Source organism: Copadichromis virginalis, linkage group LG12, assembly GCF_057382275.1.
Source record: "Copadichromis virginalis isolate Kocher_CV1m ecotype Utaka linkage group LG12, C_Virginalis_male_GT1.1, whole genome shotgun sequence".
Taxonomy (NCBI): Eukaryota; Metazoa; Chordata; class Actinopteri; order Cichliformes; family Cichlidae; genus Copadichromis; species Copadichromis virginalis.
In genome coordinates, this window is record NC_140629.1 from 21,049,528 (window position 1) to 21,324,893 (window position 275,366).

Here is a 275,366-nt window from a genome sequence, read left to right on the forward strand (position 1 = left end):
CAGAATCAGAAAGGGGTTTATTGCCAAATGTTGAGCAGGTTTACAACATTAGGAAATTGCTGCGGTGCTTCAGTGCAAACATAGTGTCATAAATAGCACTTAAATAGTGTCATAAATAGCACTTAAATAGACATGAAAAAATAAAAGTAGGGATAAGAATTAAAAGTGCTACGTAGAAAGATATGTGCATGAGCTATACATGAGATATATACATGAGAATAAGAATTAAAAGTGCTACGTAGAAAGATATATACATGAGTGCAGGTGGTGATCAGTGCCAAACATGGAATGATGCAGTGACACAGCGTAGGGTCATGTGTTAGTGGTGGGAACAGTCATATGGTTATTGTTCATGAGTCCAACAGCAGAGGGGAAGAAACTGTTCTTATGGCGAGAGGTTCTGGTGCGAATGGACCGGAGCCTCCTGCCTGAGGGGAGCAGGTCAAACAGACTGTGTCCAGGGTGAGAAGGGTCAGCTGAGATCCGAGCTGCACGCCGCAATGTCCTGGAGGTGTACAGGTCCTGCAGAGATGGGAGTCTGCAGCCAATCACCTTCTCAGCAGAGCGCACAACACGCTGCAGTCTCTGTTTGTCCCTGATAGTGGCTCCAGCGTACCACACGGTGATGGAGGAGGTGAGGATGGACTCAATGATTGCAGTGTAGAACTGCATCATCGTCCGTGTTGGCAGGTTGAATTTCTTCAGCTGCCTCAGGAAGTACATCCTCTGCTGGGCTTTCTTGATGACGGAGGTGATGGTGGGCTCCCACTTCAGGTCGTGGGTGATGGTGGTACCCAGGAAGCGGAATGAGTCCACAGAGGTGATGGGGGTGTCAGTCAGGATGATGGGGGGGAGTGGGGCTGTGTGCTTCCTGAAGTCCACAATAATCTCCACTGTCTTCTGGGCATTCAGCACCAGGTTGTTGTGGCTGCACCAGGACACCAGACGTTCAACCTCCCTCCTGTAGGCAGACTCATCCCCGTCAGAGATGAGCCCAATAACGGTGGTGTCATCTGCAAACTTGATTAGCTTGACAGACTGGTGGGTGGAGGTGCAGCAGTTGGTGTACAGGGAGAAGAGCAGAGGAGAAAGAACACAGCCCTGAGGGGAGCCGGTGCTGATGGTCCGGGAGTCCGAGACATTCTTTCCCAGCCTCAAATGCTGCTTCCTGTCCGTCAGGAAGTCAGTGATCCACCGGCAGATGGGATCAGGCACATTCATCTGGGAAAGCTTGTCTCGGAGATGGTCTGGAAGGATGGTGTTGAAGGCAGAGCTGAAGTCCACAAACAGGATCCTGGCGTAGGTTCCTGGGGAGTCCAGATGCTGCAGGATGAAGTGTAGGGCCATGTTGATGGCGTCATCTACAGACCTGTTGGCTCTGTATGCAAACTGCAGGGGGTCCAGGAGGGGGGCCGTGAGGGTCTTGAGATGGGAGAGAACTAGGCGCTCAAAAGACTTCATGACCACAGATGTCAGAGCCACGGGTCTGTAGTCATTTAGTCCAGTGATCCTAGGTTTCTTGGGGACAGGGATTATGGTGGAGGACTTGAAGCAGGCAGGCACATGACATGCCTGCAGTGAGGAGTTGAAAATGCCAGAAAACACTGGGGCCAGCTCGTTTGCACAGTGTCTGAGGGTGGCAGGAGACACGCCGTCTGGGCCGGGAGCTTTCCGAGCATTCAGGTTCTTAAACTGCTTCCTCACATCTGCTTCATGAATATGAAGAGTTGTGGTGGGAGGAGGTGGTGTGAAATCCTCTTTTGTGTGGGGTGAGGAGGGGGGTGTTGTAGGTGAACAGTTTGAAGGTGGTGATGGCTCTATGGAGGGGGGAGAGGTGGGGGAATTAGTGTCTAAAGTGCCTCTATTGTTGGGGCCGTTGGAGGTGTGAAGGCTGCCTGATGGCTCGTCAAAACGGCAGTAAAAGTCGTTAAGGGTGTTGGCCAAGAGCAAGTCGTCAGTGGAGTGGGGGGTTTTAGGCTTGTAGTTTGTAATATTCCTAAAACCTTTCCACACAGAGGCCGAGTCATTCTCTGAGATCTGCTGCTGCATCTTCTCAGAGTGCTGATGTTTAGCAACGTCCATGCACTTCTTTAGTGAACCTGTACTTGGCCTCTCTGTAGCAGTCCCTGTCTCCGCTTCTGAACGCCTTTCTCTTTTCCAGCCACAGCTTTTTGAGTTTAGGAGTAAACCAGGGTTTGTCATTGTTATAACTCACCCTGGTACGTGATGGCACAATGCTGTCCTCACAGAAGTGATAACAGTGATAACAATGTAATAATTTTATACATATATTACGCAGGAGGTATCTTTATAGTGGATGGCTACATATTATGCTTTATGTGCATTTTAACAGTAGAAGAAACACACATGCAGTTTGCACAAAAGAAATCATAAAGTTTCAGATATAAAAGCTGTGAGGTGTGAAATTAACTTATCACTTGTTTGACTGTGTATGAGGGTGATAAAGGCTCCCTGCACGTCTAAATTGTAAAGTGTTTATAGAGCTGATGTTTTAGGAAGACATAAAACATATGGAGGTTTTCTGTCAGCCTTTCATGGGTCTATGTGTCTGTGTGTATCTCCAGACTAGATTATGTTTCCCCTCCACATATTTTTCCTCAGGCCCTTCATTTGCTGGATGCTTGTACCAGCACCTGAGAGCAGATTATTGTTTAAGAGACTGGCAGCAAAAAGGCAAAGAAAGTGGATCTGCTCTCCTCTAATCTAATCAAATTTGATGTTTCTAAACACACAGCAGCTGGCTAAAGGCACAGTGATGATAACCCAGGGACAAAGCCCACGCTTGTTGTTGGAGACTTACCTAAGCTTCTCCAATTCCTGCCTCAATTTAGCGTTCCCTCCCTGAAGCTTAGAGCTGGAAAACAATTTATCGGCCTCTGTGTGTGTGTGTGTGTGTGTGTGTGTGTGTGTGTGTGTGTGTGTGTGTGTGTGTGTGTGTGTGTGTGTGTGTGTGTGTGTGTGTGTGTGTGGTGGTGGTGGTAGGTAGCAGGGATCCTCTGCGGGATGATGGAGATAAGTCTGTCATGATCCCATGTTTACTCTGTAGAAACACAACAAGGAAACGTAAAACTACTACAAACACCACAAAGACATCAACCCTTTAAATATACACCTCTTTAATAGGAACAATGGGGTCTTCATTGCATAACTCCAACAGGGTGCTCTAAACAATGTCCAACAATTCTGGTTCATGTTGACATGATATTTTTCATCAATAAGACGTTTTCTCCCAGATTACCACTTCCTAGATATTTTTCTCTTTTTCAGGTCATTCTCTGTAATCTCTAGAGATGGTCATGTGGGGAAAAGCTCAGAAGATCAGCACTTTCTTACTTAAACATTCAAACCAGCCTGTCTGTTGCCAACAACTTAAATCACCTTTCTTTCGCATTCTGGTGCTCAGTTTGATCTTGAGTATGCATCATGATCACGCCTATATGCCTAAGCACACTGAGTTCCTTCCATGTGATTGGCTAATGTGATGTAATATTTATGTTATCATTTAGCATTCAACAGTTGAACAGATGTACCCAAAAGAGTGGCCAGTGATGCATTTCATTTTGGCCCACGTGGTCAAATATGTACAGAAATGAACTAATAACATTTGCAATAAGGTTTGCAGCTAGTTTAGTTGTCTCTGTAGTCTGTGCTTATCCTTAAATCTATGGTAGGTATGCTCTCACTTTTAAGTTCTCATACATTATTAAAACTCCATCAGTAATTTCTTTCTTTATGTACATGCTAGGGGTGGGGGTTCATAGCTTTGATAGACTACGTGTACTTCATTTCACTTCAGTCAGTACTCCAAAGGTCCTTTCATCATTTTGACCTATCCAACTTTAACTTTCATCTTACGCTAACGAGGGGCTCATTAATTTAATATCAAAGGAAGCTGGTTCACTGCAGATCCACTGACAATAAACCAGCTCTGTATACACGGAAAAAAAGATCAGTTGAACACATTTCAAACAATACATTTGAATTCCACTTTGCACAACAAAACACGTTACCTGGAGGTGATCCAGTATTTAAAACACTTTAATGTATTAAATTCTATACTCCCAACATTGGAAAGAAGGAGAAAAAAGGAGATGGCCAGGGGGGTGGAATGGGGCTAGAATTGAAAAATGAGCTGCTTTGTGTTGAAACATAGTAAAATGTTCCCTCACCACATCTGGAAAGAAGACACTATCTCACTGTTTCCGCGTGTGTGTGTGTGTGTGTGTGTGTGTGTGTGTGTGTGTGTGTGTGTGTGTGTGTGTGTGTGTGTGTGTGTGTGTGTGTGTGTGCGTGTGTGTGTGCGTGTGTGTGTGTGCTCAGGTGTGCATGCAAGAATGGCTGTTTCACTACATTCCAGTTAATTCCACATTCAGGCGGGGCCACACTCTCCCGCTGTGCTCCCAGTCTGCATGGACGGACACACTACTGACCACATTGTCTGGACTTGTGTATAACTGTCAAGTCTGTCTGCTATTGGCAGCTTAACCAGCTCTTTTTTCTTTTCTTTTTTACCAAGAACATATGCAACAAGACTTTAGGTTTGCCACAACTGAGAGCCAAACAAGCAATCTGTAAGTTTTATTAATGATACAACACATTCAGCCTCTCCATCAATCAAATTTCTACCTATTGCAGCACCAGAATATGAAGAGAATTCCCTCGAGAAATTGAGTTATAGGATGGTATGATGATCTAATCTAAAACAGAGATGGTCTATGATTATCCAGTGAACTTAGAGAGTTGTCATGTGCTTTAGTTTGATTCCAGAAAGGGAAAAAAAGAGAGCAAAGTACGAAAAGCAGGTAACAAGAATCCAAACATTTTTGGAAAATGTCAGGATTATAAAGGAGCATTCATCATCATTGTTCAAGACAATTAAAATGATATCAGCATTATCTATGAGCTTAACTAAGAAAATTTCACCAAAATAGCAATGTTAAATTACCCGTCGTTTCTCTCCTTAAATGGAAGGTCTGCCTTTTTTTTCCAGACACAGTGTGTTTATAACTCAAGACAGAGTCGATACACAGACACGTTTGAGACAAAGGACAGCAGCTCAGAATCTTCAGAGCGCCCTGTGTCACAGTGCCATCTAGCTGAAACATGAAAAACTGCAATGTATTAATTGATAGCACAGTCTGTTTTTATACAGTGAGATTTAAATATCATTAAACTGAACCTTTAAAATGGACTGTTTGTATAAATTATGGAAGATGCTAAAAAAGCAACATTTTTTGGAATCATTAAGTCAAAATTTCAGGTTATTCAAAATATCAATTTAACAATTTGAAATATCATTTTTTTTTCTCATTGGCCCGCAGAGACGAAATAATAACTTCCCTCAAATGCCTTAAAACAAAAGTAACAAGCCCATTTTGGAACTGTAAGGAGTAAAAGCACAAAGTTGACAGAAAAATGACTAAAGTAAAGTACAGCTACCTGAAAATTCTACTTTAGCACAATAATGAAGTATTTGTACATTGCTTCCAACCTCTGCCTAGTGGTGGCTCAGATTTGCAGTATCAGTTTCCTAATGACAATATCTCCACTCAGATTAAAAAAAAAACCCTCAGCCGGAAATGGCAGTGGTAACCCTGCACACCAAGGATGCTCCTGGCAATTAATTTTTTAGTCGGCTACACAAGGGGGGGAAACAAGTAGACTAATCAACTAGTTTAAAACTAAGAAACACACAAAAAAGAGAGATCCTCCAAGAGAAAGAACAGGAGAACATACAGGGAATGCAGAATTATTAGGCAAATGAGTATTTTGTCCACATCATCCTCTTCATGCATGTTGTCTTACTCCAAGCTGTATAGGCTCGAAAGCCTACTACCAATTAAGCATATTAGGTGATGTGCATCTCTGTAATGAGAAGGGGTGTGGTCTAATGACATCAACACCCTATATCAGGTGTGCATAATTATTAGGCAACGTCCTTGCCTTTGGCAAAATGGGTCAAAAGAAGGACTTGACAGGCTCAGAAAAGTCAAAAATAGAGAGATATCTTGCAGAGGGATGCAGCAGTCTCAAAATTGCAAAGCTTCTGAAGTGTGATCATCGAACAATCAAGCGTTTCATTCAAAATAGTCAACAGGGTCGCAAGAAGCGTGTGGAAAAACCAAGGTGCAAAATAACTGCCCATGAACTGAGAAAAGTCAAGCGTGCAGCTGCCAAGATGCCACTTGCCACCAGTTTGGTCATATTTCAGGGCTGCAACATCACTGGAGTGCCCAAAAGCACAAGGTGTGCAATACTCAGAGACATGGCCAAGGTAAGAAAGGCTGAAAGACGACCACCACTGAACAAGACACACAAGCTGAAACGTCAAGACTGGGCCAAGAAATATCTCAAGACTGGTTTTTCTAAGGTTTTATGGACTGATGAAATGAGAGTGAGTCTTGATGGGCCAGATGGATGGGCCCGTGGCTGGATTGGTAAAGGGCAGAGAGCTCCAGTCCGACTCAGACGCCAGCAAGGTGGAGGTGGAGTACTGGTTTGGGCTGGTATCATCAAAGATGAGCTTGTGGGGCCTTTTCGGGTTGAGGATGGAGTCAAGCTCAACTCCCAGTCCTACTGCCAGTTTCTGGAAGACACCTTCTTCAAGCAGTGGTACAGGAAGAAGTCTGCATCCTTCAAGAAAAACATGATTTTCATGCAGGACAATGCTCCATCACATGCGTCCAAGTACTCCACAGCGTGGCTGGCAAGAAAGGGTATAAAAGAAGAAAAACTAATGACATGGCCACCTTGTTCACCTGATCTGAACCCCATTGAGAACCTGTGGTCCATCATCAAATGTGAGATTTACAAGGAGGGAAAACAGTACACCTCTCTGAACAGTGTCTGGGAGGCTGTGGTTGCTGCTGCACGCAATGTTGATGGTGAACAGATCAAAACACTGACAGAATCCATGGATGGCAGGCTTTTGAGTGTCCTTGCAAAGAAAGGTGGCTATATTGGTCGCTGATTTGTTTTTGTTTTGTTTTTGAATGTCAGAAATGTATATTTGTGAATGTGGAGATGTTATATTGGTTTCACTGGTAAAAATAAATAATTGAAATGGGTATATATTTGTTTTTTGTTAAGTTGCCTAATAATTATGCACAGTAATAGTCACCTGCACACACAGATATCCCCCTAAAATAGCTAAAACTAAAAACAAACTAAAAACTACTTCCAAAAACATTCAGCTTTGATATTAATGAGCTTTTTGGATTCATTGAGAACATGGTTGTTGTTCAATAATAACATTATTCCTCAAAAATACAACTTGCCTAATAATTCTGCACTGCCTGTAGAACCAAGAGACATGCAGTGCAAACTCCAAGGCATGCAGGAAAAATACAGAGCGCTGCAGATGAAGCACAATAAAACAACAGTTGCTTCAAGAGAAGAAGCAACTGGACATAAAATAGAAAGAAATGAACTGCAAGCTTGAAGACATGGAGGAAAAATTCAGAGTGCTGCAAATGAGGCTCGATAAAACACTGCACAGAAATAAAGAGTTTCTTCATGAGAAAGAACAGCAGGACATAAAAGAGGAAGAAATGGATTGCAAACTTGAAGACATGGAGGAAAAATACAAAATGCTCCAAACAACTCTTAATGAAACACTGCTCCAAAATCAAGAGTTGCTTCAAGAGAAGAAGCAACAGGACATACAACAGAAAGAAGAAACACTTATTCTCCAGAGGAAAAATTAAAAACTCCAAAAATATTATAATGAAATGAAGTACAAAGCAACTGAACTGGAAGGAGAAAAGAAAAAACTGGAAAAACAATGCTCAGAGATGCAGAGTAGCATCAATGAAATGCTGAGAAAAAACACAGAACTTGAGGAACTTTCTAACAACTTGAAGTACAAATACACTGAAATCCAGGCGCAAAAGCAACAATAACAGAAAACACATGAAGACCTGCAGTGTACACTTCAAGAAATCCAGAAGAGAAACCAGCACTTAGAAGACATGCACAAGAAAGTAGAACAGATAAATACAGATATAAACAAGGCAAAGCTAATAGAGGAGGCAACATTTAAAGAACTGAAAGACAAGCTTGAAGAAAAACAAGCACAATTAGAAGACGTGGAGAAAAGTTGCAAGAAACTTGCAACCTCCCCCCAACTTTCAATTTCCTCCATCATCTCCTAATCCTCTGTTCCCTTTTGAGAACACAGGGTTGGGAGATGGGGGGGAACAATAAACACAATGGGCCACATTTTACATGTGTCAGATCAATGTCTTCATTCAACAATAGCTGCATGTGTGTTTGTGTGTGTGCATAATATACATGCTTAACTTGTTGGATCCAAATCCCAGAAGGAATTACATAAAACAAGAAGACAATTTGGAGACAAACTTACCAGCAAGCTGAACTCCAGCCTTCCGGTCTTGGTTAATGTAAGTAATTCAGTGATAATCCAGACTCAGGCTTCCATTTAACAAAAGACAAAAACTATTATGAACTACATAATATTGTTCACAGTTTGTGAACAAACTATCTTTTTGTTTATATAATGATGATGAGTTTCTATAGTGTTTGGATTTACAGGAAAGCTTTAGAACAAATGGTCAAAACATGATATAATTGTAAATGCATAGGTGCTATTATTAAGGAAGCACATTCATGTACCCTTTGCTAAAGTGGTTCTGTGCGTGTTATCATATGTGTTGCCAGAGAGGTTCCTGCACCTTGAAACATCTTTTTCTAGAGCTTTCTGTCAGTCTTACTGTGTAGTTCTATACTCAACTTTCCCAAAGAGGCTCCAGTGTGTGGGAGAGCAGGATGAGTAATGTGTCTGTGTACCTAACCTGCTGTAGGGCATTCAAAAACCTGCCAGTAAATCTCTGTTCAACACTTTCTCCCACACACACACCTGACCTTCAGATTTCACAGGGTTGACACAGTGTTTCCTGCAGTTCAGCTTTTACAGATATTTCTTACTTTTTTCAATAAAATGCGCTATGCTTTATTGCTCCTGAGCAAAACCTGTCTCTTATTCACAGCAGTGAGCTATCATGACAGCAGGACTCCATACCACTCAACATTCAAACCTACTGCCATATTTTTATTCTATACTCTTTTACAAAACATTTAGAATCAGAATCAGAATCAGAATCAGAATACTTTATTGATCCCTGGGGGAAATTATTTTTTGTTACAGTGCTCCATTTTAAACCAACATTAAGACAAGACAGACAATACGCTAACTAAGAATAGTACAATATATACATATATATACATACATACATACATAAGTCACTTATAAATAAATATTTGGAAAAGAAACATGTGTAGCTGTAGCAGCAAACAGTGTGTTAAGTGGATGCGTTGTACAGGGAGATGGCCACAGGCAGGAATGATTTCCTGTGTCGTTCAGTGGTGCTTTTCGGTAATCTCAGTCTCTCACTGAACGAGCTCCTGTGGCTGACCAACATGTTATGGAGTGGGTGGGAGGTGTTATCCAACATTGTCTTTATCTTGGACAGCATCCGCCTCTCCGACACCACCTTGAGGGAGTCCAGCTCCATCCCCACAACATTGCTGGCCTTACGGATCAGTTTATTAAGTCTGTTGGCATCTGCGACCCTCAGCCTGCTCCCCCAGCATGCAACAGCATAGAGGATCGCACTGGCCACCACAGACTCATAGAAAATCCTCAGCATTTTCTGGCAGATGTTGAAGGACCTCAGTCGCCTCAAAAAATAGAGACGACTCTGGCCCTTCCTGTAAAGTGCTGTGGTGTTTTTAGCCCAGTCCAGTTTATTGTCAATGTGTACTCCAAGGTATTTATAGTCCTCCACAATGTCAACACTGACCCCCTGGATTGAAACAGGGGTCAAGTGTTTCCTGGTCTTCCTGAAGTCCACGATCAGTTCCTTGGTCTTTGCCACGTTGAGCTGCAGATGATTCTGCTCACACCACGTGACAAAGGAGTCGACCACAGCCTGGTACTCTGTCTCATCATCCCTGCTGATGCATCCAACCACCGCAGAGTCATCAGAAAACTTCTGAAGATGGCAGGTCTCTGTGCAGTGGCTGAAGTCTGTGGTGTAGAGGGTGAAGAGGAAGGGGGAGAGGACAGTCCCCTGTGGTGCCCCTGTGTTGCTAATCACCTTGTCAGACACACACTGTGGGAGACGTACATATTGTGGTCTTCCTGTCAGGTAATCAACAATCCAGGACACCAGAGAAGCATCCACCTGCATCGCTGCTAACTTATCACCCAGGAGGGTCGGCCTGATGGTGTTGAAAGCACTGGAAAAGTCAAAAAACATGACCCTCACAGTGCTCGCCGGCTGGTCCAGATGGGTGTAGACACGATTGAGCAGGTAGATGATGGCGTCCTCTGTTCCGAGACGAGGCTGATAAGCGAACTGAAGGGGATCCAGATGTGGTCTTACTATGGGTCGCAGCTGGCCTTTTCATCAGGTGAGAAAAAGGTTTGGGTGATATTGGACCGATCGTTAATAGAGTGAGTTGTCTACCAATTGGAAGGTCAGTGATTTGAGCCCTGAGTCATCTACTTGTCTACCAAGGCATCCTCAGATAAAATACTGAATCCTGATTTACCCCTGAAGCATCAACCACAGCATGACTGTGTGTGTGTTAGAAAGTGCTTAGGCGTAGATAAAAGGGGCGTGTGTGTGTGTGTGTGTGTGTGTGTGTGTGTGTGTGTGTGTGTGTGTGTGTGTGTGTGTGTGTGTGTGTGTGTGTTTGGGTGAATGTTGAGGAAACCACTTTGCATGCTTAACTGTGTAGAAAGGCTCTATGAAAGTACCAGTCCGTTTACCAGAGTTGAATAATAGGGAAAACACAAGTGTTACTAACAGAGATGGGCAGTAGCGCGTTGCTGTAATCCGATTACTTTTTTCAATTAACGAGCAAAGTAAGGGATTACTATAGCAAAAAAGGTAATTAGATTACTGTTACTTTCCCGTGAGCACGCTGCGTTACTGCGTTACTAAAACCGTGATTTTTTTGCTAGAGTGTCTCATGACAATGACGAGCGAGTGCTACGTTCGTGGCATCAGCTGTGTGCAGATCAACAATGGATAATATATCAAGTGTGGGAGAGAGTATGAGCGTGCAGCATTTAAAGTGTGGAAGTACTGACCTTACTTTGAGTTTGATTCTGGAAAAAGTGACAAAAACATTAGCGTCTGCTGTTCGAAGAAAACTTCTTTTTACAGCGAAAAATAAACCCCTAAACTTCCGCACAAGCACTGAGTACGCTGCCATGGGAATGTGAAATTCACAGAGAAACTCACGGATTCTTCCACTGACATGACGGCTGCGACACACCTGCACCAGGGCAAACCTCCGCCTGCCCCACTCCTACTAAACAGGTGAAAATAGAGCAACAGGACTGCTGATTCTTTGATTTTGTTTATTTTCTGGTGTGTTTTACTTGCATCTATTTGAAAGAGTGAGTGTAAACACAAAAAACTATTTTATTTTATGTGCTGGAATGTGCAGAAAATAGGTTTAAATGTTAAACAAATTTCTTCCAGTCAGAGAATGTTGCATATAATTTAATTTTTGCTTGATGCATAAAGTTAAAAGATTAAAACTAATAAAACAAGTTTTAAAAAAGAGACTTTTTCATTTGATTACATTTTATATGGTGGACTATGCAGAAAAAGGGTGTAAAATGTTTTTAAAAAGTAACTAAGTAACTAATTACTTTCAAAAATAAGTAATCAGTAAAGTAACAGGATTACTTTTGGGGTGAAGTAATCAGTAATTAGTTACTGATTCACCAAGAAAAAAGGCTGCAGAGGATGGTGAAGTGCAGGGACACCCGTCAGGTGAGTGCCTGGAGGTGGCAGGGGAGCGTTCTGATCAGTGGCGGGTAGAGTTGAGAGTTCTGCTCACCCAGGGTAAGTACTGACCCAACTGACAAATGAGATAAGACTAGTATTTAAAAAAATAAATGACAGTCAATGTTCTTCTTTCTATTAGTAGTTTGGGACTGAAGTAAGGGATTGAAGAGGATGTTTGGGACACTGGCTGTTTTAATATTTTAAACAGACTTTTAGTGTTTTTCAGGATTTGTGCAGATTGTGTCTACTAGAATTTTATTTTTATAGTTATATTTTAATTTCTGTTGCCCCCTGGCCATGACTGTTTTTATTCCTTGTTTTATTATAAATAGACAACATTGTAATATGGAAAACTAGGGTGACACTAGGGGGGACAAGAGATTATTTTAGGGTGGCACATCCCATCATATGCCCCTACAGTAGATGCAGTAGATGCGCCCCTGTTTTGGCTAATAAGAGTTAAAACTTTGTCCCTCCAGCAGATCCATTCTGGCACGTTTCCATCTGCCGGCGGGACACAGTGGACTCTGCTGTGATTGGAGGTCAGGGTACTTGCCGCAGCGTCCAATCCGGCGTCAGTTTTTCTAGAGCCAGAAGTGACGTCTTTTCCGTTCCTAGAACTTCCGCCTTGCACGTGTGTTTACAAGAAATGTGGCACCTTTAGGTTAAAAAAAGTTTGAAGAGCTAGCTCAGTGTAACCGTGTATGTGTCGGCTAAAATATGGGAAAGTTAAATGTTGTGATATTGAGATATTTATCCCGAGATGACTTCCGAGTCCTTACTGCGGTAAGTACAAAGCTAACTGCTAATTCGGTCCCAGTTGGTTAGCCTGTGCTAAGCCAGCGCTTGGTCAGCTGGTTATTGCTCATTAACTTTTACACATGCCACTGTTACAGCAGCATGCGAGATGTTAATGTAGTTGTAATGAAGGCGAGCACACATACACAGGCATTCATAGTTCATGTCAGGTAAACGGAACATCGTTTCACTGTACTCCTGTGGTTTAGTGACTGATGGTGGATTCACAAGACGCATATTTAAAACAATTAATTTCAAAATATGAGTGTCAGTGGTAGAAATATTCTGAGTTTGGGATCTGTCATTAGTAACAAACAAACCACTGGCGACATTGGTTGCCAAGCATAAGTACTTGTCCTGTGCACACTAGCTCTGAAGAGTCGCTTGATCTGCATATGTATTAATCCTTGCGTTATCTACCTAATATCTGTAATGTGAAATTGCTGCTGCAGCACTTCAGTTGCCCTATAGGGATTTGTCTGCCATTGAGGCTAATATGTTCCTTGTGATATGTGTTAGACCATTAAAGCAGCTTTCTTCTAAAGTTAGTGTTTGTTTTCAGTCTTTTAGGCACAAAATTAGGGTCCTGGGTTTTGCTGCATGCCCTCCTTCATTGATCTATGGATTATCGTGACCTATGATATCTGCAGATGATATTATGAACTCTGTAGTGAAAGTAGGGAGCAGGTGGAAGAGTCTGGAGAGGTAGCAAAAGAGGTAGCAAAATGGTGGGAACAGCTCTCCAGGTTAAGGGAAAGGGGAGGTTTACAGTAGGACCTGCTATAATGTATGATTTGGAGATAGTGGCACTAAAAACAGACAGGAAGCTGAGCTGGAGGTGGCATACCTGAAGAGACTAATATTGTTGTTGGGAGTGACCAGGAAGGACAGGATTAGAAACATCTAATCATTACATCAAAGGGACAGCTCAGGCTGAGCAGTTTGGAGACTAAGGTGGTGAGGCAAACTTGATACATGTGTAGATATATTGAGCGAAGGATGTTGAATATGGAGTGGCCAGCCAGGAGGTAAAGAAGATGACCACAGAGTATGGATCTAGTGAAGGAGGACAAGCAAAGATTGGTGAGTCAATGGAGGATGCTAGGAATAGGGTGAGATGGAGGCATATGATCTGTTGTGGTGACCCCTGAAGGAAGTAACTGGAAGAAGAATTTAGCATGGGAATTTTAAGGACATAGAAGGAATGAGCAAAGGCTGTTTTTCCTGAAATATACATTACAACGCAGATAAGCTTGTAATTTAATCTGTCAGCTCACTGGTGATGATAATTTTGATGACAATGATGATAATTTTTCACGCAGGTTGAGATGGGGATGAAAAACCATGAGATTGTTCCAGTAAGTCTTCTGTCTTCCATTGCAAGCCTCAAGCACGGTGGCTGCAACAAGATCCTCAGAGAGCTTGTGAAACACAAGCTCGTGGTCTATGAGCGCACCAAGAGTAAGAAAACTTACAAAAACGTATTCTATTCTATTCTATCTATTCTAAAAACACTAGCTTTGTCTCACAAGTTATGATGTAAGTGATTAGCTTTCTAACATGATGGCGTGTGTTGATCTCAGCTGTCCAGGGTTACAAGTTGAATTATGGAGGATATGACTACTTGGCCTTAAAGACTTTGTGCGCCAGAGAAATAATCATTTCTGTTGGCAACCAAATGGGTGTTGGCAAAGAGTCGGGTAAGTGTTTTGTTTTGTTTTTTAAATTTATAATCATAATGTGTTTTCTTTCAGGTTTTCAGGCTTTTACCGTCAATCTTTTATGTGCTCATGTTTATATAAATATTTCTTTCTTTCTGTTCACCTTGCATGTAGATATATATATTGTGGCGAGTCCAAGCGGAGAGCAGTATGCTCTGAAGCTGCACAGGTTGGGGCGTACATCTTTCAGGAATCTGAAGAACAAGAGAGATTACCACAAACACAGGAAGAACATGTCCTGGCTCTATCTCTCCCGCCTCTCTGCCATGAAGGAGTTTGCCTACATGAAGGTAATGAACCAAATGAGTGAGAGTCTGTTCTGGACCACTTACAAGTGTGATAGAAAAAACTGTTTTGTTGGAGGATTTTAATGTCTGTCTCCTCTTTAATCCCAGGCATTGTACGATCGAGGCTTTCCAGTTCCCAAACCTGTGGATTATAACAGACATGCTGTAGTGATGGAGCTCATCAATGGATATCCGCTGTATGTTAACAAGCCATTGATTTCCTCTTTTTATTTGTATATTAAAATAGAAATAACGTACTGTTCCTACTGGGGGGGGGGGGGGGGTTTCTTCCATAATTTGTGTGCATTGTCTCACTCTACTAGGTGTCAGGTTCATGAATTACAGGATCCATCAGCCTTGTACAGTGAGTTCATGGACCTCATAGTCAAACTGGCCAATCATGGCCTGATTCATGGAGATTTTAACGAGTTCAACCTCATGTTGGATGACCAGGACCACATAACAATGATTGACTTCCCTCAGATGGTGTCTACATCACACCCCAATGCTGAATGGTGGGTTTATTTGCTCGATTTTTAAAGTTGGCAGTTAAAAGTATCAAAGCATACAACTTATAATTGTCTACTTTTACGACTCCTTTTTGTAGGTACTTTGATCGAGACGTCAAATGTATCCGCGACTTCTTTGCAAAGCGATTCAATTATGAAAGCGAGCTCTTTCCAACTTTCAAAGACATCAGGTAACTGCTTGTACTTTATTTTAGTCAAAACTAGGGATGGGTATCGTTTAGGTTTTATCCGATACTGGTGCCAAACCGGTACTTTTGAAACGGTGCTTAAACGGTGCTCAAACCGGTGCTTAAAGAATGGAGAACACAAAATTGGTCCAAAAACCTCTAATGTTCAGCTGTTTTTTTGTAAAAAGATAACAATGTTAGCCTTTTCTGCAGCTATAGGGGATTTAGGGCATCACTCTTGGCTGGAAGCAGTGCTTAAACAATGGAAAAAACACAAACTTTATCCAAAAACTTCTCATGTTTTCCACTGTTTTCCACTTTTTCTTTGGTCATTTTAGCCTTTTTGGCCAGGGTGAAGGGAGTATCTGCTATCAAACAAGAAGACAGCCGCATGTAGCTATGATGATGTTTGCTAGTTCACCTTACATGCATTAATGTAATAACGTGGTTAGCCTACTCAACGTAAATTACACACGAACAACATTAAGCTACTCACGCAGAGAAGAACGGCTGCTGCTGCGATCATCATCCGTCATCATTTCTGCTGCACTGGCAGGGCTAGGGGCCAGGACTCTCCTCTTCGTGTTTTTGGGGGATGTTTCTAACTCCGGGTCCGATAACAGGCACCACACCCGCAGTAGATGTGCTCGGTGTGAGGTCTCGCAGCAAGCTATCAAATATGGCGCATTTTTCGGCTTTTAAAAAAAACCACTCGGCGTCGCCAGGTGTTTCATCGGATTTGAGGTGTTACCTCCTTTGACAGTATCACAGTATCAGCTTAAAGCACTTGTTGCAGGCTGCTGAGTTTGCATATTTTGCTGTGAAGTACAGACAGGCTTTTGACCGCTTCGCCTTGGGCATTTTTAATCTGTAGCTCTGCTCTAAAAGAACGTACGTACCTGGACCCGCCTACTATCCTCGGAAACGTAAAATTATTGGCTAGAATCTAAAGTGTATCACATCTCAGGAAAATTAAAGCACCGAAATGTGCGCTGCTTTTCGGTCTGGTTACTACCGTTTATGTCAGAACCGGTGCCATCGTGGCACCGGATACCGGTACCCATCCCTAGTTAAAACATAACAAACATGTATGAATACAGGGAACTGAATTACATTTTAAATGGTAAATGTGGAGGCCAGACTCTGAACTGAAAAGCAGTTCTAACATGATCTCCTGTTTCTTTCCAAAGGCGGTCATATTCTCTAGATGTTGAAGTCTCAGCCAGTGGCTTTACGAAAGACATGGAGCGAGATGGTGCATTGCTACACCCAGCTGGACCTGAGGACGATGAGGAGGAGGAGGAGGACGACGACGACGGTGACAATGATGACGAGGATGCCAAAGAGGCAACAGATGAGGAAAGAGAGGAGGCTGTGGACATGGAGGAATATAAACATGCAATGCTGGAACTGGAGGGATTACGAATCAGCGAAACACCTGCAGAGACACAAGATCAGGACGGTGAAAAGAGTAAGAACAAGGTTCAAGAGGATCAAGAGACTGAGACTGCATCTTCGCCTCCAGGTGATGAAGAAACAGAGAAGCAGTTAGATGAAGAGTTGGAGGAAGCAGAGGATGAGTTCCCAGAGCTGGCAGACCTTTCTGCCTCCAACAAGGAGTTTAAACCTTTCAGGTAAAAGCAGTGAATAGCCAACACAATAAAACCCCCAAAATGAAGATTATTCTTTGATGATTATGTGCCACTATTAGATAAATGGTACTGCAGGAAAACGGCATATGGGAAATATAAGACAACTGCTGATGAACTGCTTAGCTCATCTGTGTGGTATGTCCTTTTATGTGACCATTTGTGTTTTGTAATGTTCAAATAAGTCTGCAGCTGGCTAATAAAACCCCAATCATAGCAGTCTAAAGACCAGTCACAGACCTTCTGGCAACCACTGGTTAGTAAATTTTGTTGTACCTGACAGGTTGACAAGTAGTTGTGGGGGTTGCTGGTAATCTAAAATCAGTTGCTAAACCTTATTGACTCAGGGCTAGAGACTTGTCTGTGATCCTCTGGCAGCTGCCACTTGCAAGGGAAAAGGGTGTTTTCTGCAATCGGTCGGCAAATGTTTGCTGGCACTCACTAGTGTGAAATCGGTTGTAAAGAGGTATAGTACTGCACTGAAACCTTCTTGTTATTGCTTTGGTCACTGCTACATTTACAAGTACTTTAGACAAAAGATGCCAACTACGGTAGTGAAACTATGTAAGACTAATGGAATATTTTCCTTTTGAAACGTGTTGGTGGTAACAGTAATCTGCATCGTAAACCTTGAAGCTGTGCATTCGTTTTTGGTTTGTCCCATGCTTTTTCAAGTTTCAGTACAGCTCAGAGTAAATGGTGAGTGTTTGAGGACAAGTCTGTGTCTTCCATGCAAACTACAGGCAACTGCAGCAACCTGCTAGCGATCAGAGCTAAAAGAGTTAAAAGGTTTCTTTCTGGTGCAGCAAAGCAGCCTAACGACAGGCAACAACCACTCTGCAACCTGTCAGAGAATATACGTTTTTCCCTAGTAACCAAAGCAGTCTCTTATCCCGTGGATCTGAGGCTTTAATAGGATTGTTTGGCAAAGTATTATTGAGACAAGCCAGAAATATTTTTTTCTGAATTGTTAGTGAATTATAGAGACAATGAATCAAAATCTATGCTAATTTGTGTCAAATTAAGCTGGTTTAATGAAGTATGTACATTACAGTACATTTATGTGCTTTGCTATGATGTAATTTTTATCTCCCTGCAGAGATGCAGATAGTCTTCTACAAATTGTAGAGCACAGGAGGAAAAGGACAGACAGTGAGGCCACGATGGGAAGCACAGGGAGCTGCTCTACCATACCACCAGTAAGTATAACATAGATTTACACTGTTGATATATCTGGTTGACAGGGACACTCTGCTAATCTACCCAGTAACCAGAAACATGGTGACAGATTTGATGTCTTCATTATTTGGAAGTTTCAGCCAGTGCTGCAGCAGACACATTATACAGTTTTGGGGAAAATCTTAAAATGTCCCGTAGGTGTTGCTAAAGAGCTTCAGTTTGTAAGAAGGTGAATTAACACAGAAACAACATGCCAGCACAGTGTTGTGTCTGGCTTTCAGAGACAGGAGGTGAGTATATTCATCTGTTATGACCTGTTGTTGTTATCGTGTGTCCTGCAGGAGGTAATCCGTCAGAAGGTGCGGAGGCAGCTCACCAAACAGCAGAAGGCGGCGCAGAGGAGACGTCTACAGAAGGGTGAGGCCAACTTGGAAACCAAATCCAGGAGGGAAAACCAAAATAACATCAAGTCTAGCATGGAGACCAGCGAATTCTGGGGATAAAGAGAACAGCATTGATGAAATTCATGTTTACACCCTTTTTTCTTTTCTTTTTTTGGCTTTTTGAATTTTTTTTGTCTGAAGTTGTAAACACAATTAATAAATACTGTGTATTTATTCAAAAACTCAGCTTATTTGAATCATCACAGAGAAATCAAAGTGGAGGTCACATAAAGTGAAAACTGTTTTGGATGCTGTTCTCATAAAATCTCTTGGTTTTCTTTTTAAACTTAAGTAAAATTTTGTTGCTTGCATACACAAATATGGACTGCTTAATATAGCAAAACAGTATGATTAAACTATGGAAGTGTTTTTCTTATTAAATAAAGGCACTTGTTTTCACAAAACACTTATTTATCACTGTGTTAGTGCTTCATTTTTGTGTGTGTGCTGATACCTACATGAGCTCTACAACAGATTGAACAATGTTAATTAGCTTCCTGTTACAGAGTCAAAGGTTCATGCTCAGTCTGGATGTGCTGCTTACAAAGTGACTAACGTGGACAGGGATTTAAAATTCAAATGGTGCACATTCACAGAGAGCACACACCAACGCATTAATCATGAAAGAGTGACGGAAATGGATGGGCTACATATTGAGGCAGTCCGAAGGAAGAAAACGAAACATGTTTTTCTTCAAATTCAGTTAATTTATGCGTAGGAGGCTTTCAGAGAGCGTCTGAATTCACACATGAACAATGGCCTTTCATAGTGAACAGAGTGAGTGAAGCTCAGTGGGCCCAAATTTGCGTGTGAAGTCAAAAATATCCCACCCCCCACATATCCAAAAAAGGCCTGGGTAAAAATTTTCGCTGTAATCCTGAGAACGGGCATTTTTTTTTTTTTAAGCTGGACCTCTTCACATAATTTCCTCTTATGTTTTTTTCATTATAAAAAATTGTGGTTTCAACTTGGCTGCTAGGTCGAGTTTAAACCGTCCGACTGTGCTCAAGGATTAGGCAGCTGCACAGCCCCAGAGGAGGGGCTCAGCATTCCAGCTCTGCACCTCTGTGTGTGTGCATGTACAAGAGGACCGAGGGGCCCTCTGAGCTAATTGGCAGAGAGGGTGACAAAGGTGGTCTGCTTCAAAAGAGAAGCCCTGGCGAGATGGTCAAACAGACGAGGAGGAGGGGGATTTGGGGAGGTGGAGAAAGGGGAGTGGAGGTTCCTTCTAATTTTGAGCCATGGTGACGGTGGTGGCTACTCAGTTATTACTCTACTTAGCTACTCAGAGTCAGACGTGCTGTTTTGGTGGATCATTTTAATAAGAGAATGGTCTGAACGTGTTTGAGGCAGCAGGAACTAAATGCTGAGAGAAGATGAGTGACGTGAAAGTGGAGGAGAGCATCATGTCGTATTTATCACAAACTGAGACTGGCGCCGGCCCCAAAGACTGTGAGTAGGCAAGAAACTTTGTGACAAACTTACAGGTTAGTTTTTACAGCAAAGAAGATATGAGAGCACAGCTACAAGTCTTACTGCTTAACAGTGGTTTTTACCACTAGCAAGGCAATAATGCATCACATTAAAAGAAAGTCAGGGGAGTGTTTCATTGTTTTACTTTGTAACATTTCCTCCATAGCTCAAATAAATGCGAGTTAAGTTCTCCCTGTTGCCATAAATGGCCCTAAAGTGACTTTCCTGCCACGAAGTAAAGGACTCTGGGAACTTTTAAACCCATTTCTGGGTCAGAGTGAGCACAAAAGTATTCGGAAATACTAATATTGTCAAGTGGTGAGGTGCTTCCCTTCAGTTCCAGAGTCTACTTCAATATAAGCTGTCTGGGTATGCAGATAAACACAGATGTCTGATTTCTATTTTTAAGTCAAAATTTCTGCTCAGCAAGTGTGATGACACAGGAGAGTTAGCAGAATGATATAAGGGAACCCCAGACAGATGAATAACATCTCCTTAATACAAATGCAAGAATTCCTAACAGTGGCCTTTCACAAACATTTTCAATCTTCGTGCTGACATGCATGTATGTGCAGTAAACGTGGTGGCCATTCTTCATAACTTCTGGGAGCAGAAGCAGCTGAATGGTTCCTCCAGTGACTCGGATGGTTTTGGTGGGAAGGGAGCTGGCCAGACAGAGAGCCTGCTGTTGTACGAATCTGCACCTTCTCCTGGACCTCCGTATGTCTGCTATGTCACGCTTCCTGGAGGAAGCTGTTTTGGTAACTATAAGGTGTGTTTGACATCAACAGTGCTCTAACGACACTTTCATCTAATGTGCTTATATGAATAAACAGCTGTTATCCTTAAAGCCCTACAGGAAATATACTACTATATGCTAAAGGTTGAGTACATAAATAACAGAATTAGAGCAAGTAATAGTAATAACAGTATTAACTTATGCTACATTATCACTTGTTTCACCTTTTAATAGTATTACAAAATTGCTTTGCACCAGCACAATTCAACAAAATTACCAGCAAATAAAAGCCATAGCAAGCTTTTAAACAAAATGTTATTCTTTTGGTTTTATAGAAGTGTTATAGAATCAAATTTCACATTTTCACACTGACTTTAAAAGTCGTTTTAAAATGATGTTGTTCAGTTTAAATCTCATGATGCTTCTCAATGGGCTCATTGTGATCCAGACAGCAGCCCCCAGCTCAGAGGCAGCATATGATTGGGTATCTGTGAATTCCTAATCTCAATAGTGATGTGAGTTCAGATCCCATGATTAGCTGCAGTCAAGTGCAAAATTATCAAAAAAAATACAAGACTGGGTGCCCATTTATGGACATGTGGACGCAGCCTGAGGCCCACACACTCCTTTTGACGCACTCTGCTGGTTTTCTGCTCATACTCAGGTGTGTGAAACTCAAGCAGAAGCTCGGAGGGACGCGGCTCGTGTGGCTCTGATGAACTCACTTGTGAATGAGTTGCCATGTCGACGCATTGACCCTGAGTTCATCGCTCATAGTTTGCGTCAGGCGGCCAGAGACAGTGCTGTATGTGTAAGCTAGTTCAAACACACATTATTACAACTTGTATGTCTCAGTATTAACAGGCTTTGTGATGCGTTTAAAGGTTTCTGTAGAAGATGCATGTGATTCGGGTACCAGTATAGGAACCTACAGTTTGCTGCTTCACTCCTACATTGGAAGGAGCATGCTGGAGTTCCAGGTAAAGGACAAAGAAACACTCATTTCTTTTGCTTTACATAAATATGGCTTCATGACTAGATAGACTGAAAGATTCCAAGCATTACACTTACAATGTAAAGTGCCACTTTGCACTATAAATAGAGTGTTTATAATAACACCCACAATTTAAGTATCAACAGTTTATTATAAGGCAAACATCAAAAAAAAAAAAAGAAAAGGCCACCCACAGCCCTTCCTTGGAATCGTTTACCCCTCTGTTCTGCTCTTACATATCTCTCAGACCCTGGCAGAGACATGTGTTATTAAACACCTAATATTTCTACCTTTTGTATAAATAAGCACATGCCTGCAGACAGAGGGGTTATTAGTAGAAGGAAATGGGGTCATTATCATTCCTGCTAAAACTCAACTCATAGAGATGGATTGTGTCCAAGTAATACACACACTATCCACATGCACATGGGCTGAAATGTAGTCACACTTGTGCACCGGTCTGCACGCAGCATTGAGTATAAGCTTTGCAGCTGTCACTAGAATGTATAATTTATAATTGCAGTTAATGCAGGAGGTGTCAAATGGTTTCATAGTGCAGCAGAATTGTAAACAGAGCAGCAGGTACAACACGGATGTCAACCTGAAACAACTTTCCATCTGCGTCTAATTATGTTGGTTTAAGTTAATGTATGGACTCTCTGTTTAACAGTAATGTCACTAGTTTCCCAACACATGGCAGCTGTTCACCCAGTTGGTGTTTTATAAATCGAGGTGAAACATACCTTGTGCTTGAGGATTTGTGATAGTTTTGTCAAACCAACCACTTACATGTAATAAATATTCATATTTTTGTCTTTGTCAAACTTACAACGCTAATCTGGTTTGTTAGGTTCAACTCAGTACTCGTGGAGGTGCATTAAACTTTCCTTTCTGACTGTGTTTCTTTCTCAACCTCATCTTTCTGTAGGAGATGATGACAATTTTTCAGTTGTTGCACTGGAACGGGACTCTGAAAGCTCTGAGGGAAAGACAGTGCTCTCGACAGGTATGGGTCCTGCTTGATTAAGTGTCAGCATCTCCGTATCTATGAAGTGATGATGGCCTATTTTCTCTCCTCCATCTCAGAGTGTGATTAGATATTACTCTCAGCGAGGACTTGATGAGTACGTGCGCAGCAATATGGCTCTGGATTGGCTCGCACGGGAGCAGAGATCACCGGGTCTCATCGGAGCTGAGTTGCAGGTGGCACAGAGGGAGCTAGTGTTGGCCCGGCGTCGAGGCGTAGAGCTGCGCTTCTACAAGGAAAAAACAGAGATCCTTAGCTTGGCTCTCAGCCAAGCATACATTCACCACACACCTGAGGTCTTCAGCCATTCGCTGAGTCGCAAATACAAGCAAGAGCATCTGCCTTTAGACACATTTTACAGCCAGGAAACAGAAGCCCAGCGAGCCCCACCCTTAAGCCATTTGCCACCGGTCCATAAAAACACACAGCAAACAGTCTGTGAAGCCTCTGGACTCTCTGATAGTCCTTCACCATGCTCAGAGCAAACATTTGAGCCTTTAGATGACTTTGAATAAACTGAATCACAAAGTAGAGGATGGGCAAAACATATTGCCATTTAACTCTATACCTCCTAAAGGCCCACTAGGATTAACCATGAAGCTCTTTTCTGAAGTGTTTTCTGTCATATTTTACATATGAGAAGTTAGTGAGGGTATTCTTTGCCTATGCAGCTAAAAAATCTTCTACATCTACATTTGCTACACAGAAGGCAACTAGAATGTTTTTTGTCAGCATGACTGAGAGTTTAAAAAGAGGTTTTACAAAATTGGGTTGAGGTGTTATTATGATGCCCGACCATTATTAATTAACATACAATTTAGTTTGTGACTATAAAAGTATGGCTCACTGTAATGTATAAGCAGCTTTAACAACAATAAATGTAGCATTCAAGTGATTTAGATTAAATAGTAGAAAACTTAATTACATTTTTAACGTGGACCTCAATTTTTTGTTTGTTTTTGGGGGTTTTTATGAAGAGCACTCTGTCACTGTCCTACATTTTATTTATGCACATTCTTGTAGCAATGTAGCATGCACAGTCACAAAAGAGCATTTTCATAGCACTCTATGCAGTCCTACCTAAAGCACCTCTAGTAGCAGTAACTTGACTTTATCAGTCTTTTTTTTTACAACTTTGCTTTGGTTCATTTAAGTTTGTTAACATTTGTTATCTACAGCTCTCTTGAAGTCCACCTGCAGTATTTCAATCAGGTTTAGGTCTGGACTTTGACTTGGCCACTAAACACATTGATTCTTTCCTTTTTCAGCTATTCTGTTGTAGATTTGCTGTTGTGCTTGGAATCATTGTCCTGGCACGTGACACAATTTGATAAAAGTTTTAGAGTTCATTGTGGACTCAGGGACTGCAAGGTGCCTAGGTCCTGTGACTGCAAAACAAGCTTAAACTATCACCCTTCCCCCATGTGGTGACAGTTGTGTTTGTGCTGATATGCTGCGTTTGGGCTTTGCCAAATGTAGTGCTGCACATTATGAACAAATAGCTCCACCTTGGACTCATCTCTCAAGAAGATTTGTCATTTGTTCTGATGCAACTTGTGCTGTCATGTTCTTTTTAGACAGAATAGGCTTTCCCCTGGCAAACTTTCCAAACAACTTATACTCTTTCTGTCTTTCTTTAATTGTAACACTGAACATACTGAGGCCAGTGGAGTCTTTCTGTTTGTCAGTTAATCAAATGCATTTGATTAACAGCACCTGGCTGCCGCTCACCCTTTTAGTTCCTATGGAAGCAGTCAAGCTGTCCTTAGTTTTCCACGGGAAATCATAGAAGGCTTAGACACTCTTTTTCACATGACTGTATGTAAACTTGTTCTCCCTGCTTCACTCCTCCCTGCATGTCTAGGCTGCCATGTAATGTGTCAGTTTTTTTAAGAACAGTGAAAGATCCTGACCTATTACATGTTATTTGATTGTTTTACATTGATAAAGGACACATAGCAAATGCATAGTTCAGGGGAAACGTTAATTTCGTCATTTTAAAAGTACATTTCAAAATGAATGTTTTTTTCTGCCCTCATAACCTGTGACTTTTTTTGTTTGTTTGGGGTTTTTTTTTTTTTTAAATATCCTATGTGTCATTTCAGACTGTGATAATTTGATTATGTCATAATGCATTAGTCAAATTTTAGATTTTAAGTATGTTGATGGAGGAAATTATGCAGTGATTCCACTAACTTGCAGATAAAGACATTTATGACTTTGTAGTGAGTGAAAATAATTATCTAAGGCAGGAGTGTCACACGTACAGCCAGCGGACCACATCCGGCCTGCCAGAGAATTTCATATGTCAATTATCAATGGCCCGTCAGTATGTAGGAGCAGGCAGGGGTGAGACTTTACATTGATAGGCACACCATGCAAAGACAGACTGTCATCATACCATTATGCGAAACAAGGAATAGGGACTGATGTTCAGTCTTATAGGCCAGGTACACAAGGCGACCGAAGTTGGATTTAAATGCAAGGGTGTCGGAAAAAGGTGAAAAAACGAGCGAAGACCAGTGGTGTGCGATACTGTAAATTTAGGTATTGAAGATACCAAATAAATAGAGGGCCAGTATTGCCAATACCAATACTGATACCGACACTTTTAACTTATAAAGGCAGTTTATGTAGGGAAGAGTGCTGTGTAATGATTTATGAGATAAATCATGATGAATTTGCAAATTCTGATTTTAACTACAACTAAATCACTGTGAACAATTAGTTAACACAACAAAACACACCCCTCAGCTTTTCATATATTTTGAAACTGGGTTTATTGAGACTTGGAATGTAAATGTTTATGATTTATGATTAGGCTGATGATCAATAATGGGTCAATGACCCTCCTAGGGACACTCCCAATAAGGCTTAAAAATCTGGGACTCTTCACCAACTGCTCTTAGGATTAAAGAATCTTCTTGGACGAGAGATGAAATATCTTCAAGAAACTTAAAGAAGTCCAGTCGCTTTTCTTTCCAAGTTCCTTAGATTGCTTCTAAAGCACTTTGGGTCCTCTTCTGTAGTTTAAATGTGTTATAGGACATAAATAAAATAGACATGACTCACTTTCAGATATTTTTCATAGTGCATGTTTGAGGTATATTTATTTATTTCCTAAAAAATGATCTATTTAACACAATTAAGTGGGCTACATGCCGAACTTAAAGGATTGAAACAAAGTATCGATTCTATTGCAATAATATAGATCTGATACCAATACCAGCATTGGTATCTTTTATCGATATCTGCCTATCTCTAGCAAAAACGTAAAATAATCAGCAACTGGCTGTATTTCAATGATATCGTAGACTGCAAAGCTGAGTGCAGAATTTAAAAAATTCAGAGCTGGATACAATGATACCCGTTTTTATTTTTAGCCATTTTCCATTGTGGAGAGCTAAAGGTTTTACACTTGTCCATACCTTAAACCTCACGTGTTGTCCCTAGTAGTAAATGCATAAAAATAAGGCTTTTAGGAAAACACTTAATAAACATTTGCTGCCTTGAAAAAGACTCAATTTACATTGCAGTTGTATGAATATTACATAAAATAAACTATATACAAGGTATCTTTGAACACGAGCGATTCATAAATGTCTGCATGTAGCTTAGAGCCATTTGACGCAGTGTCTTACAGTTTCTTACAGTTGAAGTCCAAAGAGCCGTGCTGACACGATTCTTTGTTTGTCACAGCAGATTTTTCTTTATCGTGTAGAAAAACAGTTAAATATGTAACTTCTTTACACTGACAGAAAGGGGAGTTTCACTGGTCGGGCCGCGATGTAAAATGAGTTTGACACCCGTCACTAAAGTATGAACATTTGACAGAAAATCGTCTTTGCCTATTAGGTGTGGCCTATCTGCTACTCCGTAGAGAGGTGGAGCAGTCACGTGATCAGAGATTTTGATCGAGGAGTTCCTGGAACAACAAAACAAACTGCAGCCTGGCAGCGGACGTGGCTGTCACTGCGTCTCACTCTCTGGGACGAGTGGAAATTTGATTTCTTATTATGTGAGCAGCAGCACGGAAAACCGAGAGCCGCTGGTAAATAAACAACTCAATAGAAACACCGCCTAACGGGCGAGTGGCTCGGCGTTAGCGTAGCTTAGCCTTCGTACAGTGTCACCAACTGTACCTCCGTGGGGCTTCATGGTTTCGTTTTCCCCAAAATGTGCTGTCTGAATATTTTGTTCACGCTAGGTGGCCTGCTAATCTTGATATTCTCCGCAGATGAATCCTGTCAACGGAATATAAAAGTGTGTTTTGTTTACAGTCAGTGACTGTGTTTATCTTGTCAGCACAACCAGCCACGGGGTGCTTATCACAGGAAATACCTCGCTGTTTGTTCCAGCTAATGGTCGCCTGTTGTTTTTGGTATATTTAGATCACCTATAATGACTGCTCAGATGATCAGCGGTTTTCAGGTGATCGGCATCATTTCCACCAGGAAACTCCTCAGTCAGCTGTTTGTGAGAGTGATCTGAGCTGTAAAAACAGCTGATGCGGACACGAACAGACACTAAAAATGGAGGCTGTGAGACCAAAGAAGAACAAAGCAAAGGCCAGCGGAAAATCTCAGGTGATTAAATCAAGTACCTTACAGGTATTCTTTACCTTCTTCTCTTTTCACGAGGGAATGAAGGGCCTTCAAAGTATAAACGTCCCAAACAGAGTGAACACCCCAGTAAAATACATTTCTCTTCACATGTAGGGACAGTTGCAGGTATCCACTTCGATACAGACAGGTGACAAGAATGAAAGTATTGAACCTGTGAACCATCTAGAGAGGGGATCTGCTGCTTTCCCTTGACAGTTTATAATCACTCATCATGGGCATGATTGTCATTGTAGTTTTGAGCTTTTAATGTTTGTTTTTTGTTTTTTTGAACTGTTCTTTTTCAGGTTTGATGATTGTACAGAATACATCTTAAATGAGTTTAGAAAAAATCAAGAATTAGGTACACACACTTGAATTTATTTTAGATTTTCACTAATCCACAGAATGTCGAAATTTTACATACAGGCTCTTACATATCCAAATAATATTAGCAAATTACACCTCAACCAGACACTTGTTGTGCCTATCAACAAAGATTCGGGGATAATTCTGGCTGAATATTTGACGACTCTTCTTGGCAGAATTGGTAGAGTTCATTTAAGTTACCTAGTTTCCTGTTCTTTTAAGCTTAGTCCACAAATTTTCAGTAAGGTCAAGTTTGGGGCTTTCGGGAGCCAATTCCAGAAGCTTAATATTAACCTGCTTTATCCATTCTAAAACAAATTTGGATGTGTATTTGGGATCATTGTCCATTTGGAACACCCAGCATTGTCAAGTTTCAGCCATCTAGCTGTCGATTTGAGATGAAGTTGAAGTATTTTGAAGTGGTCCTCCTTCATTATTCCATCCACTTTGTGCAATGTACCAGTACCACTGGCAGCAAAACAGCCCCAGAGCATGATGCTACCTCCACAAGACTTGACAGTTGATACAGTGTTCTTCAGGTCGAAAGCTTCACCTTGACTTCTCCAAACATACCTCTTCTCATGTTGTCCAAATAAGTCAATTTTGTCTCATCTTACTTTAAAACCAGAGAGTATTTGGCCTCTCCATGTAGGCAGCTACAAATTTCAGTTGATCTTGAAGGTGTCGATTTTAGAACAGGAGCTTCTTTCTTGGTCGGCACCCTCGCAATGACAATGTAAAACTCACTTCACTGTGGACAGTGACACTAGTGTTCTAACACTTTCCCATTCATGGCAGAGCCATGTGAGTTTTGGTGGTTCCTGGGTTGTTGCTGAACATGCAATTTCCTGCCATCTGAGGGTAAAACAAATCACAAAGCAAAGAGGAACTATCAGTTATAGTCAGTAAGTATAGTAACCCCATCCATGGAACCAGAGAGGTTCAGTAAATTGGTTTGATTATTTTGTAGATGATGTGAGTCATATGCTGTGGTTTTTTGCAGTGGCCAGGTCTCATCCCTGTTAAACCTTTTTGGGAGATTTTAAACTGAAAACTGAAATATTAGACACTCTGCCCCAGTCACCAAAACACCACACGAGTAGCTATCCTATGAAAAAACAGCTTGATCCCTGCTTGATCCTCCCAGAGACTTGGAGCATGTACCAATGCAAGTTGAAGCTGTTGTGAAGGCACTTTGTTTTTCCTTTTTCTTTTTTTTTCTTTCAGTCTGTACTTTTATTCTTTAGAGATTGATAATAAATCAAATGACTTGCAAAACACATAAATTTAACATACCACCATGATCCAAACAACAAAAATATCCATGATTACAAATGCAGATTCTTTTTGGCACATTCATAGCAGTGTTTGTTCTGTACTCACATGACTATGGTCACATGTAAAAAGCTGTTACACAAGCTTGGTTTTCCTCCAAAGAGAAATTGATGTGTCATTGTTGATTTTTTTTTCTTTTTCCTTTTTCTTTTTTTTTTTTTTTTTTTTTTTTTTTGCACACAGCTGGTCAGGAAGCAGAAGCAGGCAGAGGAAGACAAAAGAGCCCCAGCTCCCTCAGCTGTACCTGAGGCCTCCACTTCTGACTTCACTGAGATCCCCCTGAGTCTGCCCTATCAGGAAAAGGAGGAGGAGGAGAATAAGCTAGACACTGTTCAGAATCCTGAAGCCACAGCACAGTCATCAGACCTGCCTTCTGAGAAGCAACAGGCAGAAAACACAGCATCATTGCTGAGTAAGACTCTACAGCCAAGTCTGAACTCCTCAACAGTGACATCACAGGTCACAGCGCAAGAGACCAAAAAGGAGGAAGAGGAGGCTGATGTGCAGGAAGCTCAGGGGGCTGGGCTTAAAATTGTGCCACAAACCACTGAGCTTGAAAAGGATGAACAGTCATGGAATCAGCTGTGTGTTTTAACTCAGTTTGAAGCTTCAAATGTCCCAAGTGCCCCAGCACTGTATCCGTCTCTTCCTACACTAGAAGAAGGTTCAGTGATACAGTTCTGTGGGGAAGCTGTGGAAACATGTGGAAAGGAACCTGCAGTTTTGGCACTTCCTGATCAGGAATCTTCTCCTCCAAGTTTGCGGCCTTTGGAGTCCGTGGCCGACCTTTCTCGGAGCAAACTCTACCCAGAATTACCCAAAACAGCTTTAGAGGTTCAGGTGATCTAATGTACCATGAGATCAAATTTATTGCTAATGCTAAGTTTTATTTACAATAAAATGGTCTGTATTACTGTATTATTTAATCTTTTTGCTCTGTAGCCGTTCTCACTGGAGCAGCTGAGTGTTTGGGAGCCAGGCGGAGGCTTGCGAGCATGGCTGGAGGGGGTTGAGGTTTGTGCAGCACAGTTTTGTGCTCTGGCGCGGCAGGAGAAACACGAACTGACTGAACTGTTGCAAAACTACTGGCGTTGCCGCAGACAGCTGACCCAGTCGCACACACAGCTTCACACACAGTCATCTGAGTGCAAAAGCACACAGAATCGTCTGTGGAGCTTCAGAGATGAACAGCTCACACTTCAGGTGTGTTTTACAAAACATCTATAGTACAGAAAGATCAAATGTCCCACTATTGCTTTCACACTTATAATTTCTATCTTACAGGGTGTGTGTGCAGATCAGACAAAGGTATGTGGGTATCACCGCTTCCAGCAGGCAGAGTTTAGTGAGAGTGTGCAGGCTGAGCTGAGAAGACTGTTTGAAGCTTGCAGTGAGCTGCTCCATCAAAAGGTCGTGCTGCATGCGTACACCGCTCTGCTGTCACGCCTGCAGGTGGAATCATACCTGTACAGTCTTATAAAAGGTGGGAAGAATTATTTTACCTGTACTTCTGATATTACTAGTGTAAAATGTATGTGTTACATCAGTTTTGTCTGTTGCTGTCTCAGATTTTCAGTTAGATGGCCAAACACAGCCGTGTTCTCTCCAACCTCTGAAAGAGGCCATCAGCGTCCTGTTTAGTTTCACACGAAGAGTCCTTGATGACACACAGTTCCAGTCAGACATCCATCACTGGCTTGAGAGATTGGTATACACACAAACCCCAAACCATTTTTCAAACGTACTGCCCCAGTGGTCAAGGCAATTTGTTGTTGCAATCCTTGTGTGTTCCTGGTCTATTCTCCAGGTCGCCGTCCTGCTGCATGTTGGAGGGTCAGGGGAGCACCTGTACCTCCTGTGCCACCTTCTCTGCTGTCCTGCTGGGGTGGGAAAGTGGGCTGCACACTTCCTTCAGGTTAGTTAGGAACACACGCCTGTCATTTATCATTTTATCACGTCAATTGCTATACATACAGAGGAGTAGAGTTCTTTATTATCTTACCCAGATCCAAGTTTGGGGGAACACCTCTGGAGTTCAGCAATTTATGCAAGCTCTGGCCATTCTAATGTCACCTGCCAGGTAAAAATGCAAGTCTCTACATGAGTTTCTTCTTTTCACCCACTGACTGTGAGCTATACACTGCAAATTATGCTTTTGGCATTTATGAGAATCCAGGTCATCTTTTTAAGGGCCAACAGTCTAAGATCTCAGAATGTGGAACTTTTTTTTTGCTTGTTTTGACTCAGACATCGTGCAGAGTTCCTGGGCCACATGAAGCCGTGTGAGAGCCAGAGCTCAGGTGCTTCTGGACAAGAATCTGGCAACTGGACCTTAGTGGATGAAGGTGGAGAGGAGGTAAGTTTATTAATGTAACAATTTCATTTTGAAGAAAGAGGCACAGTTCACTTCTTTTTGCAATAAACAACAACAGTGAATCATTTAAAGTACGAGGTGCAAGTTCACCATTTCAGATATACATTTGTACCATAGAAATTGTAAACATGACATGGCAATAAAAAGAAAATAGTTTTTATATCAAAAATGTGATCCAAATGAGTGACTATAACAGGGAATGCTAGTGCTTTGTAAGCTAAATTGGTTTCCCTGTAAGAAAAACAAAAGTAAATTTATATTTTTTTAATTTAACTTCTCATGCAGTATTGTTAGCTTATTTGTGAAAATAAAATGTAAAATTATTATATAAAATTCAGAAGCAGCTGTAAATAAATGTAGGTACATTAACTCCTCACTGACTATTGTCTGCCCCGTAGATAGTTCCTTGGTGCCCTCTAGGTGAAATGTGGCCAGTTTTGGTGCATACATGCTTACAAAATAAGAGAAAGAAACTTCACCCTCTTTTATTTTTAAGGTTTTATGTATCAGAACACATAAAAAAAATTACAGGAAGTCAGCAGGTCTTAAAATTAGCACTCTACAAACCTCAGCCATCCTGCTCTTTTTTTAGAGAGGAAACGCTTTCCTCCGTAAACACTCCATGCCTGTTCAGTCGTCTTGTTGTACTGTCATGAACTTTCTTACTGAATAATGGATTTCTTTTCCCAGGTTAATTAGTAGAAACAAGTCCTTTTTTCTTTCCTTTTCTTTTTTTTTTTAATCAATGCTGACGTCTTACCTCCTTGACATTGTGTTAACACACCTGAACGCTCCAGACCAGCTAACTGCCAGAACTTCTGTTTTTATAAAGGTGCTCATACTTGCCGATGATCAGTTAATCAAGTGCATTTGATTAGCTGGACCTGACTGCTACTTACCCTTTCAATTCCTGTGGAAGCAGTGAGGGTCTACTTGATATTTTTAGACACTGCTTCTCCATTTTAGCTTTGGTTTTGTTAAATAAACAATGACATGGTGTAGTGGGTCATCTGAGGTTGTATTTATCTTATTTTAGGACCTGCTAAGCAACAGGTCTTAAAATCAGATACATTTTCTATTATGTCTTGATATATAAAATGTTAGATGTTAAAGAGGGTGTGCTTTATTTGTAAATAACCACATTTATTGGAAATAACCAATATGTTTTTAAGAAGCATCAAAATGTTATAGTCTCTGAAAATAGGGTCTCTTTTTTCTTGTTTTCTTTCACCAGTTATGATGCAGGCGATAATAAATATTCAGTCTGCTTGTTTGTAAAGAAGAGCTGTCACAGATTGTAAATTTGTAGAGAGTGCTTTTTAAAACAAAATGTTCTTGTCTGTCTTCTGATCTTGAGTCACATCAATGATCTGTGGAGAAATTGTGCTAAATGAACACCTATGACCATTTAAATATCAGTCTGCTGGCTTAAAACCACAACTGCTGCCAGTACTAATGTGTTGCCTAGTGTTACGGATTCAAATATTGGGGGTGGATACAAGAGGAAAAACCACAATAACAACACTGGTCCGGCCGGGTTGATTCAAACGATGATTTTAATGATCACACGCGTGGGAGATGGACACCGTACGCAGACAGCATCAGATCTCAAAATGGTGGAGCATTGATCAAACTCTTATAGCCTCTAGTGGCCCCCACCTTATCATAAAAGCCTGAACATTCACATGCTTTCTCTCACACAGCGCCTAAGCTACGACCTTGGCTCCCTGTTTATCTGCTCCTGCTGAGATGGGGCAGAAAACTCCAGTATGTTCTGTTCTCTTCTAATCAGACAAATAAGGCGATGACTTTCTGCGAACAGTATTTCTTATAACTCAGCAGTATAATGCATCATAAAACAATATCATTCATTCACAATAAATCAGCAGTCTAATGTAATGCAAATCAGTTTAACAAAGGCAATAGTTATCACCTTCTAATTCAGGAGAATAATGCAAACTAAAACTACATAATAATTCACAATCTTTAATTAGGGGTCTAACATGGCATAAAATAATATTATAATCCAACACTAGGAACTGTGGTGTTTTCAAAGCTTTTAAAAGTCACATTATTTTAAAAAACACATTTGTGATTTTTTTTTTCAACATGTTATTACTGTTGTACTGTTAAAAAAAAAAAAAAAGCAAGTAGCTTCTGCTTTATATTTTGCCAAAAAAACAAAAATTAAAAAATGCCAGTCGTAGCATATTGCAAATACACGCAACATGTAGTAAGTCGGCCCCTAACGACATTGTTGTCTTCTGTGTTTAGGATGAGGACCCAGAAACCAGCTGGTTGCTACTATGTGAGGAAGATCTGATTTTATTGATTACCCAGTTCCCCTTCCAGCAGCTCTACTCATACATGCTTGGGATGAGCAAGCAGGGTAAGAGAGTCAGTCTGACCCATCTGTGTGTTAGTTTGTTTGACTCACGGTGTGAACTAACAGGTGCGTCTGTCCCCAGGTGTGTATGAGCCCCAGGCCTGCTCCAGTCAGAAGATGATGCGGGTGTTTGCTTTCGCTTCCTCGCTCATTGAAATTCTCGCTCTCGGTCTACAAACCTATAACAGATCCCGATACAGACAGCTAGTCAAACGAATAGGGCACATCATACGGTCAGTTCGCCAAGCACATAAGCAGCTTCTATGTCCTGACACTTCTCAGGCCATATCACAAAGTCAGAGGATGCATTAATAAAATGTTATGTTTGGCTTTTCTTTTCTGCTCTCCCCCAGAATGACAGTTTGCTATGTGAGTGATCACTGGGCCCAGTACGTGAGTGTGACTGATGCCGCTGGATCTAGCTCTCAAGTACACTCTCTGTCTTTGGAAAAACTGCAGATTGAATATGATCATCTTTTCCTCCGAGCTGTTTTACATGTACTCAGAAACAAAAGGTGAGGAGTTAGCCTCAAGTTTCCATTTTAACTGGGAGCAATTTACTTTACAGACTTTGATATTTGTTATTAATTTTGTGTGTTCATCCTCTACAGGTTGGGCATTTGGTTGTTTATGTCTGAGATGCCATATGGGACTTTGTCCAGCTCCATGCTCTGGAAGATTCTTTATGTTATGCAGAGCGCAGAGACTGCAGGGCTAGAAACACTCAGCACAGCTGGTGACACATACTCCTGCATTCAGGCTCTCAGAGGTACAATTAAACACACATAAGATACACAAAGCTTTCACATCCTTAAAACTTGCCTGTTGAATATGTTAATGCTCAGAAGTGTCCACTCAGTTTCATCATCATATTAAAAAGGAACTTTTTAAAATATCCCAAAAACATTCAATTTGAGCTTTGAACAAACTCATTTTCTATTGTACTTCTTTCCTGGATCTAAAGTTGCATCATGTCGGTCTTCTTAGTCTGGAATTGTCATTGTGATTTTATTTTTTCTCTCGGATACAGACCCACAGCATCAGGCGAGTTTTGAACAGTGGCTGTGTGAGGTGAACAGCTCTGACGGCATCTCGCTCCTCACTGCATTAGCACAAATGGCGACACCCACTCAGCGCTCTGACTCACAATTCATCACCACTATAACTCTCCTGATTTACCAGGTAGGGGGGGCTAATTTTTCTGAAACTAGTATCAACTTTGTAACACAACACAATTCATCATCCCTGATTAGGATCTGTACTGTCTCCGTCTGACATCCATTTCCTCATTTTTGCTTCAGGTCTCTTATGTGAGTGTGTCCACCAGAGAAACCTACTCCAAGGTGGGGAGGGAGTTACTGGCTGCTATAGCAGCAGCCCACCCATATGTTATCTCGGTGCTCCTTGAGAGACTGAGGGACACCATACAGACTGTGGGAATGGTTGGTATTGTGATTCCATAATAAAGGTTTTAGCTGTACATGATTTTTAGTCATCAAATGTTTAATTTGATCCATGATCCATCCACTCGTGTGTTTTTATTTGCATGTTTCGTTTGTGTGTAGGTGGCTTTGTACTTGTGTAAAGAGCTGCCTCTGAGTCTTTGGCAGCCGCAGCAAGAAGAAATATGCGTGATTGGAGCGTGGCTCCTTCAGCATCCTCTGTCAGCTGTAGAGAACCGGCTGGCCTGTGTCATCCTTGAGGGTCTGAACTGGGGGTTCAACACTCAGGTAGAGAGGATGTCTTAGACCTCCTGACAGTGCATTCGTGAGTTTGTCACAACCAACCTTCACTAACCTTGTTTCCTTATGTAGGATGGCTCTTTGTTCCTGCCTTCAATTCTCCACAATGAGGTGGCACTGCTGGTGGCTGAAGCCTATCAGAAGTACCTTACAGACAAACCATACAGTGGGCTCATATCAGAGGGAATCAAACAGGTGGCACATTTACACTTGCCTCACATCTGCTGAATTCTTTAATGCTTATTTCTGCATTACACATCATTCTCTCTCTTTCTATCTCCTTTCAGGTCTCTTACCTTGCAAGTGTCCTTCGTTTGGGCGTATCTCCTGAAGCATCCTTTAGTCAGTGGGCATGGCAGCTGCTGCTGAGGCTGAAGCTTCATGGCAATTCTCAGAACCCTAAAGGAGCCTGGGTGGTCCCTGCTTTGGCATCCAACCCACCTCCAGAGCTTACGCACTCTCCTAGCATGCACTCTGTTCTGAGGGCTGTAAAAGCAGGCATACCGATTGGATGCTACCTGTCCATTGCAATGACAACCGTGGGACATAGGTTTGTATTCACACACTAGGAGAACATTTACAGCTGACTTACACATTGTGAAGGATTGAACTGGTTAGAGATGGGTGTAGTTTTTGGAAAACTCAGCCTTGTTTTACCCAAGAAAGGCAAAAACAATTTGAAAATAATACAAAATATGATAAAATAATTTAACACAATTTGATATACAAATATTAATCAATTAATGTTGCAAATAGAACTCTTGCTTTTCAGCAAATGTGTATCAGGGGCTAATATAGCTACAGTATATTATGTAAGGTGTAGATGCGCGAGGTTTCTAACTTTAGTTGTATGGCAATCACATGTATAAGTTGAATAATCTTGTGTGGATTTTGTCTTTATTTTTTCAGCCTGGAACATTTCTGTACTGATGGTGTTGGCTTGTTGAAAAGTCTGATTCAGTCTCGCCATCTGAGAGCTGCTGTGCATCTGTTAGATAACATCCTACCCCCAACCTATCCTCTTAGCTACTACCTGCTCAACAACGCTCAGTAAGAAACAGGCATCCTTCGTAACACATGTAAAATCTGCAGCTAACTCGAGCACTGACTTTATTCTGACACCTCTTGTCTTGCTCTTTGTTAATGGCAGGTTTGTAAGCTGTATTCAGTTGTTCTTGCAGTACGACAGCGTGTGTCCTCAGGGCATGACGCAGCAGGTCACGCATCGAGTGGCGCCACTTCTCACTGGAACCAGTTATGGAGACAACGTCCGTCTGCTGAACAGTGTCATTCAGGTGCATGGTGAAACTTTTGTGCATGTTGTGTGCAAGATTCCTGAATTTATATGAGAAACAATGAAAAAAAAAATATGGAAAAGAAGCAGATTTTAATTATTGTGTGTCCAGGAAAAAATGCAATAATGTGCATTTATTTTTTGGTTGTTTAAATTACTATGAAACAGTAATTAAATTACCAAGTATTTTCCTCACCCTCAACATTGCTGCCCCTCTCTAAGCCTTTTCTGGAGGTTTCTTCCTGTTAAAAGGGAATTTTTCCTTCCCACTGTCACCAAATATTGCTCATAGGGGGTCATCTGGTTGTTAGGGTTTTCTCTCTATTATTATAGGGTCAACACCTTATAATATAAAGCACCTTGAGCTGACTGTGGTAGTGAATTGGCACTATATAAATAAAGTTTTATTTAATTTAATTATTCGGGGTAGTTGAACAAATTTTGAGCCAGCCAAACCATGTTAGAAGGGGTTTTGTTTTATCTTACTTTTTTTTTGTTTTTACATGTAAACACACTCAATAATTCAGTCCTCATTACTTTGGGACTCATTACTCATTTTTTAACTCATCTTTCAGAGTCATGTGGTAGAAAGTTCGAAACCAGGCCTTGTTGGAGCTGCAGCAGTTCTGGAGTTTTGGGTGGGAATTCTGACTCAACAGAACTTGTGGTACCGAGACAAAACAGTCCTGTTCCTCATGGATCAGATCTGCTGCGCTGCCTTCACTTACCACCAGGAGGAATGTGTCCAAAAACTCCTGTACCAGCAACATAAGGTATTTACAAAGTGGTGTTTGATTTGCATGATTAAGCAACCTCTGAACTTCACATTAATATTTAATGAGACACAAACCAAACAGACTGGGAATAAGGTGAGGAAAGCTAATTAGCAGCAATGTTTGGGGGGGGTTCTGTTTTTTGTTTACTGTTTTTCATACCCTCTGCAGACTGCTTTGGGTTATCATGGAGACCGGGGTCTGCTCTCTTCTCTGGTTGGTTGGATTTCTGGAAATGCCACACCCTCCTTCATCGAGGGCCAATCCTTGAGTGCTGAGGTGAGAGACAACAAAGCAACAACCACATGTGTAAATACAATTGATCACATTAGTAGAATTCTCCATCCTCACTGGCCTGTTAACATTTATGTTTTCTTTAGATCTGGTTTGCCTGGGTGGTGCTGAATATGGAGGGTGTGTTTGAGGAAGATTCTCAGCTGAGGCGCTGTGTTGAGCATGAACTCCTGTCAGAGCTTAATATCTCCCCCGAACAAGCCTTAAAGGTAGACAGTTTATCAGTAAAAGGTTCATTATCTCATTACATAATGTGACATTTTACATCCTTGTTCAGAGAAGATGTATTCTATGACCTTTGAATAAAAGTGAACAGACTATTTGCAAAACTAAAGAGCAGAAATATCATAGAAAGTACTTAGGATCCTGGTCTACTGCTGTTCAATGATTTGGAGTGTTGTGTTTAGATGATGTTAACAATATTTCTGTTTCTGAGCCAGAAGGCTCAACAGAGGCTTAAGTTGCCGGTAGCCCCGTCTCTGCAGAGGCTTCAGGTATATCGTTGGGCATATCAGGCCGCAGCTACACCACCTGATCACCCCCTCCTACCCCTCATCTGGCAGAAATTCCTGCAGCTCTACCTTAGACAGCCTGGACCTGAGTACGGGTATGATAAACATGCTCATGTGTTATGATCCCCAGTCAAAGAAAGCAGAGAATAGGCAGAATCTGTATCTATCTGTCCATGTGTCTCTAACAGGCTGGCTGCAGGAGGATGTATCGGCAAGAGGTTCTTCCAGGCCTCTTCCCAGGCTGCTTTCCTCCGAGATCTGAGGCAGAGAATACAGGAAGTGTCTGACTTCCACCACGCTGCCAGTCAGGCCCTCCGGGTACTCCCACCGAACACACCCTCATCAGACCAGGGTGACGAAACCCCCAATAATCCCGGACCACCTTACCTCACTTCTCCTCAGCTACATACAGAACTGGTCAGGTATGGTGCTGATCCTGAGACAGAGCTTTTATAAAATCTTTCTTATTTTTTGTTTAAAGATCATTTCCTATATTCCAGGCTATGGCAGGCTCTAAATTCTCAGCTGCTTGTTTGTTTGTCTGCAGGTTGTTTGGAGTATTTTCTGTGTGGCTGGATGACGAGACTCTGCAGAAGCAAGAAGTGTATCTTCCCTCTCTTCCTCCAGAGTATGAACCACACAGACTGGCACAGGTCATGCAGTGGCATCAGGTGAGTATAATTTTTTTTAATATATATATATTATAATATATGATTCATTTATTAATTGTTTTTGTTTTGTGTTGTTTTTTGGGGGTTTTTTTGTAGGAACTTTGGCTGGAATATGTAGACCAGGAGCGTCTACAATATGATCAGAGGGAAGTTTTGTCTCTTTGGAAGAAGGTGCAGAGTGAGCCAACATTCCTCCAGACTCAAACCTCTGGTTTCACTGACTACACCAGCCTCAGCAATGGTACGGAGCCAAGCTTTATAGCCAAACGATTAAGCAGGGGTTAATTAAAAAGAAAATATACAGATACCAAAAATGCAATTCTGTAAGAAGTTTATATACTGTGTGTCAGCTTCAGAACAATAAATAATATATTCTCTGTTCGAGATATTTTTCACAGGAGACATTTTCACTTTTTATTTGTTAGTGTTTTTCCTGCTATTACATGTCAGAAACTCCTGTAATAAAGAATTGTTCTCTTGTTGATTTAATTCCCTTTTCTCCTTTGTCTTTGAGACCAAAATTATGTAGACCAACTATACACAAGTGTATTTGTTTCACTTTTCATATGTGCCACAATCTACTTCTACTTCCAAATCTAAAAATGCTTGCATTTGATATTGTCTTAATTCAGCAAGGGAGCGTATCCTGTCCAATCTGCAGAAACATCCAGTTCCCCGTTTAGCTCCTGAACTGCATAAGCTGAAGGCACCAGTACCTGAAGTGCCTTCCGCCTGTCTCACTGACTGTAAAGCTGCCTGTAAACTGTTAGAGCAGGACCTCAGCATTTTGCAAGATCAAGCCAGGTATGTGTAAATCATAAAATAAAAGCTTTTATTTTGAATTATCTATAAACATAAACAAGTCGCATGCAGATTCCCAAGTAATTTATCTTGGCACCAGGATTGCTGTAGCACGTGAAGCCCAGCAGGTGGCAATGGAGCAGGAGCTGCTGGAGAGCCTTCCTGTACTGTTTAAGAACCGACCAGAGCAAGTCACCATGGCCCTGGAGTGTAAAGGGAAGGGTGGACAGCCATGCCAAGGAGCTGCAAACATCACTGTCACAGTAAGACCTCTCACACTGCAGGCTAGCCACGTTTTAAGTTACAGCTTTGGTATGTTTTATTAATCTGTGTGTGTGTGTGTGTGTGTGTGTGTGTGTGTGTGTGTGTGTGTGTGTGTGTAAATTTGTAGTGTGAGCTTGTGCAGAAGCAGGAGGCAGTGCAGACTCAGATAACATCACTGCGCAGGGACATCAAAAAGCTTCAAACCGATGCTATGGCTCCGCCACCTGAAATCCTGGCCCAGGCTGCCGTTCACACTGAAAACTTCATCACGTCAGTGCAATCAGATTTTATATCATTCATATCAAGATGCATTATATTGACATATATGAAGGTAGATGGGGAATGTCTTGACTCAAGTGCACCTTGTTTCATGGTCTTAGGGCTTTGGTGAATATGCACAAAGCACAAAAATCTCCTGCAGTCCAGAAAGTTGGTGTGTCTGCTTTTTACAAGGTGGTCTCCTTTGTATGTGAGGACACGCTCCGTCATCCACCAACTCGTCAGTACCTGTCTTCATGTGTGGAGGTACTGGGACAGGTGTGTATATGCTCTAACAAATACATGCACATATTGCAGAGTAGCAGTGTTTTTATTTATTGTTGTGTGGAATATATAAGTACGAAAAATGGGTATTTGAGCCAGCTGGAATACTAGAGAATAACCATAACCACCTTGAATAGAGGGCATAAAGCATTATTGTGTACATAAAGAACACACATCATAGATATGTTGGATGGATTAGCTGCGATTAACTACTCAAATTAAAGTGTATTTAATTTTGTGTGTAGGTATTTATCCAGGGAAATGCAGAGGAGTGTGGCCGTGTCCTAAAGACTATCCTGGAGCAGCGGCGGCTTTGCCCTCTCATTTCCCCCTTCTTCACTCCCAACGCAGCGCCCAGTCAGCTGGTGTTTCTCTACCAAGACGTCGTGACATCGCTGTCCCTCGACAGCGCCGATGTCGTTTTCATGCTGCTCACTAAGGTTAGTCCACGTGCAAGTGGAATGAAGAAATGGGATGTATACGCCGCAAACCACGTGCCAGTTACAATGTCCACTTCTGACTCTTTTCCCCTGCAGTTTGATTTGTCTCAGTGGCTGAATGAAGCCCATCCCGTGTTTTCGGAGAGGACACGTTTGCTGGAATTGGTCCATGGAGCTCTCTGCGTCTGCGGCCGAGACCCCGAGCCTGAGTTTCTCACGCCTTTTCACCTTTTCACCAAACACTGGACCTGGCTTTTACGGCATCATTTCCCCGACCATTACAGCGATTGCCTTCGCCTCCTCATGACCAGTGAGTTGATCTGTTCTGAAGTGATAAATTGCGATTACCCTCGATTTATTTATTTATTTTTTTGTCATTTCTTTCCCTTCAGTGTAGTAAAGAATGAAAATTTCCTTAAGAGACATCTTTCTTGGACTCTTAGCCATTTTTCCCTTCTTGCACATCACGTTAGACCCTGACTGCTATTTATTCTAGAAAATGAATCTAAGAAAATGCATTAATCTTCCTGAAAGGATGCAAGTTACGATTAAACTGATTAATGAAAAATGAAGTCAGTTCATTTTGAACAACAGATGCAAATTTAGTGTCAGTGAGTGGTTCATCATTGTTTGGCTTTTGTTTTTCTGGTTTTTGTTAAGAGATTATTCCAAATGGAGCCGCTGATGTCAGCTGTGATTACAGAACTAATCAAGAATAATCAGTTTGGGTGTTTTGTTGGGAACTTCTTCAACAGAAGGATTTTTTTTTAACCTCCTCAGGCTCATCCAACCAGCTGCTCAGTCCGGAGTGCTGGAAAGTGACTCTGCGAGTGCTCGGCTGTTTACCTCCATCCCGCAGCACCAAGGGCAAAGCTGAAGCAGCTGTGTGCAGCACTGAAGTCTCCACCCGTGGTGTCGCACCCCCAGCCTCCCCCTACAGGTCCCCCATCACCCTCTCTCCTCAGCAGGTAGTCTTAAAAGTGTAAAGTGTGCATGTTAGTCCCCGTAGGGAAATAGTTCCTCTGCATTTAACCCATTCACCCAGTGAAGCAGTGGGCAGCCACCAATGCAGCGCCCGGGGAGCAGTGTGTAGGGACGGTACCTTGCTCAGGGGTACCTCAGGGTAGCCGTTCAGTGGAGTCGAACCACCGACCTTCCGATCATGGGGCCACCACTCTACCTACTGAGCTATCCCTGCCTAGCTTGTAGGCAGGGATGTCTTGGCGTTGTAAATATGTGATTCACATCTCTATTAAGAGTCAGCATGCTGCGCGTTAAGCCGAAGTTTCTTGCAAAATGCAAGTTTGTTTTTGTTCAGTTTTATGACGTTTAAATCTTTGTTTTTGTATTTTATTTGTTGCTAACAGGTGGATGAGACAGTCGATTGGCTGAGTGACTACTTTTTACGAAGTCGTCTCAGTAAGACGGACCTCCGCAGCTTCGGCCTCTATGCTTCCTGGACTCCCTACATCGAGGACGTCGTTTCCTTCTGGGACCATTTGATCAGTTGCCTCATCAATGTGCAGCTCAACAGCTGCGCCCGAGAGTCAGTGGGCAGCAGCAAAATAATGAAAGGTAGCTGCAGATTATTAACTTACATTTATGTCAAACCTCTGAGTTTAACTTCTAGTTTTGTGCATATTGGTTGTAATGCATCATTGTGAAAAAGAAATATGGCACTCTCACAGCTCTGCAGGACCTGCACAGTAAGACTGTGAAGTTATTTAAGCCATGGATCTTTCCTGTGGACGCTGGCGAGGGCGGGTAAGTGTCTCACATCTCAGACAGGAACAAAGATCTGCTATCAGTTAGCAAGAGTTAAAACAGATGTGAGCATAGAGCTAATTTTAGACGGGGCAGTTATATAAGCTGATCTTTCTTAGTTTTCTTAGTTTCTTTTCACAGGGCAGTCATTAAAGGTTACAGTCATTACTTAACTGAATTGAATCTTTCAAACCTCTGAATCACACTATACATTACCCAGAATAAAGCACTGCTGTAGCATTGTTCAGAAAAAAAAAAGAATGCATTAATTATTTATTGAATGGCACACAAGAATGTCAATAAAGTATGTCCTTTTACATCTCATTGTCATTAATAGAAGGGACCTGATAGGTGAATTTGCAGTTTGATTCTAATTTTAGAGGACAAACCAGAGGAACAGCAAATTATGGACAAATAATCTCAATAACTGCATCTTTATCTCAGTAACATCAAGTGTTACCCCTGGCTGGAGACGGATGCGAGTGCAGCAGGATGTATGGTTGGCCTCTACATTCAGATCACTGACCTGCTTCATCACAAGTTCAGAGGCAAGTAACAGTTTAAGCTACAGTGATCTTTGTCGTCTGTGCTGTAATAACACGGAGAAGCTAGAACCATAAAGGATGTGTTTACTTACACGTTGTGTGCGTGTTTATGTTGCAGATCGTCTGCTGCCTGGTCAGAGGGGTGCTCTGTGGCTGTGTATGATGCAGTACTGTGAGAGCTGTACCTCACCACGCACACCGGAGTACCTGCTCTACTTGTATCACACACACCTACGCAGCCTGCCCTGGAGACACCTGCACCCTGACACTAAGCTCATGGAGCAACTCTTCAGTGTGAGATACTTTGCCCCTAGACCCCTAACACCTCACACTGATTTAGACATGTATGTCACAGGGAAGCTTGTTAACCTGAGACCATGATCCTTGGCCCAAGTTTCTATTAGTAGCCTGCACTTACAGAAATACAGTCACAGCTCCTTGTTCTTGGAAAAAAGCTGTGTCTCAAAGCCCCTATCAATCATTCTTTGAAGGCTATCCTGTGGAATCTATTGGCATAGATAGGATACTTGAATTCATAATAATAAAGGTCTGATTGAAAGTTTGATAAGAATGCCTGCTTATCTGTGAACACTGAAGAGCAGCAGAAATTGATATTGGAAGCATGAAGAAGGTTACCAAGCAACCTCTTACATTATTCAAGCTAATATATTAAACTTTAAACACTTTTGATATGTGTGCATCATTATGGGGTTTAATACTCCTACTACGGAGATGTTTAATGATTTATCATAAATAAATTCATCAGTGTATTGATATTTACACTGTTATAGCTACTTTCACAGTAACAGGAGCCTAAAATGTGCATTTTACATTTACCTTGCATTAAGTAGATGTTGTAACTGATACTTTGAATACAGTCCAAAGCAAAAGGGTTTGATGTGTTTGGTGCTTTTTCGATTACTTGTGCTTCTTGTGCCTACAGGTGGAGAGAGGAAGTCCCAAGAGCTGCTTCCTGTTTATGGGAGAAGTGTTATGTGAAGTTAACTGGGTCAGCATCCTGAGTGACCACTTACAAACACCTCCCGGCTCCACAACATATCCAGCTGTGTCAGAAATGGCCACACAGAAAGAGTCGCACACTATGTTGGTATACCTGCTCTACATGCTCGTTTTTCTGGCAAAGGAGGAACAACTCCTGAGTCAGCAGGTGAGTTCAGGCTAGTGTGGTGTCATATCAGAATCAAGAATCAGACCTGTTTCCTTTTTTCAGTCATTTTTCTTTCTTTTTTTCCTGTTTAACCTCCAGGACTCACCTCTGTTCAGTCTGCTGGTTCAGTCCACATCTCTACCCTGGCACAAACTGGACCTGTCCTCGTACCAGAGCATTCTGGGATACGTTAGCACCCACTACCCTCCCTCTTTGCTTCTCAGTGCTGATTCTGCACCTCAGCTGCTGCTGAAATCACTCCGTAGTGCTGCTGGGCTCCACCCCTGCCCCGGTGAAGCTCCACACCAGGTGAGACGTTACAATCCTGTTTGTTTTCTGCATCAGATTTGTTAAGGTGGCGTAAATCTCTTAAGGCAGGTTAAACCAGCAAATGGATTACTCTGAGAACGTTTCAACTCTTGCTTTTGACTTGATCAAACCAATGACAGAAAATTATAAAATATAATTATTAGAATAGTATTATGCTGTATAAAATATATGGCTTGTGTTGAAGAATATAGGAATTTTTGAACAACTTCTATTTCTGTCAGCATCTTGAGTTCACTAAACTGGCATGCCTGCTATAAAAGTGCAAGGTTTGGAACATACACATGAAACTTAAACGTAAGCAGTTGCTGCGTTCGGGGAACTCAGGATGTAAGTCAGAGCCTTGGTCTGGGGCAGATTGACAGGAAAACTCGCGTGTTTCATGGCAGAGCTCCTTGACCCAGAATCCTACCACAGAGCCACTGTGCTGTCAATAACACTCAATCTGTGTAGCTGCTTTAGATGTATGTTTGCAGTACGACATTTTATACATCATGTGATATTTTTCCCAAAATATCCAATGTCCAAAAAAATATATTGGCAAGCTCTGTACAATCCTTCTAACTTTACATACGACTGTTTCAGGATCTAACAGAAATACGTGGCAAAAGCTGTGGAAAAGAAGAATACATTTAACATAAAGCATGAAACTCACTGTAAATTTAAAACAGACATATTTTACTTATTATCTACAAGGTTTTCCTCTCACAGTAAGGAGCAATAAACAGTTCCTCACTAGTCTAAAAAATAGTCTAATTTTTGACAAAATGCGGTCGTTTACTTCCATTTATTGTGGGCTTGGTAATTTGGGGCTTTTAACAATTTTCTTTAAACAGTAATTTTCCAAGGGTGGAATGATTGTACAGCATCTTTAATAACTTAAAAAAAAAAACAAGAATAGGAGTTAATGATGTAAAATAATCACGTCCATTTTCGGCCTGAATTCATTTAAAGTGTTTCATCTGTTTTAGCAGTCAGGAACCTTTAGTTTACAGAGAACTGATATATATTTTATAGTCAATAGTATAACAACAAATAAAAAAATATGAAAAAACCCTACAATTTCTTTCGTTTTTTGTTTGTTTGTTTTTCATATCAGGAAGAGACGCTAAAGGCTGGAGCCTACATTTGCTGGTGTGTGCAATCTCTGGTGACTCTGGAGCAAGGAGGCAGCATCACCCTCACCAGCCTGGAGGCTCAACTGGAAACACTTTTGGAGAGTATCATAACCTTCAACCCACCAGGTGAATTGTCCTCACCATCTTGCTAATCAAAAGCTTCAACCATCAGTAAAAACAGTCTTCTATAACAGAGATGTCAAACTCATTTTACGTGGTGGGCCACATATACAGCCCACTTTGATGCTAAGTGGGCCAGACCAGTGAAACTCCTTTCTGTCAGCGTAAGAAAGTTTAACTGAGCATTTAATCTCTCAAATATCTAAATATAAGAAAAAGAAGTGCAGTGAATGTAGTAAATGTAATTGGAAGAAATAAATGTGTAAAATTTCAGTAAAAGAAAGAAAGAGTCTGTTAGCTCGCAGAAAATATCCCTTTGCTTTTTACTCTGAAGCTTTTTTATTAAAACAGAACTTTCTATTGTAAAGAATTGTTAAAAACAAACAAACGAACAAAACAAAACAGGAACCTTTCTGTGATTTTAATTGTTTTTTTTTTTATTGTATTGCTTAATTACTTTGGTGTAGTATGATTGGTCACGGGGGAGGTCTTTATCAGTAGGAGAAGCTGCTAAACTTATAAAAATACAGTTAAAAGTCCAAACTGTATGCCCTCCTTCTTTTTTTCAATGCTGGGCTGAATTGGAGTCCTTGCCAGGCCAATTCTGGCCCTGGGCCTTATGTTTGACACTCCATTTCCACAGCCTTATTTCTACTCCTTCCTGTTCCCTTTCAGAGGTGGATTTGGAGCAGAGGCACATGGCGTTCTGCAGTCTCTTCAGTGATGCTTTGGCTTTGCTCAACGGCGTGGGCGTCTCAACAGGCGAGGCACTCGCTGCCCATGTCATTACCTGGCTGGACAGGAAAGGGAGGGGCTTTCCAACTCTTCCCCTTCTCACAGCCTGCTCCCGTTGCCTTGCATCAGTGCGACACATGACACGCATCATGGAGGCATGCATTACAGGGTACTTCAACCATGGTAAGTAGCAGTTTAGGGTATGCTACTTCAGTGCTACCATTTCCCCTGAAAGTTGGTTTAGTCCTTTTCTTTTCAAAACATTTGAAGGATGTCCGAAAATTGGCTAATTTTTTTTTTTCCACATCCGTGATTTCAATTCAGCCGAGGAAGAGTCTGTAAGGTGGGGACCTGTGTTGGCATCGCTGCAGGTGCCCGAGCTCACAGTAGATGACTTCCTTTCTGAGAGCCAATCAGGAGGCAGTTTCCTGACGCTCTACGCCTTTATTCTGCAGCGTCTCAACAGTGAATACACAGCAGCCAATGAGAGGAGGACTCTGGCTCTAATTAACACTTGGACCAATCAGGTCTTTCCCAGGTTTGTCCCTTTCACTCGCTCTTGTGTAGCATGTAGCGTTTGTCCTCTGTGAGCTGTAAAGATATGAACATGTTTCATTTGTCTCTAGCGGTCCGGCTGATGAAGCCAAGCTGTTTCTGTGGTGGCACAAATCCCTGAATCTTTCAGCGGAGCAGCTACAGCCACAGGCAGGCTTGACTGAAGTATCAGGTGTGGTCTTGGGCCTGATGAGGTTTCAAACTAGGCTGCTTCAACTGGGAGAAGAAAGACTGAACTCCGGCCTGCTCGGAGCTATAGGCCTTGGAAAAAGGTCTCCTGTCTCTAATAGGTGAGCTGGCTTGCACATTATTAGTAAATCAAAACACCTGTAGTCCATAAAGAGTAAAAAATGTGTAAAAACAAATTCACAAATGTTCATAACCTAACTGTTTATGTATACAATGCTTTAGGTTCAGGGTGGTGGTACGCAGTCTGGCAGCTTTTCTGTCCATTCAAGTGCCATCAGAGAGCGAGCTTCGACTTCAACCCACCACTGACTTGCAGCTCTCTGCAAAAGCACAGCAAGTATGCAAAAACTTGAAGTGTTTCATTTTCTAGTTTGTAATTATCACCTAAAAATAACTTCTTTTTTTCCTTTCCGATGGTTTCAGATGTTGGGGACGCTGGAAGCCATGCCCAGTAATAAGCAGTACGCCGAGTTAGAGGACTCTGTGAATAAAGCCGTCCAGTTCATTCGCTACCCAGGACATTGTCTCAAAGATGGACCCCGGCTGCTGGCCCTCCTAGCTAACCTCCTATACCCCGACCTCAGATACCTGCACATTATCCGCTGACTGTGAACTCACCTTCTACCTGAGAGTAAACAATTGTTCAATAGAGTCAAAAATCCTGAAGGAGCACAAAAGTTTTAAGTGATGAAGACACTTGTTCTGAATTGCCTTTTTATTGTGTCAGCGGGGGACTTGTGTGACAGAAACTTACTCATTAAAGCTGACTGAACATTTGTGAGGAACAAACCTCTTGACTGCTAGAGTACAGTGAAGGAACACAGACCGTCAGAAGTTTAAGCAATCATGTGTGCTAATCTTTGACATTTAGGCACTTTATTTTCTTCTGATGTTCATGCCTTGTTGCTTTTTGCATAAGTTGCCTGTTGATTTTCAGCTCCATCGGTTCTGTTCTTGATTTGAGAGGATGTTGCATGTATTTATTGAAGTAGAACTCATGAATCAGAATTCAGCAGCAGGCTCTGTGGGTGTGAGTTTCACACCTGTACATGGAATCTAACAGGAAAGAAAGATGAAGGGTCCACAGATTATTTAGAGGATGTTAAAGGACTCATTTAATAGACCTATAGGTTTGGTAGTACCTTCTTAAAATAGGGTGTGGGACATACCAAGAATGCTGGTAGTTGGGGTTCATTGCTTAACACAAGTCTTGTTTTTTGCTGCTGATGCTTGCATATCCATGATCCGCAGTCTGAAATATTTCAATCCAAGGTGCTGTATACAGTAGGAGGTGATCATGTCTAGTAACAGCACATTTGCCAGTATTATGTTCATTTCCAGCCAAAAGTGCTTTCCTTGTTCTGCCAAAGAGATGTTATTTTCATCTGCTTAGCTACTTAAACCTCCTTAACCGTGATCTCTGGTTGTGTCATCAGTGTCCGTTAAGTCCAAAACTACAGTCTGGAAAAGCGAAGTACAACTTGTCTTCCTTGTAGAATTGTATGTGCAGTGTTATTCAAATTGCTAATGGTATAAGGAGGTTTTAATGCTGTTGAAGCTAGAACAGAACTGGACAGCTTTCTTACTTTAATTACTCCTGTCAACTCACCACTTCTGTTGCTCTGTGCCATCTCAGTAATCATCGAGCTGCACTTCAGCAGCCTGCAGCTCGCCTTATCGCTGGTATTATGTGGTGACTGTTAATGTCAAAAGCGTTTCTTTTTTATGAGTCAGTGATCAGGAATGGGTCTGTAAGGACTGCTGCAGGAGGTGTACTCCGCAGCCAAGCAGAACAAAAGAGACATGACTGCTCAATAAAGGGAACTGAACACCTCACAGCTGGTATTTATCAATATAACGCAGCAATCTGGGACCAGATGTTGCACATGGAGCCGCTGAAAGCACAAACAGGACCGGTCCAGACAGCAATTAGAGGTACAATGCATTGTTCAGCCTCTACAACAAAACAAAGTTGTCTTTATCTTCACATTCTGCTCATAATGCTCCCGACGGATAGACTTAAACTGCATCTTCCTCGTCAAAGAAGGCAGTTATGACAGAACCTATTGTGGACTGATTTTCATGGACAGCCACATCCTCCTATTCTCTTCATATGCACAAAGTAACAGTACATGCCCACCACTAAAAAAATGTTTTGAAAAAAGTACTCTTTCCCCTATAAATAGAGCCTTTAAAAAGCAGGGGGTGTTGAAAATGAGCTTTTGTGTGCATGCATACATCCAGCATTTGACACCACCACTTCTGTCTCAGAGAAAAACCTCTCTTCGGGCAACTGTGGTCTCTATGGTTACTGGAAGGGTGGAAGTGAGAGAGGAGGTGGAGACGACGGGAGAAAAGAAGGGGAGGTGGGAGATGCTTGCAGACACTCACCGTCTCCTCTTGGCTCTCAAAAACGGCCTTCGGTGCGTTCTGTGAAGCCGTGTGTGTTTGTCTCTCACCGTCTAATTCGACCTTCTGTTCTCCCGTCTCTCAGCTCAGGTGGTGAAGTGCTGTGGAGTGGTCGGTACTAATGTGAGAGAGTTTGCTCTGGAAACATTAGCCTCATAAAATTTCTCCTCCCAAACCCATTCACCGTGTCCTCCATCCCATCCGACCCGCATACACATGCACATGCTCGGCGGGACCCGTTGCTGATATTCTTAGCAGACACATCACTGTCTGGCAGATCCCTGTGTCACCATGGAAACCCAGCATCACCCCGTTTCGGTGCACACTCAGCATCAGAGGAGCACGTGGATGAGCTCCCAGGCAGTCATCAATGGCTATTAGTTTGCAAACAAACACACACATGGTGCACGGCAGCAGAAATGTGACTCTGTTCTCTGAAAGCTCACCAGTTATGCAAGACCTCCTGCCTGTAATGAATAAGAATAGTCGATTGTGTAACCAGTTCAGTGATTTGATACAGACAGATGCAGATCTTCACCTAACCGGATGTTGCATTGCAGTCAGCTTCAACATGTTTCAGTGGCAGTCACATTCCCAAGCACGAATAGCACTCCACCACTAACCAGTTGTTCTTGTGGGACAGCTGCAATGGCTCAAAGTCCCTCCCCACTGCCAAAACACACACACCTATCGAGACGCACAGGAATGTCTCCCCAGTGCCCTGCACAGCTATACGCCAGTTCTCTTCGTGCTTGCTTTATTTTGAATGTTAAGCGTGTGTCAGACAGACTCCTCCATTGAGACGCCCACTTTTCTCGCACCTCCTCGCCAGTCCAGTGGGGAGTGATGACTCAAACCTAAATGAGCCTTTATTTCTCTCTCATTATCTCTCCCCGTCTCAATTCGACAAGAAGCGTTTCACCCTGCTGGGTGTACTTTCCTGTGCACTTAATGCTAAAAGTCATCAATAATGACTCAGACCTCCACATTACATGCAATTTTCTTCTACTTTTTTTTTTTTAAAGCTAGGTAGGCTGCTCCTTGATCTGATCTGCACAAAGGAATATTTCTCCTTTGAGATGTGATGTGTGGAATGAAATCTCCCTGCAGTGAAAGACGGAAAAAAAACTCCAAATAAGGTAAATTTTATTGAACAAGATCTATTTAATGTATCTCTGGGGATTTTAAGCACGTGGCCACCACTCTTCTCTACTGTTACCCACACTTTGTCTTTAGGTCCTACATCTGGTATCTGAGTTCATATTAATGTGAAGATTAATAGATTTCACATATTACAAGATGTGAAATCTTGTAATATCAGGTTCACTTGTACACAAGGACAGTCTAGGGGTCACTCTGAGCTTTAAGACCATTTGTCAACAGGTTTGGGTAAGTTTAACTATTTGTTTGGGAATCCTCACTAGTAAAGCACGTAACCTGATGAAGGCCTAAATGTGGATGCTTATTGCTTACTGATTTGTTCAAATTAAGACTTATTATACTTATTATATATACTTATATACTTATTATATATACTTATATACTTATTCTAATAAGACATTATTTAGAAGCTGTGTATGTGTTGAATCTCTACCAAACATCAACCTTGATGGAGCCATTTTCACTCTCCAACAATCTCCAAGCAGCTCTGGGTCAAGGTTTGGGGTCAGATGGATTATTTTGGAAATGGCTAAACTTGGATTTATAATAATAGGTGAAAGGCTTAAAGGTTGGGAGGGAAAAAGGTAATCTGTGTTGGGGGTGAGGTTAAGTGTAAAAGTGAAAATATTAAAAATAAGATTTGGGTTGAGGATGTAATGGGTTTTTGAGGGATGGGAAAGCGTGAAAGTTGAGGTTTGGTGTTGAGAAAGTAGGATGTGACTGTGAATAGATGTTAACTTTTCACAAAGATAGAAGATGAAAATGCGTGTGTGGGGAAGAGGGGAGTCATCACATGACTCAGCAGTCAGTGTTTATACCGATTAAATCCAGGCACGACTGCAGGATCACACGCATTAACACACACCGCTTTCTTTTTCCTTTAAAAAGAAAAAAAATTAAAGAAAGGTATCAGGGCGACGCCTGTCCAAATATGTCCACCCAAGCCCCAGACCTGCCAGCTTCGACTGCCCATAAATCAAAAAGTTAAACCAATGCCACTAATTTAACTTAATCCTAAATAGAAATCAGCCTGTGCTGTTTGTGTGTATGTGAGCAGACCCTGAACAAAGAGCGCTGCTGGCTGACAGAGGGTTGGGTCTGCTCTCCCGGCTGCAATTTTCAGACACAGGACCAGAATCGGAAACAAGGCAGCAGCAGCAGGAGGAGCAGGCTCGGTAAGGAAATGTTTTGACGCTTTTTAAGGAAAAGCTTTCTATATTTGCGCAAATTTCAAAGTCGGGTGGACCAGAAAAGAACACGACTGCGGACGAGAAGCGGGGTTAGGTTTATCAACCATCACCAGAGTGAAAGGAGTTATTAAAAACCGAACACAGCCCCGTATCAAAGAAGTTACAATCACTTAGTAACTTTTTCATAGATTCCTTGCGCACCCATGCTTTAATCCATTTTTTAGAGAACGGTACCCTGCTTTTAAAAAAATATATATTAGTATTATTATTATTACCCATGGTGGATGTGGACTCGAAGGTTCACGGACATTTGTCCGAGATTTTTCAGAGAAACGTCAGGGGGATCTCGGTGTTTGGTCACCGGTTATTTCAGAGCCAGTGATCCTCCCGGCGTCCTGACGTCAATTTATAAGGACCCAGCAGCATCAGAGCAGCAGGCAGGCAGACAGCAGGGGCTGAAGGGAAGAAAGACAGAGAGACAGGGAGAAGCCGGGCCATGCTGTTCTGATTCTTCATTAATTGCAAAGCTTCCTGGTAGGATTTTGCTTGTATTTCTTCTCACTGTCCATTTATTCGTTTTTTATTTTTTAGGCTTTTCCTTTCTGTCGGAATGTGAATCAGATTAAACCCGCTGTTGGTTTTTACAGTGGCACAAATAAAGCTGAAATTGTCACGCTAAAGGGTTTTTTTTCCCGTGGGAGTGGGCTTTACTGTAATAGCGAACGGTTTCTGTAGCAGCAGATAGTCAGGGTGTTTTAGTGTTACAGATGAAACCAGGCTTTCCCCCTGCCGTGTGCGCTCCCGCTGTGTCCACCGCAGTGCTTCGGCGAAGCGCTTCTGCCTGTCCATTTCGGTTTTTATGCCCGGATGGTTAAACAAAACTGGGATGGAGGCAGATAATCATCACCATTATTATTAAAGTATTATCTATACCCTGCCTAACAGGCTGAGCTGGTCGCCAGAAGCCCTGTGATGAATTAGATGAAGGGGGATTCCTCGGCACTCTTGATTTTTCAGCAGTGAAAGCAGCACCTTCTATTTCCAGCTACAGCATCATTAAATAGTGTTCACAGTAAAACCCTAATGGATGCAGTCCACTCTGCACCTTTGCCAACTCAAATATAACCTCTCCTTCAGCGTAGTATCCATCTTAAGACTCTAAAGTAGTCTTGTATCTCACCAGTGACTGACAACAGCCTGAGCTGAAGAGGGGGTCCCATTCCTGAGAGTGCCAACATGGGGAAGGACTACTACAAGACCTTGGGCATCCCCAAGGGCTCCAACGAGGAGGAAATCAAGAAGGCCTACCGGCGCATGGCGCTCCGCTTTCACCCAGACAAGAACAAGGATCCTAGCGCAGAGGAGAAGTTCAAGGAGATCGCAGAAGCCTATGAGGTGCTGAGTGACCCCAAGAAGAGGGTGGTCTATGATCAGCTGGGAGAGGAAGGTAAGGAGAGGGTGTTCTGGGTCATTTGAGTGCAAGGGGTCAGAGAGTGCAGGCTTTGTTAGTGAAGCCTTATTAAGCCGGGGTTATGATGGATTAAGTTGTTATTGAAATAGCTCAGGAACCATCTCATATCGCAGCTTGGTGGGTTTCAGTCACTGAAGTAATAATGCCGTCTCTTCCATGTTTTCATGTTTATGTGCTGGCACATGTTTAATTTTCTGTTGTTGTCTTCGGTGTCAACAACACTTACCAGCTCTAATACCTTATAGTCTACCTCAGCTGCCCGTAGAGTGTGTATGTAACTCTGTGTGCGTGTCTGTGTGGTGTGCTAGATGACAGACAGATGGCATAAGACTATTACGTGGTTCAGATATGAATAGCAGCGACTGCTGTAGTTTGCATTTGTGGGTGTTCTGTGCATGTGTCTCTGCTGAAAACGTGTGCGTGTAAGTGTGTGTTTCTGTGCGAGTGTGTTGGATGGAGTGACCTGAGTTTCTCCAACAGCAGTGCTTTTGGAAGACCGGTGATGCTGTGGGATTTTTCCCACCTACGCGGGCACCACTCTTCTCTCTACTGTTACCCATACTTTGTGTTTAGGTCCTACGTCTGGTATCTGAATTCATATTATTGTGTGTATTTTGGCTGGTGGGTGTTTGAGTGTGTGCATGTGAGGTCTCACGTTCTTGTTCTCTTTCTCTCACTCTCTTTTTTTAAATCTCTCAGGCTTAAAAACAGGAGGCAGCAGCTCTTCGGGTCCTCCCGGAAGTTCATCGTACCACTACACTTTTCATGGAGATCCCCATGCCACCTTTGCCTCCTTCTTCGGTGGCTCCAACCCCTTTGATATGTTTTTCGGCTCCAACCGCAGTCACAGTCGCTCCAACGGCTTTTCCTTCCACAACGACCACAGCAATGACACGGAGCAGGACGCAGAAATGGACGAGGATGATCCCTTTACCCATTTTGGGAGGCAGTTTGGCTTTCCGGGGGGGATGAACAATGGCTTCCCAGGGGAAGGCCGCAGGAGGAGAGGCGTACCATCAGAGCGCCTCGGGACCAACCGAAAGCAGCAGGATCCTCCGGTCGTCCACGAGCTGAAGGTCTCGCTGGAAGAGATCTTCCACGGCTGCACCAAGCGCATGAAGATCACGCGCCGCAGGTTGAACCCAGACGGACGGAGCATGAGGACGGAGGACAAGATCCTCAACATTGTCATCAAGAAAGGCTGGAAGGAGGGGACCAAGATTACTTTCCCAAAGGAAGGGGACGAGACCCCTGAGAACATTCCCGCCGACATAGCGTTTGTGCTTAAAGACAAAGGGCACGCCCACTTCAAAAGAGACGGTTCCAACATAATCTATAACTGCAAGATCAGCCTAAAAGAGGTGCGCCTGTCTCCTTCGATTTAACCTCCCTCTCTCATCTGTCTTGTCTTCTGATTTTCCCTCTGTCACCAGTTGAACTCTCTTTGTTGCTGTTCTACATGTAGTTGTAGATAATGCTGCCAAGCTTCTGATGTTGATTCCCAGTGGAGCAGTCCCAGGTTAATTTTTAATGAAGATGTGCAAAGTTTGAACTAAAAATACAAATTATTCATGTCATTCAGCCCAGAGAGGTGTGTCTGTAATTTAACAGTGCTGGGTGGGTGGTCATATCAAACATACCAAGGTGGGAGAGTGTGTGCATCAGAGTCTCTGCCACTGCAATGTGATAGAAGAAGCCAGAATGTGGTGTATTTGTGCGACTGGCACAAAGCCATTATCCTCACTTGTTCTGCACACTGTATGAAAACATATGCATCAATACATAAATAGACACACAAGCACAAAGCTGCACACAAGCAAGTGTGTGTGCACACACTCTCCATCTTCAAGCGTATTTGCCAACACACTCCGTTAAAGACGGATTGCAGTGTGACATTGGTGATGATCCAGGCTGTTATTACTGTGACTGGCAGGACATTTAATTAGAGGGCAGAGAGTCCAGCACCAGCTCTGCTCTGGCTCTATATTAGACAAACTTTAATGTTTCTAATAGCGTTGCCACTCACTGGCCTGCTCTCGACGTGATCTGCTTAATGGCAGGTGTTCTCAAATAGCTGGAGATGTCAGGGGAGATGTTGTTTTTACTCAACTCGGGCCTGTGTTTTTTGGGTTTTTTTGTTTTGTTTTTTTAGCAGGTTTCCTCTAAAAGCAGCACTGACTCTCGCACCGTGCAGTTAATGCGCTGGAAAATAAGTGCGTCTGCACACGGAAAGACAATGAAGCCTAAGTTGACGAGAGCACATTAGAGTTTGTTGAGTCACATTAAGCAGGGGATGGTACTTGATCAAACCAGCACAGTGATTAGGTTTGCACTGCAGAACTCCCACAGCTAAAACCCTCTGCTCCCACAGCAGCCAGATAAGAGACTTAATTTCTGACGCAGCTAAAGTTGAGATGAGGAAGCGAAGGGGAACTGTGGCTGGGATGTGTGTGTCGGGGGGGTATCTAGGGAATATTAGGGAAGTGGGTCAGATGATTCAGTATCCAAAGCAAATAAGAGCTCATATTCCACTGCTCTCTTGAAGATGTGATGCTAAATACTGCAGTAAAATCACAGCACCAGATGCATGCCGCATGCTAGAAAACCTACCACGCATAATGTGGCAAATGTTATCCAGTTCTTCAGTAGAGAATATAGCTTCACGAATCAGATGATTGATTATATTAGCAAAAATCTCTGCAAGTGCTCATTACAAAGTAAAAACCAAAAGGGGTGAGACTGAGGCATGCTGATATTTGCAATCGCCTTTCTGAAGCAGGTATCTCTATTTAGTCATATTTTTGGCTGCTGTATGAGTCTCCAGATATTTGGCTGTTCAGTTTTGCTTTCTGCCTGAAGCATGCCCTGATCAGCGGCTCAGTTTAGTGTCTCCAAGTTTGTTTGGCTATGCTATAAACTCCTGGGAGACATTAGCAGAGGTAACATTCAGCCCCGCTGTCTTTTCACAGTTACAGTCAGAAGCAATTTGAGAGTTTACCTCAAATATGACACACTGGCTTCCCTGAAACCAGTCTATATTGGGATCTGTAGGTAGGCTCTATGGCAATAATGAAGCCTCTGAGTTGTCTAGCTCCTGTCATTGCTGTAAAATCCACATCCAGGACAACTGTAGCTGCTGGGCTCTGAAGGCAGCGTGGACAGCTTTTTTGCAGCTCTCTGGCAAATAACTGCTGAATCTATGGGAGTAAGACAGCATTTGCATTTTGCAGCATCTGTTGTGTGTAGCATTAGCAACCAGTATTTCAGGACAGGCTCTGTGACAGGCGGCCCACACTTGTAAGGACACTTCGGACTATGAGCACGCCTTAAGCTGGCTCTGACAGCTAAATGTAACAAAACTGTTGGGTTTTAACAGTGAAAGTTAACATTAGCATATGGCCCTCAGTAATACAAGTCTAGAAAATGTTCTTTCAAATATAGCAAAAAGTGACTGTGTGTCTGTGTCAGTTTCTAAAGCCTTGTCTGTGCTGAGGCTTACGCAATCAGTGGGCCCTCGGATCAGCTGGCAATGTGTGTTGAGCGTCATGGCAACCTGTCTGTGTGCGAGACGTGTGTTAGTCAATGGAGCTGTCCATAACTGAAGGATGAGCCACTGCTCTCCACTGCAGTCAAAGAAATCACCCTCTAATGTATGTGATGGGTTAAAGGATGATGATGATGTCATGGCTGGAAAACTTGGTCCTGTGAAGCAGCTGCTCTCCAGGCCACATTTACACCCCAGTTTCTTTTCAAAGAAACAGGCACAGCCTGAAAATCTTCCAATTAGTACAATAGTGTCTAAGCGCATGGATTGGATCTTGGAGCTATTATTCTGGGCAAAATCACAATTACACCAGAAGGGGATAGAATTTATACATCTCTAGCTATTGAGTATCTTAATCCTTCAGGGATTTGATCTTTTATGATACCCAGGTGATATAAGTGATCTCCCTTTTTATATCTAGCACCACTATAGTTACCTGTACTAGATGCACACTCACTGCTTTATTAGGTAGGTATGTAGTACTGGATTGGACACGCTTTTGGTTTGCTATAAGTCTGCTGGAAACAGAGGTGCTGGAGATTTTAGTCCATATTGACATGACAGCATCAGACAGATACTGCAGATTTGTCAGCTGCACATCCATGATATGAAATCCAGTTCCACAACATCCCAGAGCCACTATGTTGGATTGAGAAAGCCATTTGAGTACAGTGTTTAAGAATCCTGTATTAGATTATTTGAGCTTTGTGACATGGTGTGTTATCCTGCTGGAAGCCGCCATCAGAAGACGGGCATACTGTGGTCATAAAGGGATGGCTGTGGTTTAAGTGATGCTCAGTGGGTACAAGCCCAAAGTGTGCCAGGAAAATATCTCCCACACCAGCAGCGTGAACGGTTAATAAAAGGAAGGATGAATCCATGCTTTCATGTTGTTCATGCCAAATTTGGACCCTACCATGTGAATATCGTGCCATAAATAGAGATTTATCAGACTGAATGTTTTTCCATTCTTCTATTGTTCAATTTTGGTGAGCCCTTGTAAATTGTAGCTTTAGTTTTTTGTTCTTAGCTGACATGAGTGTGGTGTTCCTGCTGCTGTAGCCCATCTGCTTCAAGGTACAACGCGTTGTGCATTCAGAGATGCTCTCTTGCATACCTTATTTGTAATGCGTGGTTATTTGAGTTGTTTTTTCCTTCTTATTAGATCAAAGCACTTCTCTGCTGATCTCTGGCTTCGACAAGACATTTTCACTCAGAAAACTGACACTCACTGGATATTTTCTCTTTTTTGGAACACGGCCTGTAAACACTAGGGATGGTTGTGTTGGAAAATCCCAGTAGATCAGCAGTTTCTGAAATATTCAGACCAGCCTGTCTGACAGCAACAACCACGTGTCACGTTCAGAGTCATTTAAATCATATTTCTTCCTCATTCTGATGCTCTGTTTGAACTGCAAATGCATTGAGTTGCTGCCATATCTAATAAAGTGGCTGGTGAGTGTATTTCATCAGCCTTAGCTGTAAATGCATTTAAAAGTAGCACAGTAACAATAGCAACATGCTGTTAAAATTGGTCTATACCTGATGAACAGTAACATTTTTTTATCTCCTCGGCTAAAGGTTAATGGAGCCAGTAACAAATGGCATAAGAGAGCCGACCCTTTAACAACTTTAAAATGTTTAATTTTAATTTCTATATCTTTCTTTGTCTTAGAGTAGTTTGAGGAATCTCCAAATTAAGCTTCTGTCTCCCCGTCTTCATTATTTAACCTAACCCTTTAGCTCACAGTGAATTCTACTGCTGGTCATTCTCACTGGTTTTCTCTCTCTTTTCCACACCTTTTTATAGTATTTATTTACTGTTTTATTTGTAGTGATGTATTTTTCAAGTGTTATATTTAAAGAAAAAAGAAAAGGGAAGTCCATTCACACTGTTGTGGATTTAAATAGTTCTTTCCATTAAGTGCAAATCTGGTGAATGATGCTCACTGGAAAGCCTGTGAAGTCGTGATAACCGGAAAGTCTCTGTGTTTAGTTTAGCGCTCTCTACACGGACTGGATGCATCAGGCACTGTGATAAGGAGGTGAGGCATGTGAGTGAGTGTGCGTCTGTGCATGTGTGTGTTTGTGTGCATGTGGGGATCTGACAGGCCCTCCAACTATTTACGAGCTCAGCCGATTCCTGCCTCACTTCATTAGTCCCAGCTATGAGACCGTTGCTAAAATTAGTCCCCTGTGCAATGTGGGGCCCTGCAATGCTGACACACTTACACACACTCCCTAACACACATGCACACACACACACACACACTTGCAAACAAAGACTAGAAAACTTTCCCACTGCCAAGTCATGTTTTCCTAAATGTTCCTGTTCCAAATACTGCTCTTTCGACCCCCGCAGTGCTGTCAGTACAACTTCTTTTCTTCACATACTTTTACACACACCACACCGAAAGCACAGCAAATACTGCCTCCCGATAGCGTACTGGGGGAAGATATGAACACTGCAGACTTTAACGAAACATTACATCACCGAGATATTCATGGATTTGGCATTTTATTCCTATTAATGATATTAACCCTTTCAATCTCCTCTCTTCTCCAGGCGTTGTGTGGCTGCACAGTTAGCATTCCCACGCTGGAAAACCGCGTTATCTCCCTCCCTTGTCACGACATCATCAAGCCAGGGACGGTGAAACGACTCAGAGGCGAAGGCCTGCCTTTTCCAAAGAACCCTTCACAGCGTGGTGACCTCATCGTGGAGTTTTCGGTCCGTTTTCCCGACAGGATCCCCCCTCAGTCCAGAGAAATTATCAGACAACACCTCCCCCAGTCCTAGAAAGACACATCTCTAACTCCTCCACCACAAACTCCAGACTAAACCTGAGGAAAAAAACTACACTCCTTCATCTACTCCTTCTTTGTTTGTAGTTACCCTCATGTCCCTGTGAATGAATACAGCTTTGAACATGTGCTGTGATAATTTAGGGACTTCACAAAAGGAAGAATGGCAGTATCAGGATGTAAAGTACTCATATTTATTTTGTCTTTCAGCCCAAACGCGCGCGCACACAGACACACACAGACCCACAAATACACACACACAAGCACCCTGAGCAGCAGAGCGGTGCTGAGGATGGGCTCAGCACGATTCTGGTTTTTAAGGGAACCTCTTTTCTTAACTGTTTTATACGGATTTATCAGTGGTTTTATATGCCGTCCGACTCTGATCCTCGTCTTTTTGTGATAGGATAAAGCGTGAAATATTTTATAACAAGAACAGGATTTTGTTTTCCAAACATGTCAAAAAAGGATTGCTTAATGTTTACATTAAGTGTACCAGCAGCTTCAGTGGTTTTTAGCATAGCCTTTCCTTTGGCACATGCCAGAGTTTTTCTTCTTTTTTCTCCCCCATGCTTTCAATCTAATAAAGAATTATGCTTGAAAATCTGTAGGCCATTAGTATGATCTGTCTCCCCTAAAATATCCCTAGACGTGCAGTGCCACAGAGCTCTAAAAACTCTTGCATTACTCCAATAATATTAGCATAGTTTAGCTGCAATGGAAGAATCTGGGAATGACAATCACGTAACTGTAACAGCAGTGTAAGTTTAGATATCTGCACATAATATCGGTGCTTTCCCTTCTGAGCTGTGAACTGAATAGCCTGGCTCAATATCTGAGGGACATTTAGGTGCCTTAGCCCGGTGTCACACCACATATGTGAACACACATACAGGTCACACTATAATAAAGACAAATAGCCATGAACACAACACATGATGCCCTATGCTGTGTTAGGCGTTACCACCAGGACCTGGTAATTTTAAAAAAACGGTAAGCAAGCTATGTAAAGTAATTCACCTTACTGTACTGTATGTAAGAAGGATCATTTATAGGAAGTGATTTGATACAAGACTGATGATTTTTGCCAATTCGTCTTTGTAAAGTGCCATACAAGTAATTGCTGGATTTCCCAGAGGAATGCAAGCGTGACGTTAGACCGATTCCTGTGGGAAAGCCAGCTTTGTTGTGGGATATTCTGCTTTCTCTTGTGGCATTTGAAGGCCATGTCTCGGTGCTACTGTGAGCAATGCCAAAAAGTAGACCGCATTGTTGTCTACTTTTTTGGTTACATGGAGTCCTCAGTTTCCGATGTGATAAATGCCTCTGTTCCCTAACAGCTGTACATCAAACGTTACAAACTGTACGTAGTGCAAATAGAAAAACTGTTCTCTGTCTCAGCTGCAGGGGACGCCCTTGAGCTCTTCCTCGCTGTAATTTGCAGCAGTGGTGAGAATATGTGTGGGTTATGCTGACAGTCCTAGTAGGTCGAATAAATGAGGTGTACAGGAAAATATTTGAATGCTTCGTGTTTGATAAATTCTCTTTTATATTGTGAAAGACAAAACTATAAGATATGTTGTTGTTTTTTCTCTTTGGGGAGAGACTTGAATGACTTGTGTGATGGTCCTGTGGCAACAACCAGGCTTAACAAGTGCTGCTGCTGCTAATCAAAGACTCACTTACACTGCTTATTGTGCATATGCCAATATCTATGAATTTTTCAAAATGAAAACAAATAAACCAAATGTGTGAAGTTTGCTTCATTTTCATTTATTGCTGCTTGAGAACAAGTACCAGTTCCTAATAACATTCACCTCAAAGTGCTTTACAGTCTAAGAAAAACTGATAATCTCAGAACTCCTATGAGCAAGCACTTGGCAACAGTGGGAAAGAAGAAAACCTCAAGGAGGGGGGAGGAGAAAAGACCAACATGCAACATTATATAAGATTAAAACCTTTCTCAGCGCACAACAGCAACAACAAACATACCTTAACCTGTTAATTTTGCCTCTTTTACACCACCACAGTGGAGTTTAAACCAGGCATAAAGATGTTTGAAGTGCAGATTCTCTGATTTCATTAAAGGGGTTTTACAAAACACCTCCATTCACTGCTTAACAATTATGACCATTGGCTGACAACCAGTTTCATGTCCAACTGAGGCCTGTTTTCTCATTATTCCAGGATAAACCGTAATATGAGATCCAAGGATATATTGATGGAAATGAAGGAGGATGCCATAAGACTGAAAAACCAAATACGAGTAGTTTTCACTGTGTTGTAGACCTTCTGTATTTATTTTCATAATCAAATGTAGACGTTTGAAGAATAGGCCTACCAGAGAGTGTTCTTGACTTTGTTAGATGTTGTTTCTCTTAACCATGCACACAATTCTGTCTTTGAGCACCATATTTGTCTCCTGTGGTACCTCAAGCAAGTTCATCACTTGGAGTCCATTCCAACTCCATATCTTCTATCTGCACCATTTATCATTAAATAACAAAGGAACAGATCTCACCTGGCCATGAAACTGCGTGTCAGACGATAATTTTTAAGTATTGGAAAATGGGAGACTATAAATGGCTGTAATTTCTTAAAAGTTAATGCAATACTTTTGTAAAATGCTTTGAGTTAAAGCTAAAAATTTGCACTTCAGTCACACTGTTCGAGTTCTGTTTGATCTGAAATCTTCTGTGGTTGCGTACAGAGGCAAGAGTGGACAGCATAGAAAGACATTCACGGGTATGACCAATTTAGAATCGTTACTTAAGTTTGACGAATGTTATTCGGACCCTCAGGAGTACCATGCAGGCACAGGGAAAACATGCAAGCTCCACACAGAAAGGCCCCAGCCATCCAACATGAACCAGTAACTGTCTTGTTAACCACTTTACCACCGTGACACCTGCCTGTCCTTACCTTGCTTGCAAAGTTAAAATTGTTGGGTTTTGTGTATTTGTATTTTTGCTTTGCGCATGAAGGCCACTGTAATACATTTATCTGACAGTTTTTATTACAGTTGTAAGGTTAACAAGATCCATCAAGATTTGTTCGTGTAATCTTCAGTCATGGTTTTGTTTAACTTCATGTTTGAAGACTAAATTATCCGACATTTCTTTAGAGAAAATAGTCAAAAGAATGTAAACAAATCTCTGTATCAAAACTATTTTTTCATCTTCCCTGCTGCATTCATCTTCTCAGACGTAGATAGATGGATAGATTATTGATTTGATTGGGCATTTAAGGTTAGCAAGATCAAAACTGGAATAAGACTCCAAATTCTGAAAGTAATATGGAAGTAAAAATTGAGCAGCCACCAGCACCTCTAAACAAATAAGTCTGCCTTGTGACCCTGGTCATGAATGTTTAACAGTGTGCATGGTGGAATTTGGACATTTTCCATCAGCCGTAGTTACAGATAAACATATGAAGACAGACTGACCTCAGCGTGCTAAAATTCTGATGGACTCAACCTTCAACTGATCACTGGTTCATCTTCTGAAGCAATTCCAGGTACGAGAAGAAAGACTTTTTATTCAAATGCTGGTTGTGTTTGATGGTTACTGGTTTAAATGTTTTCTCCTGCACCCTGGGCAGAGCAAAGGGAAGGTGATCTGTGCTGGGAGATCACGTGAAACAACTGCAGTGCCTGATGAGCAAAGTCTGTGTGTGCGCCCCACATGTTGAGGATAAAACAGGCAATTAGTGAACCATGGAAAGGCTGCCTGAGATGTGCTCCAGTAACTCTGCACTGTGACGAATGGCATCTAGCCGCATCAGCCATTTCTTGCGACGGGGCTGAGTTCACAAAGAGTTTATATTTTCACCGAAACACAGTTTTAAGCTCAAATGGCAAAAGAACAGCTAATAACAGAAAAGTGGGTCAGCAAGCAAGACGATTGCTTGTTAAAGGAATTTGCATATGTAGAGTATATGATTCATACACATGACCCCAGCTGTAGTGCAGATCATGAACTCATATGTGTTTTAATCAGTAACTCAGTGTTAGGACTTGGTCATGATGACCAGACAACTAAGCCTCATATAAGCTCGCGAGTGAAGACCTCACACACTCCTCTTTGTCTTTTCTCCGCCAGGTTCTCAGAGTTGGAGGATGAACACCTTTGTGACTCTCTCGACACGGCAGAGGATGCCCGTGATTGGACTCGGCACATGGAAAAGTACCTCGGGACAGGCAGGGACATAAACACTCACACAGAGTTAGCAGGTCCAACAAATGTTTTTGGACATGGTGGAATTTTAAAGCTTACGTCTGTCTCTGTGTGTTCTCAGGTGAAGCAGGCGGTGCATACAGCTTTAGAGTGTGGATACAGGCACTTTGATTGTGCTGCTGCTTATGAGAATGAAAAGGAGGTTGGAGAGGCTCTGGCTCTCTGGGTGGGTCCAGGAAAGGTGAGCTTTGGTGGTCTTTTAATCAGCTCCAGGTGCCTTTATTCTCTTCACGTCAGCCACATCAGTAGGCTGGTGTGGACATGTGCCATAAAAATACATACAAAAGTAAAAACTACAAATATTTAGCCAAACTTTTCAAAGCAATCCACATGCTTTCTTGACTCAGAGCTTTAAAAGTGAGCTTTAGAATGATATTAAGAATTGTAGGAGCTATCTGCTGGACCATGTAATAGGGTAGCCTATCAGACACATGCAGTGCTACTGTGAGCAAATTAATTATTATTATTATTATTTATTTATTTATTTATTTATTTACAATTAAATAGAATTTCCTGGCAGTTATTTCATGTTTCAGGCTTTACAGTGTTAACTGATAAATCTACTGACATTCAGATAAAAAACGGATAAATATTTTCAGTTTAGTCACATAAACAAACAAGATATCTGCTCCTTATCTTACCTGTGAAGTGTTTTTCTGTTGATTGTTGCTGTTGTTTATTAAACCTGAGGGCCACTGCAGGGTTAGAGATGTATGACAGTTTTAGTTATATTTCTGAGGTTAGGAAGCTCTGCCAAGATGTTTTTTCATCTATACTTCTCTCGTGGGTTTTTTGTTGCTTTTTGTTTGTTTTTTTCAAATAAATTTCAGAAACCCAAATAACATAATGTTTCTTTAAAGAAGAGTCCAAAGAGTGTATACAAATCACTGTGTCAGCAAATGGTTTTGAAGAAGTGGTTAATATTTGGTCTGTAAGCCAAAACATGTAGATGAAGATTGGTTTTAACATAGGTTCAAGTCTGCAGTTCACTACCATCAGGCTCAAACTTGTCACTGTCTGTAATGTGCCCTGTTCAAGTGTTTCCCTGTATTCAGAGCAGTCATTGGTTTGTATCCGTGTCATACTTTCCGCTCCAGGCTCTGCAGCGTGAAGAAGTGTTTGTGACTTCCAAACTGTGGAACACCAAACATGACCCCCAGGATGTTGAAGAGGCATGCAGGACCAGTTTAGCAGATCTGGGTCTCTCCTACCTGGACCTTTACCTCATGCACTGGCCCATTGCATTTCAGTGAGTGACTACACACACTCAGTAATGTTAATACGTCTCCATCTGGCTGTAACTGAGCAGAGATTGAATTGTCACTTTACCTGAAGCAGCTATTCAGGTGTGGGCGTTTCAGGAGGGGGAAGGAACTGATGCCTCGAAAGGAAGATGGAAGCATTTGTTACTCTGACACACACTACAGGGATACTTGGACTGCCATGGAGAGCCTCGTAGATAGAGGGCTAGTCAAGGCTATAGGTCTGTCCAACTTCAATGCCAGGCAGACTGATGACATCATAAGCATGGCCAGACACAAACCTGTAGTAAACCACGTGCAGCTACATTTTTTCAGCTCTGTTCAAACAAGTCAGTAAACTGTACCTAATAATTGTGTGTCTGTGTTACAGGTTGAATGCCATCCATATTTGTCTCAAGCAGATCTCCTCTCACACTGTCGGTCAGTTTAATGATTGTTTAACATTCAAACTGGCAGTCATCCTTTCTGAGATTAATATGTCAAAGTAACAGGTTTCACACCTCCATCTCAGCTCAGTGGGAGTTTGTGTGACAGCTTACAGTCCTCTGGGCAGTGGAGACAGACCCTGGGCCTCCGCTAATGAACCAAGTCTGCTAGCAGATCCTTGACTGGGAGCCATAGCCCAAAGATACAAGAAGACACCGGCCCAGGAAAACTCAAAGTAATACAATCACCACTAATCCCTTTAACGGTGTCCTCCATTTATTTGACTAATCACATGACTCAATGACTCATTTGCAGGTGGCACATTCAGAGGGGTGTTGTGTGTATTCCCAAAAGCGTGACGCCTTCCAGAATCCAGCAGAACTTGAACGTGTTTGACTTTTCCTTGTCAGAAGAGGACACGAAGAGCATTGAATCCTTCAATCACAACAAGCGTTTCATCGCTCCAACAGTCGAGGTAAGTCACCAAGTCTCCTTGGCACCTAAAAACAATTCTGAACTGCTTCTTCCCCCAGAGCCTAAATATTTAGATGTTTATATACCAAAGCATGAACTATTGTAGTCTCCCTCTGGAGAAGGCTCACAGCTGGTGATTTCAGTAGGTCTTGGATTTTAAACAGTTTCTCAGAAGTGTTTGGAGTTAGTTGGGTATAGTAGTACATTAATAGGCAAATTATTAAAATAAACCATTAACTACAATTTGCATTTGTTTCTACAGAGAGAGAGTGTGGAGAGATGCTGAACATCCTCATTTCCCCTTCCATGATGCTTACTGAGTCTCTAGCAAAGTCGATGTATACTTTTTAAGAAGAGTTGTCACTATGATTAATTTCATAGCAATTTTAGTTCAGTAATTTTGATCAATTTTCACCCCTGTTACATTTTCAGTATGGGGGAAGAAAAAAAGAAAGAAAAAGAAAAAAAAATCCAAGCAGCAGTGTTTCTCTCACAGTTACAGTGACACTGTGTGGACAGAAACTGAACAGTATCTTAGCCCAGTGACAGCACTACTGATCACGTCTTTATACTTTCACTCTGCTGGCAGCAGAGAACAGACAGATCTCATCAACTACAAACTGCCCTGTAAAGAGTTTTAGTGTCTGGTAGAAGAAGTAGGAGGGGGGGGAGGGGGGTGAACCAAACAAAAACTTTGTTACATGCCGTCTTTCTGCAAGATTTACATCTCTGTCAAACAGGCAGATAAATGGCAAATAATACCAGGTACCATAAATGCAGATGATTTAACCTCACTCTGATGAATCAAGTATCTGTTTAACTTAATTTTGTAATGCCTAATATACAAGCAATAAAAAAGCTTAATAGAAACTGACAACAGTTCTGTTTCGTGAGATTTTATTTTCCAACAACATAACCTTGACAAATTTGTAATACATTATATGCTACTGTTTATTTAAAAAAACAAAACAAAAAAAGGAAGTCATTAGCAATATGTTTGTGTTTTTTTTCTCTTTTCTTTCTAGCATAGAATTCCATCACTATAGTCATTCATGTTGGTTGTGATATACTGAGAATGAGGCCACTCAAACATCACCCCCCACCCCAGGAAAAAGAAATCCACAGTCAGTTTTTCCACCTTCCAATTCCAACATCCCCTTACCCCACCCACATCAAAGCCAGGGCAAACCAAGCAGCTACATGCTTTCTCCAAGGGGGGAAAAAAAAAGAAAAAAGAAAAAAAGAGGGGAAAAAAAACAAACCATACAAAAGAAAAAAAAGGAACACATGAAAGAAGCACAAAGTCCTAAAAATGTGGAATCTGGTGAGATTTGTACAGGTGTGATCCCAGTACTGACCACTGTGGGGCAGTGTATGTTTATCCATACAGGTCATCATCATTATCTTCATTGAACACTGGACCGGTGCCAGTTCCACCAGAACCATGGCTTGGACCACTGCCGCCTGCAGCACTGGAGGGAAACCTGAAAGGAAACATTTTTATTTATTCTTTATTCTTACATTCAGAGGAAACTTCTCCAGATATCCTTTAAATACACAGCTGGTTTCAGCTTTTGAGTGTATTAAAGAATCTACTCTATTCAAAATAGTCATATTACAGTTAGAGCTGGGCGATATAAGATTTTTTCATATCATGATATGAGCCACTAAAGCATTTAAGTTTCAAAATAGAACAAACAAAACAGACTACTAAATTGTCACTTAGAAACAAAATATTAATTCTAAAAATTAATCTTAGTTTATTTTACAGAAGAAGAGACAAAATTGACTAACTTATATAATATTGCTTTGGAAGTGCTGTCTGAGATAAATGTTTATGTCAACGGAGTTGGTAACAAGGATCCATTACCTTAATTAGCTGCTTGAATCCTTCATTTTCGACCGTGTTTATTGGTAGCATGTCTTTAGCAAGACAGTAAGCTGTGGCATTCGTTATGTTGCTATGTCTCTCAGCTTTTTTGTCATATGGTAAGACGCTGGAGAAAGCAGACTTAATTGACTGTTGCTGCTTCGCAGGGATTCCCCTGGTTGTTTTCGATGACGAATTAGCGCTTTCAGTCAGAGATTGAGCGTGCTCTAGTGGGTGACACTGCTTCAGTTGATAAAAAAGGTTTGTTGTATTTCCAGACTTTGTGGGAACATGCTTTTGGCGCAATTTACAGTGCGTGTTACTCTGTTTTTTGGTCAGACTTCAAATAGCCGAAATACCTCCACACTACGGAATTTCTCTGGCCTTTCCTTTCGACAATCTCTAGTTTCATTTTTCTATCGAGAAAAAGTTATTTCGCAATACATATTGTTCTATCGCCCAGCTCTAATTACAGTACAATCAATGAGAACTTAGAAGGAATAGCATCCACATTAATGGTTCTTTTCTGCAAAACTTAAAACTACAGGACTTTCAAAATTTAGTATGAAATGAAAGTACCTGAAGCTGCCAAAGCCACGGCTCTGCTGCAGTGTCTGAGCGAACATCTCGTATTTGCGAATGTCATTGTCACTGACGGAGCGGCGAGCAAATCGCATTGCCTCTTCAAAGTGGTCCTTCCTGATCTCCGGTACAGGATCATCCTCTTCTACCTCCTATGAAATCAACATTTTATACATGAGAGATCAGAGGCAGCAGCATTGCAATAGTTTGAAGATGCTCATCCTGATATGAAAAAGTGAACACGGAGATAAAACAAGTGCTGACCATAGCTGATGGGTTGGTCTGCCTCTCCCTCTCTCTGCGGATCTCGTTTTCAATGCTCTCCCTGATGGCCAGTTTACACGCCCGCTGGCAGATCTCTGTGAGATCAGCTCCAGAGAAGCCGTTGGTCATCTTAGCCAGGAAGTCCAAGTCCACATCCTATCAAACGGAGACAATGTCAAATTTTAACTTCTATTCAGTTACAATTAGTAAGTCACATTTTTTGTTAGCTACTTTTGGCTGCTCCCCTTGTCACAAGAGGGCCATCATATTGGGCATCTCTGCTGAGGTTTCATTTGGCAGTTTTTACACCAGATGCCACTCCTGATGAAACCTCAAAGGGGACATTTCTATTAATGTTCTAAATTGCTTGTAAGACCATTTCTTAACATCTATCATTGTTCTAATAAACAATCCTGAAGTAATTAGAAGCAAATTTTAAATTTTTAACAAAATGACAACATTTTACAGGAATTCAGCATCAACTGTTTGTATGCTACTTTATGCTACAGTAACTACACCAAGAAAAAAACAAACAAAAAAACAACACAAGAGTTAAGTGGGTATGTCAGTTGTGTGAGTAAGTAGCAGCTTTGTCACCTTGCTGATGGGACTCTTGCGGAGGTTGGCCTTCAGGATGCTGACCCTGCTCTTCTCGTCAGGCAGGGGGATGTAGATGAGCTGATCCAGACGGCCAGGTCTCAGGATGGCAGGGTCGATGATGTCTGGTCTGTTTGTGGCTCCAATGATAAAGACGTTTTTCTTGCTTGACATTCCATCCATCTCAGTCAGGATCTGGTTGATGACGCGGTCTGCGGCTCCACCGCCATCTCCCACGTTGCCACCACGGGCCTTGGCTATGGAGTCCAGCTCATCAAAGAAGAGAACGCATGGGGCTGCTTGACGAGCCTACATGTAGAAGATGAGCACACACATCAAATATACAAAGAAATCTGTCCTATCCAGCACCAAACTGTTAAATGTGACAACTCTGATTTAACAACATTCAAATTCTCTGACATCCAAATGCAACGACAGATATCCTACAAAGTCTCACCTTGTCGAAGATCTCTCTGACATTAGCCTCAGACTCTCCAAACCACATAGTGAGCAGCTCAGGTCCTTTGATAGATATGAAGTTTGCCTGGCACTCGTTGGCAATGGCTTTGGCCAACAGAGTCTTACCACATCCAGGGGGACCATAGAATAGCACACCCTTGGATGGGGTCATGCCAAACTTGAGGAACTTGTCTGGGTGCTCCACTGGGTACTAAATTAAGTACAAGTAAGGGGGGAAACAGTTAGAGACAACACTAAGCCTTCAGTTTACAATGTATCAGTTGTTTCAGACATTTCTAAATGAGGCTCATACCTGCACCAACTCTTGCAGCTCCCTCTTGACATCATCCAGACCACCAATATCCTCCCAGGTAATGTTGGGAACCTCAACAACAGTCTCTCTCAGGGCTGATGGGTTGCTCTGGCTCAGAGCCCACTGGATAACAGAGTTGATCGTGTTAGTATTGACGCCAAAAGGCAACTACTGGCTATGTGAATACCATCTTAGGCCGGAACTGCTGAAGACATCAGACATGCACTTTCTTGAACACAGAACCTGGCATAGCCCCTAATGAAATTTGCATCAATCCAACTCCAGACTCAGATACATAGTACTGTCCCTACCATGACAGCAACCCTGTATGTAACAGGAACCCCAGTTAACGAAGGAGTATCAGATTGCTTACCTTGAAGTCATCCATGGTGACAGCAAGAGAGTTCATGACTTCAGCATCAATGGTCTCATCCTCCAGGTCAATCAGGTCCATCTTCTTCCTAATGGCCTGCAGAGCAGCCTCAGAGCACAGAGCTGCCAGATCTGCACCCACATGCCCGTGAGTCTCATTGGCTACCTAAAATTGGAAACAGAGAGCTCAACACTTAGGAATTCTTCCCTAGGTTTCCAAGCAATGTGCCTTACATGTGACAAAGACCTCCATCTGTAGCTTTATGCAACTCAGCTACTTGATAATGGATGACTGTGTCACAAGGAACAATTATAATACACTGAATGCCAGGCCAAGTACAGTCACTAAGGTTAGCTTGGGAACTGAGTAATGTGAAAGTAGCTCTTCATTAGATAGTATAACAGCAGATTAACAATAGTTACATATAATTACTTAAAACATGTAGTACAATTTTACTTCTTAGTCTCAGGCAATAATAACCATATGGCTATACCCATCGTTCAAGGAATCCGTGTGTTGTATCTTTAAACCACACCAATTACAAGAAAGGAGTTATGTGTACAAACCTGTTCCAAGTCAACATCATCAGCCAGCTTCATGTTCTTGGTGTGAATCTGGAGAATCTCCAACCTTCCAGTAGCATCAGGGATACCAATGTCAACTTCCCTGTCAAAACGCCCTGAAAGTGACAAAGATTAAACCCAAGTATTAGTTTTAATGAGAAACCGTTACATGAATAAGATTATTAAAGTCCAAGAGTAAACTCAAAAGTAAAACTAGCTGTTTATTTAAATACAAACAAGAAAAATTGTTTTTTGCATTGGTGCATACACCATGTTTCAGGAATGTGGAAACATGGTGTGGGAATTCATGACTGATGTGTTTGCACAGTAACAACCCATCTTAACTTCCTGTTGAGCACATATTGCAGCTGATGCATCCCCCCATCATAGTTCACTGAACATTGTTAAAATAAATAAATAAAACATTTACACCCCATGTTTAGCGCCTCGCTAACAGAGAAGTACAACACTATCTGCTGATGTTACAGAAGTATTTTAGTATGAAGACCAGCATAAATCATTCCATTTAACAGCATTCATATTTGAATGTTCAGAAAACATCCATGTCTAACTCTTTGAAAAGCCTTTGTTAGGATGTTTCTGACAGCTTTGACAAACTGAAGTGCAGAGTTGTGAGAAAGTGACCCACAATTAAACTGCAGACCCCACAAAATCAACACACCAGCAGTTTTAAAACTGCAACGACAAGGTTTTAGGAGGCATTCAAACAGTACTCTTCATGTTATCTAAAAATCTAACAACTTCATGTGCACGAATCTGTTCAAGTAATGATTTAACTTGAAAAATTATATTTTAATTTGCCTGAAGAGAAGCTGTAACGAACATATTCTGACACTGCTGAATATTATGCAAAAATAAATACATAAATAAATGATTAAAGTCTTAAATTTAAGCCTAAATATTGTTTAAAATTACTCTTCACACAAATTTGTAGTGAAATGGTGAGATGTTATAAATTAAATTGCTGGTGTGTTGCTGACTTAACATTTTATGACAAACAGACACACACAAAGTGGATGTTTCTTTAGGTTTTGGCCCATAAAGTAAATTAAAGACATGCTTTAAATACAGTTTACCAAATCTCCTGAGAGCCGGATCAATGCTGTTGGGTCTGTTGGTGGCAGCCATGACAATGACATGAGCTCTCTGTTTCAGGCCATCCATAAGAGTCAGAAGCTGAGAAACAATGCGCCTCTCCACCTCTCCATGAGTCTATTTAAAATAAAAAAAAACAGGACATTTTAAATCCCATGTAGAAATTAGAGTGCTGACTGAATTAGAGTACTTAATCAGGTAGTCATCAATACGACAGAGTTTTGGTTCAGGTCGCAGCTGCTAGATTTTTAACACAGTAAAAAATAAACTTCAATAAATACATAAATAATTGCTAAACATTTTGTTTTCATTTCCAAGGTCTATAAACTTTTGCATTTATTTCACAAGAGTCACATAATAAAACTGACTGTGTGTGTGTGTGTGTGTGTGTGTGTGTGTATTTAGCCACCTATTCAGTTCCATGATCTTGCTTACCTTTTCTCTCTTTGGAGCAATTGCATCAAGCTCATCGATAAAGATGATGGCAGGAGCATTCTTTTCAGCTTCCTCAAAGGCCTTTCTCAGGTTACTCTCACTTTCTCCAGCCAGCTTACTCATGATCTCAGGGCCTAAGACACGGGCAAACAGTTTGAAAAGCAACCCCACCCATAGTATCAGCTACTGATAGGACTCTCATAAATACTCATTTAAATCAATCACAGACATTAAAAAACAAAAACAGCAAACCCTATCTAAATCCACTCCAGCATCAAACAGTCCTAACTAGGATTACGTAGGTATAGAAGAAATAAATTAACGTTCACACCATTAATCAGAAAGAAGAAAGCTCCCGTTTCATTGGCCACAGCTCTGGCAATCAAAGTTTTTCCAGTTCCAGGGGGTCCGTAAAGCAGAATTCCACGCGGTGGCTGTAAATAAGGGGGGTGAGGAATGAAATCAAATTTAAGACAAGATTTTTTTTCTCTTAAATTGAAAGTATTTTATGACTGATATAAAGGCGGCAGACTGAATCTCTTTGAACTTTGAACCTCTCGTCAACCATTACATGAAACAAACTGAAACTCAAACAAAATATAGAAAGCACTCTTACTATACTTTGATGAAATACTAGAAATGCATACTAGATATGATAAGCATAGCACAGCAGCCCAAAAAAAAGAACAAAAAATAAAACAAACAAACAGAAAAAAAAAACAACAACACACATACACACAGATGAAGAATACTCTAAAAGTCCGTGTCATTACCAGTAGGTATTTTCCACAGGTCATTCCTGCACAGGTATACTTTTACTGGAACAGATTAGGATCTCTAGGCTGTATAAATTGTTTAGCTGAGTGGGAAAATTGGCCTCATTTTTTTCCAAAAATACAGTTAAAATTCTTACTTTACAATTCTAGAAGAAAGCTAAACCAGATTTTCAATTTACATTTTTTTAAGTTAACTTAAAAAAAAGAAAGAAAGAAATAGCCCCAGCAGTCTCACCTTGACTCCTATGGCCTTAAACAGGGCTGGGTGCCTGAGTGGCAGTTCCACCATCTCTTTGATCTGAGCCAACTGCTTCCTTACTCCTCCAATGTCATCGTAGCCCACTTCATTCAGGGACTCTTCCTCATCCTGCATGTTCAAACACAAGCTGTTCACATTTTTGTGCAGTTGATTTTTTCCATTTCTTTTCGGTACAAGTTAAACCACACACAGTTGCTGCTACCTACCTCTCTCCGAATTGGCTCTCCCTCACAGTGAATGACAGTATCAGGAGCAACGATGCAGTAAGGGGATGGGTCAGTCTCTACCACCTTGAACTCCACAGCACGCATTCCTCCTCTGACCAGGAAAATGTCACCTTGACAAGGTAAAAGTTGAAAACATACAGTTTCAATAGAGTGGTAAGCTGGTGTACCCTGAAAGAGATAAAATATGCAAATAAAACCTCTGGTCTGACAAAAGAAACTGGTACTCACCTTTGCGGATTGGCCTGTAAGCCTCCAAGAAATATGGCTTCAGGTAGACCTCAAACAGGTTGCCAGTAATTCCTTCTACTGTGTCATCTATTGGAAGAACATGAATCCTCTTTCCATACTTCACATCAGGACATGGCTGAATGCTGAGGGAGATAATAGCCTTAAAAACACAAATTTTTCAAAAGTTGTTAAATTTTTTTTATAAAGTTGTGTGCTTTTACATACCTGATGACGTCACCCAGGCGGACCCTCAGATTGTTGCGGACCACCCTGTTCATGCGAACTTTTTCGTCAGAACAGGTGTCATCAGACAGCACAATACACACAGTCTCGCGCCTCTTCTTTCCTTTCATCAGCACTGTGTCTCCACGGAAGAGCTGCAGCTCATCCATTTTGGTCTTTAAACACATTAAACCATTATTTTGTGAATATCAGTGTTACTACCTTTCATGACAAATCAAAGTCTTGAACTTGTTAATAAAGCGATAAACCATTCCAACTATTTACCTGAGAGAGGGAGACCACGCTGTTGTCTTCATTGATGGATTCATCAACAATCAGTCTGTTGGGTCTGTTCTTCTGTTTCAGAATTGCAGTTGCAAGATCATCATTTTTGGATCTATGAGGAACGCAAAATAAAAAGGTCAAACACAATATTTCAGTACCTTTAAGGTCTCATGTGTAGTTTCCACCACTGAAGGAAAAAAAAGTGCTGACCAAGTCAAAATTTGAGGTTACCATCTCAAAATCTTGATTTTTTTCTGAGATAATCAATTGAAATGTTAACGACGCTCTGCCTGGCAATTTTTTTTCAAGCCCACGCATATTATATACATTACAATAAATAGAAAAGGAAAACTAGTAAATAAAAACAGTCAAATGTTATCATTACCATGTCATAGAACAAGTCAATTTTAAGTGTAGTAACATCATTAATAAAGTTGATGAAACTGGCTCAAAAATTACTGTGCACACTGTGAAACTTGTAACAGTTTCTGGCTTTGTCTTTGGGGAAATGCAAAGCACTTTTTTCTACCCTGTTTTGAAAGAAACTTTAATAATGGAGTCAATAATGTGAACTCCTTCAAAAGTTGCTTGTGCAACACTGTAAAAACCACACTGGCATGTCTAGTACTCAAATGGGAGTTCTTGTACAATAAAATTTTGGTACCTTGTGTTGTTACTGCAAATGCTTAAGTTGTGTACGTCAGTGTATTGTTTGTAGACTTTTATAATGACCCACAGAAATAAGTATTATAAATGTAATTTACAGGATGTGGCAGAAACCCCCATTTTATATTCCATGCCCATGTTTCTACATTAACTCTTGTAATTAAGCACTTATGACCAACTTTGAGGTATTCAGTGCAAACAGGTCGTTTACACAACTCGCCGATTGTGATTCAGTGCTACATACGGATAATTCACGCCATCATTCGTACATTCAAAATATTAAAATAAAATATATGGGTATAATATCACCAATATGATTCTGTAAAAGTCCGGGACAGTTTATATGGTTTCTCTTTCATGTTGTTAGCACGCTAACCGTAGCTTTTGCGCTAACACACTGGCGAGTAAGCGAGCCCAGATGACACAGCAAAAGAATTAGAAAAACTTTGTTAGCTAGGTCCTCCCTAAGCACTCATGCTACAAATGTAGCGTGAGTTTTCAGACGTTAGCTACCAACGTAATCGTGGGGTACATATTGCTTACATGTATTATTTCATTACTGTTCAGCTAACGGCAAATAGAATCCAACTAAACTGAGAGGCATTTGAAATGAGTGTCCAACACTGTTAGCCTGCTAGCTTGTTTGTACTGTGCAGCTATAGCTTTAAAGATAGCCATTTAGCTGCCTAGCGTTTTCTTTACTAAAGCCTTTAACAGGTAACATGGGTTTATGCCATTTACTGAGCTCATTTATATTCGCTGTAATGAAAATCTGATAACCAATCTAAAAACGGGCCATTCACCGGTGGGTAGGCCACTGTGTCGGTATGATGTGTGATGGTGGATGGCTGTGGCCTTGCCAGTGCTGCTAAGCTAATGTTAGCATTCAAACACGACAGCGATGACTGCGCTTTGTCACACAGCTGGCTAACGCTCAGCACCGTTAACCGGTCAACGACAACGGCCTGAATGACAACAGTTAGACAAATGTCAACAATCATAGGGAATTGTACAATTGTGAGAACTACACTGTTACGTTAACCAACGGACAAAAGTGCGGAGGATGAAGTGACTGACCCCATTAGCTACCCTGTTAGCAATGTATTAGCATTCCAGCTAACTTTAATAAACTAACGTATTTTAACTTACATTAGGTAATTAAAAGGGATTTGTTGGTCTTTTTTTTCGAAATAAACATTGTCTGAATACACTATGATAATTATACTCACTCCCCTCCCGAAGCCATGGTCGTCCAACCTGGATTACAATTAATAAATAAATTCTAGCTAAATGTTTAAGAAGCTTAACCGGTTCTCTGCTCAACCTTCTCTGTGATTTCACGCGAAAGAGCAGCGGTTTCCGTGCTTTCTTTACACTTATACCATGAACTGGATGCATCCTTCATTCTGATTGGCTAGCGGTTGTCTGTCAAACCCATCAACCAATCAAAAAATTGGAGTTTGTTGTTACCGAGTCTTTTGGACGAAGGTTTTTCTTCTTATTGGTCCTTCGACTGAATTCAGCCACCCAATTAACTTTCACCGCGTTGATATAGAATAATCACCAAAATATGAAATTGACTCTTTCTGTTGGTAACAGCAAATGTGTAAGATTAAATTTATGGAAGACAGATAACACATGTATACACACACTTTCAAGGTAAATAATGCATTTTTTCCAAGAAAAACAACAGGATATACTTCATTTATTCAATTAAAAAAAAAAAAATGAGACAAGATGTTAGATAGCAATACATTTTTGTAGCTTGAAATTTGATCAAAGACATCCTAAGTAAATTATGTTCCCTTAATGGATTGTCGGCTAACCCATCCACAACACCTCATTCCAAACTTTTTTAACACCAGCCATCACACAGTCTGATATATGGTATACATCATTTATCAAGGCAGTCCATCATGTAATGATCAATGTCCAGTTTATCTTAATGGAGATGCTGATGGAACCGTTGTCAGCTAGAGTGTGGTATGGTAACTAAGCTGAGTATTATACTGGAGGAACTGGCATGACAGATACTTTTCCCTGTATGGTGTGTGGAGGGGGGACTGCAGTGTAGCTCGTAGTTTTTTTTGCTTAACCGTTTTTGAAAATTCAGCTGACAGTGCATGTACAGCATATTAAAGGTTTGCTGATGTAGAGAGAACTTTATTGGCTAGATCACCTCACCAGACTTTTCTTTCTTAAAGGCAGTTCAGCAACTCCAAACAATGCATGCCCTAATCTTCCATCATTTCATGCATACAATACACATACACTGTGCCCATCCTTAGTTTCAAATGCTTACAGTAAGCTTTATTTTATTGTCCCTGTAGGTCCATGTTTGTATAGCAAAATCGATCCAGCTCATTAAGTCACAAGTAATTCTTCTTTTGTCTCCAGTCTGATTAGGTAAGGCCAAGTTCCTGTATTCTAAAGTGCAACTCCACAGAGTCCAACAAAGGGCCAGACTGAGGATCCTGTAGGTACAAAGGCAGTTTTCTGCAACACAGACAAAGATTAGAGTCATCATTGCATAGCTAATGTATCTGCATATAGAGAAGTGATTAAACTATCAATCCTAGGGAAAGAGGCAGGGAAGACCCTGGTGAGGTCAGACAACCTTCCACGTAGTTTCATCACAAATTAACATAACATGTGTGTCTGTGGGAGGAAGCCAGAATACCCAGAGAGAGAGCCTGCAAACTGTCAGCTTGTATTTTGTGAGGTGACAGTGCTGACCTCTGATAACCACTGGAATAACATCCTGGTCGGGCCAAGTATGTTAAACTCCTGCTTGGCAATCCAGCTAAATCAAACTCCACTTTGTGTGTGTAATTAGAAATTATCTCAAATCCCCTTTGAGTGCTTGTTCTTATTTACATGCAATTTCCAACAAAAAACAACAAGAGCGAGAACAAACAAATTGTCACCTTGTGACTGACTGTCAACCAACAACAATGAAGTTGCTGTTTCATTCATGCTCTATTAAGCCATAAGATGTAATCACTTAATTTTAATTCATCTTTAAGCTTTCTAAGCCACTTTATTTGTCTCCAACTTTTTTTAGCAATAAGCTACAGACCAACACCTGAAGGAGTGTCAATCCCTGTGCAATTTATTGAGAAACTGCACCGTGTAGCTACAGCACAAATTCCTGATTTATTTAGCTCGTCCTTGACCCTAACTAAACGTTTGTGTCTAAGTTGAAGAAATCTCCTCAAGGCATTTGAGAGAAATTGCTTTCATGAGAGTGGAAGGAATATACAAACAGCCGGAAAACATTTGCACATAGCGAGAGAAATTGACTGAACCACAGAGGACTAGCGATGGCAATGTTAAGGCTAACTCTTTAATACACATTTGACCTTATATTACCTGGTAACATTTTTTTGTGTATACTAGCAACAAAAAAATGGCACAGCAGTATTTTGGACACATCTGAAACTGTGCTGTAGAGAAGGTTATTGAACAAACTGTGATCCACCACGGATAATCCTGACCACCCCTGCAGAATTTACAGGACATGCAGCTGAAAACCTTATCCAAACAGGCTAATGTAGGTCCTCGCCATAAACACAGATAAAGGAAATCTTTAAAGCTCACCGAGTATCTCCAGATCACAATACATCTGACTAGCTGATCTAACCGTCCACCATATTTTACACTGTCTGACATTTGATGTACTTACTACATTTACACCATTACTGGTTCATTTTATTTTATTGATTTTGAGCCATTTTATTATTGTGTGGTGCAATTGTGTGATGTTGTATTGTTATTATTGTTATAATAAGCATTTTACATTTGTACTATTTAAATTTCTTTCGAGTTATATTTTTACCTACCGAGTTTCTTTTTTTCTCTTTATCTTTATTTAACTTTCTATCATTTCTACCTTAATGCATTATTCAGATTTTCTTGAAATACTGAAGGCTGTTGTAACTCAGGAATTTCCCAACTTATGGGATATATAAAGCACATCTAATGCTTTATAAATATTGCTGTGAATAGGAGTTAAAAGATGTCCACATCTATTGAAATTAATGTTGAAATGATTCTGCTATCGAGTTGTGCCCTAGCCTGGAAATCTATGTGGTTACAGCAATCTGACAGCAGAAGGGTTATTAACATTATGAAAATTCACTGAATGCAAATTGAGGAAAAGCTTTGAATGTGACTTTATCAAAAGACTGAAACAGTGGCACTGGTATAGCTACATATTATACTGTGGTATTGAGAAACCTGCAAAATAAAAATAAAAATGCATGAATTGTATAAAACTTGCCAAATTCCAAGGTGTGAGTGCCTGTCAGTAGATGCAGCTAAGATATCAGTATGAGAGGCCAGTATGACATCCTTCCTGGATAAAAACATCAATGACCCAGTTTTAAGAAAAAAAAACAAAAAACCTAGGTGACATCCTTTTCGAGCTGTTGTGTTCACAAGATATTCAGAAAACTTGACCTCTAACCATGACCTTATCATGCTCCCCAACTGTGTCCCGGAGTTCCAGTCACCATAGGATCAAATATCTTCTACAGTATGACGTACAGCAGTTAACATTATAAACTTCAAATGTAGCGACGGCATTTAACAATACAAGAATGAAAGCCTTACTCCACTGAGGTCTGAGTCGTGAGGCTCCAGGTCTTTTCCCAGCAAGCTGCTGCCTCGTGCTTCCTGCCAAGCCTCCATAGCACCTCACCGCACCACAGCCCAGCTCCTGTATAATCTGAGACAACACATACAGCACAACAACGTGTTATAGCACAATACCATGTAAATCAAATCCACACTCAATACAATCCTGTGGTCTACAGTGTTATGGCCCCTCCCTTTTTTGTCTCTGCAGGGTTTCCTCCTGCAGAGGACAGTAGTGGAGAGGGTCATTGGGATAACTGGTTTACACATGTGTAGCATATTCCACATGGTTTAAGCAGGCCTGAGCTCCTAGGAATGACACCTCCAGATTTTGTTTTTGTTTCCTCTTTCACACCGATGCCAACATCAGCACATACATGTAATGCTCATCCGTGCATCCATGTAATGACTGATACTTCTGACTCCTCATACCTCATGTTTATTAGTTTTCTTTATGGTAAATAAAACAATGATGAGCAATACAACTTGTCTTGTGTCCCCTATTTGTCACTGAGTGTGGGCCAATAGTGAAGAACAATGTGATAAATGTTACATATAAGAAAAAAAGTATTAAATACACTGATGTATAAGATTAGGAGTCTATGACTTATATTATTTTCTCTTTGTATGACCAGCTAGCTACAATGACAGAGTACTGCTGATATATCAAATGTCAGAAATAGCTTCAACTTCTGCTATTCACAGGATTAAGTTACAGCTGTGGCGTGTATACCTGGGAAGGCCTGCAGGCTGAGCTGGAGGTCCCTCAGCGCCTCTCTCAGCTGGTCCATCTGGGTGAAGCTGATACCCCTCCATGCTAGTGAAAGCCCCTTCATTCTTTGCAGGGTGCAGAGATCTTTCCCATGCTTAACATTCACATCTGCAGCAGGGATCTGTGGTTGGAAATCTGTAATCGACCATAAAATACAGAAAATAACAGAAAGACAGAAAAAAAGGCAAAAGTCTCCCAAGTATTTATAAACTCATTAAGGTATTCACCTCTGTTTTTTAAGTGCACCTTCACCAGCAGGTTGATGCACCTGTAATACAGAATGCAGTGTTTTGTTTTGTTTTAATAACTGAATTACGCTGAAACAAGTAAAATTACTTTCATCTCTCACACCTCGTGTAATGAGTCACAGCTTGTTTCCAGTCCTTCAAGTGAGCGTGGCAGTGACCCTGGACGAGGTAGGCAGCTGCAGCCCAGAGGAGCATCGCCACTTTATCTTCACCCTCCACACTCAGACCCCTCGCGTCTCCTCCAATTCCTTCCTCTGGCTCTTCCAACACCACTTTCTCTGGTACCAGCTCCAGTGTCGTGCTGATGACTTCATTGCAGAACGCCATACAATCTGCAGGACGCCGGGTAAAGAGCAAGGCAGTGCCAGCCTCCAGGTAAAGCTCCGGCATCCTGGGTAGGACAGAAACCTCAGCATCAACCTGAGGCAAACAAATACATGTCATTGAACCCATTAAGGAGAATTGAATTGTGATTTTGTTTGTTATTATTTTCACTCTTACTGCATGTTGATCCTCTGAGTGAAGAGCAGCCAGCAGATCCAGATAATGTTCAACACCCTCAGTAACCCTGCAGAAACATCAGCAACACTCCACTGTTAATACAAGTATACTTTTGTCCTCCTCTCTATTGGCATTTTCTGTTTTGGAGTAGAGGTCAGCAAGCATCCCTGCTGCTCTTCTTACCTGCCACTGAGCACACATTTGAGGGCAAGGCTGTAAAGGACACTTAGGGCAGACGGGACTGAAAGCAGCCTGCTTAGTGATTGGCTACTGAGGAGTAAGGACGGAGAGAGGGGTTGGATACCTCCCAGAACGGGCTCTGTAGCAGGGGGCAACATCAAAGTCTGTGGGAAAAGATAGGTCTGATGTTTGATGCAGGCCTGAATTTAACTGAAAATATGTCAGTGATCAAAATAAACTTCTTTATCTTCATCTGTGAGGCTTCTAACTTAAAAATATATGTACATGCAGGGATTACCGGCATCCTTTCTCTCGTCTGCATGTATGGCCTTTATGTGGAGAGTGTATGTGCATCACTCACTGAGTGCAGTAGGCGAAGAGCCTGTATCTCAGCCTGTGTGTTTCCCAGCTGTCTATAGATGAGCATGCTTCGGTACAGAGCACACACACAACGGGAGTCTGTCTCGAGTGCCCTCTTGTAACACTGCAGTGCCATCTGTGGGCGGTTCTAGAGACAATCGGAAAGACAAACATTAACTTAAGACAACTGCTTAAAGGCTGCTCTTTTGTTTATATGATTACAGTGCATGTGTATACCATATGAGCGAGGCAGGAGCCTGAAAGAAGGTGTGTATATGCCACTAGAGCCCTGGTAGCTGGCAGGGCAGAAGCCGCCTGTAGATCAGACAACGCTTCTGAACTCCGACCCTCATTCAGCTTTTCTGCACCTTTTTTAAACATGTGGAATCACACAGAGGAAGTCTATGAATACATCACAGTCATATTTCACCATCATCAGTGTTCATAGCTGTCGCTAGTGTAAAAAGACACATTAGCAACCAGTGTTGGTCAAGTTACTTGAAAAAAGTAATCAGTAACTAATTACTGATTACTTCCCCAAAAAAGTAATCCCGTTACTTTACTGATTACTTATTTTCAAAAGTAATTAATTACTTAGTTACTTTTTAAAAACACGATTTACAACCTGAATAGGTGATAAAGCGATAAATCTTTCAGCCCAATTCTACTTTTTCTACATAATCCATCATACAAAATGTAATCAAATGGAAAGGTCCCTTTTTAAAACTTGTTTTATTAGTTTTAATCTTTTAACTTTATGCATCAAGCAAAAATTTAATTAAATGCAACATTCTCTGACTGGAAGAAATTTGTTTAATATTTAAACCTATTTTGTGCACATTCCAGCACATAAAATAATTTTTTTTGTGTGTGTTTACACTCACTCTTTCAAATAGATGCAAGTAAAACACAGCAGAAAATAAATAAAGTCAAAGACTAGCGGTCCTTTTGCTCTATTTTCACCTGTAAAGCAGGAGTTAGGTAGGCGGAGGTTTACCCTGGTGCAGGTGTGCCGCAGCGGTCAGTGGAAGAATCCGCGAGTTTCTCTGTGAGTTTCACATTACGTCATAGCGCACTCGGTGCTTGCTTGGAAGTTTAGGGGTTTTTTTCGCTGTAAAAAGAAGTTTTCTTCCCACACACAACGGACACTAATGTTTTTGTCACTTTTTATGGAATCAAACTCAAAGTAAGGTCAGTACTTCCACGCTTTAAACGCTGCACGCTCATACTCTCTCCCGTACTCGATATATGATCCATTGTTGATCTGCACACAGCTGCTGCCACGAACGTCGCACTCGCTTATGTCACTGTCATGAGACACTCTCGCAAAAAAAAAATCACGGTTTTAGTAACGCAGTAACGCAGCATTCCTACGGGAAAGTAACGGTAATCTAGTTACCGTTTTTGCAATAGTAATCCCATACTTTACTCGTTACTTGAAAAAAGTAATCAGATTACAGTAACGCGTTACTGCCCGTCTCTGTTAGCAACACACAAACCTTTAAACATGTCACAAATACTGATTTTGGAAGCATGTAATAATAGTTTGCTGACAAGGGATCACCGAGGTGAAATGTTAATTTGCAAAGCAGAGAGGAGAAATCTACACTATGACTTATGCCTTATTAATTATGGTAGCATGAGCAGAAACAACTATAACTGAGCCTCAAAAATACATTGCTAAAAAGCATGAATGTAGCCAACCTTGAGCAATGGAAGTGCAGATCTGTAATAATTCGGTGAGCCTTTTCGGTTCCATCACCAACAGAGGACTCTTTGACAACCTTCCTTTTGCCTCGCTTGGACTGCAATCCCCAACTCCATCACATACTATCTCACAAAGAGAAGACATCTGCTCCTGCATGACATGAAAAAATACAATAACTGAATCATTTTAAACAAGAACAAAAACAAATCCAAGATCAAACTTCCATCTCCACTCGACAGATGGGGACTGCACACAGGTCTTTAAATGCTTATACACTGTGGAGTATCATCAATGTAGTTTGTATTACATGCAGTGACAGAAAACACTGGGATAGCATGAATCCAACAAATAACTGTGGGAAAATAGTTTCTACCAACTCTGTGTCAGGTGACAAAGAACAAGTCAAAATCAGCACAGTGATTTTTCCCATATAAAGCAGTTAAACAGGCATCTCATGTGGCTAATCAATGCATAGATCCTATAGTTTGTTTAAAACTAAAAAGAAAGTAGAAAGGCGTGGACATAACCTAAAAATCATCTTACCTGTAATTCCCCTATATTTTCTAGCTGGCATTTGGCCAGCCATAGTGCCCACTGCAGACAGAGGAGGTACAAAACATGAGGATGCAAAGCTGTGTTTCCCGCTGATTTAAGCCCTGCTCTCCACAGCACAAGCAGATCAGAAGTATCAGCGTTATTTCCTGTCACCTGTAACACTGTAAAGAAGAATGGCAGGCTGTAAAATTCACACTTGAGAATCTCTGAACTTACAAAAACTTGGATTTGTGGCATTAGTTCCTGAATCGTATCATATATGGCCATTTTTTCACATAGAGGCCTACCTCGCTCAGTGGCTTCTTTGAGGAGCAGCTCAGCTTCTGAAAATTGAGACTGAGCAGTAAAGCATACACACGTATTATACACCACTGCCAACTCCAGCTGCGAGTGATCTACATGAGGAGGAATACCTGCAGAAGAGAGACGCGTAGAAAGAAGCTGCATTGAGGTAAATTATACGGTGTCATGACTTCCTTTTTTAAATATATATTTGTCACACTTGCATGTTTCAGATCATTAAACTAATTTCAATATTAGACAAAGATAAACTGAGTAAATCAGAATTTTTTTTTATTAAACCTTCAAAAAGTTCAACCTTTCATTTCATCAGCCTACAAAATATTCTCCTGTCTTGGGGATCGAGAAGTCTTTGTGTTTGAGCAGTGGTTTTCTCCTTGAACTCTCCTATGGATGCCATTGTTGCCCAGTCTCTTTCTTATTATTGAATCATCAACTCTGACCTTAACTGACGTATGAAGTCTGCAGTTCTTTAATGTTGTTCTGGGGTATTTTCTGACCTCCTGGATGAGTCGTCGCTGCACTCTTGGAGTAATTTTGGCCTCCTGGTCACTCCTGAGAAGTTTCCCCACTGTTCCAAGTTTTTCTCCATTTGTGTATGATGGCTCTTACTGTGGTTCACTGGAATCCTAAAGCCGTAGGAAATTTCTTTGTAGCCCTTTCCGGACTGAAGGATGTCAGTGAATTTGTTTCTCGGGTGGTTCTTTGGGTCGTGGCATGATGTGTTGCTTTTTGAGAACTTTTCACTTTGTCAGACTGTTTTAATTTAAGAGATTTCTTGATTCAGCTGGTCTGGCAGTAATCAGACCTGGGTGTGGCCAGTGAACCTATTCTCAGCTTTCCGAGGTGGGTAGGTTTGGATAGCTTTTTTTATTGAATAGCTCTTAATAAATGAACTAATCATTTACATTTAAAAAATGCTTTTTGTATTTACTCAAATTATCTGTGTCTAATATTAACATTTGTGATGATTTGAAAAATAAAATGTGACAAATATATCACATAGTACCTTGGATTTTCCTCAAAAGTTTGTGAAATTCAGAGGAACACCACCTCAGGCTGGACTGCCTGTGGTCTCGGCTCACAGCACCTCCAGCTGCCTCCTGCTGCTGAAACAATCAAGTGAAAGCAAAATGACACCATGATCAGGATGTACCACAGTGTTGGATAAATTTATGTCAGATACCTTCATGAGAGTATTTTTGAGAGCACTTCACATTGCAAACTACCATCATGAGGGATACCCCCTACTCCTTTCTTATGTTTGGTATAAGTGGCTTTGTGTAACTTAACGCTGTTCTACATCTCCAATAATAATCCAAAACAATATCATAAAGAAGACTTCATGACTTGTTCTCCAGGTAGAGTATTTTACATAATTGTATAACACCTTAATACATACGCAAACCTCTTCTATTTCTGTATTATGTTACGGTAGGGAGGCTAATATACAATCATTGAAGAAAAAGACAGCACAGAAGGACTTCAGTCTGTCAGGAGAAAAACTGGCTCTGTTTTACATTTTAGCACATGAATTAAACTATGAGATTTTTGGTCATCTAATCTATTCGCAGTTACAGTTTTATTTGATGTTAGTATTGCTAATTAATCGCAGAGCTGTGATTAAATGTAGACCTGCTAGCCGGCCTTACCCACCTTACACTTATTTACCAACTCGTTGTTCTCCTGACTCCACTTCTCGAGTAAAGAGGGCGGCTGATACATTTTAACCACACATCACATCGGTGTTTGGTGAAAAAGCTGGAGTGGTTTCGTTTGAACTTTCCCTCGTTTGTGAAAGAGAAGCGAGCAACACAGGAAATAAAACGTTACAGGCTGAGTGGCAGCGGGGCTCTGCTGCCCCCTGTGGACACATGTGGGGATGACACCGGCATTCTGCTGACTGACCAGCAGGTGGTGCTGTAACGGAGTCAAGTTTAGATGCTTTCTAGAAAGTTCAATCTCTGGGTCTGGCAGAGCCATGATCAAGCTGTGAGCTACTTCTCTATGGTCAGTAAATTTCCACAGTTACAAAGCTATTTTTTATTATCTGCATGACTGCTGTGTAGTTCTGAAAAAAAAAGCATCAGCCTCAGTTACATGTATAAACATGCATGCACACATACTCAAACACACAGAAGTCTAATGTAAGGAAACACTATCTAAACCTTAATTGAATTACAGCTGATTCATCCGTTAGACTTCGGACTACCATTTTTCTGGATGTCATTCCCAAGGTGACTCCCTGTTTTGTCCCCCAGTTCCAGTCACACCCTGTCATCCCTCCTTCAGTGCATCCACTTGTTCCCTGACGACTGTGTTCTTCGTTGTCTGCCTTCCAACACAGCCTTGCAGCTCTTCTGTTCTCTGATAGTCTCAAATCACTGAAATGTCTAAATATACCCCTCTGAAACAAGGGAAACTCCACAGCCTAAACTCAGTGCACCTGCAAATGCAAGATATCATTCCTCTGGGACACGTTTCACTTTTTTCTGACGTTTTCCTCTGCATCGATTCTGCTATTTTCCATCTCTGTATCTGTCTCACTCTGCTGCTGTCTGTCCATCCATCGCTTCAAGGACAAGGCCGCTACATGGCAACATCCTTTGTGCTCTTCTATCAAAAGCCTTTGCAGTGGCAGTCATCAAGCTTTCAGCTATATTGAAAAATGTGACTGATTAATTCACCTATGACAGCACAGGAGAGAGGATTATGTTAATTCTGAGAAGCAAAAGCAGGAGACAGACTGCAGGTGACCTGTTATTTGGAGGTCATATTCCAAGCAATATATCTTAGTTTGGCTGTTACAAGATTTTTGGTTTCAAGTAACAGATACTCGTGCTTTCAGGCCAGCCTGTTTTGAGTTACTGCAATAACTGCTGATAAACCTCAGATCTGGCCTGCTGCTTATATTTCATGTGCACTTACATTTTGACATGCGCTACAGAAAGTGCCTTTCACAGCAGAATCCTGTCATCTCTGTTGCATTATCCTCATCTATAAAACTTGCAGCCAGTGGATGGAGGGGCTGTGACGCATGTAATTCCTATGCTGGAGAACCCCCACCCCCACCACCCCACCCCAAACGTGTGAGACGTGATGCAAAGCACACAGAGACTTTTGCGTGTTTCATTACAAATGTAGCGCATCTGCTATAGAGCACTTAAGTGTCACACATCTATGGGTGTCACTGAGCTGATGACATTAATGTTACAATAACAAAGAATGGCTGAAAATGAGAAATCGCTGCTGTCTGCTAAATGGTGGATTCTTCCAAATATTTGCTCATATTAAAGGCGAGGCCTACAGTTTCCCTTTAAGGTAGAATAAACTCACTCACCCTGAGTGATCAATAGGTGCTGTATGTGCTCTTCAGAACTGCTCCTCTTCTCAGAGCAGACATCTCTTTAGATCAGCAGAGACAGCTGTTTGGGGTTTCTGTGAATGCTGTATCAGTGTAACTCATGCTGCTGTTTTTGGTTTCTGTGTCATTTGTGTGCATCACACACTCAACCTGCAATCAGATTCTGCACATGTTAAAATTGCTCTCTCAAAAAGAAGCAGAAACTAAGTGATGGGAAGCTGCTTTCTGAAAAGGGGAAAGAAGGAAATACTCTTTGTGTGTGTGCCTGTACTAAAAGAAGGAGTCTGTCAATGGCCCAGCAGTTGAGTTGAGTCCCAGGGGGTATGGCTGTGGATCTGCAAACTCACACTGCAGCAGTGAAGCTACAGAGAGCATCAGCAGAACACAGTGGACACCCACACAATCAGTCACAGATGGAAATGAGCAAATTTGCTAAAATCATTTACAGTTTGTTACATTTTAAAGTGGTATTTATTATTAAGATGAGTTGTCCCTATTAAAGAAACATATTAGAAAGAAGGTCCACCAGGACTTTAGCCACATCTATGCCCACAGTATTCCCATGTGTTTTTAAATATATATTTTTTAAACTGCGTAAAGAAACCCAGAAGCAGGCATTTGTGAATATGATTAAAATTATTTATATTACAATCTTGTTTTGAAACATCGCCTAGATATTTCCAGGTGCAGTTTTGGATGCTTAAAAAACATATCGCATGTTATAGTCCCAATATTTAGGATTGTTCCGTCAGTAAAGTATCCCCTCATCAACACCTCTAATACCTTCAAAATACATACTTATCATCAGGATCCTACACTAACGGGAGCGAGTATCGTCTTGCCATTCCTGCGCAGCCGGTAGTTTTCTGAGGAAAAGGTATCTCTTTAAAAACGAGCGTGTCTTGGTGCTGACTACTGTCTTTTCCCTCCCTCCTATAAAAGCTGATCGCTCTCCCTCCTACTGCAGTCAGTTTTCACCGGCCCAGCCAACATGAGTTTCACGGTAGAGCATCACTTCATGGGCCCGAGCTCGTACCGCAAGGCTCGGCCCGCCTCCGTGTCCTCCAGCGGCTTTCACTCCCAGCGCCGTCGCCTCACCTACAGCCAGCCATCCTCAATCGACAGCTTGGAGACCTTTAACGGCGACATGACTCGGAAGAGCGAGAAAGAGATCCTGCAAGCTCTGAACGACCGGTTTGCCGGCTACATCGACAAGGTGCGCAACCTGGAGATGCACAACCGCAACCTGGAGGCGGAAGCGGCGGCGCTGCGGCAGAACCAAGCCGGGCGCGCCTCGGTCGGGGAGCACTACGAGAGGGAACTGGGTGACCTCAGGGGTCTCCTGCAGCAGCTGACCGGAGAGAAGGCCCGCGCGGCTGTGGAGCACGAGCACTTGGAAGAGGACATCCAGCACCTGCGGGTCAGGCTGGAGGATGAAGCGCGGAACCGGGAAGAGTTGGAGGCTGCCGCTCGCGCTATGAAAAAGTATGTCGAGGAGTGCCGGCTGGTACGCCTGGAGCTAGACAAGAAGCTCCGTGCGCTGGAAGAGGAGGCCGCTTTTCTTAAGAAGAACCACGAGGAAGAAGTGGCGGAGCTCTTGGAGCAGATTCAGAGCGCGCAGGTGAGCTTCGACATGCGGGACACCCTGAAGGCGGATGTCACCACCGCACTGCGCGAGATCCGCTCGCAGCTGGACAGTCACGCATCCAAGACCTCAGTGCACGCCGAGGAGTGGTTCAAAGGTGAGTCCGAGCAAAAAAGAGGAGGAAAGTTTATTGAAACGATCAAAAGTCTCCGTGCGTAAAGTCACGTTTGTCCGCTGTCCGTGGTGCTGAAGTGTGCCTCATGGATCCAGATCGGGATTTATTTGAGGCGTCTCCGACTGTTACGTTGGAATGTTGGTTGATAACATTTATTAATCTATCACATCGAAAACTTTAGAGGTTAAATTACAAGTGACGAATTACGCGAAAGAAGCAAGGTAACCAGTTTGGAAATGCGCAAATAAATACATAAAATAATAATAATCACTTAAATAATATCAATAATTTGCCTTTTATCTTAGTTGGTGCCCTTTTCTATGACTGCGCAGTTGCGGCATAGTGACCTTTTAAAAGAATATTTAAAAAAATTAAAGGCCAGCCCTGCAGAGGTGAGGTGGCACACAGCGAAGAGACTACGATTAATTTGCACTCTTGCCGACTAGCAGTGGGTGTTCACTACCTGTTTCTCTTTTTGCTGTGCTGATGGATCTGACCCTGGACTTCCACGAGTAGAAAAGTACCTTTCAAGGTCGCGGCGGGCTGATAATGTTTCATCAGTCGGTCGTGCTTTTTACAGCCATCTTCTCCTGGCTGATGTGATTAATAAAAGCACCTGGACGTAGATCTGATGCATAGAATTACTAGCAAAGCAATAAGTGAGACATGATCTTACAGCCACTGTGAGCAGCACTTAGACACAGCACTGCTGACTTTTATGGTGCTACATAAACACACTGCTGACAACTTTGAAGGCCCAGAAGGGTTTCCTGCGCATTGTAGTTTTGGGTATGTCAAAGGACATATTGGTCTATACCCAATCCCTCTCAGTAGGTGTACATTTTGACCTGGTACAGCTAGTAAAAGGTACAAACAAATTGACCTTCTTTGAGTCCAGCTGACTGCAGCAGTGGTTTATTCATGCTTGGATGCAGGAGGGAGCTGAGTCAGACTATTGACTGGCAGCTGGACAGTGTCAAGGTTACAGAGGATCTTTGTAGTAACTGTCTGTTCTCTAAAGCAGGACTGGTTAAATATTTTCAGTTAAAAAAAAGGCCTACGTCTTTAGACTCAAAATGTTCCCCTTTCTTTTAAAAGTATGCATATGTGTCATATTTCAGGCGATTATCTTAATTAAAAGTGATTTCTAAACATGTCATGTACTTTTTAAAATTCGTTTTTTTCCACAGTGCGCATGGAGCATCTGTCCGAGGCTGCTCGGTCTAACCAGGATGCAATCCGTGGAACCCAGGAAGAGATTGCAGAATACCGCCGCAAGCTCCAGAGCCGCACCATTGAGCTGGAGACTCTTCGAGGAACCAAGGAGTCACTGGAGAGGCAGCGTATAGAGAGTGAAGACAGACACCAAGACGACCTCAACTCACTACAGGCAAGGCATCAGCACAGACATGCAGAAAAAGCAGAAATGCACCAATACTGCAAATCTCTTTTCAGACACTTGATGAATGATATGTGACCAGAGAGGATGTTTACGTTTGTTTTGCAGGAAACCATCAATCAGCTCGACAACGAGTTAAAAACTACAAAATGGGAGATGGCTAGCCAGCTAAAAGATTACCAGGAGCTTCTGAATGTGAAGATGGCTCTGGATATCGAAATTGCTGCTTACAGGTTAGTTGGGATCTAAAAAATGTAACTTTAAATTGGTTTCTTTATGCTAAAAGTGATTAACACTTTCATTCTCTGTGTTCTTGTCTTCCAAACAGGAAACTACTGGAGGGAGAGGAGAATCGCTTTGTGTCAGGTGGAGGCCCATACTCCTACCTGGAAAGCAGAATCTCTGCCCACTTGAAAGTAAAAGGAGAAGAGATCTCTGATACAGTCATTGTAGAGGAACAGACAGATGAAACACAGGTGACGGAGGTGACAGAGGAAGCAGATGAAGATGAGGAGGAAAAGAAAGAAGAAGATGAAGAAGAAGCAGAGGAAGGAGAGGGTGAAGAAACCAAAGAAGAAGAGGGTGAAGAAGAAGGTGAGGAAAAAGGAGATGAGAAGCAGGAAGGAGAGGGAGAGGAAGAAAAAGAGGAGGAAAAGGAAGAAGAGGGAGAGGAAGAGGAGAAAGGAGAGGAAGAAAAGGCAGGTGAAGAAGAAGAAAAGTCCAAATCTCCAGAAAAAGCTGCTTCCCCTCCTTCAAAATCTCCTCAATCTAAATCTCCTACTGTCAAATCACCAGAATCTAAATCGCCACAAAAATCACCAGAAGCCAAATCACCAGCAGCCAAATCCCCTGCAGCCAAGTCTCCTGCAGGAGATGAGTCAAAGTCACCCGTGTCCAAATCCCCACCCAGCAAGTCTCCTGAGTCCAAATCTCCTCCTCCCAAGAGCCCTGAACCAAAGTCTCCAGAGAAGGAGAAGGCCAAACCATTTTCTGCCAAAGACACCCCTAAAAAGGAGGAAAAAGAGGAGAAAAAAGAGAAGCCTCAGCCTGTCAAAGAGGAAAAGAAGGAGAAAGAGCAGCCTGTGAAGGAGGAGAAGAAGCAGGAACCCAAAGAGAAAGAACCAGAGAAGGTGGACAAACCTGAAACAAAGAAAGAAAGCAAAGAAGAGGAAACACCAAAAAAGGAAGAGGCTTCAAAACCTGTAACTCCCAGCAAGCCTGCTGAGGACAAGCCAGCCCCCAAGTCTGAGGCTAAAGAGAGTACTCCCCCTGCCAAGGAGGAGGAGAAGCCCTCTGCTCCTAAATCAGAGAAGGCCGAACCTGAGGCAAAGCCAGCTGCTAAAGCAGAGCCTGAGAAAACAGAGAGCAAGAAGGAGGAGAAGAAGCCAGAGGAGAAGAAACCAGAGGAGAAAAAAACAGAGGAGAAGAAGCCAGAAGAGAAGCCTAAAGCAGAGCCTGAGAAAAAAGATAGCAAGAAAGAGGAGAAGAAGCCAGAGGAGAAAAAGGAGGCTAGTAAAGAGGTGAAGGAAGGAGCAAAGATGGAGAAGGCTGAGAAATCTTCTGGCACTGAGTCAAAGGAAAGCAAGGAGGAGAAACCCAAGAAGTAAGACAAAAATGCTGCGTTTCAGGGCTAGAGGAGGAGATGCCAAAGATCTGTGATGGAGGGAGGTGAGGTGAGGAAAGGGCAAAAAGTGACTGAAGAGAAAGAGAAGCTGGATGTACCCAGCAGTTCAGATGGGCAATAAAATGCCCAAAGCCAAGCAGGTAACAGTATGTAAGCAATAGTGATTTCTGTAGCAAATACCCCCCCGCTCCCTACGTATGGCCATTATATGCCCCTGATGCTTCTGATGTATGACTGTAGTGAATACAGAATGCTCTTAAACTCTTTATCAGAATGTGACAACTGCCCTTAATCAATATCAAGTGCATTTAAACAGGATTCCCGCTGATGGGGGCAGGAGGACCCTGCTGCACCTACGCAAGCCTTCAAGGGTAGAGATGTCAAACCAATGTCTAGCTAAAGATTGTCACAGATATTGAATATGAAAACTTATATTTACAAATGAATAAATAAGGAAGACTTGAATTTTGCTTGTTGTGCACCTTAATGCAGCTTCTCCTTACAGGTGAACTGGAGTGTCTCACTCTTCTAGTCTGCAGTGTTAGGACAATGATGACTGTGCTCTGTATAAACTGCTGAGAATATGCAATATGAAACACAAAAATAAAGAATGAAAAATGAAGCACACAAGGCTTGGCGGCTTTTCTTCATGTATGCAGAAATCTGCAGCTCATTAAAGTGAAGATTAATAAAGTGTCAAGAGAAATTCTACGAGGTGCGATGCCAAAAGGTAAACGCTGCGAGTTATTGCACTGCATTGCGGCTGTGGAGAGGGGGGGCTGTACCCACTCTCCTCATGTCCCACAGACCGCGTTCATGTATAAATCAAGAGCAGTGTCGCCGGCTCGCACAGACTCTCTCTCTCATTTCCAAGGCCTGTCTCATTACAAACAGGAGCAGAGGATACACATTTATCTTAGGATTGTTAATTAAAAATCACCAGAATGATCAAATTGTCCTACAGGCACAGCCATAAAATTAAACAGAGCAGGCTTTTGCTTTGAAACATATAACTAAGAAATGCAAATCCTCCTCTGTCACTTGTGGTTTGGTAATATTTTGAAATATTAAGATTTCTTTTGTTTGACAGAAATAAAATGTGTGGTTACTTTTAATAGGATTTTCTAATGAGTGCTGGTGAAAAAGACATTCATTACCATCCTACTGAAAAGCAGGTAACTGTTAGATTTGTGCCATCACCAAAAGCTTCTCTTTCTTGGTGAAACACTGACATTGGACACACTTTGGCTGACATTGTGAGGCTCTCTCTCCTGGCACGACTGCACCCCCCTGTAATCCAATTTCACTGCATCTAATAGATGGCTGTGTATTAATGAGATCAGCGACTGTGTCATTAAAAAACCAGAGTCGGAAGACGGAGATTGCTTTGACTGCTGTCACTGCCATCTGTTGTTAAACAGAAATTGACTGTTTTATTGATGATTGTGTACTCTGTAAAGTTTATTTTTTTCCAAAACATTTACATCATTGCTAAATGTGACTGCTCTCGGTGCAAACTGAACAAAAGTGAACCAATATAAGATCCATCAATTTTAACTGCTCGTCCTCTTTGGGGTCGCAGAGCCTATCCCAGCTGTCACAAGGCGGGAGAGGTACATCCTGGATAGATTGCCAGTCTCTCACAGGGCGAACAGAGATACACATTCACACCTATGGCCCATTTAGAATCACAAGTTAACCTAACGTGCATGTCTTTGGCCTGTTGGATGAAACTGGAGTACAGGGGGAACATGCACACTCTACACCAGGGGTCCCCAATCCCAGTCCACAAGGGCCGGTGTCCCTGCAGGTTTTAGATCTCACCCTGGTTTAACACACCTGAATCACATGATTAGTTCATTACCAGGCCTCTGGAAAACTTCAAGACATGTTGAGAAGGTAATTATCCATTTAAATCAGCTGTGATGGATCAAGGACACATCTAAAACCTGCAGGGACACCAGCCCTCGTGGACTGGGATTGGGGACCCCTGCTCTACACAGTGGCTGGGTGGTGCATTCATACCCAGTGAGGTCGCAGTGCAAACCAATCCACCATGACACACTGGAAAACACTTCAGTATTCACATTTCATCATGGACGATCACTCACAACTTCGTACTGGTTAGCGGTGACTCTTAACTCCAAATGGGGATAGGCTGGCTCAACAATATGCTTGTAAGATGCTCCCCTAGCTTTGCACAGCCAATAGACACTCATCTGTTGGGCTTTATGTTTGTGCCACTGGTAAGCTTTACAGTATTCTCAATCTATTGAATCATTTTGTACCATTTACCAGTCTCATCTCAACCATTAGCATTTACTGCCCATTTTCCAATAAGTAATGCTTCCTTTCTCTTGCAATTACAGACATTATTTCCACGCATCAGTGCAGCATTGAATTCCTAGATTCGATTACCTGCTGCTGGATCTTTGCTGCAACACACAAGAGCAAAGGAGAGATTCTTCTATAAAGCTAAAGCTAGCTAATCATTAAATGACCGTTTTCCTTGACTTTAGCATCAAGTCAGAAATTGAGGATCAGTATCCTACATGAAAACCTGTTGCTCTTTACTGAAACTATGATGATAAATGAGAAGTCAAAGGCTAACAGCAGACAATAGCCCAAATATTTTATTCAATGCGAGAGATCCTCTGTGGAAATGACTCAGCTATATCCAGCACTGAACCACAATGGCATAATAATCAGCAAGCTCAGACGACACCTATAAATAGAGCAGCACTCAGAGAGGTGAGGGTGGAGAGGAAGGAAAGGGGATAAAACAGAAACATTTTGTGTGCACAACAAAGTCTGTACACAGCGAAGGAAGACAAAAAAAGACAAACTCATTCCAGAAAATAGGATGTTCTTTTATTTTCAAACTGGTATGAAGTGTTTAAAAAGGATACTTGTGTGTCAAAGAGTCACAAAGGTAATCTTGAGGGAGTTAAGAGTGATAAACTACAGAAGGAGAATTATATACATACGCGCGCACACACACACAATTATGTGCACACAAATTTTAGCGATGACTGAAGAAACCCTGAGGATGGTTATACTTGAACGGCTTCAGACGATTAGGACCCCTGAATTGAACGAGACAAACCGGTGGTCAGAGATAAAATCTTTCACCAAATGTATCAAAAAGTTTCCCACTTCTTTCTCTAACTGTACCTGACAGTGCGTAGGCACATCTTCTCACGGGGGAACTCTCGCGGTCCTTCCACGCTGTCGTCTTGTCCTTCTGTCTCCAAATAAACATCCAGGCAGACGCACAGTCGTGCAAACTGATTGGTCAGGAGCTGGTGCCCAGGACGTGGTCCTTGTAGTTCGTTTTTGAACACGTTAACTTCGCTCTCCATGGCCTTAAAAGTGAAAAAGGGAGTCAAAAAGTGAAAAATGACTTGTATTTATAAACAATCATATTGAGAGGTTTTGAAATGTTCATACTCGGAGGTTGTCGTCGGTGCGTCCGCTGCGCTCTCCCTTCCAGCTCAGAGAGAGGGAGAAGACAGGAGATATCTCTGGGTATCTGGGACTCAGCACCACTGCAGCATTAAGACGAGCTGAAAGGGACACAGATGAGTTTGCGTATAGAATCACATTCAAAGCAAACAAAAAAAACATCAGCAATATTCAGTTATGCTGTCAGCGACAGGATTTACCTGTGCCTCTTTCAACCACTCCCATAAAGTACAGATCAGTCTCCTTTGCCAGCCCAGCTTCAGTCACATGACGTGTATATGGAAATTCCTGCAAAAGAAAGGAAATATCAAAATCAGTCACACTTCTAACTAATGCTTTCTTTACATTTGAGTACAATCGTTTGACAATTTGCTTTCACTTACCAAGTACTCCTGGTAAGTGATTGTGGTCCAACGTGCCAAACGGGAAAGGATCTTGGCAGGAAAAAGGTGCTGACACTCGCTGGAGATGGGGATGATGCTGTGTTCTGATGACGGGAACACAAACAAACTTAACAATCTCTTCATTAGGATGATTCAGTGTGCAAGGTTGTAATCAAATAACATACCTAAAGAGGCAAACTGTCTGTGCAAAGCCAAGCGGGACTGGACTCGTCCCCTCAGCAGCTTCATGGTGTTCTCCATGTGGCTCGCACTCAGTGAACTACCCACGCGCACACCCTAAAAAAAAATTAGCAAAAGTTAACATTATACAGTTGTAACACATGCTGTATACTTGAGGTTAGCACACACGCACCTCCGAAGCGTCACTAGGAAAATGAAGTCCTCCGAGATTCTGAACCCACATGTAGGGATGGCCCAGCTCCTCCACATAATCGCCAAAGGAAATGATCCTAAAAATAACTTATAGGTTAATTCAGCCAGCTGTAATCCAGTACACACCACATCAACCATGAACATTACTTCCTTACCCGACTTTATCAAACTGGTAGCGATTAGCTGGATTGGGTGTTTCTCGTCCCTGGTCGCTGGTGTAGAGACAGCTGAGGAGAGTGTCTGACTTCAGGAGCTCCCTGGGGGGAAAAAAGTCATTGTTAGGTTTTTTTATAAGGCTGTCATGGTCAGAGAGAGAGCCAAATCCTTACGTTTACACACATACCCTGCGCTGATGGCTGTGTTGAGATCGGTGGAGGTGGACACTTTGGTCTTGACAGTCATAATGTTCAGATTCATCAGGTAGTAGAAGTAAAGATGGAGTACACTGCCATCTGTAGACACAAGGAAGACAACACATGGTGTTACACTAATGGATTGCTATCTTAATCTTATATTCTCTCTACTCAATATTTTCATTAATCCTGCCAGCGATAGCTCCTCTGGGTTTATATTACACTGCAGCGCATTACAGAGCAATAACAGGCCTTGGTCATAGCAGCAGCTAATGGCACCTATGGGATACCCACTACACCGATGGTCATCATTCTCGCTGCACTCCCTGCAGTCACGGTGAACTCAGTGACACACTGTCACTCACTCACACCTACACCGCTCACTTTTTGCTTTTACTGCACTAGACCGAATGCTGCAGCTGGCAGCAGTGAGGATAACTGAGGAAAGGAGGGGCTCCAGAAATAAAAGCAGAAGTCAGACAAAGAGCAGTGATGAGAAAAACTGCTTACAAGATGTTGTAGGTGCTGCAGAACTACAAGGCTGCAAGCATCTTTCTCACCTCCATCCCTCGGCCTCCCCCTCACTTCCTCACTCCACCCCCCCTTAGGTAGAGTTACGCCTGCAATGCAGATCTCCCTATAATCTGTCACTGTATTCCATATATCGCCAGCAGAGGGAACACAAGGGTCAAGTGGTGTCATGTCACAGCCACAGTTGCTTTGTTTCACATGCCATCTGATAGGTGTACAGTTGCACAGCACCATATATATATGGTCACGTTACAAGGGTTGGAGCACAAAGGGGCTGCAAATATTTGGGTTGAAGGATGCTGTGTGAATACAGAGAATGATTTTGCCAACAAGGACATGAAGCACAGAGAAAGAGTTACCTTTACACTTCAAGTCTATGCCTAGGGACAGAGGGTGCCTCTTCAGCATCTCTCGTCTTTTATCATCCAGCTGGCCACCTGCAGTTGGCCTTCTTCTCTTCTGTCAAATGGACAATAAAAAGCAATTGAATAAAAAGACAAAAAAAAAGAAAAAAATAATAAATAAAAGACGTAATTCCAGTGACAAAGCATCTCTAAAATCTTAGCCCCCTGCAAGCACATTTAAAAAGAATACCGAAAGGAAGCCTGAAAAGCAAACAGTGCTCCAGATGAGCTCAAATATGGAGATAGAACAAAAGAAATACACACTGTATTTGCAATCAAATACAAACCTAAGATCCGGTTACAGTCACAGAGCCATTCTCGGTAAATATTTCCCAGAACACCCCCACTGCCACTCCGATCAATAGCTGCCACTCAATGCATGACAGCTATGGCTTCAGAGACAGTTCATGTGTCCAGAGCAGTGATTTGTATACTAACTAACAATAGACCTCAGTGTCCTGAGTGTGTGTGTTCGTTCATGAGTAAAGCAGTGCCAGATACTCACAGTTTTCTCTTGCTCCTCCTCTGCATCAGAATCACTCTCATCATCTGAATAAAACCAGAATACACAGTTTTAAGTTTGTTGATGAATCCCAAAATGAGTCGTCTGTGTGTTATACATAGATTAAATGTGTGCCTTTGTACCCTGGGAATCTTCTGGAGGTTTGGACAGGGCTTTGGCCTCATCTACATCACCACTAATTGAGACAATCAGGTTCTTGTCTGCAATAAAATCAAAGCGATCCAAACTTCAATCCTTTAAAGAAAAACGAATATTTTGTCTTGGAAAACATCATTGTCTCTCATTCTTACTCACCACACGCCTGGCCATAAGCATTTGCTTGAACAAACAGGACATAGAGAGGTGGAGGCAGATGGCGGGCAATCTCCGTCTGCTTCTGAGTCTGTTCAAAAGGCATAGACAGGAACTCCTGGACTGGGAGGGAGGCCTGTGAGCATACATAGGAGGCATATGTGGTGTAACTGTTGGCACGGCAGTTAAAAATTCACCTCAACAAGTACAAAACACCGCTGAGCTTTTCTTTAGATTACAAACTATGAATTAACACAGCAATGATACCTGCATGATGGCATTAAGACCTGGCTGCAAGCTTCTCAGATGCTCCTTCTTCACCTCAATGCTCTTCTGAATTGTCTCCTTCGACGCTAGTGATTCCTTGTATTTCTCTGCCAACCTGCATCCAACAATAGACTGTTAACTAGGGATGGGTACCGGTATCCGGTGCCATGATGGCACCGGTTCTGACATAAATGGTAGTAACCAGACCGAAAAGCAGCGCACATTTCGGTGCTTTATTTCGGTGCTTTTTTTCCCTGAGATGTCATACACTTCGAATTCTAGCCAATCATTTTACGTTTCCGAGGATAGTAGGTGGGTCCAGGTACGTACGTTCTTTTAGAGCAGAACTACATATTAAAAATGCCCAAGGCGAAGCGGTCAAAAGTCTGGCTGTACTTCACAGCAAAATATGCAAACTCAGCAGCCTGCAACAAGTGCTTTAAGCTGATACTGTGATACTGTCAAAGGAGGTAACACCTCAAATCCGATGAAACACCTGGCGACGCATAGCGTTTTTTTTTTAAAAGCCGAGAAATGCGCCGTATTTGATAGCTTGCTGCGAGACCTCACACCGAGCACATCTACTGCGGGTGTGGTGCCTGTTATCGGACCCGGAGTTAGCAACATCCCCCAAAAACACGAAGAGGAGAGTCCTGGCCCCTAGCCCTGCCAGTGCAGCAGAAATGATGACGGATGATGATGCAGCAGCAGCCGTTCTTCTCTGCGTGAGTAGCTTAATGTTGTCCGTGTGTAATTTACGTTGAGTAGGCTAACCACGTTATTACATTAATGCATGCAAGGTGAACTAGCAAACATCATCATAGCTACATGCGGCTGTCTTCTTGTTTGATGGCAGATACTCCCTTCACCCTGGCCAAAAAGGCCAAAGAAAAAGTGGAAAACAGTTAAACATGAGAGGTTTTTGGACAAAGTTTGTGTTTTTTCCATTGTTTAAGCACTGCTTCCAGCCAAGAGTGATACCATATATGCCCCATAGCTGCAGAAAAGGCTAACATTGTTATCTTTTTACAAAAAAAACAGCTGAACATGAGAGCTTTTTGGACCAATTTTGTGTTCTCCATTCTTTAAGCACGGTTTGAGCACCGTTTAAGCACCGTTTCAAAAGTACCGGTTTGGCACCGGTATCGGATAAAACCTAAACAATACACATCCCTACTCTTAACAAGTGTTCAGTGTCCCTATTATCCATTAGCAAATTAGTTTTTAAACACAACATGCTGCAAACGCTTTGTGCAGGCACAAATCCTTCACTGCGCCTTGTGGTTTGTTTGTTGTTGTTTTTTTTTTAAAATACCTCTTCCGTTGTTCAAGCTCCCAGTCCAGTCGCGCCAGTGTGAGTTGGTGGGGGTCATTTTTTGTGAGTTGAGGCCTGGAAATTTCCGGCGGTGCCTCCTGGTAAAACTCTTCTTCACTCACCAAGTCAATTTCTTCATGCTTAGACCTGGAATATGGAAACGAGTACTCATTACTACTGTGACACATTTCTGAAAATCTAAGTATAAACTAAAAACAAGGGAACTAATAAGCAACTAACGCTATTCTAATTATTCTCTGTAAGTTCAAGTTAGGAAAACCAATGAGCAATTTTAAATGAAATCTTTTTTTTTACTAACTTGAACTCCAGACACTTGCTGATCTCCTTCTGAAGATGCATGACTTCATACAGCAGATTTTGCAGCTGAAGGTGCAGCACATCGACTTTCTGTTTTGCCTGAGGAGAGACAGAGAGATTGTTAAAGTTGACTCGCAAACTCTAAGTAAATATTTTTAGATGCATAATACAATACTGAAGTTTAAGGCTTGAGGCAGCACTTTTTTTAGTAAGCGAATGAAAGAGTGATAGTAACCTAAGCTGTTACTTGGTTTTACTTGAGAGTGCTTGAGACTTGCGTGGGAGTTACCTCGTGTGTCTGGTCTCTGCCTTTCTTTAGACGCATATGAGCAAGTCGATTGAGCTTTTTCAGATTCATGAAGTGGATGCAGCTCTGCATACGTTTCTTCTCAACCTCTGCACACTGAGGAGACATACAACCAGTTGCCCTTCATTATTATTGACACAAATGTTATGGTGCTTTAGATATACTTATACTACAAACTCTATGTGTAAGGTGTCTGCTGTACATGAATCGTTTGCCATTAAATCAGCATATAATGACACATTCTTACCCCGTCCTTAGCTCCGTTGGCCTTAAGCTCTTGGATCTCACTCATGAGATTAGCCAGACTCTGACATGTTTCTTTGTATTGGATGTAGTCCTGCTGAGGGTCCCTGCCATCAAGCTCCACCTCCTCATGATACACACGCACATCCTGGCCAAAAAAAGTATATAAATTAGTAAGTAAATATATGACATAAATGTATATTAAGTACAAGGTTCACACGGGGGTGGGGGCTGATAACACTAATCAGAAGAGGATGGATGTATAACTATAAGATATTAGTCATGGTTAAACTTGATATCATTTATTTAACTGCTCTGAGAGGTCTAAGTGTGACTAAGTTAAATATGACTTAAAGGTGATATATTTTGCATTTCATACTTTGGTCTATAATATGTTGTGAGATGAGATGAGCTGCAGTATAAAGGATGGATATAAAACACCTTTTTAAAACTGCTAATCATTCAAAGGTATTTCAGTATAGATCCAGAACAAAGACAACATTATAAATTGCTGAAAGCTGTTGAGTGAACTCTAAATTTCTAAGGATAAAATGTAGGATCCACATTATAAAACACACAGGCAGAATATACCCCTTCAGCTGGAACTGACCTCCTGGATCATTTTAACTGCGGTTTAAAAACTCTCTGTTTCCATTAAGGTTGAGGCAAAAACACATCATGGAGCACAACCAGTCTACAAAGGTATGTGAGGAGGAGATGCTAGCAGCTGGTGAGGTGCGGCCCAAAGATAAACGAGTGACTCAAACAAACAATGCTACCTACACTTGTTAGTTGTGTTCTGTTTAACAGTAAGAGCAAACTGTGGAAGAAAATTACTAATTCGGGTACATGCTGGTAAAAGGAGCTTTTAGCAAGTGATTAAAAAGTTTGAACACCCCATGTAGAAAATATTTTTCAATTTCACTTTTATTATGCAACAACACTGTGCAGCTCCTGAAGAGTTACAAGGTTAAGATACTTTTGTTACTGTTAGACTAAAGTGTGAAGCAGGTATTGTATCAGTATAAAGAAGTTTAAGATTACAGAAAAAAAATCTGGTAGCTCTTCACCCAGATGCTCCAGTTTTGTGTTGTTAACAAGTTAAGAATTATAAATGGCTTGAAGTGTACAATCAGGCCTGTGAGACTCCTTTAGACACTCAGACATATCATTGATATGTCAGCCAGATGCTGCTCATTTTACGTTTTCGCTCGTTTCTTCACATTTTCCCAACATGCTTCCATGTAAATCCAGCGTCCCCATCTCTCTGTTGGTCTGCACCACTACACTAAGTAGTGTAAATACTTCAAAAGTATATGAGCTTTTCTTCCTCCTGTACTGAAAGAGTATTAAATCAGAATTTTGCGACAAAAGTGGAAACAACCTCATTAAAGTTAGAAGTTGGAAATCGTGGGTTTGGGGGAAAATGACCCAGGTTTATTATAAACAAGAGTCTCGCTGTTTGATTCAACAGTCTCTATGCTTTCCATTTGAAAATCTAATTCAGATAGAAGATGTATTTGTGTAAAAGGACCACTTTAACTGTATCAACTTTAAAGGGCAGACACTGCTTAGCACATTAGGGTCTAAATACTTTAATTTTAAAATGTATACTAACGTCTGTGCATTACTGCCCAAAGCCACTTTGATAATGACACAGGTGATCGAGGAGTCGTGTATCTTCTCCTCAACTTTACCTGTTGGTCCGCATCTGCCCGACCCCGCTTCATCTCCGGGGTTCCTCCTTCGTTGCGGAGAACCTTGGACTTTCGTTTTTTCAGGGCGTCCGACGACATGAGTAGCTGGATAACAATGGAAAATATGACCTTAAAAGCCGTGAATACCTTTCTGTTAGCAAGCTGGCTAATGTTAGCACTGTGCTACGGTAGTTCATTGGATAGCAATCGTTAGTTTTGCGGCTCATTAAACCACATTAAACATGTTAGATGTTAAATAAACCACAGGCTATGTTCAACTATATATGTATATATAAATATTCACATACCTTCTTGGTGCAAAACCGTTAATCACGAACAAATGAACTAACTCGCAGCTCACACCGCAAAGCGCCCACTTCCAACGGAAGCCCTGATGTGCCAAAACACCTCAAACAGGAGGAAGCAACAGCAACTGCCACCTTCCTGTTATCGTTTGTATCGCATTGTTAATGTTCACAAATAGGGTTTCAATCTGTTGAATAATGCTTAAAGCTACTCTAAAAACGTAACCTTAAAACTGCAAGTTAAGGGTTTGCTAACAATCATATCATGGACGAATATGCTGCAAGTTTGTTTGTTCTTATGCACATAAATAAAAGCTAAAGCTATTTTTGTGCAAGTCTTATTTTTCAAGTCATTCCTTTTTTCTATTAAAACGATTAAATGTTGAAAACTATGATCAGCTCAGCTGCTTTTCAGTCCGTTAAGGTTCAGCAGGGATTTCTTTTAGGAGACACTTTTCTTGTGAGACTTGGTAGGTCTTTTGCCTCTCGTAAAGCCAATTAACCTGTGGGTATAAATGGTCACCTCCACACAGACCAATACGCTGTCACAGACAAAAAGAAAAATGAACAACACCAAAAATGTACTCCAATTACTTAACTGTTGATGTTACAATAGAAACATTGAAGATAAGTACTGTTTTTGTATGTGTATCAAGAGAACATTATAAACACTGTGACCGTTAACCAGCTTTTGTATAAAAATGTGCAATATGTGAAAACATATGTGCTTTTCACTGTACAAGTACAGTATTTAAAATTCATTTTTGAGCAATAAAGAGAGTCAGCATGCATTCAAAAGTTATTTATTCACAATTCTGACCTCTTAGAGAAAGAGACATATGCTAGAGAAGTTACTTAAAAACAAAAGATATTTCCTGTTTTCCTTATAGTTGTCAGACCTAAATATGTCAGTCCACGCTCATTTTGCCATATCGATCAGACTCTGCAGAGATGTGGGTACCCAAGTCTTCTCTCCTTGCACAAACACCACCCCTCGATCTATGTAGATAACAATACGCCCAAATGTGTACAGCTGTTTTCCCTCATGTCGTTTAGCCACTAAGGGCATGAAAACGATGTTGTTCTCCTCTGCCTTGGCCTGGATGAGATCCTTAAAGTTAGTCGGCACACCGGCGCTGATCCCTCTGTGGGCCACGCTCTCGGCGTCCCTGCGCTCCTGCATAGCTTCATACTGGAAGTCCTTGCGTCTCTCTGTCTGTGTGAGATATGCAATGTTCTCCCTCGCTCCAGGTTGCATATAACCGCCTGAAATGACACGAAAAAAAGAAAGTTATACTTTGAGTAATACTCATTTTTGTGTGTTTATTATACATCTTCAGACTGTGGAGTACGAACCTATGCCTGAGGAGACCGCACGGTTCATGATGTCCAAAGCCTCATTGAATTTCTCTTTAATGAGGGGCTGGGCCAACAAGACGTCACTAAACATGCTTTTCCAGCCGAGGTACCACTTTGTGATTTCCTCATAGTTGGGACTGTTGCTCAGCCATGAACACAGGACCTATAATCCACAAAAAGCAAAAAAAAAACAAACCCAAAAGGTATAAAATCCAAAAAGCAATTATATGAAACACCAAAATGCTCAGTTCTGAGTACATTTTAATTCACTGACCTGTAACCATTTCGTGAAAAAGTTTTTGTCAAGCAGTGACACGAGGCTAGAGGGGGACAGCATGCCCTCCCAGTCCAAGACCCAGTGAAATGGCTCCATCTGCTGCTGGTGAGGGTTGATAACCAGCTCTTCCAGACACAAAGCTGCAGAGAGAAAGATCAGCAGTTGCATGAAGAGATATCAGTGGGGCTACTTGAGAATGGAAACGTGGAGGGGTTCATTTTCATTCATGTCTTTGGCACACTGGTGCAGTTTCCTGTCGATTTATAGCTTCTGTTCAGTTGTTTATCGTATTTACCAGGTCTAAACTGAGTGTATATGTTATAAATCCCCATCTTTTGAATGTCACAATTAAAACATCCACTCTAGTCAAATAAATAGGTAACTGTACTTCTGACTTCTTACACCTGTGCCTAAACCTAATTAATGAGGCAAGGCTTGACTTTAATAAGAGGTTGGCTCATCTCCTTCGATTTTCCTCCCAGCACACACATGACGTCATCACAGATGAAGACATACCTAGTTTAGGGATGATGTTTTTCACCATGAAGGCCTCCCATGCACCTGGTGTGAATACATCTTTCCACGGCTGTAGGATGAGGCGAGCTGAGGCGTCGCTGGGATGCCAGCGCTGCAAGGCGTTGGACAGTTTGCTCCTAATTGGCGGATAAAGAGGCTCTAGACGTGACTGGAGCAGAGGCAGCCAAGGGTGGATCCAGGAGTGGATAGGCACCGTGTCAGTTAAAGGGTTCCAGTTATCTACCTGTTAAACAGGGAACAAAGAGAGAGGTTTACATGTGACAAAACTGCCTTTGATACTGATGGAGGCATAAGGTCAGTATAGCATATAGTAAACAGTTTTTCACTCATAAATAATGGGAGCAAATCAAAAATATTTCTCTTTATCAGCGTGTGTGACTTGCCTCTCGCTGTAATCTGGGTAAGATCAGCTGCTCCAACAGGTGATCCAGTATCCACAGGGGCAAAAGAGGAGCCCACACTTCTACACAGTCCACCATCGGCCCGACCATACGAGGCTGCCAGCCTGACACGCAAGTCCGCATCACTGGGATCCACACTTCCCATAAGAGTCTGAAACACAAAGACCACACGCATTTTACAGACACATGTAGTTAAAAAAAAAAGGGCTAGATCACATATAACCAACATTTATTCACATAAATACACAAAGCACAACCTAATATATGTTTGTGTGTTCAAATTTACCTGTGATAAGGATCCATATTTGAATCTGGGCCACTGGAGTGCATATCCCGAGATTCAAGGATTGCTCTCCACTGACCAATATCTTCCAGACAGTAAGAGCTGTCCTGAAATAATAATTAAAATGTGGTAGAGAATTATTAACATGTAAAAAGGATGCAGTTATCTTAAAAGATATACTCGCAAAAATGTACCTTCAGGGGGTCCCAGAAATGAAGTTTTTCTTTAAGTAACGGATGAACAACAGCTACAGCAAGGTCTGCTAAACCCATCATCTTGTATTCTTCATAATAATCTGTTTGCAAGGTCTCAAAGATGCGAGCACACTCCTGAACAAAGAGAAGAACCAAAAATTACTAAAATGATTACATGAAAACTGAGCAAGCACTCAGTTTCCATCCTGTTCTCACTTTGTCTCTGTTTCACAATTTTGTTTTTATGTTGTTTTATTCTCCGGTTTTTAAATGATTTTCTGACAGAAGACTGCTTTGAAACTTTACACCTAATACAAAATTCTAAAAAGGTGTAGGTGCTCAGTCCATTCTCTTTTTATATGCACCTGCAGAGTAGGACCCTCCCCTGGTGGTGTCTCCCCAGATGGAAAACGCTCCACTAATGCCAGCACAGCTTCCATTCTCTGGATGGCATCTTGCTCCGTATCCAGTCTGTTCTGCAAGGCTCTTGACTCGTGGCTCAGAGAAACAACAACATCTTTTTCATGCTGCAGACGTCTGGCAGACTATACCGGGGTTATATGAAAAAAGAAAGAGATTAAAAAAAATAAATAGTAAAAATCTGCTAAATTATAAAGGAAGCCCCAGTTTGCTGATCTAATAAGGAGGCATTATCTTAGTTATAGCCAAATATATTTGGAAAAACAATTTTGGTATCCTCATACCTGTAATATGTCCTGTTCTGTAAGGTCTATCAACAGCTGAAGGTTATGTTCAAGCTCAGGGAGCGCAAAGCATGATCCCTTCTGATCCCGAGTAGACATGCTTGGTGGACCTTCATCAGGAACACTGTGCTTGTTGGATATCTGACTGTAACTGTAGTACACCTTCTGCTCTCTTCCAGTCATGTCTATCACCTAGGCACCAGGGGCAGGTATGGGGTAAAAAAGGTTAAAAACAAACAATAATAGCAGAGTGCATGTGCTTATATAGATACACCAAACAACTTCACCCATAGAGTCTAATACTGACTACAATTAACTTTAGCTGCTAAAGTTTGTTGTAAAAATACAGCCAAGCCACAGTGCCCTTATAACACACCTCTGAGAAAGGACAAAAAAGCACTAATACCTTGACCTGTGCCAGCTCCCCAGCAGATGCCGCTGTAGCCCGCCCCGCCACTTTGCCTTTAGCTCTGAGCTCATCTGCAGTTCTGTAGGAGTACTTCGGTTTCTTCTTTCCTGCCGACCCTGCAGGATCCTTACGCCACTGGCCCAGCTCCTTCTGGAACTCCTACATCAGCACGAATTTAGATTAATGTAAAAAAATGACTCTACAATTCAACATCTGCTTACACATAGAAAAAGGAAAAGCACATTTATGTGCACACTGTACCTTTTCCTCCTCTTCATCAGAGTCCACCACAGGAAAATCTTGGAGAGACTGCTGGGTTCGCTCATTTCCATAGGCTCCGACTGCCCCCTTTCCCTTACGAACCTTTGCTTCAATAGGGTTTACAATACCTGCAGCAAATGAGAGTGTGGAAAAACAAAGTAGATCAGCTCTGAAATACACACAATACTCTTAAATACTTCATTAATGTGGCCTTCTCAGCCTTTCCCACCCTACCTTGAGCATTCTTTCCCAGGCCTTTTCCTGGTTGGTAGCCCATTTTCTGCAGTAGTTTCTGCCCAATTCCCCTAGTGTGTTTCTCCCAGCTGCCAATGCCATGTCCAGACTGTATGCCACCTGCAAACCTCTGTGACTGATTCCCACGGAAATTACCCTAACAAAACAATTCAGCATATAATTGTTCCTATAAACTTCTTTGAGATATTTATCTGCAATGTACACACAAACAAATCACACATAACCAAATTTACCATTTGGAGTTTTTTGGGTGCACGAGAAGGTGGAGGAGCTGCAGGACCATCATCATCAGAGTCATCAGACCCTCCTTCCCCTTTCAGCTGTTTCTCCTCTGCTGCCGTCTTTCGCAGACCAGCACTCACAAAGTTCACTGGGACAGTGTAGTCTTTAGATCTAGCAATGAAAACACAGACAGCAAACTCAATCTCCTACTAATGGCAGACTTTAAAGCTGTGGGCAGCAGCAAAAACAAACCCACGCCTCACCTCTTGCCACCAAAGCTGGGCCTCTCATCTTCGTCTGAATCCCTGTCAGCCCAGATGCCGTAAGTGGCCTGTTCCTTGGTCTGCCTGTGTCTGTGGCGGTCTGGGTTGAACTCGTTGGCCAGGTCCCAGTCTGTCACCTCAAAGCTCTCAACCTCAACACCCTCCTCCTCCTCATCTCTCCGCCCATATAGGTGTGACATGGACATCTCTGGAGATCATAATGAACAAAATCACAATTTAAAGAAATGTAAAAACTCCGCATAAGTAATTTCAAATAAATTTGCTCTACTTGTGAAAAGGTTTAGGTAAAGCCCTTGGACATGGGATCAGAATAATAAAATACATCCCTCTCCATAGCAACGGATCAAACTCAATCTACTGTTTAAAGCAATGAGTTGTAGCTCAGAGCACAGGGAAAAACAAAATCAAACACATTATAATAAAACATAACATTTTTCTTATTCCAGCTGTTCTCTTTAGAGGTCGCCACAGCAGATCCTCTAACACTGTCCCTAACATCCTCCTCTAGCACAGCAACATGTCCTCCTTCACTTCCTCTATGAATCTCTTCTGTGGTCTTCCTCTTTTCCTCCTGCCTAGCAGCTCAATATCTTGGATTCCATATCAAACCACTCTCCGTCCTCGTCGTTACTTTTACACCCATTTCTCTCTCATCCTCTCACATGTCCTCTGTTCTCCAGAGCATACCTCCAGCAGTCCAGGCTCTTTCACCTGCTCCCTACTCTAACTACAGACCGCAACGTTATCTGAGAACATCCTACCCGACCTCATCTGTCAGCCTGTCCACACTTTGAGGCTCTATTGCTGCAGATTCCAGATCAGCAACAGTGTCGCAAAAATTAGATCAGTATAAATGTAAAGTAAATTTTTATTTTATAGAGAAGCGTCTTAAACATACACATCACTATCTCAAATATTTGGTTTGCTAGTTGACACTAACGACACCGAACAAATTCATCTCTGTGGAGAAAACGTAATGTAAGCTAACGATAACTAGCTATAGCTAAGGTTAGTTACCCTCTACAGCATGAATGTCTTGCTATACGTAATAATCTCGAGTGTTGAGAGCAGTGCAAACACCATGTTCTCTAACGCACCTGAACAGTTATATAAAGGTCGGCGTGGAGATCAATTGGACATGCTTTCTTTCAAAAACGATGAGAAGAAATCCACACTAACGCTCCTTCGTTTAGTGCACGAAAACACAAGTACTTCCGGTATAATGGTGTTACACCAAATTCTGTACCCCTCTAAAATATTTCGTTGGTTCTTAGTAATGACTGTTGGCGTAGAAAGGGCAAAGATGCGTTTATTTCATTGACTTTGCGAAGTAATGTTCGTTTCAGTTGTAAATAATAATAATAATAATAATAATAATAATAATAATAATAATAATAATAATAATAATAATAATAACACGGTATATAAAACTCAGTTTTGTTTTTTCCCCAGGTTAATAGAAATTCATATTACATCATACTATTAGTTTAAAAAAAGCTTCATATGTTAAATATATTAAATGCATTTCAAAATGTATTTATTTGTTTATTTAGTTAGAAAAAAATGTGCCTACCCACTTTCAGAATTTTATTTTATTTCGTAGTAATTTGAGGCAATGTTTGAACATGAATACCTAAAAATTATTAAAGAAAAAAGTCGCAGTGATTTCACTATAAAAGTGAATCATGATCTGTAATTTGGGACACACTGGTTAAATAAAGTATTAAATAAGTACATACAAAAATACATAAAACCACACTGCAAAGTCCTATATGAGAATGAATTAATAAACAAAATTAGCTAAAAACAACGGGGCAATTTCTAGTTTGCTTTACAATAATATACATAATTATATATAGTAATAGTATATTTAAAAATAAAAATAAATATCGCAGTTTCTTTAAATCAACCGAGCTGTGCATTATTTCTATAGTGATTTAATGACCGTACACCACCACCAGGTGGATGTTATTTGATGGACTACAAATTTGGCGTAACGCCGGAAGAGGAAACGCGTGTTACACCCTAAATATTCCCATATGTTAGTCACTTGTCTACTGAAGGGAAAAAATGCGTTTTGTCCTTTGATAATTGGACGATTTTTAAAAAAATGATATGCAGGGATATTGGTGCTAAGTTAGCATAAATGTCGGACACCGGAGGGGAGTGGCAGGTGGCTCGGCGACGAAAAGGTGCGTCGAGGAGCTCAAAGTCTCTTCAGGTGTCTGCAGCATGCGGCCAGGAGTCGCTGGACGTCGGGAAAACCGTTAAACGCATCAGAGATACCATGTATGAAATTCAAGAATAGCTCAGCAGCAACACCTCGGACGTCTCATCTTCACCACAGTCCCATAACTCTGCCTTTATTTTACCTCTGCAGGTCTGAACTAAGATGCGAAGAGTTTTGGCACGATTGGAAGGGTAGGTTTTGCTTTGAAAGTTGGGGTTACCACCAAGCATCTGGCTTGCAGCTGTGTGTGTTATTGCGTTTCTGCCTTTAGAGCAGCTCTTGGTGGCGGCATCAGCATCTCTTTCCAAATCTCCAGCGGACAAGGACGCTGAGGACCAGCCGGAGCGGATCCCCAGGACATGCCAGCAGCTGGAGTGTGTGTGTTATGGCCTCGGTCCGTTTGCCTCCTGTGTCTCAGCCCGCTACCAGCTTGCCATGTTGCTTCTTCTACTGGAAGCAGGACAGGTCAGGGGAGGCTTCATCATCAGTTAGATGACAAACACTCACACTAGACCCTGCTTGTTATACATATTCTGTCTCTCCCTGTTAATGTCTTCAGATTCCTCTAAAGGACTGCTCAGTCTATGATCCAGTCTTCTCTTCTGGAGAGAGAGATGTTTTGAGAGACCTGGGTCTGACTGTACTCTCAGAAAATGAGGTCAGTTGTTGCTCCCTCGTGTCCTGGTAATTAAGTGAAACACTGTTAATAGGCATATACTAAAGAGAACTGTGTCATATAGTACATAAAACTTTACAGTTCTTCCAAATGTCAACTATATTATTATTTATTATCCATTTTATATTGAAAATGGGGACTACAAAATTGTTTAGGGGAGTAGACTGTGCAAACAGTGTGTGATCCTCTGTGTCTGTATTGCTCAGGAGGGGAAACGTTTGGTAGAAAAACCCACATTTTTTTACCTGATGCATTGTGGGAAAGCCCTCTACAACAACCTTCTGTGGAAGAACTGGAGTGCACGGGGTCTCCCTCTGATGATAATCATCGGAAACAGCTTCAGTGGGATGAGGGATAGGTTTGTACGAGACGACACGTAGACGATGGAGTAAACGTTTAAGCAAGAGCAGTGGAGATGAAGTTGACATCTGTCTGTTTCCCCAACAGAACGATCGAGAAAGAGTTTACGCGAGACTACAGCTACATCAGTAAGGCTGTGGATTTTAGTGTGGAGAGAAAGCTTGCATGCCCATCTCATCTGATAGACGTCTTCAATGACACAGCAGTCATCACATTTCCTTCCAACAGCCTTAATGGACTCCCACAGTCTACCTGGGCAGAGTCACCTGAACCACAGTACCCACACAGCCCTGATTTGGAGATTATACTGAAGGAAACTCAGAGCTGAGGCAGGAGATGGATATAGGACATTTGTTATTGACTGTTGTCATTCATATGACAAGTTGTTTTTTTTAATGGACCTGTTGTACTTTTACTTAATTATATATGGTGACAATGATGGGTTTTCATATTAAACATCAACCAAGTTTCAGAGTTTTCCAGTGAGCTAGAACCTCAGGCATCAGACTGCCCTAAACTAAGACCATCAGAGAACCTTAATTTGGTCAGTTCCAGATGTATGGGACAGAAGCCCCACCCACTTACTGTTCAAACCCTCTGTTTGTCAGCAGAAGCCAATCAAAAGAAAGCTGGCATAAAATGGAGAGCTAAAACAGCTTCTTTACAAACAGTGACAAATTGAGGGGCTGGGCATGAAGGCCCACTATAAAACAAGGATTATTTTGAGCTGTGGACCATGCAATCTATTCAAGAAGAGCACAAGAATTAAAAATTGTTGGAACAAATCCTGCTCATGTCTGACTTTATTCAGCCGTAACAAATTCTTTAATAGAACTAACATTTTGTGTGTCTGGTCCTGAATTAGCCATGATACAACCAAAGTATGCAAAAGAGCATATCTGAACACACAATGTTGAAGCAGGTGAGATTCAGCAGCAGAAGACCACACCGGCTGTCACTTGTCAGCTAAGAACAGGAAACTGAGGCAATGATTTGCATGGATCCGTTCTGCCTTATATCTATAATTCAGGCTCGTAGTGTTGTTTGGGAGATTTTCTTGACACTTTGGCTCTTTAGTGCAAACTAGGCATTATTTAAACACCACAGTGCCCATCTTCTGATGGCTGCTTCGAGCAAAATAACATGTCATAAAGCGCAAATCATAAACTGATTTCCACACCCCACCAAGCAAACACATTAGCATGTTACAAAAATTCAACTTTTATCAACTCCACAGATTTTATTTATAATCACATTAATAGAAATTCTCATAGGGTTGAACAGTCACATTGGTAATTTAAGTATATAAAGACAATAAGTTGAATTTCTTATGTTTGGACCAATCAGATTCAGTTTTATATAGAGTAGTAAGATTTTATAAAAGCTAACCCTTTTTATTTTACAGTCTAACTTCCAGTGCTTCAGCTCACATGTGTACAAATAGAACTTTAAATTTGGTTGGTTCGTTGGAACAGATGCATCCTGAGTTACAGATGAGTTTAGAGTTTTAACATTCACATGATATAAAGTCATGTCATGTAAGTGCATTAAGAAACAAACCTGAAGGCACACTTTTTAAATACACCAAGGTAAAAATTTTATTATTGAAAAAACAAAAAACAAACAAGGTTAAACCCTCTCCGAGTCAGTACTAAGGTAAAATCTTCAGGATAAAGTAATAGTCATTCTGTCCTTCTTGTTCATTGGATCAAATTTCATCAGGAAATACTGGAAGAGGTTTTTTTTAATCTTACAGCAATGACTTTGGAAAACTATTACAACTGTTTGTTGGCTTCGTGATCATTCTTCAGCTGGTCCATTGGCAGTGCTGCCATCTCCTTCTCTATTTACGGCTGTAGCTTTGCCTCTGGACTTTGAAACAACATCTGCCCAGCTCACGTCACTTCTCAGGGCTGATGGGCTTGCAGGGACGTCCATCCTTCCATTCATTTCGCCTGAGCTCGACTCCATCTCATCATTTACCGTTTTGACCTCATCAGAGGCTGCTTTGTCACCTTCTGCACTGGTTTTCTCCTTTTGCTGGTTTTGCTCAGTCACATGACAATTAGCTGAAACTTTCCCAGTGCTCTCCAGAGATCCTTCTACTTGTTGGTCCTGCTGGCACTTGCTTGTATCCTCTGCTGGGTTTCCCCCACCCTCTGGTTCCTTCCCACATCCCTTTTCTCGGTCTGAACATTTCCCTCCTCCAGTCACAGCCACTGAGGCGACATTAGGTAGTTTTAGTCCCAGCTCTTTCACCACTGCAGCCTTTAGCTCAAGATGTTTCTGCTTATACTCCTGGAACCTATTACTGTGAAAACAGTCGTGTCATAAGTGGGTTTATACATAAGAAATGCTAATACTGAAATAAGCCACATACAATCCAACTAGAATTTAAAAACACCATTTCTAAAGTCCATTTTTGGGTCCAGGCTTGAGACGTGCATTGTCATATTGCTGTAACACTGGGTATGCCATCCCACTATGAATATTTACCTCTGTGTAATATTCCTGATCCCCGTAACTAGAACCATCTGCTCCAGAATAATGTCGGGTGTTGGACTGAGACACTGCGGGAAATGGAGAACAATGGGGTTTAGCATGCTTTACTTTTTCCTTTGAAAGAGAGTTGCATATGCTTTCAGGCACCTACCTCCACAGTTGCTTCTGTGCACTCAGCTCCTGCCTGTCTGAGAGTGCGTTCAACTTTTACCGCTTGCTTGGTTATGGTGGACAGGAAGTCTTTGCTGCAGCGTGTTTGTGGGTGATCTTCTCCAAACTAAAGAGGGGGGCAGGGAAAAAAAAAAAAAAAAAATTTAAGTCTATGCAAATACAGTCAGTCACCCACTTTACTTCCTCTCTCAAACTTTTACTGACCAGAGAGGTAAAGGCAGTCAAGGCCTCTTTCTCATGTGTCATAGCATTTCTGTAGTCACCCTTAGTGCACATCCACTGGGCCAACAAGTGCTGACTGCACAGACAAGAATCAGGGAGAAAAGTGGTCATGTTTTGGGGAGAGACAATAGACATCTCACTGACTTTTTATTCAAAATATTATCTTACTTTAGAGCAGTCTGTAGACATGTGGGGCCAAAGAAGGAAGTGTTAAGTCTCACAGCATTCTTTAGGAACTGGCCTGTCTGATCTTCTGCTAGCACCAGCCCAAGGCAGTTCTACAAGAAGAAAATGTTAGCACTTTCATATAGTCATGTCACTTTTCATTATATTGTCAAAAGCTTTTCTTCTGAGCATTCCAGACTCAAGTCGATCAAACCTACATCCAGTGTTGCGGTGTATGGATGGTCTTCTCCGTGCACTGTAAGCATTAACAGACGAGCTCTGAGGAAACACTTCTGTGCCAGGGTGGTCTCCCCTCCAGCATACACATACACACCTAAGAGGGCCTACATACAAAAACAATGGCAACTGTGACTTTGCGATGACTGGATAAAGTACATTCTCTAATATACAAATGTGTAGCTGTACTCACGTATTGCTGAATCGTGTTTGGATGATCAAAGCCGAGCACCCTCTCACTGATGACAACTGCCTTCAGCTGGACACTGCGGGCCTTAAGGAGAAAGAAAGTCAGATGAGAAATAGTTTCATCTATATTAAAAGGAACAGTTTAGGGAGGGAGCAGTGCATACATGTCTGCATCAATCAACCAAGAGAGTAATGCAATGCAGATGAGACAAACAAAAATACAGGTACACCTTCACCTTACACATACAGCAGCTGCTCAGTCATAGAAACCCGTGTCATGAAACTCCTGATGCAGTTTGTGCAGATGTTAATGTTTTATAGAGGCCGATTGGAGCGTCAGAGCCTTTGTGACCCTGCTCTAACTTTGTGGTCTGACACACTGTGGCCGAGTTGCTGTGGTTCCTAAATGCTTCCACTTTGCAATAATGCCACTTACAGTTTATGGTGGAATATTTAGGAGGGAAGAAATTCCACAGACTGACTTGTGCAGCAGTGGCTTCCCACTACAGAACCATGCTCAAATTCAGGAAGCTCTTTAGAATGAGCCAATCTTTCACTGACGTTTGTTAAGGCAGACAGCATGAGGAGGCATTTGGTTTACACACCTGAATTCAAAGATTTAAAATGTGTGGCCCAATAATTTGTACATCTGCTCTAACTAATGCTGCAGTGTTCTCTCAAACGTGGCATAAATTGTTTTTCAAAGATCCAGTAAAGCCGTCCTATTATTTTCACCTCTATTATGTGTTAATGTTTGTGGCTAACAGAAACCGTTGATCAGTCAGCATACCTCAGCAGTTTTCCCCTGGAGGTACGCCACCTTGGCCAGCAAGGTGTGGCAATAACCAGCCTCAGGGTGCAGATCGTCACACGCTCTACCATACAGGTAAACTGCTTCTTTTAACTGCTCATGGGCCTGAGCCAGCAGACCTGCAATCATAACACACAGCTTATTTTTCAGTAAATTCACACTGCGGGGAAGAAAATAGAGACAATAGTCTGCAGCTGTTGGACTTACCCTTCTGAATGGAGAGCTGTGCAGCTTGATATACTTTAGAGGCATCCACAGTTGGCATGTGAATGTGCTTGACAACAGGGATCATGTTGATGATGTCCTCTGGACCAATAGGAGCTTTGTTTTGGTTGTCAAAGGAGTAGTCTCTCAGTCTCAACTAGTGTGGATACAGGATTAAAAAAGTGCCTTTCCCTTTTAATATACAGAATTTGATTTTTAAAAGCTAATTTTGCAACTTAAATGTACATATTAATATCCATATCCTCTCCTTGGACTGACAAATTTAAAACTGCATTCATATTTCCAAATGTCTGTTACCTGTACACCAGTCTTTAAACAGAACTCTCTCAGCAAGGAGAGCTTCTGCAGGCCATAGTGCTCCACCAGGTAGTTTGGCCCAGAGCTGTTCCACAAAAAACACAGGTTGTTCTCAAATTGATTCTCTACTATTAGATAATAAATGCATGTGGAGAACAAAGGCCATGCCCTCACCCCAGGCTATCAAAGACATAGGTTTCAGCAGCATCCTGGCAGACCAGGTTCCACAGCTCGGCTCCCGTGAGTGTGCTCCAGGGTGTGCTTTCAGAGGCCCCGGCCCCTCGGCCACGCCGTCTTGACTTCTTCTTAGTATCCTCTCCTACAGAGGTGGGCAGGAAGTGGGGAACCAACAGGCAGCTAAGGAAGTGACTGACAGCTGCGGAGAGACTCGACACATCCACGCCCTACAGAGACATGAATGGAGGCTTTAGTTCATTCCTTGGAAACCACACCTGCTGCCTTTTTAAAACCCAAGGTGTGAAAACATGGGTGATTAATTTGAGTTCTCATCAAGGAACATTTAAAAAAAAAAAAAAAAAAAAAAAAAAAAAAAAAGTACCTGGAGGAAACTGTTGAACACCCTTCTTGTTGAACGAATAAAAATTTCAGCTACGGCCGTTCTCTGGTGAAAACAGGAAGGAGCATGTAAGAAAGCAGCATCACCATAAAGACCGAATTAGGCTTTGTTTTTAAAGTTAAACGAACCATTATATGCCTCAGGTGCTCCTTGTGTTCTGACTGGGCAATAACCTTGACCACATGGCCCAGGTACCGGAGGTTGATGCCTCTCTGATGTAGAGCATTTTTTAGAGTAGCTCCGTCCATTGGAGCCTCACTGTTGTGCAAACAACCCTCCAACTGCAGACACAAACAGGCATCTAGTGAACAGGTTTGTTTTCAAAAGACACCATTTGGAGCACATTAACTCTGGTTGGACTTACAAAAGCTGGTATCTGGTGTGTGATGATGAAAGCTGCCGCTTCCCTCAGTAACCGTTCCTGCAGCTTTGTTGATGTGCTTTCCCCCGGAGGAAATGCTACCCCTAAAATTTGTACAAGCAGTGTGTCATGATGAGTTCTAATAAGAGCTCTGCTATAGCATACTTGTGTAGTTAGTCTGCATACCTGGAGAAAATACATTTGGATTAAAGCGCATCTCAAAGAGGATGTCACTAACTGAGCCCACGTCTTTACACGCAGCTCGGACGGCAGCAGTGGCTCGAGAGTCACCTGCGAAAAAGAAATAAATGACAACTTGACTTAAAATGTGCTGAAGTACAGCCATGATTTCAGTGTCCATTCAGTAAGAACTACTAACACTTCTTACCAGATGTGGCACATTCTTCAAATCCTCCATTTTCATCCAACAACTCTCTGACACGCTGAGTGAACTGGCAATGTCTTAAAAACAAAAGAGAAACTTAAACTTCGTGAAAACTTAAAAGTTTAAAATAAATCTTCTGATTTACTACTCACTTGTGTTGACTGAAAGCCTGCATCAGTTCTGGTCTCAGTCTGCAGAGGCCATGAGGAAAACTCCTTGGAAGGTCAGTATTTGCATGATAATCCTCTGGCCAACCTTCTTTTATACAGTCATTCTTATTCTCATTACCCTCTTCTTCTCCAGTCACCGTGCAGCTTTCAGTCTGTGCCTCTGGACAGAAGTTGGCATCAGCTGGGAAACTTCTAAAAACATCTAATAAGTAGAACCTCCCATCAGCTCCCAACAGTCCCTGCGCATCCACCGAGGTGAACAGGGGCACCTGGTGACCATTGGGTGCCAGGACAACGTGTCTCTGCAGCGAAAGGGACTTGGCTGCATGAGCCAACAGTTCTAGTAGCCGTCTACGATGGGGAGACTCTTGTGGTCCTGCATTTACACCATACAGCAAACCTCTGAAGGTCGAGTGAGACAGGTAGCATTAAAATCTGTGAAAATTTAATACCACTAAACATTCTTAAACAGCTTCAGGGAGTGTACCTTGAAGCAGGAGCAGTTCCCTGGTCCTGCTCAGAGCCCTCCAAGCCAGGGGCCAGACCCTGGGCAGACAGGCGAACCCCTCTGTAGTCAACAATGGCTGTGGGTATAGTGTGCAGCCCCTGCAGACCCTCCAAGTCACTGTAAGCCTGCACACCGTTAAGCTCCAGCCTCTGAGCAGCCCTGCAAATACAAGGAGGAGGATAAAAATAATCAGTGCCAATATAAAAGCACAACTACAATGCAAGAGTCATTTTATCATACACAACATGGGATGGATCATATACGTACATCCCATAAGCAGCAAAGGGCATCAGGTCGTCTTGTCATTTTTAGGGAGTTTGCACTTACCTGCGACCCCTTTCGCCACCAAACACTGCACTTGCTGTCCCCTGGCTCATGAAAAGGCCACCCCACAGGAAAGCTGGGTCCCCTGGGTTTCCATTAACTGGCTCAACAAAACCGTCTACCACAGTCTCGGCCCCTTGCATAACAGTACTCACAAATGCACTGTTCACCTGAGCAAAAAGGAACGAATGAATGAAGAGTATATGAACCCCCCCCCCCAAAAAAAAAAAAACAAAAAAAACCCCCGACAAATACAATCCATTACATCAAGCTAAATGAGAGCTTCTATATTTACCTGAAGTACTGCTTTGTCTCTCTGCAGCCTCTCCTCCAGACTTCCTTGAGGAAGATCTCTGGCTGCTTGTAGCTCCTCGTTCCAGTCTGGAGGCTGCGTATAAACAAAGGCATGCGTAATTAGGATCACTGCCAACAGCAAACTGCTGCCAGCAACCATCAGAAAACAACTGTCTTCTGCTATAAACAACCTGTGTTTCTGCCTGATCATCTACTCCCAGTCTGGTGAAGGTGTTTTTGTGAGTGCGTGTAGCGCATGGAGGACCAAGCCAACTGAGCGTATGGTAGGGTGTAGTGATCACCTCTACTGGTGGTTGCAGGGGCCTAAAAAGAGGAAAAAGCTGCTTTACTCCAAATACGATTCAGTTGGTTATTTTCAAAGCATTACTGAACATTTCTTTTGGCAATCGAAAGGCTGGAAGGGATGCATATTCAGTGCTGCAGTACTCACTTTATAAAGAACAATGTCGTTACCTGTTTTTGAGTGTGGTAAAAGTTTGTTTGACAGCAGGACTAATATGACAAAGCAAGTCGGTTAAACAGTGACAAACTGGAGAAGACTGCGCAGGACGAGGATCAAACACATCCTCTGTGGACCTGCAAAAGATGTCAGAGAGAGAATATGATTAAACCAACTTGGATGCAGTCCTTTCATTTTCTTTCTTTGTGTGCATTGGCCCAGAAAGTATGCAAGTAGGTACATATCCAATTCTGAAAGAGTCGGGACCAAAGAAAAAAAACAACAACCCCAAAACAAAGTGATGCTAGAATGAAATAGCTGGAGGAACATTTTGTAGCCAGTTAGGTTAGCTACAGGTCAGCAACATGATTGGGTATAAAGAGAGTGTAAATAAAGTTGGCTCGAGTTTCACTAGTGTGGGGAAAAAAAAACCAAAAAAAAAAAACCTGCATCTACAAACTGGAAAGTTTCAGAATAATGTTCCTCAACATAAAAATTGTGAAGACTTTGAATATCTCAAGATCTACTCATCAAAAGAGACTTATAGCATCGGCTACAACAACATGCCTTCATAGTTACAGAGTTCAGGTGCTGACGTGCAGCAGTCGAGCTCTTTCACCAACTGAAAACTTGAAAGATTTGGAGCATCATGAAATTAAAATATACAAAGGTGACCCAGGACTGTTGAGCAGCTAGAATGGGACAACACTCCTCTCACAAATGTCCAGCAGCTGGCCTCCTCAGTTTCCAGAGTTTAGAGGATGCTACAGAGTGGGAAACATGGCGCTGACACACATTTTGAGTCCTGTTGCTGCCACCCAACTCTCTAAAAACAAAAGAGGTACATTTTCTCAGATTCTTCCTAAATGCAGGCCAAGGTACCATATTCCAGTCCTCTTCTTATAATGTGTCCACACAATTTTGCTTGCCTGTCATTCTTACATAGTGAGCTTTTGTCTTCTCTTAAAACTTAATTCTGTGTGCGATATTCTCGTCATCTGCATACCTCAGGTTATTAATAAAGGTACCCACTAACCACATTGCCTGTCATTCCATCAATCTTATGATAATGCACTCACAGTACAGAGAAAATTAGGTCAGGTGACAGCAGACCCTTGCTGTAAACCTTCAGATTTTGATAAATTCTCCAATGTCATTGAACTTTGTTCCCAGTAGAGGTTCTTTATAACTATCAAGTCTTTCCTGTCAGTGTTCAGAACTAATAACAATGAAATATTCATCACTGCTTGTGTCAAAGGCCACAATAAACCAAAGTACAACACGAGTATAAGGATTGTGGGTTGTGTATTATTAGCCTGCTGTTGCTTTTCCTCACCGCCACAGAAAGCAGTTTAATTAAATAAAATGAATTTCTTTACCTATTTAGAAAAAAACCTTTTGGACAGGATGTGATGTCACAGCGCCGCCCCTCCATTGTAACTGCAGTGATGTACAGGAAGTCCCCCTGCAACTTCCTGTGTCCTGGAGGAGGGTTCCAGCAGCTGAGAGACAGGTCTTTCAGGTAACTGGGGGCCTGATGAGGATAAAGTGATGCAGAGTTAGTGAGTGTGTTTAGGTGAAACAAATAAAAAGATTCCATTTATTTGTGCACCTCTGGTTGGGAGCTATGTGGGAGAAGGGCCATGAGCGGTCTTTCCGAGGAACCGGGGAGGAGGTAGTCAGGCGGCGCTCCATCCTGGCTGGTTGATTCAGTTTTTGTGTGGCTTAGAGAGCGCTTAAGGCTCTTTCCATTTTGTAAGCTAGCTTCTACATTTGGGGGGAGATTCGACTGAGTTAGAGTCCATTTTTGGTGTACGTGTTACAATTTGTCTAAATGCACAGGGTGTGTGTTTACCTGGTATTTGTGTATGTGTCAGTGCCTCCAGTATGCTAGGTGAGCGTCCTTCTCTCAGTGCATCCTGAGGTCCAGATGCTCTCAGCAGCTCAAGCACACGAGCCAGATGCACTCTGGCTGAGCGGAAAGTGTAAGGCTCTGAAAAGACGTGCGCTGGTTAACAGAAAATTTAGATCGACCAATTAAAAAACTCTGAGCAATACGACAAAGATCTGATAACCACCTGAAAGTGGTCAGCCCTGTTTTCAAAGAACAAGCCGTACAGAGTTCGACAAAGAAGATGCATAGGGAATGTGCTCGAGGGTACATTGTTTCAGCAGCTAGAGGGTGAGAGTGAAATACTTGAGTTTGCACTTATGGTTGCAAAGACTACAACTAAATCTCTGCATCTATAAACCTTTGTGTGATGACTCAGAAAAAGTGAGTCAGGTGTTTACACTGAGCCAAGATAAACTTAGGTGTCTGTGGATGAGAAAGGGTGAGAGTGTGGTGAAAATATGGATAGGATTATTGTTAAAATTAACAAGCTATGAACATAATTATGCTCTGGAATGCTCTCCCTCCAACCTCGAGGTCTGCTAAGAACTCAAAAAAAAAAAAAAAAAAAAAGTGCTGTAGAATTAAAATGTTACTAATGTGTAAATGGGTTGAATTACCAAAAGAATAAAACAGGCAGTAATTTACTTAACGATTCTTACATATTGGTGAATTTCTTATTGAGTGGTAGCCAAAGACAGCTTATTAAAAACAGAAACATGATACCTTCCACAAGGCGAAGGATGGCACCTGCTTTAAGACCCTTGACGTTTTGCAGTTGAGCAAGGGGATCCAGAGTTGCCCCGGCCAGTGTGAGTGAGAGGTTGGAGCGCGGGAACACCTCATTCCTCGAAAGCAGAGTCATTACTGCATCTTGAACAAGCCAAAAACCATGGACCTACAGAGATGGATTTTTTTTTTAAACACACACCAGTTAAATCCAATCTGCGAACACTCAAATATCTACTTGTGAGGAGAATTTCAGACATACAGAATTATCCACAGTGGCAAATATAACAAAGGATAAAAATGATAAACCATAAATACATAGTTCCAGCTAAATTTTAATTTCAATATTATTTCTATATATAGTGCCAAATCACAGCAATTATTACCTCAAGGTGCTTTATATTGTAAGGCAAAGACCCTACAAGAATAGCCATCACCGCTTTTAAAAAGACAAACAAAACAAGGAAAATAGGAACAGACAGTGAGTCAGTACCTGCAGCTCAAAGGGCTCTACTCCTGCTCCCTGGATCTTTACAGAAAACGATGTGACGTCATCTAGGCGAATACCGACAGCATCGCTTCCAACAGTCACGCTGTTTGCATCTGTTTGAAGGAGAAATCAGAGGAACAGATTCAACAGGATAAACAAAGTTCTGCAAAAGGAGCAGAACATGTCAGTTTCCAGAACAGCTGAGATTCTGTTGACATGCCCATAAAACAGAGTGAAACACCTGCTAATCATCATATCTGATTGCAAACATTTTGAAGGACAGCAAAAAGTAGCATCAAGTTTGGGTGATTTACACATCTGTGAAGGCACCATTTATGTTGAAGTATTTTATTCCCTTTTTCAGGGAAGGCCTTGCTTCCTTCAGCGAGACAAACAATATTTCTGTACCCATTTGAGCAGCATGTCAGAAAAAGCCTGCAGTCTGAACCTGCCACCCACTGAAACATCTGGCACATGATTAAAAGAAAAATATGACAAAGGCGGCCCTGAACTGTTGAGCAGCAAGAATGGAAAAAAAAAAAAACAAAAAAAAAACAAAAAAAAAAAAAAAAAAAAAACACCCCTTTCAGCAGCAGATGGTCCCCTCAGTTCCCAAACACTTGCAGGGCTGTTAAGAAGAAGCGGACACATGCAGCACGGTGGGAAAGGAGCCCGACTTTTATGAAATTGTTTGCTCGAAGTATATACTAAAAAGGAAAAGATTACAGCTTCTCAGCTGTAACATTTGACACGTTCTTGCTGTACTACTTGCAAATCATTGCCTTTCTTTTGCATTTTACCTACCGTGATGAGGCAGGGACTCCATCTGGGCAACATTCGCAATACTCTTGCTTAGTTGCCACTTTTAAAACAGAGTCAAACAACAAAGGAATAGTAATAATTATTTATCACGTTCTTCCCACTAATTTCCTCTAAAATGAGTATGAGCTAGGATGGAAAGTTTGGTATGTAACAGAGTGCCTGAAGGAGAGTGTGAATTTATACAAGTAAGAGGGGAAGGGGGGGGGAGAGAGAAAGAAACATGGGGAGTGTCTAGCTTTTTTTTTTTTTTTTTTTTTTTTTACACACACTTGCAGGGAGAACAGGACTTGGCGTGTTCCACTAATGGAAGTATGGCTAAACCTGTTGCATTTGCATACTGGCCTACATGCCATCTCAGAGTGAAAGGACAGCCAACACCCAATGCTGCTATGTAGATAAAAGCAGCAAACTGTGACACAAAACTAAAACCTAGGTGATGGATCAGGCTTGCTTGCAATGATGCATTCACACAATGGCTACTAAAACATAACATGCACATTGCAGAGGCCAATAATAACTTTGAGCTTATCTCTGGCTACTGTCATTCATTCACTCTGCAGCACAGCCACAACTCTTGCTGTCAATCTGGGACTACTTTGCAACTGGAAAGCACCCAAAACAATAGCAGTTTGTGATTGGTCGTCAGAATGTCCCTCCTCTCCTCCGCTTCTCTTTTGGAGCTCGTACAGAGTCTATGTTGGCATTGATTCCTGAAGTTGGCTTGCACTATAATCGAGCTAGGAAGCAAAGAAATGTATATGCTACAGCGCGTTCATGGTAACCATGCAAAACGGTAATTGTCAGAGCATTCCTCTGTACTTTGAAATTACCTAAACTGTCAATCACAGTTCAAAGATTAATGACATTTTTTGAAAGAAAAACGCTCTCGGGGCAATTTAATTGGTGACAGGCTAGCGCATATTCTACCTTAACTCAATCAGCATGTTATGTATGAGGGGAGTGGCAACACGTTAGGAGGTCCTCACAAGAGTGTGGCAACTGTTTTGGACAAAAATCAAGAAAGTGTGTAGAGTTTCACTTCTTAAAAAGGTTGTAAGGGGATATTGTAAGGCCCCTTACACATCTGTGCACATATTCCTATTGATTTTAGCTGCATCACAGCACGTGTGTATGCGTGTGTGGCACTCAAATGCGCAAAATACACAGCAGGAGATGCTTCAAGTGGTCAGGAAGTTGGTAAAAGCACCGGCCATGTTCAGAGGAGCAGTACAGTGCTGGAATGTCTCACCCTCCACACATTCTCCTGCTACAGGAGACACCCCTCGCACAAGCACAAAAAGGAAGAAAGTGCCAAAGAGAGAAGAGCGCACACGTAAAACATATCCCACAGACTAGTTCTTACCAGCCTTGGCTTGATTTCTTCCTCCTCCTCTCCTCACTTTGTCCTTCATGGCTGCCTACTGAAGTTTTTCCTGGAGCTGTCTTCTTGTGTTTTACTTCTTCTGTGGTGGAAGCTGCTACCACGCAGTCTTGTTTAAAAACTCACGGAAAAAAGACCGAGCGAAGACAAGTGGAAACGCACAGTCCTACTGACTGAAGGTAAAATGCCTGCTCAGGACTGCAACTCCTGCCCTGTCTACAAAGCAAACTTAGCTTATCTGCTCTCCCTGTGTAAAAAGCCACACCCTCCTCTTATTGCTCCACACAGGCTCATTACTCCGGCTGTCTCACACGCTTGTTGGACTGGGTGTGTCTTTGTTCACTCCTCCCTCCAGAAGCCCTGGAGTAGAAGTGTGAATTAAAGACTGCTTTGACACCAGTCCAACAAAAACGGCTTTTGAATCTAAGTGTTTTATATTGCATTATGTGGAAGCTCGCTCAGCGCATTGGTCCACACATGTCCAGATGTTAACAAAAGGGAATGATGAGGCAGTGTTCTGTAATCTAACGCCAAGTGAGTGCTGCTGGGTGCAGCTTCTGGGCTTCTTCATTTGTGACAAGTTTACTCAGAGTCTGCAGAAAATACAACCGTGAGAAAGCTACGCTTCCACAAATGGGTGCGCCCGTGTGTGACTTGGTTACTCATCTCTTTTGAAAAGTGTACACCTACTACAGTCACATTTTACGCATACCTGTGCAGATTTCAGTCCAAACACGCATTAAGACTTCTGGGTTCGGCTGCTACAATCTCATAAAACTATGTTTTAGTCATCTACAGTGTGCTCGGTGGTGGAGTTATAAAACATCTCTCAGCTGAAAGTCAGGGAAGTTAAGCATGCATCTGGACAAAAGTCAGCTGCTTGTCACTTCTGCCATATTATAAGATATCCCCACAGGATCGAAATATCCCAGGTTATGGTGGATGATGGCTTTTTGACACTCGTCACGTTTACGTTTTTGTATATAACTGGATGAATGCACAAGTGTCAGAGTAGGGTACACCTCGTTTTCAGCACAGTGAAACACCCCGTACCACGTTAGGGACGTAAACGTAACTTTACCTTCAGGAGCCCCTTGTAGATTTCATTTTGATTACGAAAATGCAGCTCTTTAGTTCATGTTTTGTGATACTATTCCTTGGGTTTTAATGTAACTGCTCTTATAATAACCTATAAGAAATATATAAAAATACTTTAATGATAACGATGCGTTTGTTTTATTTTATAATACTAACACTAGACGCTATGGTTAAGCACTTCGCCTTCTAATGATCACACTTTGTAGTACAGGCATCGGAGAAACATCCAAATTGATGTAGTTATCCCGAGTCTGTGGTTTTGACCTACATTGTAGTCAGTCGTGAATGCTCACTCAGTAATGTTCATATTTCCGAGGTCACTGCAATCTAGCATCGTTTCAGGAGGCTGTCCTCGGCTAACCGAGCTAGCCACGACAAGATAGAATAAACAAACAATTTAAATCCTCTGCATTAGGTCTTTGTGAAGTTGTCGGTGAGTTTAACTTAACAGCTGTCTGTTACTAATGCTGTGATGTCTAATAACACTGTTTGGAAACAAAAAGAACTGTAATAATAGCGTCCCGTCCAGCCATTGTAACTCAGTTAGCATAAACCTCAACCAGCGCTACAACTCTTGGCCTCGGCGATTGTGTTTTTGCATCCTTTAAAATACAAGGCTTACAACGTGGCAGTTAACCATGAACATTGTTTTAGTCAAGATAATGTACAGCGTTTCCCTGCCACGTACGTCATCACAACTTATCATACAGCCGTTGTGTGAGTGAACTTTTAGCTTTTTGTATTTCCATTCTGTTCACCGTTGCTGACCAGCAGCTAAGGAGACAGCTGTCAGTTTATCCTTGGAGCTTAGCTGGCTCTTCTTTTCTCACCACCTGTGATTCTCCCTGTGCCACAATCTGCTGCAACACTTTCACTCGTTTTGTATTTTTTGTTTTTACACGTTGTAACAGGTTATGTATGGGATGCCACTGACTGTCTGTGTCATCCATGCAGAACTCTGTTGTTACATGTCCTGTGACTGTGTGGCCTTCTGCCCGCTTCATGTAAGAGTTGATCATCGAGCTCATGTCAGTCAGTGAAGGTGAAGAGGGGGGTCTCTTTCGGGCTGCCCCAAGCGATAACTCCCAAGACCTGCTCGACAACCCCACTAAGACAGTGGCCACGGGGAGCACACCTGAGGATCAGGTGAGGGTACATGCATAACCATGGGGGGGATAAATGTTGCTGGATGCAGCAACACTAACCCTAATATGAATTTAGTCCTAACCTGTTTCACCAGACATAAAAAAGTGACAGAAGGGACTATAAATGAAATGAAATGTAGCATAAATGACATCTTGATGCATGCTCAATCATCCAAGTGACGAAACGTTTCTCCCACAAAACACTACGGCCAGATGAACGGAATCAACTTTTGGAGACATAAATGACATATTAGCAAAAAACAAAAACCCAAAGGCATGAAGGATAGGCTTGAGCAGTCAGATTTGGAGATTTTTATGCTTGATCTTCTTTCTGATGCAACCCCCAATGGATATCTGTCTCCCCCCAGAAAGGAACCAGGGATCTTTCCCTTGTTAGCCAATTGTGTAAACCACTACTCCGTAGAGCCACTTAATAAAGGACAGCAGGATAATGGGAGTAATTTTTAAACTTCATATCCCAGAAGGTGATTATGTTTATCTGGATGCAGTGTTTTCAGTGGGGGTGACTTCTTTGCCTTTCTGGGACTTCCTTATTAAGCATGCATCACAATATAAAAGCCATATTAATCTAAATTAAGATTTTGGGTTCCCAGCCAGTCACCGGCCAGTCTCTAGGCCTGTCTGACTGAGGCTTTAACTTCACCAATCTGCAGTTTGAGAGCCACTCTGGTAGTGTGTAGTAGTAATAGATGGACATTAAATAGTGTTTGTTTTTTGTGGTTTGACTCATTGTAAAGTTTTAAGTAAAGCAGGTAATGCAAAAGTGACAACAATCCTGGTGTGATCATCTGGGCTACTGTCAGAATATCTCTGCCTGTGACTTTGGAGTTTTATCATTTACATTCCTGATGGTTTGTTGCTTTTTCCCCCTGCATGACATGTCATTAAATATGTGGTACAGTTAGCTGTGTGCCTAAGGCAAGGCAAGGCAAGGCAAGTTTATTTGTATAGCACAATTCAACAACAAGGTGATTTAAAGTGCTTTACAGAGACATTAGAAACAAGAACAAATAAAAAGCATGATTTAAAATTGATTAAAACAAGCAAATAAACTAACTAACTAATTAACAAACAAACAAACAAACAACAGTATATAAAATCAAAACAGATAAAAAAGTCTAACAAAGTCTCAGGGAGAAATTTTACTTGCAAGATAACAGCAAGATTTAATTCCTAGGGAAGGTTCTTCGGTCACATTCCACTTTATTCTCAGTCATTATAAATCTGTCCAGATGCTTAATGCAGACTGATTTGGCTGCTGTCAGTAATGTGGGCGGGTGTTGTGTCAGGCACTGTTTGACACAATGAATTGCCAAAATTATTACTGGCAGCATTGTGTGTTAACACTGGATTTTCAGTGGAAGTAGATTGTTTACAAGCTATAGTTTTATCAGTTGTGGAAAGAAGAACAGACAAGAGGCAGCTTGTAAAGAAAAGCATAAAGTAGGGCTTTGTGCTTTTTACAAAGACAAGGCCTAATCCTGTCTTTCCTGACACCCCTTGTTCTGTCTCATGGTTTGGGCTTGCTTCATAGGATTTTACAGAAAGGCACAGCCTGGTTCGGACTTTTGAATTTACTGGTTCTAATAATTGCTGAGTTGAACAGTGCACTGTTCCAAAGACAGTAAGCACAGGAAGAAATACTGATGTCAGATTTTGATCATGTCGCCATAATTTTTCTTCAGGCTTCACCTGTGGTGGACGAAGCTTCTCCTTCTTCAGCATCCTCTTTCGAGATGCTTGACATGGAGTCAGCTCATGCTCCTTACCAAGAAGTGCAGCCTCACTGGTTCTTCTGTCGACGTGCTGATGACAACACCTCCTGGCTTCCTTTCAGCAGAGAAGACTCTGACAAACTAGAGAATGCCTTCACCAACAGTAAGAATGTATTTTACTTGTACGTTATAAAAGATACTGTGTACTTAAATTATTACAAATGGATAGTCTGGGGTTATATCAGCAAGCATTTTTCTGGGCCTTTGTTGACAGTAGGGTGTGGTTGGAGGGTACGAACATGTGTTTGTCAGTTTGCTTAACAAAGGTCATAAAAATGGATTCTATACTGGGAACAAACAAACAAAATCCCATTTGAAAAGCTGGTTAAAAAAAATTTTTTTTATTAAAACTTGTGATTTTCCTTTAAGGAAAATGCCAGGAAGTAAGACCTGATTTTATTGTATCCAGGAAAAACTGCATAATCCCTGTGTCATTATTACAAAAGTTGGCGTTTTCCTGGAACAACTGATGGAAAGATAAACTTTCAAAACAGTGTTGCTATCACTGGCTAAATGCCCAGTAGGCCATTTGACTGTTCTGTTAGGACATGCTCCCTGCTATTAACAATTTAACCAACCGAAGTTCAGTTTCAGGGTTGGTTTGGGTGTGTCTTAGTGTTCTTAACTCCCACTGACACACTAACGTTTTGAACATCCCCATCCAAAGGAAAACGAACGCAATAATAAAACAGCGGTATAAGAATGTCATTTTAAAAGTATGACTCTTTGAACAAATAACATACTCCTCAAGGGTTCAGAAAGATGTACTTATCAGTAGATAATTTTACAATATTTAAACACCAAAGAAAGAGTCTAAATCTACGTTTAGGGGGAAGCATGTAGTTTTATTATTATTATTAATATTGATCTTGTGTGTGACAACCGCAATGAAAATATGAATGGTGTTGTACAAAATGTTGTCAATAAAGGTTAAGTTGACAAATAAAAGAGTATGAGTGTCCATTAAACTAAAGACGGACGGTGTTTCTAACAGCAGGTACATGATTAAATTATTTCAGAAGAATAAACTTATTGTTCACTTGGTGATGCTGATGAAGTCACTGATGAGTGACCAGTAATTGCTGCAAAGTAAAACGTGTGATCAAATTTAACTTGTAAAGTAACTTCTTTAGTCCTGTAAAAATAGCATACGCTGTAATTAAATCAAAGCACCAGAGTGCTTTCTTTATTTATATCTGCGTTTGTATGTTTTTACCTCGCAGTCAGCGACGAGGGCGAGGAGGATAAGGTGGTAGCTGTGGAAGGGCAACGGTATGATGTACATGTCAAGGAAAGGAAGCGTTACGCTGTGTATTGGGAGCAAGCTCCCTCTGAGGTCCGCAGGTGCACCTGGTTTTACAAAGGAGATAAAGACACCAGATTCATGCCTTATCCTGAGGATTTCAGCAAGGATCTGGAGGTAGTCAGACACAAATAATGACCTTTCACCAGCACTCCTTCCTTCTCTATAGCTGACTACTTTCTAACTTTATAGTCTTCTCAACTTTGGTCTTAAGTAACACTTTTAATATATAAATATTTTGCAGGAAGCCTATAGGAAATCAGTGACTTCAGATGAATGGAAGAAGAAATTGGATTTTCCCACTGGAGAGACTGTCATCTTACACAATCCGAAGGTAAAGCCTGCTGTTAAAATATCAAAGAGTGATTCTGTTCATGAGACTGGCACCCAAAGAACTATTTGCATACTTAAAATGTTTTTTATTTCACTGAATTAGAAACAAAATGAAAGCAAATTACATTTATTATATTAAAAAAACAACCAGGAAACAGACCTTATTTAGATAATAAAATATTAGAGATTTTCTCTACTGTGAACCTGCTGGGTAAAATTTTAAAAAAGCCACCCATTGCCAAAAACAATCTTCTTATGACTAATGTGATGTGAGCTTGGAGAGCACTCACAAAATTATTTAATAGCACTCTCCCTCTTTTATCTTATAACAACACTGGCTGATAACCCAGAGCTGTTATCACAGGAAACTTATCAAATTTTACATTTTGGCAAAGAGCAGGTGCTGTTAATCTTTTTGAGAATGGAAGACTTAAAACATTTGATTCACTGACAGTTCAGTTTAATACATCAAATCTTATACAGATATTTAGAGATCAAAAACTTTGAGTCTAAGCTCAGATGACTCAGAACTGTTAGATAGATTTTTTTTTTTTTTTTTAGATATCCAGATGCTGTTCTGAGGAGTTAACTTTGAGCCTGGGTAAACTTTCATGGCAGTTTGCAGCAGGCATAAAAAGTTACAGTATAATATTTTACCACACATCTGCACATGTCCGTTCATCTGTTGTAAGTACACAACAGGAACCACTCCAGACTGTCCCAGTTTCAAATGTAAGCCTCGTTAACACCAGGTTGCATTGCAATCAAATGTGCCGGGCACCACTATGTTCAAGTGTTAATGCAGCAAAAGGTCAACAAGTTTCAGCAGATCTGTCTGGTTTGGAAGGTTTGGAAACAAAAGAAAGATGCAATCCAGCCTTTTTTCATGTTAGCAAGGAAAGCTATAATGGTGATGTGGGTCAGAGATGAGATCCTTGATTCACACACTGCTCCCTTTTCCATGTGGAAATCACAGGTATCAGAGATGTGAATAAAAGAAAAACTTGGACACTTTATTTATGGAAGGACTTTACTTTTACAGCAGGAATGGGAGAGGCCACTGGAACTTGTTGGGGTTGATTCTAATTTGTTTAAAAGTAGATGACACGGACAATTGCCACATTTTTGTAACTGGAATCAAATGACATGGATGACATTTGTTCATATATTACTCATTGTTGTACTTCACCAAACTATTGTTTTGGGTCACTATTATTAATGTCACAACTTCTCTTACTTTATGTATTATTGTATCAGCATTGTTTTTTGTTTATCTTTAAAAAAAAAAAGATATAATTAAACTTATTTGTCACCCATATAAGTCTCTACCCACTGTTTTTCTTCTCAGTTGATAATGCAGTATCAGCCAATAGGATTGCAGGATGACTGGGTGTCCTCCCCCTCAGAACATACCCGGCCAAGAACTGTCAAAAGGGGAGTAGACAACATCTCTGTAGAAATACCTGATGGTATGTATGATAATGTGGTGAAAGCTACTCGTCACCAGTTTCAGAAAGTATCCCACACAGTCAGCGCTTTAGGCTCATCATATTTGTACGTGTGTTTGCAGGTGAACCAGAAAAGGTGGACCATGTTGTCTTCATGGTGCACGGCATTGGCCCTGCGTGCGACTTACGTTTCCGATCCATCATACAGTGTGGTAAGTTTCTTTGTTTATATGTATATATAAATGTTCCCATGTGTGTTTATGACCTCTTTTAATATCTTTCCAGTGAATGACTTCAGGAGTGTTTCCCTATCCCTCCTGGCCTCTCATTATAAGCGTGCTCAGCAGGAAGGTCAGGTGGGCCGAGTAGAGTTCCTCCCAGTCAACTGGCACAGTGCTCTACATGGAGATGCCACTGGTGTTGATGAGTAAGTATGAACAGAAATTGGACATCAACAAAACAGGATTTCTCTGTTGCAGTCCAGCTCATGACCCTGTTAGACGCTTTTCTTGTTTTCTGATTTCTCTTGTCTTCCCCACTTCCCAGGGACATCCAGAGGATCACTCTCCCCAGCATCAGCAGGCTGAGACATTTCACCAATGACACTCTGCTGGACTTGTTTTTCTATAACAGCCCCACTTACTGCCAGACCATAGTGGACACAGTGGCCTCGGAGTTCAACAGGCTACATGTACTCTTTAAGCAGAGACACCCAGAGTTCAGCGGGACAGTTTCAGTAGTAGGCCATAGCCTGGGTTAGAGATGTGCAAACGCAGAAACTCTCGCAATCACAAAGAAGTGGGACCTAAAATGCAGAGTTTTAACTTTTCTGCTTTGCCTCTACTTCTGCAGGTTCACTGATCCTGTTTGATCTGCTAACCAATCAGAGGGATGAATCACAAGCTAGACAAGGGGTACAACATGACATTCCCAGCAAAGAATAATGAAACTTTACTGATTAGGAAAGATTGTATATTTCTTCATGGCTTTTTCAGTTCTATTTCCTCTTCTACGTAAGATCTCTGGTGAGCCCTGTCATCTGAACTGCAACACACTGGAGCAGACTCTGAACAGACTGGGCCTACAGCAATATCTGGATGTGTTGCAGAACGAAAACCTGGATCTCGAATCTCTGGTAACACATAATGAATATACACACTGAGAGAACTGAAGGTTCTATCTATGGATTACATGTTGTATACTGTTCACATAATAACACCCACTGAGTCATTTGATCCTACTTAGAAAACCAATTAATCTTCTTTTTTAGGCTCTTTGCCGTGACAGTGATCTTAAAGATTTGGGAATTCCTCTTGGACCTAGAAAGAAGATCCTGAATTATGTCAGAAGGAAATGGCTTCCAGAGGTCTGGCTCATTTCAATTATGTGGATTTTCTTCCTCCTTTTTTTATTTATTTTTTTATTTAAGAATTTGTACTTGAATGAAATGCAATTGGAGAATATTGGTGAATTTTAGTGATTTACATGAATTTGCTAATTTACTTTCCTTTTTTTGGTTTAACATAGTTTAAGCCATGTTTGGAAAACCTGCTGATAATGTTTTATATTTCTTATTCATAACAGGACTGCAGGATGGGAGCAGTGTGTCAGGCACAAGGGCCACAACTTCAGCCTGAAGTGACAAGTACTCAGGATGGCAATGAGTCTTCAGGATTACCACCTCAGCAGTTCCACTTGCACAGGCCGCAGTCTGTCACTAGTGCTGTGGACTATGAGTACTTCGATGTGGGCATTGGACAGGTACAACACATGCAGACAAATACACCATTGTTATTTTTGCTCGGGGGGTGAAGCTTTGATGCATCACCTTCCTGCTTCTCTCCTCCCCTCCGCCCGCTTACCTGGACAGACCAATGGAGGCATAGCCAAGGGACAGGTGTGTCTCACATGGTGTCCACATACTCTTCGGCTTTGTCCTTTGCTGTCTTTGACCTAACTGTGTCTGGAGTTTCTGTTCATATATACTTCAGTCAGAACAGGGGGCTCTCAAGGGAGCTAAACTACAGCAGATCAATGATAAGAGAACTTTTGTCATATTGTGCCATTATTAGGGTACCGTGTTTGTCCCATTGAAAGGTACATCCCAGTGCCATTGTCTGTCTGTCCTCACACTCATGAGTCAGTCCTGCATGAGTGGCCATCTCCCTGGTGTCCTCCTCACCTGCTGGTGTACTTCCTGGATGTTGTAATATTTTCAGATGGCACAGCTAACCAAGGGAGAAATTTCTATCGTGTGTGTGTGTGTGTGTGTGTGTCCTACAACAGAATCTGTTTAAATTATAACTCACTGTAACAAGCTAACCCCACCATTTTTCCACAGGTATCCATTGATTACCCGCAGCTTGAATTCCACCCTCAGACGTTTTTTGCATTCGGTTCTCCAATTGGTATGTTTCTGACTGTACGTGGGCTTAAACGCATCGATCCAAACTACACCTTCCCCACCTGCAAGAGCTTTTACAACATCTACCACCCAGTGAGTAACTCCTTACTTAACTCAAATGCCCACTCTGATTCTGCACTCATCTCTTAAAGAAACCTCACCTGCCAGTATGAGTTGGGGAAAAAAAGAGGAAATGAAAAATGTTAACAGCATTAGATTAAGGTAATTGGATTAAAGTAGACAGCTTCTTTGCTCTTTACTACTTCTTTATTTAGTTGTTGAATTCAAGATTAAAAGATTTGCCAAAGAAATAGTTGGTATATAGACAAGCACCTGCTGGACTCTTTCTCTACTCACATGATGAAAGAGGTCATCTTTTATGTCTTTTATCTGTGTTTAGTATGATCCTGTTGCCTATCGGATAGAGCCCATGATTGTTTCCGAGGTGGACCTGGAGCCCATGCTAATCCCTCACCATAAAGGCCGCAAGAGGATGCACCTGGGTATGATTATTTCTCTGTACTGAAATAAGCTGTACTATTGTAGGAACTCATTTCCGTTTCTCTTTGTTTTGTAGAACTAAAGGACAGCTTGACCCGAATGAGCATGGATTTGAAGAACAATGTTCTGGGATCATTACGGACTGCGTGGCAGTCCTTTGCCAGACTGCCGGTTGCTGCACTGCCTCCGGGGGAAGGAGGAAAAACTACAACAGAGAAAACCCTTGAGGAGACGCAGGGTAAATAACGCATGTTCATTTGCTTTATTTGTGTGTGTTGTGTGTGTTGTGTGTGTTTGCGTGTGGGAGCGAATGTGCACACGTGTGTCTAACTCAGTCTCCTCGTACTCCTCTCACCCCTCTCTGCATGTTGCCCTCCTCTGTTCTGCTCTATCTGGTGTTTTCTTCTGCTTCCCTCACCCTTTACTACTTTACTATGAACCTCAGCCTCAGCGGCAGTCACTGCTTCTACTAAGAGGGAAGACAAAGGGGCTAATTTTTGGACTAAAATACTGGCGTGGTCTAGTGCCATTCATAGGCATTACTTTCGAGGTAAGCTAGCATAGTCATTTGCGTGGGGTTGATTAATAAAACAAGTAATTAACTCATTGTAATTTATAGCTGCTGTAACATTGGTTTAATGACCTTTTAGTCCTCTCTTAGAAAGCTCTAAGCCTATGAATACATCATTACTCATCTTGACCTAGAAAACTAACATGTTTCCAGTATTCATACAAAAGAGGCAGAATTAATTATTTCTACTTTGCTGCTCAGTTGCAGAGGTTTACATCGGCATTTACATTTGCTCATATACAAAGAGGGAATATGATGTATTTTTTCCTGTAGCTCATTACTGACTCAGGCTCCGTTAGGCTTCTGCCTCCCGCTTTTCCTTTTAGTTCTGGCTGGTGGATCCTCAGTATCATAAGCCGGTGTAACTAAAGCAGTGGACTGAACGAGCAGCACTAGCAGTTTTAAAGCAGTCAAGTTTTCTTTTCTTTCTTTTTTTAATTACATGAGAAATTAGCTGGAATATGATATTCATCTGTAGACCTCGTGCAGTAGCTACATGTGGGTGCACGTCCTGCAATTAAGTGACAGGATACCGTTTTTTTGTTTTTTATCTCAGGGCTCACAGGTATTCATTTACAACCTTATTCTAATGGAATGTTATTTGAGAGTTTTTATGTTTTAATGTCAGGATTACAAGCCAGTACATGCAAAGATAGATTGAGACGCTAACAGCCAACAGCAGCAGGTTCATCAGAAGTGCATTGGGGTTTTTAGGGGAGCCTCGAGGGATTCATTGCAAGCTAACAAGCACATCAGTCAAAACTACCCCAACTTACTGACATTTACTCATGATTTGCCTATAACTATACACGTACCTGATACTACATAAAATGAACTAAAATGTCATAGTAGACAAGTATTGACAAACCTCCTTCACTAATATAAACCCGTAAAACACGTTTTGTTTGTTTTGCTTTTTTAAGCCTAAAATGTATATTAACTAATGCCATGGGGTAGCGTCCCAACCCCATCTGACAGGATCTATGATGGTAGTATATACTGATTGATGTTTGGAGTAGACTTCTCAGAGTATTGTTAATAGTGTTTGCAGAAGTGGATTTAGCTGCACAGTTTGCATTTAACTTTTATTACTCTGTAAATTTAGTTTTGTGTTGCTCACTGCAAACAGCACATGCTTCCCTCTTTGCTCTCACTTAGTTATCTGTTAATTATTTTACCACAGAGGGTAAGTAAAAGCAAAGAGCCTCCGTTGGGTGTTGTCATGGTTTCGGTGCGTGCAGCCTTGTTTGAAATGATTTCTATCCCTTCAGGAGGGTTTGATGAGGCAGAGTCCTCAGAGTCAGTGGAAGAAAGAGAGCATCGTGAGATTAAAATGGGGATGTTAAATGGAGGTCGACGCATCGACTATGTGCTTCAGGAGAAACCCATTGAGAGCTTCAACGAGTACCTGTTTGCCATCCAGTCTCATCTGTGTTACTGGTGAGTTTTTCGTATCTGTGCAGGGTTGATGGAAATGATTTAAATATTTTTACTTCAAATAAAAGGTTTGTCTTTCTGCTTGTTAGGGAATCGGAGGATACAGCTCTACTGCTGCTGAAGGAGATTTACGACAACCTAGGTGTGGCTATCGAACAGCCACAACAGTAGGAAAGTTGTATAAATGAAGAAATGTTTGCCTGATTTTAGGAAAATGAAGGACAAATGATAGAGCCAGAGTTTGTACATTATTTTTCCAGAATGCCTTACTGTCGGGATGATACATGCCTGCCAGAATCTATCCAAACCCTTCAGTAGTGACAGTTTGACTCCAGTCAGGTGATCTAGGTTCTTCTTTTTTGTTTAACCTTAATTTAGGATGGCAGCTGCTTCTTGCCACTACAGGAAGCACCGTCGTGCTTCTGGTTGCACTATTTTTAATCATTCTTTACTTTACTCTTCTTTTACTTCAAGTTGCTTAGTTACTGAAATATTGTGCTTACAACTACCAGAAAACCCACACAATACCTTTGTACTTGTTTGTCGTCGCATGTCGAACTAGAACTCATTTTCAGGTGGCACTTTCAACAAAAACATATTTACGATTTCATTCATAAAATCAAAATGGCACATATTCTTTTATATTTATCTATAGTCTGTAAAAAAATTTATAGATTTCCCAACTCTGTGCACAGTCTGCAATCACACATGTAGAGTTGTTTTGTTTGACTTAATAGGATTTTTGCTTTATAAACAGGAAAATGAAAGTTTATGTTTTGTCTGTTATGTTTTTCTGGCAGCTCTATTCTCTCTGCCCACATCAGAGACACTTGAAACCCAAAGCTGCTTTCCCATACATTTGTGCAGCGTTTTGGTAATGTTGGTGTCACTCCTGTTACTTCACAAACATACTGCTGTTAATGTAAGTAATGTTTGTGTCTAACACATGTATCTGTATGAAGGAACCATGATGATGTTTGGAAATGCAGGTGTCTTTTTGTATGCACTCTAAGTGTGGGTTGGTATTCTATGTTTTAAGATTGTGTAAACTAATGGAAAGGTCACATTCACCCACTCTCCCTCAGTTTTGTACCATTTCCTCTTTACCACGTTGTTGCTTCTTTGCATTTGGCCCAGCAATGCATCGTCTGTCCTAAAATATAGTTGCTTCGGATTCAGACTACAGTCTTCGGGCAGTTGTAACTTTGGCGTTATCCACGAGTCAGATTTTTCTTATCTCCTTCTTTGTACTGAAGTTTTGTAAGTCACCCTTTCTGTTTGCACTGCATGCACTTCTTTTTTAAAATAGCACAGAGTTTTGCAACATATTGTGATCCTGTTTCAATTCTTACGCTCTAAAATGTTAATGAATATTATGCACACGGCAAAAGAATTTTGTTGTAAAATTCATAAGAATTTCATTTCAAGTACAAGATGTATTAAAAGATGTTTCAAATGTATTTATTTTATATAAAAATATATATTTGTTGGGAAATATCAGTATTATAAGTAAGATAAATTTGCATATCAACCAACATAATGTCAAGACTATTGAGTTAGAAACTGTGTGTGTTAGAGTAATTTACCTTTTGTAAGACTCTTTTATTATCACTATCAGGGTAGCACAGCCCTCTGCACGTGACATTTGCATAAATAATAAATTAACCTGCTCAGCTGGTTCTTTTTCTTCTTTTAAAAATGCACTAAATGCGCCGTAACCATGACGATGTTCTGTAGAACCTAATGATTGTCTGTAAATTTCACTTTATAAACCACAGCCATGATAAACAGTAGAAAACAGGACTTAATAGTCCATGAGTCTTCTTCAAAACCATAACCATTGTTTTGGGCACTTTATACTGATATACTGTTATATACCAAATACAAAAAAAATCCTTTCTGATACCCTGTAAATGTGGTTACATGTTTTGTGTGCCATAATAAAATATTCCAAATGCGTTGTGCTTTTTCAGGTTTATTGAAACATGATTGTTTTGAATTTGAAATAAATAAATAGCTTTTGTAGGTTTACTTCTACAGTCCATGGACTTCATCACATGTTGTTTCATTCCTTAAGACACTCGACTAGACCTTCACTGCAGCCACTGCTGCTTATTTGTGGGTCTCTCTGCTTTCAGTTTTGCCTTCAGTAACTGTAAAGCTTCTCTGTTCCATTTGCGCTGTGAAGTGGTATCTGATCCGCATAGGACGATCTGATTTCCTCGTGTCAGCATTGTTCCCACATCATCATAATTAATGTTGTTCCAGGTTCAACATTGCAAGTGACCAATCACCTTCTTGTGACGTCATTCCTTTGCGACTTCGAAATACCCGCCTTCGAGTATTTCGAAATACAAGTGAAGAAGCGAAAAACCGCCGCCTGTCCGCCGAATTTGAAGTCAATTTAGGATACTTTCCTTTAATAAACGGTAAGCATTATACATATGTTTCTCACTTGGCTTGCGGTTTGTTTGCTAGCGATAGGCTACTTGACGACAGCATTAGCTAACCAGTGTTCCCCAACTTTTTGGGTGTTTCGTGGCCCGGGGGTTGGGTCAGGCAAAATTGCAGTAGCTTCCCTGATCATTTTACAAACATAAGTGAAGAGAATCTGGACTAAAAGGCCTAGACTTATGGTTGTGTGCTGAATCTATGAATCAAACTATCACCTGGAAACATAATTAACTGGTCCATAGCTGTGAAACTGGACATGAGTTCTTGATTCTATGGAGATTAACAGTAATCCAGAAATTTACAAATTTGTCCTGGTACATCGCGTAAATGTTGTCCCAGGGACATCGCGTAAATGTTGTCCCTGGGACATTGTGTAAATGTTGTCCCTGGGACATCATGTAGAAGTTGCCCTGGGACATCGTGTAAATGTTGTCCCTGGGACATCGTGTAAATGTTGTCCCTGGGACATCGTGTAAATGTTGTCCCTGGGACATCGTGTAATTGTTGTCCCTGGGACATCGTGTAGATGTTGTCCCTGGGACATCGTGTAAATGTTGTCCCTGGGACATCGTGTAAATGTTGTCCCTGGGATATCGCGTAAATGTTGTCCCTGGGATATCGCGTAAATGTTGTCCCTGGGATATCGCGTAGATGTTGTCCCTGGGACATCGTGTAGATGTTGTCCCTGGGACATCGTGTAGATGTTGTCCCTGGGACATCGTGTGATAGCTTGTAAATAATGGAATGAAAATTATTGATTGTTATTAACTTGTGAAAAAGAAGTGTAACAAATCCACATGTTATGTTCTTACACCCTTACAGAAACTGTGACTCCTTCACAATGTCAGGTAAATGTCAACTCATGTTGAATAATCAACCAATCAAGCCTTTTATTATCACATGCAATGTTACACGTACAACTGCAATGAAAATTTCACCCCCTTCTGACCATACATATATTGCTTAAACATCACATTGGGAAGACAGGTCGGAAACAGTTAGGAAGGTCAGAAAACAATTTAATTAATAGATGAGGGGAGAGGAGGAGAAAAAAGAACTACAACCAGACAAAGCTCCTAGAAGACTGAAATGGATGATGGTTGCAGCATGCAAAAAGAAAATGATATCTGTTGACTACAGCATATGCTTTCTCACAGATTACCTTGTGGGAGTAGCTGGACCAAACTCTATTGGTATTTCAAGTTTGAAATCCCTGTTTGACCAGACTAACATTTCAGATGAGGTACCTCTTGACATAAAAATCCTTTTATGTTGTCATAAAACTAATGTTAAATTCTGCTTTAAATACACTTTATTGTACAATTTACTTAATGAATCGTATTCCTTAGTTCTGTTTTTATTTATATGTATTTATTTATTTGTTTTATAAGGTAATAGATGGCCTAATCTATTTGCAGTGTGAGGTATGTTGAAAAGCTTGTTTGATCATAATGACATAGCATGTTTACGTTTTTTGTAATGTATTTGAAAACATAGGTGTATTTATGTTATTTTTATAGAATTTCCCTCACATTTATCCAATACCAAGCCAAATCACTGGAACAATTTTGGATGGGTCCACAAGAGCACAAAGTGCATACTTTTTGAAGGTATGACTTGGACTGTGGTAACTATGTTCTTATCACAAAGGGTTTATAAGTTGCCACTATAAACAAACAGCATTTTCCAAAATTGAAGCCTTGTCAGAAGAACCTGAAAAATACCTTTCTGAAACCTTTTCTGTGTAAAGACTTGTTCAAAAGCAATGCACACAGATTAAAACATTTCTGTCTTGGCCAACTGATAAAGAACACCAAAAATTTAGTGGTGCGTGTTGAGTCTGTGGTCTTGATTTGTTTTGTACACACTATAGAAATTAATTAATGTAAACCAAACAAACAAACATTTCTTTGTTAATCTAATTCTTTTTGTTCTTTTTTTTTTTTTTTTTTTTTTCTTCGTCAATTATTAGTTTGCCCAATCTCTCATTGACGGTAAAACACAAGTGGAGGAGTACAACACTGAAATCACAAAGCTCAGGTCCCGACTTTGCCACTACTTATTTTCCTCAATAGGTAAAGATAAAATTAGCTGCCTTCTTTTTCTCTAACATTGGAAAATGTAACTTGTACTTAAACAAATTATATTTTGCAGATCGAACTAGGAAGTGCAGTCAGTGCTGGTGTGTGATTGCAGCCAAAGACCGGGTACACTATGACATGTCCTTAGCCATATAGATTGTTTATTTAATGGACTTTGTTCATTTGTTTTTTGTTTGTTTATTTCTTCTTCTTTTTTTTTTTTTAATTCACAGGTGCAGTGCCAGAAATGTGGTGCATACAAGCACATGCGTTGTTCAAAGTCTGTTTGTGGCATCTGTATCTTCTGTGAGAGTAAGTCACAATATAACTAAACAATGTCCAAAAATGTTTAAAGTGAATTTTTTTTTCGTAATTTTGCCTTTGCACACCAGGACTGTGTAATTAAAGTGGACGTTTCAAGATCCAGTTTTTACACAAAACTATTTTAGACATAACTGTGTCGTATTGTGGGGATTTCTCTTCACAATTAAATTGATATAGTGCTGTTTATATCATTCTTCTTTATGTAACAGCACAGTGCAGCACAGCAGAGGGAAAGGAGTTGTGCAGCATAGTGGGTGGCTATACAGGAGGAGCAATAGAAGTAGCCAGTGAAGAATGTCATCAGGGAAAGCATCAGGCAGCAAATGACAAAGGAAAAGTTCCTAAGGGAGAGAACATCTGCAGCAAATCGACAAGTAACAGTGAGATAGGAAGACTGACAGTCAGAGATGAAGGTACACAGACTGAAGACAAAGAAAAAGAAACAGAAGTATACGGCACAAGTCTGAGTACAGATAATGCTGCTGCTGATGATGTTGACAGGATCGATGCAGATACAGAATTCCAAACTGATTCAGAAGGAACTAGTACAGTTTACAGAGTGCATGGTCGCTTATCTGTACCAAGCTCAAAAAAGAAAACCTACACAATAACAGAAGACGAGATCAAGCGCAGAATCAACGCAGAGAACATGTCAGTTCATGTTTTCAGAGGTTTGATTGGGGTAGATATACATTTCGTGATTTTGATGTCACCTGAAATAAATCCGGGTTACTCGTATCAATGAAGTGACAATGTGGCTGGAAATTGTGCATTTGCTGCAACATATACACAATTACACCATGTAAACAAAAGCATTTAACTTTGTGCGCGTGTGTGTGTCTCTCTCTGCTCTTTTGGTGTTTGCACTTTTTCTTTTTTAGGGCCGTAAAGCCAAACTGCCCGCAATGATTCTTGACAGGCCTAAGAAGGCCAAAACTAAAGTAACAGTGTTTAGTGTTCTGAGTGAAGAGGAGGCTGGGGAGCTAGCCCTCGGGTTTGCCGGAAGATTGGCCTGCGATGTCACAACAGACATGGTCTGTAAAGGCATCGACCATTCAAGTGCTGATATGACAAAGTAAGTTAGTAAAACAATATGAAAGTTGTATCTTTTTTGGTATTATTTGTCATTTCCCCGTATTTGGGTTATTGGTGTAACATTGTTAATCTTACTTTCTAATAACAGACAGACTCTTCTCAAAATCCAACACAATCTTAAACATGAGCTGACTGATTCCTCAACCTTCAGTTTGCTGACACACACCTTTGGCCCCGCTGCACTGGATTCTGTCATTTCATTCCTGTGTGAAAAACTTGATCTTGTCTCTTAAATAATGAAACCTTTTGTGACTTTTGTTTGTTCTGTAAATCAGAATCTTGAAAATTGTTCATTGTTGTTCTAAGTTTGTGTTAACTATTTGGCAAAAATGATTGGTTCCTAATCCAAACAGCATAATGACTGTTCTAACACATATCTTAAAAATGCTACAAAGAAAGAAAATTATCACATATGTTTCAATATGAATGTAATTGTGTCACACTCGGTTTGTAGTAACTTTCCTGTTTTATTTTGAGTTTTGGTATGTTTACACTGTTATTTTTATTTCCCGTGTGTTCATCTTCCCTTATTAGTTTTACTGTATTTAATTAGTCTGATTTAATAACTTATAATTATTTACTTTCCAGTGTTTATATATGCTCCTCGTTTGGATTATTGTTTGTTTGAGTTCTGCCTGTCTTTTCTATTAAAGATTTGGACTTTTGGACTATTAGTGGACCTCGTAGGTTTTTATTCTGTTCAATTGGTAATTGACTGGGTTTAATTTAGTGGCCTGGAAAACAGGCCGGAGGGGTCTGGTCATTTTAACCCCCTAAGACCCGAAATCTTCCATGGCATGCATTTTTAATTTCTCTTTGATATTTGGGCCGATTGGAACCCGATGAATGTAAAAAGAAAGAATTACCAGGTTTTGTTTTTTTTACCTAATTTTTGTTTCTGAGAAAAATGAGAGCCACATATGAGGACATTAATTTGAAATTTCGATAGAACAGTTGCAGTATAATGTCCTCATAACTGTATATCAGGCACTTGTTGATCAAGATTTAGTATTTTGGTCTAAATAACCCAAAATGTGATGTCCACATGTGTGGACGCCAGGCTGGAGTAAAGTGTTAGAGCTATTTATACCTATGTAAACTTTTATACACTGGTTTTTACCTGTCTTGTTTCAGAAAGGTTTAAAAGGGTAATGTCCACAGTTTATTTGTTTATTTATTTGTTTGAATTCAACATATTTTATTAAAGTAATTGAGCTTGAACACAGAAAAAACTGAATCAAATAATCATAAAATCAAATCACTTGCATATACTGAAGTCTAATCTACTCTGAGCTAATGCCGGTTTCCAACACTAATGATCGGGTGAAGGAGAGAGATGAGGGTGTGCACGGCCACTGGTGCTCTTATCCCTGTTCTTTGTGATACAATCCAACAGGAAAGCAGTCAAACCCTTGGACATTAGCCAAGTTAACGTTCACAAATATATACACACAGAGGAACTCTGAGCCCCAATGTCAGCATTAGCACAAACATGCCACTTCATACCAAATCTCAGTGTGAGGTCAGGTGTTAGTCTCATTCCATTATTCTGGCTATATTTTCTTACTCATTACTATTAAACTTATACTTAAGACTAACTATTAACAAAATCACACCCCAATAACTCTGTTATTACACTTTGTATTTAATCATAAAAAGGCTGGATGTTGAAACCTTTTACTTCTATTTTGTATGAGCCAGGATTCTCAACAGCTGATACTCTGTCCAAAAAGTGACAGGTATCGTTTTATGGAGCAAAAAACTTAAGAGCGCATATTTTATAAATAATACCAACAATTACAAATGCAGACCTTTAATAGTAATAAGTAATCCTTTATTTATAATGCATAGCAATATAAAAATAGTAACATATGAAAATATTACAATGGGCACAGATGAATTTGTATCAAAAACAGCAACCAAGCCAAAGTAATGAATAACACACATAAATAACTGCTTGAGAGACCAAACAATTTCTTTTCAACTGTTCCTTGGCAGAAAGTTAAGACAGCTATTCAGCTTTAGGTTTCAATAAACAGAAGTAATGGATGCAGTCCCTTTGAAATGTCACACAAAAGTCTACTTATGCATATACTTAGCTTTAACTCTTCTCTTTTTTGTTTTGTATTCCAAAAGGTTTTCATTTTCTCCAGAGGATGTCTCTCTTTCAGTGGTTATCGACTGTTCACATTCATTTTCACAGACTGTTGGAATGTCGATGCTGGCCGAACGTTTCTTGCTAGAATACAATGGCCTAATTTTGCGTGCATTCTCTGTCGTCTTTATTTCGTACTGGCATATACTTTTGCCTACTTGTTTTGTTTTTAAGACATTTGTATGCAGTTCATCTATCATTGGAGTAATACCCTCTGGAATGAATGCCCACTGTTTAACTGTGTCTAAAACAGCATTTCGTTTTCCAACTGCATCTTCTGTGCATTTTTTGTCTGTGCTTTCAACTACAGGAGTGTCATTCAAAGTTGATAGAGGACTTTTCAGAGAGTTTTTCATTTTTTTAAAATGGCTACAAGCCACCTTCAGGCAAGCACATGTGTTATAGTGAGAGAACGTACAACAAGTGCACTGAAGTGTTTCAGCCGATGCAAAAAAACACAGATTTCCAAACAAACTTGGCATTTTTATCACTTTCAAGTCCTCACAGTGTACAAAGTAATGCCTTTCTTTCACTGCAATTCTTGCCAAGGTAGAAATGTCTGTTTCCATGTTTGGATAGATGTCATTGTCAGCCTCTGCTAATTTTGCAAGTAACACTAGATGCTTGCAAAGAAGTCCTCGTAAGCCATATGTACAGTTGCAGTAGGACTCAACAGGGCAGACGTCATACACCATGTCTTCTCTTGACTCAGATGGGACTTGATATGCATTAACTCCATGGCTGTTCTTGACTGTAATTTTAAGAGCCCAACCACTTTCCATCAGTCTTGAAGCAGTCTCTGAAACTTGAGACAAGGGGTCAGCAAACCTGTTTTTCATGCGGCCCACATCTTGCAGGGTTTTTATGACTGAGAAGTAGTCGTCGGCCTTCCCTAGGAGCACTTCAATCAGATCATCCAGACGCCTATTCTTGTAGCCAGATAAAAACTGGTATTTCAGGCGGTGGAAAAATCTGAAAAACAGTTATTTGAAATGATTAGTAACTGTAATTGAAGGAATTTAAAGTTTTAATCAAGACTGTATTATTTTTTAAAAAATTGGAATACCTATTGCACACGTCTTTTATAAAGGAATGCTCTGTGCCGGTTTAGCTGATTTAGGCAAATCCACCTACTCTGTTTTTTGTTGTGATAACATAAAAAACGCTGCTAGAATTTAAAGGATTTGCCTAAAACCTGTTCTGGCAATGACATGACGAACCTACTCAGTTTAGCCTCTTGGATTAAAGCATAATATCTTTTTTTCAGCAATACAATTGAATGAGGTCAAAATAATAAATCATACCTTTCAATCACATTGTTTGTTTCAGAACGAGCGTGACTGAAGCGACGGCCGTAGTCACACCACATGTGGCCAATGCCTTCCCAGTGCTTCTGAAAATACTGGCACACCAAAGGGTATTGCTTAAATGTCTGGCAGAACTCTGCTGATGTGGCTTTAAAGTCGTCCTCCTAAGAGAATTGGATGCAACAGAATATATTTCAATCCATTTAACAGACCTATTGAAATCTTTAATATTATGTATTGAAGCCCTTTTCCTTTTATTGAATAACATTAAGAATTTTAAGTTATTAATAATATGTCGTGTTTTTGTATTAAGAAGCAATTATTTCTTCCCTTACAATGGCTAAGAAGGAACACTAAACCTATAAGCATATTTGGTTTCAGCATCTGTCTGTGAAAGAATCCCACTCACAAGTTCTACTGCACAGTGGGTGACACAATGATGGTCTGCACAGCTTAAGTACTTGTTTTGATAAGCAAGATAAGAAGCCAGTTTTAGAAATTGTTTCAAAAATCTATTTTGTATCTCTCTGTAACTTTTTTTAGCAACTGAAAGTTATTATGCTCTTAGTGTAATCAAGAAATCAAAATGTGAAATAGACAAATTACACTTACAGATGTGCAAGCTTTCAGCTTACAAAAGAAAGAAATGATTTCATTTCTCTTTTGGGTGTTAGAAAGCCCATGGACCCCGGACTCTGATTTTGAAAGCCATCGATTAACAGCCTGTGAATGTAAGAGAAAAAAAGTTAATCTGGAGAGAGAGACAGAGGAGCAGCTGTACAAAAAGCATAAAAGAAAGCTGACGTCCAAAAATAACTTTGTCACTCACTGGACAAGAGGACCTGTGCATTACAGAAATCAACCAGGCAAACATATTTTTAAATGTCAAAAAGAGCTTTGGGAAGCAGCCACCAGAAGATGAGTGCACTGTGGTCTTAAATGGATGGACATAGTCACTCAACATTTTATCCCTTTATATTCATTAACCTGAGTAGGTGAATATCACAATGAGGCAAATCATGACAACAGGACCCTGTTGTAAAAATGTGTTTCAGGTGCATCTTAGACAACGTGAAAAGAAAACAATGTGGTTTACCTGCAAGACATGGTACCAGCATAGAAGGATAGCTGACTCTGGAAAAACCTTCTGCAAAGCATTTATTTCCGCAAAGTCTTTGTCAACCATAAATGCTCTACAGAAAAAAAGAAAACACTAAATGAGATTAAACAGTATGAAAATGTTTTTGCTATCTCAAAGCACCACTTCAATGCCAAATTAAACATTTCAACTCACAAGTAGATATATAAAATACTGCATACAGCCTATAGGAATAACTTTAACAACTGGAAAGGAAAGTTTTTTGCAGCCCATGCTGCAGCTATAGCATTAGATTCTGGCATGTTATAACTTTTTTGAAAAGGAATTATTTCAAAATCAATAGCTGTCAATGTATTATTTACCTCGGGGAAGTTGGGAAATGCTCACAAACTATTCCAAGAACAGTTTCCAGGGTTTTCTGACTTTCGTTGCTGACAATAGCATAGGCCACAGGGACTCCATGCCCATGATCATCTCTTACAACAAGTGTGAATAAGGGAAATGAATACTGGTTAACGCAGTGCGTGGTGTCAACAAATACTAACTGTTTTGCATAGTTCTCCATGTTTGATTTCATTACAGGTGTCTGCAAAACAATCATTAGTTCTTGGTCAGATGTGTATGGTTGATAGAAGAGAACATGTTCTTGATGTTTTCCATTAAGTAAGGTATGTACACTTTGACTGTCTCCACAGTTAAAGTGCTTCTTCCTCATCATGCAGGTTCTAACACTGTCAATGTCACGTGGTGTGACAAAATGCTCTCTGTTGTGAAGATCTCTGTGTCCATGTTCTTTGGCCCATTTATGACATTCGGTTAGTATGATGGCTGGCTTAGTTCTAAGGGAAAGCAGTTCCTCAATCTTCCTCCTCAAATCACTGGAAATATTGTTGAAATGTGCGTCTTTTGGGTCCGAAGGATCATGCCCATCATGCTTATCATATGTACGCTGCACGATGACTGTGTGGTCTTTCCAACATTTGAGTACTTTAAATGAAACATAGGCCTTACAGCCCACTGCTCTGTAGCTGTTTCGACTTTTTTTCCCAGCTCTGATGCAGTTGAATTTGTAATAGTCTCTTTTCCTGTCTTTACCTGAGGCAACATTTAAACATTTATAATGTCCATGAAGGGTTAATGAGTTCAATTTTTCTAACACAACACTGAATGGGTCCTCCTGGCATTGTGACACATGCACACAAAGTTGTGTGTCTTTTCCAGTTCTTTTTTTTTCGTCATTCAGAACACTTCTTCTAATTATGTCGTCCATTTCTGGTGGAAAAATAACGAAGGTTTAATTAGTCAATATTCATTAATTCATTTTAACTTGTGGGGTTTTTTGCAATACAATGTAAATATTAAATATAATATTAAAAAAATATATATATAAAATAATATAAAACAAACAGGGGCTAAAAGAAGCTAAACTTTCATATGGTATGTCTCTGGCAACTTTAACATGATGTCCCAGGGACAACATCTACACGATGTCCCAGGGACAACATTTACGCGATGTCCCAGGGACAACATTTACGCGATGTCCCAGGGACAACATTTACGCGATGTCCCAGGGACAACATTTACGCGATGTCCCAGGGACAACATTTACGCGATGTCCCAGGGACAAATTTGTAAATTTCTGGATTACTGTTAATCTCCATAGAATCAAGAACTCATGTCCAGTTTCACAGCTATGGACCAGTTAATTATGTTTCCAGGTGATAGTTTGATTCATAGATTCAGCACACAACCATAAGTCTAGGCCTTTTAGTCCAGATTCTCTTCACTTATGTTTGTAAAATGATCAGGGGAGCTACTGCAATTTTGCCTGACCCAACCCCCGGGCCACGAAACACCCAAAAAGTTGGGGAACGCTGGTCTAGAGAACACTGGTTAGCTAATGCTGTCGTCAAGTAGCCTATCGCTAGCAAACAAACAGCAAGCCAAGTGAGGAACATATGTATAATGCTTACCGTTTATTAAAGGAAAGTATCCTAAATTGACTTCAAATTCGGCGGACAGGCGGCGGTTTTTCGCTTCTTCACTTGTATTTCGAAATACTCGAAGGCGGGTATTTCGAAGTCGCAAAGGAATGACGTCACAAGAAGGTGATTGGTCACTTGCAATGTTGAACCTGGAACAACATTAATTATGATGATGTGGGAACAATGCTGACACGAGGAAATCAGATCGTCCATCAGCATATGTCCCTGTACACTCACATCATCAACAAATGCTAGTGGCCCAGTTCCACTGGTATCCGCGTATGTCCGTGCCATGACACTGTTGACTGATAAAATTCTAAAAATGCAGCCAAGATGTTTTTTTTTTTAAATATCAATTTCCAACTATTTACAGAACAATCAGGCTTTCTGCATCAAATAAGATGCCACACAAATTATTTGTGCCTCTCCAAAAATGAATTTCTGTCATCTATAAGATGAAGGAGAACATCACAAGCCTGATAGCTGCAGGCCTGAAAGCAGGAGGTGAATCACTCCTGTTGTCTACCTGGAGACAGTGTTTAAATTGCAGTCTGCCTTTAGTGGCTTTTTGGCAGCAACTGCGACATTCAGCAGTCGCCTTGTAACCTGCCTGATGAGGCTGTGCTCCATGTTTTCTGCAGTCATAGATAAAAAAAATATGTACCACAGCCTCATCAGGCAGGTTTCCATGACAAACTTTCTGTACATGTATATTAAATTTCATTTTCGTGATTTTATGAGCTTTTTCAAAAGTGTATATATATATTTTTTAAGTTCATAGATTTAAAAAAAAAAAAATCTTTTACTTTATTTAGTTTTTAACGTTTGATTAGAAGCAACACAAAAAAACTTTCTCAGTCAATTCAGATTTGCAAAGTAATAAATCCTTCAAACAAAGACGAGGGGATGTTTTAAAGTAAGTAAGAGCAGCCAAAAAAAAGTAAACCACACACGAAGGACGCAGCTCATAATTCTCAGATGTAACGATCTCATTGTCGTTACTATAGCAAATCACTCGGGCATGCGCAGTTAAGCGATAAACACACTATCAGTCGCAGCGGTTGAGTTGGCCTGCAGATTTTGGCAAAAGCAATGAGGTAAGTCAAAGTCTTGAACTTGTTTTTACGGTTAGTCTTAAAGCTTTTTGTCAGAGGTGTTTGTCTTCGTTTTAATGCTCGTGGGTTTTTTTAATGCATGTTGCAGGTCAAACGATAAAAAACGATAAAACAGTAGCTCCCAAACTGAGAGACCACAAAAGAGTCCATGCTTGTAGTAATAGCTGGTAAATTGTACTTTTATATTTTCAGCGCATTTCCGTAGTTGTCCCTGTTGGGTAAAAATATGTGTCATTCAAAAGCTGGGACCTCCATACTGAGCCTCGTGTGATTCACTTCAGTGGGAGGAAATTATGTGCTATAGCTTTTGGGTGACTCCAATTACTGACCCTGCAACACTCTGAGGTTTTAAACCATTCTTCCTTTAATCATTAGAGACAGACGTGGTCAGACTGACTTGTATCAAGAGCTGTGGTTTCTTTATTTATTAATTAATCGTCTCTGCTGCACTGTGACTCAGCATGAGGATTGGACCAACCCTATAAGCGCTTTCCTTCAAATTAATGGTTAAACAATAGCTTTTTTAATTTTCACAACAGTGTTTAGTCTTTATCAGCCTCGATTAAGCCTCTTGTCATGTTAATCACACTGTATGACCTGATTCTGAAGTAAACTTAGAGGCTGATTAAGGGTTAAGAGGTCAAAATCTAACCAATCAACATGAGAAATGAAAGTGTACAAACAATACTTCCTTACAGTGAAAGGGCATGTTTGTTGTCATGTTAAATCTCTTTTTTGGGGGAGGGGGCTTTGGGTGACAGCAGGTAGCAGGAATGTGATATAACAAGTGGAGCTGTGTTTTATGCCACCAACTCTTTCCCTCCCCCTGGATGTCAGATCTGTTATTCAGCCCACGAACAATAGAAGAGGCTCTCTCTGTCTTAAACAATTCTGTCAAGTCTGCCAGATACCACCCCCCCCCAATGACACACTGGTACACACACTGTATCTGCCTCCTGTCCAACTCTTTATGCTTGATCCTAATTTTCCCCCGTCACACACACATTTAACCTCTCTGTCTTTCTCCAAAGGGCAGTGCTATTGGTCTGGGGTGTGTGTGTGTGTGTGTTTTGAAGGAGAGAGAGAGAGGGAGATGATGAAGCTTGGGAAGTAGAGCAAGGAGGCGGGACTTGTCACCATTCACGTGTAGTGCTGATGATGCTCCGTAGAGCATCAACAGAGTCTGTGAAAGAGGAAAGAGGAGAGGCCGCTTGGTTAAATAATAACTAGTCAGCCATGAGGAGCAGTGTGTCGCGCTGCTCTGAAGCTGAGCCAGACTGTCGGGAGGAGACACAGAGGTGAAACTCGGAAGTGGAAGAAGACATCTGAGACGTACCTGTACCAAGCACAGACGCTGCTGTTGCCATGGGGGGCTCTCTCAGCCAGCACAGGAAGGGATCTGTCAGCTCTCCTCGCAAGAAGAACAGCATGTAAGGCTAGATTCTTCATTTGTATGTTTGTCTGTGAGCGTGGGGAGATGCTCCAGCTCTTTGGTGTTTTGTCTAACGTGGATGCTTCTGTCAGTGAGGAGGAAGAGAAGTGGGAGATAAGGAATCAAAGTGCAGTTTTGGGGCACTGAGGCAAACAGGACTTTCTGTGCTAGGCAAATTTGCCCATTGTGGGAGTTTGAATACTAGTTAGGTATTCAAATCAGACTAAAGGCAGAAAGCAAGCGAGCTTGACTGAGGAGTGGCGCAGCTGATAACATGAGCTGAAGGTCCAAAGCAGTTCAGTTTTGACAGCTGCTGTAGTTACCACAGTATAAAACACAATGCTGCTGGCAGGTTTTGATTATGCCGCTGTGACCCTAATTCTAACCCTAATCTGCATTGCGTTAATCGTACAAATTGTGCAGTCCATTTCTTTCAGGTACTGCAGATTCCTGTTTCGTTCATGCATCATGTTTGACATCCTTAAAGACCCGTGAGATGTGAAAACCGCAGCTGTCTGGAACACTTATATTGAAAAAAAGGACATTTAAATGTTTGAGCTGAGGCTAGAAAGCACCCAGTCACCGCTCATCCTCTTCTTTTTCTTAATCCTTTGTCACAAAGAGCGAGTCCTTTCACTTCGTCCTACTTAAAAGCTTTTCTAAGCTCCTTGTAGCGAAACAACAGTTTCGCATTGTGTGTTATTTTTGTGGTTCTTGTCAGTGGCTGTTAATATGAGAAGCACTGCCGCCATGTACTGAAACTGATATTATTTTGGAGATGGCAGCAGAACACAGAGAGCAACTGTAAGAAAAAGCTGCAGAGAACTCAAAGGGACAAACACTGAGACAAAGCCGTGTTTAAGAAATGCTCAGCTGGTTTAAAAAAAATCTCACCGCTCAAGCATACTCCAGTCTTCTGTATCCATCTGTGTTTTTGTAAGGTCTCTTTGAGAGAACACTGGGAAACCAAACACTGCTGTGGGATAGGAGCTTTCAGCTTAGGATCTAAATTTAGTTGGCTTCATCATCCATTTTATATCCTAACTGGAGCAGTCTTAGATGTACACTGTTTTTTTTTTTTTTTTTTTTTTTGCTCTCCAAAACCCCTGAACACGCAGAGAGAGTCTCACTTGGGAAAAAGCTGCCCTGCATTTGGAGCTCATTTCCTTCTCCATGGTACAAATCAATCTAACGTGGAGTGAAATGTCACTGTCCTCATGTATTGTGAATACATGAAGATGTGACAAATCTAAGGATAAGCATTGATTTTTAAGCATAAGGCTTCGCTGTGGGGTATTACCAGCATAAAGATGAAAATCACGGCTAAATAATTGTGAAGTTAACAGGTAAAAACTTTGATTTGCACCATACATTGGATGTTGAAATGCAGTTAAGAATAAGTATAGCTATATTGGCTTTCTAATGGCAGTTAAAATTGTTTTGATTTGATTTGAAGATATGAATGTAAATACAAACATAAGTTGCAGTGGGGTGTGTCGACTCCCTCCCACACTATGGACATGAACTGTAGTGTGGGAATTGTGTGCTCTTTTGTTCCTGTTGTAGTCCAAAACAGTAGCTCAGCTGGTGCCTGTGCATCAGTCCTCTCTTATCATCTCATCGCCTCATTCTTTCTCTCTTTGTTTTATCATGTCGCTGTCAGTCGGGTTATTTTAGTGCATTGCAGCACTGCAAGGGCTTCGGCTCTGATGATTGTAACTGTGTTCACTCCGAGCTAGTTTTCCACTCTGACGCAAATAATTGAATGTTCTCTATAAAATATTCAGGTACTCTTTCGCGATGTGCTTCCCAAAAGCATACCAAAGAATTTGGAGCACCAGTCTCTCTTTGTGTAAATTTATCTCTGTGTGTCTTTTATAACAGCCCTTCCCAAACTGAAGAATGCCACCGCCCAGACTGAAATCTGAAAATCTTCTGCTGTCCCACCAAAATTTTAATCACAGCTCTGATCAGCACATCAGATTAAGATAAAATAGTTTACTGCTTTGCAATTCTGAACTGCTAAAATTTCATAGACAAAAATGTTTTATTCACAACAGAACATAGAAAAGCTGTTGAATGTTTAAACATAGACATTTTACAGTTTCATGAAAGATATTTGGTCATTTTAAATTTGATGGCAGCAAAAAAAAAGTTGGGACGAGGCAACAAAAGACTGGAAAAGTAACGATAGACAGATTCACAAATCTGCAGGAAAACTGCATTTACAAACCTCACTGCATTGGCTCAGGAACTTTTCTGGAAAACCATTCACTCTGCCATCCACAAATGCAGATTAAAACTTTCATGCCATATTGATTGTCTGTTTTAGTTCAGACGATTAATATGTGAATGGGATCCATAAATGCTGCTCACTTCTCTGGACCAAAGCTCATTTAAAATGGACAGACGCAAAGTGGAAAACTGTTCTGTGGTCAGATGAATCTGGAATTCCTTTGGGAAAACATGGATGCAGCATCCTTTTATAGTAGGTGAGGTGAGCAACCATCCAGGCTTTTTTAGGGAAGGTCTTGCATATTTCAGCAAGAAAATGCTAAACTACATGCCTCATCAATGACAAGAGCATGTCTTCATAGTACAAGATTCCACGTGGTGAACTGACCTGCCTGCAGTCCAGACATTTCACCAACTGAAAACACTCAGAGCATCATGACATGGAAAATACAACAAAGGAGACCCAGGGCTGTTGAGCAGCTAGAATCCGATATTCCAGCGAGAATTAGAGAACATTCCTCTCCCCAGAGTCCAACAGCTGGTCTCTCAGTTCCCAGATGTTTACAGACTGTTGTTAAAAGAGAGATCTGTTACTGCCAAATTCAAAATGACCTCGTATTTTTCTTAACATGGTACATTTGAATTCTGTTTTTATTCACATTTCACACAGAATACCAACTTTTTTGGAAATGGGGTAGTAATTATTAACAACAGCATCAGGTTTCCACCTACCGACAGATGAAAAATTAAAATACCATAAATTCTTTTAGTAAGTTGATGTGGCAACAAGTGCAGCAAGAACAACCTGATTCTAATTCTCTGCTAATTCTAAAAGTCTGTGTAACCTCACTGGAGGGGTGAGGGCTATTATTTCTTCATCTTGGGGTTTGATGATGGTTTTGGAGAGAGAGCTGTTCAAAATCTCCCACGGGTGTTCAACTGGGTTAGTATTTGGTGATTTTGAAGGCCCTTGTGAATAACTGGCACCATTTTCATATAAATCTAATCATGCAGTGACCCCTTGTGTTCTATGGAGAACATATAACATTTTTAAAGAGGACACTCCCATCCCATCAGGAGTGAAATATTTAGGCTGCCAAAGATGACACATGATTTTTTTTTTACATTTTTTTTTGTGTCATGTTCACTCCTTTTGCATCCATGTTTTGTATTATTGAATCGCTGACTGAAGCTAGTGTTGGCCTTTGTGTCATTTCGTTTTTCTTACGTGAGGAATAGTTCCAAAAAATGACCACTAGATGGAGCCATATCTTTTAAGAAGCCAACATAGTGTTCCGTTTGGATTAGATAATATTACAACAGACTGTCTTTTGTGAGACATTAAACATGCTCTTATGTAAAAGTTATGGGAAAAGTGACTTATTTCAGGAATTCATGGCAACTGTCTTTAAAAGGGAATCCAGGCTCTGTTATGTTTGTATTCCACCAAGTGGAAGTTGAATCTGTTAAAAAAAATAAAATAAATAAAAATAAAATGTTACTTTTTAATTTTAGCCATTTGAGGTTGGACGCAGTAGCACTGGTGTGTACGTCACATGACATGTTTGCCGTTTAGCATTTGTGCTGTGTGATTGTTGATCAAAGAAGAACCATTCAAGGATGACATTTTGCGCATTCACTCGAATGCAGCTTCTAATTGAAACACAGCCGGAGCTGAAATCTAACATTAAAAGAATGTAAGCTGCAATTACACGGGACACAAAACATGCTGATGACTCTGTTATTCTTAGCTGTACTGGGGATAGAAACATAAAGTCAGGTTGGGATGACTGTTATAATCAAAGGCTTTGTAACCTTTTGGGGCTGACCAAAGTCATTTCAGCTACAGCTTAACTTTATTTTTTTTCTGGTAAAATGTGTCTTGCGGCCAGGAGAAAGACAAAAAAGCCAAATAATACCATAAAATACACAGAACAGACTAAAAGATGTAAAATAAAAATGTAAGACGTGAATAAGAGACAATAAGTGACAATAGTGTAGTATTCCTTGGGTATAAAGGCAACATTTCCAACAGTTTATCATAGCAATCTGCTCGTCTCGTGAGACACAGGGCCACTTTTTGTGAAAAGGTGAGCTTTTGTCCAGCTGATGAAGAGGGAAACGAAAGAATGTCCAAATTAAAAAAATACTTGATAAATTTCAAAGTGAAATCATAGCATTCATCTAAGGACAAAGAGTATTTACAGGCAGTGTGTAAACTTTTATACTGGCGCTAAAGTGAGCGTCGGGCGGCTAACTTTATATCATCATGCAATGGATTAGGCATAGAAATAAACAGTTTGTGATAGCTGGGATGCCCCACTAATTCCTTCTTAGTCTACACACAAACACACTTATCTCATCCAGTATCACATCACCTCTGCTGCGTCTCACAGACATGTTTATCACGGCCGATTTATTCTTAGCTCGTAACCACACATGCTGCTTTCAGTCAACATTTATTCCGTGATTAACGATGTGCATTCTTGCTACATTAACTGACAGCACACCCATATAATAGACGTGGTCCAGTGTGTAGGAGTGTGCCTTTTTAATGTGCCATAGTCGTTTCTTTTTGTGTGTGTGTGTGTGTGTGTGTGTGTGTGTGTGTGTGTGTGTGTTACTACGAGAGCCGATGACCACTTATAGGAGAACGTGTATGTGTGGGCTTTGCCACTGTTACTTGTGTGTGCTATTTGTGGTTTCAAGGTATTACATAAGAGTTGATTTTTTTTTCCCCTTGTATTTTCCTCCTGCTTCTGTCTGCGGTCTGTGCCTCTGCCAGGGAGAGAGTGAGGGATATTTCCACTCACAGACGGTGTACTGTTTTACTTACTGTTTTCCTCGTATGGCCAGTTCACATCTCCAGGTGTTGCAGGGTGAAAAGTTTGTGCAGCACATAGTGTATATCACATATGGCTACTTTATTATGATTATTTAATGATCGTGATTATTTGAACTTTGAATAAACTTGTATTTCTCATTCTACACTGGACTAAAATGTTTCCAAACAGCTGGCTTGGTTTTAAGATCTAAAGCCATTGTTGTAACTGAAATTGAATAAATAATCTTGCATGGCCTTTTCACTTCACCTTTGTGTGCTGCTTGAAGGGCTTTGTTAGCTGCAGGCAGACCGTCCTCTCTAGGACAGACAGGTTTGTCTTCTCATCTGTCCTGATAAGAGAACAAAGGCGACTAAAAGCAAGCACAAACAAATGTTTGAGATTCTTCTCCCGCCCCAAACGTTCTTTTTCTTTTCTCTTTCATATCCCAGATCTTTTCATTTCTATTATCTCCCTCTTTCTGCCTCTCGCCTTTCTAACACTTCCCCCGTCTCTGTGCGCTTAATTAAATCAGTCTTTTCCGGTTGCCATGGCTCTCATTTGCTCTGTTTTCGCTGTCGACTCATCATAGGCTGAACAGAGCCTCTTTTTATGTGTTCGCCAGTGTGTAAAAAATATGTGTGAGTGCACTGGTTAATCTTTCCCTCTCTTGCTGCCTGCGTGTATCTGTGGATCTGCTCAGTGTGATAATAGCGCTCCTGTCTTTCCTTCCACGTGTTTTGTGGGAGCAGTAAATGGCAGGACGGGCACCTTCAAATAAAAAGCATAAGCAATAAAATGCTTTCGTTCTCATTCCCAGGTCACTTTATTCACAGTAGTTGGAGCTTCTTCCTGTTATTAGATTATTCATGGTTCATGTTTTTTTGTTGTCAGAGAATACATCTCATCTCATCTGGCCTAGATACCGTGTGTGTGTGTGTGTGTGTGTGTGTGTGTGTGTGTGTGTGTGAGAGAGAGAGAGAAAGGGAGAGAGGTATAAATGTGAAAGCCTGGACTTACATAAGCCACCCATGAGCAACCTCAGAGGCATTTGTGTGAGCAACGATGAAGCTTTCAGCGAAATGCTTTATTCTGCCGGTGTCGTGCTGAGCTGCATCGTTACTGCTGAATTTAGGTTTGCTGTATTGATTTGTCCTCAGGCTGGCTTGGATCGTTTAAGTGAATAGTAGCTCTGTTAGTTGATGACATATTACTGGATCAGCAACTTTATTCTCAGCTCAGATTTTACTTGCCTGCATTATTATAAAGGTAAAGAGACTATTGTTAGTCCTCGTTAGAAATATTTAATCTCGAATCCTCTTTTTCATGCGGGCCTCTGTGTTGCCAAGTCAAACTGTTACAGCAAATTACAGCTAAAGTACCTTTCAGTCTCACTAAGCAAATTGACTGAGCAACATCTCAGTCATTTAATTGTGAGAAACATCCTTCAATCCATGATAATAAAAAGCCAGGACGTCTGTTTTTAAAGCAGCCAAAGTTGTAAAGATTTTATCGCATCTGGAAAGCTCTCAGAGTACATACACCACCCACTTTGTGAGATGTGCCTTGGCCTTGACCTCTTTTTGCCTTCAGAATTGCCTTAATTTTTTGTGGCACAGATTCAACTGGAAATATTTCTCAGAAATGTTGGTCCATGTTGACATGATAGAATCACACAATTGCTGCAGATTTGTCAAATGTACATCCAAGATGTGAGTCTCCCGTTCCACCACATTCCAGATGTGCTCTGTTGGATTGAGTTTTGGTGGCTGCGGAGGCCATTTGTTTACTGTGAACTCAGTGTCATGTTCAAAAGTTGACTTTTATCCTGATAGTCTGTTATCCATGGTCCTGGATACACTGTGGTCATAAAGAGATGGATGTGGTCAGCAACAATACTCAGGTTTGGCTATGAGGTTTAAACGATGCTCATATGCCAAGAAAATATTCCCCACACCGTTACGCCAACATCACCAGCCTGAACCGTTGATACAAGGCAGGATGGATTGATGCTTTCATGATTTCTGATCAGCCAAGTTTTTGCCCATGTGAGCTGAGCCTGTTTCCTGTTCTGAGCTGACAAGAGTAGGACTGCGTGGTCCTCTGCTGTTATAGCCTCTCAGCTTCAAGGTTCGATTCAGAGATGTTCTTCTGCTTATCTTGACTGTTGCCTTTCTATCAGCTCAAAGCAGTCTGGTCATTCTCTGGCTCGTTGAATTGAAAAGGTATTTTTCTTGAGAGAGCTGTGGCTGACTGGATAGTTTTACAACTCTAGAGGTTTTGTGTGACAAGCATAGTAGCTAGCAGTTTGTGAAATGCTCAGAAATGCTTGTGTCATGATGTATAAATGAGTGCTTTAAGGTTTATAGTTGTGGGGGGAGGGGGTGATGTTGAGTAAATGGGCTTTACAGCAGGGTATAATTTCCAGATAGCATTTGCACCAGTCTTTTCAGAATACTTCATATACTTACAGCTTTTAAAATGTATATATGCCCTATTAATTCTTCTCCCTTAGCCTGATCACCTCATCCACTTTCTCTGTAGTAGTCTGTCTGCCCCAGAGAAAACCCTTCTTGCCTCTTTAAACAGGAAGCTTTGGCTCTCCTTTCCCCCCCTCTCCTCGCTTGACCCTGAAAGGATCGGCGCGGGGAAAGGCAAACACCTGAGGATAAACAAGAGAGTTAGCAAACATGTGGGAGCAAGGCGAGCTGATGTCTGTTAACCAGCTGATCGTCCGCCCAGACAGAGCGGAGAGTGAAAAAAGGAGGGGAGCAGAGGGAGGAGTGAATACTGATGCTCCAGTAATCTGTGCCGTGTGAGTCAGTGCTGTTTAGAGCAGAGCGGCAACAGAAGCAGCTGCAGCAGTGTGAGGCACGTTTCTCTCTCACGAACGTCAACAAAGCAGAAGAGCAGGATGGGAAATCTGAGCGGCTAAGCAAGAGGAGGAAGTGAGACAGCAAACAGACAAGGCAAAAGAAGAGGAAGAGAATCAAAAACACAGATCGTGCACTCGTGTTCGCCGTTCTTTTCTTTTCTTTTCTTGCGGCACTCCAAGATAAACTGCCAGTTTCGTTGACAGCAGTAGTAATCGAAACAGAGGAAGAGGAAGGTCACTATTAATTCTTAGAAGTGTCGTCACACTCGGAACTGAACGTGTCGCAAAGATGTCCTGGTTGTCGCCGGTCCAGTGGGCGAAATGGACGTGGTCAGCAGTGACTGGAGGTTCAGCTGATGATGGGCAGCCCGCAGCGAAGAATAACGGAGAAGACATGTAAGAGTGCATGAAGTGAATAGAGAAACATAGCTGCTGCAGTATAATAAATACACTCTGATAGAGAAGATTTGATGCCACGGACTCTCGCAGGTTGATTGTGAATGTGGGTGTTTGTGTGATGACTTCCCTGAGTCATGCTGACAGGTGGTGGTTGTATACAAAGAGACAGAGCATCACTTACAGCAGACAAACTGCTCAGAGCTGTGATAATCTCTGATGCTTTCCTGTGCTGAGGATTGATGATGCTATCATTTGCTAAAAACAGATTCTTGTTTAAAACACAGGCGCTCAGGTTGCTGTTTCACGAGTGTCTGTTTTATGTGTTTTATGTTTCTTTGAGAAACCAACGGTAGGACTGCCTAGGCCTGTTTTTATGTGTGTTTGGGTGTTTGTGAGGGCTCTGTGGTAGTTGGAGAACAGTTGCTGAAAACTGTGGGCAGGAGAAAAAAACCCCACAGTTTCCAAAGCTTTAGATTTTCTTTCTTGTCCATTTCTAGTCTCCAAGTAACCTTCCAAGATTGCAGCCGTTGGGGCCGTCACTGGGATGTGACTCAGTGTGTGTGTGTGTGTGTGTACACAGTGAGGGGGTGAGTGGCTATGTGTATTAGGATTAGCTGCTGATGGTGGGGTTGTATGGAGCCCCAGAGTGTCAGTGTGTTTGTGTGAGCTGGTTATCAGAGGTGAAGTGTGGCTGGGACTGTGAGCTTTGTTGCTTGTTGTGCTGTCTTTCATTAGAGTGCAGACATTTTGATGTGCTTTGAAGTGACTGACACACACACACACACACACACACAAACCCTTGCTGTTGATGTCCCTCCTTTTTTTTTTAAGTCTCTCCACAGTTTGGAAATAAATTTTGGCTGGTTGCCGTGGCAGCTGACACAGCAGACCCAAAGACTGCGTGTGTGTCTGTGTTTGTGTGTTGCGGGACACAGTGTGTCGTTACTAAAGAGCAAAGGATGCAGGTGGCCTTGTAGTGCTTCACTTCCTCTCCTCTCCCTTCCTCTAACTTCCTTTAAAATAAAAGCACTTTATGTTTGGTCACTTTGAACTTTCAGCTCTATTGTGCTTGGGTCACTTAAAAAAACGTGAATTCCATACTGAAAACCTGTTCTGTGTTTGTTAGAAGGAACAAGACGATCCAACGCCCCAAAACAGCATTCAAAGTTTTATAAACATAATTTAGTAGCTGTTTGTAGGACATATGTGCAGCTTATGAAGCTTTTAAGTGCCTCTCTGTTCTCACAGACAGCACACCGTTGTCTGAAACGCTTTCTTTAAACCAGACAATGTGATGTTTATTTTTATCCCATCTTCTAAAGATTTTTGCAAATACAATGTTGTATATTGTGTTTTCACACTTTCAGCACAGTTTATTTTCAAAAGGCAACATTTGACTTTTAATTCCAGATAATACCATGAATAGTTGAGCTCAGTTGTAGCTCAGGTTCATGAATCTATTCATTCCTCTGTCTCACAGTTCGGACTCCGAGGGGACCTTTGAGACTCCAGAGGCCGAGTCTCCGAGTGTTGTGAAGCTGCTGGGCCAACTGGACAACTCCAACCACTCAGGTGAGATTGCTCAGCTGCTTAGCTAGCCCAGTGTTCGTACACTTGTCATAATCCACCCTACCTGCAGGATGAGCGTGATTGGTGGTACAGAAAAGGCAATGACTCTGTGTCCTCTTATTTAACAGACATGAATTGGTTTCTAGTCATTTCATAAACAAAATAAGCTTTTTGCTTGAGAAAATGAAAACCTGATTAACAAAATTGGTAAACCACATTTATTCTATTAGCTACACATATTCAGTTATTTAATCAGCCAATGACATGGCAGCATTTAGGCACACAGACATGGTTAATATGAGCAAACTGAGATTAAGGAAGGGTAAGAAAGATGATCTAAGTGAGTTAAACAGCATGAAAACATGTATACATTCTGCTGTATGATGTAAGGGTGTGTAACTGTTGACCATGTCCATCCCTTTATGACCACACTGTGCCTGTGTGTCTTCTGATAGACATGCACACAATTAATCTCGCACTGAGAAAATTAAGTTATCACGACAAGGCTCAGGAAGATAAAGTTAATTAAAGATGTGGTAAAAATAAATAAATAAATAACCCTATCACCCCGATTTGTATGGACAAATGGTTACCAAATGCAGTAAATTACACAGATTTTTTTTATATACCGTATGTACTTAGAGTGCAGTGGGAATGATAATGTTTACAGATGGGTTTTTTAGCTGGTATTTATCCTGCGTGGTTATTGTGCAGTCTGAGTGCTGTTGGGATGAAGCACCTACGCCCTGTCCTACACTGTGGCTGCAACAGTCGACTCCTGAATGTCTGCTTACATCAGGATAATGGACCATGCCACATATTTCCAATCATTTGTGATTTTGTTTTAGCTCTGAGAGGGGTGTTAAAAGCACCTCTGCGCATGAAGCCTAATCGGACTGACTGCTGACACTCACAGGTGGGGCTGGGTAACAAGCCGGTTTTTCTTGTGTCACACAATGCTGAAAATTAGTCTTCCATACTTTCTATAACATGTATTTGTATTGGTACGGAAGCACAGATAATCCATAAGCGTTTCAAACAATACCTGGCCTAATTCTCAGGTAGCTGCTAAGATGTCTGATCTAAATCTGCACTGAGTGTCAGTTTAGACAGGCGGACATAAAGAAATATGTCACAGTTATTGTTATTACTTAAGAATAATAGCTTGTTGAAGACTAATACTTTCATAATTATGCCTTCTCTTTTGGGTTGGATTTGTTTTTGCTTTCTTTTGTAATTTGGAGAAAAGTGATACTTTTGTTGTAACAGTAGTATTTACGCTAGTGTGCGTTTAAAATGTTCAGACAATGCAAAGTTGCTTTGTGTAACTTCATACTGGGAATATTATGTTGCTCATTATGCAGTTTTAGCGTGCCAGAATCTGGTCTCGGATCGGCGTACTGTGATCTGCTCAAAGTGTGCTTATGAAAGGTAATCAGACATGTAAATGAGCTCACTTCAGTGGGGCACAGACTTGCAAATGACGCGGGCTGAATCCTCTCTTTTTGAACCTGCCAGCAAGGCCTACTGGGGTGCTTCTCACCCCCTCTTCCTCAGCTGTCCTGCTTTCAGACACGCACAGACACAAGTACCAGGCATTACCATGGCGATGGCGTTTCTGTGTGGAAGCAAATGCGATTGTCACAAGTGTTTCTCCATGTCCTTTAATGATGATTAAAAAGTTATTGATTTCGTCTGTGTGTGTGGATATGTTGTGTCCATTTTGCACGGATGTGTTTTGTAACCACAGTATATGTGAAGCTATGCCACACAGTAATAGAGATTACCGTATTTGTTATTGAAAGTAGTTTTTGGGCTGAAACAGTCACGTTAAGTTAAAAAAATCTGGGTTAGTTTCATGAATAAAAGATCAACTGTGGAGAAACTGATACTCAGGTTCCCTATAATTAGAAGACTTGTGGTTCTGGGAAACTACTGCCTTTTCTTGGGAACATCCACACACCACAATCTAACTAGATGTATTATTTAAACAATAATGAAGATGAAACCTTAGGCAGTTGTGTGTATGCTTGTATTTGTTTCTCTGTTCAGTCTTCTGTTGCTTTCTTTTTCAGTGAGCTGTGAATCTGTAATTCAGCTTGATGTTGTTTTTGTTGCTAAGCCACGTGGTGGTGGTGCATACGTCCTTTGCATGACTGGGTGTGGTTCCTCTACATCTGTTCCTTGTCTCCAAAGGGCGTTTCTGTTGTGTGCCCGAAAGTATCCTGATTTCAGCTGAAGCTTAGTTGAACTTATTCTGTGATTCAGTTAGCCTCACGTTAGCATTCGATCAGAGCAAACTGTGTGAGAAAGAGCTGAAACCACAAAGCCTCGATTCATGTTAGCGTACGGAGAGGTCCCTGTTGCGTTATTAACGGGCGTAGTATTGTAAGTTTAACAGTATGTGGATGGGTGAGGGGGTCTGACTTGTTATAGAGATTCCTGTGTTTCAGCAGCAGTGTGATTCAGCTGCTGCTGTGGTTGTTAGCTAGCTCTTAAAGACATGTATAAGGACACAGGAAATGAAGTGTTCTTTGAGGAAGCCAGCAGCCATTTTAAGTGCTCTAACAGGAGAAGGAAAAGTTTCATGAATCACTACAAGGTTAAATCCTCCAGAGACAGATGCAGTTTTAACATAGACACAGGACGGGGATGTGAGGTTTCGTGGTTTACAATCAGAGAGTCTGGAGGAACTGGAGGAGTGGATTTATAGATAGCAATGCTTTGCACAAGTTATTACATTTAACATGTTGGTTAACACCCCTATTGTATTCTTTCATTAGCAGCAAATTATGATGCAAAATGTTAGTGTCAAAGTTACAGTATATTATGTGCCTTCTAATCCATCCACCTATGGTGGATGCATCAGGGGCAACTCAGGGTTCAGTATCTTGCCCAGTGGAACTGTGACAAGCAGCCATGGGGAGCAGAGTTATTATAGTTTTTGTATTTTCTGAGTAGTTTTTTATTTTAATTTCATTTTGAAATTTTGTTTAATTTAGTTTCAGTTAGTTAGTTTCCACAGTGGATTTTCTTGCGTCAGTTTAGCTTTTATTGTTTGAAAGTGTTTAGTTTAAGTTTAGTCCTTGTTATTACTGAATGGAGTACATATGTCAGAGGCCAAATGCAAGGAAACCAGTACAGTGTCACAGTCTTGTATACATCCAAAGTCTTTACAAACACATCCATCGAAGCCTCATCAGGCAAGTTGTAATGAAATTGTTACTAAACTGAAACTCAGAACGTCTGCTGAGTTTCCAAGCTCACTAAATAGTTTCAGGTAATTTTTTTGTCGAAAATCTAGTTTTTATCTTTATTAGAGTTAACCCTTTTTTGTAGTTTAAGTCAGGTCAAGTCAGCTTTATTTGTATAGCACATTTAAAAGACATCAAGCGCCGGCCAAAGTGCTGAACAGAGGGACAATGTAATCAAACAAAAGAAAGAATTCAGATAAATGAGGTAAAAAAAAATTGTAATAACCTTGATGGGGAGCTGGGTAGTAAACCTTCCGATGGCCAGCTGTCCCGCTCCACCTCACGATATACTATATGGACAAAAGTATTGGGCCACACCTCTCAACCTTTGAATCCAGGTGTTTTCCGTCTTAGCTCGCCCTTTTCCCTCATTTAATTTCTTTTTTTTTTTTCACAGTACAAAGGTTAACTAGTTAACTTATATGACAAACTAGCTAAGTAGTGACATTTAAATAGAGGATTCTTTTTGTTTCTAGATTGTCAGTTCTGTAGTCTGTACGGAGCAGTTCGTTGACTCTTTGTCAGCATGTTAAGTGTTTGAACTATATAATTTTTCCAGCTGCAAATCTCAGATGAGATTGGCTCCCTCTTCACCTGCCTCACCAAAACATAACTGGATCCTTTGCAAGTGATCCTGTACAGAAGCTTGTTTGACACAGATCCTGATTTTATTACAGCTGTTTTCTCTCGATCACTTTCGATACAGCTCTTCAGGATCACAGTCACATTAAAAATATCTTTGCAGCCCTGTGGCACAAGTAGATCGATAAAGGCTGTCAGCAACATATGAGTCTGTTTTTAGGGTTTTGCATCCTAAATGTTGAAACTCTCACTGTAGAGAGTTGAAAACAGCTTCCGTAAACCTACATTAGTGCGCATTTTAGTCTCCACATGTGTTTAAATCAGCATACCCAAATTGTAAATAAACTGACTTCTATTTTTCGTTTTTTTTCCACAGTTTTTCCTGATGTTACAAACCACATTTTGAATACAGTCTCCAGTCAGGATCTTGGTACCGCTCCATCCCAAGAGGTCGATTCTCTGAACAACCTTACCAGCTCCTCGCCTGACAACAGCAGGTTCAGTTTGGATCAGAACCTTAATCTCACCTTCAGTAACAAACCCGAAGTGGTCATTTCCCCATCAAAGACTCTTCCACAGGCTGCCCGGCCTCCGACGCTGTCTGTCGTCTCTCCGCTGAACAAACCCGATCCCTCCGAGGTGGATGACGAGGCTCCGGTGACGTCCGACTCAAGCCCGGATTCAAACTTGACTCTCAGTCATGACATTAGTGTGGATTCGGATTTGCTCAATGGCAACATGGACTCTGACATTTCGCTACCAAGCACAAAACTGACCTGCGAGCCCAAAGGGTCAATTATCACGTGAGTACGTTACAGACTTGTATACGAAGCCCTGTCCTTTCCAGTCATCAGCCATAATCATCCCTGTTCCAGTCGGTGACTGCAGTTACACAAATGCTGAATCTGAGCCAGGGTGACTCACACATTTTCAAGCTGAACAAGTGCTTTTCTCTTTTAGTGGCTGTAGGGAACAGTACTGAATGCTCACTATTGTCCTCAATGAACCTAGGAGATCAAAGTGTTCCCATTTTAATCAGCCGTGGTCGCCTGTTGTGTGTCTTGAAAAAGTCCTGTGAGCTGTTTTTTCTTCTTCTCTTCTTTCTAATGAAGAAGTAATATTCAGCATTATCGTGTTTAATAATGCTTTTTTTTTTTTTTTTTTTTTTTGCAGTAGTGTTGGTTTTATTTTAAGAAGTTTTAGAATTCAGTCAGAAAAGATTTTATTTGAAATGCCTGCTTTTAACCCGTGGATGCTGATGAAAGGCTGGATGTTGAAGTCCTGTCTTCATACCTGGATTAAGTATTTTTAAGAAAAGCTTTGTTTTTGCAAAAAGATTTTTCTCTTCAAAGGTATTAACCTCCTTAACGTTTCTGTAACCCCTCGTCGTACGATGTTAAGATGTCAAGCATCGCCCTCTGGTGGTTTTTAACCAGAACTCCATATTTAACACTAATTCGAGCTTTTAAAAAAGATTCGGCACAGGCATGGTTATTTTTTTTTCCTGTTTTTTAACTAATGGATGGTTAAAAAAGCAACTTAACTGTTGTTTTATTAACATATCCCAAAAATGATCCTGATGTGAAATGGCATTCGGAATTTTATTGATATTTCTTTATGCATAAACTCAATGTGCTTAACACAGAAGATTAAAACAAAGAAACAAATTTTTATCAAATTTAAGTCAAAAACACATTATAGTTAGTTATAGTTAGTTTTGTGAGTTCACAATATCATTTCAGTTATTTTTAGTGTTATTTATTTTATTTAAGAAAAGTGTTTTTGTTTTGTTTTTTATCTAGATTTTATTTTTTATTTTAGTTTTAGTTATTCAGGGTATCTGAGTGGACGATAACATATGAGGGTAAAAATAGCACCGGCAGGTAGATGTTTAGGACATGTTTGGATGATCGCTTTATCTGCCGTCTAGTTTTTGCCTCAGTTTTCAGTTTACTAAAGAACAATAATCCTGCACTCACCTTGTGTTTACCCTGACTCCTATCCCGTCCTCTCCTGTGTCTTTCCTTCCTTTTCCTTCAAACCCTGTCATGCTGTGTCCCTTTTCTCTGTGTGGCCTCAGGACTGCTGAGCAAGTCCATTTCCTCTGTGTTCTGTTGTAAGTACTTTGTAACTGTAGGTGCAGAAATGTTTGTGTGGTGTAACTACAGCTCTTTTTTTTTTTCTTTTTTTTTGTCTTGCATACATTCATTAATTCTCCTTTGATCACAAAGTGAAGGTGGAAGAAATTGTGGAATTCATCTTATTAAGTAGATGAGAGAAATGGTTTAGTGGTAACCCTATACATCCCTCCAATGCTCTGTGCAAATGTTATTTAAATTTGGCAGCTTCTTCATTAATCTGCTTTTTTTTTGCTGTGTGTAATTCAGCACTTTTAGCAGAGCATGCGAGCTCAGCACACACAAAGCAAAGCTATGCGGCCCAGCTGTAAGGCTTCCTCTGTCTCCTAATTTCTCTTCTCATCATCACACTTGTCCACATGTATGCACACACGGACGTGATCTGTTTGTGTTAGTGCTGATGTTGTCGGTTGCCTTCATATTTAGGAACTCCTGCAAAGTAAAGCAGAACCAGCCGATCCAGAACGACTTTAACGGACAGGTAAGCACTAATAGGTTTTCTGCTGTTGAGCAGCTTCAGACTCGTTCATTAGCACTGCAAACTACATGCAATGGCTATGGATGATTGAGTTTGCTGCTGTTGAAGGATGACCATCATGGAGACCACGCCACAGATGAGGAGAAACTGGCGAGCAGCGTTGGGGTCAAACCAGAAAAGGACCAGAACAGTGAGTCAAATGATTAATTTAGGTTTATTTATACTTTTATACTGTATTTACTTTTCTCATGGCCACTTCACCATAATACACACAGTACACAGGGCACACACTATCCCAATATCAGATAACTGTTAATAATTGTCAGCCTGCATCAGCTTTCCACTTGGATCAAACAATCAGCCAGGGTTAATCAATACTGCACATCAACTAGGTCATCTTTGCTGTACCGTCACATACACAGTAATCATTAACTTCACATGTAATTTTGCATCACATTGAACCCTGTTACTTTGTGAGTTATGAGCATGAGAAAGTGAAAGAAAATCATTATGAAAATGTGCTAGGGGGCCTAGAAGCATTGAAATACAGCTCACATTCACAATAATTCAAATATATGTAGTGAGTGAAATACTTACATCATAATTTAAAAAAAAAAAAATGCAATTAGATTTTATGCAACAAAATGTTGTTTAGAAGAATACATTTATATTTTGTGTACTGTAACCTAGTCTGTTACATTATATGGCACTAAATGACCCAGTGACTGCTGTTTCCTTCTAGTCCAAGATTGCCAGGTGACATCCAAACCTGAGGCATCAGACTGCTGCTCTGTGGTGAGATACCGTCACATTTTCCCACCCAGTCATTTCCCTACATCTGCTGCATGTACAATCCATTTAAAGACAGCAAAAGTCTTACTATATAGAGCAATTTCACTGTTAGACCAATGATTTTTGGCTTGAGGCTTTCATGTTGGTCAATGTGCTGTTGGAGCTTTGACCTTTTTAGTCTTTTTCCCTCCTCCATGCATCTCCATGGAAGTAGGTGAAGTTGTGCCAGAAACCTGGTCTATTTATACATCATCAAACTAGAAGCTGTCGTGCATATTCTTTGTTTGTTTGCACCCTCCATGATAATACCATCTAGTGAACACTAGGTGGGGCTAAAGCAATATTTTATGTCTCAGGCAAAGCTTTTAACATTCATGAGTCAAGTCTTTGACTGACAGTCTGTTTCTCATTTGTTCTAGTTTGCGTAGCGTCTGTGTTAAAAATAAAAACGTTATAAGAAAAAATAAAGAATAATGGTAATGAGCACTTAATTGTAAGCTTCCCATGTAACATATATAACTCCAATAATTATGACACTTTATGTGAAATAGTAAATGCCATTTGTGGACTACATTTTGGCTATAAATATGACTTTGGAGAAATACCAACGCACCGATGCCTATCGTACTTCCTTAAATTCACAACTGGACAAATTATTTTGAGATTTGTGGGACTTTGATGTTGCGACCAAATTTTAGCTGGATGAAAAGAGGGCAAAATGCAGCCTTGATGTTCAGACCGAATTTTAGGCAGTTTTCAAGTAGAAATGGTAACATCTCTACTTATATTGTTAAATAGACTGTAATTAACAGGATTTATGGTTATATATAAAATAAAGAAATTACCTGTTTTGCAAGTATCTTTATGACTCTGCATTATTGTACCTACATTATAATCAATCAATCAATCAATCAATCAATCAATCTTTATTTATAAAGCACTTTTCATACAGAGAAAATGTAGCACAAAGTGCTTTACATAGTTAAAAGCAGCCCACCCCACCCTCCAACTCACTCCCCACACTCTCAATACACACATATCCCCCCACCCACACACACATACACACACGCGCACACTTAAAGAGTAAAAATTGGGCTGGGCTCGCATGAGCCAAGTGAGGAAACACTATAACAGGGAGCCGTCTGCACCGGGAGCCGGTCACAGACCGCAGCCTCCAGGCTGGGCACACAGCAGGAGGGAGGCAAAGGAGCCCCCCAGCCAGGCTGAGAGGACCCCAGAGACCCAGCAGCCACGGTCAATAACAGCCCCGGTGCAGAGAGCGCCCTCCGAGGAAACACTGGAGATATGACGCAATACAATATATATAGGGTAAAATGATAAAATAAATAAGAACAGGATACAATATAAATATAAATAGAATAAGAAGATTAAAAAATGAATAAGAATAAAATCAAACAAATATTAGGTAAATCCTAAATTAATAATAGAATAACAGGATAGAATAAATAAGCATAAAATAAATAAACGCTAAGTAAAAGCTAAATTAAAAAGGTGGGTCTTGAGCCTGTTCTTAAAAACATGTACGTTCTCTGCGGCCCTGAGCTCCTCCGGCAGGCTGTTCCACAGACGAGGACCATACCACTGAAACGCTGCCTCTCCGTGAGTATGTGTCCTGACTTTAGGGACAATCAAAAGGCCAGTACCAGAGGACCTCAGGGTCCGCGAGGGTTCGTATGGTAAAAGCAGATCTGAGAGATAAGAAGGCCCAAGACCATTAAGACATTTAAAAACCAGTAAAAGAACTTTAAAATCGATCCTGAAACACACGGGGAGCCAGTGCAGCGATTCTAAAACCGGTGTAATGTGGGCCCGCCCTCTGGTCTTCGTCAGCACACGAGCTGCCGAGTTTTGCAAGAGTTGTAAAGTTGAAATATTCTTCTTAGGAAGACCAGAGAGCAGGGCATTACAGTAATCAATGCGACTGGTAATGAAAGCATGCATCAGCATCTCCGTGTTGGCCCGAGAGAGAATAGGGCGGACTCTGGCTATATTTTTTAGATGATAAAATCCAATTTTGGTTACATGTTTAATATGTGGGATAAAACCAAGCTCAGAGTCAAAAATAACACCCAGGTTTTTCACTTGTAGCGAAGGACATAGTGAAAATGCCTCTAATTTAGACAAGAGTTTCTCTCTCTGAGCCTCAGGACCGACAATCAAAACTTCAGTTTTGTCCTGGTTAAGCTGTAAAAGGTTTTCTGCCATCCAAGATCTTATATCCAAGATACAGTTAAAGAGGGCATCCATTTGTCTGGTGTCATCAGGAGACACGGAGATGTACAGCTGCGTGTCATCAGCGTAACTGTGGAAGTTCACTCCATGCCTCCTGATGACACCGCCGAGAGGGAGCATATACAAATTAAAAAGTACAGGGCCTAGAACCGACCCTTGAGGCACACCACATGTCATTTTATGGATCTTAGAGGAGCATGTATCCATACTCACCATAAAAGTTCTGTCAGAGAGATAGGAAGTGAACCAGCTGTGTACAGCACCAGAGAGGCCCACCATGTGTTTCAGTCTATATAAGGAATCCATTTCTTTTTGGCCACTTAAAACATCTTTGTGGAACTGTTATATTATATCTGTTGCAATTTCTGCTGCCATCTTGGCCAGCTCTGTCTTGAAAAACTTTTTTTTTTTTTTTTTTTTACATCAGTGACACTTTTTAGCAGGATAAACAGAGGATATATAAAAGTCACTTTGCCAAAAAAAAATGATTGGAACTTCTGCCTTGTGACAGGAATGTTGTTTGTGGCTCTAAATGTAGTCTAGTATAAATGCAGTCTGCAGACAAAACACTCACTTTAAAAACAATGGCTTTGACGTGTCCTGGCATGTTCCAGCACTATGTGTAAAAGTAACAGTGGTACTTTGCTGCTTCATAATAAATTAATTGATACTTCTGCACAGTAAAAATAGAAAGATTGTCTGGCTGAATGCTCAGTGTGCAGTTTAGAGCTCAAAACTAGTACAGTACTGATACGATGACTTCACTGTGCTGCAGGAGGTATTTAGTGTCTGCCACTGTGCTCAGGTGACAGATGGATTATAATTATCATTCAGCAGATTAGAATATGACAGCCTTAATCCAGGGAAGGACAAAACAACAGAGGAGAGAGAGACAGAGAGAAGGAGGAGGATTGAGGTCTGTAAGAACGCTGATCGAAAGCCAACGGCTGGTGTGAGGTGAAAGATGAGCAGTTTGAGAGAAAAATAAAAGGGAAAACAAAGAGAAGGAAAGGAGTTGGTGTGTGGAATATCTTCATATAACAGAAAAGTTACACAAAAACAAGAAAACAGCACAGTTTACATGGAATATATGGTGTAAATATAAAACGGCATTGAACGCTAAACCAGTACAGAGAAAAGCTTTGTTAAAGTGTGCAGTTTGTTCAGTTTTATGGGAGTTTTGTTGAATGCTGTTTCCCAAAATAGTGAAAACTGTTTGTGGCCTAGATAAATTTAAATTCTCGACGGTTTAGTGGGTAAACCGCTTATTAGCCCCGTACAAAAGAAAAAGACACAGGAGAGCATGACTGATTTCCTTCTGCTCTCAGCAGTATGAAGACACGTGCAAATTGAAGAACAAGTCGGGGGGAAGTGAGATGCAGAAAACGGGAAGTCAGGTCCTGGATTCCATCTGCATCAGTGAGGCAGAAAAACAGGCTGTTCTCACCCTTATCAGAGAGGAGGTACACTCTTCTATCACACTCATTCATCAGTGTTGCATGTCATCAGTGTACTTATGTATTTATTTTTATTTTTTTACTTTGACAAGGTTTCATTCATGCACACAGTTCATGCTCACAGGAAACGTCTTCTTTCAGATCATCACTAAGGAGGCTGAAGTCAGTGACTGGAAGAAAAAGTATGAAGACTGCAGGAAAGAAGTGGATGAGATGAGGTTAGAAATATGAGAAGCCACTACCATGAGAGTGGTCGCGTAAGGTTTTGATAAACTACGATAGGTTAACTTATCTCACCTCTATCACCTTTAAAAGCAGAATGAATGAATATGTAGCCCTTAGAAACCATTCTGTGTCTTATTACAGAAAGATTGTTGCAGAATATGAGAAGACAATTGCTCAGATGATTGGTGAGTGGAAATACTGAGAGATATATTTGAACAATTTTTTTTTTTCCATCAAATCAAAATTTTCCATTAAATCAAACATTCCAAAGAATTTGTGTTATCTCTTATCGAGCCTGCAGTTATGATTTCTTATGTCGCATCAGTGAAAAACCAAATTCCTTCCTGCTTGTGAATAAAAATGCAATATTTCAAGCAGTTGAGTCTGAGAAAAAGTTGTGTACCACGCCTTAACAATAGCTGCTTCTTCTTCTGTCAGAGGACGAGCAGCGCAACACTGTGAGTGCCCAGAAGGCTTTGCACACAGTGACGATGGAGAAAGACGCTGCCCTGGCAGACCTGAACTCAGTGGAGCGCTCGCTTTCTGACGTCTTTCGCCGTTACGAAAATATGAAGAGCACCCTGGAGGGCTTTAAGAAAGTAAGGGGTATATGCCTGTCAAGTCCAAGTGCTTTGATGATGAGCTGATAGTAGCACAAATTGGAGGATTGTAAGAGGATTTAGGTCAGAATAAGGTTGGATGGTATCCTGTGATTAAGGGCAGTGGTCTTAAGAGCAACAACACAGGTTTAGATCAATATTTCATGGTTCCCATCTTCGTCAGATGCCACATAAAAACTAATTGTATGCTGAAATCTTTACCTCAGTTTGGTCCAGGACTTAAATAGACTCCTCACTTTATGTGGTTCTATTGGAAAGACTTCTAGGTGTAAACGTGTTAAATCACAGTGTAGGGCATTACTCTAGTTAAAGACTCGAGTTAAAGGAAGAATTAGAATAACAAAAGCATTCACTGTAAAGATGACTTCTAAGGTGCACTGTGTTTGTTTCCTCGTGGAGAATGAAGAGGTGTTGAAGAAGTGTGCACAAGAGTATCTGGCCAGAGTCAAGCAGGAGGAGCAGAGATACCAAACACTAAAGCTGCATGCAGAGGAGAAACTGGACAAGTATGTAGAGAGCAAATATAAAACTACAATAAGAAACGAAACACTCGACAGATTCAGTTTCTGTTAATTATCTCATTTCATGCATCTCTTAGAGCTAATGAGGAGATCGCTCAGGTGCGTGCAAAGGCGAGCGCAGAAAACATGGCGATGACCGCCAGCCTGAGGAAGGAACAGATGAAGAACGAGTCTCTGGAACAAGCCCTGCAGCAGAAGGTGAATTGCATCATGGATACAAAATCTGCTCTGAGCCCCATTTTGTGTGTAGTAGTGATGGACGGGCTGACAGAGGAAGTCAGGCAGAAGGCTCTTTGGACTATTATGTTTAGAGCAGACATTGTCATTTATAGCGAGAGTAGGGAGCAAGTGCAAGAGAGTCTGGAGAGGTGGAGGTATGCGCTTGAGATAAGAGCAAGCAAGACAAGTGTGAAGCTGCAAGGAGCAGAGATGGCGAAGGTGGATGAGGTTAACCTGGGGTCAGCGATCCAAACAATAGACAATGCATTTCAATTCACTTTTATATACAACGCCAAATCACAACAACAGTCGCCTCGAGGTGCTTTATATTGTAGGGTACACCCTACAATAATACATGACCCCACAATAATACAGTAATAAGACAGTGAAGAAGAGAGTGCAGGCAGGGTGGACATGCAGAAGGGTGGTGTGACAGAGGTCCATAGTAGGGATGAGGTGAGAAGGATGCAGATGATCCGCTGTGGCGACCCCCAAAGGGAAAAGCCAAAAAAGTAGTTGAATACAATAAATAGTCTGGACTTGGACTGGATCATTTCCAAATAAGCGTACTTAAAGAAACAATCCGATTAATATTTACATATGATTTGCACTTGTATTTGTTAAACTAAAGGGATCATGCAGCTGGCTTGCGCTGCCACACAGCTGAGGTGCACACCATGAAAGTTTAGTTACAGCTTGTCACACTTGAACGATCACGAGCCACTTCCTTCTACAGTGAAGTTCGCTAAATAGAAATTTGTTCCTACATGAAACTGCTTACAAGAAAACTTTTGTGTTTTTTCTTCTTCTGGGTATCTAGGTCATGATTTCTGTCAAATGACAGCGCTGCTGAGTTTTTAAAAAAGCATTTTTGGTGGTTAGACGGTATTTACTTACTTTCCTCTATTCTGTTTTTTTACAGAATCAAGAGATCGAAGAACTGACAAAAATCTGTGACGAGCTGATTGCCAAAATGGGAAAAACAGACTGAGGATTTCTTTATGGGAATCAACCATGATTGTCCGTTCCTCTGGCCCCGTGCATGCATTCATCCCTGAAGCAGTTCTTATACCCTGTGCCTGCCCTGCATCTCAGAGCCTGCTTATGTACAGACGTCTAAAGTAACTTCTTGTATACTACGATTGCACTACATGTGACAGGAACCAAGAACGCTCTATACATGTTAATTACGTGTGATTATCTTAGTTTGTTTTGACTTCGTGCCCATTTTGAGGCCATCTGGGGGCCTTGTGCTTTTGTCGATCATTCCAGCGAACAACAGCTCACTTGTGACTCAACTTAATTTTCCCAGCAGCTTAACCGCTAAATTCCCAGCAACTCCTCATGTAGGGTGACATCAGATTTAATCTAGGTCGAGATTTGTTTTAAAGTTACATTTCAGCTCAGTTTTGTAGAAGGAATATTTTCTATAAAAGAAGCAGTCTATAAAGTGTATTTTTCTACGACGCAAACGTGGGTTTTATGCTCACCGAGGAAGGCTCAGGGGTATTTCGTCAGGGTTGAATGAGGTCAAGGTTAAAGTCAAGCTGCACAAAACGGGAAGAAAGGGGTTTAGGATCATTTGAGGAAGTACAGCAGCCCACAGAGGCTTTTGTTTGTTTGTTCAGTTATGATTATAAGGGCAAATGACATAATTAATATCATTTGTTTAAACTGGTTCAGACGGCGGCACGTTTGGGATGCTCGACAATTCAAAAAGCCACAGAATATTAATCAGTCACTTTATATGTAAAAAAATAAATAAATTAACCTGACAATCACATAAAAATTCACGGCTTCATCCTGTGTGCATAAACACAAATTTGACTAACTGGTGTTAATGATCGCGAACAGCTGGAAAGGAGAAAAAGAGTCACTCTGTATGTCAGCTAAAGGCTATTATATTATTTTAAGTGCTGCTGTTCTGTGTGTCAACAGTTTTTGTTTAACTTTCAGTATGTCACCGATTGCTCACTAAATCACATTTATCTCTCAGACTTTGACACCTTTGTATTTTTTTCCATTGCTTATGTGCGATGATGAACATGTGAGCCTTATTGCTTGTGTTTACAGCAGTACACTACTAATGCAAGAGAAAAATATCAATTTATTGCATGTTTACTTTCACATCTCTGCATTTTTCAGAACAGTTTTTTCTTAGCACACCAATAAAAACTAGATCGGCACAGCGCCGCAACAACAGTAAAATTAGAGCTGGTTCCTATATTATACAGAAAAAAGTTTTCTCTTTTAGAAAAACAAAAGAAATGTGTGAAAAGATCAAAGCTCATTCAGGTTTTATCATAAACTAAAAATATAGGCCTTTCATTTTGGTGTTGGTACTTTTTGGTCAGTCACTACTGTAACTTTCTTAATGTCGGATAACTTAATTGGCTTTGTAACTTTAGCCCCTGTAATTATTTAAATATATATTTGTGAATTAGAAATGACGATCTCACTCCTGTGTGGAAGCGACTTGAGCGTTTGTACATCCTTCCTGAATAAATCTAAATAGAATTTGTTCTGCTATGTTTGATTTTTGTTTTCCTGTCTGAGTTCTCTGTATGTGTCAGTGTGCATGTGATGGCCGCAGCTTTGGACTCGCTGCTGATTACGATGCATACCGCTTACATTTTGCACATGCATTACATTTTATATGCACACTGTAAAAAGCTTTAGTAGTTAGAAAAACAAACAAATTACCTCATAATTCTGTTAATAACACCAAACTAACCGTGTGTCTCTCCCTGGGAAAGCTTGCTTTAAGTCAATTACAGCAGTGTGCTGGCTGTGCATCATAGATGGAGATTACAGCGATAAGACTTTAATGCCCTCAGACACCTTCCCCTCCAGCTCCACCTCAACCTCCCGTGTCTCCTCCATCAGACGCTCATCTTGGCTCATCCACTCTTTCTCTGGACTCTTGAAAAGACACAGTGACCCATCGCCCTGCTGCCATGAAGACTGCTCTGGCTGTGCTGCTGCTCATCTCTCTGGCCTGCCACAGTAAGTTTTTAGGAGAAGGGATCAACTTTGCTGATTACATACTAATTGGAGACTTTGTGGTGGAGAGAATCCATTTTTGGGGGAGAATTAGTCACTATATTTCAAATTAAGCCTGTCTGTTGGACATACTTAAATACCTTTGAGTGTGTGCAGATGTTCCCCAGTCTCAAATTGTAGGAGGCGACAGAAGCTGGATACTCTGCTCAGTGTGTGTGTGTGTGTGTGGGTGAATGGACTAATAAGAAGGTGGTTGCATACCTGCATGCTTGCAGCCACTTTTTGAATATGCATGCTTAGTCTCAAGCCAGGCACTCTCTCCTGTTCTGTCTGTGAAGGCCATGCTCTCAAATGTCACACATGCGTGGCGTCCAATGAGGAAGACTGCAACCGTCAGGGCTCCACCACCTGTCCTCAGTACGCTGATGCCTGCTCCACCATCACAGGGCCCAGTGAGTAAACACTCACACACATACATGTATAAACACACACAGAAAAACAAGCAGAACCAGTATGATGTGACTGGATACAGTAGTGCCTCACTAGAGGTCAGCACAACACTGACAACCCACTGCTTGATTGTGTCACAGATTCAGGAAACCAGTGCTCCTTAAAATAGTGCTTAAACAGTTTCCATTTCCATAAAAAGAGGTTTTTTTTTTAGTCAATATTAAAATCCATAAACCACAAACTAATAAAACTCGCTTAGCTGCTTCTCTTTTCTCATGCATTTAGCTGAAGGGGCTGTGGCAAGACCTTTTTCTGTTGGTAACAAAAATCTGAGATTATTTCACAGAGTGAATTCGTAACAGATCAGATGCATCTGATGATATTCTAAGCACTAAAATGACCTAAAGTTTTTTTTCCACATAATGGTCACATGACATCTTTTATGTGTGTGTCCATTTGCGTGCTTGGAAAGTCTTCAGTTACTTCAACGCAGCTTACCCGTCACCCCCTCTGACCCGATCTCTTTCAGACACAGTTATGAAGTCGTGCACATACAAGGCCTTCTGTGACAAGGCTAACAGCGGCACTTCCGGAGCCAAGATGCATTGCTGCTTTGGCGATGACTGTAACGGGCCCCACAAGAGTCACAGCCACGGTGGTCATCACAACAGCACAGGGGCAATCTCTTCCAGCCCAGTCCTGCTGATCACAGCCCTGCTGCTGCGTATGGCCTTGAGTCAGCTGTAAATTCCTCCATCTCTTCCTCCCTTTTTTTGTTTTATTTTCCTTCCAGTGATTCATCACCTCCTCTTTATCTGTTTTATTTTTAAGTTCAAAAAAGGGATTTGAGTTGCAGAGAGTTTCATGTGGTTTGTGACAAATATCGTGTTTCAACAAGGGTTTTTGACGGCTGTGGTGGAAGGGAGTGTGGTCTGTTCTGCAGGTACAAGCTGCTTTAAAGCTGCTTCCTTTGTCTAAGTTATCATCCTCTCAAACAGTACCCTTGTTCTCTGTAGCAGCTTGTTGAATTTAAGAGGATTTGAACCTGGGGAGTGTTTGTGGTGAATAAATGTGTACAAAGTTAAGAACAGCTCACAGCTCTGATGCACCCGGGGGGGGGGGGGGGGGGGGAAGACTCGGGTGTGGTTTTGGTAACTAAGTGCTGGGGTGCCTCACTAGTTTAGTGCACAGCTAGCTTGCTTCACACCATAGAACCACAAAACAAATCTCTTTCGGACGGTAATCTGAAACTGATTTAAAAGGTTTAAAATTGTCTGTGATGATGCTTTATTTTATCTGTATGCAAGCTTGTCTGAATAAAGACCTAATCACACCCTTGTTTCGTGTGTGGGTGCAGTGCATGGTAAACTGTGGCTCAGGTACCCTTGGTGTGGCATTTGACACACTGCTCCTCACTAAATTTGTGTTTATGTTAATGTCTCTGATGTAAAAGCACACCTCGGGCGTCTTCTGTACAGTAAAGGAAACATTCAGTCTGTGATTTTCAGCAGCAGCAGAAGGGTCTGCTGAAACTTCAAAGCTTCCTTTTGCAACAGTGTAAGTTAGTGCAGTCGCCACAGGATATGAAATCAGTGAGGTAGGTCTCCGTCCTGAGGCAGGTCATATGACGTGCAACCACTTCCTCTTAACAGGAGGACACAATTTTGCCGAAAGCAACAAAAGTGAACACAGAATCCCTCCTGTGAATGTAGATATTTGTTATTTCAGCACTTACAAAGGTGTCGTGCTCAGATCCAGGAGAGACTTTACATGTGTGAAAACTTTAAAACCAGAATCTTGACTAAACTTGGAGTGAGATGTTGAAACTGAGAGGTCAGGTCAGTTCACCTTTTAAGCCCTCTTTTTTTTTTTTTTTTAAATCACTCAAGTGTTTCATCACAGACCTCAATTGTGGTCACTTTTGTGTAAAGGTGGAATAAAGCAGGCTTTAAGCATTTTATTAGAATACGCTGAGTTTCTTTACATCCTGTGGCAATGTCAGATGGATGACTCATTATTTTACACAACATTTAACACTGAAGTTGCTGTTTTGCAAGTTAGACAAATTTAAGATACTTACTAAAGTTTTATCTATGAGCTCTTCAACTTAAGTACCCATAGAAACTGCCAATAAGGTAATGTGTTAAAAAGGATCCTTTCTGTATAAGTTTAAAGCCTGAATTTCCATGAACACCTTTGACTGACAGCCTTAAATTCCTCCACACTTGCATATATTTGCTTTTGATGTGTCTTCTTTAACTTTGGATGTTTGTCTCTGATAGCACTGGGCTACACTAGTGCTTTGTCGCTGTGCTTCAACGGTCGTGCTTCGGGATATAAGGTTAGTAAATATAAGTCTGATAACCACAAATGCTTTTTCATGGAATATGTTTTGCATATTTTTGTTGCACGGGATCACATGCAGCTACAACACTCAACTCTTCCAATAGCACGCACTAATCGGCATAACCGACCGTTTTCTCTTTATCTAAATAATGCAGAACTTTCATGCAGGCGTGCGGCTGCTATTGATGACACTGGTCATGTGACACGAGAATTTATGGGGTTAAAGGTCTGCAGAGGAGATCTATCAACAAATACACTTACAACTACACGACGAAGTTGATTTTTTTTTTCCTTTTTAATGTGTGAAAGCGTTTGAAACAGCATTTTAAAGGGTTCCCGTGAGGCAGTTAATATCTTTAAATTTGAACAACAGCCTCGCTTTTGGTGGAGAACCTTTAACTTTAGGCTTGCTTCATATATATATTTTTTAAAGCACCAACTGTTTTTGGCATAACATCTCGCACCTGTCAGCATCACCTACCAGCGGTAATGACACTGTGAGTCTTGTATTCCTGTTTATCCAGGTTTACACTCCCTTCCCTTTCAGCTGTTCTATGTGAACTACCGGGTTCATCTGAGTGTGTGCGTCTCGTGTTTGTCTTTTTTTTTTTTTTTTTAAACTTAAAACTGAAGATAAAAGTAGAGTGTGTATGTGTGTGACAGAGAAAAAAGACCTGTTCAGATTAAAGCAACAGCAGACAGGAGGAGAAGGAGGAGGAGGAGAGCCCTGCTTGTGCTCATGGGACGCATAGATCACATCCGGGGCTGGTTTATTCTAATAACGAAACGTCCAACCCGGAAAAAAGGACAAGTCTTCTGAAATCGGATCACACAAACAAATTGAAGAGGGTGTCGGAGTTTCACGCACGCCGGTCTTGCGAATATCCACGGCTTATTTTAGGTTTTAAAAACTTTATTTAGCATGCTTCTGTTCACCAAACTCGCGTCTCTCTCCGCTGCTTCGTAGCCCTGCGGGGCGCTGGCTTTGGCGCACGCCGACTCTCCATAGCGGGTAAGTTAAGTCGACAAGGGGACTTTGTGACTGTGTGTGTGTGTGTGTGTGTGTGTGTGTGTGCGCGCGCGCGCGCGGGGTACAGTAGGTGTGGCTGGCCGTTGAGTCGTTGGATCTGGTGAGTCAGTGCAGGTCATCTGAGCTGAACAAATGTAATGTCTGTCAGGTGTTGCTGAGTAATTGCGCCTGATCACATTTTGACACTTTTCATTGCATGCTCATAATCACGTTGGACATGCACGCGCATGGCAGTCAAGCTTGGTATCCAGGGGCGTGCTGCACGCCGCAGCTCTTACTGTCAGTTAAACGATTTGCTCGATTAACTGGTCCACAAAATGCCAAACATCTTAAAATAGCGCTCCATACTAGACGAAAACCCCCCAATTGTGTTCCGGATTTCAAGATCCGGATTTCTGCTTTTGTATAATCCTTTAAGATCATTTTATTTATTTATTAAATTTTACATAAAAGTGATTGTAGGGAGTGTTGAAACTACTTGGGTGAAGATTGTTTGATGACACAACAAACTGTATTTTTATTTTATTAAGGAGCTATTCACCGTTTTCACACCTCAAAGTTAACTCAAATACCAGAGGAAGAACTACCGAGCCTGTCTTTAGCAGCTCTGGGGTGAACTTTGATAAATCTGAGAACAAAGTAAAGCATTTACCAGGCAGAACAAAAGATGCTGCACTGCTGTAATATGTCTGTAACAAGTTTCCCCCAACGATTAAGAAGAACATGACTAAATCTCTCAGACATGCCACACGTTGGTCTAAGAGATTTACTATCAGTTTCTGTCAAACTGTTGTTTGCACACAGATGAAGCAGATATGTAAAGGTGTTGTAGGTGGTTTTCATTTCATTACCTTGGATGTGGTATAAGTCAATTAATATCGCTGCTGTGATCTGTACATTGTTTTCCTGCACACAAACTGATGATTGCTCTGTTTATATTATCCTGCCACGTTTCAAAGCTAAGGTACTTGATAGAAATGTAAAGACAGTTGAAATGACATTTGTCAGTTTTACCAAAGATGCCACAGTTTCGCCGCTGCTTGTCTTTATAATGGCTAAGCCAGATGCTTTCTGATGCCGAAAATGGTTTATTGTGCACATGGGTGCATGTGTGGGGAGTGTGCTACTGTCAGAGCTGACCTCTGTGGCATCGTTTTCATTTTTCCATTACACCAAGGCTTTCTGTAGAGCGCCTCTGTATCTTTGACCTATTTAAATAGCAGCAGACTAACACATCAGAAGCACAACCCACAAATTTTTTCAAAGCAGTTTCAAAATGAAACATTTTCTTACCCACGAACTCAAAAATAGATTCACTGGAGATTCATCGGCACGGTGAAGACATAGTCTGTGTTTGTCTTCTGTTCCTCTGAGCGGGTTGTCTGAATATTTTCATGGAAATGTTGATAATTTCCATCTCCTGAAGGCTTCTGAGCCAGGACGAGCCCGTAAAAAAGTACTGGCAGGGCGCACGGCCATTCAGTCTTGATTATGTATTTTATATGACTGTCACGTTATAATTTTTGGTCTTTTATAAAAAGATCAGTCACAGATGTGGCCTAGTTTGCCATCATATTACCTTTGTGGCCTCATTACATTCAAGTTTTTCCATAGATTCAAATCTAGTAAGGATCTTCCAAATGGATCTATTAATTTATTTGATTATTTATTTTACTGGGTGCATCCAACTTTGGAGTTTGTCTTTGTGATTACTTCACATTTAGTTGACAGAGATGCAAAAGAGGCTCCGTCAACAGTGAAAGTTCCTTTGGCAACTTAAGGAGGACAAGAATATAAATGAAGCCATAAGCCTTGTGGTTCCCCATAAGAAAAATAAATACTATGAAATGTTTGCCAATTGATAAAATGTAATTAAAAGTCTATAGAGCTGAGGCTCTCTGGGCCAAATGAGCCTCGACTGTGTTGAGGAATCAGTCAGCAGCTTGGTGATTCACACGCATGGCATTGTTTCAATGAACACATCTCACCAGCTTTCTTCCCCTCCTCTCATCTTCTTTCTTCCCTCCCTCGCTCCCTGCCTTTCCTCCCTCTCCTCTCTCCTTGCTCTTCTCTCTTCTCTGGCCAATGGAAATGTGCGTGTGTGCAGATCATGAGTGCAGTCTGTAATTTTTGGCTGTGGTGGAGGGCCTCAGCTCAGCCTCGGGCTTCAGGGTTTGCTGCACAGCCTCAATCACGTCACATGAAAAACTGCTGAGTGTGAGCGGTCTATTTCTTCCTGCGTGTGTGCGCGCATGCATGCGTGTGTGCGCGCATGCATGCGTGTGTGCGCGCATGCATGCCTGTGTGCGCTTGAACACTAAATGAAAGATGATTTATCCTCCACATCTGCCTGTCTTTGCCTCCTGTTGCTCCTTTCACATGTTGTCTCTCTTTGTCCATCCCACTCGAATCTTTCTCTTCCTAACTGTCCGTCTGTCCCCAGTGATATGTGATATCGACAGCATGCCGTACGTGGACCGGTTGAACCGTGTGTGCGGCTTCCTGGACATCGAAGAGAAGGAGAACAGCTGCCGCTTCCAGAGACGATACTTCATCCTTGACACGCAGGGAAATGCACTGCTGTGGTATATGGACAACCCTCAGGTGCTCCACACGCGCATGCACGACCCACACTTTCACAAATAGCAAGAGGAAATGAAATTGACCAATAGTGGTCATATAACCTTGGACTCTGAGCCAACGACGAGTCTGTGTATTTGTGTTTGTATGCAGAACCTGCCCAGTGGAGCCAGCTCTGTTGGCAGCCTGAAATTAACCTACATCTCTAAGGTAAACCACTTTCATGACTGACTCCGCAGTGTGGTTGCATACAGTAAAGTCCAGCGCACCAACTTAGATATCTAAAATGCGAGCACACAAGAATTCACAGAATACACACAAATAGCATGCAAATTCGTGCAAGAGTTCATAGATACACAAAGAGGTCAGAGTTATCTCTAGTTAACGGTCACATGCAGCGCAGAGCTGAGGCAGACGCTGTGAAGTTTTCCAGATGTCAGCGCGCTCACTGAGGTAACCACAGATAATGACATCTGGCTCCTCTGCACTGCAGCACTGACGGCTTCTCCCTGGACACTCAGTCAGATCTATGTCAAAAATGTGAATCTTCTATTCCTCTGTTTTTTTTCACTCCTTTCAGTTTATATTCACATTTCTTTTCTCTTCTTCTATCCTCAGGTGAGTGAAGCTACAACGAAGCAAAAGCCCAAGACAGAGTTCTGCTTTGGTGAGTTTTTTAGGGAGGAACTGAGTGACACTGATGAAATGGTTCACAATCACATAATCTCCCATATGTGATAGTATTGTCCATTGCATTTAATGTGGATATTTACGGAACTGATTTCTTCTCCGGCAGTCATCAATGCACTTTCGCGACGGTACTTCCTGCAAGCCAATGATGTGACCGACATGAGAGACTGGGTGGCTGCTCTCAACAAGGCCAGCAAGATAACAGTAAGTGCCGTTACATGAGAAAATGCTTGATCTAGCAGTTATTGGTGGTGTTAGGGTGGGGGAGTGGGGGTTGTTTCCACCTGAGTGCAGGAAGCTGCAATTTTGCTGCGGTGGGACTGAAACCAGTTTGACCCAGGCGGCTGCAAATGCCAGCCCGTTGCCCACAGATACCCCTTCGCACACAGACACACACACACATACACACATTGCTGAATGAGGAAACTGTGAATGTGCAAGAAGACGAGTGATAACGCAAACGTCACTGCGGTGAAGGTGTCGAAACTTGTTCATATGTATTTGCATAATATTTGTGTGAGCTCAATGAAATGCCCGGGAGCCTCGTTGATCAGTGATATTCAGATGTCTCCTGATGGAAGGTAACAGAGAAGAGTGTCTCTCTGCCTCTCTCACCTGCTCACTGACACAGGAAGCGGCACTGTTCACTCTTTTTCACTTCCCCATCGAGGGCAGGGCTGCTCTGCCGCCTTTTTTTTTTTTTCTTTTTTCTTTCATCTTTTCTTTTTCTTTTTCTGAGCGAGTGTAAAAAAGGAAATCATGATGTAATTGCAGGAATAAAAGTGGCACGGGGGGAGTAAAGTTATTAAAATGCATCTCTTAATATTTGTCTGTTTGAGCTAGATGTGTTGCAGTTTATTAGGAAATGATACATTTAGCTGAATGATTCAGCTGAATGACCAGTTTTGGGAAACTGTAGGCTAGATAACGGCTCTAAAAGCAGAAAATGCAGCACAGCATCACACAGCCGTACTATTGTTTTTACTTTATGACCAGCATGCACCTGCAAATCTGTTGTTTTTCTTCTTTTCCTGCTCCCTACTTGATATACACCCCATGCTAACATTTGTGTGTCTAGTGGGTTTTATTTGCTTGGATACACTTGGTTGCGCTTTTGTGCATCAGTGGACTTTGAGAAAGCTTGCATCTCTCATAGCAGATCACATTTGATGTGTTTTCAGTTATCTCTGCAGTAAAACAGTCACGGTGTTGTGGCGAGCGTATGACTAAGAAAGTATTCCCAGAGTGAGGAAGAGCGGCTGTGGAAATTAAACAATTAAGTCCTTTTATTTGCTCTCAGAGGTGTCCCGTCTCTTCACAGGTGCCTAAGTCTTGCCCTGCACCTGTGAGGCCTGATGTGACCACAGTGATCAGTGACGCTCAAGGAGGGAAGAGACAACAGGCCTACAAGGCTGAGATTATTGGCGGCGTGGTGGTGCACACTCCTATTCAGGTAAAATGAATAGGACACACACACTTTTTTTTTTTTTAAGCATTATAAGAATGAAAACTGTGGCAAAAGCACACAAAAATGCGGTGTGCTAAGCTAGTCTGAGTTATCGACAGTGGTGGTTTCCGTGACCATGATATCTAAAGTGATAATAAAGATGGTTTTCATGAAATGTTTCAGAACGACAATGAAGAGACGGAAGGGAGAGAGAGGAAGGGCAACAGGCCGGGTTTGCTGAGATGTGGTTACTGTGTTAAACAGGGAAATGTGGTGAGTCTCATAACAGGTTTAGACTGAGACTGAGTCTGAGTAAAAAACAGCATGTGTGGAAATGGTAATGTGGTATGTGTTTCAGAGGAAGAGCTGGAAGAGGCGGTTTTTCACCCTGGATGACAACGCAGTCAATTACTACAAGACTGAGTCGGTGAGAAAACAGGGTTTTCATGTTTTTGCCCATGTTTCTACATGCTTAAGAGTGACTATTATCTTTGTCGGAATATTTTTGTCCCAAATTTTTGAAAACTACAGTGTTATAGCAGCCAAAACATTAAAAAATAACCCACAATAATACAAAAACAAAAAATCTGTCTTAGGAGAAAGATTTTATCCGATCTATTCCACTGAGGGACATTCAGAAGGTGCATGAATGCCTTGTCAAGTCGGGGTGAGTAAAACATGAAAGTTGTCTGAGTCTGCCAGCATTTTTGCTTTCCCTCTGTCTGGTTATCGCTATACTATGTAAACAATTGTGAATACTTGCATGTGAGCAGATGATACACTCTTAACTGGTTTTAAAGTGTTGCATTACATGTATGGACAAGTTTATCCTTATCATTTTTAGATGAGTTTCACAGGTTTTAAAAGGGGCCCTTAAATATAAGTTATAAATGGTGTGAACAAAGGTAGTGAAAGTTTGAAATAATGAGGTCAACATGTGATCGTTATGAGCCAAACGTGTAGGCTTCAGTCTGATCTAAACCCAGATTATTTTTTTTCTACTCATAACTCTGTGAGCCTTCTCAGAGAAGCTCCTCTCACCTGCTGCCCAAACCTTCTGTTTGCGAGAAGCAGCTAATCAGAAGAGAGCTGGATCAAAGTGAGCAAAAACAAATAGCTTTAGACAGATGATAAACTGAGGAACTGCACCATGGCTCAGTATTAGGAAATTAGGTTACACTTTATAATACGCCGCGTGACTAAAACTGTAATTTCTCTGTAATTAAATTGAACTTTTTTTATTTGAAATTACAATCTAATTATATTTCCCTACAAATGCTTAACGGTAGGTAGACTACCAAAAGGTGTTAACAAGTCAGGATTTTACAGGAAGCACTGAAATAATTGCACTGTGTAAGTAATTTTATGCGGTACAGTAATTTTAAGTATTGCATAACTGAAACGCACTCCATAATATGGCCCGTGCCCCAAAAAGTACAGCATACTTACAGTTTAAGATGGGGAAATATTGTATTTTTATCCATAAAATGACCAAGAAATTACAAAATATCTAAAATTACTTACAGTATCATTTCTGTCTTTTTCCCTGTAAAATACATCAAGTTATGCACTACTTAGATTTATTTACAATATAATATTTTTTTGTTTCCTCTAGAAACCTGTCTTGTTACCCCCTTTTTATTCTAGTGTACCGTATTTTTCGGACCATAAGGTGCATTAAGCGAAACAAGCATTGGCATTCATCTTCCAGCTTCACTGTTTATGTTATGCTTGCGATCACGTAGCACATCATTATATACCAGCTAGTCCAACTTCAGTAACCCTACAAACTTCACTGCTGTTTCGTTTTCTGTCTTCATTTATGTTGGAAGTTATAGCAGAGCTGTAAGTTTTAATTTTTCAGAAATTTCTCAGTCAGAACATCATGTTTCGGTGGAAACTAGCGAGCTAACTTCCTGCTAAGGCTCCTGACTACGGTAGCCGCAATGCTCCGACAATCCATCAAGCGGTGCGGCTTCGTTGCTTACCAAAGTCGTACTAAGACATTTTTTTTGACAGATGTTTGAGTGCCGTGAACCACATAAAATCGGTTCGAGGTCAGTAAGCACAACCAGAATTCATACATAAGGCGCACTTTCGGTATACATGTCTTTAAGTATTTGTAGGTAGGTAAATATAATTAGATTACACTTTAAAATAAAATACATAGAAATTCCATTTAATTACAGGGGGATTACGTCCTTAGTCACTGGCCATATTATGAACTATTGCAGAAAATTAAGAATTATTTAGTATTGTAAATTCACAGCTACTGTAATCAAGAGTCCAAGAAAAACTGGAACTGCAAATGATCATCATAGGTCCCCTTTTAAATATCAGTGCAAGATAAAGTTTTATATAGTTTATAGTTTATATAGTTTTAGCTCATGATCCAGTATTGAAGTTGGCCACTGAATACAACTTGACAGCTGGAGAAGTTGTGGATGGTCTTAAAAAATACATGGAAAATATTTTTGTTCAGATCTTTAGTATGAGTTTTTGCCGTTTTTATAAGTGGACATTACAAACAAACTTTATTTTCATGTCTACCGTCTTATTGTATGCGCTGTTACAGTGTTTTTCCCCCCTCTGTTGAAACCTCTCTTTCTCCCTTAATAATTAGTCACTTTAGGCTTGAAGTTGAGCTTCAGTTGCGAACCTATTAGATTCATTTGTATATACTTGCTGAACTTGAATGTATAAGTATTGTAAATGACACTGTAGAACACACTCTAGCTTTTGTCCCTTTCTTTAGCTGCTTTAAGTTTTAACTTTTTGCATCCATCAGGGAGCTCCTGCTTAGAGACAACCTCTTTGAGATCATCACCAGTAACCGAACGTTCTACATTCAGGTAAAACCTTGTTCTCCTTTTGTATACAGCACTCATTAAAAAAAGGCCTGCATTCATGAAATGAAGGGAATGTCCCTGTTGTATTTTTAGACATTTGAATAAGAACAGAGAAGCTCTGTATTCCCTGGTGACACCGTCCTGATCTGTCGACATGTTTTCTCTAAATGCTCTGCTGCTGAAGTGTGGCGCAGTCGCTTTTTTAAGGAACATGCGAAGTTTGTTTTTGTGAAAGGGGCACAGCCATCTGTTATCATAACAACAATAATATCCGTTCCCCCTCCTCTCCCCCGGGAGAACAGCTGACGGAGGCGTTGGGGGCTGGATCAGATAGGAAGTGCGGGGATAGAGACAGACTGCAGGCAAGAGCGCTTTTGTTTGTTTGTGCAAGGGGAAAAAAAGGAAGTGTGAAAAACAAATAATAAAATGAAGTAAATAAAAACAGGATAACCACAACTTCTCATTCCGTGTGTGGACACTGTAATAAAAAGTGATCTAAGCTAAAATAAAGATGAATATTGGAGTCCTTACACACCTTTAATAGCTTGAGAGCGGATAGTGATCTCCTGTCGTGCATTCTTTCCAAACATAAACACATGACAATAAGTACAGTTACCACCGAGGATAATTTTCGAGTACTGTTCTAGCTTTTTTTCTGATAACATCAGGCAATTCCCATGTAGTGCCAAACCACAATAATAGTTCCCTTAAGGCGCTTTATATTATAAGATGAAGACACTACAATAATAGAAAACCCAAACAATCAGACGACCCCCTATAAGCACGCAGATGACGACAGTGGGAAGGGAAAACTCGCTTTTAATAGGAAGACACCTCTGGCAAAATCAGGCTAAGGGGTGGCGATCTGCCAAGACTAGTTATGGTTGGGAAAGGGGGACAGGAGGAAAGACGGCCAGAGATTATTAATAACTAATGATTAAGTGCAAAGTGGTGTATAAACACATAGAGAGTGAAGAAGAAATGCTCAGTCCACACCAGCAGCCTAGACGTATTGTAGTGTAACTCAGGAAGGGTACGGGGTCATGTGAGCCAATCCTAAGTTTAAGCTTTATCAAAAAGGGAAAAGAGTGTCCAGGGTTGCCAGTTTGGATTTGTCTGTGGAGCTTGCTCCAAAGATGAGGGAAGCTGAAAGCTCCGTCTCCCATTCTATTTTTATGATTAATATTTGCGTTGCCGTCGAACACCAGCAACATCTTTGCTGATGCCTCACTACCTGCCGAAGCGAGTTCTGGTGCTCTGCCTTTGGCAGATGGGTAATTTGAGCCTGGTTCTGTTAAAAATGAGTTTTTACTTCCCGCCATTGCCAGGTGGTTGCTCATAGGGCATTGTTTGATTTTTGGGTCTTTACCTTACAGTATACAGCGCCGTGTGACGACTGCTGTTGTTGCGTTTTGGCCTTATTAAAGGGCAGGTAACAGGCACAAAAGCTACCATGAAACATAACATGGGCCCTTTCTCTCTACAGACAGACTCGCCAGAGGAAATGCATGGTTGGATCAGGGACATTCAGATGAAGATCCAGGATTTCAGGGGTCCCTCTAAGGTAACTCTATCTTCAGAAATGGATAATTCTTTACTTCTAGCTGTAAGTTATTGGGAGAAAAGTGTAAATCCTTGCTTACGATTGACAGCGGGGATGCTTTTGTCTCTTTAATTGCAGGGTTTTTCTTTTAAACGTGCTTCTTCGTGCTATCGGAGTTACAATCCTTCCTCTACATCTCGTGGTTCGCAGAGTGAAGCAGATAGGAGACCTCAGCTGGTGAAGTCCTGCTCTGTGGCGCCAGGATGGCAGCCCTGGACACCCGTTCCATCGTGTGAACCGTCTATCATGGATAACGAGGATGAGGACAGCGCCTTCAGCTCTGTGCCGCTCTCCTCTTCGTCCACCTCCTCATCTGCTTCCTCCTCCTCAAACTCCCTCTCTACCCAAAATCCTTGCCCCATCACACATCCGGCACCTTCGGCCAGTGGACTGGGGATGCTCACAGCATCCGCAGATGCGGCGAGTGGGCGTCGAAGGCACCGCTCGCAGCCTCAGCCTCAAACCGGCTGCAGCTTTCCCTTCAGCCTGGATGACGACAGCATCCGCACCACAGATGTGTAATCCAGAGATGTTTGAGGAGACTCCTGCGTGGGCTGTGCTGACACCTGTTTTTAAATGAATGTGACTCCTATTGAAGGGCCACTGTGACCATCTGCCTCAATGCCAGGCCATGAGCTTGGTGCCCCCTACTGGTGAAGTAGCACTTATACAGATGAAGGATGCACCCGGCTGCAGGAAGGCTAAGAGGCATAGTGTTTGTTGTACACAGGACTGTGAACAGATAAAACGGAGTGTTTTCTTTTTCCTTTTTTTGTAAGTGTAACTTCCTCTGAAAACTTGAATGATTTTGTTGATTATTGCCGACAGTAAAATGATGGCACACGCTTTTCACTCTGTTTCTTTGCTCCTATCAGCAGGACCCCATTATCACCCCAGTTACAAGTGTTCACATTCACAATATATTTTTATGTCCAAGCTTGTTTTTGTGTTTAAATGTATCAGACGGTTGTGTTTCTGTTTTTTGTTTTTTTTGTTTTGTATTTTTTTTTCCCCGGGCCAACAGTGTTTTCCTTTGCTCTTGAGGGGCATCATGTGTGGGAAAAACTTCACATAATAATTAACAAGCATTTTATACCTGTTGTCTTTCATGTGTTTTGCCATGAAAACCCTCAGAGGCAAGTAAAGGGGGGAAAAAAATCTGGTGATCCATTTCTAAACCTGCTCTATGTTGTTTCTTCTCTTGTTTGTATGAATTAAGAATGGCTAACATTTTTTTACATTTCATTCACTTTTTGCTAAATGTCATCTATTCGCTCTCTTTCTGAAAGGCTTTGCTCTTGCAATAGTCATTTTAGCCACATTAAGCCAACACTCCATTTTTAAAACAGACAAAGCCGGACATGTTTCCCTTTAGTTGGATTATTGTGTCTTAAAGGGAGCACACAAGTTCACCCATGGCTTGACACGCCTTCCACAACAGCAACTCTAAGGTACTAGGAAGATTGTACAGTTGATGCGAAGAAGAGTAACACTAATGACTGTGTGCACGATAACATCTGTATCAACAGATACTTCAGCTTGTGTCCGCTGGCATGTTTTTTCGCAGCATGCTGGGAAAACCCAACCCACCTACGTACGTCAAAAGAAAAGCAAGATGGGACCTTTAGATAAGTTCTTAAGACATAATATATGTGCTTTGTTTTTAAGAGTGGATGAAGAAATTAACATAAATGCTTTTACCTTAGAACATGGCACAGTGGGACCTGTCACCCTCTCGTGGCCAATATAAGTATTACAGAAATGGCAAAGGGCAGGAAATTATTATTTTTTTCCCTTGTTTTCAGTGAAAAACCCCCATAGAAAAGCATGTTTTTCTGACAAAAGGTTTTTCTTCCAGCTGTTTTCCAACATGAGAAGAAAGTGAGTTGGAAAAAATGGTTCTGACACTGGCAGCCTTTGCCTCTTTTTTTTTTTTTTTTTTTTTTTTAAATGTGCCAGAGCATTTTAGGGGGAAAATTTAATTTAGAAAATTAACCTTGCCAAACCAGCCCTTGTTTTTCATAAACCCGGGATGGAGAACAAGTTAGTGTTTGCAAATGGATCTCTGCAATTTTTTGTTCTTGCTTGCCTCTCAGGGCTTTCGTATCCACCACTATTAATATTAATACTTGGCTTAAAGATCAATTTTCAGTAAGCTGTGACTCTTCCGTTTGGTTTGAACACAGTACCATACTAATGCTGCAGTGTTTTCATGGTACTAATTTAGCTCAGTTGTTGGTAAAGCAGTTTTCTTTTTGCAGAATTATGTGGGAAGATTTGCGACTGCCTTGGGTAATGTTATCTGCACTTTGTGTTTCTTATTTTTACTTTTTTTTTCTTGTTTTGTCACAGCTTTCACACCATGTACTACAGTTTCCTCTTAGATTATGCCTTTTGTTTTTTTACACCCTTGTTAGGTTCACCTTGAGATTTCATTGATGTGGTACCAGGTTTATTCCTGTTTCCGTTTTCTGACGCTATATGCACTCATCTGCCTGCAATTAAGCTTAATTTTCTTTCTTGTGAATAAAACAAGGCTTTTTATTTGTCTAGTTTAGGCTGTTTTTGATTTTTAAGGTTTACGACTTTCCCACCTCCTGTCATGTAATGCCTTGTATGCCCATACAGAGTTTAAACCTAAACACATTGTAACATTAAGGTTATCTTTTGATCGAAGTGATGCTGGTGAGTCTTAAAAACTTTATGTGTTTTCTCTGTAAAGGGCGAAAATCCCCAACTTCCAAACATTCAAAGGGTCAGTGCCAGCACACTTGCCCTTTAACACTGTCACCTTAAAACACATGCATGACATATAGACACAAACACGAGCGTGCATGCACACGCCAATTGAGTGGCCAGAGGCTGAGTTAAGTGAAGTGTTTCACACATCCAGTGCAAAGTCCATTAGATAAATTGCCCTAAAACTCTGTCCTGACCTCTGTCCACTTCCCTCTGTGCCTCCTAGGGCAGCTGTGCGACTGGTGAGGGTGAAATGTCTCCAACTGAACAGCTTAAATTGTGTCAGTATAGGTAAAAAGGCCCTCAGTGCTCGTGAAATGTCAGCTGTGTTGAAATGAGTTTTCAGTCTGTTAAAGACAAAGCTCCTGGAGGTAATGAGAGAAATCCAAGCAGAAACACAGGAAAAGTGGAGATGAAGCCAGTGACTAATTTTTTACGAGGTTTAGGAAAGAAAAAAAAGAAATGAAGTGGATAGGGGGTGACATTCTGGGGAACGTGTACCTGTGCATGACCTCCAGGTTTAAAAACTTCCTTAACTGTGGGGCTTGGCATGGATCTGAATCTTGAAAGCAACATAGAAAGCTCAGAAGTAATCTGAGGAGTTTCTTGCCTCTCTGAGTTTGTTCATAGTTTGAGAAACAAAGAGATAAACGTCTGGAAATACAGCGTCACGGTAGAAGCCTTCGAGGTTGAACTTCTTTTTCCTGTCTGCACAAACATAACTTAAAGGTCACAAAGCACTTCGGTCTGATGCCTGTGAGTGACGGGCAGCTATGAGGGCAGGCAGACACACTGCTCCCCTAAATGTTAATGTTCCCACATGAATGACTCTGCAGCACACTGCACTCTCTCTTTCTCTCTGCCTCCTGCTCACATTGGTTACACTCTGGTTATTTTAAATGTTACAAAATAAAATTATTTCTCTCAGCAGAAATGATTTTAAGATTAAAGCTTGTTGTTGCTTGTACACCGATTTGAGGATTTATTTGTTTCTTATGACATCTTATGATAATCATCTCTTATGCTACCAGTTATTAGTTCCCCGTTTGCAGAAGATTACCACTAGAGGGAGCTGTGATACACCGCACTTCATTCAACATACTATGAGGCTGTCAAAACACTCAATGAGCAGCATGCTTGTAGTTCAGTGAGATTACATTGACTTGCTGTAAACTCCCTAAAAAGTCTGACAAGAAGCTGTAAAGCCTTTCAGCATTAAAGCACTGAAATAGTATTTTAAATCTGAACAGTTGCAGCATTTTCTCATTGATTTTCACACTAATCCCCTCCAAGATATAAGCACAATAATAAAACCAAGGAGGGCAAATAATAACAAAGACTTGTTTAGAAAAGAAGTGTATTATCAGTAATCACAGACTGGCTGTATTATATAAAAATAAACACATTAAAACTAGACAGACTCGGTCAAGTTTTGTTCTAGCGAAAAAATCTTTTGCATATAAATTTGATTCTCCAGAGGTTTAAGGGTTACTTTGTGTTTTGTAAAGCTTATAGGCCCTGAATACAATCCAGTGCAAAAATGTAGACACTGTGGCATGAATATCCAAGTGGGACTTGAAGTTTATGTGTCAAGCTCTATTTCATACCCTTAAAATCTCAGAGAAGCTGAGCATCAAGACCTTTGATGGTGAGTTACCCGCATAGAGTTTTGCCCACAGGTCAATAAACTGAGAGTGTTCATTCATTCATGGGTAACAGTGTTGTAAAGCTCTGGAAGAGTGTGTCTGTGACAACACTTCTAATTGCAAGACTTTCTCGGGTTCCTGTAGTTCAGATTAATAATAGCTAATAATTCAGATTAAACTAGTTAATGTGTAAGTGTGTGTGTGTGTGTGTGTGTGTGTGTGTGTGGAGTCCTTTAGATAATGGTTTAGGTAAACCATTTTGGTTTAGTGTGATGTCATATTGCTCTGTTATTAGTCCGTTAATTCTCTGATATTACAGATGAGCAAAGCATTAAATTAGTGCCCAGCAGAAAGCAGAGGCTTTCCAACATGTGTAATATGAAGTCATATTAATGTGGAACAGGTTTTCCTTCATCTGGACTCAGAGGCCCCCTCTGGACCACTGCCAAACCTCCACCCTCCGCTGTTCCCACATCAGACCACCTTACAAACTGGAGGCAGGGGGGGTTTGGAATGTATTCTGCCCTGTGTGATGTGATTGTTTGCAGAGAAATGGGTTGACCTTGCCCCCCAATGCCACACACACATACACACACTCGTTCTAGCCGAGCTGGAGGTGTGTGAGACAGACCTGCTGAGTGCAGGAGGTCTGGGACCCCTTCACCACTTCCTCCAGACAGAGAACAGAGGATCCAGTCAGCTGAAGCCAGGATGGGACAATAATGAGCCTTCCAGCAACCACCACCACCTCATTTATTCAAACTGTTGCCTCTAGCTTTTCTTCTTCTGGACCAAGCAGCTACAGGATCATACCAAATGAAGAGTTATACCCCAAGAAGCCGATTTAATAATGAGATTAAGCACTTAAAACTAAAGATTAAAATATTAGACGTGGGACTGTTTTAAATAGCAAGTACACAAAAGTATTCAGTCAAACATGAACTTGACTGAATACTGAGGTGTGTGCCCTGTAAAAATGTGGTTTCCAATAGTAAATGTTTCATTTTCAAAGAAATGTGCCTACATTTTGAGAGCAATCGGATAGTTAGACAAAAAAACCATTTGTTCTTAAAGACAAGTTTCAAACTCATAATTTAAATGATAAATTAACGCTCTTTGTTAAGTAAGATTCTTTTAAAGAATTAGTAGTTTTGTCACTATTTGGTTATTAATCCGAAATATTTCTCCAAGGTTTGTATTTTATTATCACAAATATTTATAGGCCGTCTATAGAAAAATGGTTAAAATAAAATTTTCATGTTTTAACGCTTATAAAGAAGCGCCAAACTGCGTGTATTTTAAGCGGCAATTCGGCAGGTTTCGATTTAGCTTGCAGGCCCATATTAATAATTAATTGACTTTTAGCAAATATTTCTGGGAAACTATATTTAAACTTAAAAAAAACTTGTGTTTCGAGGAATAGAGAAAATACTTGTAATTTTCTAAATAAATAAACGGATTGCAACAACCTTCCAATAGCCTGAAAACCAAAATACATTAATAACATGTTTCTTTTATGTAGGAAGCCCTCTGAAATATATATATATATATTTAAATCTTGTATGTTTGTATGTGGGTTTGCTGTTTCAGATAGATTAAAAAGCAAATGAGGTGAGTAATTAAACCAAAGTTAATTGCGAAAAAGTTTATTGTGGGAATTGTCCAGCCTATTTCTTTCTGCAGAACTGTTGTTTCAGCGGTGTCATCACACAAATACAGTTTTAAAGAAATGCAAAAGAGTCTTTGTTGTGTAACAATATTTAAGTTGACGTTTTGACTTATCACTGAAAAGCAAAATCTTTGAGCAGTGGACTATAAAAAAAACCTTCTGTAAACAAACATAATAAATGTGACGAACATTATTCAGGCCAATCTTTCTGGCAGGGAAACGCTAATCTGCCCAGACTGTATAGGCTCGGCTACATCAACAAAATAATCTACTGCAGTTTCTCTTGAATTTTCATTTTCCACCTCCCAAAAATGATTGTTTAGAGACGACTTTAGAAACTATGCTGGTACTAAAAATATATAACATGTGGCCTATGGAAGCTTTTCATTCTAAACTTCACATCAGCGTGGCAATCAGTGGGAAAACAGTGAATAACTTATCAGATCAAAATCCACGCTGCGTGTAACCTAATCGTCAGCGCCAGCTTAAAACGCACAGATGTAGCTTGCGTCTGAGCGTATATACTGTTAGGCTTATTGGCGTGGTGTCCGAGCAGCTCGGAAACTTGATGGATCTGCATTTACACACATGAACGCACACTAGCACACACACAATTACACACAGAGGGTACGGACCCTGTCCCTCCCAGTGGCAGCGCGCTCGCTGCAGTACCCGCTTGTCGCGTTATGCAGGAGAGGCTGTGGACCAAACTGCAGAGGTCTACACCTGGGATTTGGATAATTTAAAACGGTAAGAGCTGCAATTATGACTGCGTATTTGAACCAAAACATAGTCACGTGCAGGTCGATTAAACCTGAGACTTTCTCGTGCGTAAAAGAGCGCTATTTATGCGCAAGAATTGCCTGCAGGAGATAACATTTTTACATTAATTTGATGTAGTAATCTTAGCGTATCGAATAACTGCTGTGTTATGTCCTAAGCCAGTATGTCAGTACATGTAAGCTCTAGTATTTTCTGGTAAGCTATTTTAGACCTTGTCCACCTATCATGTCTAAGATGGTTATGTCGTGAATATCTCGGATATTTTGCTTAAATTATTAATCTGAAAATCTGGTTGATCCTTAAATTAATACAAAAAAGATGAATGGAGAGACTGCAGTTAAGCTGAATGGTGGAAATGTGTAATGCTGACCTCCCGGTGACCTCTTCAACTTTCAACTCTGGATGCCTCAGGTTATCAAGATCTACAGTAATCCAGTCAAAGTGATGCGCGCTCGCGTCAACTCGATGCTGTTGCTACTATAGGCCCCTCCGTGCCCGAATAATCTCCTATAAAAAAGATCTCTGTATCTAGCCTCGTGTGAGATTATATTTGGGGGTTTATCTTGAAACAACCCAAATCCACGTCACATTTTCTTGGTATGTAGTAACCTAACATATATGTAGATATATATAGATATATATATAATTGTGCTTTAATCACCAATACGGCAGAGACACGAATCAATAACTTATTAGTACATAAATAAATCTGCCAGCAGTTATCAGCTAATATGTCTTCTTTTTGCGTGAGGGGAATGCTCACACACGAATGAAAATTTGTCTAAAAATCAGACCACGTCTCTCTTATTTTCATTTTACTCTAGCTTTACTCTAGTCTCCTTCCACTCACCCATCACGAGTCTAATGTTTATTTAATTCGAGCGTAAAATATCTCCCCTCTGTCCTGAAACAGGAAGTAACAATTTTTTCTGATCAAGCAGGACATTTTCATGAATAATACAGATTTTTTTTTCAGGTAGGAAATGAATCAGCGATCATTTTGTCAACTTGAAGTCTGTGTGACATAACACCAAGTGAGAAGTCTGTAAAATACATGATTGATGCGGTGGGGAAAATAGACGCTGTGAGAAAAAATATGTATAAATATATATTTTCATGTAAATGTATATAAATAAATAATTCCCCATCGAGGGGTGCGTGCGTGCGTCTGGGTCTCTGTGTGTGTGTTTCTGCGCGCGTGATTGGCCAGTGTCACAGCCATGATTTGGGCTGCAGATACCGATGCACCATGCAGACCTATGAGAACGCGGGGATGGCAAAAGGGGGAGGGCAGAGTACGTGAGGCGGACTTGACTCCATTTGTTGTGAAGGATCTGATGAGCTGGGTTCAGATCAAGGCTACCGCTGGGTCCGCGAGGACAATGGGGAGTGAGCGAGACAAATGAGGAAGGAATTACAGGCGCTGTGAGCAGATCTCAGACTTCACCACAGCTGTGGACGGGAAGCAGCGAGGCGGACGCGCCTCTCCGTGTGCGCGCAGGGAGACGGACAGCGAAACGAAGAAGAAAAAAAATAGACCAAAACAAAAAACTACAATATGACAAAGCTGCAGAGGAGACGTGGATTTTTTAAGAACCACCTTGGAAATATTTAAAAATTTATATATATTTTTTTAATTAAAAAAATATATACGTATACTCGCTCTACAGCCTGCAGAGAGCGCAGGAAGAGGATGAGAGTGTTTTCTGCAGGGGGAGCAGGGCAGTGCATTTGAGGTAAAGGCCCTCAGAGAGAGCACACAAAATAAACATGCCAGACATACACTGTGGTTATATTTGATGTGCACTTTCAAAACTGCAGGCTGTGATTGTGGTAGCTGTACAGTTCTGTGCACTGTTAACACTGGAATGTAAAGCTTCAGATATCATGTACTGTAAACCATGAACTTAGTGCTATTATTAAGGCATCTGTAAGTGCAGTCCAGTTTGGTAGCTGTGATGTTTAGATCTCATAAAACTGGTAGTGAATCTGAGCCTTCTTCGAAAACAATGCTAAGATCAAGCTGCACATTTAATCTCATTTCAAGTGTAAATCTGTAATTAGATGATTGGATGAGTTAGTCTATTGTAACTCTATGTGAGCTATTGTAATCTATTATGAGTGATTGGTCTTTTTAGGGCAACAAAGCCAGGAGTTCTTTGTGGGGGGTTTTCACCACAAACTCAAATTGTGGCCTCTTTGCGCTCCCTCTAACAAAAGACCGTTTTGCCCCCATATATAATTTATTATTATTTAGAAATATTATTCGTATAGGTGCTGACTTTGAGGTTACCCAATTGGCATCCAGAGTGTCAAACAGCGCATAGAATTTGATCAAATAAACCAGTAAAATGGGCAAGTGTGTGTGTGTGTGTGTGTGTGTGTGTGTGTGTGTGTGTGTGTGTGTGTGTGTGTGTGTGTGTGTGCATCAGTGGGACATGGCAAACGGAGGGGACCAGTACGGCCTTGCAGAGCCCCCTGACTCGGACTGTATGGATTCCCCAAAAGAGACCAAACAGGAAAATCCCAGCTTCACCCTGAACTCACCAGCTTCACCGCAGAGCGCGTCCAGTCAGCAGGTACCAACCTGTAGCTTACTCTGGGTTTTAATTTAAATTTACTTAAAAAAATTAATTCAGTGTTGTTGTTTTTTTTTTACCAAACAAATAATAGCTGCTCGTCCAGTCATATTTTTTTCATAGAAATAAAAGAAAAAAGTAAACAAAACTTTGTCATTGCTGTTGGTTTAATTTGCCACGGATTTGGCTTATAATGCCTATTAATTACTAAATAACTATTTAAATATAACTAGAGTTTAAACTTTAACTCGTGCACTCATTATATTTTTGTACAGGGGATGGAGGGAATCAAAGTTTTCCTTCATGATAGGGAACTTTGGACCAAGTTTGATGAAGTAGGAACGGAAATGATCATCACCAAGGCTGGAAGGTAAAACTGTCGAATGACTTTAACACAAAGTAATTTTTATTGGTGGTTCGTGTTGTACCGCTTGAAAACAATGCAAATTATTTTTAATGTCACACTTTTGATCAAAACATAAACCTAAAGGGACAAAATACAGTACGCGGGTGCCACCGGGCCTCAGCAGGGAAATTTTCTAAAGGAAACCAAATCCCTAAAGGAATCATTTTATTTTTTATTTTATTCATTTAAAAAAATAAATCAATATTTAATCATATATGTCGCTGTTTTTATTTGTTTTTTCTGGATGTGCTCCCTGAAGGAGGATGTTCCCCAGTTATAAAGTGAAGGTCACAGGACTCAACCCGAAAACCAAGTACATTCTCCTGATGGACATCATTCCCGGAGATGACCATCGCTACAAATTCGCAGACAACAAATGGTTCGTAGGAACATGTCTAAAACACGGTATACACACTTACAGGACATTCAAAGTCATGTTCGGGTAGTGAAAGTAGTATGGCAGTGTGTTCGGGGTATAGGTCAGCTTCCCCACCAAAAACATATCTGAATATATAAATGTTTTAAGTGTATGGTAAAACAGAAAGAGGATGATAACAAATATGCAGCTATTTAAAATAAATGAATAAATATAATAATAGCTTTCCGAAAATAAATAAATAAATCAAAATTTCCATTTCCAGATCTCAGATTCCGCCATCTCCTTCCCCCTCTTTGCTTATGAACCTTATATCAAGAAACCTCTGAACTTAACTCTGGGTAAACCTTGTTATTGTGGGTTTATACCCTCCACTCCACCCACGCTTGTGCACTCTGTAAAGGTCGGGTCCTTCTTGCAGACTGGGATGGCCTAGTTCCCCGTGTTTCCCCCGTGTTTCTGCCCGCCGGTTAAATCAGAATATGACGGGTTCACGGGGCGGACAGACGGCGCAGACCGGTTTAAAATATCCAATTCAGCTGTTTGTGTGTGTGTGTGTGTGTGTGTGTGTGTGTGTGTGTGTGTGTGTGTGTGTGTGTGTGTGTGTGTGTGTGTGTGTGTGTGTGTGCTGCTGAAGGGAAATCCGACGAACAACTGACTCTGCAGCGAGATATCTGCCCCTTCAAAGCATCATTTGGTTATTACAAAGACACAAGGGGTCTGTGCCTTACCTGACACAAATTCCCAGCTCAGAGAGTAAAGTTACTGGAAGAGCTCGGTGTTTACACGGTAGCCTGTAAGTCGGTGCTGGTCCGTAGGGCTTTGTTTCACCTTGTCCTGGGAGTTTGTAGTAATATTTTTGCCTTCCGGTGTAGGAGAATGGACAATACTTTCCACAAATGATGAAAAGTTCACACATCACAGACTCCCAGGCTAAACAGAAGCCTAAATCACTTCTGACACCGCGGAATCAATTCTTAATACTTTAGGAGCTGAATGTCCATGGCACTATTGCTAGTTTCCACGCACATGCGCAATAGTTGTTTGGGAAAATACATATCGACTCGTTTATGCTGTGCAAAGTATCCAAAGTATGTGGGGGAAAAACTCACCTGTACAAGTGTAACACATTATAAAATGTGCAGATGTTTTCTCTGTCTGTTTCTCGGTGACTATAAGGAAATTAGGAAAATAATGAATAATAAAGATGGTAGACCTTTATTGTTATTTTTCTTAATTATTAAAAAATACAGGTTATGTTAACGATTTCAGACTTTTGCCTGGAAATAGACAAAAACGGGATACGCGCTAGGGCAGTTTAGGAGGAAAGGGTTCATTTGGGTTAACCGAGTTAAGGTCCAGATGTGGGTGTCTGCGTAAGCTCCAGCAAAACATAGTTTGTCTAATTAAAGAACCAACCAGGCCTTCTGCAGCCGGCGGCAGCGCTGGCCTGCTACACCACGAAAACCACTGTGATCGTGTGTGTGTGTGTGTGTGTGTCAGTGTCAGAGCATTTTCCGATCCACCGCGTTTCTTTGGTCATAAAGGTCGATGACTGGGAAGGCAGAGCCCGCGATGCCCGGTAGGCTCTACGTCCATCCGGACTCTCCCGCCACAGGGGCGCACTGGAGCCGCCAGCTTGTCTCTTTCCAGAAACTCAAACTCACCAACAACCACCTGGACCCCTTTGGACACGTGAGTCTGTCTGCTTAACAGTATTTTTTGCTTGTTTGCTTTGTTTCTATGTCTGTCACAGACAGAACAAGAACACACGCTCTGTTTGATACAATAAAAAAAGTTTGCCCTTTGAATTTAGTTCCATTATTTTTACTCATAATAAGCATACAAACCATCAGCTGTCCTAATGAAGGTGGCCTGCGGGCCAAACTAAATAGCTTTTATACGCATTTTAAATAATTAGACCTGAGAGGTGTTTTCAGTGTAAGAAAAATGACTATACAAAGTACAGCACAGGTCCGGTCAGCCAACACGGTCTCGGTCAGCAGGCAGGCAAAACCCGAGGAGCCCGTGAAGCTCACTCCTCGGGGTATAACTCACGCGACATCACAACACAACACAAATCACCGCGAGAGCCGCACAGCTCACACTGCACACTTGAGATGAGACACATACGGTTACAGGCGCGTGAGAGCAGATGATAGGCTATCGTTCTGCGCGCGCCTCTTGGTGCCAGTGCATGCGCACGCAGAAAAAATGGAAAAAGATGAAAGAAAGGACACAACTGTAATATTTTTATACTTGTTAATTTAGAGATAATCTGCAACTTTGCAGTTAAACCGAGAGCCCCCTGCGTAAACAAACGTGGTCTCGCCCAAACGCGAGAGAGGGCCGCCATCCGGCCTAGATCCACTTGTGGAGTTGTCAGTGTCGTGGGAAATAGTTTAGACCGTGCGCAATAGTTTAGTTTTTAATAGTTTAAAGTTAGCAGTATGTCCAAACTAAAGCTTAAAGTCTTTAACAATATCAAACGGGAATGAATCAGAAAGTCTAATTAGACATATGCGGAAATAGTTTGTTGATGATCAGTGAGTGCTGAACACATTTTTTAAATTCTGCATTATACCAGATGGTTGCTCGGGTGCGTACAATTTATTCAAAAGGCTTTAAATGTCATACAAGATTAATAAACAAAGATGAATATGTTGATTTAAAATGGAGTTTCTTTTATGTATATTTATTTCCTTTTTTCTTTACTTTATAGGACAACATGACCTTCATGAATAATTTTTGAGATTTTTCTAACCAATGCAGATGAAAAAACCCCCAAAACACTTGCAGGGTTCACATTACTGTGAGAAAATTAGTCTCGGGTTGTAACTGTATAAACAAAGATCCTTTATTGTTTTTACTGCTGACATTCACTTTGATCCTACTCACAGGTAATCTCTGTTTTAAACATTTATGTCAGCCAAGGATTCTGGAAATCAAAGTACCTTTACATGGGATTAATCGCCACCTGGATTCTAAAGTCTAGATCCAAGCATCTGCTAGTGATTTTTTGGAATCATGACAGGCCTGTCAGTCTCACCTACATAATATCTCCCCCATGTAGATAATACTCAACTCTATGCACAAATACCAGCCTCGTCTCCATATTGTCAAGGCAGATGAGAACAATGGCTTTGGTTCCAAAAACACAGCTTTCTGCACTCACATCTTCCCCGAGACTGCCTTCATCGCTGTGACATCCTATCAGAACCACAAGGTAAGCCTAATGCAGAGCACACTACGAAGCACTGTTAAACATAGGGAGCCAACTGCAAATGCTGTAGCAAGTACTGGAAGTTTCACAATGTATATGAATACAGTAGGGGTACTCTAAGTAACACAGATGCATTAGATGTCCTTATAATGGTATAAGGACCCTTTAATGATGCTTATACAGTTTAACAATTGTTGATGTGAATATAAAGTGTAGAGTGATTTCACTGGCTAAGCTACAGTATGTTACAGTTATTCAAACAATAATGGAAATGGATTTCATAGTCTAATATTTGCACGTAAGAGCTGCTCTACTGTCACATCAATGACAGATGCATGCATATTGTTTGGCCTTTTGGTCAGTAGTTATAGTCAAATTTCGTTCTCACACATACAACGGCTCTCACACACACAGGCACGCGTGCACACACACACACACACACACACACACACACACACACACACACACACACACACACACACACACACACACACACACACACACTGTTTGTATTACTGTCTTTATTTTGTATCCAAAAAGCCAATTAGCATGCTCTTTGTTTATGCGTCATAGCTTAGTATTTGTAAACATGTAAACATTAAGTTTCTCCCTTTCTGTGTGTGTGTGTGCGTTTGTATATGTGCTCGAGCACATATACAGTGTCAGCCTCTAATGACCTGTTTCTTTCCTTTAATCTGAGCTGAGCTAGTTTCCTCGGCATCTATTAGAAACACAGATTGCTGTAGCTTTGAGCCTCGTTGCTGAATACGTTCACATGCGATGGCTTCATTTTCATCACGTCTAATTTTCATAACAAATAACTGTAACTTAAATAGTTACAACTAAGAAAGTTTTCTATCACAATTTATATTTCTATAGTTTGTCTTTTGATTTTCTTTTAGAAATTATAAATTGTAAGCAAAATGTTTTGGTAGACAAAATAGAAGCAAAAATCTTTGTAGCTTTAATGTGGCATTCTTCATTTTATTTATTATAGAATTAAAGTTGAGGTTAAAAACCCCCCAATAATACTGATTTAATCCATCAGAAGGCATTTTGAGCTTATAACCAATTTGCATTGCATTGTTTTCTGTACATAGATATACTGCAATGTATTTCAACTTTAGCTATAATTATTATCATTATAGTGTCAAGTTTGCATAAAATACTATAGGTAATACATGTACTTCATAATAATAAAATGGTAATAATTGTTAAATTATTATATTTAATACAAGTATGTAATTATAAGTACAATATACTTCTTGCTTACAATACATTTTATCACAAAGTCTATGTATAAGTTCATATATAAATAAATATATTTCTCAAATATATATATATATATAGTAAGAGTAAGACTGTATTTGTATGACTTTTACACTTACACTTTTACACTTACAGTGCTACAATAATAATAATAATATGATATATTACAGTGATAAAAATGTCCAGAAGAATTATTACAGCTCTTCTTCTTCTTCTTCTTCTTCCTTATTATTATTATTATTATTATTATTATTGTTATTAGAGATTGTATTAATTTTTTCAATTCTTTTGGTGAAACATATTATTACTAAAAAGCTTTATAGTTACATGGTAGCTATAGTTAACACAAGCAGTATAAATAAGTAATATGTAAGACACTAATGTGGTGCTAAATAGAAATCAGAGCTCTTTAGCCAGCAGTTTGGAGTGGGTTATCAGTATTTTCAGCACTTCAAAGTTTGTTTGGACCTGAGCTCGTGTCAGATCTTCAACCGGCTCGCCTCTTGTGTGATGGTCTTGGACTTTGACCAAATGAAATCCCTCAAAAACCGCAAAGATTTACCTCCATGACATCACTGGGAGAAGTTTGAAGCTTTAACATCAAAGCTCGAAGCTTTGGACCTCTAAAAGCTTTGGCCTGAAATCCTTAAACCTGGCGACTGTTTGGGTAAACAGTTTATTCTGTGTCAGCTGGCGAGAACACTGTTCGCTCCGTTAGAAACGTAAGCAGCTGAGGAATGTTGGCCATGCAGAGCTCCAGCAGTCCTCCTTTTAATACTTGCAGGTCCTCCGAATAATAGTAAACCATTGATTTAGTCAATGGGAAAATAAAAAATAAAAAACAGAGCATGCCTTTGGGCCTGCAGACCTGTGCAAGTAAAATATTGCTCTGCTTTGTCCTCAGATTACACAGCTGAAGATAGAGAATAATCCTTTTGCTAAGGGATTCAGAGGCAGCGACGACAATGAGCTGCATCGCATGGCAAAGTTACAAGGGTGAGTACAGCTTCGTTGATGTGTGTGTGCTTGTGAGCTTTTATAAGACACAATTGCTATTCTTCTTTCTCGACCTCCGTCAGCTGGGAGGGGGAGGTTGTTATGATGGGGTACATATGGTCTAAGACACAAGTGTGTCTGTGAGTGGAGCCAAGTGGTATAAAGAGATGTCAGCCATTGTCACCTGAAGGTTGATCTTAGCCTGAAAACCCGCCCTGAACATGCAGCACAAACACAAATGCACACCCAGCATCATTTCCTTTGCTGCATTGATAAGTCCATGATATCATGTTGCTGCTGGTCTATTTAGGCTGTCACCACTGATCAGCTGACAGGCCTATATTGTGTCGGGTTGCGTGCTGAACTAATCTCCATTTGAGTGGTGTTGTGGCAGGCAGTTTAGAGGTTTTTGGAAGCCAATGGGATTGGCTGTCACTGAAGGGAGGTTGAGGAAAGACAAGGGGGGAGACAGAGGGTGGGAGAGCAGCATTAAATGCAGAACCACTGCTTTATTGGAGAGGAGAGGAGATTCTATGTGAAGTGACAGGGATGAATGTTTATTTTTAGAACGTTGAATTATCTCACAACAGCACTGTGTGTGTGTGTGTGTGTGTGTGTGTTACTGTCTCAGTGGGAGTCAGGGCAATGTGGCCCGCTGTCTCCTGCACATCACTGAGTTCACCAAGAGGGCAGTGTGCACAGAAAGAAATCAGAGCTGAAAGGATGGAGAATATCTAAATAGACTTGAAGGAAAAGGGGGAAAAAAACAAGAATTCAAGAATTCAACCAAGCAGAATTTAATAATAAGAATATAATAATACATGCACAGATTTGCACATTCTAGAACAGAAGGCTTGTGCTGCTTTCCTGTGCTTGTTACAACATCTGAGATAAACTGTTACCCCATGCTGTAATCTTGTTTTCCTCTCTGTTACAGCAAGGATTACCCAGTGGTCCCTCGTAGTACTGTCCGTCAGAGAGCCTGTTCTTCTGGGAGTCCCTTCAGTGGGGAGGGTCGCGGTTTGCGGGGCTCCCCCAAGGCTGTTGGGTCTCCTTATAGCTGTGAGAACGGCTTGAATGGTAGCAGCCCTCAGGAGCTACTGAGTGCTCCACCCACGCACTACACCCTGCCTCATCCACACCTGCAGTCTGGCCAACAGCAGCAGGTGTACCACTGCACCAAGAGAAAAGGTAAGAGGAAATCGTGTGTTCAAACCAGGTTTAAGTAAATCATATAACGATAAAGACAAAGGGAATACAGAGTTTTATTTAATATAAAGTTTTGTCTTTTTGAATGAGCATTCAAGGATGCACCATCATCCTTCCAGTTTCCAGCTTGTTTTCAAAAGAATTCATGAGAATATATCTATGTATATATATACATATTTATATAGATAAATAGATAGATAATTACTAACTAATTAGTAATTAGTTAGTAAATTAGTACATTTAACTAACCAACAACAAAGACGTTCATCTACCAGTGGGTGATGTAGTGAAGTTTATATTTAACTATTATTCTACACTCTGCTTGACAAGGACTGTTATATTATTATTATTATTATTATTATTATTATTATTATTATTATTATTATTATTATTATTGTTGTTGTTGTTGTTGTTGTTGTTGTTGTATTATTATTATTATTATTATTATTATTATTATTATTATTATATAATATATTTAATTGAAAAATGTTGAAACTGCAAAACCTCGAGGGATTTTGAAAAAACATGTGCTCATTGGCAAGTGATGGCAACCACTTGTTTCAGAAAAGACATGTTTATTATGTTATACTGCCCTGCATTGTTGTATTTTCTATTCCATAATGCACCAAAGTCTTGGAGTAGGTGATAGGTCTGGTCTGGACGCAGGCCAGTTTACCAGCTGACTGGCACTTGGCAACATTTGACATTGTTTGCTATTGTACTGCTGAAATAAGCCAGTACTTCCCTGAATGGCAGCATATGTTGCTCAATAACTTGTATTTATTGTTCGGCATTAATGGAGTCTTTACAGATGTTACACATGTCACATCATGGAGGGCCTGCGTATAAATGTCTATGAACTGTAAGTGTTCTTCTTTTTTTCATGGGAAAGTTTAAAATTGCGACATTAGTGGTGAAATGTGTTCACTGGTGATGGCTTCCTGAGCCCACGGAGTCCTTTCTACAGCAGAATGTTTTCTATTTTAGGGCACCAAAGCTCAGTATTGGTCTTTGGCTTTGTTTTTTATTTACAGAGATTTCTCTGATTTCTCTGAACCTTTTATTACCTTTATTTGTACAGTGTATGATGAATTAGCTAAATTGTTTGCAGTTTTTCTTAATTAAGAAACAGAAGTCTTATTTTGTAATTAAAGTCTTATTCATAACGGGGAACCCCTCTTCATATTTACTTCTAAAAACTTCAAGTCTTACAGCCTTAAAATGGGATCAAATCCAAAAACATGCATTAAAAAATGAATGAAATAAAATTTCTTAGTTTCAGCATTTGACATGTTGGCATTGTGTTATTTGTAATTAAATATAATGATTAAACGATTCACAAATGATGGCATTCTGTTATCTTTAACATTTTACATAGATCCCCCATTGATCTGGGTGCAGTTCTGGTGCTTTGATGTTTATTTCAAGGGTTGTTTTTTTTCTACAAACAGCATTGCCAAAATTTGAAAGTATTGAAAAGAGTTATAGACAGGCCTACTTTGAAATTTGAAACTTCATGTGTACATTTTTTTGTGTCTCAGCTACTTAAACTGCAGTAAATGGGAAGTTATAAATTGAAAGCTGGAACTCTCGCAGCTCTCATTTATCTTCAACTTCAAATGGAAAACCAGCATTTTTTTTCTCTGTCTTTCTGTAGTGGAGGAAAACTGCTCCTCGGAAAACCACCAGCTTTCATACAAGAAACCCTTCATTGGTAGTTCACCAAGTGAAGGGGAATCGTACTATCACCCCTCCTCCTATCCCCCTCCTCCACCCGGTCTATCCAACAACCCAGCCCTGGGGCTCACTGACTCTCCTTACAGCTCTGACATGGGACAGCGTCAGGCCTGCATGTTTGCTGGATCGGAGTCCAGAATGGATGAACTCAGCTGTGCATCCTGGTCATACCCCTGCCCCATCCCGACCGCCATGACCCCAATGGAGCCCTACCCGCCTTACACCCCTCATCCACCCTACAGCTCCAGTCCTCAGGGCTCTCGACTCAGCGCTATAGCCCACCAGACCTCTCCGCCACTCGGAGAACACATCACCAACGATCCCTACCAGAGACAGAACTCCGCACCTCCATCTCAGAGCTCCCAAAACATTCACAGCAGGCAGCTCGGCTCTCCTCTCAGAGAATATCCCCGATACACGCCCAATCTGTCTCCTCCTCTCTACCACACACTAGAGACGCACACACACATCCGGTGTGGGGTGCCAGAATGGAGTGCAGCCTCCTAACTAAACCAGAGGATATATCTAAAGACTGATGAGTGGACAGAGATTCCTAGTCCCAAATTTAAAGAGTCTTCTTTTCGCTCTTCTGAAAGAAGCTGCACTACATATGGACTAAATATGATATTAATTTTGTAATATAATTGTGAAAAGTGTGATCTTGTGCTGTGTGAAGCGGTCTCATCTGTTAGTCATGTTTCTCCCCTCTGCTGGAAGGAGTAGTAGTTTGTTGAGGACAGGACCTGGACAACAATGATGCTCCAGATGTTCACAAAAGAAAAGCTCCTTCTAACTGCAAAGTGAAAATCAAAGTTTGTGTTTTGTTGTCTTTGCGTAACTCAAAGACTGGTGTGATTCAAATGTTTGTGCTGTGAGCACTAGGCTTGTTCTCCTCTCAGTGACTCCCACTTTTTTTTTGGTATTGTGAAGGATTTAAATTGTGACTCACTGTCAGACAGGCAGTGACATTTACTGACCAAAATAATCTGAGTTCTCACAGCAGAGCCTAAGGGAGATATTTTTCCTCTTTAGTGTTCAAAGCGCAACTCTATGCTCAGTCTCGGTGAAGGAGAAAAGGCATGAGTTGTCCGAGTGAGTGTGTGCACGCGTGAGCCTGTGTATATGTAAAGCCTATGTCAGCTCAGCTCAAGAATGCTATGAGTTCATTTCCAACGAGACAGGCAGTGGTAGCTGCAGGCACTGCACCATCGAGATAAACAGTTTGTTTAGACCGCGCTACAGGCCCAAAGACCTGTAAACACTGTTTCCACTGCATTCTGGGTAAATGCACAACTCAGCGTCACACAGCTGTCACCGCTGTCCTCTCAGTCACCCTAGCCTGACCAATCAGCTTGCTCTGCTCACTCGGAACACGCCAATGAGCGCGTGGCTTTCTTTTATCCTTAGCTGACCAGTCAGATCAGGAGTGCAGCGCGTGTTATGCGTGCATGCGTTGGGCCCATTTTTGTTTGTTTGTGAATTATTCATGAGTCCAGTGGTGATCCTTGACACGTGGGGATTGCTCAGCAATCACAAAGAAACACAGAGCTGTAAATGTTGATACACCAACTCCTGTTGTCTTTTCATTTTAAATCTGAATTAGTTCCTGTGATACATACAGCCTTACTTCATTGCTTGCTAGATTTGGTTAGGTACGCACATTTCCCTGCAGTCCTTGGGACACTTTCATCCTTGTAGCTAAATGTGAAAAACAAGCAAACAAAAGAAACAAACAAGAAGTGTGGCTCTTTTTGTGAAGAATAGATACAGGCCTCTGGTTTATGTGTTAACAGTCTGTTTTTTTATATCTCTGCCCAGGTGTTTTAACATGCAGTAACTTGTGATATGGTGCTCTAACATTACAAATTATTCATCCAGAGAGAAGATCCTCATCATTCCTTGATATCTATTCGATTTGTGTGTGTGTGAGAAGGTGTGTGCGTGACGTTGAAATAAGAATTGATTGTTCTTTTTAGTTTGTTTTTTTTCAGCCCTGTTCCTGCCAATAGTATTTATTACTCTAGATTTGTAAAGAATAATTTGTTGTTTGTGAAATAAGATGGTATTGTTCGGAGATCATTGTTTCTCTTTGAGGGTTTGTTTCCAGTTTTGCCCTCCATCTTCAAGTGGTGATAAATATTTGTGATAAACAAACTTTTCTGTTCTATGAAATTACAAAAACAGGGATTTATAAACAGAAATTGAATAAATTTTAGAGAGAAAGTCCTTTGGTTGTAGCATTCTTCTTTGTGACTAGGCAGCAAACACAGCAAGGACAAACGATTAACATTCCCGGCGGGTTATTTAAAGTATGTTCGGCACCTCTGGAGTGGAAACTCTTTTAAGTGGAGGGCAGTTTATCTATTTTGAGGCATGTATGAATTTGAAAGATCTGATAACAAGTGTAAGCTCATTCAACAGTGTTGGAGAGAGTTGTTTAAAGTGTAAGAGTGTTTACTATGCTGTCTTATCAAGCATAATGGACCCCAGTGTCTGTTACTCTTCTTCTCAGCAGCCAAACCTCCAGAGCAGTCTGGGAGCTGCACATACCTTGTCCACCTCTTCTTATCTCTGACAGGTTGTTTGGCATCTCTAGTCTCCACCAGCTGGACCGCCTCACTGACAACCTGCTGCCCAGAAAAGGGAGGGGTCTGTTGGGATCGAGGACAAAGGAAGGTGGGGGTGTGTTGGTGGTCCCCACACTTCTCTTAGACTCCTTTCCAAATTGCCGTTTGCCATCCTGCCGTCTCATGTTCCTGTGTCTCCACAAGAAAAACCTTGTATATTGCTACACCTGACAATTCAGAACTGATTTTTTTCTTTTATTGCAAAAGTGTTTAAATAGCCTTTAACCATTGTATTTTAATTGTACTTTATGTTTGTTAGAAGTTTTCAAACTTTCCTTTCCCTTTTGTTCCTTTTGTTCCTTCCTCTGTCTCTCATACACCATGAGGTCAAAGGCTAAGCAGGCAGCTCTTTAGAGGGTCTGTTCCTCGTTAACCCTTTCGTCTCCAGAGACAAAGGATCTCTGGGGCCTCCAATGCTACAAGGAGAATCAGAGAGTTTCATGCCTGCTTATAGTGTGAGGGGGCTCTGTGATGTCTCTTTATGGCTGGGAAGTTAAGAGTAAAGTGCTGGGTTAAGTGTTGAGGTAATATTAAACACAGCAAGCGCAGGTTGTGTGTGTGGTGTGTGTAAAGGACCTTAATTAATCAGTGGAGGACTTTCTCAGACCAGCTGGTTAGACAGTAGATTGCTGAACCTTTGTGATCAAAGAGCCTAAGTGGTGCTTATCATTATCTCCCCATCACCCCCCTCCAGCACGCACGCACACACACACACACACACACACACACACACACACACACACACACACACACACACACACGCACGCAGGCACTCAGAGCTATAACCCTCTCCTCTACATGTACTAATTTTCTTCTGCTTATCCAAATCTGCTCATCCAACAGTCTTTTCTAACAGCCATAGAGTGTAAACAACACACACACAGACACATCAAGATACCACATGTTAAAAGACTGACATTTTCAAATGTCACCTATTTGGCTACATTTTTGTATAGCAACTAAACCATGAGAGTTACTGACTGCTGGGTCGCATGTTAAAGCTGCTGCCCAGCTGTGCACAGCGATTTCTGTTGCAATGCTTTTTTAAAAGACATCAAAGACTTATTTGAAGCTTTTTTCATTACAGTCTGCACTATTTGTTTGAAAATATAAATGTGCACTGGAGTCGCTCGCGGAGCTCCGAGAGGCATTTGCGTGATGTCCAGCATTCGTGATGTCATTTTGTGTGGAATAAGTGGTCTGAGATGGAGCATAATTGGTAAAGCTGATTATGGCTCGTCTCTGTGAGCCTGACGGTGCTCCGTCTCTGTGGCAGTAAAGGGCGACAAGGCATAGTCCGTCCTGACTAGCGTGGCACTAGTCAAAACAACTGCTACTCTGGAATCCCAAGCTCAGATCAGCCCATTTCCCACGTTTTGGAAGTTTGGGCGTATCTAAGCCTGTAGGATTTTTCCTAAGTGGCTTTCAAGAAACTCCAACATCATTAGCAAACCCTGTTCAGCTTCCTCTGGTATTCACAAATTGAAAAGACATCACTGTAAAATAGGTTGACAGACGCATTAAACCATTTTTTCCACATATGTTAGTGTCACTAATTAGAGTCAGTAAGCTCTGTGTGGCACTAAGAGGACAGCACAATGGCAATACAATAATGTAAAACAATGAATGCCTGGCCATTACATGTAGTGTAACAAAGTAGGATGGCGGAGGTTTATTTGAATGGTCCTATCCATCCTTGTTGTTATTTAAAAGCCACAAGAATGGCGTAATGCTGTTAAGGACGGTATAGTAACAAGACTCAAAGCCAAGCTAATTTCCCCCTAAATGAGAGTTTATGGCTGAAACAGCCCTGAAATCACTGAAGTAGATCTTAATATGAGCATAAGGGCTGTCAAGGATAAGAGGCCAAGTCGGAGTGTGTGTGTGTGTGTGTGCGCGCGGGTAAGTGAGTGTGCTTGAGGTTGTCCTGCATGTTGAGTCTGAAAGACAAAGGGAGAGGTTATGGGTCAAACTAACAGCAGACAGGCCCGTTCAGGGTCAGAGGGCTCAGACTAACCTGGTCAGCGATGGCTGTTTATCTATAGACTTCAGAACCATCACCCTGATGGAGCCTGATGGAGCTTTCCCCTTCAGTGCCGGACTCTCACTTTTAGACCACTTCAGCGCCACTTTTGAAGAATAGCTGATTCCTCTGAAAAAACATACAGACGCAGCATGGTATGTAGGGTCAGGTCCAACAGCCAACGTCTCTAATTCTCCGTCACTCTCACTGGTGGAAGGTAAATTTGTTTAAATAAAAGGACTCTCTGATGTGAGCAGAATTCATTGTTTTAAATCCTAATATGCAACCAAAGTCTTGAGACCAGTAGCCAAACACATATGACAGACTGAAAAGGGATAGAGGTACTCTCCCAGTGGGCGACGGGCCGTCGTGGAGCCAGTGTCCCGTCTCATTACAGCCAAAGGACTGGAGAGGCACGCTAATCCTCCACATCCACCCACCTATCCACACACACACACACACACACACACACACACACACACACACACACACACACACACACACACAAATGGAGATGTACACATACACTGTCCTGAACACAAAGACACCCAAACAAGCGTGACAGACAGACACACACCAACCTATTCAAGAAATTACACCCTACACTCCCCTGACCTCACTCCAAGCTCTTCATCCAGACAGGATAGGAAGCACAATGATATCACTTTCAGCAGGACTTCACTTTATGTTGCCACTCTGTTTGCACACTAGTGCAGACTAGCTGTGGCCTCACATCTTCCCAGTTCTTAATAAGGAAATATTGTGTTTGTTCACAGCGAAGGTTCACGCTGTGTCAGTTGTTCAATTTGGTTTGATTCTGGAGCGGAAACAGTGATTCCTCTTCTCTTTATTTATTTTTTAATGATTGTAGAGCTTAAAATCATTAAGCTCAAACAACAACGTGGAAATAATGCGATTTTCTCCCCCCAAATCTGGCAGGTTCAATAAACTTGTAAAATCAGAAACGACTTAGCACCATGTGACAGAAATTTCTGGCTGATTGCTTCTTATTTGATCATATTAATTAGATCAAATAATACATAAGCTACAGGGAGGTTGTGGTTCAACTCTTCAAAACAAGTAAAAAAAAGCCACATACCATTGTACTGAGAGATCATCAGGAGCACTCTTAAACTTTGCTCTAGTCTACAGGTACCATTTGCCTCAGCATCGCTTGGCAGGCTTCCCCCTCTCGCTGCATTTCTATTACCCACTCATTCCTGCAGGCTTGTTGCTGCTCGTGTACAAACATGTTTGCAAACAGGCCAGACAAGACCACTGCTGTGAGACAAACACAAAACACAAACATCAATAAACAAATAAATCCACTCACACACATCACTTCCTCCGAAGAAGAATGCATGCACACTGAGGCCGATTCCAAAGCACTCACTCAAGCCTGCTGGCAGCTCGCAGGAGCAGCATTGTTTGGTTCATACGCAGTGCATTTCTGCAGTCTTGTCTCATTATTAATAGATGGTGTCAGAGAGTCGCCGGCCTCTCTGTCTGACAAGGCATTAGCATAAACACAAACTCCCTCTCAATATCTATTTGTAACGCACTGTTGACCTTCAATTATGGATGTATAAATGTTTGTTACCCGTCCACTTAAGTGTGTGTGTGTGCATGTGTGGGCCACAGAAAAAGTAACATTTTTCACTGGTTATGAGACAGATGATTCTTTTTTTTTTTTTTTTTTTTAAGTTTTGCACTAATCTAAGTCAGACACTCGAGAACAATCGCAGAATTAAACTTAATGTCTGACATCACATTTTTAAAAGAGCTTTAACCTCAAGATCTGCAAAACAAGAGCTAAACTGGGGAAAACTGCACTTCCTTGGATGGCCTTTTCTAGGGTGACTCCAGGAAGCAAGTCCGTGCCCACAGACTTCAAGGCTACAAGTTTGTAGCCTATGGATTTTAGTTATTTAGTTAGTTATTTATAACTCACCTGTTTAAATCTTGTTAGTACTTAAAGTTATTCACAACTGAGGATACGACTACTGCACAGGTATCGACTCCTGGAGGAATTATGGTCCAGTGGCGGTAGCACATGGACAGTCTCTCTGCAGTGTCTGTATTCAGATGTGGGGCAGTGCCAAAAACAACGGGTGTGTGGGGCTGTCGCTGGTCCTTCAGCCAGCCATGGTGAAGAGCCAAGTCATAACATACAAAGAGCTGAAGTGAAGCTGAGTGTTAAAAACAGTGAAAGTTTCCATCGCAGTCACCATTGATGCTTTTCATGCTGAATTTTTTTATTTTTTCATCTTTGATGTCTTTTGTAGTTCTCCCATTCTTGGTGAACACTGGTCTACTTGTCAACCAGCCACCATTCAAGCATCATGCAGTAGTGATTTTTGAGGATTGCATGGGAGCCTATCTGCAATGGCTGAAAACCCCTTTCCAAAGTTAAATGCCTGTGCAAACAGAAACAGTATAAATTAAACATTAGGTGGCCCTAGCCAGCAGCTATCTTCTAGGCTTTATCTCCACTAATTCAATCCACTCAACTGGACCTCTCCACCATGTTTCTGGTGATGGTGCCTTTTGATAAATAATATAGCTTTCTGCGTGGCTTAATTACATTAACGGTTTGTAGACGATGTCTGTGCTCCAGCTATAGCGAGTGACCCTACTGTCTGAATGTTACAGCAGAAAAGAAACTTGTCTGACCAGGCAACTTTTTCCAGTCTTCTATTGTCAAATTTTTGGTGAACCCATGTGAATTGTATAGCCACAATTTCCTGTTCTTGGCTAATAGGAGAGGCACTTACTGTGCTCTTCCTCTGCTGTAGCCCATCTGCTCCAAGGTTTGATATGTTGTGCCTTAACTCGAAGCAGTCTGGGCATTCTCTGATGACCTTTGTTGTCAACAAGGCATTTTCTTGCAGAGAACTCCCTCACTGAATATTCCACAGTTTGGGCACAAAACAACCTCAAAAGTATGATTACCTCTGGTTTTAAAATCAGAACAAAGGACTTTATGGAGTGCCTGGTTTAGATGATCGGAGAGGCCAGCTGCAGTGATAAGGTCTCAGAAGATCTGCTATATAAGCTGGTTCATGTGTATGTAGAGCCTTATATGTTAATAAAAGGTTTTAAAAGTGTATTTGGAATTTCTCTGCAAGCCAGTGAAGAAATGCAGGAATAGTGTAATTATTACCCCAGCTTTTACCTGCTGGTTGTAACCAGTAGTTATTTGAGTTACTATTGCCTTCCTATCAGCTCAGAATAGCTTGGCTACTCTCCTCTGACCTCTGGCATGTGACATCAACAAGGCATTTTCACTGAGAGAAATGCTGTTCACTTAATATTTTCTGTTTGGCACCAGTTAACACGCCACTTTCAGTCACTTAAATCATCTTTCTTCCACATTCTAAAGCTCAACATCGGACATAACAGATTTCTTTTTTATGACAGTAATCTACTTTTAAACGTTGTGTCATACATAGCAGTAGTGACTTACACTAAAGAGTTACAAATCTTTATTTGTACATACAGTGCTTAACAAATGCATTAGACCATAAAATATAGATCATAAAAACTAGAAAAACACAAATATTTTAAACATTCCTCAAAAACTTGTTTAAAACAGACTTATGTTATTATTTGTTTGGCAGTTAAAAAAAAACTGCATTTACATTTTTCAACCCACACTGGACTTTAAGAAGTCAGAAATTAATCAAGCATAACATTCATCCACGTGAACTATTTTTTTTTCTGTTCAGCTCTTCATGTGACTGTGGTGATATTAAGTGTAAGTGGACATCTTTAAAAAAAAAATAATTCGATTTTCTTTTTTCTTAATTGTTTTTTGCAAGACAGTAAATTTGAAAATTCGTGGATAAAAACAATATATATTTTTTATAATTAAAAATATTACTTTAATTGAAGAGCTTGTGCATACTGGTGGGTTAACCATTAGCCATTAGCCTTGATTTGGGTAATTACCAGTACTATTAATTCAGGGCAGCTGTGGCGTAAGCCCTAACACTGGGTGGCAGTCTAATAAATTTGTTAAGCACTTTACATATGCATGCAGAATTAAAACGTGTATGTCCATGACACTGCAGCAAATAGTCTGCTTCAGGTGCATTTACACCGAAATTGTTCCATGTGATTTAGGAGTGGGAGGTTGCTTGCCACTGGAGGAAAGACACATGATCACCTGTGAGACAAATATAACCTGAGTAAGTGCAATTTTGAAATGATGAAGCTATCTAAACCTATGTGGCCCCATATGCCACGATCTAGAAAAACAGATGAGAAACAAAGTAATTGACGTCCATTGGTCTGGAAATGGTTACAAAGCCATTTGAAATACTTTAGAACTCCAGTGAATCACGGTGAGAGCCATTATCCACAAATGGAGAAAACTCATGACTCATCCAGGAGGTCACAAAAGAGGCCAGAACAACATCTAAATAACTTCTGGCCTCACTTGCCTCAGTTAAGGTCACAGTTCATGATTCTAAAATAAAAAGAGAGCGGGCAAAAATGGCAGCCATGGGAGAGTTCCAGGGAGAAAACCATTGCTGACCAAAAAGAACACAACAGCTTGTCTCATATTTGCCCCAAAACATCTTGATGTTCCCCAAGACAAGAAAATATTCTGTGGAAAAGCTTGACCCTTTTCCCCCGTTACATCTGGCATAAGACTAACGTAGCATTTCACAGATAAACATCACACCAACAGTCAAGCATGGTGGTGGTAGTGTGATGGTCTGGGGCAGCTTTGGTAGTTTAGGGCCTGGAAGACTTGCTGTAATTGTTGAAACAATTAATTCTGCTCTCTAACAGCAAATCATAAAGAAGAACGCCCAGACACCAGTTCATCCCTTGAGCCTTAATCTTAATCTACTACTTCACGTTATTTATAGCCATTCAAGTTTCTACTGTCTGTTAGAGCCACAGATTATCCTACGTAGTTCACAGTTCACAGTCTAAGTTGCTATTTTCTTTGTTCTTGTGAATAAAGGTTTTGCGTTAATCACGCTCACCAGTGCCCCTGTGTGTCATCTGCATATTGAGTCTTTTGCCCGGTTCGGCTTCAGCCGTGGCACACTGGGGGGCTCACTTACATAAGCATTGTGCACAATTGAACAGAAATCTCCAAAATAACAGTGAAACACAGAGATTTATTTAACACACACACACACACACACACACACACACACACACACACACACACACAATAGTTGCCTTTATTTTATGACTTTTTAATGCTTACTGCTTAGTCAACTTCTACAGGCCTATTCTGAGCTGGAAAAACCCTGAGTCAGTCCATCACGGAATCCTAACTTTGAGGAGAAAAGTGTTGATGTTGGGAAAGCTTTGTTTAAAGATGACCCCTAAACCTACTGGTTTAAAAATAACCCCAATATAAACACCAAACCAGAGCGGTGCATCAATCTAAAAAACATTTTGAATTTCAATAGATTAAAACTTGATGTAGTGAAACAACAGCATTGTACTGTTTATCTGCAAATTAAAAGAAAATTGTACAAATTATAAGGGCAATAGAAATGGACAGTGATATCACTACTCTCTAACTTCTTCGTGTCTTTTATGCCTAACAGACTCTGACCTGTTCGTTTTCTTCTCCTCATCCTCCTGAGCTGTTAAAAGGTCTGCTGGTGTTTACGTGGGTGTGATACCTCAAACTCCACAGCCTCACACTTCACACATCACCTAACACAACATGCTTTTATTAAAATAAGATCTTTCCATTAGTACTAATAAAGTACTTTGTGTTAGTGTGTGCAGAAAGCCAGCCATTCATTAAAAATGAATAGAGCAGCATCTCAGCCTGCAGCTATCTGTGTTGTTGTTTTTCCCCTTCACTGCCTTTGTGTCATGTATTTCTTTGCTTTCTCCTCCATATTTCTCAACTGATTGAACCAGATGTGTTTCTCTGGTTCTGCTGCTGTCACTGTCCACATCCCTATCTTCACCACACCTGGCAATTATTATGCAAAAATAACAGCACACACAGCATTTCCATTAAGTGTTAATGCCGCCTCCCTCATTCATCATGTGGCACTATGCCCCCAGTATGTTCGTGCACTGTAAAATGACCATTTATTCAGTCCTGAATGGGTCTTGCTTTAAGGTGATGACAAGTCTTTGAATATATTATACACATGATCTCAGTCAGAATGTTCAAGAAAGAGAAATATCTCTCATCAAATGACCATGAAAAAGCTGATTTGGACCTTTCAGTCATGACTATCAAAGAAGCTATGGTTTCCAGTGCCAAAATTCATTGTTATTTCTCCAGATCAATCCTCAATGAAGGTGTATCTTTAGTTATACAACACAAATATCTAAACAGCCAAACACATGGCAGCAACTCGCTGCATTTACAACTGTAAACATAGTCAAGATGACCTGCTGAAGTTCGAACTGAGCATCAGAATGGGGAAGAAAGGCGATTTAATAGACTTTGAACGTGGCATGATTGTTGGTGCTATGCGCACTGGTCTGAGTATTTCAGAAATGTGCTGGGATTTTCCCCACACAACAGGTTTACGGGGAATGGTCTGGAAAACAAAAAAATTCCAGTGAGGGGCAGTTCTCTGATAATGTTTTGTTGATGTTAGAGGTCAGCATAGAATGGTCAGACTGCTCTGGGCTGATAGGAAGACGACAGTAACTTAAATAACCAGTCGTAACAACCAAAGTATGCAGAAGAGCATCTTTGAATGGAGAACAGGTCGAATGTTGCAGCAGATGGGCTACATCAACAGAAAAACACTAGGTGCAAGTCCTGTCAGCGAAGAACAGGAAACTGAGGATGCAATTCACACAAACTCATTAAAATTAGACAATAAAAGTGTTGCCTGATCTGATGAGTCTCAATTTCTTGTAGGATCAAACTTTGGTCTAAACAGCATGATATCATAGAGCCATCAGCCTTGTATCAACTGTTCAGGCTGCTGGTGTTGGTGGTGTAATAGTGTATGATTAGGGCGTATCTTTTTGTCACACACAGATGCTCCTTAGTATCAGCTTAAACCCCACAGTCTACCTGAATATTGTTGCTGACATTCTTCATCCCTTTGTGACCACAGTGTACCCATCTTCTGATGGCTGCTTCGAGCAGGATAACACATCATCTCATAATGATAAGAACATTTAAGCATGTTTTTTGGAACATGAGTTCCACAGTCAACAGAATTTCATCCAATAGTGCACCTTTGAGCTGTGGTGGAATAGGAGATTCACATCTGGAGGATCTGTGTAATGATATCATGTCAATATGGACCAGAATCTTTAATGAATGTCTCCAGCAAATTGTTCAATCTGTTCAATCACAGAGAATTTAAGCGGTTCTAAAAACAAAAGTGGGTCCAACCCAGTACCAACAAGGTGTACCTAATGAAGTGGCTGGTGAGTGTGCATGAATTCCATTCGCTTAGTAAACAAAATGTCAAAGAAATTGCTATACAAGTACAGTTACCGAGCAACGGTTTCTACAAAAAAAGGATGGTTAATGTGCTCAAAATGAAGACAGGAAAGTACTTGGGCACCCATTAGTGCCTTTACTATTGATCATATTACAGCATTTAAGTATTTAGATCAGGCAACCTTAACCTTGCAAAGTTGCAAATCAATCAGTAAATCTATCTATCTATCTATCTATCTATCTATCTATCTATCTATCTATCTATCTATCTATCTATCTATCTATCTATCTATCTATATATGAACAGGAATGGATTACAGTGCATACTATGTATAGAATCCTTGGTTCAGTTAAGGCTGTTTCTAGTTTTGATTATTATGCATGCATTTATAGTGCAATATACAACAGAAAAGAGTAGCCTCCAAGGTTTGACATCACAGATTGCACTCACACTACCAAGGAAATTATAACCATTTTTTATTCACACGCAAAGAAAGTTTCATACATATGTAAAAAGAAAATGTACGTTACAGTAGTAAATTGTATGAACACAAAATCAAAAAACAAGGACTTATTCAGTGGTCGCTGTACTCATTCTCCCGCTCTTGTCCACTGTCTTCACCCTCCTGATTATTTACACGCTTTTGTTCGTCTGGCCACAGATTCTCGTCCACATCACAGCGGATACTTTCTCTTGCGATGCAACGAGGGAAGAAACGGCGTGCATGCCGCAACCATCCCCTGCATTGATCTCCTGTAATGTCGTCACACGCTGCGTCCATAGCATGGAGCAGGGACGGCTGATCCTGAGCATGATGCTCATACACTCTCCAACTCCAAGCAGAGAAAGACTCCTCTATCAGATTGAGGAAAGGAGAGTAAGGTGGTAGGAACCCCATGACCATCCTTGGATGCGTTGCAAACCAGCCCATAATGAGTGGGCTATGGTGGAAATTGACATTGTCCCACACAATTACATAAATGGGTAGGTGAGGCCCTATGAGACCTCTCTCATTTTCACGGATAAAATCGGTATAAAGGCGATCCAAGAAGATGAGGAGCTTGTGTGTGTTGTATGGGCCAAGACTGGGGATGTGAGTGGCCACACCATTCTCAGAAATGGCAGCACACATAGTTATATTGCCCCCTCGCTGACCTGGGACATCCACTGTGGCCCGGTGGCCAATAATATTATGGCCACGTCTTCGGCCCTTGGCCAGGTTGAAGCCAGCTTCATCCACGAACACCAGGATGTGAGGGGTCCCATGTCCTTCCAATGCCATTATTCTCTAAAATAGAGTAAACAATATAAAATCAGTCATACAGAAGAGTCATATACTACAGTTAGACAATTACATGTTCTCCCCCACAGGTTCAATATACTACAGGCCACTACTCCAGTGGTTCTAAACTAGTGATAGGCCTATGAGGAAGTACTGCAGGGGTATTTGATAGAAAGGGGAGTGGGAAATACTGATGACTTACTGAGATGTTACAGTAAAACCTACAGTATTAGATAGATTTGATTGGGAGACAACAAAATAAGGATTATAATGAGAATTGTATCATACAGTAAACTGCAGTTTTCTGTTGAAATTCTTAAAGTCAGATGAAGCAAATACTGATTCTGAAATCAGGTAAAGGAGGTATTGAAACCAAATAAGTGAACTACTGCTTACTGTGATTACAGGTAAGGTTATAATGAGAGACAACCAGTAACTGACTTACATTTACATACTGGTAGCGCAGCTCCTTCACTCTGTCAGAGTTCCTCTCAAATGGTACCCTGTAGATTTGTTTCATTGTCATCTGATGCTTCTTCAAAACCCGGTCTATTGTGGAGATGCTTATTGTGTTTATATTCTGGAATATATGATTGTCCTGAAGGATGGCATCACAGATCTGTCTCAATGTGATGGCATTATTTGCGGCCTCTTCCCCCTATTCCTCCACCACGCATTCTCAGTCCTCCTCCTCCTCTTCTTCTTCTTCTTCCTCCTCTTCCTTGAGGAAGAACTTCCCCTTGTCCGTTTGCTTGGCCTTGTCTATCCATGTTCAAAGATCGGACTGGCTCTGGTCAAGCTCTATATATCTGTGTTTGGCAGCACACAATCATGGAACACACCTGTGTGTGACGCTCCCCCTTCGTTAGTCTAGTTTCACCTGACTGTCAATGACTGTCATCAATTTATCAAATATTCAAAGAAATTCATATATGATATTCATGGTATTATGTTCTTGACCAATTTTGACAATTGAACAGACAGTTGTGCATGCGAGTACTTATACAATGAAATCATGCTGACATGTTTTGGAGGGAATGATCATTAGACTGAGAATCAACTAATCAGTTTAGATCTACAAGATCTATTCATTTGGAAATTGTGCTAAATGTGGGCTAACTGTATAACTGTAGGCTACTTGTACTTAATCATTTGCAAAGATGCACTGAGACAATTGAGACATGTACTAAGGCATTTGCCACTTGATAAAATGAATGAGAAATGCCATTCTGTTGTGAACATTTGCCAAGAGGTTTGGAGGTTTGTCCATGTTATTTTGAGAATGTAATTTCTGTTTCAAGAAATGAGCCAAACCAATGGAGAAAAACTGTAATACAAGCTCATGTGTACACACGGGTGCTCATACACAAAAACTACACCCTTTTTGGCTCCTACCTCAAAGCACACTGTGCGCTGTCGATCTTACGTGCTGCACAATAATGTTTAATACTTAGTATTTACTGTTATATTCCCATAGATCATCATGATGTTGTTTATTATGTTGCTCTTTTTTTTCTTCTGCTTGTTTTCTCTTTTTTCTTTCTCAACAGGTGATCCAAGTGATTGATTTTTTGTCTGCTTATTTTGTTGGTTTTTGTTTTTTGCCCTTTATCCCCGTCTCTCTTCCCCGCTGTTTTTTCCCCTCTTTCTTTCTCCCCTTTCTTTTCCCCAGTCAAGTCTGTCCCGTATTTACCAAGTGAAAATGAAATAAAATAAACAATAAAAGGTGAATCAAATAGACCATTACGGCAAGGCTGGGATGGTCCATTTGGTAAAGTAAATCCGTTGGGCATCTTTCTTCGCCTTTAGACAATAATTCTGATGGCAAAAGATCCAAATGGGACAGGAAAAAAAAAGGAAAAAAAAAAAGAATGATTTTGTTTTGAGTCATTGAAACAGTTGGAACAGTTTCCAAAAAACTTGCCAGTCTCCAATGAATCCTTGCACTAATTAGACTCATTAGGCTCAATCCAGCGTAGGCCAGACAGTTTCATAAACCTGATCTTGTTTTTGACAGGCTGCAGCAAAGTGTCATCATGTGTGCCTGTGTCAGCCAGTCGAGTGTATGGTAAGAAGCATAGTGTGTTACCACGTGCTTGCGTGCACTGCTCAGTGCTGTCAGAGTCCACAGTGAAAGGTGTGATCTTAAGTGTGATTTTTGTGCTCAGAGTGAAATAATCACACTTTTCCCAGTGGTCACACTTGTCAATCAGATGTCTTAAACTTACATTTTAGGGGTCACTTCACTGATGTCAATGCTATAAATACATTTTTAGATGTTTTTAATCATATAGATGGACAAATTATAAGGCAAAAGGTGCATAAAAAAAGGAAGTCAGAGGCCCCCTGTGAACAGACACAGGCTTCTCTTAGTACTTTTAAAAGCTTGTACGGTATCCATGGTGTAAAAGTGCAACTTCAATGTTTGGTTCAAATCGTAAAATAAGAGGGTTTCTGACTTTGTCAATAACCACACATGGTCTACACTAATAAACATTCAAAACTGGCACCACAGAGAACCTGAGTGTGTGGCTCACAGCACATTGGCGGATGGAAGCTGCCCAGCGTGCAATAATGGTGCACCCAGTGGTACCTTAGGAATCCCCCAGCATGTCAAGCAGTACCCAGCTCAGCCACACAGCAGTCTGTTTTACCTGATGTCCTGTAGTAGGAGATATGGGACTGAGGAACTTTTTTTTCCCCTATAAGACAGAAAACTGTTTAGTAAATAACACACACACACACACACACACACACAAACGCACAAATCAATACATGTTAAATTTAAGTATAACCCCAGTGTAGTGGATTTTGTATGTATTCCACTGTTTTCTGTTCCCTTTTAATACGTTTTATTATTTCTTAATTTATTTACTTAATGTGCATATGTATTGTTTTGTTTTTTTAATGCATTTCAATGGATCCTTCCGCCTTAAGTTTTTTACAGGATTGTACTTGTATAACACTATACAACAAAATATTCTAGTTTTCTTGTTTGTGGGCAGTATTTTACAGTAACCAGAGTATTTATTTTTCTAGTTGTCGATCAGTCTTCTCTAAACCTACTAGCTGACTCATCGCCTGAGCTGCTGTAACACTGGTCTTACAGATTAAGTGTTTTGAAAGTGGTTAGTGGGTTTCTAAGTGGAAAAGCTGGGATGTGCCTTCAAAATTCCTGTTATGTGTTGACATTTAACGAGTGGGCACAGACTTGTGCATGCTATTAGACAGTCTAATAACTAAGCGTACGATGGGAAGAACATGTGCTGTTAGCTCCAAATGTTCAAAGACAACACAGTCGTGAGCGGTCCTGCCCATTTGAGCGTGTGAAGCTTAGCCAGAATCACTCTGAGCAATCAATGCTAATAACTTACTAGTATGCCTGCGTGCAAACAGATTGTTAACTAGTGAGATGAGAGTGGAGATGGCAGGAGACATGATGGGATCTGCGCCCTCATTACTAACAGAAGCTTATTAAATTTAAGCCTCATCAGTTATGTTTTGTTCCTAGCTCGAAGGAGAAAGTACAACCACAGGTTCTGCATCTGAGCCTACCTTTCTGTGTGGAATTTGTAAGTTTCCTTGTGTTTATGTGGATTCCCTGGCTACTCCAGCTTCCTTCCTCAGTTCAAAAACATGCATGTTAGGATTCTGCATTTATTTTTAAAGTGTGTGCCTGTACATCTTTCTGTTGATTTGCTCGAGGTATACCTCACCTCACGCCCTGTGATAGGTAGCTCTTAAAAATGTCAAACATCCAGTGAGTGGCAATTCTTCACATGGATAAGTGATGTTGATGAGAGGTTAGAGGAGAACGTGTGCACATGCTCTGAAAAACTGAACTGCTAAAGAGTGGAAAAAGCTTGGATTAAAAAAATCTGTCTTTGGCCTGAGGCGTGCAGATGGTGAGCTCAGAGAAGAACATCATGGACCCAACCTGCCATGAGTCAACAGTCCAGGCAGCTGCTGCTGGTGTAATGATATGAGGAGTGTTTTCATGGTAGTTAGTGTTTGAAAGTTAGCGTAGGTGCTTTTATTGCCACAGTTTACCATCTTGTAATAGTCCATTAAAAAAAAGCCATCTCCAACTGGTTTCATGAACATGACAGTGAGGCCATTTTGCTTAATTTGCCTTTTCAGTAGACTTGTAGTCAAGACCGCCTAGACCAAGACCAAGACAGACAGAGTCAAGACCAAGACAAAGTCGAGACGAGACCGAGACAAAAAAGTCTTTAAACTGCAGCCAGATGCTGCTTCGTTTACGGGTGTCAGGCATATTTATCTGTTTTTGCAATGCACTCGCACAGCCCTCCTCACCGCTGTCTACTGTCTCCCTCACTTACTAAGTAGACAGACACACGCTCCACTTGACTGTCGCGTCTCTCACCCTCTGTTTTTCACATAATGATATTATCCTATATCCTCGCATGTGATTGGCCACAATATGGAGGGAATTGGAGCATAGCTGAGCCACTGTGTGACAGCTGAGCAGCAAAAGGAAATTAAGTGAGGAGCCGGCTCTCGCTCAATGGGAGTCGACTCTTCTGATTCACTACAAAGCGCTCTCTAAGCACGGCTCTTAGAGCTGGTGCTTTTGCGCATGACACATTATCGAACGTTACGTTGTGTGTCGATCCAAGACAGCAAGACTGAGACAACGAGACCAAAACAAGACCGAGGAATCCGAGACCAAGACAAGACCAAGACCAAAGTCCGTTGAGACCAAGACAAGACCAAGACCACGTAAAAATGGTCTCGAGACCACATCCAACTCTTTTCAGTCATTTGATCTGAATCCATAAGACACTTTTTGAGTGTGGTAGAACTGCATATTACTGGTACGAGAGTGCAGATGATGAATGAACAGAAATGATGGGATGTAATATGACAACAGGAAACAGAAACTCATGAATCCATGCCTATGAGAACTGAGGCTGTTTAAGAGTACAACAAGTAACAGCATACTGTGCCTAATAAAATTTATATGATCCTAAATTACACTCTTTAGTTATGCAAGCACCAATTGGTTAATGTTCACTCACAGCCACTTCATTAGGCACATTACATAATTAGGTGCAATCACATGAGAGCAATTCACTACTCATAGGCATGTAGACATTTTCAAGATGATCTGTTGAAGTTCAAGCATCAGAATTGAGAAGAAATGTGACTTAAGTGACTTTGAATGCTGTATAGTTGTTGTTTCCAAACAGAAAATATGCAGTGAGCAGCAGGTCTCTCAGAAAAATAAATCCTCTTTTATGCCAGAGCTCAGATGAGATCTAGACTGCTTTGAGCTGATAGGAAGGAAACAGTACTAACTCCTATAAGTACTGGTAACAACCAAGGCATGCAGAAAATCATCTTAGCACAGTGAATGGAACAGGCTTGAGAGACTTGAGATAAGACTACACTGGGTGCCACTCTGACTCAAGACTTTGTGGACTGGTGCCAGCTGAACTACCTCCAGATCAACGCCAGTAAAACCAAGGAGCTGGTGGTAGACTTCCGCAGGCACAAGCATTCTCCACTGCAACCACTGAACATCCAGGGTATGGACATTGAGGCTGTGGACAGCTACAGGTACCTTGGTGTTCATCTGAACAACAGACTGGACTGGACTCATAACTCAGACGCCCTCTACAGGAAAGGGCAGAGCAGGCTGTACCTGCTGCGGAGACTCAGGTCGTTTGGGGTGGAGGGCCCACTCCTGAAGACCTTCTATGACTCTGTGGTGGCTTCTGCTATCTTTTATGGTGTGGTCTGCTGGGGCGGCAGCATCTCTGCTGGGGACAGGAAGAGACTGAACAGGGTGATCCGAAGGGCCAGCTCTGTTCTAGGATGCCCTCTGGACCCAGTGGAGGTGGTGAGTGACAGGAGAATGGCGGCTAAGCTGTCATCCCTGTTGGACAACGTCTCCCACCCCATGCAGCAGACTGTGACAGCACTGAGCAGCTCCTTCAGTGGGAGACTGCGGCACCCACGGTGTGGGACGGAGAGATTTCGCAGGTCTTTCCTCCCCACTGCTGTCAGACTCCACAACAAAGACTTTAACTGAACAAACACACACATCCACACATGTGCAATAACACTAAGTGCAATAATCTTTTCTGGCATCGTTGTATTTTTACTCAGTTGTATATAGCATTCGTATTCTATTTTTATCTTATTGTATATTTTTATTCTATTTTATTCTACTGTATATAGTATATTATTTTATTCTATTCTGTACAGCTGTGTACTGTATTTATTCTTATTGTATTCTAATTTTTGCGTCATAACTTTTGCACTGTCCACTTCCTGCTGTGACAAAACAAATTTCCCACGTGTGGGACAAATAAAGGTTATCTTATCTTATCTTATCTTAAGAACTGGAAACAGGGGCTATAACGCACACAGTCTCACAAAAATCAGACAATACATAGAAGACTGGAAAAACACAGACTTGTCTGGCGAGACTCATCAGAATTTGGCATAAACATGAAAAGAAAAGAGGAATCCATCTTCCTTATGTCAACAGATCAGGGTGTGTAGGTTGTGTAATGGTTTGGGGGAAAACTTTGTTCCCATTAGTAGCAGCTGAGCATCTTTTTAAATCTTTATAAGTTTAAAAAGAATCTTAAATTGGTTTCTTGGACATGAAAATGAATTTACTGTATGCAAATAGCCTCCGCAGTCATCAGATCTCAATCCAATAGAGCACCTTTGGGATGGGATACAACAGGACATAGGCCTCATGTAATAACAAGAAGAAGAAGAAGAAGAAGAAGAAGAAGAAGAAGAAGAAGAAGACATGGGATATTTTTGCAAGACACTTGGATAATTATTAGCTTAAATCATTCATTTGTTTTGACTAAGTAACTCAACTTGGTGCATAATTTAACACAAAGGTTTCTGTAAGTACCTTATATGTTCTGAATGTAACAAACTACATGTTACTATGCAACTCAATTCTAAATCTTTCACATGCTGTGACTGTGTGGAAGTCAAAGATGTTTTCTAACAACCAAACAAAGTGTCTGTCATAAAAATATTTTTCTAATTACTAATCTGTTGTTTTCAAAACATGCCATTTCCAAAGCTCCCAAACGTTTACACTTTTAAAAAGGCTCCAAAACTCCCAAACATTGTTTGGTTGTTATGGCTGGCTGCTCTAAATCTTGACTCATCTCTCAAAGATGGCCTAAACAGTAGAAACACTACTTTAATATACATACTGTTGTCTAAAATAGGTTATCTTACTGCTTCTTCCTATTTTCTTTTTAATCAAAAAAAGTTACAATAATCATACTAACAGGGATGGCTTTTGTTTCAGATGAGTTGCCTCTGACAAAAGCTTTTAATGTGATTTGAGCAGATGGCGACATTTGTTTTGGGGGATGCACCCTAATGTGTGTTACAGTATGAAGACATGCAGATGCTCTATCAGAGAAACAACGCACAAGATGTTCAGAGTAAACCAAAGCTGAGTCTGGAGGACTCTAAGAACAATCAGCTGTCCTGGTTTCACAGCTGGAGAAAACTTACTCTGAACTAACCAGGTATAATCCTGGATCAAACTTTAATCAGTGACCATTAGGTACACCACATGTCTAGTCTGCTTCTTGAATCAGATCACCTGTATAATGAACAAGAAAAAGTAGAACTACGTTCAACATACAGCAGAGAAAATACTTGGATTGAGACAGATCAGGATGGTGACCTTAAACTTCTTTGGAATGAGGTGTAAGATGTGAAGATACTGTGAAATGAGAGGGAGGTGTAGCTATGAATGACAGAGAAACAGGAAACTATCTTGAAAAGGATGCAGACAAAAAACATGTCACACTTGATATAAAAAGAAGAAATCCTCGACACAGCTGAATGTAAAACAAACAAACAAACAAAACCCCTTTAAGTAAATTTCCGTTCTTTACCTATAAATCCACATAATTATCATTGAATAGTTCATTTAAAGTTAGTCCTGAGTTCACTGAACTTTAGAGTTAAAGGCAGTGAACTTGTAGATTCTTGTGACTTATCTTACACTGTGAAACCTAAATATTGGCGAGTACTCTAATAACTTCACAGTGTACCTTAATACACTTACTGACTTCAGTGAGTAACCAATAGAACCTTGTTCTAATGACCGGAGCTTGACTAATAATTCTGATGTGAATCTAGTGGGAAGTGTAACAGCTTTTTAGATTTTAAGCACTGTTACCTCACAGTGAGTGAAGCTGGGGCATTTCTGTGTGGAGTTTGCATGTTCTCCCCATGTTTGCGTGGGTTCTCTCATAGGTGTGAATGTGAGTGTGAATGGATGCCTATCTCTCTGTGTTAACCCATCCGGCGTTTACTCGGGATAAGGATAATTAGGAAGAGAAAGGCTAGATTGATGGGTTAAACAATAAATATGCAATGCCAGGGGTTCACTCCCTGCTTTCTGTTTATGACTACCAAATAACAACAATGTAATGTACATCATTCAGCACACAGGGGTCTGCACTGCCCCCCTATGGCCTTTAGATTCAACAGCAGCTCTTATACTGAGGTGATCGGTGATTTGGCTGATTTCACGTGTTTCCAGTGAAAAGTGGAGTTTACATGTGGTGGACATTTGCTGCAAAAGAACTACAGATGTGTTAACAGAAGTCAATCAAACACACCCATGCAGAGCTGAATTCACATCCAAACTGCCAAACTCTTTTTTGCTGACATTGACAAATAAAAATGCTACTCTATCTGGTGTTTTTTCAGTCTAATGACTCTAATGATGTTGACAACATCAACTCAGAATGTTTTTGTTTTTATAAGTAACACAGAGCCACAGAAACTACTCAACACACAAAACAGGAAATACTTGCTGGAAACATAAATACTTCATTTAAAAAGAAAACAACATTCACACTCTACAAGAGGAGTGTGTCTTGGCAAAGAAACACTGATGCAATAAGGCATGGTTTATTTGGTCTTCTTGCCTTTGCCCTTTCCTTTGTCCCTTTTGGCCTTTTTGCTTTTGGCCTTGTTCTTTAAGGCCTTGCGAACGCTGTAGCCTCTCCACCAGGCCTGGATCAGAATGGCAGCTTTGGTCTTCAACTCCAGCTCTCTGATCTCCTCCTGTCTCTTCTCTTCAGCCAGCCGCCTCCTCTCCTGGATCTGATTGTACTCCATCTCCAGGGTAGCAAAGGGTTTCTCAAACTTCTTCCGCTCATTGTCCTCCATTTCATAAGCATTTTCATTCACCTCCAGTTTGGCCTAAGAAAGGTGATGGTGGCATTGGGGGTGTGTTGTGTCAAAAGTGGAGAAGAGGGAGATGGCAGTGGATATGGTTGTGGAGTGAAGAAAAAACAGAAAAGTGGTGAAAATATAAGAAATGCTTTGACTGACACTGAGCATCCTTAATTTACTAAGGACATAAAAAGGTAACAATGACCTAAAAGAAAACCCAGGACAACACCTTTATTTCCAGATGTTATACAAGAGTAAATACAACAGTTCTGGATTTTAAAGCATAGAAACTTGGATGTTATTTTATATGCTGTGATAGAGCAGATCATGTATGCCACAGTATCCTTGGGCAAGATTATGAACCTAAGTTGTTTTGAGTGCTCAAGTAGAAACGTTATATATAAGAACCAGCTGATTTACCAATTACAAAGAGCTCATAGAATAAATATAAGTTTTATGTGTAAAATTGAAAATTAAATGTGTAAACACTTTCCTCATTGGATGCTTACTAGGGGTAACCATTGTTTTTCTTTTCTGAACTGAGTGGTTTCAGGCCTGCTTCCTGAACAAACTGACTGGGATTGTTCTCTATACAGGAACCTATTCTAATGGTCATCAAACTACATCTTTATTGATATAACCTTAGGTGTCAAAACTTGTCATTAAGTGTACAGGGCTGTCACGTGTTAATATTGAGCTGGTACTGTACTGTAAATACAGTAAATGTCACAACTTTGCATGGATTAGCCAGGATACTGTGGCATACAGTTTACCCAGTTTATTGTGAGGTGTCACATACTGTGCAACTGTGATAACCTTAACATAATATTTTAGGGACATATTCTGAATATAGTAATGAGTAATAAGTTTGTAGAAAGACCCCATGTTAATATTTTACAGACTATTTCTGGTACTTTGCAGTGGAATGTTTGTACCTGGATTTCTCCTATTTCGTTGTCAAACTTTTGGATTAAGGAGTCAATTTTCCCTTGCATCTTTTCATTTTTCTGCCAAAAAACAAGAACAGTGAACATGAGTTTAATGAAAACCAAATACACTACCACAAGTAAAACATGAAACCTTATTGTTACACTAAACGTACCTCTTGGAGTAATCTCTCAGCCTGTCTGTTCTCAAGCACAACATTTTTGAGCTGAATTTTCAGTTGATCAATTTCCTGCTGTAAACGGTCCTGCTTCAGCTTTGACACCTGAATGTGTGCCTGCACCTGTTTGTCTTCAAAAGGCGACATGTTATCATCTGACACATCACCTTCTTGAGGGCTGCACGCCTGCAGCAAACTTTCCAAGTGTTTGATTGTGTTCTCTTTCTGGGAAATCTGTGATGTCAAAAGCAATGGATAGGAGGTGAGAAGATGGAAAAAATGAAGATTCTGCTTCTCTAGCTGCTAATGAAAAAGCCTTGACACCTTACCTCAGCATCTACTTGCTGTATAGCTTTAGCTACTTCTTCTTCCTCCAGTGAAATATTTTTCTCCAGATCTTTTGCAGAGGATGAAAACTCTTTCTGCTTTGTGATGAGCTGTAGCTCCTCGTCCGGGCTGATCAGAAACTTTTCTACCATGTGGCTATGAAGCACCTTTAATCCTTTAATTAATTTGTACTCCTTTTCCTCTATTTTTATATCTAGTTCCGCCCTCAAGCCAATAATGCCATCTGAATGGGCTCGGCAATAACGGAGAATATCCCTGACAGAGTTCTTGAGATCATTCCCAAGCTGAGCTCTCTCCTTCTCTCCTCCGATCCTGGCATCTCTTATTTGTTCTTCAACGGACTCCTGTTTGAGACTTTTTAGTTTCTCCAGTCTTTCCACTAAAATCCGATGTTTTTCAAGTGCCTTGCTCAAGTCCTTGTCAACAATCTCAGACTTACTGTTAAGGTGGAGGAGAGCGGGCAGAGCTGCTGCGGTCTCAATTTTACTGATGCAGTTTTCAAGTGTACTTAAAATAATATGAGCCTCACTAGAGAGGTGCTTGCTCTGTACCAAGCAACCATCTTCTGACTGGCTGTTTGGCAGCAATGCAAACCAATCTTCAGACATGTCAACACTCAGTGGCTTCGACTGGGAAAAAAAAAAAAAGAAGTCTGGTTTTGTCTACAGTGTCTTAGCTTTTGATAAAGGCAGTGTTTTCTATGAATGAATTTAGCACGAGTTCGTATATTTCACTTTACTCTATATGTCACACTTACTTGTGTTAAATCAGAAAACTAATTTTAATATTAGACAAAGACAACCAGACTAAATAAAAAAAATGCAATTGTTAAATGATGACTTAATTTATTAAGGGACAAAAAAGTATGTAATCATGTGATTAAAACATTTTTGGAAAGCTCAGTTTACTTTCACTAACTTGTCGGATTACTGTCAGACCTGCTGAATCAAGAAATCGCTTAAACAAAACTTGTCTGACAATGTATTTTACACATAAGAGAAGTTACTTTTCTATCTCAGTTTTAGTCTAAAGTCACGGGCTCTTTGTGAAGTACTGTATCGGTTTTATTTTATACCTGGTAAATTAATTTTCTTATTAGCGAGCCAGTTAAGTATCTATAGTACTGTGAGTACTAAACGCTCTAAACTACACATCGTAAATTAAAAAAATGAAAAGGTTGTTCTCGGTTTTTGTTTGCTTGTGGCACATAAGCAGCTTTTACTTTAGTTGTGTAATATACAAAGTTAGCTAAGCTACATACCTGTAGACGTCTCTCAGTAAGTGTATGGGTTTTATTTGTTTTCCTGTTGCTAGGATACCAAATAGCCATTTACCGCTTCAGCATTGGATCATATTACAGATTGCTTATGTTGACAAAATATACACACACATATATATGAATACTTTACCACATTTCAAACAAATTCATACAGGTATTAGCTTTAAATTAATATACTATGATGTGTTAAAATTGCAGACTTTTACTTTGGAAATATGCATGGTCACTTACTTAGCCTGCCGTTAACTGCTGCTAGTGTCGTAAAAGTTTGTTTATCCAGTTCTGCCCATAAGTTGTAGGTATCTCTAGAGTTTTTGCGGCGTCGTTCTTGTACATAATGTTGCTCTCAAAAAGATAAAGCTAGACGTCAATTAGCTGTGAGTGGTTATCCGTTCTATGTGTAATCAAATTAGTTGTGTAGCTGTGCGGAAATGGTGCTGCCGCGATGGACCCAGACGGACAGCTTATTAGCCTGCGTGACAGCGAGACAGTTAAATCGGAGATAGATATTTGTGACAAGGAAGACACCAAATCTGTAAGCTCCCCAACCCCATGTCTGTGTAGCATACTGTAAAAGGCGCTAGAGCCTGTTTTTGACTATTCTACTATCGATATTTGAACTTGCATATAACACAGGATAGAAACTGTTCGGTTTGTCTGCTAATATCTAACCCTGCCGTCCGTCCTCAACAAGATGTGCAGTTCTACTGCTGTTTGCGGAGAAAACCTTACACTTATTTAGCTGTTAGGTAGCTGTGATTAAGTCTGACAAAAAGGTGGAATTCCAAGCAGGTTGCAGTCTGTTTATCTGCTAGCTAGCATGGAGACTGACGACGATGTGCCTCTCATCTTAACCTGGGACGAAGCAAATAGTGGTCTGCTCAGCGAGGAGCCTGAAAGAGGAGACGAAAGTAAGTCTATACAGTGATATCATCACATACCTCTGTAGTCAAGCAATGCAAACAATGTACATGTACACCAAGGAAAGGAACATGATCGGGGGAAGTGGTTTGGTGTCTCTACTGTAATGCTGTCGCAGTAGACATACAAGTAATACACAGATCCCATTGAGAAAGCACACCCGGCCAAAACTAATGCACTCCTGTGTAACACCTGTGTAATAATCCCCACCTTTAAGAAGGCTGTGGTGTTGGGGGTTCGTTCACCCCCAACATTTTAAATACACTATTAGGGTCAAAATTACAACACACCCAAGTTTCTAAGATTCAATAAGTTAAATCACTACTTCTGTACAGGTTCAGTCTGCTTCTTCTTCTTTTGGCTGCTCACTTCATAGGTCACCACAGCAGATTATCTCCCTCTATCTCACCCTATTCCTACATCCTCCTTTGTCCCGGCAACCCTCTCTTTTTGTCTACACCCTTGAATCTTCTCTGTGCTCTTCCTCCTTTTCACCTGCCTGGCAGCTCCATGTTCAGGATCCTTTGTTAAATACATCCACTATCTCTCCACTGTACCTTGCCCCTTGAAGTTTGTCTCCTAAGCCCACCGCCTGATCTGTCCCTCTGATATACTCATCTCTAATCCTGTCCATTCTGGTGACTCCTAATCAAAACTCTGCCACCTCCAGCTCTGCCTTCTGTTTTTTTGTCACAGCCACTATTTCCAAACTGTACATTGCAGCAGGTCTCACTATCATTTTGTAAACTGTTACGGATTCAAATATTGGGGATGGAGAAAGAGGAAAAACCACAATAACAACACTGGTCCGGCCGGGTTGATTCAAACGATGATTTTAATGATCACACGCGTGGGAGATGGACACCGTACGCAGACAGCATCAGATCTCAAAATGGTGGAGCATTGATCAAACTCTTATAGCCTCTAGTGGCCCCCACCTAATCATAAAAGCCTAAACAATCACATGCTTTCTCTCACACGGCGCCTAAGCTACGACCTTGGCTCCCTGTTTATCTGCTCCTGCTGAGATGGGGCAGAAAACTCCAGTATGTTCTGTTCTCTTCTAATCAGACAAATAAGGCGATGACTTTCTGCGAACAGTATTTCTTATAACTCAGCAGTATGTCCTTCTGTCACAAACCACCCCTGGCACTTGTCTCCAACCACTCCACCTTGCCTGCACTCTCTTCTTCATCTCTCTTGTGCCGCTGTTTATCGCTTTGGATGGTTGACACCAGGTATTTAAACAAATACAGTTCGATCAATACTTTTCTAAAGGTAGTCCAGATAAAATGTCAGCTGAGTATTGAACTCTGATGGTTGTTTTTACTGTACACTACAGTATTCAGAGAGGAGCGTTTGCATAAACTGTTTATTTTATTATAGCTGTTTATAGATGGAGTTAATGTTGTTTTTTTAACTTACCATAATGCACTGGTGCAGTCAGAAGCGCTGTAATGTTGACAGTCAGCTGCATATATGTTGCACATCCAGGCTCTGCTGTTTGAATGGAGAAAACAGATTGTCCACCAGGCTCTGGGATCACGTGTGGGTGGAGCATGTATGAGTATCTGTGCATCTGCTTGACATAGTAATCCTGCTGCCTTTGTTTTCCTCACATATAAGCTACAAAATGACCCATCTGAAAAACTGCTGGCTCAGCTTAGAACTGTGTGCCCCTCAGCCCCTCCCCGGTGCATATGGGTAGCGTGTGTTTGTGTGTGTGTGTGTGTGTGTATGTGTGTGCGTGTGTGTGTGAGTGAGTATCATTTTCTCTAGCTCTGGCATGAACAGGAAGAGGAGAGGAGTGTTTTTTCTGTCATATATGGGAGTGGTGTACAAGTGGGACAAGTCCTGCTGTTCTTGCCTGCTTGCTGCCAAAGCCTTCTGGAAATAGAGGGAGTATGAACCTGGACTCTATGAAATAAAGCTGCCTCTTATCACTTGAGTGACAAATCACATGCTTGGATAGAAGTGAGGAATTTAGTTTTTATTGCCCATGTTCCGGACCCTTTATTTTTCTGGGACAAGTAGACATGACTGCTGGATCTGTTTATGTGAGCCTGACGTCACTGTGTTATTGACTGGGAGCTTCAAACGTATTATTGTTCTCAAACAAATGCGTGGTCGGAGTGGCACACAGCAGACGATGGGTGTACTTCTGTCAGAGTAACGGGTAGGCTGCCACTGGATTGGAACTTAAGCTTCTCGTTTCAGCTCAGTCTGCTGCTGTCATGGTGGATAGAAAACATCTGTGACCTGCAGCACGTTGGATTCTAAGGAGTCGTGCCCGAAGAGAAAATATGTGATGTACAGTGTGTGGGAAGAGTACCCCAACAGACTTGCGCCAGAGTAAAGTATGCAGCTGCAGAAAGCCGCATGGAGGGACAGCTTTGTTTGAGGAAGAACCTGGGACCAGGCTTGAGTTTGAATACTGACTTTGTCTGGATTTTATCTTGGTCACTTGACTTAATTTATACGATATTATGTTTATGTGTTTTAAGCCCTAACATAGGAGTTTCGTGTCTTCCAAAGTTAGTCACTCGCTGTCGTCTGGTATTGCAAAATCAGTTCCTTTTGTGGTTTTTCTGTCTCGTGCCTGCATCCTGTTTGTGGTATGACAGAGGCTTAATAGCAAATGTGATGTGATTGAAAGCACACTTTATTACTGACTGGCAGCACTGGGATCAAGGTTCATGTTGTGCCACAGAGTCAGGAGGAGGTAATTTTTCAGTCTGGCAAAAAATGTAATATCACTCTTCTGTGTGACTTTTGTTCCAAAACAAGCAACTGATTCTCAAAGAACTACAAGTGCAGAACCTCAAGAGCATCTGTGATCATTTTAAAAGGGGTCTGCTCTCCAGAGTCCTTTTGATCTCCGGGATATTTCCGGATCTGTAAGGATTTCATCCAGATCCACTTGTGACTTGGTTTCTGTTGTTTGCATCAGGTCTGTGTGGAATGTCTGGCCATCTGTATCTCCAGATGTGTATTGATGCTGGAACGAGACCAGCATACTGTGACTGGGACACACATGTACACTTGGTCCTTGGAAGTAAGGGATGTTAATACCGTCACACAGCTGATGAATCCAGACTGACAAATGGAGAGTTCGCACACACAGGCAGCTGGTTTCCGTGAAGATCAGTCGCATATCGAGAGCCCTGTAGTGACTTCATCCTTTGCCTTACAGCTAGAACTAGAATGCATTGGTAGGCGGATACCCCTTTGTGTGACTCACATAAATAAGGGGTGTATGAGAACACTCACAATTAATTCTTGTCTTCCAGATGGAGGAGGCAGTTATGACGTAGTTAACAACGCTGTGATCTCAACGCCTGGCCCACAAAACTACAGATCCCAAAATGTGTCCTTGCGACAAAGCTGGGAGATGAACTACCAAGAGGCAGCCATCTACCTGCAGGTATTTACAACTAGAGCATTGCTGCATTTATTAGTGTATGCACTCATTCACATGATCACATTATAGTTTTATTATACCTTCTACACTGTATTACTTGTAGATAGTTAGACCTTGTCCTCTCCCCGTGAGCTATATTTACATCCTGAAAAGCTGCAGGATGTTATAAATCTATAAACATGCAAAACTGTGCAAAATAAAATACAAAGGCAGTGTTGATGTACATGAAAGGAACTTTTTGCCAAAAATGGGGTTTTTGTCTTGTTGCTGATACAAAAACATAACCTCATAAGGTTTTGTAACTGTATTTTAAAAAGCCACAATTGGTGTAAAAATTCTACCCGACTGATTTTATTGGTTGATTATTGGCAGATTTGTTGATTTATACACAGCGTTTATGCAAAAATCTGACTTTTATAATGGTATCGACACATTCAACAGAATGTAGATTATTGATTTGTAAAACCTTTGAACTGATACGATGGAGATGCCAAGTTGGCCAGTACTGGTCGGTTTGCTTTTAATTTTCTTTTTAGGGAAAGAAGCAATCTTTATTACAAATAAATTCCTGTTTTAAAGTCTCTCTCTTTCTCACTATATGTTTGAATATCCAACCAGTGCAAAATTAATGTCAAAGAACAAACTCATAAACACTGATAAATCAGACAAGAAAGCTGCTGTCAATCAATATTTATCTGTGTGTCTCTTATCAATGTCTGAATGTTTTACTTTCTAAAATTGGCAGTGGCTCCTAGATTTGGTTGGCCTGTTTTAAATCATTGGAAGAGCTGCAAAGTACAAATAACCGTAAGCACACTTGTGCATTTGTATGCCTTTGAGAAGTTCTTTTTACATCGTTGGTCTGAATGTTGAGTTCTGCTCAGTTTAAATTAAGTGCAGAAAAACATTTTCTGTTATGTCTCCCGTGGAAGAAAAAAATTGAAAAACCAATTAAAAAAAAAAAAACACTCTGGGAATTAAAGCTGTTTAAAAAATTAGAAACGTTCATATCCATCCATCCATCACTTTTGCCAACTTGTATGCACAAATGTGTAACTTTTACATTTTCTGTGTAGGAAGGAGAGAACAATGATAAGTTCTTCACTCACCCTCGAAACCCAAAGGCACTTGCGGCGTACCTGTTTGCGCACAACCACCTGTTCTACATGATGGAGCTGCTGACAGGCCTGCTGCTGCTGATGCTCTCACTGTGCGAGGCTCCTGCTGTACCCTCACTGCGCCTGGATGTCTATGTGAGTGAATCTCTACTCGCTAACATACTAATATGAACTAATAACACAACTTTACCTTACAGTCGCAGGCCACTTTCTAATTTACATCTTGGTAACACTGGGTTGGACCCTTTTCCTCTTCAGAACTGTACTAATTCTGCAGATTCATCAAGGTGCAGGAAAAATTGCTCATAGACATGATAGAATCACACGGTTGCTGCAGATTTGTTGGCTGCACATCCGTGATGAGAATCTCCAGTTCATCCCAAAGGGGCTCTGATTGAAATCTGGTGACTGTGGAGGCCATTTGAGGACAGTGAATTCTCTGTCTCAGTTTGAGATTAGTTTTGTGACATGGTGTGTTGTCCTGCTAGAAGCAGCCATCAGAAGATGGGCACAATGTGGTCATAAAGCCATCCAAATGATTAGCAACAATTTGGTTTGTTTAAAGGATGCTCCGTTGGTACTAAGGGGCCCAAAGTGTGCCTAGAAAATATCTCTCATTACACCACTAGCATCATGAATCATAACCCCAAAACAGGAGGGATCCATGCTTTCATGTTGTGTACACCAGTTCTACCAGCAGGTTCCCTTGACATGCCTAAACACCATGTGATATGTCATGTGATTGGCTCATTAAAGACTTGTGTTGATGTGCAGTTTAATAGGTGTACCTAACAAAATGACTAATGAGTGGCTAGTTTCCTTTATAACTTGTGTATTTGATGTCATTCAGGTCCACGCCACGCTGGAGCTGCTGGCTTTGGTTATGGTGGCATTTGAGCTATGCATGAAACTCCGCTGGTTAGGCTTCCACACCTTCATACGGCACAAGAGGACAATGGTTAAGGTAACTGTTACATGTTAATAATTTCATAATTATTGTGCGTGTGTGTGTGTGGCAGTCGGGTTGCTGTTACATTGTGTGGATCTCAGTTACGGTCAGAGGTCATGTTTTCTAAAAAACCTCGTGAATATGATAACTCAAAAAGAAAGTCAACTGGGTTTTTCAAATTCATACCATAGTTGTATCTACTAATAATCTCAGATGACTTCAAATGAGGGAATGTACAAAAAAATGGGAAAACAGAGGGACAGATATGTTTGCTTCTGGGGAAAAGACACACACACACGCACACACACACACACACACACACACACACACACACACACACACACACGAACTGAGCACAACAAAAAGCGAGGACCCAAGAGGGAAAAACATTTGCAGCACTTAATTTTTTTTCTATCAGTTACCATCGCGTATAAAACATCGGGACAGGACCACACGCTAATTAACATGTAACACACCACACACACACAAGCATAAATGTGAGCAACGACGTTGACCACTTACGTAGGTGATACAAAGATTCCCAACAGACGTCTAAATTAGGGATTAGTCTGAAGAAAGGCGATTAAACTTTGCTATCTGCAGATCTGATGTTATAGTTTGGGATTCAGCTTTCATTATCCTACACTGTACATGTTGTCTTCTCTCTTTGCACAGACGTGTGTGTTACTGGTACAGTTTGTGGAGGCCATAGTGGTTCTGATCCGACAAACTTCTCACATGCGAGTGACCAGAGCGCTCAGACCAATATTCCTGGTGGACTGTAGATATTGTGGTGCTGTGCGCAGGTAAATAATGACCTACACACTCACACACACACACAGATTCAGTCTGGCCCAAGACATTGCCACAAAATAGACATTACATTTTTGATTGAGCACACATTTGACTTGCATACTGGAAAATACTAGCGGGAACAGAGAGACTAGTCGTCCCCGCCCGGGCTCCAAGCAAAAGTCTTGTCATATGAAAGAAAACGGTGACTCAACTCTGTAGGTTTGTAAAGCCAGACAAAATTAAACAAACTCAGTGAGATTTCAGCTCCATCTATCTTACTAACAAATGTTTCTGAGAAGTTCTTTTGTTTTCTATTGTGGCCACCCACAAGGCAGTTGTCACTGACGAGGTTTCTTTCATCCAATCAGAAACTTGCGTCAGATCTTCCAGTCTCTCCCGCCTTTTATTGACATCCTCCTGCTGCTGCTTTTCTTCATGGTTATATTTGCTATTCTTGGTAAGAGTGCATAAAGAAACACTTTGATTATTTTCTGTCCTCTATTTGTTAAACTTGTTTATTCAAGCAGAGGAAACACCTCATGAAGAAAGCTGTTTTTGTTAATGTTTGTATTTGATTAGCTCTTTGTGTCCTCCAGGCTTCTGTCTCTTCTCCACGAACACCTCTGATCCGGTATGTTGAGTCTTCCATCTCACTTACAAGAGTTTGTTTGAGTTATGTCATTTCAGGGATTTGGGTGGTTCTTCTCTTTGTGCCAGTTTTGTGTCTGGTCATATTTCCTGTCTTGAACCCTATCCTCTCACCACAGTACTTCAACACTATGGAGAACAGCCTTGTCAGCCTGTTTGTGCTGCTGACCACAGCAAAGTAAGCACGGCAATACACGTACTACTGCCGCTTGGTTATCTTTACACACGGGGCATGTAAGCAGTGCTCACCACGTTTAGAGCTTCTCATAAATCCTTTTACCACTTTTGCTTAATCTGCTTCCACAGTTTTTTGGTTTTTTTTGCATCTTATGACTCGGTCTGCATCTGATGACATCTCTCTTTCACTTTTGTAGTTTCCCTGATGTGATGATGCCAGCATACTCCAAGAACCGCTGGTCCTGTGTTTTCTTCATTGTATACCTCTCTATCGAGCTCTACTTTATCATGAACCTGGTAGAAGAAGCTTGTTTTTTTTCACAATTTCTGAGATGTCTTTGAGTCCTATTGAAAATACACACGGCTTGAAGTTTTCCCAGTTACTCATCATCGCCGTCTGTGCCCCCCTCTCCAGCTCCTGGCGGTCGTGTTTGATACATTTAATGATGTTGAGAAAATGAAGTTTAAATCTCTCTTGCTTCACAAACGCTCTGCTATCGACCATGCCTTTCAGCTGTTAGTTAGCCGTCAGGTAGGCCTGTTTTTTTTGTTTTTTTTATTATCATTATTATTATTATTTGTAACATGTCTTTCCTTTTTCTTTAACACTGTCAGGTGTTTTCTTAAGCTTTTCTTATGTTTCTCTGTGTTACACAGAGACCGATGGGTGTGTCTCTGAAGCAGTTCGATGGTCTGATGCGTTTTTACAGACCACGCATGTCTGCAAGAGACCGATTCCTCACTTACAAAGCTCTTAACACATCAGGGGCTCCCATGCTCAGGTAACTGTCTCTCTTCCACTTCTCAGAATGAAAATCCTTTTACATTGATTTGCTTTGTCACTGATTTAATGGTGGTGTGTTCTGTTGCAGCCTGCAGGACTTTTATAAGTTCTATGAGGTCACTGGCCTTAAATGGAAGGTAATTAGCCTGACATTTCTGCTGTGTAGCTGCTCTATTTTTGTGCTCCTCTGGTTGATTCAAATATACATTTACTGTCAATCTGTGTGTTGTTTAGGCACGTCGCAGTGGAGAACACTGGTTTGATGATCTTCCACACACAGCCTTCCTCATTTTCAAAGGAAAGTTCTCTTTCTCTCTTTTCTTCTGTTGTCAGGCAAAATAAGATTGGCTCTTGATCCCTTATTGTGGATACTTTCCTCTCCAATTTATTAGGTATCCATTTGCTTGTGAAGTCAAAGGCCTTTCAGTATACTATGTGTAAGTGTAATCATTGATCTTCTCCCAGCTGCTATCAGTGATACTGATCAAAGTCTCTTATCAAAGTTTTTTTGTGACTGTAGATGTGGTGGTGGCCATCAACGGTGTTTGGATCCTTGTGGAGACGTACCAGCTGAATAGTAAGATCTTTAACCGTAATCTGCAGTACTGTGCAAAAGTCACGAACCCCTCATATCTTGATATTTTGCCTTAAAGGAGCCAGACTTTCTTGTCATTTTAAATTGGTTTTGAGCAATAGTTCTCCATTCTTTCTGGAGGTCTTTAAAAGTTTTTCTTTCGACATTGGCTGCTTTTTTACTTAGGCCAGTCCTCATCCCTGACTGTTTTCAGTGGAATGTTTTTGTTGTTTGATAAACCGCTTAACTCTGACCTATGACTCATTCAATGATAAAAAAGGCCCCTAACTCAAGGGATGAACCAGTGTTGTGTCTACACATAAAAGACAACTAAGCAGAAAAATAATAATTATTAATATTCTATCTTTAGGCATATTATTACTAGCACCCTGATGTAGAAAGGGATAACTTGTTTCCATTTCTATAGTTGAATCTATGAAAAACAGCACAAATGAACAACATCTGAAAGTCATGTCCTTAAGAAATTGAAAGAAATTCAGCAAAGACCTGATGCAGGACCCCGAGAGATGCATCTGGCCGTTCAGTCGATCCATCTACTGTTCACTGAAGCCTCATCAGAAAAGGTCTCAGTGGAAGGGTGGCTGTCAAGAAGCCATTCTTGAGGAAGGGAAATGGGAAGAAAACGCTGAGGTTTGCCAAATTACACAAGAACTGGACTGAATCAGTGGAAAATGTGTCTGATAGATTGAAGAACACAAATTTGACATTTTTGGTCAAATCATTGTCAGTATGTACAGAGGAAGTCAGAAAAGAAGTACAACAGTGAGTGTCTACAGCCATTTGTAAAACATGTTGGAGACTCTCTCATTGTTTGGGGCTCCATTTCAGCCGGTGGTGTTGGGGCTGTTGACAGGATTGTGAATGCAGAAAAGTACTGCCAGATTTGGATTCATCATGCAGTATATTCTGCAAAACGTCTAACTGACAACAGCTTAATTATTTAGCATGACAATGAACTCAAACACATTGGCAATGTGTTTAATCTACCTAGGTAGGTTAGCTTCCCCAGAACCTGGACCTCAACATTATTGAAGCAGTGTGGGATCATCTAGATGGAGAGCAGAACTAAAAGGGAGCCAACATCCAAAGAAGAGCTTTGAATGTCAGTATTCCTGAAGACCTATGCCTATGAGAGTTCAGGCTGTGCTGAAGAATAAAGGTGGTCATACCAAATATTGAATTTCAAGCTCTTTATAATTGTATAAACTCAGTTTTTGCTTTATACACGTATGTTTACATGTGTTCCAGTGAATAACTGCGCTTAATTTCCTGGCAATATATTTTAAAAAATGCCCCAAGACTTTTGCACAGTACTTGCACAGTACTAAGGCATGTGTTCCAATACTCCAGGTGTTTTACCTTCCTCTCCTCTTGCAGGTGGATTTTCCTGGTCCAAATTGGTTCCCTGGAGTTACATTGTTTTTCTGACCAGTAAGTAGGCTGCATGGCACCCTCCCCACCCAAACCCTGCACCCCACATAGAAAGTCCAGATAGTATTAAAATGTCATAAGGTGTCGAGGATTAATTACAGTCGTTTACACTGTGTGTCTGTCCTTCCACTTTCAGTTTATGGTGTAGAAGTGTTATTGAAAATATCAGGTTTGGGGCCAGTTGCCTATTTCAGCTCTGGGTGGAATCTGTGAGTAACACACATTGAAAACACAAATCTGTGCTGCATCCAAAACTCAAACTGTGCACTCTGTTAAACACAAACAATGTCTAAATCAACAGACTCCATTTGAGTGTGGAAATTTTAGGAATCTTTAATAATTAAACGTGACATGTTGTTTTTCAGTAGGCCTACTTATATTTAAAAGAAAATCACAGAAATACCTCTGAGCTGATATGAAACCCTGTTTCTCTGCTTTTGCTGGTAATCCTCATTGTGCTCTTCCGTCCAGGTTTGACTTCTCTGTGACGGTTTTTGCCTTCTTGGGCCTCATTGCTCTTGCCTTCGATAAGGAGCCGTTCTACTTTATTGTAATTCTCAGACCGCTTCAGCTGCTAAGGTATGATTTTCAATCTCCTTTAACGTGACAGCATATATGCACATAATGGCAATAGTAATTAATTTTACATTCAAATTTCTGTGTGTTGCCTTTTGCAGGTTATTTAAGATAAAGCAGAGGTATCGTAATGTTTTAGACACCATGTTTGAGCTCTTCCCCAGGATGGCCAGTCTAGGGTTGACATTAATCATCTTCTACTATTCCTTTGCTATTGTGGGAATGGAGTTCTTTGCAGATGTGGTTTACCCCAACTGCTGCAAGTGAGTAGTCGTGTCTCTCCATTGGCGATTCATTACTTCATTAATTTATTCTTCCTTTTTTCTCTCCCTCTCAGTACGAGCACAGTGGCCGATTCCTACAGACTGATCAACAACACACAAGGCAACAAAACAGTGCTGGAAGAGGGCTACTATTATCTCAATAACTTCAACAACATCCTCAGTAGCTTTGGTAATAATCCCTTTTTCCTTTTTGTCAAAATTCTGTCTTTGTATATTATCTACATGTTGTGTGTTCATGTGCGTTATGTTTTCTAGAATTTTAAAAACATTTACTCATTTTTTGTTTATCTCCAGTGACTCTGTTTGAACTGACCGTGGTCAACAACTGGTACATCACTATGGTGAGATTATCTGTGGTTCAAAATCTGTCGCCACTCGGCAGCCTGAGCACAGATCGTCGGGTGTCTGACTGCTTTTTGCTCTTTCACAGGAAGGAGTGACGTCTATGACGAGCCACTGGAGCCGTCTGTACTTCATGACTTTTTATATAGTTACAATGGTGAGTAGGAATGCGAACAGAGGAACAAAACAAAACTCAGAGGTTTTGCATATCTGAGACAAATTGAAGCCTTTTTTTTTCCTTTTTCAATGTTTCTATCCTGCCCTGAGGAGCCTGTGTAGTCTTACTTTAATGTTGTCCTCTACTGAAGAATCAGTGTGTGGGAATGTAACCATATTGCATACAATGTTTTGTCTGTGCAGGTGGTGATGACCATTATCGTGGCGTTCATTTTAGATGCATTTGTGTTCCGCATGAACTACAGTCGCAAGAACCGGGAACCGCTAGAAAATCCAGAGGGTGGGTTTGAGTGTGTGTGAGATTGTATGCAGGTTAAGAGTTGTTAGCCAGGATCTAAATTAAATGTGTTTGTACACGCTGTAGATGAGAATGGGATCGTGTTTGAAGTAGAGGTGAGTCGTGATGACGTTCTCGCCGCTCTCGAGCTGTACAAACAGATGTGCCCAGGATCGTCTTCCCTCAGCTCTCTCCAGGGAGTCTTACAGACTATGGACAAAAGTGGGGTAAGAACACACGCAAACAGCAAGAAGTAGTCTTCTTCTGCTCTTTAAGTCCCTCTAATTAATTTTTACTCCTGATTTGTTGTGCGCAGCACTCGTCTTTAGTGTACCTAGGTCGCAGGTCTAGGACGAAGAGCGACCTCAGCATGAAAATGTACGAGGAGGAGATACAGGTAAGAAACTAAAGATGTAATCCTGAATACCATGTCAGGACTTGGACTATCATGATGTGTTGGTCTTTTCTGTGTTGTTTCTTAAGGAGTGGTATGCAGAATATTCAAGGGAAGCCCTGCCTGAACCAGACCAAAGCCTGGAGCGGGATCCAGACAGCCCCATGCCTGACTTGTCTCCCTTCCCAGAGCCTCAGCTCAACTCACAGACTGGACCTCACAGCATCAATTAATGCAAAGTTTGCTAGGGAAACATGCACATTGTCATTCCAACGTTTTCCTTTAAAGGCAAAATCAGGAAGCCTGGACTCCCATATTATGTGTGCATATACTGCTGTTGGCCTTTTGTGCCCTATGGTAAACCATGACGCATCTAAACCTGATGCCTTAGTTTAACGACTCCTCTGATCAGTATTAACACACCCACTGAGTTTTCCAAAGACCGAACTATATAAACACTTAATACTCCTTTTAGCTCAACTGAACAAATTATGACATTTTCCCTCAACTAATGTCTCAGCAGACTTATAATATTTTACTTTTATATAACTTCTTATTCTGTAATGTATTTGAGTTTATTTGAATAAACTGTTAGAACTTGTCAAACTGTGATGTTCATTGATGTTGCTGGATTATAACACTGCTGGCTGTAAAAATTACCTATTTACTCTATTTAGAGAAGTTAGAGGGGGAAAAAAAAATGAAAGCACATACACCCCAAAAAAATTAAACCAAAATCATTTAATTACCCCAAAGCAGCATGCACAAGTCATTAACATTTAGATCAATAATTAATGGAGACAATTCAGTGTTTCAAATTACAAAAGGCACAGTGTGAGTCGTTTCAGTCCTCCCTGAGCAGACTTTGCTCGCCTGATTTCATTATCCAACCACAGGAACTCTGTGGGTAGTAGTCAAGTGGAACAAAGGTTACAGCTGATTCTTGTAAAAAAAAAATAGTGCATAAATAGTTGTAGTTGTAATTTTTCAGACCGGCCGCAGCATCAGGTCTACGTAACACGAATCTTGCCAAACTCTGTAAGAAGTGCAATGATAAGGAAGATGACATAGAAAATGAGGAGAAAGATGCCATAGGCCCGACCCAAGTGGAAGCGGCACAGTGGAACGATGACAAAGGACAGGACCAAAGACAAACCCAGAGATCCTGCAAGAATCCATGTCAGCAAACCTTCTGGTTCAACCTGAGAAGGAACAAGAACAAAGGCTTATTATCTTCATAGTGTCTGAAACAGGCTCGTGTAGCTTGGGTTAGATTACGCTGCATCTTAGAGGAAATTACCTGCACGTCGGCATGTGTTTGGAGCATTTGCACCAGACATCCTAAACCCACTCCAAACAACATGTCTGAAGGAAGTAAGAGTCAAGGATACTAAAAGCCTCTTTTATACATGCATGATAGGTGTTGTTTTACAGAGAGTCACAAAAACAAGGATACTGAAAATGATGCCTCCAAAGCAGGCAGATATAGCCATCCGTGGGTAACCCTGCCGAGCGATGGTGATGTCAGAAAAGCAGTCTGAAAATAAGAGACACAATTTTTTTTTAAACAACTAAAGTTACATATAGTATGTTTTTGGAGAAAAATACTGAATGAAGTTTTTAAGCATTACCTCCAATGCTGTTTCCCCAGGCCAACAGAGTCAATCCCAGCACAGTGTTGCTCAGACGCAGCACAACCCCGAGCATGTGCAGAAGACTGACTACTTCAGAGGCCGCCGCACTGATCAACACTGCACTCACCACAAACCCCAAAAGAGCAAAGAACTGGGAGGGGAGGGGAAGGACAAGAAATTTACAAACAAGTATCATCATAGCATAAATGTAAAGACCTGTGATGTAGCTTTAATCTTGAATCAATATGAGAAACGCAAATATTTTAAGCCACCTTAGAAGCTTGATGGCAGTGTTGCTAAAACAAAACCAGCAATTACCGGATATCCATCAGCCTCAGCTGTACTTAATTTGTGTTAATTAGCAGGCAGGTGCAGAGGGGGGGGCTAGAGGGGCTTGAAACTGATATGTGCCAACTACTGCACCACTGTCCCACTTGGCTACAGTATTACAAAAAGGAGTAATCATCATCATCATCATCATCATCATCATACTTATTCTCCACACACTTAGTCCACACACACACACACGCACTTACTGAGTGATATCTTGGAGGACAGTCATTGCTGGTTGAGCAGAAGACAATAGCAGAAACAAAAAGTCCCAGCAGGAGAAACAGCAGCCAGAGGGGAAACTGCCCTTGGATCATATAATTTCCATCTGATAAATTAAAAAGAAAATAATTTAATCATATGCTTATTTTGATTAAGACTAGGACTTCAAGCTGCTTCTGTTGTAAAATGTTAAGCACTTACATGCTCCAGACTGGAAGACGAGCACACACACCACAGGAGCAGTGATCAGGTGGAGGCAGTTTAGGGGGCGTCTCCAGTTTCTGTCTTCTTTGTCAGGGTCAACCACAGGGATACAGAGCAGCAGCAGCACTTCCAGAGGAGTCTGATGGGTTCAGACCAAGAACCACAGAATAATTTACTTTAATTTACATTGAAAGACAAGTTTTGACTGGATTTCACTTAAGTCTGTGAACCAGTACCTTGAATACTTTAAGGACTTTCCACTTCCATGATTTCCTCCTCCACCTACGGTTGTCGACTGGATTCAAAGAGCTCAGCAGGATCTGACTTGTAGACTCAGAGTAGGGCAGAAGTGGTCGATACTCTGACTCTGCAACACACAGGTGTAAATTATGATCTGTCACTCAGGAATGTGCTGCAGTAAATTTACTTTTGGGTTTATTTTTTGTTTGTTTTTTGTTTTTTAAAATGGAGGCTGCTGCATTCCTACCATACTCCTGATGAATACTCCTGCCTGTCAGACAGGGAACGTCATCATCTGATGAGTCAGACGAATGAAAGTCTGCTTCAAAGAAAAACAAAAACAAAAAAACAACATCACTTGGAACTGTGTGGTTTTTATTTGTCTGTGTGTAAGAGTGTGTGTTTATATATCCAACCTGGAACATGTGTAACATTCTGGACACTCGTGTTGTCAGAATACTTTTGCCGGTTGTAAATGAACGCACTGATGATAACAATCACGACGTACAGGACGTAGAGGCCAAGGTACCCTAGAAAAAAGAAAGAAAGATATTATAGTAAAGACATGTAGGGATGATGAACATTACACGCAAGCAAGCACACACACAGAGACATGTTTTCCAACTAATTAAAACTAGTCAAGACTAGTTTTAATTAACCTCTTCTTTTTGGCCCTGTGGGTTTCACACCTAAGCTGTAAAAACCAGACCAACGACATAGCCGCTGATCTGGCTCACGATCAATCACATTTCACAGGATATTGCAATTTGTGAAGAGCAGAAAGAAGGTGTTAAGTTTACTTGTCATTAGTGGTAAAAACTAATGAGGACTAAAGGCTCACACACAGTCGTATTCAGGACAAATTAATCAAATTTACCACCATGCCATGTTTGAGATCAGGAGTATTATGACTACAGATGACTAATGATCACGTGTTTAATTACGCTAAGATGTTTGTGTGGTTCTCGTAAGAAACAAAAGTCATTTTTCTAACAGCCCACTGACTGACACTCAGACAAAAGTCAGAAGCAGAATAACAAAAGTGAAAATGAATGAGCTGTCGAGTCTAGTCAGGATTCACTGATGGCAAATTAGAACAAATATAAAGATTTAAAATTATAATATTTGTTCAAAATTCAATGAGAAGCTTTCTAAAACCGGACCAACAAAGAAAAATCGAGAGGTCAAATAGGATGCATAATTAATGCAAGACCATGTGTGCGTGTGTCGCTGTATACCCAGTGTTTCTCCCAGCGTCACAGTTCCTCTGTACAATATGAGGAAAGTCCAAAACACTGCAACCATGTAGAAGATGACATCGCGCAGAAATGGACGAGAAGCTACAGCAAAAGGCTTGACCAGCGCCACGCTGCCAGCAACTACTGTAGTAACAAATATCCCGGCTCCTGGAAAGGCAAACAGGCTGTCACATCTCAAGGCATTTTTAAATTTATTTACATATCGGTGTGAGCGTGCGCGAGTCTGTGCCTACCAAATAAGGCTCCGACAGCCAACCCCGCTGTGTGCGGGTGGGAAAATGCTGCAATGGCACTGAAGATGTCAGGAGCTCCATTACCAAGAGCCAGAAATGTCACACCCTGATCACAGGCAGCAGTCAAGGAAAATATTCTTCTCAGAAACTATAATATAAACATTAGTGTGCAAAAGTTTTGAGCCTCCCCTTATTTCTTTATTTTTTGGCTTCCAAGGAGCCAGACTTTCTCGTAATCTGGTTTTGAGCAATAGCTCTCCAGACTTTTTGAAGGCATTTCTAAGTATTTCTTTGAACATTTGCTGCTTTTACACTCATTTTCAGTCCAGTTCTTGTACTGATACTTTTCAGTAGAGTGAGTTTTTTGTGATATTGATAGAAAAAAAAAAAAAAAAAAAAAAAAAAAAAAAATTGGTTTCCACTGTGTGTAAAAGTATTCATGGCGTCAACATTATTAGAGCAGTGTAGAATTGCACAAACTCAGTTATTTCTCATCTTCTAGTCTGTATTTCCATACATTTCAATAAATAGCTGCACACTTCCAAAGAAGTGAAAAAGAAACAAAAAAAAGGTAGATCAATAATTTTGCCCAGTACTGTATATTCTAATATTTAACAGTCTAAGAGGTCAAACAGAAACTTCAGACTGCAGCCCATGGGTAGTGTTCAGGCGATGGAGAGAAAGGATACGGCCACATTGTGGGTGAGGCGCAGACTGGAGGAGATGGCAGACAGGTTGGGACAGAAGCTGGAGAGAGGGGGAAAAATAAATACAATTCAATAATCTTATTGAGAAAACAAAATAATTTAATACCTCAATTTACAAAAAAGCTATGTCTCAATAGATACTTTTCACTGAACACACAACAGCTTCTTTGCAGTAGTGTGTAAAGTGAAGTGGGTAGGTTTATAAATAAATAAATAAATAAATAAACAAAAAACAGAAGCAACAGTTCTTTCTTTGAGGAAATCTCACAATCTTGCAACAAAAGTGAAACAGTAGTGAAAACTCCACTCATGTGACTTTTCTTTGCACGACCATTTCGCTGAAACCATGATGTGTGTGTTGAATAACACCAGCGACACTTACAACTTAGAGGCAGTAAGTCCCAGAATAATAAACAAAAAGAAGAGCCATATAATCTGTGGAGAAGCAGAAAAAAGACAGCAGTTGTTGGTTTGTGAGGTAAAAACTATTGTTTAAAGAAAAGAAAAAAAAAAAAAAAAAAAAAAAAAAAAAAGGTGTGAGTGCCTTTACATTTACAAACATGACACTGACTACATTGGTCATATTGTCCCTGACCACAGATTTCTCTTTTAGGTTTCATTTGCAGATTCTCACTTACACTGTTTTTAACCAAACACTTCAGTTAATCCCATTTAAGACTTTGGGTATCTTGCAAACAGGGGAACTGGAAAATATCCACCATTATGAAAACACATTTAGCTAAAGCAAAAAGCTGATTGTTTTCCTAGTTCTGTTGAAGCAAAGTTTACTTCCTCATGTGAGTTTTATGTTGATTCACAAACAGTAACCAAGCCCAAAAACAGAAGCACCTAACACCTCTCACCCACATTTAAAAAACGGTTTAGCTCACAAGGTAAAAAGGTGACCAATATGTTATAAGGATAATACCACCTGGTCTCTCCCAGCTTAATTGTTATAGAAATAATATAGAAATAACTCAGAGTCTTACACAGAAAGAGATGGTGAGTGGTGTGAGGTTGGGAGGCAGCAGACAGAAGGCCACTTCAAGGTAATTGATGAAGCCATCTTCCATTGAACAGTCTGGTGTTTTCTTCACGAATGCACAGCGGTCTGCAACGCTGTAGTTCATCACCAAGTCGCACTGCACACACACACACACACACAGTTATCTAAATGGCTCAACATTTTCACGCAATCATTTGTGGCTTAAACAGTGGAACAACAACATGTGCATCTCTTTCGTAATGACTGATGAAGGTGAGTGTACCATTCATTTATTTTTGTGTTTAAGATAAGATAAAACTTTATTAATCCCTCGAATAAGAATACAAGTGAAGAGGCACTACAGCTTAGTTGTCCCCCCTCCTTTGTCCTCCTGTTTCCCCTCCCTTTCCCCTCCAGAGAGGAGTTAAACAGTCTGATGGCGTGTGGGACAAAGGAGTTTTTAAGTCTGTTGGTTCTTGTCTTTGGAAGAAGCAACCTGTCACTGAACAGACTCCTCTGGTTGTTTGTGGCCGTGTGCAGAGGATGCCCAGCATTGTTCATAATGTCCAGCAATTTTTTTTAGTGTCCTTTTCTCTGCCACTGTCACCAGAGTGTCCAGCTTCATGCCGACCACAGAGCTAGCCCTCCTGATCAGTTTCTCCAGCCTGGATGAGTCCTCCTTTGCTGTGCTGCTCCCCCAGCACACCACAGCATAGAAAAGTACTCCAGCAACCACTGACTGGTAAAACATCCTCAGGAGCTTCCTGCAGATGTTAAAAGACCTCAGCCTCCTGAGGAAGTACAGTCGGCTTTGGGCTTTTTTATACAGGTGCTCTGTGATGCATGACCAGTCCAGTTTGTTGTCCACCCACAGCCCGAGGTACTTGTTGACCACCTCCACCTCCTCTCCCTCTATCTGAACCGGCTTTATACATTATATACTTTTTAGATATATTTAGGCTTTATATATTTGAATATGAATGAAATCACACTACAAATCCATCTGAATATAAGTAATAATAATAATAATAATAATAATAATAGATTGCATTTATTTGCCTTTTCTAGGCACCCAAAGCGCTTTACAATTCCACTGTGGTGAAGGCAAGCTACAAGTTGTAGCCACAGCTGCCCTGGGGCAGACTGACAGAAGCAAGGCTGCCATATCACGCCATCGGCCCCTCTGGCCAACACCAGTAGGCGGTAGGGTCAAGTGTCTTGCCCAAGGACACAATGACCAGGACAGAGAGAGCAGGGGGATCGAACCGGCAACCTTCCGGTTACAGATGAGCTTCCCAATCCCCTGAGCCACAGGTGGAACATGGGCGCTACATTTTGATACAACAACAACATCATCATCATCTAACAGCACTGAGATGCATGCAATCATGATATAAGGTGATAAATAACAAATCACCAGAAAGCTCTTTAATTTTGGATCACTGCTTACAGTGGGCCTGCATACCAAGAGACCACATTAACAAATTTGTCTTATCACACACACACACACACACACACACACACACACACACACACACACACACCTCTAACGGAGGTGTAACTTTGATGCAATCCAAGTCTACTCATCACCTTTACAGAAATAGATTGTGATAAACTGATATTGTCCAGATGATTATTTGCACATTTCGTTAAAATTCAGTCTAGTACAACGCCAACCACTACAACCTTAGCAATAAACAGACACCTGAATTCACCTTTACTGGAAAACGTAAAAAACAAGACTTGCCATACAAGTTTCCTTAAGGCAACATATATGGCATACCTTTTCAGCGTAACTGCATGTGACGAGTGAAACTGCTAAACTGTAACAAATAAAATGACGAAGGGGGTCAAGAATTGAGTGAAATAATATAGTTTTTAAAAAGAAACTAGAGGATGAGGCTCACTCAATTCAGATCCCGACTTAACCATTTCCGCTTGTGACAGCTGATGGCCCTGGGTATTTCGTATTTTCACAAAAACTGTGGACCGATGGGAGTCCTGAGTATGGGATGCTTTACCTGAGCTAAACCTGTCTTGATGAGGAGTGGTAAACTGCAGTGTGTATTATGCTTGGCATGAAGGCTCGATTTACTTGATTTAAATCAGACACCTACATTCCCTAATCAGAATGAGATGTCAGATCAAATTTTGTGTATGTTTTTCATCCACTGCAAAACAAGAAAAAGCACACCACCCACCCATGCAGAGGTCCTTCTGTATACCACACACATTCAGTGCTCTTTTCAGCTTTGCACTGAGGGTCTATAGTTTACTGACGGATGTGAACCAAGGCGATCAAACTTGACTTACGCCCTTAGCTTTCGCTAATCATGTGACAGGTGGAAAAAAAAAACTAACCAAAAAAAAAAAAACTTTGCTGACCTGAACCAGAAAACAAGCAGCTGACGAACACCTGATAATAAAATACAGCACTCACAGATAACACGCTCATTTCCAAGCAAAAGCAAAGAAAAACATTTCACTGACCTCATCATTGTTGTTGTTTTCAGCCATCACCGGTGAGGACCAACGTCCAGCCATTCCAACCCGGACACCAGACTCGTTTCGTAAAAGCTCTGAGCCCGAGGTGAGCTGCCAGCCACACGGCAGCACCACGAAAAGTGGCAAGAAAATACCGCAAAACATGATTCACTTTATCCCGGAGCCAGTTCCATTCTGCTGGGAAGCTAACAGGACATCCGTGGGCTGGTTTACTCTTTTAATTCCCGGGCGGTTAGCCTAAAAATTAAGTCGAAGATCTCAAAAACATGTCCCGGTTGTCGTATTTGTTACTGGTCTTAAATAACTTGTTTTCAAGCGTTCACACAGTCTAAGCTCAGATTCAATCCCGTTGAACATTTTGTACACCTTACTCTAAAACTCCTCCCACTGCTTTCCCAATCAGACATGTGCCACGTTCACGGACTCCTCGTAAACCCAGAAGAAGCAAAGGAACGAGTGCTGGAATGCAGACAGCAAAAGGTAAACGGCAAATACGAGGCTGTTAAAATACGTTAATATGTGTATTTAAAAGCTTAGTTTATTAGAGGTCTATACTCCAGAGAACCAGCCTATTCATTTATTGCCTCTATAATAGACATTTGTTTATGGTCTATATTTTTTGACTCATTTGAGCTACCCTACAAAGTCCTGATGTGCTAAACATCTCGTGTATTTCATGATGTATCTCATGGATGGCCTCTTTTAGCTCCAAAGAGGCAGGAAATCACACAAAAAACCGATCGGTTTTCTGCCCCGTCTTGTTTCAGGTTGCCTTGCAGTGTTCGAATGTCTGATATAACTTCCTGTTTGCAAAAATCATATTGAACATCTAAATTTGCAAAAAAAAATTGTACAGAAAACAAGTGCAACAATATGTTTTCAGAGTAAAAAGTATTTATCGCCATTAGAAAAAAAACATTTCGCACCCACTCCCACCTTGATATATATCAACATATTTTAAAAAGGGGTGTTGGATATTGTTTGGGTGTTTATTTTATGTTTTTGCTGTGTATCACATGGAGCAATGTTCATTTTTGAAAATAAAAAGCACAGTGACTCAGTAAACTCACAGTTCAAGTCACTACAGTTTAATGAATATCAGAAAATTGCGTTAAAACTGCCAAGTTTTTACTGTTTTAAAGTTTATACATCAATATGTATGTGCAGGTTTTCCAGCAGTACAGTAAGGCAGTGTGTATGAACCTGGTCAGTCAGGGCCTGTTTTGCTTATGATGTGAAGTTAATCTCTGGGCTGCTGATCATTTGCCTTTATTTAAAAAACTACATTTAACTGTGGGAATTCACATTTCAATTTACTGTCCAGTATTTACTCTGATACTGAAGACACAACCCATTCTCCATTTTATTTACATGCCTATTCAAGACCGAATTTCATTTTTAATGAAACATGATTTCAGTCATCCACAAAAACACAAACAATAATATAGCAGACAATAAATCTGTTTGTCACTAAGACAGACCGCAGGGCTCAGCAGTGACTCAGTGATTCTTCAGCCCTGTATCGACTGGTCAAAGACTAAAGCAGCATCAAGTGAAGTGTTGGAATCATAGTGACCTCTTCTCTGGTTCCTTGCCACGGGACACAAGTCCTGTTCGCACCACCTGGAAAATAAAAAAAAAAAGTGACAAAAAAACAATGATAAATAGTAACAAAATTATAGTGCATTTTTAAAAAATATTTTAGACAACTGCAAATTTACATTTTTTTTTTTTTTTACCTGAGAGCTGCATAGGTGTCAGATGGAGAAGCTCCTTTCCAACATGCGTGATCAATAAGAAGGGCTCCTGATAACAGAGTTGGGAATGATAACAAGGTGCATAGAGGTAAATGTGTTTATTGTTTGAATGTTTGGCCACGATAACAGTACAGCTGACTGATTACATTACTGACTTAGAAGTTTGTTAGACTGAAAGATGTCAGCTTAAGCTTATGTTTTCAAAATGCTGATTTAGTTAATAACTTAATTACAAACTCAAAAAGCTGAAAAAAAAAAGCAGAAAACATTTTAGTGAATATTTGACTTACGCTTAAAATTATTTATAATTATTTTTATGTTGATCAGCTAACCTGTAAATTAACTCATAGCTGCAGCTCTGGTGTGTGTGTGTGTGTGTGTGTGTGTGTGTGTGTGTGTGTGTGTGTGTGTGTGTGTGTGTGTGTGTGTGTGTGTGTGGTGTATACACCTGTGTAGATGCGAGCCAGGCTGTATGCCAGGTCTCTTGCTGCTAGCTCCAGGTAGCTGGGTGCTCTGGTTGCTGCTACCTGAACAAACTCTTCCAGCTCGCAAAGAGCTCCGCCCACTGCTGTCACAGCTGGGGCCAATGAGGAAACGCTGGAGGCGCCAGCCAGCAGAGACTATAACACAAAGAAAACACGCGCACTTCACATTTTTGTTCTGCTCAGTCACAAAGAAGATTTTTTCATTAAACTTGCTTTGACCTTGGTATGGCTGAAGTAGGCATGAAGAACCATCCCTGAGCTACGAGCCACACACCGCAGCACATCCAGAGACAAAACATTTGTGGTACCTTCCCATATGCTCAAAACCTGGAAGAGGAAGAGATAAGTTAGTCTTTCACTCTTTTTTGTAAATCTCAAGCTATCACACCTCTAGTATCAAACTCACCTGTGCATCACGGAGTATTCCAGGCAAGCCAGTATCCTCGATGTATCCCTGGCCACCAAAGCTTTCCAAACCCTCCGACACCACAGCCACAGCCTGAGACAAACACAACACTGAAACAATCAGACAATCAAAACAGGCAAATAACAGCTAACGCTAGCATTCACACAAACTGTTCACCTGCTTCCCAGTGTACAGTTTGACGACCGGAGTGAGCAGCCGGAGAAGGTGAGCATCGTGCTCGGTTGCCACTCCACTTTCTTCTCGGCCCAACAGACGACACACATCCATCACCAGAAGAAAGGCCCCTCGAGACTCTACCTGTAGTGTGAGAAGCATGTGTCCTGAAGCATGACAGAAAACACTGTGTGGAGTTTGTTCACCCCCTGCCAGCTTACCTCCATTCTAGCAAGAGTCTGCATGTGCAGTGGGTGGTCTTTAAGAAGCTTTCCAAAGGCAGTGCGCCGAGTGGCATAGTCACGAGCTAACTGGAGCACCCTGTGAAGACACACAGTTACACAAATGTTTAACCAGCTTACTCATGCTGTGCTTTAAGAAATCAGCACAGATTCAAGTGTGGTAGTAGGAGCGGTGTCCTGCCTTCTCATAGCGGCTGCTGCAGAGACGCTGTTGTGGATCCTGGTTATGGTCAGCATATTAGCTATGGAGGACACACCTCTCCCCTCCTCTGAGAGCTGTTGAGGAAAACAAGTTTTCAAAGATTTGGACACATTATAGAAAAAAAAATTACAAGGAACATGGCTTGTCTTGTTTCTCTAACAGTGAAGGTTGGTGGAGTGGACCATAAACTGCCTGAAAATGTCCATACCTTTAAACAAAAATGTTGGATGATTTCCCTCACAGTGATTAATTACACTTTTGCCATATAACCATGTGTTATATAGCAAAAGTGTAATCACACTGTGACAAATGTCTGTAAAAATTCTCCCCCAGCAGGGTAATGCAGGATTTGTGGTACCACACTCGTGTCCCCCATGCTTAAGTGTTCTGTGTATGCACCCTACACAGCTGTGCTTGTGTTACAGTCCAAAAAGGCCAAGATTATGAGCTTGACACATATAGCGCTATGAGTGAGTCCAATTCTGAGCTTTTAAAAAGTGGGCCTGAACAGGAAAGGGAGCAAACATTATTGAAAAGTCAACCAAAAGAAAACAGCAGGAGAACCGCAGTCATTGTTTGCAGTGGACACTTTTCCTTATTTTTAACACTCAGTTTCACTTCAGCTTTCTTTATGTTGTAACTTTGGTCTTCCCCGCAGCTAGCTGAAGGCCCAACAACAGCAAGAACAGACCAGCTGTTCCACATATTGGTCACAATATGCCTCCTGCTGACAGTAAACAAATGCAACATGTAAGTGACTGAACACAAAGCTCTGTGCAGGACAGGCACGCAACCATGCTTGTTCCTTAATGCCCCCCACCACACTGCAAACGCTAGTCAGAAACCTACACGAGAAGCACAACAAAGAATCCGAGGGATTGACACCACCTCAAAAATCCCCACAACCCAATGTCAATTGGTATCCACAGGTTGCACAGGAGCAAGCCTGATCCAAAGAGGCTTACATGAATCAAAGAATTTACAACATCCTGGTGTCTGGAGAAGAGCCAGAGACAAGTCAATGCTACTTTAGAGGCAAAGTAGTAAAAGGAAAAAATTAATCTGTTCTTACCAACAACGAATGCAGATCTCTACTTCTTGTTTTGGTTTGCTGTTTTTTCTGGGCTTGTTTTGCTTTAAATGATTCTCTCATATTAATTTAGCTGCAGCCATTCACAGCTCATCATCTCATGCTGACTGAATGCTACCTGCCCGAGTGCTGCCGCTGGAGCTGCAAGCAGCTGGCACTCTCATGAGTTGCACATCTCAAAACGTTTCTGAGGATTCAGTGGGTTAAGTGCTACAAAAGTTGATTTGTGTTTTTACAAAGCACAGTGTGTACTTTTTTGTTACTGAGGAGTGGCAAATAAAATCACTGTGAATTTTTCCACCTAGCACACAAATGCAGGAATGGTTCCGCTTATCATTGCTGCACATAACTTGTTTTTGTGTGTGTGTGTTTAAGCAATTGCTCGTATCTGCACAGATAGGAGACAAAGCCTATAGTTTGTCAATAAATTGTTATATCCAATGACCCAGCATGTGTAACTGACCCTGCGCGCTGGCAGGCCGTCCAGCAGCAGCTCAGCAGTCGGCATTTGGCGTGTCCCCAGCTTGTCCTTCAGTCGCTGAACCTCAATACCCCTCAATCGGCCATCCTCATCTCGACTCACCTCCGCATAGAAGAGAGACAAACCTTTGCTACCCTGTGGGACAGAGAACAGCAGTCAATTATATCACTCTACAATTCATTGACAATGCTTTGTGACCGATGTCAGCAGTACTGGTATGGTTGCTCCAGTTTTGTCCTGCACTCTGGCCAGTGTAAGAGTCATGTCTGCGTCCGTAGCAGACGTGAACCACTTGAAGCCGTGGAGCTTGTAGGAACCATCTGTTTGTGGAACAGCCACCGTCTCAGTGCCGCTGGCTGAGGACAATGAAAACAACTCATGAAGCATTACAACAGTTACTCTTGTTCTGCATGACAAAGCGGGAAAAAAGTATGCAAACAAAGAATCTCCTCCACAGATATCTGATCCCTTGAAAAGCAGAATTACAACACTGTTGTACTGCAGCTCTTAATTTATAGATTGAATCTGGGACTGATAAATGCAGAAAACAGTGTCACTACTTACCCACATCAGAGCCTCCCTGTCTCTCTGTCATCCACTGCCCGGATGTCCAGAAGCGTTCTGGATGGCGGGTGGTCAAACGACTGTAGGCGTCTTCTACTGGCCACGAAACACCTAAGGACTTCTCATACACAAATCCAAACAATCATTCACTGTGCTTACAAGGAAAAACAGAACTGGGGTAAGCAAGTCAAAAATATGTGTACATTCACTACTATACAGCCATAACAGCAAAATATAGAGTTTTATTCAGTTGCTCATCAATCTAATATACAGTTCCCTCAAGTACATGCTGCTGTTTTAAACAAAAGCTGGCACATTTTACTTTTTTTTAAATTAATATTATCAACATACACTGTGCAAACTGATTGGAAGGCAAATTCTCCTTAACACAAACAGGAAAATAAACAGCAAAAATATAATCTCTCTATAAAAGAGATAAATAACACAATAAAAGATAATACAAATATACAATATAAAAGGAAATAGGGTGCAAAATGCATATAGTGCAAACTGTTCCAGATATGGCTATGATTATGTGGTTCCTCAGCCAGTTAAAACAATTTTACTGGGGTGACTTGATGGACTGATTAAATTCTTGTATAACTTTTGAGATGAAACTGTCTCTGAGCCTTTAGTCTCAGCATGAAATTGTCTGTAGCGTTTGACGGATGGGAGGACGATGAATTTATATTCTTAAAATGCCAATGTTTTAAACTACATTGGCTACAATATTCTTCACTTAATTCAGTTTTAAATGATTGGAGGTAAATCCCATTACTAGTTCTGTTGTTCTAATCAGTTTGGCTTACAGGACACTGTATTAGTCATGTTATTCACTTCTTTAAACACACCTGGATAACTTTTGCAGCTCCGTCGGTCATAGCAAGAGGACAGGTGTAGAGGCCAGATGAGGGAGAGAAAAGATACAGCTTGCTCATCTGGTACACACGACTAGGAAACACATACATACACTTTTTGGAAGATGACAAAAACACGTTACTGAAGTGAAATAAGACACATGAGCTAAACCGAAAAAAGGAAGTGCAACGGTCTTCTAACCTCCACTCGCCAAATGACCTCTCATAGCCAATGGCAACGAGTCCTTCCTGCGCTGACAGGTCTTTCATGCGTTTCCAAGCATGGGAGGTCACAATGTGATCCACTCGGCGACCCCAGGGATCAAAGTGCACCAACCGTGGAGGATTGACCTCACACTCTCTACCCCAGCCATCCACCTCCTTTGCCACGTGTTCTCCAAATGCACACAAGTCTGAGAGAATCACCTGTAGACAAATTTATACACATACTATTCACACAAATACACACACACACACACATATACATACATGTATATATAAATTTTGTACTAATGTATGGTGACCTTGAGGGTCTTTAAAGGTGCTTATTATTACACACAATATATCGCAGACCTTATGAAACAGATCTCAGCCTGTTTACCTGATAGGACAGCTCCTCCCTGGCTTTTTAATAGTAACAAAGACCAAAGTCAAACTCTTATTGCTTTTTATACACTCAACAAAAATATAAACGCAACACCTTTGTTACTGCTCCCATACCCCATGGGATGGACGTAGAGACCTAAAATTCATTCCAGATACACAATATAACCATCCCTCCCAAACAGGGGTCACAAATCAGTCCAAATGTGTGGTAGTGGGCACATCTGCTATATTGAGATAATCCATCCCACCTCACAGGTGTGCCACATCAGGATGCTGATCTGACATCATGAGTAGTGCACAGGTGTACCTCAGACTGCCCACAACAAAAGGCCACCCTGGAATGTGCAGTTTTGTCTCACAGCAAAATGCCACAGATGCCACAAGCAATGAGGGAGCGTGCAATTGGCATGCTGACAGCAGGAATGTCAACCAGATCTGTCGCCCGTGCATTGAATGTTCATTTCTCAACCATAAGCCGTCTCCACAGGCGTTTCAGAGAATATGGCAGCACATCCAACCGGCCTCACCACCGCAGACCTCGTGTAACCACACCAGCCCAGGACCTCCACATCCAGCAGGTTCACCTCCAAGATCGTCTGAGACCAGCCACCCAGACAGCTGCTGGAACAATTGGTTTGCACAACCAAACAATTTCTGCACAAACTGTCAGAAACCGTCTCAGGGACGCTCAACTGCATGCCCGTCGTCCTCATCGGGGTCTTGACCTGACTCCAGCTCGTCGCCGTAACAGACTTGTGTGGGCAAATGCTCACATTCGATGGCGTCTGGCACGTTGGAGAGGTGTGCGCTTCACGGATGAATCATGGTTCACATTGTTCAGGGCAGATGGCAGCTGAGAATGTCCCAGTTCTTGCATGGCCAGCATACTCACCGGACATGTCACCCATTGAGCATGTTCGGGATGTGCTTGACCGGCGTATACGACAGCGTGTACCAGTTCCCACGAATATCCAACAACCTCGCACAGCCATTGAAGTGGAGTGGACCAACATTCCACAGGCCACAATTGACAATCTGATAGACTCCATGCGACGATGTGTTGCACTGCATGAGGCAAATGGTGGTCACACCAGATACTGACCGGTTCTGGGTCCCCAGACCCCCAATAGCGCAAAAAACTGCACATTCCAGGGTGGCCTTTTGTTGTGGGCAGTCTGAGGTACACCTGTGCACTACTCATGATGTCAGATCAGCATCCTGATGTGGCACACCTGTGAGGTGGGATGGATTATCTCAATATAGCAGATGTGCCCACTACCACACATTTGGACTGATTTGTGACCACTGTTTGGGAGGGATGGTTATATTGTGTATCTGGAATGAATTTTAGGTCTCTACGTCCATCCCATGGGGAATGGGAGCAGTAACAAAGGTGTTGCGTTTATATTTTTGTTGAGTGTAAAATGAATTTGTGCTGGTGCAACAAAACTTAAGGAAGAATATGCACTACATATGTAACACTGTGCATATACCCAACACTTCTTTCAAAAAGAAAACAAGTTATGAGCACATTAAAAAACAACAACAACAAAAAACACATTATAATATAGTAATATACACCTAATATGGACATTGTTATTTAATGGGCCTGTTGTTCTTGCTCTAAAACTGGTAGTATGACACCCTTTCTTGGGAAAAACATGTAACCCCTGCTCACCTCCTGGGGTATGTGTCTCTTCAGATATCCTCTGAGCAAGGCATCTTCTACAAATGGGTTCTTCAGCACTGGGTTTTCCTGAAAGAAAGGCCCTATCCTGGCTCGGGTGAACGGCAGGTAGCCTGCTGCCTGCCACAGCTGTTCTTCATTGGATCTTCTTCTGCCTGGCTCAGCTACAGAAGCTGATCTGACGTGGATCAGTGGTCGAGGTGAAGGAATGACACACCACAACCTGCAGGAGCCTCCGGCTACACGTCGGCTCAGGAGGGCTGAGGACACTGACATGGCCCAATACCTTCAGTCTGAGGTCTGACTAGGGAGTCAACACAATGCCATTAGAGCAGGGACAGGTGACATTTAGATAAATGCAGGAATGTTTCAGTTTTTTTAAATGGGGTGGCACGGGGCTGGTGAGTGGCGTCCAAGAACTAGTTGGGATCAGGTTTAAAAAAAAAAAAAAAAAAAAAAAAAGTGAGTTATAATAATTTTAATTTGCACAGACCTCCTTCTCCATAGACATCTATCTGCAAATACAGTAATAACAAAATACAAGCCACATTGAAGCACAAGAAGTAAGGTAACAAGCTAATAAAAATGAATCTGGATAAAACTGTTAATGGGTGTCATTTTTAGATATAAATAAGGGGGTCTCACACATCCTTTGTTTAGAGTTTGCAAAGTAAGCGACAGTAGTTGACCAAACCAATGTGAAGTACAAGAGGGGAAGTCCATCTTTCAAATTAAATCATTATTTTCCATTAATATGTAAACCAGTAGCATTCACGGGATGTAATAATATTTAAGCTCAAATAGTTACTTTGAAGCAATAAACTAATGGCAAGGACAAGTTGTATTGAAGTATTAAAGAGGACAACGGCACCCTCTGGGCAATGCCACCCCAGTGCCCTTTAGCACCACCCCTGGTCCACCCAGAGGCAGAACAGCATTCAGCTGAAAGCAATTTCTGTATATTTGGTTTTTACTTATTAGTGTGAATGCTTGAAAAGCATTCACAGTATTGTTGTTGTAATCTTTATTATTATTATTATTATTATTATTATATTTTATTCTGTATTCCGTACGTTTTTTGTAATCCTACTCCTTCAAAACCGTTCAACTTAGAAAAACCATTCAAACACCGTTAGATTCCTATTCTTTTGGACAACACTGCTTCCATTTTTCATATTTTTAACATTTATATTTTTAATTTTATTCAACTTTATTCAACAAAAATTTATAATGTATTTCAATGGGGAGACCCTTCAAATCCTCATTCAACTTACTCATTTTTAAACTCTTACTACTTCCACATACATTGACATAGAGCCACCATTCAAACTTTAAAACGAAGACAAGACATTCAACTATTCAACTTGCATTTATCTTTTCAATATCTATTATACTTTTTCTTCAGTTCCAGTTTAAGTTTCATGATGTTTTTTCACCCGTTTCAGAGTTTATAATGGGTGTGTATGGGACGGAATGTTGGGGCTAGAGTGAGGCAGCTCAACTGCTAGAGTGAGAGGAGCAAAAAAAATAATCTTAAAATCTTTTTTAAAACTGCTGCTGTGTCCGCAGCGTTTGCTCTACAGGTATGATTTTACCCTCAAAACGTAGCCATGGCTGTCCTCTTTCATCCAATGTGTTTACTATTGTACTAGGTGTTATGGTTCTTTCATAAATGTCACCAATGCACAGCCTCCTCCCTCCAACTCTTCCATAGACTCTAATGTTAAAATGGCTCAGAAGGTTCGTTTGAAAATCAGAAGAGCATGGTGTCTTTACACTGTCACCACGTCCATATAATAAACTCCACAGACATGAAAACTGAGAATTTGGTAGACTAGACATTGCTGTCGCTCACAGTGAAAGAATTTTGTCAATACGACTTTTACTTTTCATTTGGGAACGATTTGTTTCGGCCTGACTTTTCTGTTCATTTTAAGCAGCAAAAGTGAGGCGCATGTCTGTGTCCGTGTGTATGGAGCCATTGGGTGCGGTCACTATAGCAACCAGGCTCACACCTGCCTGCTTAACGAGCTCTCTCTGCCACTCTGCCAAAATTCATCTTAAACACTTCTCTTTCAACTGCTGCTGTGTCCACAGTGTTACAGCCATCATTTTACCCTCAAATCGTCGCCATCGTTGTTCTTTTTCCAACATCTTGTCTTTCAAAGCTCAGAGATGTAAACTTTTTAAACTGTGTGGGTCCAAGTGGAGGGATCACATTTTAGTCATTCAGTGATTCAAAGAATATGACCTTTTAATATTCTTTCACATGTTTTCTGACTCTAAATGTTCTTTTCTCATTTCTTAGGTTTTTCTAATTTACAATTAAAACATTTTCAGCTTTTTTCCAACTTCTTCTTCTGTGTAACCTTCAGCTTTTAGCAGTTCAGCACTTTTGTTTTCAGGTTAAATTCGGGGTTTTTTTTTTTATCTCATTCAAAATTTTTAACTTAAATTCAGTAATTATTTCATTTCAATGCATACATTCAGATTCAAGCATTCACACTGCAGTTTCTTCAGAAAATGCACTTTCTAGTTACTCAGAAAACAGGCGCATTTTTACTGATTTACTGATTCCAGATAGGATTAGCTTCTTTGTTTCTCCATTGCTGATACTTATTTCTTTATGTAAATTTATCTAGCTGGCTTGCAGAACATGGAGAAGACTGACAACCAAAGAAATGGGTCAAAGTTCATCTGGTTGCGTCGTTGCCTTTGTGCAGATATTATCTTACCGCTTGTATTCCAGGGTTTCCTTTATATTATTTAAATATATTTAAATATTAAACAGAGGCATATACTTGCTATCCTCTTCTTGAAACCCTTTATCATAACGCGTACTCTTCACACTCCAACCCGACAACAACACAGCAGTTAGCAATGACGTTCAACAAAGTTGTGAGCGCTTTATTCACGGGCAAGCTTACACAGACAACGCTGAATTAGTTTCAAATGAAACTTAAAAGCTTCCTAAATATCAAAGATATAGCTGCTAGCAGTCATCTTACCAAACGTTTTCCCAGCTGCGTTCACGTTCACGGCGGCAACTTAAGTTTCGCCTTCAAAATAAAAGTCTCTCCTCGTTTAAAGGTTCAAGTAGCACCTCCTGCTGCTACAGCAGCGACAAAAACAGCACGCAAACACACAGGTGACAAACACGTCTATCAAGGATCTATAGTGTATACAAAGGATAAAATATCGGGTATGATATGTTTATATAAATAAATATGTGTGGGACTAATAAAGGTTATCTTATATAAAACATCCCTTTTAGTTATGTTTTTTTGTAACTGCGTTGACGAGATGACTCAAAATAAACAAAGTGTTTACGTTCATTGTTAATTTTTTTTAAAGCCAATGAACCTGTTATAGTTCATGAACGCTAGCTTCTGCACCTCCTAGCAGGTGGCAGGAAAGGAAAGATTTTAGTAGGAAGTGTTCTTATGAATCATCTGAGCTTTCAGTAAAAGCCGACGGTAGAAACTGGTGGATACCTGGATTCTGTTGTGTGTACTATTAGCCAAGCAGCTTCCACAACATACTAAGAGATTGTGCATCCAGTCAGGTTACCTTCCACTGTGAAGCTGGACAGACTTGTAAGAATCCCTGTAAGAATTTTCTGCCGTTTAAACCTTGTGTTTCATGTCTCATTTATATAAAATAGATCCAAGAGTAGAAAAATCGGATTGAAAATGGATTGTTTGTAAAGACAAAGATAATCCACAGAACACAGGGCTCTAAGCACTACCAACAAAACTAAATTCAAGAATATTTACTGTCATGGCGACAGAAATCCCTTCCTGTAACACTATAATTTACTTAAGCCCAAATGTAAAATTTCCCAGAACAAATACTTTATTAAACACCACATACTGACCAACATAATGTGTTGCTGAACCAGTTTTATTGTTCCAAGTAAAGGTTTGTCAAAAATACAGTATCCTTTGTTCCAACGAGAACATAAAGACTGAAAGCATGCACCGTTTAATAAAACATTTCCATGATGGGTTAAAAATCTGTTCAAAAAGGACAGAGGCACTGAATAATTATTAAACAATTCAGCAGTTAACCTTTTTTTTTTTTCTTCCCAAAATGAACACAGAACAGTCAAAGGTTAAATGAAGAAGGAATTTAAAGGAATAATAAATGTACTGATATAACCCAGTATGTAGCTCCTGTTTATGGATGGGGAATATCTCCCAAACATAAAAGATGAACCCGGTTTTCTGTCCAGGTTGGAGAACACTGATGTGTTTTTAGTGTGCAAAAATAAAAATAACTGTGTAACTACAGGCTGCAATACAGAACAGAGACGAGTTAAGCCCAAGTCTTTAGTGTGAAAATGTCACCTGACAATGGACCAAAATGAAGAAATGTAGTTTGTCACAACAACAGTTGACTATATAAAAGAGCATACGCTGCAATAAACATACAAATTATTTAACAGCTTAACCAGGATAGCATGTTTTAAACATAGATTAACAGATGTAAGAGGGTAATAAAAAGGGACAAAATAAAACCACAGGCCTAGAGGCAATCGACAGTGAGAACCTAAAAATACAAACCGGTTACAAACTGATTCAACACATGGAGGGATTAATGAAAACAAACCCCAAATATTCACACATGAGAGTGGGTCCATGGAGACTTGAAATGATGACCAGTTTGTTAATGTTCACATCTTTCATTTGATTTTGGTTTTCTTTAATCACCCTTTGTAAGGAGGTCTTCTATGTAAGCATCAAGTTCATCATCTGTGTTTATGTCAATATCCTGTGGGAGGAAAAAAGGCACGATAATCACTCACTTTCTGCAAAGGGGGGAGGGTTTATCAACAATGTGCACATGATGAGGAGCACAGATTAAGAAGTATTACCTCTTGTACTTTCTGCAGAAGGGCCACAATGTTTGTTCGGAGTTTCTGTAATTTCTCGTCTGCCTCCTTTAGTTTGAGCTCAGTGTTGTTGTTTTTCTCCTCCACAGCTTTGGCCCTGGCATCAGCTCTGCTCTGGTATGAATTACACAATGACTGCAGGCCCGATTCATACTGCTGGAAATACTCTTTCTATATGCAGGAGGCAAAAAAACAAAAACAAATCAGTGGGAGAATTCAACAGAATTGGCAAGAAAACACAGCAGTTAACATCTTCACTTATAATTTCAATGTTAATTTGTGCACTATTGCCATTGTTAAATAACTATCTAGTTATTTAACAAGTTTTTTTCCCCATCTAGTTTCATCTCACACTAAAAGATCAAACTATTATCCATCTAGTTTCTGGCACTTATCCAGCAAACTAAGCAGAGATGACCAGCCTTAACTCCTTGGCCAACTCCTCCAGCTGGTCTTGTGAAACACCGAGGCATTCCCAAGCTGCAGCGGAACCCTGCACACTGCAGCGGAAGATCATTTTCACTACAATCTAATTTTTCCATCAGACTTGTGGACACTGATGAGGTGTGAAAAAGTCTGGCTCAAGTGTCAAAGACGGTGATAGGTAAGTAGACTGAGCAGACATTTTGGGTTCCCAAAGATGGTCAGTTCATTTACAGTGACCTCCATCAATTTGAAACTTTGTGGGAACAGATCAACCAGTAAATTCAGTTCTACTTTCACTCTTTCTTCATCACGCAAGACTGATACAACAAGCACATGATCCCAGCTGCCATAGGGTGAGAGGCATGGTGAATACAGAAACAGACAACATTCACATTCATATTTCTTTTTGCTGTGCTATTTAAGCTTCTTTTTCTTGCATCTTTCTGCTTAAATTTAGCATTCTGCTTTTGCTTTCCGTCACAAGATAGAAGAAGCTTTTATTATCTCACCAAAGGAAAGGCAACCAGCTCCTCGGCTGTCATGCTATTAACATCGTCCTTTGGGATCCGAAAAGCAGGAGGAAAGAAGTAACGCAGCATTGTTCTAGAAACATCAAGAGCACGATAAACACACAGCAGTTATGAGAGTTACAAGACTTCAATAAAGAATGATAACAACATTGTAACCATTGTAACCAGCTCACCTCAACATGGTGACCAGGCTGTCAGTCACCTCTCGGCTGGTTCCTGGCTGAGTAGTGTCTGGCTCCATGGGTGCCGGACCCTTCTCGGTCTCCTGCTGGGTGTCAGGTGTCTGAGAGATTGGAGATGGTGGTCGCATCAGCCGGACTTCATCGCTACCCTTAAATACCCTTTACAGAGAGATCCATACATGTATAAGATTCGAATCACCTGCCATGTCATCAAAACATGTTTAGAACGCAACATTCACACAGACTGCATCTTACCATCGATCTTTAGGGGTGGACCGAGGTACGTAGTCAAATTTAACTTTCCAGCGAACACTTTGTTTATTCGCCTCAACGGCGATGACTTTGCCCGTATACCACTCCTTATTGACACGTACTTCGACCAGCAGACCCTTATCTGGAGAAGAAAATACTCATTTTCCAGTTCTGTATTTGATTCACATCAGTAGAGAGTGGACCATCATCTCACCTTTCTGAGCATTTTTAGTGTCGTTTTCTGGTTCCTGTTGTAGAGCTTTATCAGGTGCCTGTAAAAATACAAACAAAATATGACCACAACAGTTTGAGAAATCACTGAAAAGGCAGTCGGGTTAGATACAGTCTTCAACAACTTAGAGGTTGAAATGAATGGCATGCTTGGTTATAAAGAAACTGTTATATATTAATAAAATGATTGGTTTTGTTTTGAAAGAACCGTTAATCTACATGAGCTGAAAAAGTAAGTGTTGATTGTTAGAAGTTGTGAGAGCAGCAGGCAGCCCAGCTTGATTCGACAGTAGAAGAGAGAGGGACCCAATAAAGCTACCTTTTCTTTAGCCCCGTGTGTAGAAACGGATTTAGGGGCAGAGGATGGTGTTGTTGGTGCCTGCCGTGTAGGGGCAGACACTCCTTTCTTCTCAAGTTGAGAGTGTGTTTTAACCTGCAAGGTCAATAGCAAAGGGGTTCTGATCGGAGGTTCAGCAACCTGATGGACCACCCAGGTATGTCCATGTTCCCTTAGTGTCTTAAGCAGAAGTCTAAGATACTTTAATTGCAGCTACTTTGTGTTCAGACACCATAAAGTAAGTGAGCAGTATGAGTAAAGCTTTGCTCCAATAAGCAGCTAATTAATTTAAAACTGACAGACTTTACCTGAATTAATGCAGATATCATAATAATGTTGAGCATACAATCACTTCCTAGTCCATTCATTACCTTATCCACATCCTGAAATTTATTTCTCAGAAAGCAAAAGCGGGAAAATGCGAGCAAAAGCAAAAGTCCTTTGAGCAAGCTGCACGCTGAACACGCAGGATTAAGGTTTGTGCAGAATTACTAGTGCTCTCATTTCACACCCCAGGTTAATCATCTTGTTTTGATGTGCAGTTGTTTTTCAGAGCTGTAATACATTTTCAGCAGTTACAAATCTGCACTACAGTTTTTGCCTCTGTTCTTTACCTCATCCAACTTTCCACGTTTGGGAGGTGGGGCCTTCTCTACGACTTTGCCACGGTTAGTGGCAGCTGCAGCCATCTTGGATTTTTTTGTCTGTGGTTCTTCTTCACTCTCCTCGCTGCCTTCTTCTTCTTCTTCTTCCTCCTCCTCCTCTTCTTCTTCCTCACTCTCCTCCTGCTCTATTATTCTCTTGCGCTGTCCAGCAGCTGCTGGTTTGGCAGGTGAAGCTTTGGCAGATGCCTATATGAGGAGACAGCTTTCAGTATTTTACACTGCTTTATGGTAGGATTTGTACATGAAGCCATATGAAATACTTTTACAATAAAACCTTTTGTTAAATCAAACCTGTAACATACCCGTGAGCTGCGGCTGGGTGGAGGTGTTTTGGCAGTAGCTTTGGGAACAGGTTTTGCTGCAGATGGAGGAGGTTTTGCTGCAGCTCTGGACCTGGATGGCTCAACCTTTGGTGGAGTTGGTGGTATGGCTGATGTTCGGGTGGGCCGCTGAGAAGCACTACGTCCTGGTGGGGCACTTGGGGCATTTTTGAGGTGAGCTGGGAGTGGTGGGGAGCGTGGGCGTGCAACAGACCTTTCAGAAGACCTGGTTGCCTGAATTGTTAACATGAAAGGACACAAAACTAGTATTTGAGTATGATAATGAATACATTTGAACAAAGAGGAAAAAAAAAAAAAAAGGAAAAAAGGATCACCATCAACAGCAGTGTTTGTCTTTAGTCTGACCCTTTTACAGCGCAATTAAATTGTTTAAGACTGAACACACAAAACTCCTTTTTTAAATTTTCAGTTCATATTTACATAGAAAAGGAAACATACAGTTCATCCAGAGAGTATTCCCAGCATTCCACTTGTTCTACATTTTGTCATGTTACAGTCTTATTCCAAAATTGATTGGAGTTTACCAAAAGACATCCGAAGGACTCTCAGACGATGAGAAACAAAATTCAAAAATAAATCTGTACCAAGGATTGAACTCTTTGGTCTGAATGCCAAGTGTCATGTCAGGAGGAAACCAGGAACTGCTGTATGGATGGCCAGTACCATCCCTACAGTGAATCGTGGTTATGGCAGCATCATGCTGTGTGGATATTTTTTGGAGGAGAAAATTGGAGATGAGTCAGAGTCTTGGGAATGCAGTGACATAAAAGAAATCCTTGAGGATAACCTGCTCCAGAGAGCTCTGGACCTCGGACTGGGGCGAAGGTTCATATTCCAACAGGACAACGGCTCTAAACACACAACTAAGTTATTGTGAGTAGAATTTTGAGGTAAAATAAATAAATAAATAATTGAATCCATTTTGGAATGAGAGAGAGAGAGACAGAGAGACAGAGACAGAGAGAGAGAGAGAGAGAGAGAGAATAGAATGGTAGTTTTCCTGTTATTCCTCATACGTGCAGTGATATTAAAATCAGAAATACATATACGATATGCCGAGAGTTAACTAGTAGAACTAGTAGAAAGACAAGACAGTACAGGGAGTTTTTTGTTTGTTTTTACCTGAGAGGAACTCTCTGTTGGTTTCATGCTAACCTCCAATGGGAGCTTTCTTACATCTGCTGCAGATTTGATGGTGTTGGTTTTCTGGCAGGGAACAAACAGAATATACATATGCTGTGGTGATAGACACAAACAGAGAGATTTAAAAAACAAAAAACAAACCAAACACAGACACACAGACAACAAGAGTTGGACAGGATACCTGCAAGGCCTCCAGCTTCTCCTGCTGCTGTTTGATTTTCTCTGCTAGCTCTTTTTGTTTGTCTTCAGCTGTTGGCTTATCTTTCTTCAAAACACCAGATGGGAGATTCTGTTTCTGTTCAGGAGCGTCACATCTGAAAACAATTTCCAAGCAATATATAACAATATGTAAACAATTTATATAGAACATACAAAATATATTACCACACTAGTAGGTACTTTCTCATGGCATAAGCACTTCAGCTAATACATTATTCAAAGTTCTTTTGTTGTTGTTTTTTGTTTATTGCTGCAGAATCTCCAACTTCCGGTTGGATTTGAACTCCTCAGTGCATAGGGTTTTTCTTATCACTAGAAAAACTCAGAGAGGAAAAAAAAAAGTGGTATACTAAATATACCCAGACATTTTGGTCACATTCGTGACTGCACAACAACCTCATCTGTAGGCACAAGAGGCACCTGTGGCAAAGGTGAAGCCAATGAAGATTTGCTTTAATATTTACACTTATAACTGAAGTGTCATTTATAACATCGGCTATTTGGAGGATACCATCAGACACCAGTACCTTCAACTATGGCACAGTTGAAGAGCTGACATGAACGATATGATGATATGAACAGTGTTACAAACAAGCTATTTAACAAACCTTCCACTCCCAGATCAAACCATCATATTCTTCCTGCTGCTGCTTTGTCATGAGAACTGAATGAACCCAGAATCTCTATTTAGGAACATCAGGACAGGCTCATCATTGCTTCATAACTACTTCATTTTTTTTTTTTTCTTTCTTTCTCCAAATTCTTTTTTTAGGGCAAATTTTCCACAAAAATGCAACACATTCAGTGTGTATATATGTTGGGATCCGTAAAATTAGGAATTTGTGTCGCTTTTTGGCTTTAATACTTTAAATAAAGTATTCTTATAGGGTAGAACAGTCACTGCCGGGAATAGCAGAAAAATTTGTCATATGGTGGACTACAGAGAGATTTCTCGTGCTGGTAACTGGCGAGTAAAAAATATATCCGACGAGCCTCTGATGGAGGATTTTATCTTCTCCAGTTTTAAGAGTCCTAAGATATCCTGTAGCCAGACCTTAATTAATGGTGGCTGAGATGATTTCCACAACAACAAAATT

At 41.0% G+C, this 275,366-nt stretch overlaps 24 protein-coding genes across 53 annotated transcripts in view; 14 read left to right on the forward strand and 10 right to left on the reverse strand.

The window, feature by feature from the left end:
- Positions 1–12,434: 12,434 nt before the first annotated feature.
- Positions 12,435–19,033, forward strand: riok2 (RIO kinase 2 (yeast)). The gene is made up of 10 exons (XM_085475275.1): positions 12,435–12,635; positions 13,970–14,108; positions 14,231–14,347; positions 14,483–14,658; positions 14,764–14,852; positions 14,979–15,170; positions 15,263–15,355; positions 16,543–16,986; positions 18,101–18,200; positions 18,522–19,033. The coding sequence occupies exons 1-10, from the start codon at positions 12,570–12,572 to the stop codon at positions 18,681–18,683; spliced, it is 1,578 nt and encodes a 525-aa protein (XP_085331401.1). The 5' UTR covers positions 12,435–12,569; the 3' UTR covers positions 18,684–19,033.
- An 816-nt stretch (positions 19,034–19,849) lies between these two features.
- Positions 19,850–24,914, forward strand: LOC146696922 (protein limb expression 1-like). Its single transcript, XM_085474152.1, has 6 exons — positions 19,850–20,075; positions 20,672–20,868; positions 21,500–21,640; positions 21,720–21,815; positions 22,758–22,835; positions 22,916–24,914. Exons 1-6 carry the CDS (start codon positions 20,000–20,002, stop codon positions 23,369–23,371), a joined length of 1,044 nt encoding a protein of 347 aa, XP_085330278.1. The 5' UTR covers positions 19,850–19,999; the 3' UTR covers positions 23,372–24,914.
- A 1,837-nt stretch (positions 24,915–26,751) lies between these two features.
- On the forward strand, positions 26,752–49,612 carry epg5 (ectopic P-granules autophagy protein 5 homolog (C. elegans)). 2 transcript variants are annotated; one of them, XM_085475276.1, is made up of 46 exons: positions 26,752–26,907; positions 27,248–27,442; positions 29,345–30,001; positions 30,104–30,364; positions 30,446–30,644; positions 30,730–30,869; positions 30,969–31,076; positions 31,168–31,241; positions 31,409–31,517; positions 33,810–33,924; positions 34,004–34,154; positions 34,275–34,436; positions 34,533–34,690; positions 34,952–35,103; positions 35,223–35,363; positions 35,487–35,651; positions 35,736–35,858; positions 35,951–36,213; positions 36,573–36,713; positions 36,814–36,958; positions 37,533–37,730; positions 37,902–38,009; positions 38,111–38,233; positions 38,465–38,631; positions 38,725–38,958; positions 39,084–39,207; positions 39,304–39,448; positions 39,840–40,011; positions 40,109–40,271; positions 40,400–40,542; positions 40,653–40,809; positions 41,061–41,255; positions 41,352–41,565; positions 42,036–42,223; positions 42,623–42,830; positions 42,944–43,019; positions 43,464–43,567; positions 43,683–43,858; positions 44,508–44,732; positions 44,832–45,041; positions 46,159–46,303; positions 46,973–47,215; positions 47,357–47,570; positions 47,659–47,877; positions 47,999–48,113; positions 48,200–49,612. In XM_085475276.1, exons 2-46 carry the CDS (start codon positions 27,389–27,391, stop codon positions 48,380–48,382), a joined length of 7,767 nt encoding a protein of 2,588 aa, XP_085331402.1. In that variant the 5' UTR covers positions 26,752–26,907; positions 27,248–27,388; the 3' UTR covers positions 48,383–49,612. The 2 variants fall into 2 exon arrangements, with proteins under 2 accessions (XP_085331402.1, XP_085331403.1); XM_085475277.1 differs by having other exon boundaries at positions 29,345–29,995.
- A 2,595-nt stretch (positions 49,613–52,207) lies between these two features.
- dnajb5 (DnaJ heat shock protein family (Hsp40) member B5) lies at positions 52,208–62,112 on the forward strand. 2 transcript variants are annotated; one of them, XM_085475279.1, is made up of 4 exons: positions 52,208–52,521; positions 53,720–53,983; positions 54,707–55,368; positions 60,118–62,112. In XM_085475279.1, exons 2-4 carry the CDS (start codon positions 53,773–53,775, stop codon positions 60,349–60,351), a joined length of 1,107 nt encoding a protein of 368 aa, XP_085331405.1. In that variant the 5' UTR covers positions 52,208–52,521; positions 53,720–53,772; the 3' UTR covers positions 60,352–62,112. The 2 variants fall into 2 exon arrangements, with proteins under 2 accessions (XP_085331405.1, XP_085331404.1); XM_085475278.1 differs by lacking the exon at positions 52,208–52,521 and adding an exon at positions 52,953–53,070.
- Positions 62,113–64,458: 2,346 nt separating this feature from the next.
- akr1a1a (aldo-keto reductase family 1, member A1a (aldehyde reductase)) lies at positions 64,459–67,307 on the forward strand. The gene is given in 8 exon segments (XM_085475285.1): positions 64,459–64,554; positions 64,653–64,772; positions 65,689–65,840; positions 65,953–66,148; positions 66,224–66,273; positions 66,365–66,514; positions 66,595–66,766; positions 67,020–67,307. Coding segments are annotated over 8 exon segments (975 nt in total). The 5' UTR covers positions 64,459–64,473; the 3' UTR covers positions 67,074–67,307.
- Positions 67,308–67,633: 326 nt separating this feature from the next.
- On the reverse strand, positions 67,634–77,377 carry vcp (valosin containing protein). Its single transcript, XM_085475280.1, has 17 exons — positions 77,218–77,377; positions 75,323–75,434; positions 75,041–75,213; positions 74,816–74,958; positions 74,567–74,697; positions 74,337–74,468; positions 73,657–73,759; positions 73,326–73,459; positions 72,872–73,007; positions 71,778–71,890; positions 71,212–71,376; positions 70,839–70,961; positions 70,524–70,736; positions 70,067–70,375; positions 69,470–69,625; positions 69,203–69,357; positions 67,634–68,237 (listed from the first exon to the last, which is right to left on the reverse strand). The coding sequence occupies exons 1-17, from the start codon at positions 77,232–77,234 to the stop codon at positions 68,132–68,134; spliced, it is 2,421 nt and encodes an 806-aa protein (XP_085331406.1). The 5' UTR covers positions 77,235–77,377; the 3' UTR covers positions 67,634–68,131.
- A 959-nt stretch (positions 77,378–78,336) lies between these two features.
- On the reverse strand, positions 78,337–87,102 carry fancg (FA complementation group G). Of its 3 annotated transcripts, none has more exons than XM_085475284.1 (14): positions 86,907–87,102; positions 86,260–86,356; positions 85,238–85,363; positions 84,939–85,111; positions 84,392–84,545; positions 82,925–83,055; positions 82,689–82,835; positions 82,331–82,491; positions 82,148–82,214; positions 81,750–82,066; positions 81,626–81,666; positions 81,360–81,533; positions 80,603–80,717; positions 78,337–78,484 (listed from the first exon to the last, which is right to left on the reverse strand). In XM_085475284.1, exons 1-14 carry the CDS (start codon positions 86,973–86,975, stop codon positions 78,391–78,393), a joined length of 1,866 nt encoding a protein of 621 aa, XP_085331410.1. In that variant the 5' UTR covers positions 86,976–87,102; the 3' UTR covers positions 78,337–78,390. The 3 variants fall into 3 exon arrangements, with proteins under 3 accessions (XP_085331410.1, XP_085331409.1, XP_085331408.1); XM_085475283.1 differs by having other exon boundaries at positions 86,260–86,359; XM_085475282.1 differs by having other exon boundaries at positions 81,750–82,214.
- A 2,460-nt stretch (positions 87,103–89,562) lies between these two features.
- Positions 89,563–94,028, forward strand: LOC146696928 (neurofilament medium polypeptide-like). Its single transcript, XM_085475286.1, has 4 exons — positions 89,563–90,356; positions 91,565–91,764; positions 91,882–92,006; positions 92,102–94,028. Exons 1-4 carry the CDS (start codon positions 89,606–89,608, stop codon positions 93,378–93,380), a joined length of 2,355 nt encoding a protein of 784 aa, XP_085331412.1. The 5' UTR covers positions 89,563–89,605; the 3' UTR covers positions 93,381–94,028.
- A 2,218-nt stretch (positions 94,029–96,246) lies between these two features.
- Positions 96,247–104,282, reverse strand: thoc5 (THO complex 5). Its single transcript, XM_085475287.1, has 20 exons — positions 104,196–104,282; positions 103,888–103,992; positions 102,195–102,338; positions 101,930–102,043; positions 101,642–101,739; positions 101,323–101,469; positions 100,008–100,122; positions 99,744–99,876; positions 99,572–99,649; positions 99,432–99,475; positions 98,882–98,981; positions 97,982–98,090; positions 97,794–97,895; positions 97,619–97,715; positions 97,431–97,542; positions 97,246–97,349; positions 97,063–97,150; positions 96,848–96,963; positions 96,572–96,762; positions 96,247–96,483 (listed from the first exon to the last, which is right to left on the reverse strand). Exons 2-20 carry the CDS (start codon positions 103,984–103,986, stop codon positions 96,420–96,422), a joined length of 2,055 nt encoding a protein of 684 aa, XP_085331413.1. The 5' UTR covers positions 103,987–103,992; positions 104,196–104,282; the 3' UTR covers positions 96,247–96,419.
- Positions 104,283–104,979: 697 nt separating this feature from the next.
- tfip11 (tuftelin interacting protein 11) lies at positions 104,980–110,609 on the reverse strand. 3 transcript variants are annotated; one of them, XM_085475288.1, is made up of 15 exons: positions 110,476–110,609; positions 109,358–109,565; positions 109,106–109,265; positions 108,852–109,008; positions 108,618–108,745; positions 108,354–108,515; positions 107,948–108,139; positions 107,609–107,788; positions 107,244–107,378; positions 107,053–107,156; positions 106,749–106,917; positions 106,345–106,588; positions 105,826–105,968; positions 105,549–105,714; positions 104,980–105,458 (listed from the first exon to the last, which is right to left on the reverse strand). In XM_085475288.1, the coding sequence occupies exons 2-15, from the start codon at positions 109,561–109,563 to the stop codon at positions 105,112–105,114; spliced, it is 2,493 nt and encodes an 830-aa protein (XP_085331414.1). In that variant the 5' UTR covers positions 109,564–109,565; positions 110,476–110,609; the 3' UTR covers positions 104,980–105,111. The 3 variants fall into 3 exon arrangements, with proteins under 3 accessions (XP_085331414.1, XP_085331415.1, XP_085331417.1); XM_085475289.1 differs by lacking the exon at positions 110,476–110,609 and adding an exon at positions 110,396–110,435; XM_085475291.1 differs by lacking the exon at positions 110,476–110,609 and adding an exon at positions 109,809–110,120.
- Positions 110,610–111,396: 787 nt separating this feature from the next.
- Positions 111,397–113,423, forward strand: srrd (SRR1 domain containing). 2 transcript variants are annotated; one of them, XM_085474153.1, is made up of 6 exons: positions 111,397–111,667; positions 111,759–111,799; positions 111,880–112,073; positions 112,168–112,266; positions 112,491–112,642; positions 112,732–113,423. In XM_085474153.1, exons 1-6 carry the CDS (start codon positions 111,525–111,527, stop codon positions 112,970–112,972), a joined length of 870 nt encoding a protein of 289 aa, XP_085330279.1. In that variant the 5' UTR covers positions 111,397–111,524; the 3' UTR covers positions 112,973–113,423. The 2 variants fall into 2 exon arrangements, with proteins under 2 accessions (XP_085330279.1, XP_085330280.1); XM_085474154.1 differs by having other exon boundaries at positions 111,925–112,073.
- A 422-nt stretch (positions 113,424–113,845) lies between these two features.
- Positions 113,846–126,118, reverse strand: LOC146696932 (clustered mitochondria protein homolog). Of its 2 annotated transcripts, XM_085475292.1 has the most exons (28): positions 125,838–126,118; positions 123,656–123,765; positions 123,160–123,331; positions 122,398–122,535; positions 122,155–122,309; positions 121,922–122,076; positions 120,557–120,679; positions 120,274–120,406; positions 120,084–120,176; positions 119,792–119,958; positions 119,444–119,623; positions 118,939–119,358; positions 118,790–118,863; positions 118,588–118,692; positions 118,405–118,505; positions 118,169–118,321; positions 118,023–118,085; positions 117,638–117,867; positions 117,464–117,548; positions 117,149–117,302; positions 116,921–117,060; positions 116,135–116,215; positions 115,923–116,048; positions 115,708–115,817; positions 115,522–115,615; positions 115,298–115,423; positions 115,141–115,214; positions 113,846–114,955 (listed from the first exon to the last, which is right to left on the reverse strand). In XM_085475292.1, exons 1-28 carry the CDS (start codon positions 125,884–125,886, stop codon positions 114,445–114,447), a joined length of 4,122 nt encoding a protein of 1,373 aa, XP_085331418.1. In that variant the 5' UTR covers positions 125,887–126,118; the 3' UTR covers positions 113,846–114,444. The 2 variants fall into 2 exon arrangements, with proteins under 2 accessions (XP_085331418.1, XP_085331419.1); XM_085475293.1 differs by lacking the exon at positions 125,838–126,118 and having other exon boundaries at positions 123,160–123,306; positions 123,656–123,704.
- Positions 126,119–127,270: 1,152 nt separating this feature from the next.
- ddhd2 (DDHD domain containing 2) lies at positions 127,271–139,851 on the forward strand. 3 transcript variants are annotated; one of them, XM_085475294.1, is made up of 20 exons: positions 127,271–127,386; positions 127,908–128,099; positions 129,805–129,997; positions 131,118–131,314; positions 131,442–131,531; positions 132,879–132,999; positions 133,101–133,190; positions 133,264–133,405; positions 133,525–133,733; positions 133,831–133,892; positions 133,997–134,113; positions 134,249–134,344; positions 134,563–134,739; positions 134,849–134,875; positions 135,320–135,475; positions 135,783–135,885; positions 135,960–136,121; positions 136,329–136,433; positions 137,726–137,894; positions 137,981–139,851. In XM_085475294.1, exons 2-20 carry the CDS (start codon positions 127,980–127,982, stop codon positions 138,060–138,062), a joined length of 2,418 nt encoding a protein of 805 aa, XP_085331420.1. In that variant the 5' UTR covers positions 127,271–127,386; positions 127,908–127,979; the 3' UTR covers positions 138,063–139,851. The 3 variants fall into 3 exon arrangements, with proteins under 3 accessions (XP_085331420.1, XP_085331422.1, XP_085331421.1); XM_085475296.1 differs by lacking the exon at positions 136,329–136,433; XM_085475295.1 differs by lacking the exon at positions 134,849–134,875.
- Positions 139,852–140,103: 252 nt separating this feature from the next.
- Positions 140,104–144,519, forward strand: LOC146696934 (uncharacterized). 5 transcript variants are annotated; one of them, XM_085475301.1, is made up of 10 exons: positions 140,104–140,320; positions 141,168–141,193; positions 141,503–141,588; positions 141,737–141,769; positions 141,866–141,955; positions 142,318–142,420; positions 142,500–142,552; positions 142,660–142,738; positions 142,960–143,825; positions 143,934–144,519. In XM_085475301.1, exons 2-9 carry the CDS (start codon positions 141,187–141,189, stop codon positions 143,493–143,495), a joined length of 987 nt encoding a protein of 328 aa, XP_085331427.1. In that variant the 5' UTR covers positions 140,104–140,320; positions 141,168–141,186; the 3' UTR covers positions 143,496–143,825; positions 143,934–144,519. The 5 variants fall into 5 exon arrangements, 3 of the variants coding, with proteins under 3 accessions (XP_085331427.1, XP_085331426.1, XP_085331428.1); XM_085475300.1 differs by having other exon boundaries at positions 141,168–141,588; XM_085475302.1 differs by having other exon boundaries at positions 141,168–141,588; positions 143,632–143,825.
- Positions 144,520–145,642: 1,123 nt separating this feature from the next.
- On the reverse strand, positions 145,643–150,600 carry LOC146696935 (uncharacterized). 2 transcript variants are annotated; one of them, XM_085475297.1, is made up of 6 exons: positions 150,380–150,600; positions 148,769–149,678; positions 148,404–148,500; positions 147,920–148,030; positions 147,305–147,471; positions 145,643–146,972 (listed from the first exon to the last, which is right to left on the reverse strand). In XM_085475297.1, the coding sequence occupies exons 2-6, from the start codon at positions 149,674–149,676 to the stop codon at positions 145,925–145,927; spliced, it is 2,331 nt and encodes a 776-aa protein (XP_085331423.1). In that variant the 5' UTR covers positions 149,677–149,678; positions 150,380–150,600; the 3' UTR covers positions 145,643–145,924. The 2 variants fall into 2 exon arrangements, with proteins under 2 accessions (XP_085331423.1, XP_085331424.1); XM_085475298.1 differs by lacking the exon at positions 150,380–150,600 and having other exon boundaries at positions 148,404–148,836.
- An 819-nt stretch (positions 150,601–151,419) lies between these two features.
- LOC146696936 (transforming acidic coiled-coil-containing protein 1-like) lies at positions 151,420–177,899 on the forward strand. Of its 6 annotated transcripts, none has more exons than XM_085475308.1 (14): positions 151,420–151,488; positions 162,750–162,841; positions 167,051–167,477; positions 168,755–168,790; positions 169,239–169,293; positions 169,399–169,480; positions 170,033–170,085; positions 173,664–173,798; positions 173,934–174,010; positions 174,159–174,202; positions 174,456–174,616; positions 175,037–175,143; positions 175,236–175,356; positions 176,300–177,899. In XM_085475308.1, exons 1-14 carry the CDS (start codon positions 151,484–151,486, stop codon positions 176,366–176,368), a joined length of 1,464 nt encoding a protein of 487 aa, XP_085331434.1. In that variant the 5' UTR covers positions 151,420–151,483; the 3' UTR covers positions 176,369–177,899. The 6 variants fall into 6 exon arrangements, with proteins under 6 accessions (XP_085331434.1, XP_085331433.1, XP_085331429.1 ...); XM_085475307.1 differs by lacking the exon at positions 151,420–151,488 and adding an exon at positions 152,567–152,936; XM_085475303.1 differs by lacking the exon at positions 151,420–151,488 and adding an exon at positions 160,772–161,266.
- Positions 177,900–177,961: 62 nt separating this feature from the next.
- LOC146696937 (uncharacterized) lies at positions 177,962–179,934 on the forward strand. Its single transcript, XM_085475310.1, has 3 exons — positions 177,962–178,383; positions 178,719–178,832; positions 179,360–179,934. Exons 1-3 carry the CDS (start codon positions 178,335–178,337, stop codon positions 179,575–179,577), a joined length of 381 nt encoding a protein of 126 aa, XP_085331436.1. The 5' UTR covers positions 177,962–178,334; the 3' UTR covers positions 179,578–179,934.
- Positions 179,935–181,972: 2,038 nt separating this feature from the next.
- plekha2 (pleckstrin homology domain containing A2) lies at positions 181,973–193,927 on the forward strand. 2 transcript variants are annotated; one of them, XM_085475311.1, is made up of 12 exons: positions 181,973–182,188; positions 184,650–184,810; positions 184,940–184,996; positions 185,405–185,453; positions 185,583–185,680; positions 186,798–186,929; positions 187,107–187,196; positions 187,282–187,350; positions 187,520–187,590; positions 189,712–189,775; positions 191,259–191,336; positions 191,454–193,927. In XM_085475311.1, the coding sequence occupies exons 2-12, from the start codon at positions 184,670–184,672 to the stop codon at positions 191,895–191,897; spliced, it is 1,293 nt and encodes a 430-aa protein (XP_085331437.1). In that variant the 5' UTR covers positions 181,973–182,188; positions 184,650–184,669; the 3' UTR covers positions 191,898–193,927. The 2 variants fall into 2 exon arrangements, with proteins under 2 accessions (XP_085331437.1, XP_085331438.1); XM_085475312.1 differs by having other exon boundaries at positions 191,526–193,927.
- A 6,723-nt stretch (positions 193,928–200,650) lies between these two features.
- LOC146696939 (T-box transcription factor TBX5-like) lies at positions 200,651–212,005 on the forward strand. Of its 3 annotated transcripts, XM_085474156.1 has the most exons (9): positions 200,651–200,804; positions 200,924–200,943; positions 201,067–201,161; positions 201,457–201,576; positions 203,121–203,268; positions 204,647–204,799; positions 206,970–207,061; positions 207,999–208,252; positions 209,928–212,005. In XM_085474156.1, the coding sequence occupies exons 1-9, from the start codon at positions 200,651–200,653 to the stop codon at positions 210,512–210,514; spliced, it is 1,623 nt and encodes a 540-aa protein (XP_085330282.1). In that variant the 3' UTR covers positions 210,515–212,005. The 3 variants fall into 3 exon arrangements, with proteins under 3 accessions (XP_085330282.1, XP_085330281.1, XP_085330283.1); XM_085474155.1 differs by lacking the exon at positions 200,924–200,943 and having other exon boundaries at positions 200,651–200,815; XM_085474157.1 differs by lacking the exon at positions 200,924–200,943 and having other exon boundaries at positions 200,651–200,791.
- A 20,115-nt stretch (positions 212,006–232,120) lies between these two features.
- drc10 (dynein regulatory complex subunit 10) lies at positions 232,121–235,588 on the reverse strand. Of its 2 annotated transcripts, none has more exons than XM_085475320.1 (5): positions 235,522–235,588; positions 233,993–234,640; positions 233,661–233,897; positions 233,494–233,565; positions 232,121–232,585 (listed from the first exon to the last, which is right to left on the reverse strand). In XM_085475320.1, the coding sequence occupies exons 2-5, from the start codon at positions 234,617–234,619 to the stop codon at positions 232,292–232,294; spliced, it is 1,230 nt and encodes a 409-aa protein (XP_085331446.1). In that variant the 5' UTR covers positions 234,620–234,640; positions 235,522–235,588; the 3' UTR covers positions 232,121–232,291. The 2 variants fall into 2 exon arrangements, with proteins under 2 accessions (XP_085331446.1, XP_085331445.1); XM_085475319.1 differs by lacking the exon at positions 235,522–235,588 and adding an exon at positions 235,273–235,490.
- A 522-nt stretch (positions 235,589–236,110) lies between these two features.
- tpcn1 (two pore segment channel 1) lies at positions 236,111–249,119 on the forward strand. 2 transcript variants are annotated; one of them, XM_085475314.1, is made up of 26 exons: positions 236,111–236,201; positions 239,502–239,635; positions 240,709–240,885; positions 241,601–241,714; positions 242,375–242,505; positions 242,863–242,951; positions 243,091–243,125; positions 243,262–243,320; positions 243,517–243,616; positions 243,735–243,851; positions 243,977–244,101; positions 244,192–244,240; positions 244,338–244,399; positions 244,494–244,540; positions 244,624–244,680; positions 246,076–246,129; positions 246,266–246,338; positions 246,601–246,708; positions 246,807–246,968; positions 247,043–247,158; positions 247,284–247,330; positions 247,420–247,488; positions 247,692–247,788; positions 247,873–248,012; positions 248,102–248,182; positions 248,269–249,119. In XM_085475314.1, exons 1-26 carry the CDS (start codon positions 236,111–236,113, stop codon positions 248,410–248,412), a joined length of 2,478 nt encoding a protein of 825 aa, XP_085331440.1. In that variant the 3' UTR covers positions 248,413–249,119. The 2 variants fall into 2 exon arrangements, with proteins under 2 accessions (XP_085331440.1, XP_085331439.1); XM_085475313.1 differs by lacking the exon at positions 236,111–236,201 and adding an exon at positions 238,410–239,423.
- On the reverse strand, positions 248,901–256,892 carry slc8b1 (solute carrier family 8 member B1). Of its 2 annotated transcripts, none has more exons than XM_085475316.1 (15): positions 256,484–256,892; positions 253,998–254,150; positions 253,391–253,443; positions 252,991–253,048; positions 252,302–252,407; positions 252,048–252,215; positions 251,226–251,339; positions 251,057–251,128; positions 250,806–250,936; positions 250,567–250,708; positions 250,350–250,471; positions 249,811–249,964; positions 249,636–249,716; positions 249,480–249,544; positions 248,901–249,381 (listed from the first exon to the last, which is right to left on the reverse strand). In XM_085475316.1, exons 1-15 carry the CDS (start codon positions 256,640–256,642, stop codon positions 249,190–249,192), a joined length of 1,770 nt encoding a protein of 589 aa, XP_085331442.1. In that variant the 5' UTR covers positions 256,643–256,892; the 3' UTR covers positions 248,901–249,189. The 2 variants fall into 2 exon arrangements, with proteins under 2 accessions (XP_085331442.1, XP_085331441.1); XM_085475315.1 differs by having other exon boundaries at positions 251,057–251,131.
- A 672-nt stretch (positions 256,893–257,564) lies between these two features.
- LOC146696943 (acyl-CoA dehydrogenase family member 11) lies at positions 257,565–268,140 on the reverse strand. 2 transcript variants are annotated; one of them, XM_085475321.1, is made up of 15 exons: positions 268,058–268,140; positions 265,041–265,353; positions 262,959–263,182; positions 262,751–262,850; positions 261,900–262,017; positions 261,549–261,691; positions 261,318–261,470; positions 259,744–259,838; positions 259,542–259,641; positions 259,324–259,464; positions 259,147–259,239; positions 258,960–259,067; positions 258,704–258,875; positions 258,238–258,304; positions 257,565–258,121 (listed from the first exon to the last, which is right to left on the reverse strand). In XM_085475321.1, the coding sequence occupies exons 2-15, from the start codon at positions 265,323–265,325 to the stop codon at positions 258,010–258,012; spliced, it is 1,911 nt and encodes a 636-aa protein (XP_085331447.1). In that variant the 5' UTR covers positions 265,326–265,353; positions 268,058–268,140; the 3' UTR covers positions 257,565–258,009. The 2 variants fall into 2 exon arrangements, with proteins under 2 accessions (XP_085331447.1, XP_085331448.1); XM_085475322.1 differs by having other exon boundaries at positions 265,041–265,349; positions 268,058–268,125.
- Positions 268,141–268,934: 794 nt separating this feature from the next.
- morc2 (MORC family CW-type zinc finger 2) overlaps positions 268,935–275,366 on the reverse strand; it is a 15,444-nt gene continuing 9,012 nt past the window's right edge. For 2 of the 3 annotated variants that reach the window (XM_085475323.1, XM_085475324.1), the window contains exons 19-29: positions 274,232–274,364; positions 274,030–274,113; positions 272,869–273,120; positions 272,516–272,752; positions 271,884–271,997; positions 271,548–271,605; positions 271,337–271,475; positions 271,073–271,240; positions 270,879–270,972; positions 269,926–270,114; positions 268,935–269,822 (exon numbers count right to left, since the gene is read on the reverse strand). In XM_085475323.1, coding sequence (XP_085331449.1) covers positions 269,754–269,822; positions 269,926–270,114; positions 270,879–270,972; positions 271,073–271,240; positions 271,337–271,475; positions 271,548–271,605; positions 271,884–271,997; positions 272,516–272,752; positions 272,869–273,120; positions 274,030–274,113; positions 274,232–274,364 — 1,537 coding nt within the window. In that variant the 3' untranslated portion in view covers positions 268,935–269,753. The remainder of the gene's footprint in view (positions 269,823–269,925; positions 270,115–270,878; positions 270,973–271,072; positions 271,241–271,336; positions 271,476–271,547; positions 271,606–271,883; positions 271,998–272,515; positions 272,753–272,868; positions 273,121–274,029; positions 274,114–274,231; positions 274,365–275,366) is intronic. The other variant, XM_085475325.1, reaches the window with a different exon arrangement.

What these genes read in the sequence shown, in the direction of transcription:
- dnajb5 (XM_085475279.1), top strand. Translation starts at nt 53,773, where the DNA reads ATGGGGAAGGACTACTACAAGACCTTGGGCATCCCCAAGGGCTCCAAC. An exon ending in TGATCAGCTGGGAGAGGAAG is followed by an intron (nt 53,984 to 54,706) that starts GTAAGGAGAGGG and finishes TAAATCTCTCAG; the next exon opens with GCTTAAAAACAGGAGGCAGC. An exon ending in GCAAGATCAGCCTAAAAGAG is followed by an intron (nt 55,369 to 60,117) that starts GTGCGCCTGTCT and finishes TCTCTTCTCCAG; the next exon opens with GCGTTGTGTGGCTGCACAGT.
- LOC146696934 (XM_085475300.1), top strand. Translation starts at nt 141,376, where the DNA reads ATGAGGGGAGAGGAGGAGAAAAAAGAACTACAACCAGACAAAGCTCCT. An exon ending in TGATTGCAGCCAAAGACCGG is followed by an intron (nt 142,553 to 142,659) that starts GTACACTATGAC and finishes TTTAATTCACAG; the next exon opens with GTGCAGTGCCAGAAATGTGG. An exon ending in CATCTGTATCTTCTGTGAGA is followed by an intron (nt 142,739 to 142,959) that starts GTAAGTCACAAT and finishes TTTATGTAACAG; the next exon opens with CACAGTGCAGCACAGCAGAG.
- LOC146696932 (XM_085475292.1), bottom strand. Translation starts at nt 125,886, where the DNA reads ATGAAGGACAAAGTGAGGAGAGGAGGAGGAAGAAATCAAGCCAAGGCT. An exon ending in AAGAAATCAAGCCAAGGCTG is followed by an intron (nt 123,766 to 125,837) that starts GTAAGAACTAGT and finishes TCCTTCAAACAG; the next exon opens with ATGCAAACAGCGTGACTGTT. An exon ending in ACAGCTCTCCATTCAGAAGG is followed by an intron (nt 117,061 to 117,148) that starts GTAAGTCCAACA and finishes TTATGATTGCAG; the next exon opens with GTCTGCTGGCTCAGGCCCAT.
- LOC146696922 (XM_085474152.1), top strand. Translation starts at nt 20,000, where the DNA reads ATGAGTGACGTGAAAGTGGAGGAGAGCATCATGTCGTATTTATCACAA. An exon ending in TGGCGCCGGCCCCAAAGACT is followed by an intron (nt 20,076 to 20,671) that starts GTGAGTAGGCAA and finishes ATGTATGTGCAG; the next exon opens with TAAACGTGGTGGCCATTCTT. An exon ending in GCTGTTTTGGTAACTATAAG is followed by an intron (nt 20,869 to 21,499) that starts GTGTGTTTGACA and finishes GCTCATACTCAG; the next exon opens with GTGTGTGAAACTCAAGCAGA.
- srrd (XM_085474153.1), top strand. Translation starts at nt 111,525, where the DNA reads ATGTCGGACACCGGAGGGGAGTGGCAGGTGGCTCGGCGACGAAAAGGT. An exon ending in GTTTTGGCACGATTGGAAGG is followed by an intron (nt 111,800 to 111,879) that starts GTAGGTTTTGCT and finishes TTCTGCCTTTAG; the next exon opens with AGCAGCTCTTGGTGGCGGCA. An exon ending in CTGTACTCTCAGAAAATGAG is followed by an intron (nt 112,267 to 112,490) that starts GTCAGTTGTTGC and finishes TGTATTGCTCAG; the next exon opens with GAGGGGAAACGTTTGGTAGA.
- plekha2 (XM_085475311.1), top strand. Translation starts at nt 184,670, where the DNA reads ATGCCGTACGTGGACCGGTTGAACCGTGTGTGCGGCTTCCTGGACATC. An exon ending in ATTACTACAAGACTGAGTCG is followed by an intron (nt 187,351 to 187,519) that starts GTGAGAAAACAG and finishes AATCTGTCTTAG; the next exon opens with GAGAAAGATTTTATCCGATC. An exon ending in ATTTCAGGGGTCCCTCTAAG is followed by an intron (nt 191,337 to 191,453) that starts GTAACTCTATCT and finishes CTTTAATTGCAG; the next exon opens with GGTTTTTCTTTTAAACGTGC.
- LOC146696928 (XM_085475286.1), top strand. Translation starts at nt 89,606, where the DNA reads ATGAGTTTCACGGTAGAGCATCACTTCATGGGCCCGAGCTCGTACCGC. An exon ending in CGCCGAGGAGTGGTTCAAAG is followed by an intron (nt 90,357 to 91,564) that starts GTGAGTCCGAGC and finishes TTTTTTCCACAG; the next exon opens with TGCGCATGGAGCATCTGTCC. An exon ending in ACGACCTCAACTCACTACAG is followed by an intron (nt 91,765 to 91,881) that starts GCAAGGCATCAG and finishes TTTGTTTTGCAG; the next exon opens with GAAACCATCAATCAGCTCGA.
- epg5 (XM_085475276.1), top strand. Translation starts at nt 27,389, where the DNA reads ATGGAGGCTGTGAGACCAAAGAAGAACAAAGCAAAGGCCAGCGGAAAA. An exon ending in AGGCCAGCGGAAAATCTCAG is followed by an intron (nt 27,443 to 29,344) that starts GTGATTAAATCA and finishes TTTTGCACACAG; the next exon opens with CTGGTCAGGAAGCAGAAGCA. An exon ending in CATGTACTCAGAAACAAAAG is followed by an intron (nt 34,437 to 34,532) that starts GTGAGGAGTTAG and finishes CATCCTCTACAG; the next exon opens with GTTGGGCATTTGGTTGTTTA.
- riok2 (XM_085475275.1), top strand. Translation starts at nt 12,570, where the DNA reads ATGGGAAAGTTAAATGTTGTGATATTGAGATATTTATCCCGAGATGAC. An exon ending in CTCATCAATGGATATCCGCT is followed by an intron (nt 14,853 to 14,978) that starts GTATGTTAACAA and finishes TCACTCTACTAG; the next exon opens with GTGTCAGGTTCATGAATTAC. An exon ending in GCTGCTCTACCATACCACCA is followed by an intron (nt 18,201 to 18,521) that starts GTAAGTATAACA and finishes TGTGTCCTGCAG; the next exon opens with GAGGTAATCCGTCAGAAGGT.
- LOC146696939 (XM_085474156.1), top strand. Translation starts at nt 200,651, where the DNA reads ATGGCAAACGGAGGGGACCAGTACGGCCTTGCAGAGCCCCCTGACTCG. An exon ending in AAAAAAGTAAACAAAACTTT is followed by an intron (nt 200,944 to 201,066) that starts GTCATTGCTGTT and finishes ATTTTTGTACAG; the next exon opens with GGGATGGAGGGAATCAAAGT. An exon ending in ATCATCACCAAGGCTGGAAG is followed by an intron (nt 201,162 to 201,456) that starts GTAAAACTGTCG and finishes TGCTCCCTGAAG; the next exon opens with GAGGATGTTCCCCAGTTATA.
- thoc5 (XM_085475287.1), bottom strand. Translation starts at nt 103,986, where the DNA reads ATGTCGTCGGACGCCCTGAAAAAACGAAAGTCCAAGGTTCTCCGCAAC. An exon ending in CATAGACTTGAAGTGTAAAG is followed by an intron (nt 98,091 to 98,881) that starts GTAACTCTTTCT and finishes TTGTGTCTACAG; the next exon opens with ATGGCAGTGTACTCCATCTT. An exon ending in TACCAGTTTGATAAAGTCGG is followed by an intron (nt 97,716 to 97,793) that starts GTAAGGAAGTAA and finishes AGTTATTTTTAG; the next exon opens with GATCATTTCCTTTGGCGATT.
- LOC146696943 (XM_085475321.1), bottom strand. Translation starts at nt 265,325, where the DNA reads ATGTCAGTGTCCTCAGCCCTCCTGAGCCGACGTGTAGCCGGAGGCTCC. An exon ending in AACTGTACACTGGGAAGCAG is followed by an intron (nt 259,240 to 259,323) that starts GTGAACAGTTTG and finishes TGTTTGTCTCAG; the next exon opens with GCTGTGGCTGTGGTGTCGGA. An exon ending in CCTGGCTCGCATCTACACAG is followed by an intron (nt 258,305 to 258,703) that starts GTGTATACACCA and finishes CTCTGTTATCAG; the next exon opens with GAGCCCTTCTTATTGATCAC.
- fancg (XM_085475282.1), bottom strand. Translation starts at nt 86,975, where the DNA reads ATGTATCAGCCGCCCTCTTTACTCGAGAAGTGGAGTCAGGAGAACAAC. An exon ending in GCTCCTGCCTCGCTCATATG is followed by an intron (nt 82,836 to 82,924) that starts GTATACACATGC and finishes GATTGTCTCTAG; the next exon opens with AACCGCCCACAGATGGCACT. An exon ending in GCTGTGACTCATTACACGAG is followed by an intron (nt 81,667 to 81,749) that starts GTGTGAGAGATG and finishes TCTGTATTACAG; the next exon opens with GTGCATCAACCTGCTGGTGA.
- vcp (XM_085475280.1), bottom strand. An exon ending in CGCCTGGGTGACGTCATCAG is followed by an intron (nt 74,959 to 75,040) that starts GTATGTAAAAGC and finishes TATCTCCCTCAG; the next exon opens with CATTCAGCCATGTCCTGATG. An exon ending in TTTCTTCTTTCTGATTAATG is followed by an intron (nt 73,460 to 73,656) that starts GTGTGAACGTTA and finishes CCCGTGTCTTAG; the next exon opens with GCCCTGAGATCATGAGTAAG.
- LOC146696935 (XM_085475297.1), bottom strand. Translation starts at nt 149,676, where the DNA reads ATGGACGACATAATTAGAAGAAGTGTTCTGAATGACGAAAAAAAAAGA. An exon ending in AGCTGAAAGCTTGCACATCT is followed by an intron (nt 147,472 to 147,919) that starts GTAAGTGTAATT and finishes CAATTCTCTTAG; the next exon opens with GAGGACGACTTTAAAGCCAC. An exon ending in ACAAACAATGTGATTGAAAG is followed by an intron (nt 146,973 to 147,304) that starts GTATGATTTATT and finishes ACTGTTTTTCAG; the next exon opens with ATTTTTCCACCGCCTGAAAT.
- LOC146696937 (XM_085475310.1), top strand. Translation starts at nt 178,335, where the DNA reads ATGAAGACTGCTCTGGCTGTGCTGCTGCTCATCTCTCTGGCCTGCCAC. An exon ending in CATCTCTCTGGCCTGCCACA is followed by an intron (nt 178,384 to 178,718) that starts GTAAGTTTTTAG and finishes CTGTCTGTGAAG; the next exon opens with GCCATGCTCTCAAATGTCAC. An exon ending in CTCCACCATCACAGGGCCCA is followed by an intron (nt 178,833 to 179,359) that starts GTGAGTAAACAC and finishes GATCTCTTTCAG; the next exon opens with ACACAGTTATGAAGTCGTGC.
- tpcn1 (XM_085475313.1), top strand. Translation starts at nt 239,315, where the DNA reads ATGGAGAGTTCGCACACACAGGCAGCTGGTTTCCGTGAAGATCAGTCG. An exon ending in CACTGCGCCTGGATGTCTAT is followed by an intron (nt 240,886 to 241,600) that starts GTGAGTGAATCT and finishes GATGTCATTCAG; the next exon opens with GTCCACGCCACGCTGGAGCT. An exon ending in CCACGAACACCTCTGATCCG is followed by an intron (nt 243,126 to 243,261) that starts GTATGTTGAGTC and finishes CTCTCACCACAG; the next exon opens with TACTTCAACACTATGGAGAA.
- LOC146696936 (XM_085475303.1), top strand. Translation starts at nt 161,160, where the DNA reads ATGTCCTGGTTGTCGCCGGTCCAGTGGGCGAAATGGACGTGGTCAGCA. An exon ending in CATTTCCTCTGTGTTCTGTT is followed by an intron (nt 168,791 to 169,238) that starts GTAAGTACTTTG and finishes CTTCATATTTAG; the next exon opens with GAACTCCTGCAAAGTAAAGC. An exon ending in TCACCCTTATCAGAGAGGAG is followed by an intron (nt 173,799 to 173,933) that starts GTACACTCTTCT and finishes GTCTTCTTTCAG; the next exon opens with ATCATCACTAAGGAGGCTGA.
- slc8b1 (XM_085475315.1), bottom strand. Translation starts at nt 256,642, where the DNA reads ATGTTTTGCGGTATTTTCTTGCCACTTTTCGTGGTGCTGCCGTGTGGC. An exon ending in CACTCACCATCTCTTTCTGT is followed by an intron (nt 253,444 to 253,997) that starts GTAAGACTCTGA and finishes GCTTCTCCACAG; the next exon opens with ATTATATGGCTCTTCTTTTT. An exon ending in GGACTTACTGCCTCTAAGTT is followed by an intron (nt 253,049 to 253,390) that starts GTAAGTGTCGCT and finishes CCCTCTCTCCAG; the next exon opens with CTTCTGTCCCAACCTGTCTG.
- drc10 (XM_085475319.1), bottom strand. Translation starts at nt 235,341, where the DNA reads ATGGCTATTTGGTATCCTAGCAACAGGAAAACAAATAAAACCCATACA. An exon ending in TTACTGAGAGACGTCTACAG is followed by an intron (nt 234,641 to 235,272) that starts GTATGTAGCTTA and finishes TTTTTTTCCCAG; the next exon opens with TCGAAGCCACTGAGTGTTGA. An exon ending in ACGAAATAGGAGAAATCCAG is followed by an intron (nt 232,586 to 233,493) that starts GTACAAACATTC and finishes CACCTTTCTTAG; the next exon opens with GCCAAACTGGAGGTGAATGA.
- tfip11 (XM_085475288.1), bottom strand. Translation starts at nt 109,563, where the DNA reads ATGTCCATGTCACACCTATATGGGCGGAGAGATGAGGAGGAGGAGGGT. An exon ending in ATTTCTGGGACCCCCTGAAG is followed by an intron (nt 107,157 to 107,243) that starts GTACATTTTTGC and finishes TTATTATTTCAG; the next exon opens with GACAGCTCTTACTGTCTGGA. An exon ending in TGCGGTCTCCTCAGGCATAG is followed by an intron (nt 105,459 to 105,548) that starts GTTCGTACTCCA and finishes GTGTCATTTCAG; the next exon opens with GCGGTTATATGCAACCTGGA.
- ddhd2 (XM_085475294.1), top strand. Translation starts at nt 127,980, where the DNA reads ATGTCAGTCAGTGAAGGTGAAGAGGGGGGTCTCTTTCGGGCTGCCCCA. An exon ending in CCGATCCATCATACAGTGTG is followed by an intron (nt 133,191 to 133,263) that starts GTAAGTTTCTTT and finishes ATATCTTTCCAG; the next exon opens with TGAATGACTTCAGGAGTGTT. An exon ending in CAGTCTCATCTGTGTTACTG is followed by an intron (nt 137,895 to 137,980) that starts GTGAGTTTTTCG and finishes TCTGCTTGTTAG; the next exon opens with GGAATCGGAGGATACAGCTC.